Source organism: Zosterops lateralis (assembly GCF_965231275.1).
Source record: "Zosterops lateralis genome assembly, chromosome: 9".
NCBI classification, from domain to species: Eukaryota; Metazoa; Chordata; class Aves; order Passeriformes; family Zosteropidae; genus Zosterops; species Zosterops lateralis.
The window spans coordinates 16,655,342-16,869,447 of NC_139769.1; the positions used below are offsets into that span (position 1 = coordinate 16,655,342).

Below are 214,106 nucleotides of genomic sequence, written 5' to 3' on the forward strand. Positions count from 1 at the left end.
ACACCGCAGAGCTGACATCGTTTACAGCAAAGCAAACTAATCCAGATCACTCGAGGTTCATTATGCTAGAAAATAACATCGTGCTGTTCAGTGCAGAAGGCACGTTTAAGATTGTCAAACCCCCCAGCTTCAAGACTACCGAGTTGTGTAGCAAACTGTCATGAAGGGAGCTACATCACGATGAGGCCTTTCCACCCGTAGCTCAGCTCAGCCATAACTTCATCCTCCAGCAGGATGAACAGAGTTAGTTTCTGACACACTCCTGAAACCTGACATGTGTGCTGCTCTCTGAACCTGTATGTCCTCTAAAGGTCATGGTAATGAGAGCAGTACTAGAACTTGGCAAACGTTATTACAGCAAAACTCCCATCACAAAATTGAGCCCTGCTATTATTATCCAAATAAGCAATTGTTCTTGTGTAGGCATGGAGACCATGTGGACATATAGAGAAGCAGAGAGGAGTTTCAGGATGTTTCAGCAAAATTTTACTAGTTTAATTGGCTTTCTTACTAAGGGGATTAGGGGTGAGTTGCTTTTTTCATAATGCTCTTTGACTTCAGGCCCTTTGCCCTGAGTCATGAATGCCAAGTTCTTACATCTACCCAAGAGGCATGTTATGAGAGTTCAGACACAATTTAGCCACTCTTGAAATGCCAATTTGCAACCTAGAATAACCCACTGCCATTTACCTTTGACCTCTGTGTTTGGACAAGCCTTACTCACAGTTCTGCTGCATGTACCACACATCAGTCAATGGCTGGGTCCCCAAAGACTAGTCCTCAAAACTTCTACATTATCTGTATATGACAGCTCTAGCAAGGAAATCAAAGTAACAAGCATTTCATCTACATTAAATATTTTAGCAAACACGCTTACAAAACCTGGAGGAAAAACCTGCAGAAACAAGTAAAATACAAGTTCAGACTGCTTGTTGGCAGCCTAAGCTCACTTACAGAAAATTTTATTTATTTTTAGCATTTGAAAAGTTGTGCATGTTGGAGCATGACATACCTTCTCTCTTATCACTCTCATATGTAGAATGCAAAATTTTTGCAAGAGGGATATGGAGGTGGGGGAAGTCCCTTCAACAGAGAAGAAAACTAATACTCTACAGCAATATATGTATTTCAAGGCATATTAGGTGTCTGCTATATTTCTGCTAGCCAAAATCCAGACCACTGATTAAAAATGGGATTGAAAGTTTAACAAATACATTTTTTTTAGTTTGATTACTCAGTTAGGTCCCAATCCTGCAAAGATTAAATCAGACAGATTAGGTTCACTCAAATAAGCAGCCATGAGAGCTGTTCAAGTGTGTGACCTCAAATGTGTACACACAAGCCTTCGTAAAATCAAATTGTTTCTATATAGGTCTAACCTTAGTCAAATTATTTTCACCATTTTCAGTGATGTTGGTAAGAACTGATTCTTGTCCATGGCACCAGTTCTGTCAGGTAGTCAGTATCCTTGGCCAAAGTCTAGGATTTACACCACTTGTCCTGGTGTTTCAAAAAAGACACAAATAACACTGATTTTTAGTTATAAACTAATTTGTAACTCAGTTGATGTACATAATGTTTAAAGACTGAAGCCATGAAAAATTGCCCCATTAAAGTACAGTTAGGCACATGGGTTGGCTCACCCAGGAACATAATGATATACAGTGGGGGTTGGCTTTTTTTTTTTTTTTTTTTTTTTTTTTTTTTTTTTTTTTTTTTTTTTTTTTTTCTTTTTACATTTTATGGCAGAATAAACAGAAAACACATAATTTCCCCTTAAAACCATGGAAAATTCCTGCAATCTTAACTATAGTGTTCAATCTTTGCAGCTGAGGAACACAGTTATCTACATGATTTACATTTTTACTTACTTTTTAAGTATTTGCTGATCTAGTGATTAACTTCAGTCCTGGGCAGGATTATTTCACTTAGCAGGCATTGGCCCAATCCAGCAATGTAATGTATTATCCTCACTAAGAGGTAGGAAGCTGTGACAATTCACTTTTGCAGGAGGTTTAGAGGTTTTCATGGTGCTACAGAATTAAGCCTAAGTAAATGTAAAATCTTAAAAAATATGTGCTGTTAAAACTATAACATCACAGTTTTAATTTTTTCCTCCTTTCCCAGAAAATACAGTAGGGATGCTCCTGTGGATAACAACCACCCATTTAGTACTCTCAGAAAGTTCTAGACTAGTTTCAGTTACTAATTTCATGTTATGGCGATAAAGCCCTAACCTGGACTGAGGAGTCGGCTGAGTTCAGGTCACCCACACAGGAGCAGCATCAATCTGTTAAAATGGCATCCAACCTGAACTAACTAATCCTTTCCAGGGACAGGTTATTCATTTGGATACCATTCTATATTCATTGAATCACAGAATAGTTTGGGTTGGAAAGGAGAATTAGGATTCACTTGTTCTTAAAACTTTGCTAAACCCATCATTGCCTGGGTAATTTCCACAGTTTTAAGAAACACAGAATCTTCTCTGCCTTCTGTAGTGACATTAGACTGTGGCCTTGGGACTAAACATGGAGTTGGGGACTGTGTGCTGTCATTGATGGGGTACTGAATACACTGTCTGCTAATTTACAGATCATATGATGAACCCTGCCACGAGCCCAAGGGCACTTTAAATAGTTGCTGCAAGATGTAGATATCTGATGATCATTTACCTATTTATAGTGCTATTTAAACTTGCATCACCCACGTGCATCAACAAAGGGTACAACAGCTCTAGAGAATGTTTATTCCCAGATTGACTTGGAGATTCTAATTGAAAACACAGACTTCTATAAACAAACAACTTGGTATGAAAATGTTTTCTTGTCATAAAGTATTTTAAGATTCCAGAAATTATTTTCGCACATTAGTAAGGATGATTCTCACAAAACTCTCTTACTTCATACAGTGTCTAGAATCTTTTCAAGGCTAAAATATTGTCCCAACCAATAAAGCATTAGAAAAGAAAAAGAAAGCTAGGAAGGACCACTGTCCTAAGAACTGTTCCTGTTTGCCTTTACATTTATGGATCATGTTCTACATTAAGCCAATACAGGTTCTGTAACAGTGGATCCAGAAAACAGACCAGCAGCCTCTAAGAACCACTAAAGAACCACTGGTAGTTTTGAAAGTCCAGAAAAGAGTAAGCATGCTAAATCACTGAATTTCAAAAGCCAAATGGATGAATAGGCATCCTGAAGGGATATCTTGTACATAAGATAAGTTTGGAACTGGGATCAACACAGGGATGAGTATATTCAGATGAGTACAGTCATTGCCCAGCACATCCATTCTGTCCCTCTCTGAGGTAAAATGTTGCTATTTAAAATTAGCTTTTTTTAAGCTGATTTATTATGCTACTGAAAGCAAGGAAGAGAAAGGACTAGAAGCATTAACCATAGGTTGCTGACTAGACATGTGGTGTTATGCTGCAGTAACTCCATTGTTTTAGTCATATGATTCTACCCAACAACCTTTAATATGAAGGTTCAGTTAATATAATTAGGCCATTAAAAGCTTCTTAGGAAATAACTCATTAATACAAACTAATGAGGTAAAATTCTACATTTCTTACTAAATGATCTTGCATTCCTTGAACACCTAAAGCTTTTGCTAAAGGTAAGTAAATGTTGGTGTTGAACTGTTAGGCTTGTCTACACTTGAAAGTTGTTTTGGATTAAGGCAGGGAATGAATTTCAAGTGCAGCAGCAAATCTGGAATAATTCCAAACATGGACAAGTCATATATAGTGATATGGAAGATACCATGGGTTTTAAACTCAAACCTGAGGCTACATATCCAATTCAAATAACACACCCTTATAGATTTAAGATTTTTAAAAGGAAGGAAAAAGACCAAAACCTTCCAGCGTGATTAACCATCTCCTTTGTGCCTCCTGTTCTCCCCTGCCTTCCTTACACAGGCTCCTGTATACCCAGCACTCTTCTTGACTCTGATATGGCCCTTACCCTCCTTCCAACATTTTTCTGATAAGATGTTTATAGGCCCTCAACTTACCAAATGCAAACACAACAGACCAGAAGAGGGAGAAAAGAAAGAGATTATAGGAGAGAAGGAAAAAAAATCAACAAAAGATCAAACACAAAAAATGTGAAACTAGCATACCTTCATTGTTCAATCACTTTCTTCTGGCTGGATCCCATTCCCCATATTGCATGTTGTCTGTTTAGAGCTCAATCCAAAATCTAATCAAATAGGCAAAAGTCAGTAGATTACTTTAAACTGTTCAGTTCCAGACAATGCTCTTTATGTTCAATCGTAACACACCTAGAACTCAGTCACATAAAAATTATTTAATATGATATACTTTCAGATTCAACATATTAAAGAACTGATAGTCACCCCGTAATACCTAAAATATGGAACTACACGTATGGCTAAAACTACATGTGTGGTTTGCAGGATTGGGTTCCAAACTGCTGTATTCTGTTTCGAAGTTCCTGTTGCATGCTTGTGGTTTCAAAACCAAATTATGGGTGAATTTTTTTGTAGCAAAGATTCACAGGTTTAAATTTCTTCATGTCTACAATTTCCTAATTACTTATTATTTTTTATCTACATAATTCCACAGGGTGACAAATGTTTTGCTGAAAAACATCAAAACAAAGCTGCTCCATAGAGAGCTAACAACTTCAATTAGCAAAGGTAAGTGACTGAAAGAGATGTGAGAAAGTGTAATTGTGCATTGAAGTTTGACAAACTGTTTTATTTGTCTTGGACATTTTCTTCTAGCCCTTTTGATCTATAGTTGATCTGTTTTTCTCTTTTTCTTGCCTTCCCAATCTGATTTAATTGCAAGGACATGATAAAATGGGTCATGATAAAGAAATAGAAGGAGATTGAACTACAGTCTGCCTCACAGATGAAGCAGAGCCAAAAATCAAGCTGCTAGATAATCATTATCTTTCATAAAGTAAACTTTATCCAGCACAGTAAAAATGCCTGAAATAAGACTGATTTAGCTATACTTCTGTCACACAGAGAATAGGCTGGCTAGATGTTCACAATCTGACTATACATACCAATGAAATTTCATGTCAAGTAAACAATTGAACCCGAAAACCCCATAAAAAACTCCATCAAACCAAACCCCCAGAAACTGCAAGTCCTTATTTTATTAAATAAATCTACTGTTTTATTATCAGTCTGCAAAGTGGTCAGAGGAGGCAAAGTCATGAGATGTTTATAAGGTCATACAGTGTGATATTTTTGACGTCCATTATAGGTAATCACATTTTAAAGCAAAGCCATAAAGTGAGCTTCTCTTCAGTGTACAGTGTTTCCAAACATGCTCCGTGCAAGAAAAAGTCACCTACTTAAACATATTAGCTATATGAACTTATATACCGACCTGTGGCAAAATTTTGGGATTTGGTAATTACCAAGTAATGCATTGCTCATACTTCAAATTATTTCTTGTTTAAACTCCAGAAGTTTGAGGAAGGAACTTTGCACTGCTGCTCTGTGCTCGAGTTTAGCACTGCTCCTGGAAAACCTTTTTTTTTTTTTTTTTTTTGCAATGGAAATTACCAATATTAAAGCAAAACAAATTTATAGAACAGCTTAATTTTTTATACTTTCCTATGGGGCTCACAGTTTAGATCCAGCTGGAATTGTAGATCAACATAGAAGTTTTTCCTTCACATATACAGTGCAGCATTAACTCTTTCAGAGAACATATTCTTTTGTCTTTGTGTATATGAGAATTAGAGTATTCTTGCAAGTATTGGATTTGATTTTTATCCCTCCAAGTGATCTGCAGTACATGACATTCCTCATTTTGCTTTAGACTGCTACTGACAAATGCCTTATATTGGATATTTGTTTGTTTTTCCCATGGGTCATTTCATCGTCCTTGGAATTAAAATAACACATGCCAGGGAATGTGACCTATCAGTCTTAATAGTCCTTCATTGAGTCTGGATGGGGATGTAAGGCAAGTGCATACATAGAATATATGAAGGGTTTACACTTTACTCTGACACATAATTTGCTGCTGGAAGGCTTTCATATCATACATTGATTCATGAAGTATCAATTATTTAGTACAGATGCGTGTGAATTGCTATCAAAATCCAGTCTTTGTTGCCATTTACACATTAAAAAAGCCAAATGCAAGTTTCTTTTCTCTTCAAATATGTACAGAAGACCAGGAGAGATCTTGAGTAATGAGACAGAGAAGGAAAAAACAACCCAACCTTCCATCTGCTCCTTTACCAAACCTTGAGGCAAAAGATTGGTCTTTCTACTCCTTGGGTTCCTTGACTGCAGTAATGACAATGGGGCTTGTGGAGAAAGACAATTTTTCAACATAAAAATCAACACAACTCAAAAGCAGCTGATCAACACCCCTAACCACAGCACATATCTGAAGACAAAAAATGTGAAATACCAGATCACAAGCAGTCCAGAGTATATTCAGCTGTATTTTCATTAATAATTCTCTCTATGGGCCCAAACACAAGCCCTAGTAATTTTCACAGCTGTTTTTTGTAAGCCACCACCATTCCCTCCCTTGCACAACTTAAAAAGAATTTTACGTATTTCTGGATTATTACTTCCACAGAACTGGCAATGTCAAATATGAAGGTGATAATGAGCTGAAGGACATCAGCAAACTAAGTACGTCAGAGCCAGTGCCCCCAGTGTTATCAGGTGGAAGTTGCTTAAAAGCAGGGACAGTCCAGGCCCTGCTGTATCACAAGGCCAAGAACTTTTGCACAAACCAGGTTGCTTCCACTTGCCACCTGTAACCTGTGCATCTGTGTTTAGCAGACAGGCCACAAAACTGCACACTCAGTGCTGTTGAAAACCATGGACAAAAAACAAACAATCAAAGGCAAGTTATGCCTTTAGCAGAGATTGTAAATATGTGCATCCAGTAAATTTACTATTCAGGCCTTTCAGATTTTGCTGTTGCCTGAAGGATTAATTTTCTCTTAAGGACTGGGAGTTTCAATTGCACTTTTTTTTGTTTTGGTTTGGTTGGGGTTTTTTTTTTGTTGTTTTGTTTGTTTGTTTGTTTGGTTTGTTTTGGTTTGGTTTTAGGTCTTTACAGGCTGGCATGGTAGGTGGCTGCCATAGCAATATAGATCTGCAGGAAGTTTCAAAATTTTTAATGAAAACCTCAGGTTTTTATGAACTAGCCAAGAAGTACCTAAGATTTTTCAACTGCTATAGGTGTAAGAGACCAAAAATTGCAAGAAAGAAACATTATACACTTGCATTTTCTTTTTGTTACTTCATTTGTTTAATTCAATTGTCTGGGAGGTGGGGAAGAAAATATGGAAAAATCTACAAACCATTTCTACACAACATACTCTTTTTAGAACATGTAAGGAAAACTTTGCCTACTCTAGAAAATATACTGATCTATACAAGTACACAGAGAAAGATAGAAAAGTCGACAAACCAGAGAGATTTTTGTTTTCTCACAGATAAAGAACACATTTTTACAGATTACTTAGATATCTAGATATTTAGGTGTCAAAATATTTAGATATCAAGAGGCAACAGAAGCAGAATAGTTAACTACATTGAAAACTGTTCCTAATATGCAATTCACAAAACTGTCACTATGAGGATGAGAAAGGCCTCATGCTAAATAACACTGGCTGGCCTCCATCTGTCTCATGCTGTTTCTTCCATGAAATAGACCAACCACTTTGTTAATGAACAGTAATTAATTCCAGACGGAATAGGTGATACAAGAGCAGATTCCCATAATCTTTTTTTTTTTTTTTTTAAAGCAAGACTTGTTAATGATAAGGCTGTGGGTATCTCTCCATTAACAAATAGCCAGGTACAATAGGAAGGGGTCTACAGAGCAAAATCACATGTGTTGAGAGTCTACACTAGACACAGCTTATGGGAAGATATTTCCAACCAGTTCCAGTGGGGACTGCATGTCCATTAATTACTGGAGCAGGTTAGGTCCTGCATCCCAGTTTAATTTTACTCAGGAGGTAATCCCATGTGTGTACTCTGACTCTGTAAACCGCCTTGAAAACCAAAGCCCCACACATGGGAATCACCAGGAGTTTAATTTCCAAAGCCTACTCCTGCTCCAAACTAAAATGCTGAAGGAAGATATCCCAAATACCTCAAAGGACACAATTTTACTCTGATTTCTCTTCAGGGGCACACATGGGCAAGAGAAACTGACAGGTAAGATACTGCAGAGCACTGGCAGCACTAGCACTTGCTACCTGCCAAATACATGCATCTGATACTATTCTAAGGTGTTCACATTGAAAGAAAATGCAACTTCACAAAACATTTTCAGGTCTTTGCTTCTAAGTGTCAAAACCCATGCCAATGCAGAGAAATAGCTTTCATGTACTGCTCTGTCCTTCTTCATTCCTATTTTGACTCCTTGTTGTGTCTAGGATTTGTACTCACCCTTTGCTAGGGAGAGCTTCACTGACTGTCCATGAAGGGATTGTAGAATCCTTCTCCCCAGTCCTCTGTCTTCTCTCAAACAAAACACGAGTGACTTCCATTAGAATTGGAACCTTACATATCCATACTTGTATGTGTGAGGTAAATACACCAGAGGAGATACTGTCTTGTGCTGATTTTCGTTTCATAAATGGTTTTACTTCTTCAAGGTAAAAATATTCAACCACAATTCTATTTCATTGTATGGGATGTAGTTCAGATCCTTGAAGAGAAAACCACTGAATTCCTTGGTTCAAGAGGTTCAATATTAGAAATGCAAAAGGAACCAAATTCTCTTAAGTGCAGAAGGGATTTTACAGAGGTAATTTCTTAACAGCTGCGTAATAAATCCCAAAAACATTAATGATAAAACAGTCTTATTTATCATAAGTTTAGAAAACATTTTTTTTACCAAAACGAAAAGTGATTTTTCAGATACAATGTATTTATTTTAGCTTTTATGTTAAAAAGTGCAATGGCAACAAATGAAACCATTCATCCAGCAGTATGCATCTATTAGGTCAAGTTAGCAAAAGAAAGATAAAACATCTGACTGGGCTGCTCTCTTTTCTAATTACAAGACATGCAGGTAATGTTTGAGAGTAAATCCTATCCTAAGTAGCCCATGTTGACTTTGTGCATTTGTTGAATTTCTGTGGTAAAAAAATAATCCAAACTAACCTATTCAGGACTTTAGTTGCATTTTCTTGTTCTATGTGCAGTTTTTGAAATGCAGGCTAGTTATACTACTCAAAACTTAGACCTTGGTAACTATTAGAATTTTATTAACAATGCAAAATGTACATTTTTACTGTAATCATATACATCTCTCAGAGGGGCATAATCTGGGGACCATTTATAGCTCATATTTGTTTTCCCCATGCAGCCCCACATGTGGTGAACAGCTGTAGAAGTTGTAAAATTCTTTACACATTGCACATGCTGTTGAATGTAATATACATACACATTATGTATGAAGCAAGTCCTGAAGCAAAATAATGAACTAAATATTTCTATTTACTTATTTTGTAAATATTTGTCTTTATTTAAATAAAGACAAATGTTTCCTTTTAAATTCTTTCAACAAAATAATAACACTTAATTATTCAGAATTGCAGGTTTACCAGCTCTTACCACAAGCAAGTCTCTTAACCACATCCTCTATGGCAGAGAATCAAATGCTGTCAAAAGTGAAACTGCAAAGCAACTATTACTATGGTATTGTGACCAGCTCCACTGCAATAAAATACAGAAACAAAAATGTAAATTGTTGCTTACATATACATTTTGCTCCAGGGTACTATAAGCAAAAATGAAAACAGCTGACAGTGAGTCACCCTTCTAGATAATAAATATTGCTAATACGAATCTGATGTGTTGAAGGGTGGGATGAAGCTCCAGAGACTAACACTCCCCTCGTTAATATTCTATACCAAATTGAAAGGAAGGTGGGGTGGTTTCCCCATCTCTGGTGAGAGCTTAGTTTTCTGAACACAGCTAAATCAATCCCCACAGAGCTATCTTATCTGCAAGGCTCATGAAAAATATCTGACAAGTAAATGGTTAGCATTTGGAATGGACCACACTGAGTGAAGTAACAGTTATTTCACAAGAGATTTCCCATGGTATGTATTCCCAAACCCAACTACGAGGCCTTCACTCCCACACCCACCACAAATGATAATATTTGAATCCTGTGCTATACTATTAATACACTCAGGGCCATTTTAAGCAGCAAAGCACACTAAAAGGATAGCTTATTTCTTGGTTATTATTTAAAAAAAAGGAAAGCAGATCTGTTTAAATGAGGAACACTTCCCTCTGCTCCCATTTTCCATCTGCCAACAAATACAGATACTGCACATGGGACATATCACACACCAGAAAGAAAAGTGTTATACAAGCCCACTGTTAAATTAGCTATGTTAATGTGAGCAATCTTTTTTTTTTAATATGCTGCTTTTTCTGCTTTCTCACAGTCCTTGTAATGTGTTCAAAAGAATAAGCATTATTCTGAAAATTATTATTATTTCAAAATTGTCTACAACTATTTACAATATTTTGATCAACTATATACTGTAGAAATGTGCTATCCTTTGATTTTAAAGTTAGCATATACAAAAAGAGAAGCAATTGCCCATACAAATTGTCTGCAAGTCTTTCACACTTATCTACTACATGTTTTCTGCATACACTAAATCTGGTCAGAGTAAACTTGAATGTTTCTCTTGTCAATTTACTTTTAAAAAGTGAACATGAATTTAATCTTATTTGTGTATCTAAAAAAAGAGCTTACATTAGCTTGACAGCTGATTTGAGAAATTTTACAAAAAAATTCCATTATAATATCTAATTACAGCACTCTATCTTTTTCTTGTTAAAAAAAAAAAAATCCCCAACTTTTACAAAGTGGTTTTACTTTACTACTTTTAGTGTTACCTTATGTTTGTTCTTCATGCCAGAACAGCACATGGATTATTGTGGTGCTCAGATATAGGGTATCATCTTACCCATCTGTGCCAGTGAAGTTCTTAGGGAACTTTATGTATAATGCATATCTTCATGAAGCCCCAGTTCTGCCATTACTGATATATGTACCAATCCATTAATAAGTTTTTCCCCTCAGAGTTAATGAAATTGCTTGAATGTGTAAGTTTTGCTGCCAAGAACTATGATGAGATCATCTGCCTAGAGAGATGCAAGTTGGAACCCCTCACTATTTCAGTTTGCATGAATTCAAATCTCCTAGTGGTACTAGCAAACAAACACTAGCTAAAGACCAACACTCAAAGAAAGATGAGACTCAGGCCAGAATAAAAAAATAAAAAAAATACATACTATGTTGTAGGGTGCTGCCTTTTCTTCCTTGGAGGATACTGCATAACTCAGCTAAGGTTCTGATAGCTCTGCTTATTGGGAAAATTCACACATTGACACGAGTGCTTGAATCAGGCCACTGCAGATTAAAGACCCCATGACTTCTAGCATTTAGGCATAGATTCACCAGACAATATGCTCTACCAAAAGTTGGGGGGTTTTTTTGGGTTTGTTTTTTTTTGTTTTTTTTTTTTTTTTTGTTTTTTGGTTTGTTTTTTTTTTTTTTTTTTTTTTGGGGGGGGGGGTTTTTTGTTATCACAGTAATTGTCATGTAGCTAAGCCATGTTGGTACATAGAAGTGAGACTTCTACCATAAGGATTATCAACATACCTACTATAAGACTTTCAGAACAAGTTTCTTCAAACATACAGAGAAGGGCTTTTTTTTTCCAGCAGAGATCTGGGAGAAAAGGAGGAGGGAGAGTTGGAGTGATCCTTCAACCAGGAATGTAACTTCCAATAATCACTTACAGATGGCAGAATAATGTTCTAGGATCTTCCTATTTGTCCAAAGCTATTATTTGTAACATATGCAGAATGAAAGCCCCTTGCATAAGACTGTAAATAAGCTTCTCGACTGAACTAGTTGTGGCTCAGCCAACTTCAGCCCTTGGGACAGGGAAATGCATAGAGGGTAAAAGAGGCCTAATTTAGTAGTAACATGCTCAGGTTTTCTTATAATTTTGCCATTACTTTAGAGATGGGATGTCTTTAGCATTTAGATTCCAAATCACCACAAAACTATTGGAAATGCCAGTGATAAAGCAAGTAAAACCACTGCCAGCATTATAGGAGAGAGATTTGAATTCAGACATAAAAGAGAGAGGAGAAAAAATGAGAGTTTTCACTTGGAAGTCATGAAATTTGCTGCTAAAAAGAGAATGAAAAAGCATCTAGGTTGGGTAGCTCATATATGTTGAGGAGGGTTTATGTTTAAGTGCATCCAGTTTTCACAGTAAAGTGTAACATATAATTAATCATATTTCAGCAGTAAGTGTTAGAATGCTGAGTACCTCATTTATTGGAAAGAGCTTCCAAGGTTTCAATTTCAGATAGTCTCATTCAAAGTAGCTGCTTCATAGAAATTATTTGTATAAATTAAAATAACAGTTGATTTTCATGCTAGTTCTTAATTATCAGATAAAACTCTTAACAGTGTGTCTTTCATGTAAACCAGGGGCACACTGGAGCTGACGCATTTCCTTTACACATGAAAATAAATTGTTTACAGTGTCTGTCATCACATGTACTTCAGGATCAGAGACAATTTGATGCATCAATTAGATTTTCATTAGGATGCCAATCAGCATTTTTTCCAGCAAAAAGACACCAAAGTGTGTGTGAAAGCATCAGCTATGTCTGGCATCCAGGTATGCTGACAGGGGAGCAAATCAAGAAAGAAAAGCATACCTGAGGTCTCCTAGACCTCTGTGTTGGAAGTTAGTAGAAGATGGCCCAATACTTCCTTACCCCAGCCCTAAGCAGGCAGAGGGGTGCCTGGCAGTGTCCTGCCCTTACAGAGGGACACAGGATTCCTGGCAGGAGCAGTGGGAACTCCAGCTCCTCACCAGCAGCACTGGTGGTACCTAACCAACTCAAGCTACATTGATGGCCCCAACACTGAAGTAGCATCTTTTAATCCTTGGTGCTTCTACGGGCTAGTGCAATGTAGGAGGTTGAGCAGGACTTTTCTTACACCTTACAGCCTAGGAAACACACTCAGATTCCCCCTAAAGCTAACAGGTGTCAGGGCACTGCAAGGACCTCATTCTACATCATGGGGAATTACATTACATTACATTACATTACATTACATTACATTACATTACATTACATTACTCGGTGTGCATTGTTGTGCTGGATCATGCCCGTGGTTCAACTGGTGCAGAGCTTTGCCCTTGGCCACAGCTGCCTCATAAACCTTCAAGGTGTTGTGCAAGAGGTACTTAGGTCACACCTGCCTCAGGTAAAGATTCTTCTAGACCCCATAAGTCAGTAGTGTAACTGTTTATCTCTCCTCTAAAATACTTCATTCTTTATTTAACAGTGTGTCAAATCCAAGATTAGTTTTGGTTTTAGTTTTGTTTTGTTGGGTTTTATTTATGGCCAGCTCTTTTTCTAAATCCCAATAAACTCTAGATATGTTGAAATAATGATTTCCCCAGGGACAATATGCATTTCGTGAAAAAAATTCCTTTCAATTTTGCAGGCAAAGCATTTCAGTTTCGTGACTATCTTATTCACTGTGTTTTGTAAGATAAAGTGAACAGCCATTTCTTCTCTAACATAGCAACCTTTGCTATTACTTTTTAAAACCAGTTGTGGCACATCTTATTTATCTAAGGTATATAATTATCTTATTTGAAGTTTTTCACCTCTCTAACTTTGAAAGCTTTTCTGCTTTTTTATCATTTCTTTTGACCAAATTAATCGTGATGTAGCCTGCTGTAATTTGAGGTGAGAAAAACATTGCAGCAGCAGAAGTCCGAGGGAAATCTGTGACAGATACTCTGTCTTTTATGTTCCTGTTACATTCACAGTGCACAATGATGAGATGCAGGGAAAGCCCCTTGCGTGAGTGCACATGGGGAATTGAGGATGCCTTGCAAGCAGCAGCACTGGGCTTTCTGTATTCATAGATGTCAAAAAGACAAATAACATCTCTATAATTTTACTTAGAGGCAAAAAAAATTGCCCAGCAATAACAGAAGACAGTTTCTCTTTGTATTAACAAGAAGTAGCAATGCAGAAAAGTGAAATTATTCCAGCACTGAGGTTAGTAATTTCAGGATATGTCCAGTAACCCTTATTGGAAACCTTCTACAAATGATGACTGGTGTTTGCCAAAATTTTTCATCAGGAAGAAACACTGAAAGAATTGAAGGCTATTTCAAATTAATGAAAAAGTAAATGGCACATTAAAAATTTTACAGAATATGTATTCGAAAGAACTGCAGCGACAATTCAATTTAGGTTTTCTAAGAGCCTCAAAAAATGAAAGTATTGAATAGGCCTTTGTTCATACTTCATGAACTATCAGAATTATTTATGTTCCTACATAATTCTGCAGAAAGCTTCAGCTAACTGAGCACCACCTGAGAAATTTACATGTTCTGAGTAAAATCATACAGACAAGACAAGATTGCTTCAGGTGGCAAATTGTACTTTCATCCTCGGATCCTCACTACAGGACAATAATACTTGAACACAAGCAGAATTTGCACAGAGGAACTAGTCTGAGATTTCTCTCAGTGTTTCATTTTTTTGGTAACATAAGCAACGAGCAGGGGCTTATTCTGCAAGAATAAGATGTCACAAGCCTCATATTTACAAACTGCTGCAGCTGTAATGAAGCTCAATCCCACCTCTGTTCATCACATCCATCAACACTTTACACTTCTCAAAATTTACCCTTAATGCATAAAGTACAAAGTATTCATAGACTATTTTAAATATCCTGTAAGACTCCACTTCAGCTCCTCAATCTAGCTATTCAACTACTATAAATAAAGTTGTTCAAAAGTGTTACTGTAGTTTACAATTATGCAGGTTTAAAATTAATGAGATGCAATATGAAACAGTAAATCAGATTTTTCACTTGTTCATATTTTCCTAGATCATAATTTCTAATAAAGTGAAAGAGGGGACAAGATAAAACCTCAGTTACTGTTAGCAATAAAAATACTTCTATTAAAAAAATCCATAATCACATAACCATTATACATATGGATCTGTACATGTATTTTTTTTTTTTTCACTCTAAGCAGTGAAATGTCTCGGTTATGTTAAAATTATGCAAACAGAAGGGAAAAGTATCTGCCATACTACAAAAGTAACTGCTGTCTGTTCTGTGGCAGCCATAGAAAAATCTCTGTAAAAATGCAAACAAACAAAAAAATTCTACCTCCTTTCCAACAATTATGTTGCAACTGCAATTCGACAAAATAAGTTTTCAAAGGGCAGTAATTAATTTATTATTCTACTATAAATCTATTTGCACTGCCAGCCTAAGATTTTAACTTGATAGAAAATTCTGCCTTTATTTCTGATTAACTTTTCATTTTAGATATAATTCTAAGGTAAGTTTTATATTACTAAACTGAGCTTTCTTTCCATTTCAGTAGTCCTCCTATAAGAAGAAACAGAGCAGCAGGACCTGAAGTAATGTAAGGTATCTGGTTAATTAAAAAAGGTTTCATAAAGCAAGTTTTACCATGTTAAATCTACCTGGGAGTTATTTCTTCTTTAGTAAAGAGAAAAATGTAGTTCATAATTATTCATTTTTAATTCTTGACTAGTGAAGTCAAGAGCTATGGTTCCTCATGAGAGCTGTAAGAAATCCTAGGTTTGATCCAGCTCTTATTAACTTTAACAAAAGCTCCAGTTTTCCCTTGATATCTCCACTGTACTACAGGCAAACAATCCTTTTCATTTCTTTTCTTCTACCCTTTCACAGATAATATATTTGTTTATGATGAAGTAAAAAACATCTTCTGCTTAATATAGGAATATATTTTCATTCATTTTTGAGATTAATAATTTTAATTATTAAAATGATTGATTGGGTTCATCAAATACTCGAATGAATACAGATCACTTACACCTTCCACAGAATTACAGGGGTTTAGATCTATTTTGGGAATAAACTCTTAACACATAACATTCTTTTACAATACAGCTGTAATTTAATCTGGCACTCACACAGCACAAGAAACTACAGAAACAGCTGAAAATAGACAAAGTACCTGGATGCATTTTTTCCTCCAATATGGACATTGTACACATTGTATTCACAACAATATGTACACAAAGTACAGTGGGATTTGCTCCCTGCTGAATAGGGAATGCTGAAAGGTCACACTGGTAATGAGTCGAGTAATATCTCTGCATTTAGAACATTCCAGTGCTGGACGGATACCACAGTGGATTTATGTTTTTAAGAATCACCTGGAAAAAGTATAGGAAGAAATGAAAATAAGTTGCACAGTTTTTGTTACTTGGAGGCAGAAAAGCTGTCCAGAACAATTTGCTCCTAATGGCTGTTTTAGCTCAGAAGAGGCCCTGAAGTGAAGAATAAACAAACTGTCACAGAAACAGAGAGTAAGTCTCTTAAGATCAGGGTTAAGGTTCCTTGGTACAATTGCTCTGGGCAAAACATTACCGCATCTCAGATTAATCTTGGCATGTAGATAAATATAAAGGTACAGCACTAATGTACATATAATGCCTTTTCTGTAACCCCTGCACAAGCAATACAACCAAATGCATCATGCAAAATACAGCATCTTGCGAAAATGAAATGGGAATTTTAAATATGTTGAAACAGAGGGTTAGAAATTCAGAAAGCTAGATAATAATAAACAAAAGTTAGATAAACAGGCTCTGCTGTCAGTCTTACACAAGTTGGATTATCCTTGTTTAAGCTAAAACAGACTCCAGCCAGCCATTTATCTCAAAAAAACCAGTTTTCCCATCTACAACTTGCCCTCAGCTTTTTCTCCCCCCAAAAAGCCTCAACTTTTTTTTTTTTTAAAGATTACTTTAGCATACTTTGGCCCTCCCATGAAGAAAACCAAATATGCACAGTAGAGTTTCATCCTGGAGGCGTAAATCCTCCAAATAATTATTTAAATATTATTATTTTGTTGAAAAATCTTTCCGTTTTGCATCAGTAAAAAGAAAGGTTGTGCCAAAATCCCCTTTTCTTCCATCTCATTATTTGTTCTCAGTGAGTACCAGAGTCCTGAATCTAGGCATCTCTCAAGCCCAGAAACATCTCTCCATGCAGTCCCCTGCCCATTCCAGCCAAAGGCATTTCAGCCCTCGAAGCTGAGCCAGAAGCACTCAGGTTGCATTCTCAACCTGAGCACTGTGTTCCCCTTTGCCACCTTCGAAGTTCAAAGCCCTTATAAGAATTGTTCAGCTTCAGGCAATGGCCACATGCAGAAGCTGGAACAGTCCTAGCTGCAAGAGCTGGGATGCAGCAAGACCTCTCTCTCATCTCTTCCTGTGTGAGGTTCCTCATTCCCTTTCTACAGACTGTAGCTGTAATTATCACAGCACCTCAACCCCTGGAAAAGTCACATATCACCTCATTGATACAGTGATAAACATTTCCCACAAGGATTGTTAATATTGCAAGAACAGAGCTGCAAATCCACGCTGTTTATCCTTCCTCATTCATTTACAGCATAGCTAAGAGAATGAAGAGGAGAAGCCATTCTGATAGCAAGCATGTGCATCCCAGTGCAGCATTGCATTATCCTTCCTCCTCCCTAATAAATAATGCTGGTCAGCATTACCTGTTAGAGCAAGAGCAGTGACAGGCTATCAGATTTCTGGACTGGGCAGACTCCCTGGGACTGGGCTGGTCACTTACTAACCCTCTCCATTTGCTGATACACCGCTCCCTTCACAGGCTCCTTGGCACAGAAAGCTGGAATATTCCCACTGGCCTCAAATATTAGTTCTTTTTTCCATTATGATATTTTAGCAACTGTTGTACTCTTCAGGAGTTGTCTGGCCTGAAACGAAGTTAGAACCAGCACTGGTAATAGAGGGAGGCCAAGTTCTAACATTATTAAACTATCCTTAACATAATGTAGCTGTAATAGCAAGAGCTGCTGCTGACATGCACAGAGCAGCAAGTGTTTAGCAATGGAGAAAAGTCAAGCAGGCCTTGGATGAGTTTTCCACAGAAGTGGATGCAGAATGCACAGGCAGAAATAGCAGGGCAACTTCCTTGCAGAAGGATAGAGGCTTGGGAGCAAGACCTCGTGCTTCTGAAATCAGTCACCAGTCTGGGGACGAGAGCTTGCACACACAATTTCGTAGTGGATTTTCTACCAGCTTCAACACCAGTGCCACTGCTTTGAAGCACCAGCACCCGTATGCCCAGCTTCAAGCCACTTCACACAAGCAGTTATAAGAACTGCTCAAGTCTGGGAATGCAGAGTTCTTTAGCTATCCATTACCAATGGGATTGACCTTCATTTCTCTAATTACTAGGGGCTCACATAATTTCACTATAGCTATTTTAAATGTTTTGAGCACATAAAGGTACATATCTTTTCAAATCACATTTTACTTATTTCTCTGTATGTGAACAAGTACCTAGTAGGCTTAAAAATGGTTGGCTTTAATTGAAATTATTTGGCTTGTTATTGAAATACATTGCTATATGAGTTCCGCACCCAGGAAGAGTCAAGGAACGAATTACTAAGCTTTAAAATCTTGCAAAATGCCACAATCATCTAAAACCTAAAGCCATATTAAGCCTGTAAAACATCTGGTCATTTAAAACCTAAAAATCTCCCTAAACCTATAAACCCATAAATCTGTGACAAGTTAACTAATGGTTGTGTAGTTAAATCTAATTAAAACATTATTGAAAGTGTTCAAACCCTTATGACTCCCCTCAGAAACTCCCTATGCCCCTTGGAAGTAGATATGCAGGGTATATCTTAATTCCCCACCCATCTTGAGCCAGCCCCAGGAACAATGGGACTTTCTGGTTGCCTACATCATCCCCCTAAACAAGCAGGGTCCTGAAAGTACACCACATAGAAATACCTCTGAGTCTACAGTGCATGGTTTTTTAACTCAGTCTAATTGAGGGCCCTGAGAACACTGGTACCCAAATGGAATTTTGTCACCAGCATCAACCTTCATGCAGTTTAACAAAATCACCTCTTGCCACCATCAAACATTTACAGCCAGTTCTACTATCCCTGGCCCTCTGATGTTAAAAAAGTTCCATTTGTTGAGCAATGGCAATAATGAAGAGCCTCCCTCATCCAAAAAAAAAAAAACAAAAAAACAAAAAAACAAAAAAAAAAAAAAAAAAAAAAAAAAAAAAAAAAAAAAAACAACAACAACAACAACAACAACAAAAGACATGGTAAGGAGCAAGGTCACTAGGAACAAGTTTTTAAACAAACAGGCAGTTATCTTCTAAAGACACTGGAACTGTGCAACTGGCAACTGAACTTTTCTGAATTTATACTGACATCCACAACTCTGCATTGACTTAGGCTGCAGTCTGCAAAAAGAAGGAATAATGTTTTCTTACAATTTATGTATCCATTTTCTCTTTTTAGAGGATCAAGTGGGAGCAGATATGCCATCTATAAGACATCAGTTCAAAAGACTAATCTCTGAAAATAATTTATAAATTCTTATCTTCATGAGTTTTGAGGAGACACATCATTAATCACTTAACAGACTCCATGGTCCTAGTACAGGGAACTGAACTGCCAAGTTTTAATTTATACATGTATTTTTAAATTTTGATTTGTAATCTGTAGAAGATAAATCAGCCCGTGATAGCCACCTGGTAGCAGCAAGTTAGTGTCAGAGAGCAGCAGGAGCTGGCAGCTCCACCAAGCTGAGTAAGCACAAAGCCAGTGGTGAGAGTGGCCTCATCAGCAAGGTCCCCATCCCAAAGTCCCCAGGCAAGGTGAGAAGAGGAGGTTTGCCAACAGTAACAAGGGTCAGCTGATAGTCCAGTGATTGTCACAGAAGTTGGTGGTGACCAAGTAGGTCCCAGGTAAAGCCAGGAAGCCAGCTGGGCATCAGGACTAGCAAGGATGGGTACAAGTACCACACAGCTCAGGCAAAGGCACAGACCTGAGCCAAAAGAGGGAGATCCTGATGATAGTCCTCGCAGCCTTTCTCACATTGCTCTCTTCCCAGTTCCATCCAAGGCTACACAGCTGTACTGTATCAGGGCTGGCCTTGAATGCAGGAACAAAACTGTTCGTTCTTCCAGATGTCTACAACAACATGGCTTCAGCCCATCCCAAATAATGTGACAGAACATGAGGGGATGGTATTTAAACTAATAGAGGGGAGATATAGTTTAGATGTTAGGAGAAAATTCTTTACTGTGAGGGTGGTGAGGCACTGGAACAGATTGGCCAGAGAAATTGTGGATGTCCCAACCCTGGCAGTGGGTTTGGCCAGATAGAATGGGGCTTTGAGCATTGTGTTCTGTTAGGAGTTGTTTCTGCCCATGGCACAGAGGTTGGAACCAGGTGATCTTTAAGCTCCTTTCCAACCCCAGCCATTGCATGATTCTATGATCCCAAAGCCCTGGTCCCTTCAGAGTATTGCACAGTAACTGCAGCATTCACATACCTGTCTGTGTCCTTGTCTGTCCTCCATGTCCTATGCCTTCTGCATTTCAAGGAGAAAATGCCAGTGATTTCACCAAATACCTACTCCACAGCATAAACAACTCACCTACAAGTGTGAGCAGGCAACCCACTTCTAAAGCATGGATTTGAGCAGGCAAGACTCAGAAACACACCCATCAGGATATGACAGTGGGCTAAAGTCACTGGCTTACAGGGCACAGCAAGCTTTCCTGTACCACAGATCAACTCAGCACAGCTCCGGGGCTGAGGCACTCAGATCTCTGGGGCAGACCTCCAGAGTCCTCAGGAGAAATAGCTACAGCAGTATGGAAACTGTGGGAATACAATAATAGCATGCTTCTATCCCTGAAGCAGAAATTTCTGAAGGTAAGACTGACTGTCCCATGTTTTCTCACAGAATACAGAACACCCTGAAGCACGACCATGTCCCAGGAACACACAATCAGTCTTTCTGTCTGCCTGCAGAGCAGTTGCCATCAGGCAAGCAAAGGCAGTGCTACAGTGCCTGTCTGCACAGTGTATAGAGAAGAACAGCTCCTCCTGTTCCACCAGGTGCTTGGATGTATGATGCCATGTCACTGTAAACACCAGTGGTCAAAGGTTTGCCTCTTAAATGCTGTTCCAGCAGCATATACAAATTGCGACCATATACATATACATATACATATACATATACATATACATATACAAACTAGTCCTACATTTCTAAGGAAAGGGGAAAAAATATCCCAGCAGCAAGCATATCCCTCCCTCACATTATCCCCTCTCAGGGATAACCATTTTACTGGGGCAGGGAGTCCTCAGAATGCTCCAGTAATTTTGTTTCTAGCAGCATCCAGGTTGCCACAAATTACTACCACCCTCTGCAACATGGTGGTTTCTTTCCCCTGGCTTCTTAGCATAATCTAGAATCAGAGTTAACTTGGAATCAGAGTCTGGTCTTGAAATTTTTTTCCTTAAAGTTTAATAACTGACTGTCTGGGTTTATTTTTTCAATCACAGTGAACTCAGTCTGAATTCTCTCTTTGCAAATGTCACCAAGTGTGCAAATGTCCCACTGGTCATACGTTCAGTGTCTGAGTAGTGACATCATGCTTTCTTGATGTTCTGAACACGCATTCTGATCTTAACAGTTAAGGCCAAAGTCACAGAACCACTGATTTTAATAACTTGAAACAACCAGAATAAACTTTCACCAGTTCTGAGCTGACATCTACTGGCAGAAAACTGCAACAGTGCAACAGGAAACATAAGTGTTGATCTGGGAATTTGAAAGGATAAGAGCTCATGAAAGTATAAACTTATGCAATTCTGCGGCAAGGGTATAATCTCTCACAGAGAAATCAGGCACATAGCTTGGGGATGTAACTAGTAACTCAATCATCACCTCAAGTTTTGCATTTCAAGCATAACTTTGAGCCAATTTTATTTATGGAAATGACTGCTGAAAATCATTTTAGTCAGATCTGCTTTGGGTTAGCTTAGATCATGAAGAGTATGAACACATAATAGTTTGCAACTGCATTAAAGCTGTTCAAAAATTCTTAGGTTTCAGCTGAGGCACAGTAATTAATAGCATTTACATTACCCTAGCCAGCTGTAATATAGAGCCACCTCAGCTTTCACAAAGCCACCACTGAAGAGGATTTAAAAATTCAAATTATGCTCAGAAAAAGACTGTTTTCTCAGGGACTAAAACAACTCTAAGAACATTACTTCAACAAATTCAGTTCAGTGAGCAGACAAGGCTTGGATCCATCTTTTCTACCCTTTTTTCATACAGCACAGGAAGAGCTTGACAGCATGGGGAGAACCCAAACTTTGATACACATGGAAGAGCCACTCATATTCTTTGGATTCAATCATATGACAGCAGCACAGCCACACCATAACTGCATAACAGAAATTAGATCCCTAACTTATGACCAAACATGTAGGATTTTATCATGTACTGTTGCTTTAGAAAAACATTAAAGGACTTCCTAGAAAAGAACAGCTTATTTCCTGAAATATATATAAAGGGCATCACATGAAGAAAAATAAAAAGGTGAAAATCAGACTTAGTAAACTGCTTTATTTCTGTTCTTTGCACCCCAGTTAGTTCTTATAACCATAAATTTAGTGCTGATATTGAGTATCAACATCCTGGGGAGTACAAAAATATACTGAACCAGCCATTCATTTTCCCTTGGCAAGCTATTTAAATCTTTGGTTGTGAAAATCATGCTGAGAATTTCATCCTGCTAATTTTATACACAATAAAAAGAGTTCCCTTTTCCACATCAGAGGAGTTTGAAATTTTTTTCCACTCTCTCTGTAAGATGGCCAAAGGTCATGGGATGGGACAAAGAACTGGCATATGCTTAAACTTTTCAGAATAATGCATTAAAGTCCTATACAGAGAAGTCTAGTAACTGTGGGCATCTTTTCCAGCTCAGTTTACAGAGGAATGAAATTTTTCAAAGGATACCTCCCTTTCAAAGCAGAGCAGCCTCCATATTCACATCCAGTTATGATCTCTGAACGCACAGCAACAAGCTGGCCATCAAAAATGAAGGCCGGACCACAGTGAAATTATTTTGAGGAGGTGATTAATAAGGAACTATGGGAAAAGAAAAAAATTGGAAGATCCAAGGAGTAGGGAGATACCTCTTCTCAGTCCAAGGAACAAGGCAGGAGCAGAGCAGGTGGAGGGACACGTTTGTTTTGGGTGAGAAGCTGAAGTGCCAGAAGGGAGAGCAAGGAAGAGGAGGCTGCTTATTCACAGGCTGGTGAAGGCCAGGAGAGCCACAGCAGGGGTGCAAGAAGCATCTCACCAGCTGAATGTCAGAAATAATTGACTCAATTGTAATGAAAGAGTTTAGAAATTCATTTTCAGAGAGAGAAATAGATAGTTGCCAGCTGCATCAGGTGATGATATAATATGTCCCCAGTCAGGCATGATTCTGCAATAGCCCCTTAGTTGGACACTAGCTGAGGGCTGAGTGAATGAAGTGTGAGATTTCTCTGGATGTGAGAACAATCTAATGGGTGAGAAAGCAAGCAGGAATAGTGCAACTTTCTGGGAAGATGAATGTTTTTCACTGTCATTTCCTGTACGTGCCTGTACAACTTTCATGGATACTCTGCCATAGAGTTGCAGATGAACAAGATTATAAATATCTAGGAAAATAATACTGTGAGTTAAACAGCATAAGGAAATAACACTTTCCTATCATTTACCCTGATGAAAACCTTAGGTAACCCTGTTGAAGTTAGTAGGGTTATTCCAAATTTAGAGAGGTATCAAAGAGCCATATTTGACCTAGACATAAAGCAGTAGTCATTAACCTCAATTTCTATGTCTTACTGTGATGCAAAGATGACTCCTGTAATCACATTTCATTTGTGTGGAGCTCCAGTTCCTGTTACTGTTTCCAGTGGTTCATTAAGTATTTGTTACTTGCATAGTTAGGGGTCTTGTCATACAGCATTCACTAGGTGAAGCAATGCTTTAAATGCTCTCACTAATTTTAACATGCTGAAAGTGGATACTTTTGTGAAATACAATTCAACTCTTATAAAATAAAATAAATCAAAATCTTCAATCACAAGGTTTCAATTTTGTTTGTGTTTCATGTGTTTGTGAGGGTGATGCAGCAATCTCAAAGCAAGTCTCAAAGTCAGCAGGACATCTTGGTGAAAAAAATAGGAGAAATAAAAAAAGCACACTGATTAATCCCTTTCATGATAAGAATTCAAGGAGGTTTTGATCCCAAGCTGGGGCATAAACTGTGAATGGAACAACAAATTAAATACAAATCTGATTTTTTGGACTGCCTTGTACTAGAGCATGTCGGGGATGAAGATTTTTAGGTGTACTGAGAGAAACAAATGCTTAGTCAACAATCAAAATTCAAAATAAGTTGGCTAAATTCCAAGTATTTGTGGTTTTAATGACAACAAATGAAATTTATTATGAAACATCCTAGTCCTCATTTTTAGACTACTGTGCATTTACTAAATAGATTCAGGTTTTAATTTAACTTATGAATCTGTGGGGTGAAGGAAAACATGAATACTGTACCACTACTAACCAGACATGCTATTTATGCACTCTTCTTATACTATAACCCAGTGATAATTGATAAAACATAAGCATTCCCATCCTAGTCTTAAATCTAAGACTTAGAAGTTAAGGCAAGAAAATTACACCAAAATTCATGTAAGTATATCCACTCCCCTTCTTGCATCCTTCTATCCTGTCTTATTGACTACTGAGAGAGCAGATCTGGTATCAGTAACCAACTGGTGTGCTTTTAGCCCTTATCAGCTGTTCCTGTTTTATGTTGGTAACTTCCCAATGAGAACCATTGATAGGGCAGGTTTTAGTTAGGATTGCAGGTGTTTGACAGAGTTATTGCTCGAGAATAAGATGAGGGTGTGAGTAGGTTATAAAAACTACTCTGCCTTCTAAACCTCTCTTCCTCCTTTACGTTTTGGGAGGGGACGAAGCGAGTTGTGGCTTTCCCTAAAATTAAGGTAAAAAAGGTGACTGATCTGCTTTGGGGGTGGAAGTTTAGTTCTGAATTGCCCAAGAGTGGTTGGTGTTGTTTATGGTAAGAGCTGTGAGTCAGTGTTTTCTCAACACCTAATATTTATATGGATTGTCTTTAAAATTGAAGTGTATTTGCTGTATCCCAAGAGAGGTCCTAAGAGTACAGAAATGCTGTTTTATGGGTGTCTTTATGGAGACAGTTGTCCTTTTGAAAGAAGAGATGGTGCTACTTGCAGTAAGAAGGTTGTGCTGGGTTCTGTGCAGTCTTAATATAATTACCTAAGGGAAGTTCCAATATTGTTTATGAATCTTCAGTGTGTTTATTGGCAACTATCTAAACAAAATTTGTTAAAAAGGCTTTGAAGAATTAAAAGTTCTTAGTATGTAGAATCTGACACACTGTCTGCCTTTGTTCTTTATGTGGTATGTTAATATGTCTCCAAGCTGCTATTCTTGACTGGTATATGATGTATTCAGGTTTTATGCTGGTAGCTTTAATAATGAGCTAAAACAGGAAGAAATAGATGTCTTTTCAGCAGGCCCTTTAATGCATGCTTTCAGAGAGCACTCACTGATAGCAAATAATCTCACCAAAAAAAGGACAAAATTTTGATTCTCACAAGATGTGATATTTTGCCAAAAGTCTTGACTTTTCTAGCAATGTAATTCATGTAAACTATTTGCTTTTTACTCTTAAACAAAACCATGTTTCTATCAAGTTAGCTAAAACTTCAAACTGGGTCTTAAGGAAACACTCAAGGCTTCTCTTTTTAAGACTACTTGGCCTTTGAGACCTGATTTAGCTGCTCAAGGACACATGTAGCCAGGAAGGGGTGGTTTGAAGAATATAAAAGAACTTAACTGTTTGGAATCTGATCACACTTTTGCCTCACTATGCAAATATAAGTTTTCTTTTAAGATAGGGAAAAGTCTTCTCTGATTTTTCTGTGGGGAGGTGCAGCAGGAGGTAGTAAAGGAGGGATCAGCCAAAACACAGACTTGTGTCTGTCTTTAGAAGGTGAAGTCTTAGCTTTCTTGTTAGCATGGAACTTAGTTTTCACAGCATAAATTAAGGTTTTAAAAGCCAAGCATCTAGGCCTAAGACACTGTTATGTACACAAAACTTCAGTCTCTTGGTTTCCTTGGCACTCTTCATGCCAAGTTTGAGCTTTTATTCTAGACACTACTGTACTGATTTACAAAATGTTCAAGAGCTTAGATGTTATATTATGTTCTTATTTAAGTATTAAATATTGTTATTTATCTGCTGGTTGCTGTAAGAATTTTTGCTAAGCTCAAATTGTACTCCTTTGCTCTTGCCTTCCATTTCTAGCCTTGGAGCTTTGGATGGGGAAGTTGAACAGTTTGGACTTGATATCATCTAGATGGGGGTTTTGGCAGAAAAAAATGATTGTGTATGCTAATAGTGGAAAAGAGTGTATGATGGGCATGGCTGGGTTATGAGGCACTTAAAACTACCTCAGAACTTTTCTTGTAATGCTGGCCAGTTATGGGAGAGGCAAATCCTGTGTGTATCTGCATCTTTCCCTTTTAAGATAGTTACTTCAGTGAAAGGATTAGCAGTCAGCTAATGATATGTGGTGGTGCAAATAGTATTCACTCTTATTAGCTAAGGTGTAGGCTTCAGAAGCTCAGAAAAGGTATGCTTTGAATGGTGAAATAAACAAATGAAAATATAAGATGTATGATCAGCAATATCTGCTAGGATGCTACAGTTGTTGCAAGAGTGGGCCTTCTGTACTGTCCTAGCAATGTGCTGATTACAGTAGATATCTACCTTATTACCTTTTTCACACCTCATTAAATACTTCATTCTCTTATGAAAAGCAGGCTATCATATTTTTTTAGGAGAAAGCTAGTATATACCCCTAGACTCTAGGGGTACAGTAGGTCCTAATATGCACTTTAAAGTCAATGTCTTGCTTAGAACACAAAGGTATGCCTGTAGTTACAGTATTGATGTTCTACAAACAGAAGTGAACAATAAACAGCATTAAATCTAGTTATCTTGACTGAATATTTCTGTTTTGTTCCCTTCAGGTTAAATGTGTAATGATCTTTGAGCAAGTGGCTGTACAAACTCGCTAAAGATGTCTGTTCAAAGCCAGCACCATTCCATTATTATTAACCCTCCTCCACCAGAATACATAAATAACAAAAGTATTGGATGTCAAACAAACCAACTTCAGTACTTACAGAGGGTGGTCATGAGAGCCATGTGGAGACACAACTTTTCCTGGCCGTTTCACCAACCTGTAGATGCAGCAGCACTGAATCTGCCTGTAAGAACCGTTTTGGAACTGGGGTATTATTATGTAAATTATCTGATTTAATGTTAAACAGGTTTTTTTTTTTTTGTAATGCAACAGATTATGAAAGACTATTTTTGCTATTGAAGTGCTGTCATTAATCCAAGTCTACAAGAAATGTCTTCTTTCTAGAGAAATGCTGCATTTTTGCTCATTTTTCTGATCTGAAACTAGAAAATCAGTATTTCTGAGGTATAATAATGCTTAAACAGGCCTCTTAGAGCTTCTGTATATTGGTGTTCAGATTTGTCTTCTAGTTTAGACATATTTGTTAACACTGTGTATGCTGAGTATTTTCTTTTGCCCTTGAGTATTTTTTTAATATTAGGCAGCCTTAATGTCAAATACTTTCTGATGAAAAATCAGATCTGATTGACCCTGAAGTAAACAGGCAAACCTGGAACCATTTTGTTGCAGAGAAGTCATTACACCTATAGTATTTGCCAATTTCAAATAATTTTGCTCTGAAGTTTCTAAAGGAAATAAATCTCCCTGCAAAAATAGGGAAATAAAAAAGCTATAGTTATCATCATACCATAGTAGAAGAGCATCTTTCCATGAAATAGAAGATATGATGCTTAAATTTGTTTTCTGTTCTGCTGTGTGCATGCTATTTATGCTACAATTTAATTATAACAAAGTACATTACTATAATGTCTTGTGACACATACTTTTCATCCAGGTATTTTTAGACTCCAGTTTTGGATGTTTTTTAGTCAAATGAAAACATAGTTGATTTGCACAATGGTATTTCAGATTTCAGATACTGCTCTTGGTAGATAAGTAGAATGGTGTTAAATAAAACCATTATATATTCCCTTGGATTATTTTCTTTTCTTCCCCTCTCAGACCTTAAGTATCGATATTTATTTCTCACAAATTTTCAAGACTAATTCCACAAATTCACTGGTTCTGTTTAGAGCAGACAAAAGCCTTTATCTCTGGCTGTTTCTTGTGATAAACTCATTTGGTCAGTTCATACAAAAGCACAGTCAAAGTGACTAGCTCTCTGTGTCTTTTCTTACCCTTTCTCCTTCTTGGAAGTAGCTGTCAGTTAAGGTTAATATTAAGGGGCATTCCATCAGAGTTGTGGCAACATTTGCAGCTGGCTTCAGGCCAGTTCTGCCTCTCTGGATTTCTAAGGCAGCCTCTTGACTTCTCAGAGTGTGTATTAGTTCAGCCATTGCGCAGTAACAAGCAGATGTCTGGCTCCATGGGAAGGACAATAAAAGTATTTTCCCCCTTTGCATTTCTCCTCCAAATGTTAGAAGATGCAGAATGGGCAATACTTAATTATTAATTGCATTTTTGTTTTGATAAATTAAATAGCCGGCACTCTGATGTATTTAGCTTTTCTATTTCATCAACACAGATGGTTAGGATAGCTATAGAACACTCTAAAAGTAGATACTTTGTACAATTACTATGTAAATGTTACAATATATATGTGAACATAGTGGGGATACTTCCATTCCAGTTTCTTCAATGCACTGTCAGGGAAACAGCCTCATGGTCTCACTCCCAAAGTTTTAGCTATGCTACTAAAATAATTATGACAGTTCCCATTCCAGCTGCCCTTCAGTCATATTGCTACTTCTTTGCTAGGCCTACCCTAAGAGGAGAGCCAATATGGCCAGGGATATAAAGTATTTGGACAGCAATTGTGAAAACTTGGCAGCTTCTTTTTGTTAGTGACTGAGACTTTGCTGAAGCTTGTGGTCTTTTTCCTCTGTTCTGTAAACTGGAGTGCTGCTTCGTGTAAATGGCTTTGACATAACAAATGAGAACTGCATATACTTTTAATAAGTACTACTACCAGTAGAGCTCTGGAGCCTATTGAAATAAATATTCTTTGGGGCTTTGTATGATATATGTTACATGGAAGAACAAGGACAAAATATAAGGTGAAGATTTCCTGAACACCTACATTTTTGGTGCCTATGACTATAAGGGAAGGTTTTCCTTTAAATAAAATGCTGCTTCTAATGTAATTAAATTCTCTCTTGCAGTTTGGCTTTCATAACTGAATGTGTAAAAATCTTCATGTCCTAGTATTAAGATATGTTCAGTGACTTAGTCTTTCTATACCACAGGACTATTACACTATCATAAAAAAGCCTATGGACTTGGGCACCATAAAAAAGCGTCTGGAACACAACTACTACACGAGAGCTGCAGAATGTATTGAAGACTTTAAAACTATGTTCTGGAACTGCTACATGTACAACAAGGTATGTGAGACACCAACTCTTACCAGTAACTGATTCTATTGAACGATACAAACAACTCTAAAACAAGTATATGGTTATTAGAACACACAGTAATTTAGTCAACATTTTCATTATTATTTCGAAACTGTTTTCTCTGAAATGTTGGGGAGATTTTTTTGCTAGGATTGACTGAGGACACATAAGAGAAGTCTTGCTTGCTGTTCCAACAACTGAGTGCATAGTTTTTTCTCCTCAAGGACTCCACATCCAAAATCTCTGGGGTTTAGCTGCAGAGCTCATGAACAGCAAGCACTATGTTACTGCTGTACAAGTCCAAGGCTAGCAATGCTCTAGCCATGCTCTGTTCCTTCAACAAGTTTAACATAATGAAATGTGAGCATCTCCCTGTGCTTGGATATTCATTGGCTGTGTTTTAATATCTTTGAACTTCAACAGCTTCTTCAGAACACAGGGGTAAATAAGGGAGTTGCAGATCTGCCCACTTTGGCCTTTGCTGTAAGAGTATGCAGAGGTAAAGGAGGATTTTTCAGTGGGCCAGTGAGAGAGAGTATTTCAATGGTGAAGTAATTTGCTTTAAAGTGAGTTGCAGGGACAGGGATGGCAATGATTTCTAGACCTCTCTGGTACTGGTGGCTTTATTCAATCTGTTGAGGCAAGACTCTCTAGCCTGGTTGTTTTATGAGCTAGCTCCCATTACTGCAGCCCCTCCTTTACTGAATGGCACTGACTATTTTGCAGCCAGGTGATGACATTGTATTTATGGCTGAAGAACTAGAAAAAGTGTTTGTGCAGAAAATAGCCCATATGCCACCAGAAGAAAGACTAGTGAGTCTCAATAAAGGAAGGAGAAAAGGAAAGAAGACAGAAGGTAAGGCCTGTATTACTTGCTGAATTTGTAATATATTAAGCAAGCAAAACTGGAAAAAGAAAATTCTCTTTGTCACAAGTCAACCCTGAAACAGTTTGGGTGTTCTCTACTTTTACCAGAACAATCAGTCAAACAACAATACTGCTATAAGACTTGAGAAGAATTTTATTTTTAAAGAAATTTAAAGGGTTTATATTTTTTAGAAAAGGAACTGACTTCCAATTCAGAGATTGTCATGCTGCTCAGCATTGTGTTATATAAACTAATAGGTGTGAACATCTGTGGAAACTAAACAGAGTAACAGCCGAAAAAGGCATGAATTATCTAATCAGCCAAACCAAACACAGAAAAACATTGGTCTAAACTGTTCTCAGATCTCAGTAGAAGAGATCTGTAATGTTGTTAAGCAATATATTCAGGTATTAACTATACTTAGGATACCTGAACCTACATGATTCAGTCTGCACTCTTTGCTGCTTGGTCTTTGTAGAAAAGAACTTGATACTTTCGTTGGCAAGAACATTTTTTACAATATACAGAGTGTAGTATGATGCCTCTTTAATCTTTGGTCTGAAGTTAATCCACACTTTCTTGAAACCAAATAAAGTGTAACTTGGCATGATACTCTAGTTGAAGCATTAATGGTGCGAGTAGAAGAGGATACCAATGTTGCTGTAAGTAACAAACACTCTTGTTTGCATTTATTTCTGGCATTCCTGTATAGAAGAGTGGTTATGTTGACAGCTGGTTAATTTGACCATGAAAGAAACTAACTGAAACATTTAAGACCTAACTCCTAAAACTGTCCTGTATTAAAACAACCAGAAATGTGGCAGCCCAACCCTGGGACTTCAAATGAAAAAAGCACAAATGAGAAACAAGCTGAAAGCCGTGAGCAGCCTCCAGTGATGACTCAAGGGCGACAGCAGGTTACACTGGCTCCTTTGTCTGCAGCTCAGCTGACTGCTTTAATGCCAGCTGCAGTCTCTATAACAAAAGTAAGTTTCCTCAAATAACTTTCAGAAAGGAAAATATTGAAATTATTCCTTCAAGCATTGATGGCAAAACTCTAGGAGCCATGCTTATTTTTTGAAATACGTTTTTGAAACTTTTATTATAATAAAAGATAGTAAGAGATCTCCAATGAATTTTCTATGTCTCTGCTAAATAACTGGCCAGTACTAATTCTAGAAACTAAACAGAAATTGGGATGATTGTTTGGCACATCTTTTCTTATAAATGTGGTTTTAAAATGTTCTCAAAGAAACAAAATTAAGTTTAAGATGATCATTCTTGAAGTGTATTACTACATACACTTCTGCAGGCTTCACCTTGAGGATAATGGGTTTGGTACTAAAATAAAGCTCTAAGTTCTATTTAATAATATCTCACAGTTTTTATGTAAATAGAATGCTTGATTCTTTAAAAATTAGCATGTTTGCTTAAACACTGTGTAACTAGCCTGGAAGGTGTTTGTGGGTCACAAAAGAAAATTCTTGTTACTTCAATCTGAGTTTTATGTGAGCATCTGAAAAACACTCCTGTATTGACTTAGTTTTAGTTTTGCTCTTCCGATGAGGAATAGGCACTTTTGCCAGGCTCTCCTATAGTGTGGATTTACACTTCACTCACGTAGAATCTGAACACTGATGACAAAGCATACATTATATGGCTTCCAAACCAAATACTACACAAGTTAAAGAAAAACCAAGATAAACAATCTACATAAGGCCCTCAACCAGGCCTGAAATGCAGTTGCAGTAGTTTTCCCTCTTCCTGTGGCTGTCAACTTGCACGTAATTTCGTAACCTGCCAGCTTCCTGGAATCTTCACAAATGGCTAAAATCTGACCACAGCCTGACCTACAGTACATCTGCTTCTTTCCTTTACATCTAAGATGGAGCTTGGTGTGCTGGTCTTGTAATATGTTGTATGTTTTTAGTCTAAGCTTGTGGAATTGCTGCATTCTGCTCTGACTTCAATAGCAGTAAAAGTTCTGACACGTTTTTTGGGACTACACACTTACACAAGAGAATAATCTAAAACTGACTGTTCTCTTGCTGTTCTGGACACTTACATATTTTTTTTCTTTTTTTTTAGGCAAAAAAAGGTGTGAAAAGGAAGGCTGACACTACAACTCCTACTACTTCAATAGTCACAGCAAGTGGTGAATCTTCTGCAATGTTTAGTGAAAGAAAAGCTGTTAAAGCATATAGAGGTGAAAATGAATGTATGGTAACAAATAAGCTTCTGAAGAAATCCTTTTCAGATTCTCAACAGCCACCTGGAATTGTTAAAAAGATTCAGTTGTCAGACCAACTAAAACATTGTAATGCAATACTTAAAGAAATGTTTTCAAAGAAACATGCAGCATATGCATGGCCTTTCATAAAACCTGTAGATGTGGCATCTTCTTCCACTGGTGTGAATCAAGCTATTGCCAGATGTCCTACAGACCTAGGAACCATTAAAGTAAGTATATTTCTGGAGAATTTGTGTAATTACAAGGTTTAAAATGTGTTAGCTGAAAAGGTGTCATGAAAGCTGCTTCTCCTATGAAAGACATAATGGGCTTAGAAATCAGATACATTTCTATTTCTCAGACTTAGCCAAGGTCACTGGAGAAAGTCTTCTGTGTCTCCTTGTGACACATAGAAGCTAATCTACCTAACTGCTGAAAAAGCTAATATAGATAGTGAGGGAATGATGGTCTCTATGAAGCCCTTCCAAGCATGCCACATGTTAAATATCTCTGTACACACAATGCTTTTGTTAATGCCCTATAAACAAAATGCAATTCTATCAACTTCTACTATTCCCTCAATCTCAACATTCTTGGTGAAGTGCCCTAGAACTTCTACACTGGACGTTTGTGTGGCATATTTCACCTTTTTTAGTGGAAAGGAACCATTCTAGATATAGATATGTGGACAGTGCTCTGTGAACACTGGGTGTATTAGCCCAGTTAAGCTCCACTTTTTGGGAAATGTTCAATTTTAATAGCTTACTGAATTATCTTGAAAGCTGACTTGCACAATACAAAAGTTATTTCCCAATTTCTAGTCTATTAGTTTGACTCCAGCTATTATGGAATAAGCTTTGTGCAAGTACCATGCATAGAATCAAAAACAGATGCTCGGTTCAGAACCAAATAAAACCACTCAAACGTTGTTTTGGCCAAGTGCTAAAACTAGTACAGAAGTCCTTCCAGCAATTACAATTAAATCTGTTTAAAAGAGGGAAAAAAATGTTACTTTGTTAAAGAGACAATGTTGAAATGAGACACAAGTATTTCTATAGTATTTCTTATAATATTTATTGTTCTTATAATATTTATTGTCTTGATACAAGCTGAACCAGCATATAAATGTTAAAATTCTTGTTCTTCCTTTCTTTCTGCTAGTTCATGGTGATGCTGTCTACTAAATGCCTTAATTTTCTTTTCCTCTAGAAGAAAATGGATAACTTAGAATATAATGATATACAAGAATTTGCTACAGATGTTAGATTAATGTTCATGAACTGCTACAAACATAATTCTTCAGACCATGAAATAGTTGCTATGGCAAGAAAACTTCAGGTGAGTTATCTTTTAAGTCAGACTTGAAAAAGAATAGTTCATCTCATACCCTGATGTAGAATCTACTAATATTCCTGAACTACTATGTTGCTGTGTAGTTTAATAAGTAGTAGCTGCATAACTCTTATAGAAATCTGAAAAATATGCTGTTCCCAAACCTGACTCTTCAGGATGTTTTTGAAATGCACTTTGCTAAAATTCCTGATGAACCTGTTGCAAGTGATCGCCTGCCACAGCCTGTGAGAGAAACGACAGAAGCTTATTCCAGTGAAAGTAGTAATAACTCTTCAGAAGAAAAATCATCTGAAGACTCTGAAGAAGAGAGAAAAGTGCACCTCAAAAAGCTTCAGGAGCAAGTAAGCATTAGTAATGTGTGTGACTTAAGATCTCTCTGATAATGCCACTTTCAATGGTCTATTCCAAGGCTTAGCAACAAAAATCAGTTTTTAAAAGATTCTAGTAACTTGTATTTTTAATACAGAGCTTTAATCCTCTTTGGAAGTGCTGCCAAATGTTAAGTGAATAGCACCTCAACAACTACAAAGTGAGCAATTGTTCTTCTACTCTTGCCTATCACTTCTTCAGAGGACTCTCAAACTTGTTAAAAAATAAAACTGTTCCTGTGGTATGAGAACCTCCAGGCACTCCACCTGTAGCTTAGTAGCATATTCTTCCAACAGGATCATTTCTTTCACGTAGTCAAAGAGCATTGTTCTTACCCTCAGTCTCTTCTGAGCCACACAAAAACAAGTCATTAATTACTTCTCCAGAAAGTGCAGTGTGAGAGAGAAAAGAAGGTATCTCATGCTAACCAGTGAAGCAAAGCTGTGCTTCACATTTGGAGTGGGGTGGGTGTTGGTGCTGCTTGAACATAACTTTTTAACCTGTTGCTGCTGAATCTATAAACTCTGGGAAAAATTAGCATTTGTTCTGTTAGTCAAATGAAGGACAGTTTTTGGTCCTTGTCAGATTAGCATCATCAATTTATGAATGTAGGCAGAAGGACAAATGTAAGCATACAGGCCAACTTTTACAGTAGTGAGGTATTTCAGTGTGTCTGATTTTTAATCTCATTGTCTGACCGTCTTCCAGTTCCTGAGGCTTAAACAAAGTTGTGTTAAGCTTTTCTCCAAAATTCTTAGTATGCCGCAACTAGCCAGTTTATATTGCAAAATAAGATGCATGAGCCCAGTCCCACTTGCCTAATTCAGCAATGCTGTAGAAATATAACCTAATTAGGCATTTACATGCATCCCAAATTCCTGAAATTAGAGATGCTACTGGAAACCCATAGAGTGATTTTTTTTTTTTTTCTTCTTTTTTTGGGGGGAGGAGGGGGTGTTTGTGTATTCCTGACAGAATACTAAAAGGTACATGCTGTTAGAAATGTCTGCATAAAATAAATATTCCTACATCTTCTAGATGCATCATCTATGACTAAGATACAATATAGTAAAATGTTTGTAAAATAAATCTCGTTTGCAAAGCAGACGTCCTATAAATATCCACTCAGCTGCCATAAATTTCGTGTGATATCTAGGACCAATTTATTGTTCTTCCTACATTACCTAAGATTATCAGCATTTTGGATTTTTTGGTTTTGTTTATGATAGCTTGAAGCTCTTCATCAGCAGTTGTGGGTTTTGACCAAAGAATGCTTATCTAGACCAGAAAAGAAAAAAGGGAAAGTTAAAAGTGAGAAAAGAAAGAACAAGGGAAAAGCTGAAATAAAAAGCTTGACTCAAAAGAAGAAAAATCTGAAATACATGAAGAAATCTAAAGAAAAGCTGTCTTTAAACATGTAAGTGTGGGGAACTTGTGTGGGTGTAAAATTATTTTAAACTGCTGTTACTGCAGTATACTTTTTTCCTGCAGTCAATCAAAGAAAACCATGCAGCAAGCCGTGTTGGCACAGAAGTCAGAAGATGAAGATGGTGCCAAACCTATGAATTATGATGAAAAGAGACAGTTGAGTTTGGACATAAATAAACTGCCTGGAGACAAGCTTGGGAAAGTAGTCCATATAATACAGTCAAGAGAACCTGCACTGAGGAACTCTAACCCTGATGAGATAGAAATAGACTTTGAAACTTTAAATGCTTCAACGCTCAGAGAACTAGAGAAATATGTAGCAACCTGTTTGAGGAAGAAACAAAGCAAGCAGGGTATGTAGCATAAATGGTGTTCTAAGGAGCCCATTAGATTTGCTTTGTGGATTGCTTTCCTGTTAACTTCTCTTTCACATGCAGCTAAAAAACCAACAAAGTCAAAAGAAGAACTTAATTTTGAGAGGAAACAAGAGCTAGAGAAGAGACTACTGGATGTCAATGGTCAACTAAACACAAAGAAGGAGAGCTTCAAGAGTAACGTGGCTCTTTCTCATTCACAATGGAAATAGCTTAGAGTGGAATTCTTCCCTTGGGCTTTAGTCCTATTAGGTATCTGGGGACTTTCTCCTCAGAATAGTTGGAGTCTTAAGCTTCCCACTGCTAGTCTAAAGATTCTATGCTGAGTGAGCTGGAGTCACAGCAGCAAATTTCGTCAGTTATCTGTTCTGTCTAAAGCAGCTTCCTTATTCCTGCACCTAATACTTTATTATAGGTAAAGGTGGTAACAGTTTCAGAAATTAAGGGACACTGAACAATTCCCTTATAGTAATATACGAAAACATGGTGGGGAGTGTGGAGGGTCCCACAGTCTATTTGTTTGCAATTAATTTTCTGTGATTTAGGGTCGCAAGAATAACCAATTCTAGTAAGACTTGTTATGTGGCAGTGTCACTGAATGCTAACAAAGCTTGTGTAACAGTGACAGGTGTGCTGTGTTATCTTAGACTTAAGGAAGTGTCATAGGAGAATTCAGTTTTTCAGGCAATAATGTATTTCAAGATCAAAGGCAGAAATTCAGTGCATACTTGAGCTGTACACTTACTGATGGTTCTCATCAGGGGCTGAAAATGGATCAATGCAGCTGATGCTGCTATTATAAGTCAAGCTGTTCCTCATTAAAATAGTGAGTGCTATTATTGCCCTCCACTGGTTATCTATTTAGCTCCTATGTAAAATCAGTTAGCTGAAATGATAGAAGCAGCTCTGGAAGACGCAGGGACACTTGTATCCAGCGTTAGCTCAGTTAAATCTTCCTATCTGGTAAACATAATGGCTTGAAAATATCCTACAAAGAAAAGCTTAAAGAAGCAGATGAAATAAATTATGAACTATATATGTTGTGAGGAGAGGGAAGAAGCTGGCTAGGAAATCTTTACAACTGGTATCTGGTTTGTTTACAAGAGCTAAATTTGAGCTTGTGTCCAGGGAAACAGGTATCCATGTAACTTCTCATTTTCAAAGCTTCCACAGAGCAAAGTCTTTGAAAAAGATTTGACTGCAAAATCATTATGAGCTGAGTTAAATCAACCCTGCAGATGCAAAATAGTCAGATGGTGGGGAGGTGGCAAAAGATGGCAATTTGAGAATGCACATGGCTAGGGAAAGAAGAGCTGGCTGTAGATAAAGAACTCTGCAGGCAAGTCTGGCAGCAGCAACATGCACAGAAACAGGCTCTTAACCACAGGAAAGCTTATGGGGGGAAATTGCTTGAATTTTGTTTTAAGTCTGTACAGTTTTAATTGACTTTGTAATTGTAAATTTTGTGGCTACAGCTTCTCCTTGGATTTTTCATTCATTCAAATGGCTTGCTACTGGCAAATCCCACTCCCCTCCTCTCTAGAGGGAAGCTTTTGTTTTCAAGTCCACTGCTAAATGGACAGTAGACAAGGAAGTGAAATAAAATGAACCCTTACGTGGGAGAATAGACCTAACAAGGCTGCTCATAGTCCTGTATATGGAGAATGATCCATTGCAGGTTTTTCTGATTGTTTTTCTTTTTCTCCTGCAGTTGAAAACAATGCTGAGTCAAGCACGGGGCCAAGCAGACTGAGTGACAGCAGCAGCAGCTCCTCAGATTCTGACAGCAGCACTAGCAGTGATTCTAGCTCCTCAGATAGCAGTGACTCTGAATCAGGTTAGAAAGCTTATTTTTGTGTTTGTGTAGGCAAAATAGCTTCTCTCTTACCATCTACTGTTCCACATGGTTAGTAAGGATTTGAATTATCTTTGGTTTGGTTTGCTCCATTTTGAAGGCTCAATTCCAATGCTCTGAAATTAAATGAAAGCCTTAATATTGAGATTCCAGGTAACACAAAACAACCAAACCCCATTACATCAATTCAACTTACCAGTGAAAATCTTTAGGGACCAAAATAAACCAGCAAAAGGTCTTTGTATCTAATTTGGACACCTGACTATCAGTCTATAGCTTACTCTTGTAGCTTTGATCTCTTTTTGAAAGTGTGATTCACTTCATTTTCATCTTCTGGTCTGCAGCATGAAGGGTGACCTGAGCAACAAAAGTGCCCACAGCATTAACTGTAGAGCCAAAATCCACCCTGGTGCTTAAACTGTTTCAATATTACAGCATCAGAACACTGAATGATGTTTCTCTGTACACAGAACTCTTTCGTTTTCTAGGACAGAATAGATCTGCCAAACTGGAGGTTTACAGTGTAGATCTCCAGATGAGGTATAAGGTGAGAGGGTTGCTCAATTCTCTGCAGGGTGGGGAGGAGCAAACACAGTGAATCAATGGTAATGAAGACCTTGATCCTGCAAGAATCTTTGTAGTCTCTTTTTATATCTGGGAGAAGTTCTCTAAACACATCGAGCTCAAGTCAAAATATTCAAGATAATGTTTCTTTCACTGTGAGGTTTGACTCTAGGTGGAACTTCAACTCACACCTTGTATGTGTGAATAATGAAACATATGTGAATGACTGATTTTGTTTTTTCCATCTCCTTTTTTTCTTCTCACCTCACTGTATTTACAGTTACAGAAATCTGTTCAAAACAGACTGGAGTCAGGCAGAACTGTCCAGCTTCTGTGGAAAAGTCTAAGGTAAACTTGGCTGGAATGGATATAATAATTTTGCCCTAAACAAATAAATTATTACAAAATTACAGAATTTGTGTTATTGCACAAATAACTTTGTTAAAATTTAACATACAGTGGTAATAGAAATGATGCACCTTTATCAGGAAATAATGAAACCCCAAAAAAGCCAAATACTCTCCAAATCACTCTCTGTGTAGAGAATTGACCTAACAGCGTAAGCCCCACTTAAATGTTTTTAATCTATTAACCTCACCTCTACACCTGAAAATAAATAAATTGTACAAATATGCCACTTATTTTCAGGATACTTTATAAGGTTGCTTATTGTAATGGTATTTTTAGAACCAATAGCAGTTTTATCTAGAAGTAATTTTTAATGCCTCTTAGGTTGACTTGCTCTATTCCTGTATTATACAGTGGGTGTTATTTCTTGTCAAGCTTAGCTGCCTTTAACAATTTCCCTTAAAGCTACCAGAGACAGAGACCTTGAATTTCAAAGCAAAATCACAGCCAAACCTTCATTCTTCCTGCAATAGACTGACTTTCCCTTAAAGCACAGGAAACTAGGCTGCAAATTTATTATTCAGCTGTTCCTTCTGCATCTTCATAAGCAAAGATTCAGGGAAGGAATTATACAACACCCTTTTTTTTGCTTAAGAGCTGCAGCCTCTGCAGTGACAGAATGACAGCAATAGACTCGAAGAAATAGGATCCAGGAAATGAGCTTCAGCTTGGTCAGTTGTAACAGCCCCTTACTGACCTTCTGAGTAGCAACAAACATCATACTTGAAATCCTCACATTACATTTTGTTCTCAGGGGTTTTCTATAGCTGTCAGAACAAGGCAGTGAGTGCACTTTACCTCATGGCTTTTTGTCATCAAAATGCTTAGAAAATGATGGATCAGTATTACAATACAAGGGGTGCTGAATCCAATACAGTGGAAATGGGTAGTGGTGGGGAAAGATGATCAAATAGCTATTAAAAACATTTGGTTGTATTAACTACTGCAGTCTCTTTATAGAGAATACCACTTTGTTTACAGAGGATACCCTGCACTCCTGTTCTGCAAGCACAGCCCTCCTCTCTTACTAGCAGCTTGCAAAATCATGGATCATCTGAACTGCAGCAGCCACCTCCCAATGCACTGCAAAGGCTTCAGTGTAGATCGCTTAATCCATCAGAACAAAATGCTCAGACTCTCTCAGGTAATACCTTTATAGCTACACTTGACTGCTGAGGAAAGAAGGGTTGTCAGGATGCTTGTATTGCCCAACCAGCTTATCTTGGAATTTGGTGGTTAGCAAGTGGATAACTGAAAAAAGTTCTTGCAGGGTATGGATTACCAAAGAGCATGATGTAAATTAAAGCATAGCACTGAGGATTGGCTAAGGGTTTCACCTTACTGGGACACTTGTGGTGGGGCAGAGTAGTATTAAAAACAGGAGGTGTTCGTGCTTCCTTCAATGAGATGGAAAAGGATACCTTAATGGACTTGTAGTGACAGGAAGTGTTGAACACCTTAAGGCAGGATTAGGTGCTTAAACCCATGGCCAATTACCCAAGTTCATGTCTGAAATGCCTATTAGCTGAATGTAAGGCTTGGTGCCACAGGCTCTCTGAACTGATTGTTGTTGTCTAGACACATCAGATACATGTAGTTGCTTAGGAACTTGATCCAAGGAGCTATTCTTTTCCATCCCTCATTTCAAAAAGTCTAATAAATTAGACACTTCTGAGATTTTAGTAGAAGACAGCATGAACTGGTAGCTGATTAACTGAGAAATCAATTAAAAACTAATTAAAAATAACTCTCTTAAATCATGTGGCTAGAATACATATCTCCATACTGAGTTACTCCACAGATCTAAACAGTGACCTAATTTTGAGATGTAGGACTGCATTTTGCATGATAGAGGAAAAATCATACCCTGCCTTCTTTCTCAGGTAAAATCTCAGCTGTACCTGCTCTGCATGATGCTCCAGACCAGCGAACTCCTCAGAGCACTCCAAAGACAAATCAGTCTTCTGTCACCCACTCCAGAAATGTTCTTCCAGAGGTGAATATGTGCTTCTCTCCAATGAATTAATTTCAAACAGCATCTGTAAACCATGTTCTTACCCTTTAAATAAGATGTAACATAATACTTCATGCTTGAATTTGATGTGATAAAGGCCATTTAAGGTTTACAACGAAAGTTTTCTGAACTTCAATAATAAAGTGATTCTTATCCTTTAACACAGGGTATTACTTCATTGCCTATTGGCTGCAACACAAAAGAAAAGCTTGGCTGATCACATTTATAGTGTACTATATTGTTTATTTTATTTCTTTTCAGGGCTATAGCTTGAGCTTAAGTAACCCTTGCACACTTACAGGTTAAAAGTCCACCCTGTAAACCAACAGCTTTACAAAGAGGCAGATTATAATACATGTTTTGATTTTGTAGAAATATCAATTTCACAAACTCAGCAACACTGAAGGTCTAGAGGCTATACTGGGAAAGAGTGTTGCTTTATCATGCCTTTTCCTAAAGCTATTGGAACTGGGGCTTTCAGAGTCTAGATGAGGTTGTAAAATATTTGATCACTGTTTAGTTCTGTCTTAATATGTTCTTGGAGATTATCCTGGTTAGAAGGGCCTCTGTGGAGCAAAGGAAGTTGATATAACTGCAGCATGATCACTTCCATCCTATGATGGTTAATAATCTTTTTGAATGTGGTTGAAAATTTAGTTGCTTTAATCAGGCTGTAAAAGCTTTCTTTTTGGCAATGGATAGAAACTGCCTCTTGAATTTATGAGCACAAGAATGTGTCCTGCAAGTGAGGATGAAAAGCAGCTCACCCCTTCCTATTGGTGTCCACTGTCCAAGGTAGCAGGGAATGCAAATTATGAGTCAAGTTTGTGCAGCACTGTCCTTGGTTCAAGATATTATTACACAGAGTAATCTTGCACAGAGAAAAGAATACCACTGCCCTGAAGATCACAGTTACCCTTTACCCTGATCCACAAGCTAGAGTGCAGCACCTGCCTTTATGACAACTTTATTCTGCAGTACAATGTTAAGGGTTAAAGATCTTGTATCAGTTTCTCATGTTCTACCCACTCCATCACTTGGGATTGCTGAACTGTGCATATTCTAAATCTGGAGTCTCAATGTATGAACTTGCTTTGGTTGCCATATGAATGAAATCTATTTCTTCCCTGGTGTTTACAGAAGCTAGAGCTGCAAGAATTTATTGCTCTAAGCTTCTAAACCTTTAATCATGTTGCTGTATGATAAGAATTCACATATGCTAAACACAAGTAATATGAAGAATGTATTTTGAAGTCTAGCTTCTCTTCTAGGTGTCCAACACCATTTTCCAAGTTGACAGTGCTGACTGCAGTAAACACATTGAGCAAACAAGACATCTAGACAAATCAAATAAACTTCAAAACGAGACCAGCATGAGAACTGCTGATTTAATATCCATAAGTCAAGAACAAAGTATGTAATGTCATAATAAAAACTGGAACCATTATCAGGGGTGCAAAGTTAAAAATGCATATGAAACTGGTTTAAAGAAATATCATGCTGAACACTTGTATATTAATCTGTTTGCAGGATCATGGTGGGTGTGCAGTTTGCCCTTGGTCTTTTTGATTTGCTGCTTAAAAACAACAAAAAAGTGACATTAAACAGATGTTTGGTTCTTGTTCTGTGTTAAAATATATTTAAAAATTACTTTTTGTTTAAAGAATTTAGTTTTCTAAATGTAGTACTTGGGATAAGTAACCTAGTCTTCCATGAAGTCTGAGAATTGATGCTTCCATCTGTTCAACTTCACTGGCCTTTGAAATGTCTTCTGCTGAAGCTTCTGGAAGAAGCTTCCAGCTCCTGCTGGAGCTCTTTTCCCAGGGCACTTTGTGTGTATTTTGAGTTACTATATTTGGCTCTTGGTGACAAGGATCTGACAGCAAATCAATGTCAAAGACTTTCACTATGGAATAAACTTGCAATTATTACAAGAACACTGGCCCTCTGAAAGCTGCATTCTGTACTTCATACATATTTCAAACTAAAGAATTGACTGAACAGCCATGCTCTGTGTGTCCAGTATTACCAGACACGATATGTTTTGGTTTCTCCTTTACTCTTTGCCCTCTAGAACACCTCTATAGGGAGGGAAGAAGCTTCTGAAAACTTGAAGAAATTAAAAGGCAGAGCCTGATGAACTCCTTCTTTTTGACAAAGAATAATGCTAAATAGTTGCAGTGTATTAAAGCAATTCTAAAAATGGCGATTTAATTCTCCATGAATTTCTATTCATTTTTGAGTCTTAACACACCAAGCCATACATCTACTGCCTCATTTTGCTTAGACTTACAGCAGCTGGAACTGGTGCATGGCCTCAGCTAAGGATTTTCACTTACAAAGTCTTGAGGCTGTGAGGTTTTTCTGAAAACCCCTTTAATTACAAACTGGCCAAGGGTTTGATACTTAAAATCTAGAATTCTGGATTCAAACAGTCAAAAATTTATCCTTTGCATAATTAAAAAAAAAAAAAAAAAAAAAAAGGCCAACTTATTACCTTAAGGTTTTTATTAAGCATTTACCCAAATACTGAACCATCTCAAACTACAGTAGAGGACTGAATGAGATAAAATGCATTGTTTATCGCTGGTTTGAAAATAGTGTTGGAGGATTTTTTTTCCCCTCAAATAATAAGGAAGGTAACAGGATGGAGTATTTGTATATGGGTAGACTACTGGAAATGTAAGGACTAAACCTTGATGGCTGACCTATCTGCTTTAAAAAGAAAAGTAAATAGGGTTGAAAGCTTTAGGTGAAATGAGTTTGCATGATCAATCAGGTACTCTTAATGCTGAAATCAAAAGGAAAGGGGGCTGAGTGGGAAGGGGAGGAAGTGAGTAAGTAGCAAAGTGCTGTGTTGGGGCTTCCTGACCAAACCTTTTGAGCATTCTGCTGGGACCTCTCCTAGAATTAACCTGGAGTTAATTTCTTATCTATAGTTGAGCCAACTATACTCTTTCCTGCCCAAAAGTGGAGAGAAGTGGTCCAGTTCAACTTAAGCTTAGGAAATGTTTTGGAGAGTTTCTGTCATTATGAACCAAATAATAAACTGTACTGTAAGCTTTTAAGTCAATTCCTTGAATGACTGAAGTTTTATAATTTAAATTTGAGAAAGGATAGTCTATAAAATTTACATGATCGAAAAGGCTTTTTTTATTCTTCCATCAGGTCATTGCACACCCAATGATAAATCTAGTGATAAAAACACACTAGAGCCAGTGTCTGAACTTCTTCCAAGAAAGGTAAGTGGTGCTCAAGTTCTATTTAAGAAGAGGCTGAATTTATTTACTGAGTTGAATAACTCCCTGACCTGGGATCTTCTCTAAAAATCTCTTCTTTTACGATTAGAATATTTAGTGTACAATAGGCCTTTGTCATGGGTAAAATCTGTAGAGCTTTATCTCATTTTTAGTGCTAAAACCAAACAAATCTATGGACTCTCTTCATTGCAGAAGGTAAAGCATATAAGATACATACATACACACACACACATATATATATTGTGCCATGCTGACATATTAAAATATGGCATGTTTCATCTACTTTTAATATTTCAAGAAGGAACTAGTGTTGCTTGATCTAGTTCTGATATCCAAGTTATTAGTGTGCTTTCCCTTACTGATCCAGGAACAAAATTAAGAGTAATGTAGAATGTATATAACTAAAATGTTTCTAGGACTTTTCTTTAGGCACTTAGCTTTTAGAAAGCTATTAAGTAACATATTGAATTCAATTCCAAAAATATATATTTCCTTCATAAGCGCATGCTTTGACTAGAAGAAGGATTTCTTAAGAATGCTGGTTTTATTCTGGTTTATGCTGTGAAGAAAATGCCACAGGGGAACAAACAAAAGTTACAAGCCTAATACAAAACTATTGTTATGTAAGGATTGCATATAGAAATTAGATGGATGTTCTCTGTATTAAAACCTTGTCAATGGACCTTGTGTAAACTCTGCTTTGCAAATGCATGTTTTCTGAAATGAAAAAGTGGAGAGGTAGACTTAAACGGCCACAATAGCTACAAATGCCAACAGTTATTGGCGTATTGCCAAAGACTCACAATGTTAATGAGAAAGTACATCAAAATCTGCTCAGATTGCTGTATTTGCACTAATATCCTCCATATTTTGGTGTAGATATTTCCAACAGGCCAGTCAAACAACATTGTGCTAATGTCAGAACTAAGCAGGCAATGTAGTTACAGAGTATTTTTTCCTCTTCTATGTTTTCCTTTTCCTAATAACTTCAGGATACAGAATTGAAGACTGTAGATTCCTGGGTCAGCCTGTGTAAAGCGATGAAGCTTCCGGCTCCAATAAAAGCATCTGCTGAGAGCTTCAATCAGTTCAGGGATGCAGTATTAAAGAGGAGTGGGCAAGTGCAGGAGTCAAAAAGGCCTCTCGTGCAAGCCGAGAGGGAGCTGCAAAATCTTCCACAAGAAAACAAGAAGTTTGTAACCACTTCAGTGTAAGTGTTATTCTGGTTTTTGCCTGTATGGTACTGGGGGCTTAGTTATTCAGGAACAAGGGCTTTGGATTAGGGAATTGCCATGTGTCAGGTGAAACTGGGGACCTGTACCATGCTAAGCAAGACTGCACATCCAAAATGCACAAAGCAGCTTTTTCCCTTCAAATCAGTATTATTTCAGTGGTCAGAGAAACTTCCCAGATTTCTTTCTTTGTTGTTGCTCTTAGTTTGCTCCTGGATTTGGTGTGTGGTTTTTTTGGTTTTTCATTGTTGTGTTGTTTTGTTTTGTTTGTTTTGGAGGCGTGGTTTGTTGGGGGGGGGGGGGGGGGGCATTGATGCAGGGGAGTTTGGGGTTTTTTGAAGTACTAAGGTGAGGGGTTTTGGTCCACTGGAGCACTCATGACCAGAGTTCACATTTGTCCTATCTTCTATACCTGTAACCAGGAATATCCTCATCTTAGTGCTCTCCTAAGGGGGTACAGGATAGTCAAGTCTTGAGAGCATGGGGTTAATGTAGCTGTACAGGGGTTCCAGCATGCACCACTTCACACAGCAGAATTCTTTGCATGGCTGTAGAAAAGCACCTTCAATAGGCCCCTGCTGTAGTATTCTTCCCTAGTTGTTTGCAGTTCCTGCTTCAGGCAGTGCCCTGAGGTCTGTGGTCATGCTAATGAGATAAGTGACTGCTACTAATTTCTGCATTGCAGTAAAATCCTGGAGTGTGTTTGCCACCTTTTGGAAACTCTGTTTGCAATATTTCCCACTTCAGTAGTCTGCGTTTTTTTCCTTGCCTGTTTCATCCTGTGAAAAATAAATCTGAGCTAGTTCCTAAATTCTCCTGCACTTGCCCATTGCTGGTTGTATTAGAAAAATTGAATTGTTTATTTTAATAATCAGAGCATTTGAGAGACTTAAGAGTATATTCCTGGTTCAGAAGTTAGTGAAATCTACCTCACATAGCTAGTTGAAGAAGAAAAAGGTAGAAGAAAAACACCACAGGCCAAGAAAGTAACAGAAAATAAAGAATTTCAAAGCAAATGTATGTAAATTTTGTGTAGCATATCTATAAATCCCACATGCATACAGGTTAGAAATGGGACACAGGAAGCATGAACCTATTACAGCCCAACAATTGTGTGCACATAACTCTTGTGAAGGGAAGTCACTATGAAACAATGTGAAAGAGAACCACACTTCAAGTCCTAGGCACTGATTTAAATTATTTGCAGAATTCTATCAGGTTGTTATGAAAAAAACCAAAACCTTTTATTCTATACTGATTTCTTCTCCTGTTTTAAAGGGGCCATGAAAGCACAGGATTGGATGCCATGGCAGCGACAGACTGTGAGCTTGAAAAAGAAATGCCTAAGAGTAAACTGCCTGAAGCTCAACAACATATCCTTGATCAAGACCGTAACTTGGCTAGAAAAATGGAACAAGAACGCAGGAGGAAGGAAGCAGTAAGTTTCTGACTCTTGCTACATGATTTTTTTTCCAACTTTACTAGAGAATAAACAAGTCTTACATCAGGTCCTTATTTCAAAGGATCTGAATTATTGAAAACAACAGAACTATACTATCTGAAGAGTTAGTCCATAAAATGCAATAGGAAACTCAAAGTACGTCTTCAAGTGACATCATATGAAAAGCTATCTGATTGGTCCTAGTACTCCTATAAGCTCAGAATAATTGTGTGGTCAAATAAAATTCTGAAGAGGAGTCCCTGCCCTCTAAATAAGTTCACACCTTGAGTGTTGCAAGCTATCCATCCTCTTTAATGTGTTCCATGTCAACAAAAATGCTAGTTATACTGTTCTGGTGGGAAATACCAGGCCTGAGCCTTTTTAAAGGGTTTATTGGAAACGGTAATTAATGTTTTTTTAATTGTTACCTTTTTTAGATTAAACATTTTTTTAAAATTCATAGTGTGGTACAATGGACTGTGAGTACCAGTGTGAGACCATGCTGGATTCAGATAAGTTCAACTGAAGCTTTCCTCCTTCAGCTCTTTTCTGAGGGCTTCAACAACATGCACACTCAAACTTGTCATAACAGGGAAGATATACATTTTTTGAGAAGATGCTTTATATTTTTCTCTGAAATCATTAAGTATTTGACCTGCATAGTATTCATTAATGTTGGACTGCTCTGAAAAGACACTTGTTTGCTTTCTTGCAGACAGCTTGGATAATTGATGTGAATTTGCAGAGAGATATTATGGCATCTTTCGAAGAATACCTTGAGTGAAAGCAGTATTTTATATAGAATTTAACTTCAAACTGCTCAAAGAGCACAGTTTTGTACTAGTTAGGATCTTAAACGTTAAGACCACTTTAAAGACCTTCTCTAAACTGTTTTGTATTAAAATCTTGTTCATTAATACTTGAAGTGTCATAAGAATTATTTCTTTTTACTGCTTGTTTATAACATGTAATCTAGTCTGCTACACAGCAGAATGGAGTTGTTCGTTTGATTACAGTATCATCTGTATATATGGTATTGAAAAAATCACTTTACTGTGACACACCTGCACAAAATCTGAGTTGTGACAAAAAGATCTCTCTAAAAGTGATGCCGTCTAAGGGTTGTGTAGCATTACTTGTAATCATAAAAAAGCTTCCATTAACTCTATAATTTCAGCAGTAAATCTTATGTACTTGCATGTCTTTTAAGCTCCAGAGGTGTTTAATGTATTTTATGTTAACATAACATTTAGCTAAGGGTGCAAACATGTTTGCCACATAGTTCTGGTTCCTCTCAAGAAGAAATTACAGCAAACTGGCTCCAGTTTGAAAGATTTTCTGATTGATGCAAGGTATTATTAATGTCAAAAAATTGTCTGAGGTAGAAACTGGAATGTAAAAGCCACACGTTCTTGTTGATTATATACACCTATGGAAAATTAATATGGGACTAATAAAACATTGTTTTATGGAATATCAAAATACAATGTGTATTACAGAAATTCTGAGTGGAAGGGGCCCCCTTCAGACAATCTAGTTCAGTAGTCTCCAAACCCTTTTTGTCATGTACCCCATCATTTAAATATTTTAGCATGGGCTCTAAGAGATTCATATTTACTAATTTATAAATTATATACAATATTCCACTGTACTAGTATATTTTTTATAATACATTATAATATTTTTAATTTCTGGTTTTATTTTTAACCCTGCCTATTTAATATTTTATTTTGTAATTTAAAAAATTGTATTGAATATTTTCTTTCCACACTCCACTTTGGAGATTACTGATCTTATTGAGCCTCCCACTCAAAACTCTCTTCCTACAGAGAACTTCAATTTGTCAAGTTCCTGGATGAAAAGTGAAGGGAACACTGCCAGTTGTGGTGAGGACTTGGCTAGGACAGGGATTTTGGGATGAAAGATGGGTTGTAATGTAAAGTGGTGCTGTTAGGATGTCTCATACCCACATCAAAAGTGACCTGCCTTCATTTGTAGTTTCTACATTGTTAAGAGCTATTTGTCCTGCAATAAAATACTGCAGTTCTCATGCAGGACTCTCTACCTTGTTGTCACTTGGATCTATTTTCCCTCTGGGTTACTGCAAGCACAAGAGCTCTTGCTTTGGAAATAGGAGGTGACAGAGGGAAGGGCAAGAATTCCTTCTGAGCATTTCATCCATTGGATACAGTTATATGGGCATTGCTGGTATGGACTGGTACTTTTGTCCCTTCAAAAACTAATTCCAGCTTCCATGACTCCATACTGTCATGACAGATTAAAATCACAATGTCAGTGCTGCTAATGTTAATCTGATAAACCCTTTATTTGCAACCTCCAAGTCACTTGGAGAGGATAATCAGTTCCTGTCTCCAGACAGAAGGCTGAATCCAGAGGTAAGGGAGATGGCCTCCAAATATAAGTAACAAGCCTCTAAGGCCTGTTTGCCCAAAGCCATGAACACACTCAAAGATGCAGAAATCCCACTTGGGTAGATGCCCCCTGCAGACAGCAAGCTGCTTAAATAAACTGTTAGCTACCTAACAGTCAAAAGGTCTACTAAGTTCTGTTACGCCATTCATTTATCTTTATCATTTGTGGAAACAGCTGCTTTAACATGTCACTTGCATACTTGTGTCTAGGCTAGTAGATTGTATCTACATATAAATGAAAGGTAAGATATTAGCTTAAGAAGTTCCTCTGTCACTAATAAATGGAATGTGGTAAATTTCTTACTCTCAACTGAGTTGGTCAGGCTACAGAGGCAGAATCAGTGATGTGCAAAGTTGTCCTCTTTTGTCTCTCAGAGAACCAGGATTAGTTGAGCTGACAAAAGATAAACAGGCAGATGGCACCTTATGGAGGGCAAAGCACACTGTCAAAGCACATAAGACCATCTGCCCTGGGGTTTGTTTGGCTTGGCACCCATTACAACAATAATTTAGAGCAGAAGTGAGAAAATCAAATTATAAAGAAGACAGAAAAATAATTGTCAGGGCTCTTAATTTTTCTTATTCCTATGACATGTAGACTATTCTAAGCTTTCTTCTGCACAATCCTGGAAAATGCGTGGAAGGTATTTGCCTCTACAAACAGGTTTGCCACACATACGTGGACAGGGTGGTCCTAGAGTACAAAGTGTTCCTAAATAATAGAGGAATTCTACATCTTCCTTGGAAAACAGCACAGCTAAGGCAGCACAGGTGGAGGTGCCCAGAGATCCTGCATTAGGGTGTGCAGCAATTTATTTGTGTAAACACTGCTCAGAACTGCAAGGTCACCAGCACTACCTTCTTCCCAGCTCTGATACCAGATCCATATCCACTACCTGAAGATGGCGCAGCTAAACTCCATAGCCAAAAGGTTTGTATAATTTAGAAGTCTGACATAAATATTGAGCTTGTTACTGATGAATAAAATAAAACGAGACTTGGTTCTATTCTTGTGAAAAAAATTGCTCTGCTTCTTTCTTTGTACAAGTGCTGCATGGCTTGGTCAAACACCTTTGTACAATAAGGCGCATCATGGTTCCATCTTTATTCCTTCTTGTGTTCTAGATGACTAAGGGAATTTTGTGATTGTTGTGCCTAAATCTTTCATCAGCAGCCTTTCTTTGAAGGCAAGTGAAAGCTTGTGGTCAGTTTCAGGATTTAAAATGTGTTTTCCAATTTTTCTTAGAGGATGTTTTCTGGTAATTAACTCTGATTACTGGTTTATAAAGAAATTTGATGGCTACCATGATATAAACAACAGCATTGGTTGTTTTGCTCCTGCCAAACTTCCTAATTTATCTAACTGGGTCGCTGGTTTACTGAGGTGCACTTCAGGGGAAATTCTGCTGCTGCTTAGTTTGATATTGAGAAGTTGCAAAGGCTTCTTCCCTACCAGAAAGGTCATTAGCACGAAGTCTGATGCATAAGAAATGAGCTGTATGTTAATCCTGGGGTTGGCGGTGTGAGTAATCTGAGCACGAAGGGAAAGCTCAGGCTCGGCAGGAATGATTCATGTAATCCTACTGGAGTCTGCAGAGGTCGGGGTCTGAACTGAATCATCTGCATCTGATGTTCCTTCTCTCCTTGCCCAAGAGAATGAGGGAGCCTTAAACAGCCCTGCACCTTTTTCCCCAGCAGACTGATAAAGCTCTTGACCTTAAGTTTGTAAGGCTTGTGTTCAGACAAGGAGCAGGGATCATGAATAGTGTATTCAGCATTGGCAGCTGATACAGGTTGCTGGTATTTAATTTGTGTGATTGATAACAGGAAGCTTGGAAGCTTTTTATAGCTACTTAAAATGTTATCTCTAGTAATAGAAAATAAATTCATATTAGGGTTGTAACTTGTTTAAACTTTTAAATTCATAAAAATGCAGTAATAGGCCATTCTTTATAACATTCTTTTCTGCTGTGTTAGTTCATTTTATTTCGTTTCTCTAAAAAAGGAAAAATTTTGACCTTGTTGAAACCAGCATTAATTCTGTCACTGCCTTCAATGGGCCTAGGATTCAGCATCAGCGTCTATATTTGTAAGTCTGAATTTAGAACAAGTAGGAGAAAGCATTTGGTATGTTACAGACAAAAGTCATCTACAAGCTGTAGATGCATAGTGAATAATTATATATATTCTGTCTGCATATATGCTTATCCAATTTTTTTAAAAAGTAGCTCATTGATTTTCATATCTTAGAGTTAACAGATGGAAGGTGTCTTTGTATCAGCTTCTACTTGCACTGCTGGACAGAGCAAAAATATTTCCTGGAATAAATATTTCTTGAGTTCTAATCCTACAGACTCATCTAAACCAAGAACAAATTTTGTTTTTCATTAAATTCGTAAAATTTGGCAACCCTGCTCTCTGCAAATGGCAAGAAGCTGCACATAGGCCTACACATGAGCTGTGACTCTCATGTGGCCTCCAAAAGCCTTGAACCTGTCCACATGCTCTAGTCTGAGAAGCAAAGGACCTGGGAGAAAAGGTGAGCAGGCCACGCAGTGAGTTAGATCAGGATTTGACATGCAAGCTCAACTACACCTTTCTTGTAGTCAGCAAATACCATGTCAACATTTTATTATCTTCTAGAGCTATATAACTAATTTCTTATAATTTCTTAACTTTTACAACCTGTAAAATCAATTGCTTCATATAGTTACACTTGTACTCACAGTTTTGGATTATGTGAGCTATTCCAGTTTTAAATTACCTGTTACCCTGCATATCAGTAGGTTAACAGGAGACAGACTGGAGGTTTTCTTCTTACCCTGGCATCTGTGGCCTGGTATGAGACAATGACTCCTTGGTGTATGCTTGGGTGATTTACTGATGGCCAGGCAGGGAATTGTTCAGCCTCTATCAGCCCTCAGGAGCTGAGATATTGATACAGACTAAGTTAAGTTTAGGCGATTTATCTTTTTAAGAAATATTCACTAGTAATAGCATATAATAACTAAAATTGCAACTACGTTTACAAAATCACCTTTAAATGGCTAATAGTGAACAGCAGTGACAGAATGCAGTCCTGAAAAGCGCTACGTTGTGAGCACCAGCCCCATCCGTGCCCGCAGTTCCGCACCCCTGCACGGCAGGCGGGTCAGGGCGCCCAAGGGCGCTGGGAGCGCGGTGGCGGCGGGGCCTGGGGCAGGCTGGGCGGTGGGCACGGCGCTGCTCCCGCTCCCGGGGACATTCCCAGCGCCTCTCGATGTGCCTGCCGGCCCTGCCCGAGCGCGCAGGTGACACGGCCGCGCCCCGCCGCCCCAAGGCCGGCTTCGCCCTCTTTCATCGCCAAGTGTCCGGGGAGCAGAGCCCTCCTTGGCCGAGCCTTGCGCGGGCGGGCGCGACCCCGAGGCACCGCCCGGGTCCGGCGAGCCCGGTTCGTGCGTGCGGCCGCCGCTGTGCCCGGGGCTGTGCCCGGCGCTCTGCCTCCCGGCGCTCTGCCCGGCGCTGTGCCCCCCGGCGCTGTCCCCGCCGCTGTGTGCCCGCTCTGTGCCGGCGGCGCGGGGCGAGGGCCGCGGGGCGGGCGCGCCGCCGCTCCCGGTGCCTCCACACGGGCGGCTCCTGGCGGCGGCGGCGGCGCTCCGAGCCCCTCCCGGCCGGCGGGGACGGCGGCGGCGGGGCCCGATGGCGAGACCCGGCGCTGCGTGCCCTCCGCCCGCCCGCCGGGTGATGGTGGCGGCCCGGGCGCTGCTCTTCTGGGCGCTGGTTTACAGCTACTGCGGGGTGTGCGCCTGCATCGCCGGGCTGCGGCTGCTCTGGAGCATCGGCCGGCGGCCGGGAGAGACCTTCCGCTGGGTGGTGCGGGAGAACCCCCCCGCCTGCCTCAACGACCCGTCCCTGGGCACCCACTGCTACGTCCGCATCAAGGTGAGGGCGCGGGCGGGAGGAGCGGGCCCTGCTGGGGGCGCAGACACCACCCCCGCGCTGTGCACGGCACCCCTGCCGCCTGCTATGGGGGGAGAGCTGTGCTCGGCACCCCTGCCCGCCCTGCTGTGCGAGATTATCTGTGCATGGCACCCCTGCCCGCTCTGCTATGGGGGGTGAGCTGTGCTCGGCACCCCTGCCCGCCCTGCCGTGTGCGGTGCACGGACATCCCGCCGGCCCGGCCGTGCCCGCAGAGCCGCGCGCATCCAGCGCCTGCCGCGCTGCCCGGGAGCGGTGCCGTGCCCGGCCAGGCTGCGGGGCCCCGGGTGGGCGGGGAGGGGCTGGTGGTCCCCCGCAGTCCAGCGCTCCCCGCACCGCCCCTGCTCTCTCTGCTGTTTAGGGTTTGCCCAGTTGCCCCGGAGAGCTCGTTCCGTGCATCCCCGTCACAGGGAAACGTAGAGCAAGAAGCGAATTGCTGTCCCTCGGGTTGTACAGTTTAAGCCACCAGTCAATTTCTGTACTTGTCTCAGGTCTCCACCTGTGATTTTCTCCTTTACTGAATGCTCTAAATGAGGCTGTATTAGCTCGGGCTCTTTTGCAGTTATAGGTGAGCAGAGAATGCACAGCAAGTTTTGTCAAGTGCTGTTTTTCATAAAATAAGCACAAAGATCTCTGTTCCCGGGGTTCTGTGCAGATGGTTTTGTGCCAGGCAGTGCTAATATAAATTAGTGAGCCTCAGTTTGTCATGATTTGCTTGTTTTCTTTTGCTAACATCATTAGGAGGCATGTGTGGGCTTTTTCACTCATATGACATGTTCTTTTTTCCTGTAGCACAGAGCAGTAAATGAACAGGCTGCTGGGGAAGTGAAAGGGGCATGGCAGCAATAGAAGAGCATTTAGGGGCAAATCGAATTGCTGTCAATATGACAGCTGATCACTCATTTCAGGAAATAAGAAACTCTTGATGTTGCATAACAGCAGGCTAATGGATTGCTGTCCAAACACATCTATCCTACAAATCCATTCAGATTTCAATAAAACAGTGTTGGAAAAGGTGGCAACATCCTATGTCTGTTCTGGGGGATGAAAAAGGGAACAACAGCAACTGAAAAAGTCGAGGATGGGCTTAGTTTGGGCCACATGATAGTTAAACTGCTGCTGTACAAGTGGGGATGAAATTTTCAGGAGTAAGGGGAAGTTCTTTAAAAGCAACAAATAGATTAAAATAAAAAACATGGAGGGTAAATCCCAAGAGGATGCTGACTGAAAGAAGCAGCATGGAGGAGGGCTTATCCATTACTCACTAAATAAGAAACTCTGGAAGGAGAGTGAGAAACTTCTATTTTTATGTAAAATATAATAAAATATATTTTACTACATGTATTTTATATTTTATATTTAAATTATATTTAAATACAAATAAATAATATAATATAAAATTATAAAAGGAGCAAAGGCAGAGTGACTCTGGAGACTGATACAGATGATGTAATGGCCCCAAAATTTACTAGGAATTTACTTTTACCTCTAGGGGCTTCAAGTTCATTGGCATCCCAAAGGTGAAATATCAGTGTAATTAGAAGCAAAACTGAGAAAAAGTCCCTATTATATCCAGAGCAAGTATAAAAGAATCCAAATAGTTCCCTCTTCAGAGCCCTTTCAAGAATGAGATTGTAAATTAATGAGTTTGCTGCTCATTAGTGACTTATGAGTGTCAAGGTACCTCAGAGCATTTGAAGCATCTTTGGCAAGAAAACCTTTTTTGTATGTATTTGTGATCTTTGCCCTGATGTTAGCTCTTGATGTGCAGCAAAGGCATTGAGTTTTTCTTTCTTTTTTGAAATAGCAGAGACAGTGCAGGCTTTGACATTTGCTCAGGAGCTGTACAACCCTTCCTCCTGTAGTTTCTTTCACATGACTTCTAAACAATATTTTGTGAGGTAACTCCCAACTTCTGTATCCACTTCTGTGTCAGAATTCAGTAAAACCTCCAGGCCATAACCGCAATTTGTTTAAATTCTACTGGATTTGACCTTCAGTCAGTGTAAGCTTGTGTACATCCATTCAATGGCATTTCAGTGTTCAGCTTCTACAATAAGTAAGTTTCCTGCTTGTAATTCTCATAAGACCCATTTTCTTAAAAGATGCATCAGAAACTGACCATTGACAAGGCAGAAAGAAGATTATAACATTAAAGCTTAATTTTCTGAAGTGAATCTGGAACCTAGAATGATAAAAACCAGCAATAATGTGTTGCTTTCTAGTTACTTAATTTTGATTGCTTTTGGTTGTTAAGAATCCACATGGTCCTTTATCATGTGAGAATGCAATGTGATGGTTTTAAATAGTTGCATAATCTTACCAGCTAACTGAAAGATCGGGAGTGCATTTAAAGTCTACTGCAGTAAAGTCTTTCTGTGAAGCACATGACTGTGTGTGTGGAGCAGTGTGCTTGCTGTGACAATATCCTGCATTTCCCAGGGCCTGTGCCAGGCAGTGCTCTGGCAGAGGCGTTTGTGTGCTCAGGGCTGGGCTGGCCCACAGGGACACAGCCTGGCAGGGATTGGGGATGGACCTTCCTGGAAGAAGCTGTGCTGGCTGTGCAGGGTGTGGGATACTCAGCACTGCCGGGGTGTAGCAGATACCTGATCTCAGAAGTACAGAAGGCTTCAGCTTCAAAACTAATAATTTGATGGGGTTTTAGGTGCAATATATTGTTTCTTGGAATATGGTCTGAAACCATCATCATTCTCAAATCCCAAAATAGCAGTTCTATGTAGCAATAAATACACTTATTTTTCTCTTATTTTAGGATTCAGGGTTACGATTCCACTATGTGGCTGCTGGAGAAAGGGGCAAACCACTCATGCTGCTGCTTCATGGCTTTCCAGAATTCTGGTAAAACTCACTTCACCATTTTCTATTATAAAAGAGGCTGCATAAGATACCCAAAGATAAACATCTCTGCCTAAATATCCCCAGTGTGATCCCTTATATGTATTTATGAATACTAATGGCATGAAGTTTCAGTAGGCAATGAACCATTGAAACCTTTTTTTAACTGCAGCATCTGCAAAAAATTTCCTTCAGACTAACACAAACCAACCATCTTTTTTGTACTGTCAATCCATTTTTCCTCAGGTATGTACCCTTTCCTGTAAACTTTGTGAAGGAACTGCTAATTTAAAATAAATTTCCTTTTTGGATAGTACTTGTATCATATGGCTAAACTTATGAATTATAGCAGAGGGTATTAAAATCCATTAAGGATCCATTATTATATGTTAAGCACGGCCTGTATTGCTCCATTTATTAAAAATACTATACATTAATTTTTGGCTGGGGGAGGGGAAGAACTAGGAGTTCTATAGGCTATTGTACAGCCTAATTTCAGAATGCTACTCAGGGAAAAAGGTTCTATTATTAGTTCATCACAAGATGAATGATGAATCAAACCCAATCCTAAATGTTTGTTTATAACTATGAAAAGCAGTCATGTGTCCAATGATTTAACCACATTGCTCAGGCTGTCATTGTCAGGTTTAGCTAGTGAAGCATGGCTTACAGAGCTTGCACAGAAAAACCAGTAAGGGAATAAGGGAACTACTAATGCCAGTAATTCAGCAAGGTAAATGATCCTTCTCCTTTCCAAACTCAGCTGTGGGGCTGGAGGCCACTGCTGGAACTGTGAGTTTCAGTCTCTACTCAGGTCATCCCATGCTACACTGACCCAAGTAGAAGAGAGGTCAGTTCTCTTCCCTCAGCAATTTCCCCTAGGTACTGATGCCCTTGAGGGTGATGGGACAGTCACATTTATGTTAAATTTTCAAAGAAGCACATTATTCTAATAATAAATTGCTATCTAAAATTACTAAAGCTGTAAACTTTGTTTGAAAGGACAGTTAGATGGGAAGGGTATATTCTATTCAAAATTATGCATATAAATATGCATAAAGCATATTCTAACACAGGCAAGGAGACTACAGCTTATTTTCCCTATGGAGGAATAGTGATGGGGAAAATAGCATTTTATATACATATTCTACTGAGATCAGGTATATTATTTTTAAAACACAGGAAGTCATTCTTACAGTTTAGAATAGTGAGTCGTGCTGTAAGTGGCAGCTACTAGATTGTGTTGTCTGACCATTCAAAAGGGATGAATAAAAAAACCTGTTAAGTAGGTCACTGGGACCACCAATAGCATACTTTCTATCACTGTTTTTAAAAAGAACACCACATGCTAATAGTCTGTAAACCAGTCATATTACCAATATTTGTGTCAGGTTGTTCATCCACTCAGTGAATACTTTTTCATTCAGTGATTGTTCTGAGAGCAAAAGATAAAATAACCACAATTTAAGAGAGATGTAAAGCAGCATCAAATTTGTATTGTTTGTCTAGGAAAACAAAAGGGATATTATCCACAATTACAGTTCTTAATTTTAACAAATCCTCTGCCTTCAAACGTCTCAAGGTTATAAATAGGACAAATACAACCAGACAATAGTGACCACTAAGAGTGATAGATCTGTCTGAGGGTGACAGATCACTAAAAAATGTAACAAACCAGAGCCAATGAGTGTTGTAGATGCATAAGAACTTGAAAATAAATAGACTGTGGAAGGTCAATAATAAAATACTTGAAATTGAGCGTAATGTGTTGAGGCAGCTGAGTACTTAAAAGTTGTGTGTGAGCTGCTTTTTATACTACTTGCCTTTTAGAAAGAATGTGATCAGAAAGTCTCAAAATAGATTCAACCTTATGAACATGGAGGCATTCACAACTCAATTTCCAAATTCTGCTTGCAAAGCAGTTGTCCAATAGTTGTATATAATTTGGGATAAAAGAGTTTCTTTGACTATAAAACCTACCCATTTGATAGGTCAGACATTTGGAGACCGATGGATTGTTGTGAAAACAGAGGATGAGAATAGCTTGTAGACATTTTCTGAAAACAAAAATTAGTTGATTTATTTATTTATGGGCCAGGTTCTGTCTTCTTACTGAAGTATATAAAATAGCTGCAACAGTTACCATGGTGAATTCAGCTTCCAAGTCATTATATAACGCCTTTAAAAAATTCATTCCTGGGCATCTCAGCTAAACCTTGTCTTAGCATTATCTAGCACTGACATGAAAATGTCCTGACTGTTTTGTTTATATGAATACAGATTCGTATTACTGAGTGTTCCTGTAACATTTAAATTCAAAATCCCTAATGGGCTGGGGGCAAAGGTAAAGTGGAAGAGCCCATGGTCTGATATAGACACTGTTTGGATTAAGGTAGAATTCTGTGCATCACTATTACAACCACCAATGATCCAAATGTCGTATATCCTCTATCTGAAACTGTTGAAATAAGCAGAAGAGCTAGATTCTAGCACAGAGAGATGCAGTCACTGTTATATATGTCCAGAGGGATCATGTTTTTCATAGATCAATTACAGTGTAAGATAAGGCCATGTCTGTCTTGGTACTGGCTATCCTGAAATTAATTTGGTTTCAATAACAGCTGAAGAGCAGGTAGTTCTTGCAGGATAAGACCCACCATTTTCTTTTTATTTTTCCTTCATAACGCACATATAGTCACTATATAGAGTTACAGAGTGAGAAATAGCCCAGGCCTTTGCCTGAGTTCTTGTCTTTTGGTGTATGTAATGCTATCACTCTTTTCCATGGAAACACAAGGATGAAATACTTTGTCTAGTCCCAACACACTGAGAGAGCTTGCTATGCAACAGTTCTGGTACAGAGACACAGATGAAAGTGTACACAGAATAAATCCTTTAAACTTCATCAAGATCATTTGTTATTAACTGGATTTCTTTCTTTGGTTTATTTAGTGTATGAAATATCTGACATTCTTTTTCTGAATAGAAAAAAAAAATGCAAAACATGGCTGCCACAGAGAAGAGAAATCTTTTCAGACCTTACTTTTTTGATGCTACTATGGCTCCAAGGATTAAACAGAACACTCCTCCTCGTGCTCTGGTTTATGCCTGCTTCCTTTGCAGCAAAGGGACTGTGCCAGACTCCAGGAATTGTTGAAAAACCCTGGCTCTGGCCATGCCCCCTTTCTGGCAGCTGTACTTTGTTACTGGGGAATTTGAGAAGCGAGCACAAAACTACTGCAGCCACAAAGGACCATCAGCACAGCACAGAAAGAAAAAAGAATCTTATAGCAAACAAAGCCATGTTAGTTTGCCCTCAAATATTTGGGTGCAAAAGCATTGAGTGCATTTTTTGTATCATACTGCTTGACCTTGTAACTCCAACTTTTTTTCCCCTTTGTTAGGTATTCTTGGCGCCATCAATTGCGGGAATTTAAAAGTGAATATCGAGTGGTGGCCCTGGATTTGAGAGGTTATGGAGAAACAGATGCTCCTCCTCACAAAGAAAATTACAAGTTAGATTGCCTGATAGCAGACATAAAGGATATTTTGGAATCTCTAGGTGCGTTAGTAGAAGAAAAACCTACTTGACTCATAAATGACTTGATTTTCTAGGGAAAAAAACCCACATAAATATCTAAGACTGGGGATTTATTATATGTATATTCATTACAGATTTGTATAGATATAAATCTAAGGATACTAATATTTTTGGACAATTATAAATGAAAAAGGTTTGTTTTCTAATTACAGTGTGTATGTCAGTATAAGCAATATGTAAAGATGATTTTTCCATCATGAGTTTTGAGAAGAAAATTCATATGTGCTGTAAAATCTAGCTGTACAAACCTATGGTCTTTTTCCCTAAGAAGTTTTTACTCCTAACCACTTGCACTTAGTGGATAATGTTCTGGGTTAGAGTCTTAAAGCACTTGCAGACCAAGGAATTTATATCAGATAACATTCTTCTTACACAAACAAAACATAATAAATATAGTGGGGTTTACAGAGATGATGAAAGTACATCTGCTGTATTGAAAAAAAAGCCCTCTGAAAATACTTCTCCTGCACAACAGTCAGTTCTCAAGAGCTGAATCACTCTGTCTTACACAACAGTGAGAGCAGAAGGGAGAATGAGGGCCATGCTGCTCTCTGAGGCAAATACCCACTGCAAAGGTCTAGAGCAGAAGTGCAAAATTTGTCCCTCCAGTTCAGTTTGAAGTGTCCCTGTTTGGGTGATAAATTGTAACCCCTGGTGAAGGGTATTTCCCTTCCACACCAAGAGCAATACAAGGGATTAGATTGTCATTCTCTGAATCATTTTAATTCCCCAGATACTCTAGAAAGAGTAAAACAACCTGCTGCATTTCATATGAAGAAATAATAAAGCAGTGATTCAAGTTCTGAGATTTGGATTTAGGATTTGCTTTGCTTGTGATATTTGAGTATTGGCAAAAGATTGGGCAGGCAGTCCTCACACAGTGTTGACATTTTCCAGCCTTTGCTGGTTGTGTTAATCTCCATGGTAATGCCATGGTTATGCTTGAGAAGTGCTCTCAGCATAATTCAATTTCAGAGGGATTTAATTTTTTTTGGAAAAAGCACTTCAGAGCTTTGTTATCTTTGTTTGTCCTAATCCCAAGTTAAATTCTTTTGGAGGACTCAATTACATCAAAAGTGCTCCAAAAGATTTCTGTCCAAGAGGGTTTATATAAGGCTCTTTGACAACTGTCTCCAAATTTATGTCAGAATTCTAAACATCTTGGCTTTTATATGTTTCATTTGTAGTCTGTGTGCTCAACATTCCAATCCACAAGAGGAGGGTGATGTTATCTGACACTACAGTATGTTGTTTTACAGCAGTGGTTAAAGAAGGGGTTGTTAAGCTTTCAAAACACTTGGTCACTATCCTGCCCATGCTCTTTCTATTGCTGCTAAAATACAATTTTTATTGATGAAAGAACAAGTATGTGAATGTCCAGAACTTTTAAAATTGCCAACAGCTTATGGAGAAAAGCTATGGGCCTCCTAAGTATATAAATGGGAATGTTTACACATGCTATATATATGGCTAATAAATGTAATGGCCACTTTTTGCATAAGGATGCCATTGAGTGCTTAGATAATTTCTGATATTCAGAGAAATTCATTAGGATTAATTTTGTTCTGGAGGTGCTCAGGAGATTGCTCAGTCTTCTTGTCTGCAGTTTCAAATTCCAAACTCCCTACCCATGGCAAATGTATGTGTGTTACAATGACTGCAGACTGAACTGTCTGTCTGACCCTGCACTGGCCGAGATGTGAACAGAGTGGCCATCTGCACACTGAGTGACTTTAGGGTGACATGGAGGTAGTATAGTTAAAGTTTAATGATGTCAAATTAAATACTTTGAAGTATTTGTAGATTGTTGAACTATAACAGTGCCCTATTTTTTTCTGACCGTTACTAATGGAAGCAGTGCAGTATTAAAGTTACATTATTAAATGTGCTGAACCACCTATTTAGCCCAATAATGATACTATTGTATGTGATAATTTCTGTGGATACTAATTCCTTTGAAATAAAAGCATGTATCTGTGTTTATGTGGTAGGATACAACAAGTGTGTGTTGATTGGCCATGACTGGGGAGGAATGATCGCTTGGTTAGTGGCCATATGTTACCCTGAGATGGTGACTAAGCTGATTGTGGTTAATTTCCCGCATCCTTCTGTATTTACAGGTAAGTTTTACAGTAGTGTTTGTTAATCCAAAGTATCTGCATTTTGGTCATGATTGTGTTTGCTTTGAGGACCAACAGCCTGCCTCAGTAGATGAGCTGCCAGTGCTCTATGGCTCTCACAGTCTGGACTGTATTTTATGAAGCAATAAGATATCAAGAGTTTATTTGACTTCTGGAAATAAATTTATTGTAGGAAGTGGGAATGCTTGCAACAAAAGTTACAGGTTGTTTTTTTTTTTTAATCCTTGAGGGTCCACAAATATAATTTTTCATACACATAAATCTGTTTTGTTCCACTTTATCAGGAAAAAATTCCCAAAGAGGGATGTATATTGTGTTACACTTTGGTAAAGGCCGCGCTGCATTATTAAATCTGTGTAAGCCTGTCTTGGTATGAATGGGAATCAGACATTAGAATTACATCCTGATTTAGGTGACAAGTGACAATTTATGATCTGGTACGGTATTCATTGGAAGAAGTCTTTCCAGGTACTTACTAGATGCTCAGAAATATACCAGTACTTTGCTGAAACAGGACTTGTTTCGCTGTTTGCTGTGTGATAGAGTTGAGTTTGTCTACTACCCAGAATTACAAAACATTTTATAGAACGGAAGTATATCAACATTCAGTAAGGAAAAGGAAAGTACTATCTCAGTAATTTTATTTTTTTTCAGTTGCTGGCCTTACCCTATCTCCATTTAAAAAGTCACCCCATTTCCCCATAAATAGCTAAGAATATTCAGCCCAGCTTTAATTTTCATTTCAATTGAATATAAATCTGACCTTACACTGTGGGATCAGCCACACCATCCACATTTGTTCTCACAGTGTTCTTGGGCACCTTTCTAAGATAGTAAAGAACATTTTGCCAGGTGGTTAATCCACACTTACCCATGGAGAGGTTTGTTCACCACACAAGCAAGGAGGAGCTTTTTGCAGGGTTTTCACTGAGAGCAGGAACAAGGTTGTAGAGAAGACAATTGCATTTTATTAAAATGTTTGTTTGCATATTTGTTGAACTACAAAATCTGTTCTGTAGCTTGACAAATTGTCCCTACATTAAATTTATTCTACTTTGGATTAAAGGAAAATACAGTTTCTAAATAGTACAGAAAAGTAAAGTGATCAGTGCTGACAATGATCCATCAGGAAAAATATTATGGGTGATGTAATTTAAGAAAGTATAAGATAAGAAAGTTTAGAAGATAGCAAACACTTCAATTTATGTTGGCTTAAACCCCAATTTTTTTCATTGTCAGAATTAATAATTCTGGGATATGTTGTGTGTTGGGAATGCAGTTTTTACATTCCTGAATTTGCATCTGTAAAGGAAAAGTTCTAGACTTCCTAGTACCTGCACACATTGTGTGCTTGCTTTGAGTATTTGAATGTCAGTGTTGCCTCTTGAAACTCAATGGAGACACAGATTTACAATCAAAAAATAAAATAGTCAATGCAAGTTTGTTATATATAATTTTCTTTTGCTATATATGCTTCTAAGTCTTTAAAAATTACTGTAAAAATCTTTAAAAAGTGACTCTATGTAACCTTGATTACAGTTCTTGAAATTGCCAAAAAGATACTGTTAGAAAAATTTTATACTTCTATGAACAGGAGTGATGCAGTCTTTAGAATGTCAGTGGATCATCATCTACAGTTCTGTGCATCACATAATTGATGAGAGAAATACCTATTGATGCCTTTTATTCCATATCTGGAAAAAAATGCTTTGGACTAGCTGCACAAATAGATCTTTAAGTGAAAACCTACCATGCAATTAAACTCTCCAGTGTTGCTGTCATCACCTAATCTTTGGCAAACTTTTGTTTTGCTGGCTATTTCTACTAACATTTATAAAAGAAGTATCTTTTAACGGCCCCATCATATATTTACTCCTGAAACAATAATCATCTTTTGTCACACAGCATACTTTAATGTAATATTTTTAAAACATTCCTTTAAGTTTATAAAATTGTAATACTAATAGTAATTTTGTTTGAGCCATCAGTTTTCATTTTTAATTCATGGACATTTTTGTTTCAGAATACATTCTACGACATCCATCACAATTGATTAAATCTGGTTACTACTTCTTTTTCCAAATGCCATGGTTTCCTGAATTCATGTTTACACTAAATGATTTCAAGGTGAGCAAAATGAATGCTCTTGTTTATATATCTAACTGTGAGTAATGGAAGAATTGCCACCTGCATTGATCCCTTCTGATGTAGTCATAATTACTGGAAAAAATATGGAGCTTTCTTATTTTTCATCTTAAGCTTTATATAAATTAGCATACAAGTCCATAAGTCTCTGAGATTAACTCTTACTTCTGCATTTCTGGGAGGTGCTGAGGGATGCACTTTTAACCTCCAGCACTGCAGTGCATTAGTGAACCTGAGAGTCAGCTGTGCCCATACTAGGGGGACACAGATGGTGCCTGGGGAATTCCTGCTGACTTCTCTGAACTTCCTGTGTGCAGTGGGACATCCTCTGATCTCTGAGCCTGCTACAGGCAGTGTGGGAGTCTGGGCATCACATTCTGCCCAGTGATTCATTCTGCCTGAGGAGCCAAGGCCAACACTTTGTATAACCTGAAATAGGCAGGAGCAGATAGAAAAGGAGGAGGCAGCTGCAGGATACACCCTCCTACACACCAACAGCCCTGTGCAGAGCCCCCAGTGCTGCACACACAGGGCACAGCCAGCTGGGAGGTCATGAACCATCCTCCCTCCTGCCCCATCACCTGTCCATCCCAAAAACAGATATGTGCCTGCACTTGCCTTGCCTGTCACAGGTAGCAGGTCAGGATGCAGTAACTTGGTAATACTGGTATTGGTATTATATACTGGTATATAATATACTGGTATTTATCTGTACTTGATTAAAACATAACTCATTTTAACATGAGTTCAAAAACTCATTTGAGCCATTCATTGTACTTTGAACATAAATAGATTTATAAATATGTATAAACAGATTTTAGAAAGATGTTTCCTGTTGAAGGAGAGAAACCCCATTTTCCAGCTATCTTACATAATATTTTTTTTTCTTGCTTTTGTAGGTTCTGAAAAGTTTATTTACCAGCCAGGCCACTGGAATTGGAAGGAAAGGCTGCAGATTAACTGCAGAAGATATTGAAGCTTATCTCTATGTCTTTTCACAACCTGGAGCATTAACAGGACCCATTAACCATTACAGAACTATTTTCAGGTCAGTATAATATTCCCAAAGGAAAATATTCTAGAGTCCTCTGGAGCCCAAAAGTGTTACTGTGGCTCCTCTCCTGCTGCTGAACCAGGGGAAAAACCCCAGGTGTGTTCTGAGGCCCCCCTGGTGGGCACAGGTACAGCAGTGAGAGGCCAGGACTGTTCTGTCAGGTGTCCACACAAAACAGCAAAACAAGCAGAGTGCACATAAGCAAAATCTTTGTTTCAAAATCTAATAAAGCAAAGACCCTTCTTCATTCACAGCCTCCATGGCAATCCCAAAAATCCACCTTAAATAATACTTTAAAATTAATATCAGTTAATTGTTTGCATTACAATTCACATTATGATAATATCTTATCAAGGGGTTATATTATTATATACTACTACTAGATGATATGGCATCCAAGAATGTTACCCTCACTTGGAACTTTACAAAACCACATCTGGCACAATTCTGCTGTTTTTAAGCTATTTCTTTTTTTTAGACAGGTGGGAGAGGTAACTTTTATAACTAAGCCTAAAACTAACCTGCCTTGGTTTGGGTTTGGGGTCTTTTTGTTCCTTTATTGGTCTTAGTAGACTCACTTCATAGAGTAAAACAGAGCATCATAATAGGAAATATTTTTGCAAGATAAATATTATTTTCTCAAACAATTTTCTAATGGTTTTAACTTTCCTGAAAGGAATTGGCTTGGTCTTACAGACTGACCCCCCCCTTTTTATCTACCAAAACCAGTGCCAGAAGTGTTAACTCTGCAAATATTCTACTTAGAGCACTAACTTGAAGGATTGTATCAAGAAGAATGCCATTGAACTTGTTTTTCCTTTACTATCTCCAGTCTTCAGCAGTGATAAATGTCCTGCATGCTTCTCTAGCAAAAGACCAGCTTCCCAATACCCTTTAAAATGACAATTCCCTGCTTGCTCTGAACTCGGGCAGTGGTTGTTTGAATTAGATTAACTTTTCCTTTTCCGTAGTCCAAATTTACTGCCACTTTTATTGCTCTTTCTGTGCCATCCACGCTGCCACTGTCAGGACAGCAATCAGCAGGGAAAGCACTGAGAGGAGAACAGGGGTCTGAGCTGGGTGCTGAGACAGAACTGGAAGCAGAGAGCAGAAAGCCAACCCCAAGCAGGGCTGACAGTGGGGAATAAAGGAGGTGGCTGTGCAGATGGCAGTACACTGATTTAGAGCCGTGCAGAGAGCAGCCGAGACATCATCCGGGGTGTCCAGGGCCAGGGGCTGCTCCCAGCCCCGCAGCCGCTCTGCAGGAGCCCCGGGCAGGGCTGGCAGGAGCTGGGAGGGATCAGCGCCGAGCCCTGCTCGTCCCATCATCGGCCTCGCACCTCGCTCGCTGCCTGTGCAGTCACCAGATGCTCCTCTGAGAAGCAGCAAGGACGTGCCTGCGGTGGCTGAATTGCTCTGGGAGTCACAGGGGACAAAGGAAGAGTTGTGAATGTTTAGATTATTGTTTCAGGCCTTTTCAGACTCAAAAAGAAAGTGTAGTGTCAGTTAAAGGTCAGAAAGTATCTTCACAGCTGTTAATTCCTCTGTGTGTTTTGTGTGTATGTTTGTGCATTGTTTGCTTTATTCTTCTAATGGAAGTACCCCTACAGTGAATTCAGAGAATCCTATCTAGGGGCCATCAGCCACAATGCAGCAGGCTTGGGACTGGGATGAAAAAGATCAGTCATTCAGTTCTTGTCATCAGTTCTGATGGTCACACCTTAGGGGCTGGGAATCCTTAAATACGAGAACTGGATTGGAATTTTCCCTTTCTCTCATCTAAGTCATTAAGCAGGACTTGGATGCTATTGAGTTGAATTCACCATAACTCCCAGTGGGCTGATACTGGTGACCCATGTGTTAAAGGTGTCCAACTCATTACTATCCACTTGGAGTTTCATTCTTCAGAGCCTAATTTTTCTGGAATGTTATTTCCAAAGAGGTGATTGAAATAACCTACTTCCATCCATCACCAGTACATCTTTTCATAAATAGCACAGTAGTCATTCCCTTCACTATATATTAAATACAAACACTTTGAAAAGAAATCCATAATGTTTTTCTATAGTGCTTGCTTAAGAGACATAGGTAAGAAGATGGAACTTCAATTTCTTCTGATATGCCATTTGTTTAGAAAATGGGATTAGTTCTCCTAGAACAGTTAAGAAGTACTTCACTGTTTACAGAAAATCTGTATAACAATGCTGTATGAAGGTCTGAGTCTTTTTCAATGACATTAACATTTCATTAATGGAACTTCCCTGTCTAAATGTGAAATCTGTGCATTAATTGTTATTAAAGACAATTTCTAGAAACTTCAGGCATGATATAATTTCCCATATTCCAGACTGAACAAAAATATGGTGTAGTTCATAGGCAATGAAAAGTGACAAAAAAGGCTGTAAAAAGCCTGATAGAGTTTACCTAAGTGAAGCTACAAATCTTGCAAGGCACAAAACAGTAAACTCTACAGAACTGAAGAAACACACATCAATAGTGAAGAGATCCAGGATATTGGATTATAAAGTAAAGAGATTACAGTAAATGCACCGAATCAGATCATCAGATTATCAATTTTTAAAATTGGTACTATGAATAAGCTGTGGTTCAGTGGGTGAGGCCAGGTGGTTTGCAAAATGAGATTTAAATGCACTGGTAAAAAAGGCCATTTTAAGAATTCTTGTAATTCATCAGTCAAAATGAAATTATTACATGAAGTGATCTTTTATTAACATTTCTTGACTTCACATGTAAATAGAGAGGAAGAATGTCTTCAAAGTCTCAATTTCTTTGTCTTACTTTAAACTAAGACATGTCACCTTCTTTGTCTTGCTCTTTTTAGAGACCAGAGTCTCTTAACTAACTCCTAAGTTTAAAACTAGTGCTTACATATGTCATAAAAGTTTATTTAGGGTTTTTTTTAATACATTACTGGTTTAAAATAATCCTATTTTTGCATTAATATAATAAAGATTTGTATCTGATCAGATGAAATCTCTTTTGAATTGTCACAGCTGGTCTGTCACTGTATGCGGCTAAAAGTAGGCAATTCAAGCTTAGTTAAATTTTTTAGCATCTTTGAAATGTGCTGGAATAAATTCTGAATAAATTCTGGGTTAATGCTGAAAAGTTTTTCATTCTAGCTACTTGCATCTTTCATAATGGCTCTAATATGAGGTAATATTTATAAAATATTCAATCTTAACTGCATTAAGAAAAAAAACTTTTTAAAAATACTGAAAGTTTAAGTAGGTCATTTTGGTAGAACTTGGAGTCACAGGGGTTTTTTTGGTATTGTAGAAGATATTGTGTGTTGAAAGACAGACACTAAAAGATCACACTCACACCATCAGGTTGTGAGATGAGAAAGAAAGAAGTTTATTTTGGGTTCAGGGTTTAAATAGGTTTTGGGGTTTGATCAGCGATTGGGCCATGAGGTTGACACCTCTCTGACCCCACTGGTCAAACCAGAAGTCCATCACAGAGAGGAATGCAAAAACAATTTACTTTGTTTATGTTACAATGTGAGAAACTCTAGTACAAGAATGTAAACATCAGAATCCAAATAATCAAAACAATAATTGTGGAACCTAAAATGTTTACAGTGAAATTCACTGCATTGATTTCAAAAGCTGTGTTGAATGAAACATGTCTTGGTGATTTTTTTATTAAAATAAGTCCTAACTAAGTGTGTTTTATTTTTAAAGCTGCCTACCTCTGCAGCACCATGAAGTCATCATGCCAACCCTGCTGTTATGGGGAGAAAGAGATGCGTTTATGGAAGTTGAGATGGCAGAAATTACAAGGATTTATGTTAAAAATCATTTCAGATTAACTATTTTGTCCGAAGCCAGTCATTGGCTCCAGCAGGATCAACCTGACATAGTGAACAAGTTGATATGGACCTTTCTTAAGGAAGAGACAAAAAGAAAAAGAGAATGACTGTTTGTACATGTTTTAAGGGGTCTAAATAAAAGCTCTTTGGATTTAAAACCTAATTGTTATCAGGGCCATATTTCCAGCCTGCCTTCTATTTTGAGCTCTGTTAGAGAAAAGTGTTTTCATTGTACTGTACATTTGGACACTAATCTTACAGCTAAAAGAAGTGAGTATGAGAATATATGGTACCAACATTGGTTTTACTTGTATACTTGTATTTTGCACATAAAAACACCTGCCTTAAAATACATATGTATTTGTACAGAAAGAAAATCATGGAAAGTTGCTTGGTTTTGTTTTCTCCCTTGCTTTACAGTTTTAATGTGTGGTGCCTTTTACAAATTTCTAATGAAATAATAGAGTGGTGCCATACTGAAGAAAGTCACAAGTTTTCATTCTAGATTTGCCTGAATTTTTTTAATGTATTTTATCATTAAACAGTAATTAACTCTTTTTATCTATATTTTAGCATACTGAACGATTGAAAATTTTCTGGGTACGTTTCTAGTCTTCAAGTAAATAATGATCCGTATCTTGTTGTATTGTTGAATGCAGCTGCTTTGTGCAATGTGTTTTTCTTTCTTGACTAAAAAATGTGAAACCTGTACACTCCACATCTCTGAACAAGAACAATGGAAAATTAAGATATAACATGTATCAAATCCACCTCTGTCTAATAAAATGCAACTTACACAACTCTCTTTATTTTATCTGACTTCTTATGGAGAGATTTGCTGAAGCTGAGAACTGGGTCTGAAAAGCTTGAGTGTCTGGTCTGGTATTCAGCCTGGACACTCATGCTATGATTGTTATGATTTCTTGAAAATAATGCCTCATTGTTGGCATTATCCTTCCCATGTCAGCAACTTCTGTTCTTGTCTCCAAGAACTGCTGCCAGGTTCCTGTGTTTATAGGAGGAAGAGTCACAGTGATTATGGACACAAAGGGTAGAATTAACTTGTGTGTGATGGCAGGGGACAAAGTGAAAACAAGCAAAAGTATGAGACCACAGAATAGGTGTCACCTGCTATCAGGTTTCCAAAGCCTCCCTCTCCCCCTGCAGAGCAAGCCCAGAGCCCTGGAGCCAAAGGTGATCCAGAGCCACTGGGGGAGGCATCAGGGTCAGGTGGCCTGACCCAGCTGTCCACATCAGAGCAGAACAGAGCTGGGGATACTGGGGAGTCCCAACACATCCCCACACCGCCATGGGTGTCATCTCTTCTGTCCCACTGGGGCACTTGCTGCAGTCCCTGCTCAGTGTTCCCCTCACAAGGAAGGGCCAAGCGCTGCTGTCTGCCCAGGTTAGCTCCTGCCTGGAGACCTGCTCTCGTCCCCTTCTCCAAAGCCCAGAGGAGCCTCCTCAGGATCATGACAATGGTGTTGAACTTGTCTCCTTACATCCACCACTGGTACCTGCCTTTCAAGCATTTTTCCCTCAATACTTTCAGCACTTATCAACTCAAATAGTTACGTGCTTCTCTTACTTACACTATGAAGATGAAAAGGCTCTCCCTTGTCTCAGGAGGTGGCACAGGGCAGGGGCACAGGGCACGGACACAGGGCAGGGGCACAGGGCACGGGCACAGGGCACGGGCACAAGACAGGGGCACAGGGCAGGGGCACAGGGCATGGACACACAGGGCACGGACACAGGGCAGGGGCACAGGGCAGGGGCACAGGGCACGGGCACAAGACAGGGGCACAGGGCAGGGGCACACGGCACGGGCACAGGGCATGGACACAGGGCAGGGGCACAGGGCAGGGGCACAGGGCAGGGGCACAGGGCATGGACACAGGGCAGGGGCACAGGGCAGGGGCACAGGGCATGGACACAGGGCAGGGGCACAGGGCAGGGGCACAGGGCATGGACACAGGGCACGGACACAGGGCAGGGGCACAGGGCATGGACACAGGGCAGGGGCACAGGGCAGGGGCACAGGGCATGGACACAGGGCAGGGGCACAGGGCAGGGGCACAGGGCATGGACACAGGGCAGGGGCACAGGGCAGGGGCACAGGGCATGGACACAGGGCACGGACACAGGGCAGGGGCACAGGGCAGGGGCACAGGGCACGGGCACAGGGCATGGACACAGGGCAGGGGCACAGGGCAGGGGCACAGGGCATGGACACAGGGCAGGGGCACAGGGCACGGACACAGGGCACGGACACAGGGCAGGGGCACAGGGCACGGGCACAGGGCACGGACACAGGGCAGGGGCCCAGGGCACGGACACAGGGCACGGACACAGGGCAGGGGCACAGGGCAGGGGCACAGGGCATGGACACAGGGCAGGGGCACAGGGCAGGGGCCCAGGGCACGGACACAGGGCACGGACACAGGGCAGGGGCACAGGGCATGGACACAGGGCAGGGGCACAGGGCACGAGCACAGGGCAGGGGCACAGGGCATGGACACAGGGCAGGGGCACAGGGCGGGGCCGCCGCGGAACGCCGGGCCGGCCGCACGGGGGCGCTGCGCTCGGGGGCGCGGCAGGAACGGCCCGCGGCGGGGCGGCAGGGGGCGCCCTCCCGGCGGCACGGGCACTCGGCCGGCCGAGGCCCCGCCCCATCGGCGAGGCCACGCCCTCCCCTCCCTGTCCCTGCCAGGGGCGGGGCCAGGCCAGTGGCGCGAGCCCTCATTGGCGGAGGCCCCCGCTGGCCCCGCCCCGCGATTGGCGCGGGGAAGGCGCCGCGTCCCGCAGGGCGCGGGTCCCGCTCCGGTGCCGGTGCCTGCCCGCGCCCCGAGTGCCCTCCCGCCGCTCCCCGGCAGCGCGGCCGCCCGCCGCCAAGGCACCGACTGCCGGCGCCGCTCCGCGCGTCTGTCGCCGTGCCGGGCGCGGGGCGGAGTGGCAGCCGGCACATGGCGCGCTGCGGCGGCGGCGCGGCGCCGAAGGGCCCCGGCCCGGGGACGGCGGAGCGGCAGCGGCTGAAGGAGGCGCTGGCCGAGCAGCTCCGGCAGGACCTCGACAGGTGGGCGCGGGGCGGCGGCCGGGCCGGGGGCGGCGCCGGGCGGGGCGGGGACTGGCGGTAACGGTGCCGTCCCGCAGGCTGCTGGCGGACGGGACCCACTCCGACGTGACCTTCCGAGCGGGCGGCGAGGAGCTGCGGCTGCACCGGGCGGTGCTGCTGGCGCGGGCGCCGCTGGTCTGCCAGGCTCTGGCGGGGGGGCGGCCGCAGCTGGACGGCACGGAGGCCGCGGAGTTACGGGAATTCCTGCGGTGAGTGCGCGCCCGCGGCGGGATTGATGGGCTGGCCCCAGCGCCGCCTCTCTTGTGTCCTGCCTCGTCTCTTTTCCCGGTGCCAGCACCTGTTTTAAAGCTTTTCCCATTCAAGGCAGTACCCTCCAGCCTTCCTGCAGAGTTTGCAAAGGACTTTTCTGTAACTTCTTTCCTTTCCTCTGCGTTTGTTGTGCTGATGGCACGTGGCTGTACTCTGCACCTTGGCGTGCCTTTTTTATGGTGTGTAAAGGATTCGTAATAGAAAAAGAGAAAAAAACATCAAAAATCCTTTGAGATTGTATGTGCGTGCTAAAACCCTTTTTAGCTAGATTCCCAGATGAAAGCAGCAAATAAAACCCATTCTCGGCTCATGTTTTAAAAAGTTGTGGATATAGGAATCTAGGAGAACTTCAGCAAGTGGGATGACAATGCATTAAGTTGGAAACTCATCTCTCAAGTCCTAGTGAGCCATGGGCTAGGCCAAAGCACAGCTTTGATGCACACGGAGGGATGATGATGATCCCGGAGGGAGGTGTGTGGGCTGGCTGCTCCCCAGGGACTAGTGCAAGGGCCAGCATGTTTTTGCACTGCCAGCTATTTTCCCATTGCCACATATGCAACGTCTCTCATGTCTTGCTTCAAACCTTAGGTGAGTTACACGAGGGGTGTTGGCTGGTCCTGCAACTAGACCTTGCAATCCTCCTTCTTACAAGTCCCTCTAATCCTTTTTTCAAAGAACTGCTTTTCTCTAATAAAGCTCTGGTGGTGCCACCTACTTTCCCTAAAAAAGAGTTGGTGTTAGAGCTGACTGGCACTTACAGGAATGCACCAGGAGCAAAGTGGTAGAAAGAAATCATTCTGGGATTTCATGTGAATTCAAGATGTGCCTAGAAAATGCAGGTACTTGCAGGCTCCTGAGATTGTTGCCAACAGCAACAGGATAGTGTTGCAGTTTAAAAGTTTAGTGCTTGAAACACAACCTAATTATGAAAGGAAAGTTTGTGAAACCAGAGTAATATCTGAAACATAGAATCCTTGTAGGGGAGCAGGTTGATTACCAGGCATTTGTTGGGTTGCTGCCAGAGCCTGGTAGGAGCATTAGCAGAACAAGTGGTAAGAAACAAAACAGCATGGATTTTGCCTTGTGTTTTTCCTCATTCCATTGTTACTATGATGTCATTAATTTCTTTCACATTCATGTAAGTAGTGTTACAGAAGTATTTCATGGAGAAGCATCATAAGGTGATTTTTAAACAAAATTAATTTTGAAATAATTATTCTGAATAATTAATTATATACTGTTATATCAGGGGCTTGTGTTCCTAATGGTAAGCACTTAATATGTCACTGATACTTGCTTTCAATTTTGTCTGGGCTTGCTATAAGGCAAGGAATGATGTCTGGAGTCCTGCATGCTCTCCAAAAAGCATGGTATTGGAAAACACCTTTATACTCAGCTCAACTTATTGTAAACCTTGTGTCTTTTCACAATGAGTTTAGAATCTTCAAATGAACCCCCCTCCATATGTTCTAAGCTGTGTATGAAGTGTGCTTTGCAAGATAAGTGCCTTTCTTAACTTAGTCTTTGGTGCTTTTTAACCTAGCACATTCTGTAGAGATCTGGGCTTACAGAGTGCACTGAAGTTTGACAACAGTGAACTCTTGGAGCATGTGAACTACCATGATGAGTTGTAACAGAGACCTGTAGCTGCAGCTGAGCTCCTGAGAGAAAGTTACTCTCTTCTACAAAAGTTCTGGTTTCTTATATATATGGACAGTGATAGTAATGGTGTGTATATATATATGTATATGTATATAGACAGTCATAGTCCTGGACTAGTAATAGTATTGCAGAGTGCATCAAAGCTATAACAAATTCTCATTCCTTTTCCTGTTTGTATTCAGCTTTGCTTATATTTTCCTGAGTAAAAGTTATTTTTCCATGGGGATTTGGGGACTTTATTTTCTCACGAGCTACATCTCAGTGAGGCACACTTCCTTTGGACCTCTGTCTCTCCTCATCAGGAGAGATGAAGTGGACTCTGTGTCACTTGTGTGCTGAAGGCTGTGCAGCTCCTCTTGCCTCCTCTTTTGAGCAGGAGATAGACAGAAAACTTCATGCTGATCTTTCTGCATAGCCTTAGCACAAAGTAGATGAGCAACTAAGCAGTGCTTTGTTTCCCTCTGTGCACTTGCACTATCTGAAGACACCAGAAAGAAACTTCTAGTCCCCAGACATGCATACATCAATCTTGTAGACCCTACACACCCTATGTTTTTGCCTGGTGAAGTTAATGCAATATTGACTCTGCCCTCCAATAGCCTTCTGTCATTCTTCAGGACACAGCTAGAAAAATGTCAACGGTTGCAAGTACACTGATAGCTGGAGATGACTGCCTAGGCAGGGTTCTGCAGTGTGCCTCAGGAAGAGAAACTTAGCATCCCTGAAGGATGGCTGTCTGTCATAGATCATTAGATCACTACTGTCTTGCCTGCTGAGAGGCAAACTGCTTTTTATTTTCTCTTGCAGTTGCACAAAATATTGCTTTAGCAATAAAAATCTAGATATTATCTCTTGATATTTCTATTAGAGAGGTCTGATACAAGGAAGGACAGAGAAGGACCTAATGACAGTGACGTCCAGTTAAAAAACAGTAAAAACAATCAAATACAAAGGAATACGATTGTCATTGTGACATTTACTGCCACAGGGGTTAGTTTACAGTACCAGCAGTTGATTCAAAGTCGACCAGCCAAGCCTTCGACCATGCTAGGCTTGTAAAATTCTGATTCAGGCAGGACAAGGATGCTGCATCTTGCTGAAGTGCAGGCAGAAACCTTTTAGAAGGTAAACTCTAGATAGCATGATAGCAATAACTTTCTTCTGTAGAGTCTATGTATGCACACCTTTCCTTTGTATAAAAAATCATCAGCTATAGTAACTGCTATGAATACAGCAGTTACTATACCCTATAGTATTGTTCCCTTTCATCTGCCACCTAGCCACACCTCTTGCAAACTCAGTGTTGCCCATGTCAGATTCTTTTCTGTGTGCAGGGGAAAAAAACCCCCAAGCCATAAGGTGGGGTACCTGTTAAAATTATACAGCATCATACTGACATACAGAAGGTGATGGCTTAGCACTATTCTCTTGCATGTGAGGTTTTAATAAACAAGATAGAATGTTGGTGAATATTTGTTCTTTAAATACAATTCCCAGTTAGAGTTCCACTAGATAACACTACAAAGTAGTGAAAAAGGGAAATACTTCTTTAAATAAATTGTCTATGAGTTTCTTCCTGATTGCTAAATTGTCATAGTCCCTATTGGGACTATGGCTGTTTTGGAGGCAGCAAACCTGAGTTATGCATAGGTATACTGAATTCCTTTGTGTTTATGCCTCAGCAATCCTACTGTTAATATCTATACTTGTCTATTTCCCCCTAGTGGGTTATGATTGCAGACCACTTTATTTAAGAATAGCCTGCGTCACGTGTTCTTGGAATTTTATGGTTTTTACAGACTATTCTGATACAGTCCTTCCCTTCTATCCTTTTATCACCTGTGCCTATTGATGTGGTGCAGCCTACCATGCAAGGAGTATCTCCTCTAAATGACTGATTCATGGAACGTGAAAACAAATCAGCTGTGAAAAGAGCTTTTTGTGGCACTTGCAGGTGGATTTTTTTGGCACAACAACTATTCTTTTCCCTGTATTAAAGCATAAGGGAATCAGCAGTACAGCTGAAAAAAAATCATCCCTCCCAAAACTAAAATTAATAAACCTTTCCCTTCAAATGAGGCAATATGGGAGATGGGATGTGACTGTCTTAAACTTTGTGAAACAATAAATCCTGAATTGTGGAAATAAAAAATCTCTGTTAAAAGTTATTTCTAATGTAACAGTGAGAAGTCTTCTGCTCTTTAGATAACAAAACTAGGATGGCACATTGAATGATACCTGCTCAAGAGGTTTGTAACAGTTGTTAAAAGCTATTCCTAATACAGTTCTGCAGTAAGGGTTCTGGATTCTTAAAGCAACTGTTTTGTAGAGATGGTTTTACATTATCACTAAACCACCTGAGCTCCAAGGTCCAAGGATGCCAGATTTTCCTAGTTTTTATTTAAGCAGAAAGGCACCATTTAACACTCTGGAGGAGACAGTCTAGAAAACTTCAATGTGCTTTAGAAATGAGCCTATAAAATACAGGGCGCTGCCAAGCAAAGTTTTTCATAGCAGGTTATAGAGAACTGCAGAATCTTGCATTCTGGAAACATCTAATGGGATTTACTGAGATAAAAGGAGATTTCTAAAAGATGTGCCAAAATCATTTTGCTGTCTGTGAAGCAAAATGATGGATGCATCCATGAGTCTTTCAAAGCAGTAAATTTACAGTCTGTATTAAACAGAACTCTAATATTAAGATAACCTGCTGAATTTCTGGAAGTAATAAATCCAGGAATGTGACTGGATTTTAAGTGTTAACTGAAAGAGTCAAAGTTTCATGACTTTTTATAGGAAATAAACTTACTTAAAATAGAATTAACTTTTTCAGATCCAGAAACCAGTTACTTAGTTCTGGTTTAAAATGCCACTTTTTTGCCTTATTTACTGAGTTCCCAGTTGTGGTAAGGATGCTGTTTTTATTGACTGAAGTCTAGTGATAACAAAATTAATTGCATTCCTGAGGTTTCTTAAGTAGATTCTCTGAAAATAGCCTGAGCATTCCCAGGAGATTGTTGCCTCATTTCCTAGCTTATGAGATTCCCTATGGATGTTTTTCAGTTACTGCAGAAAGTAAGTAAAAATATTAAAATAATTAATTTATGCCAAAACACTCTATCTGTTGCTGCTAATTTTCTTTCTCCCTCAAAGTCAATTTGTACTGTCTACATGTTAAATATGCAAAAGCTTTGTAGCACCAGAAAGGCAAATAAGACAAGTTCCAGTGCAAATTTAACCTAACATGTTCAATGGAATTTTTTTTCCAACAAATCCTTCCTAGGGAACTTCCTGCAGTTTTTAAAATTCAGTACGTGACCAGTGTACTTATGTAATTGTGGTATTAGCTTACATCTGGTGAAGATGGAGGGATAAAGTGCAAATTATTGGAATTTTTTTCTTCTTCTTCTTTTTTTTTTTTTTTTTTTTTTTCCTAGTATTGGCATTGTCTATGCCACTTTAAGTGACAGCTCTTAGAAGGTCTAATGTGGACAAAAAACTTTAAGCAGAACTTCAGAATACTTCTGTGAAATTTTGAAATCTCTAGCTGAACTCGGTTTCTATTCTGAATTTCTATTCTTGATTCCTGCTGCCTTAGAGCTGTAAAACACAGATGTTACCTACTGTGAAGCGCAGTGAATGGGGAAAAATGTGTGGAAGTCGTGGTCTTGAATTTTCTAAAGAATTGCTAAGTTTTCCTGCTCCCTCAAGTAACTTTTGCTCCCATTCTTGGTAATATGGCATGTTAATACTTGTCTTTCCCTCATTCTATTATTATGCTAGATTGGAAAGCACTTTAAATATGAAAAGCAATAGAGGGTCAGTTCACAGGTTAGGAGTTCTGAAAGCACATACATACACAACAACCTTAAAATCACATGTAAAAAAAAGTGTCCACTGATCTTATTCTTTCCATATGAAACCTTATTGTTCCTGTTACATCCTTTCCTGGCACTTGCCTTCAAAATCTAAGAAAATATTAACATTCTTATTCCCTACATTCTTGTTTCTTCTCTCCTGGTGAGGACCTGCATCACATAGACAAAAAAAAAAAAAATCCATCTATCTCAATCCTTTAAATACAGGACTTTAAAAGGAAGATGATTTCTTTGTATGTTTTCTCTGCCCTGTCAGAGTACAGTGTTCAAACAACACACTCAAAATGACCGTTCAGTATTAGCAAAAAATCCTCTTTGCCGTGGAATAAGTGACTAAAGGAGATCTCTGATTATTTCTGCTACATCCAAGGAAACTGTAGGTCTTCTGTTAAACTTTGTTAACTTCATCTAGATGGTATGAAACCAAGGATAAGATGTGTTGTCTGTGCTGGAGTGCAGTATGTTTCTAGAAATGTGAGATCTTTGCAGTCACAGACTGCAGGCTTTGTTAGCCTTTCCAGATCCTGAGCCAAAAATAAGCTGGTGAAACAGATGGGAAAGTGGGAAGCTGGAATTACTAGATGGGCAAAGTGAAAGTTCTTGGGTAATCTTAACTGCAAATTTTTGTGCTTTAAGTGCTTCCTTTGAAATTAAGATTTTTTTTCTCCAATTCATTTATATCTCTCTACAATTTTTATGATTTTTTTACTGTAACCTTGATGTTAGAAGGTTTTGATGTTTTGTGGTGCTTGTTTATGCTTTTCAAGCATTTGCAGAAATAGGCTTTCCTGAGATATATTTTCAAAAAGATTGTTTTTTTAAGCACTGGAGAGTCCAACTCTTTGTTTTCTGGTCATGAATTTTGTTAGAGTTTAAAAATAAGTAATTTTTTATTTGTTTTCTTCAATTAAAAATCATGGGAATAAAAATTAGTGTAATCTTCTAGGATTCTGTATTCATCTGATATAAATATTAAAGAAATTGAGGAGCTGTTTATGAGGAAAATACAAGAAAGCAACACTACTACTCTTCAGAAGGCTCAAAAAAATGTAAATTGTCTTGGGCAAAGCAAAAGAACACCAGATGATCAGAATACTCCAAGTGGAGCTGTGCAGAAAGAAGTTGTTTGTCTGTCTGGTATTGAGGAAGAAATTCCAGAAGCAGTCATTGATGCAGAAAGCAACAAAGCCACTGCAGGTAGGTTTGGAATTACATTTTTTTTCTCTTTTTGTGTTTAATTGTTCAAATAGTTCTACAGTTGTAAAAATGCAGGCAAAATTAACACTACTGCTACAGCACAGCTGTCATGGATATTCTTTTCTATGGCCCACCTCCTTGTCTCACCCTATAAAGAAATGAATGGCTGCAGAAGTTAGGGAGGCACAGTTCCCAGCCAATGTGTGCTGTAATAAATCTGGAATTGCCAGGCATCAGGCATGGTCATCACCATGTCCTGTCTTTTTCCTAGAATAGTGAGTTCTATTCCTCACCATGTGGGACTTCCACACAGCAGAGTGTCTCCCTTGTTTTCCTTTCCTAGCAAATTGCACTGCTTCCACTGTTGTTTTATGAGGGTACTGGAACCTTTCAGAATATTCCATACTACAGCTCTGAATGAAATAACATAAGGGAATGTTTAACTGCATCTTCCCCAGAGGTGCTGGCTGCTACAGCTGTGTCAGCAGATGTGTTCAGGTGGGAGCCTATAGCATGGCATGACTCTAGACTTCCTCAGGGGCTGCTCCTCTTGGGTGTAGAGGCTTGTGACCTCTGCAGAAAAAAATGAACTGGGTGCTTAATCTTATGGAAGAGTAACTGTGACACTTCTTCTGTAGATACCACATAGGGAACATTAGTCAAGTTTCTGAATAAGAAGTAAAATAAGAAGTAAAAAGCAAAGTTTGGAAAACTTTTCAAGGAAAAACTTAGTTTGAATATGCAGTAATAAAAAATGTAATTATGACAGATTATTTTCAAATATTTGTCTGTGCAATGTCAGTAGTCTCTTGTACACCTGACTAAGTGAAAACAGTTTTTTCTCCCTATATGCAGGTAATTCCAAAGTAGAAACTGCATCTGTGTTAGGAGAAGACTTACTGATGCTCTACAAGAAGTGCTGTTGTCCAGATATTAATATTTGTGTAGAAGGCAAAGATTTTCAAGCTCACAGGTACATAAGTATTTACAGTAAAAAGATTTTCAATCAATAACCATCTGGTATAAAATTCTGCTATTATTATGTATCTGGAGGAAGTGCTGTTCCCTATCTCTGAATTGTTACAACTTTTAGGTCTTATGTGTGGAGTGGCTGTACTTTGATACTAATGAATATAATTTATCATCAACAGCAACTATTTTGAAAACAACTGCACTTTTAGCCATTCTAAGATTGCCACTGTAAACTCATATATTGAGTATATACTCATGGAAATACTTGTAGATTTTTTTTCCTAACTTATATTTATGAAACACAAAATAATAAAAAATAATCTGTGCTCTGTAAAGAAAATGAAAAATCTACTACTAAACTATTCAGTTCTTAATGCTGAATAAAATTTTCGTATAGGCAGAAAATTTCTTGAGTAGTAATTTTTGTTTCAGCTCTTCATAATCTGTGCATACAAAATCTGGTTTTACTTTCACTACTTCAGTTATGTAGATGCAAAGATTGTCAGGAGCTTTTCCTAGATCAAAAGTCCAAGACCGTTTAAGAACTTTGGCTTATTGTGCTCCTGTGGCTTGGGAAGGCAAATAAGTGTCAGTCCCATTCCTTGTACCTTTGATATAAGTCCCTGTGCACATGAGATAGCAAACTAGACAGCCTGGATTTTGTTCCTTTTAAGTATATTAAGTAACTGAGGAACTATAAAAACTCTCCATTACTTTTAGTACTTTCTCAACACAAAACTGAGGGGTGTTTATTACTGACATTACAATATCTGTATAGAAGGTATGTCATAATTTTGTGGGTATTTGGATATATGCTACATTTTCGGAATGAAGTGTAGTAAAGAATGTTTGTTTCTTCTGGTCTACATTATGCATTCTCAGATACATAAGTTTGAGAAACAAATGCTTTAATGCAGAAAAAATAATGCAACAAAGAGCTTCTATCAGCAGAGCTTCTTTAATTTAGGCCGCTTACTGCCTGGAGCTATGTATCTAGTTTAACTAGCATCAAAAAAAAAGGCAGTAAATCATAGAGAAAACAAGGATGTTCTGAAACAGGCACAGGACTTGAGCTCATTTTAGCACTGTGTCATGTGAACAGTAGGAGCTATAAGGGCAATGGAACTTCCAATATCATTGTGGTAAAAGAACCAGAATGATTTAATTACTGAAAGGGGGGTTTTTTTGAGTTCTCAAACAGGAGACAGGTTAGGCCCCCAGAGTCTCCCACCACTTGTGTCAGTATTCCGTACTTCCTCATGAAGTCCTGTGAACTTCCAGTTGCTGGTTTATGTCTTCCTAGTGTTTCATTCTTACAGAGCTCTGCATGAAGCAAGTCAGATTTGTTTGGCACTAACCATTACTGTAGGAAAGCACAGATGAAGTTATTTCAAAGTAATTTGCTGTCTCCATATATTTTATAAATATATGCTGATAAAATCTAAATTTAGGCACTGCATACTTGTCCATATTCTGTTGAGTACCTGTCTTATTTAAAATGAGTCTTTGAAATATCCACTCTAACTATGCCCTTGAAGTTGATTGATTACTCTTCATTACTAAAATTTATTTGGAACGGAAGAAAAAACTGGAGATAAGTGTATTCTATATCTCTATGGTATTGTGTTATTGTATCTTATAAAAAAGATAGTGTGTATACCCAGAATTTCATATACTTCAAGTTAGGATGTAATACCCATTTACATGTGGATGTAGTTCAATGAGATATGAAATGTTCAGTAAAAGCTTTGTTGTTATTATTTTTGCTGGATGACTCACAGGAGGAATGTGCGAGAAGTTTCTAATTTAAACTATTGAGATTTCTGAAGCAGGAGGAGGGAAGAGAGATGAGAGAATACAGAATATAAAATGACTAGAAAAGAGACCATAAATAGTACTCTTCATGCTTCTTCCTACGCAAAATGAGAGCACTCAGAAACATTTTAAGAGACAGCAAATACATGTAACAGAAAAGATTCTCATGCCTAGTATAACATTTTGCTTTTTCTGCCACAGGAAATACATGACATAACCTAATTTTATAAATAATAGGAAGCTTAGCAAATTTCATGAAAATGTTCTATGTATGAGAATATTATCTGTGGCTGTAGTAAGCCAGATAAGATACATAAAGGCTAACACCATAATTGGAGTAGATCTGGAATACTGAAATCACAAAGCAGTTTTCATCCACCATCTTGTCTTCTTCTCTGCCACTGCACCTCCACCTTAAGAGTCCTGTTGCAAAGGTCTTCTTACCTGTTATTTTGAAGACTGGTACTGGTAGAGACATTGAGCTACAAACTACAGCTCTGGGGTTTCTTTACTGTCTTTTGTGGAAGTAAATTGAATTAGCCCTGTTATGGCCAGTTATGCCTTTTAAATATAAAAGGGCAGTAAGTGTAAACAGAAGTAACTGATAGCTCTTGTCATAAAAACACATCATATTGTCCCAGCATATGTTAATAGCAAGTTTTGTTTGGCTTTTGATGGATAGAAAATTCTGAATACGAGACCTTACATACTTATCAATTTGATAAATACACGTTTTATAATATAAGAAGAATTTAAGATGTTTAGGATATAATTAATTATAATGGGGCTGTATAAACTCTTTAATAACTCTTTTATTTACTCTTATTTGCTAAATAAAACAGAAGAAATAAATATGAAATTTTAAATAAAAAGAGGATGCTTGTGGTAATAGATTTCCTCTTTGTGAATCTCAAAGTCATATTAAAAACAAGCTTTAACTGAAAAATTTATAGAGTACTGTTTGGTTTTTTTTCTGTAGCATATTTTGAAATTCCAAACATACTGGGAGAAAAGGCATGCAGTACACAGCTGACACCTTAATGCATAAAGGGCAAAGATTTAAGTCAACGTTATCAAAGAGTCTCATCATGAATATTTGTATGTAGTGGAATAATGTTTACTTTTTCTCTCTCAGGGCCATTTTATGTGCCAGATCTAGTTACTTTGCTGCTATGCTGAGTGGAAGTTGGGCTGAGAGCTCTCAAGAGCACATCACTCTTCAAGGGTAAGTGTTGTCTCTGCAAGTCATGTGGGAGCAAAGGTAGGCAATTTACAATCGCTGCAAATATGTAACAACTGTGCCGTGTACAGAGCGCTAAAGATTAATATGCCTTGACACTTTTCTCCAGCCTGATACATTTCCTGGGTACTGTTTTGACTTCAGGATGAAACTCTGTGTGTAATGTATTTGTTAATATTGTCAGATGATTCAGAAAAGTCTTTTTCATCAGCAGAAGGGCACTAATCCTTTTGTGTAGAGTATGTTTTAATATTCACAATCTACTTGAGAATTCTTTTCTTTCAGTTCTTGTTGTACATGTCATGAAAAATACTGTGAGTGTCTGAACAATGTAATTTTCATACTTATTTGTACAATAAATATATTTACAATGTAAAGATAAATAACATTTCCTAAATAGTGTTTAATTATGATATTCCAGCAGCATATACTAAAGGAATTTGATCTAGTGGGCTTGCTCACCATGGCTTTCTGTGTGAGAATAGTGGAGCTGTCACTTAAGACTTCATAGATAAGCTGGGGACTGCCAGGTTAGTTCTTTTCAGAATCAGAAAACTCTATTGAAATACATTCAATTTTTTAAAAGCAAAGGAGTACTGATCCATGTACATGTTGGCTTTTTTCAGGCATGAAAAAAAGTTGACTGACTGAGTTTTCTTCAGAAAGAACTGTGTACCTTACAGTGCTGCAAACTGCCTTGTGTTAATATAAAATTTCTTGGCCAAGTGATACTTTCTTGAATGTTCATTTTAAGTTCCTGTCAGTGTAATAATACTGCTGCAAAATCAGAAAGGTTATAGGTTGATTTGGCTATAACTTTGAAATCCTTATAAAATAATATATTTGCAATTTGATTTATTCCTTAGTTTTTATAGTGTTTTAGAGGCTGATAGTCACCAATTACTCTGGTTTTTACACTTCTCTCTCTGTAATTGATTTTTCTGTGGTTAAGAAATTTTCATCCTTATTTCTCAGTAGAGACATTTTCCTGAGAAGTTCTGAATCCTTATATGAAACTATTCTCATGCCAATGTCTCATTTCTGTTATTATGAGTCATATGCATAATTTTACCTTTTCCAGTTCACTTTTCTGCTTAGTGCTGGTTTCTGTGCTGTCTTCTACAACATTTATAAATGAAGTACATACGGCTTACTCTGAAATAATGAAAATTCTTCTTAAGGTAACAGCTGTCAAGACTGTGGGGAAACTCCTTCTTGCTGACTTTATGTCTGTTGTGTGTACTGCTATACAGGGAGACAGCTGTGCTGATTTTGCTTCTTTGCACGTTGCAACGCTGGGGTTTTTTTCCCTTTTGCTTTTAAGTCATCAATGTCAATTGGTTAAACATGTCTAATGTTTTAAAGGGTTTTAGTTCTGCATGAATATTCTGTTTACACTAATGCAACAGCACTTGTGGGTACTGAAGATTGCACACAAAAATGTATGTGCACAAGCAAAAGAAAATGTTGTTCAGATCATATCCATCACTGAGGCATTCTGTGCCTTTCTGCATTAAGATGCTGGGACTGTGAAAGGCTGCAAACACTGCTGTGTAGGACTACCAGCTTCCTTTATCTGGATAAAGACTTTCTAAATATTGTGAATAACATTTCCACTTAGCATTGTAATAAAATTACTAAATGTATTTTTAGTGTTGCAAAAACATAAACATATAAATAAAGACTTAGAGTAATTATAATAAAACAATTTTGATATATATATAGTTACTTAATAGTCGATTTACTGCTAGTAAAGAGTTTGGCAATGATGAAAAAATCCTTCCATATTATCAGCATAAACAATATAGTTATTAGTATTATAGTTATAATAGTTAAACATTATAGTTATTAGTCTGCTTATTACTTATTTTTAAAGATCTAAAGTGTTAGAAAGTTTCACCACGTCCATCGAGTAGCTAAATTCACCCCAAATATCATCCATTTAGATAGTTTTGCATTGCAAAATCTTATTGCTTTGATTTTGCCAGGCCATTTGCCTTCCATTCACAGAGCAGCTGGATGATATATCAGCTTTCTGACCAACTTCCTTTGGCTAAGAAATGTGCTGCATTTTATTATGGGCATGTCTCTATTTCTATTTTTCCATTCTTCTTTTTTGCAGAATAAGCCATGCAGAAATGAATGTCATCTTGCATTTTATATATGGAGCTATTTTGGACTTCCCAGATGAAGTTGATGTTGGGTATATGTCAAATTTTATTATTTTTTAATTTTAGTTTGTGTTTGTTTGCTTGTTCTGTATTTTCTCAGTTAAAAGTCAAAAGGAAAACTAAAAAAAAATAAAGCTGTTGAAGAAATATTATTTATTTGACAGCTACTGGAAAAGGTGTGCCAGCTGGTTTTGGAATACTCCATGAGGAGATGTGATGTTTTATATCAGAATAATTCCCAATTTGCCTGTACCTTCCTTTTAGTTTTCAGAATAATATGTACAATGGGTGATAGTTTATAAAAGTTAATATTTTTAATTTATTTTCTAATAATCACTCAAGGTGATGAGAAGGCTAAGTAGTTAGTCTTAGATCCATGAAAGATGATATATAGGAACCATTGTAAATGTTGGCATTTTCTTCAGGGATAGTTTTTAATCACAGTTTAATACATAATCCTGTATTAGTAAAGTAATTTCTGAAATTTGTGAATTATTGTCTGAAACCATTTATATATTAGGTGATGAACTCTGCCACTAAACCTTAAAATGCTACAATTTCCTAAAAATATGGAAATATTAATAATCTATCCCAATATCAGTGTTTAGCTAATGAATTGATATATAAAATGAAATTATTATATTGATTATTATTTAAACTAATTTATAGTTTGCTCACTCTGCTTTTTAAGAATGTCATCAATCACACTTTATGTAATCTTTGGGAAAAAACCTACAAAATTCCAGAACTCCACTGGCACAAATATTTTTTTCATTTGCTATCCTTAAAATAGAGAAACTGAGAATCTTCTAAGCAGTTTCTCAGCTAGTGACTGAGGCTTGTTTTTATACAGGCTGAACTCGATGGCTGGGAGATTATTATTAGGTCAAGATATGTTTCTGTTTTGAAGATTATACTTTAGCAAGTGTCACACTTGGTTCTCAATGTAAGTTCTGACTGAACCAAGAGGTGAAGTTAGCATGTAAATTATCCTGTAAGGAAAATGCAGATATCACAAGGATTTTTTCATTCCTGTCACTCCTGCTTTCTCTTTAGTCGCATGTTGGGCATTGCAGACATGTATGGGCTGGATGGACTAAAAGAAGTAGCTATCTACATTTTGAAAAGAGATTACTGCAATTTTTTCCAAAAGGTACGTCACTTCTCATGCTACTTTGTGAGCTATAGAGTCTGAGAATTTCAACATATAACATTAAATCATAGTGATAAGATACAGAAGACCTATGTGGTCAAGGTGTTGGCTGAAGACACCAGTCCTTGTTCTCAGGTGTGGATCTGGGATAGATGGTGGGAGTAAGGCCTATGATACCATCCAGCTATTTATAGACACTTGGAAAGAGCTAATTAAAAGAAATATTCCATGTGATTAATTCAATTTTTGAGTATAGTTTAATATGTGCTATTGTAAATGTAACTGTTCTTGGTGGGCATGTGGAAATGTTGTATATTTGCATATCTTTTTTCATGGGCATATATTTAGAAAAAAATATGTTCAATTAAAATTGGTTTAAAAACATACACTTGCTTAGAGTTGAGCATGTTCATGCATTAGGCTTATGAGGCTGAATCCTACTTTACTGACATGTGGAAATAGAGGACTACATAAAGGTAAACAAACTTAAGTACCTTGGCAGCTGACATTACTTCTGAATCTTTGAACTGAAGATTTTGTACTTCTGTGTGGTTTCTGCAAATCAAAATGTACAATAACTGTGATGATTTTCTAACAACTCTAGCCTGTTCCTGGCAAACAGCAACCTGTACTAGAATGCATGGCTATTGCTCATTCATTGGGAGTGGAAAACCTATATGCTGCTTGCATGAAGTAAGTAAAATAAAATTGTTTTCAATTTATCTGCTTTCTGTTGAAGTAATTTTATTTTGCAAGGTAGGGTCTATTTTGGCATATGAAATGTTTACATTTTAAACGTTTTTTCTTCACAATACTTTAGAGGTATCACTTATGCTAACAAGTGAAGATAGAACATTTTTCATCTTCCTTACCTAAGAATGGCTCTCTTTTCAACAGATGGGTAGGAAAACATTTTGCAAGATGTTTTTCAGAGAAAAGCTTTGCCAATTTACCTACTGAACTTCAGAACAATTGTCTTGTTATGTTGATTAACTCTTTGGTAAGTAGTGTGCTTTGTATAAAAATAGAGCAATGTAAATTGTTTCCTTATTTAGCTGTACAATGTAATTTAAGAGATAATAAATACAGTATCTTAAATCTGTAGTACATTTATACTATGTAAAAGGTCCAATTAAAATAACAATTTTAAAAACTATTTTGATGTGAAATGTCATTGTTATGCTTCATGACACACAGTCTAGCGATCTTCACATCCAAATCCACCATAATAATAGAAAATACATTTATTAAACACAACTGTGGCATCATAATGCAACATTATGGAAGTGTTCAAGGCCAGACTGGATGGGGCTCTGAGAAACTTGGTCTAGTGGAAAGTGTCCCTGCCTCCAGGGAGGCTGGGATTAGAGGGCCTGTAAGGTCTCTTTCAACCCAGCCCATCCTATGATTCTCTGATTATATACTTGGATAGTGAGGAATGGGAAATGACTGTATCAATTTTTGTGTTATGTGGTGGCATACCTCATTTGTGATTGCCTTTTTATCTTTGCCTGTATTCTAATTTGGAAAAAATTGACTTCTGTTTTTTTCAGACCTCAGGTGGTCACTGGCTATGAGGGATCACAAGCTATTTGTTTACAGGCAGGCTCTTTACAAAAATAAAGCAGCAGTATAATATCCATATTTATTTTGTCCAATTTAGACCTGCTTAAATTTAATTATTTTCTAATTGTATTTCTGTATAAAACTATGCTCAGAGCTGACTTAAGGTAACTGATTTGAACTGTTAACAGAACTTTGGTCAAGTAGTCAGCCTGTAAATACACTGAATTGTAACAGATATATGAAAAGTATGTAGAAATAAAGGTAAATCTGTAGAGTTGCTACCAAACGTGACTGTCTATGTATGTAGCTGTAATGTGGATTGTCACAGACAAAATGTAATCTAACTAGCTCAGGTAACAGTCACAGCATGGCTTTGGTTCTAGCACACAACTGACAACTAAATATGTGACATCTTATATATTTCATGCTTAAGTCTTGGTCCCCATGTCTGTTACTGTGTTACCCAAACTAAATAGCTCTGGTGTGGCCATGCACACTGTCAAACATAGCACTGGTTCAAGAGTTGCACGATTGAATGGTTCTGGCCAAGAACTACCCCTTGCTGAAAGGACTGTGGAGCTTTCTTGGAACTGGTTTTTTAAGGACTTTTGTGATGAAGTTCTTAAAGTGCTGAGGCAAGCAGGTCAGTTAGGAGTGGCAGCTGCAACTGTGCATATTCGGATGAAAGCCTACAAAATTCAGAGAGAGATTTCAGAGCTCCATGCCTTTAGGTTTGATAATAGGTAAAGGTTCTTCCCCCAGAGAGTGTTTGGGCACTGGAGCAGCGCCCCAGGGCAGTGGTCACAGCACCAACCTGACAGAGGTCAAGAAGTGTTTGGACAATGCTCTCAGGCACTCTTGGGGATGGTGCTGGGCAGGGCCAGGAGTTGGGCTTGACGTTCTGTGGGGATACCTTTTAGCTCAGCTGTGATTCTGTGATCAAGAGAAGCTTGAGAATATCCATAGTTTTAAATCTGAACAGTTCTACCACAATGCATAAATCTAACAGAATAAAAATGGCAGCTATAATACCTCAAGATTATGTCTAGTATCTCATGCGTTCTGCCACTATATTGTACCAGGCTACTGAGTTGTTCCTAGAATACACACATAGCAATGGATATCATACATTGTATAAAATTGGTGGAGAGTTTTAAGTAACATTTTCAGATATAGATCAGTTTATTCTGATCTACATCTGTTTACAGTTAAACCACTACTCACCACTAAACTACCTCAGGTGTGTACTGCAGCTATGAGCACATGGAGACACAGTTGTAAGTTCTTCTCTAGGCCCTTGTGCAACACTGGGAAGCTGAAAGATAAATGTTCAGGCCTTCCTTTCCCTCTGCCTATTCTAGTATATAAAGATGCTGTGATTACAGTTTGTGTTGAAATATATGTGCTACCTTGCCAGTGTTTGCAGGACAATTATGGCACTGTGGAACTTGGTACTGCCCCTGTTGTGTACCCAGCTTCTCTGGAAGGTGTTTGCAGTTTGGACTAAAGTGCATTCTGGTTCCCATATTAATGATTTAAAATTTGTGTTGGTGTGTCTTTGAAAGATTCATTGGTATTTTATGGACTGAAGTCTGAAAGCATCTAGAGTTACAAAATTAAACAATAAAGCAAAAGCCTCTTCTGCCCAGAGAATGGTTCTGGTGAGCATTCATTTTGGCATTTAAGACAACCATTCAAAAAACTTGTGGAATTCCCTGGGGAGTTTTTCACAATCTGCAAAAATGCTTTAAGCCTGATTGAGGGATGAAGAAGAAAAGGTGTGACATTAATTTTGCAGGGGCTACTGTATGATTTACAGTCCTTTTACTCTGCTGCTAGAGTTCTCTGCTGTAAAACTTCCAACAGTTACACCCAGTTAAACAGTATGACTCTGCTGATCCTTTCATTTACTGATGCTGGAAATGTAAAACCTAGTTAATGTGACAGCCCTTTAGAGAAAAAAAAAAAAAAAAGGTGCAAAGAAAAGGAGATTGTTGATGGGAAAATCCCTGGGAAACCACAATGATGAACACAGAAACATTAAAATGGGAGTGCCATTTAAAGCACTGTTCAGGTGCTTTATGTGTGCCTATCCCTGATGTCTCAACTTCATGCAAGAAAATTACTGGGAGTTTAGATAATTAAAGTGGACTTCACTTTAAAATGGTAAGGAGAAAAGTACAGTAAGATTAGTAAAATTCAGTTATAAACACTTCTACAAAATGCTGATTTAATTAGAAGTCAATGAAGGCATTTTATATTTCACTGGAAGTGTCTAATGGGAGTCAATGCTTATTGCCTTGTGAGCAGGGGTTGAATTCAAGACAATTCAAAAAGCTTGTAATTGAGTCCAGTGGGAGCAAAATTAAACCATAAGCATATATGTAATTCTTAATTTATGTGATCTGCAAAGAAGCAAACTGAGTTTTCCCAGATATGAGTAAAATAATTTTTAAAGTACATTTTAACAATGGATGGTTGGATTTTATCTTTTAAGTACAATACACACAAAGAAGGTACATCTGCTTTCTAACTCACACAGGACAATTGTGATAGTGATCTGAATTTGCAGTAGGGGTTTTTGTGTCAAATATTTATCTGGACTGTTGCTTTTTCAAGTGTTAACTGCATAATTTATCAGTGTCCTGCTAGGTCACATTGAATAGAGCTTTGAGGCCATTCTAATGTGGATAACCATAAATTCCAGTTCTTTTCTATGGGCTATGTATTAACCCATAGAAGTTGCCCTCAGGTACTGTGCTGATGCAATGCATGGAAGAACTAAAGACACAGACCAGGATAATAAATATTAGCAAATCTGTTTACATGTTTGAAATGTAACTAGAAACATAACAGTTACTTTTCTTTGAGAAATTTAAGACTACAAAGAGGGTAAGTTCAGTTAAAACTCCATCTGGGAAGACAAATATTTGTTGTCTGACTCCTTTAAAGCAAAAGGATTCATAATTATGAAAAGGTTTTCTCTGTATCCTGCATGCTAGGCCATCCACACTCACCTAAAACCTCAACTTAGCAGTTTTATTCAAGAATTTATTGCATCTTTCAGTGACCTATGATCTTTTTCTCTATTCAGCTTCTCCAGCTAATGTTTGCCTTATTTTCTTCAGGACTGCAGTGTGTAATGACACAGTTGAAAAAATATAATAAAAGCTATTGAAAACTTTACTACCTAACTTCAGGCAAAACAGAACCAATAGAGATTTCTTTTCCTGCTTTAGTTTCAAAGGCACATATAATACTAAGAATTATAAACCCCAAAATTTATTTAAATAAAGGAAATAATGGCATGATTGGATCCTTGTGTAAAAGCTCAGTAAGAGCTGGACAGAAGCTATTTTACAATGAGCAATTCTTTAGGTAATTGCTTGGCAGCAGGCTAATTTCTGTTTCTGTTTCAAGAACCACAAGAATGCTGCTTTCCGTTTGATGGAGAGTGACCGGCTGATCAATAGCCTTCCCCGAGTGAAATGGACAGAGACAGCTGTGGCCTTGGCATCACAGCTACATGAGGAATGTGTAACCTTCATTGTTAAAAACTTCCTACAAGTAGTACAAAGTGAAGGCTTCTCTGTTTTGTTGCAGGTAAAAGAGCCCTCAAGTTCTTATGTGCTTCCAGACAAATTGAATTATATCACGTTTTGGAAAGTTCAGGTTGCTAAATTACAAAAATAGTTTCAACTTTTGCTTTGAAGTACAGTTCTATGGGGGAAAAAAAAACCAACAAAAAAAACTCAAAAAAAAAAACAACAACTCAGAAAGTGCTAAGATTCTTGGGGAGTGGGTTTTTTCAGGTTTGTTTTAAAGTATGTAAATATTTTGTTACACAGGGCTAATACCACATTCAACTTATGTGCTTCAGTTAAGCAAAAGTTCCAATTGATTTAGTAGGATAGTTTCTGTGTTGCAAAAAGTATAGATATCAGCTTCAAAAAAGCTTTCAGACCCCTGGGATAACGGCCTGGATTTACAAGATTATGAGTATGAGCAGTGTACTCAAACTTCTACTGACTTGTCTTGCGAATTGCACGAATGTGGCAATGCTGCAGGTTCTGGTGAGAACTTACCTAGTCATTCAGTCAGTTAATTTCTCCTGCAAAATGTGTTTTTTAATATGGACAGAGGAGTGAAAAAAATAGAGGGAAATGGTAAAACAATTTGTCTTTGCATCCAGAGTTACATGGGGCTGTAAATTCATCACAGTGTGCTTGTTCCTAAAATTTCTGTTAATGAGCACGGCCTCAGGATAATTTGCTAGAGGCCTGGGGAGGGGTGGGGTGATGGATTGGATACAAAAGAAGATGCTTCTTTGTAATACCTCCTGCACAGCTTGATAGCAGATCCTCTCTGCCCAGTAATGCTTTTGCATACAAAGTACATGCTTTTGTTTTAAATGACTGCGTTTTTGTTGTTTCCTCAGGCACAGGCAATGAGCAGCAAACCTGAGCTTCTAGAACTAATTTCCAATGCAATTGAAAAAAACATTAATAATGAAAATAGCTGCTTTCTTCTTGTAGCAGTGGATATGTTGTTGGACTCTGCAAATGTGAAGGAGATGGTAGGTTCTTCAGTGTGCAGTGTTTGTAGAAAAACTATTCTGGTACAGTTTCATGGTTCAAATCAGATGATATGGTATGAGCTCAGATGGCTCAGTCATGCAGCTGGGGTCATACAGAAAAGCATCTGCATAAATCCAAGGTCCTTTGGGAAGTACAGAAAATGTAGGCAGTTGTTTACTTTAAAGCGAAACCCCATCCTGGCAATCAAAAATTCCTGTGTATTACTGCAAATGTAAATCCTATAGGCAATACTGCCCTATTGATCTTTTCTATCACTTTAAATTTGTGGTAAGAGAAAAACTTAGCAAAATGTCGCATTACCTAAAACTTATAGGGGAAGAGAGCTTATTCTCTTCTTCCCCTAAATACTGCCCTTGCTTTTTGTGAAGGTCACAAGTACATTTGCTGTTGTTTAAAATTGTCCTCTAAAGCAAGGACTGCCACTTAATCCAGCGTGTGTTTTTTGGATTGGGTGGAGATGTCAGGCTCCATGTCTGTAACATACCATGTATATTCACACAATCTAAATAATGACATTTAAGCTGTGGTTGACTAATTCTGGGAACAATTCATAAACAGTATGACAAAAGAATAAAAAAGTAAATGAAACATTAATTACTGCAATCTGGTGCTATTATAGATTTACTTGGTCAAAGCAATAAAAATTTAATCAAATTCATTATTTTTCCCTGGAGTATTTGACCTTGTTGTGACACAGCTGACAGTGAAGAGCTATTATGGGGTTCATTTAAAAAAAAAAAAAAAGGAAAGGAAAAAAAGAGCAGTGATAGCAATGTAGTGTTTACTAGTGCTGTAATTTGTTGGTTTTAAACTATAGAAAAAAATCACTGTGGTGGGCGATAATTCTTCAAAAACAGCATCTCCATCTACCAGACCGTTATAAAATATAAGTGATGACATCATTGATCTAGCTTAGGGAGTAAGTAGATTCTGAAAGGAATAATGACTGGTTGCTATGACAATATGCCCCTCGCCAGCTGCTGATTTGTTACTTGAACACAGGGTTTTACGTGCAAGATCCAGGCGCTGCGTGATAAGCTCTGGGTCTTCCTGGTTCAGTCTTTTTATGCTGTTCGTCACACAGAAGGCTGGAAGCTGATGAGGCCAGACCATCAACAGAAAATACAAGCAGGTATGTCTGGCATCAAACGGCATTGGAATCTTTTAGCAGTCTGTTTAGTGGATACAATGCAGATGGAATTGTGGAGCCTGATACAAATTAAAGCAAAATTTGTGCTGCTTTGTGTTTTGAAGTGGTGTTTTAGAATAGAAGCATGATGGCATGCTTAGCTAGTTTCAAACATGGAAATCATTAAGTCGTTTTCTGTCTTCCCTGCTTTTCTTTTTAGGAGTATATATGATAGAAAACCCCCACCCCCACCATCATGCAGATGGATTCTGTTCTTATTTACAGCTTCTCTAAATTACTGAAAACACTGCAGTAGGATTAAAAACCTGATCTGCCTCATTTTTAAGGAGATAAGAGCTGCGGATGAATTAAATTTGCACAAAGCAGATTATCCGTTCTGTGAATTCCGTTCTGTCCTTTATCATTTTCTCCATGATGTATAAATATTGCTCGTCTCTTGCATAATGCTCATCCTGTGCACTGTGAGCAAATGCAGATAGCTGAGCTCCTCGGCTGATTGGCATTGTGAGCTTGTGTGTGCTGCTGCAGAGAGCCCCTAAGGAGCTGCATGGTGTGCTCTCAACATCTTAACAGACAGCACTTCCAACAAAAAGGAGTTTTTGTTCTGAATGCTCCTTTGTTTTGAAGTACACGAGTATTCTGAGGATGTGGAACTGATGATGGAGTTCAGGTTATGGTTTAATATTAGCTTTGACAGTACAGTGTTGTAAAAGAAAAGAATGTTAAGTAGTTCTCTGAATTCAAATCACTTTTGATTCAAAGGAGACATTAACATTTTTATATCCTTTTCATTAAAAACATCAGTAGCAAGGATATAATAGTTTTAAAAATGTTTATGCCTAGAGGTAGATGAAAATTTTATTCTACAATTGCATGCTGAAAGATGCAGTGACAGTCTTTCTAAGCATGATTTAGGGATGTAGTCTAATATCTCATACTACTCTGTAAAACAGGGATAGGATTTCTTCTTGATTATAAAATCCTTCAGAAGCGGAGGAGTTGGCTTTAGAAAAAAGGGTGGGTTGTCCTGATTTGGGGTGGTTTACTTTTAAGATGATTGTGTCTCTATTGTGAATGATGTTTTGGCTACTTTACACTAGTGCTTTCAATTGGAAAAAATATTTAAAAGCAAGGTGTGTCTTAATTTTCCAAACTCCATCTTGCCAAAAATTGTTTTGTTTTCTTTTAGGTTAAATTCTGACTGAAGTTGCATATATTTTATGTATGAAAAGGCTGAAATGTTTGTATAAATTATCTGGTTTTAATTACAGGCAAAGTGATTGTACAATATTGGTAGACAAATTTTAATCCTCAGGTAAAATATGTCTAGGATAACTTAGATCAACTTTCATCTTAAAGATTTCTGGTGGTGGCTTTTCCCCTAGAAATTTAGCCTATATAGATTTAGAAGGCTATAATAGAGGAGGAAAAATACCAAAATAAGAGAGATTATATTGTGGTTTTTTCATTTACAACCTGTGTTGTGTTTTCTTAGGCACAAGTTTATAAGGATTTTGTCTTTATATATTGGTATGTATTAATATGCAGAGTCACTGCTAGAAAAAGGATTAGATCCCTGGGGTGCCATTTTCAGCATACCTTTTGTGTGATTTTCAGAGACCTATATAAAAATTATTTTTAGTATCTTTACTGAGAATTCAGCAGAATTTTTTTTATTATACATACAAAAAATGCTTCCATCTATAGTACCTCAGAACATGAGGCACTGAATGCCTAGATTTTTAATATATTTTTTGCAAAACCTTTTTTCCAGCTGAAATATGAATACAGACACAAATGAAACCTATCGATTCTGGGTCTGTACAGTGTCTATAAATATCTCTTTTGTATTCTACAAGTGCAATTGATTTAAAAGCTTTGTTGAAAACTGCTTTCCTCCCAGAGTACATCAGATGAAAAAAAAAAAGGCATTCACTGCCTGGAAACTCCACATGACAATCCCAGGGATAATTCTCATGACATTAGGCTGCATGCCATCTAAAGAGGCACTATGACCTTAGTGTGTACATTTAGGTATTTTGGCTTTGCCAGTTTTGAAAACTAATATAATTTACTTTGATGTAATTAGTATTTTCTTTATATAGTATAAATAAATACCTTCTAATTAACAATACACTTAAAAGCCATCAGTACTCTAAAAACTGAGGGTATCTTTTGTAAATTTTGTACACTTTCAAAGGTCTCTGTGCACTGAGCTTTAAATGGATTGAGCTTGGGTAAACAAAAGTCTTACTATGGACATGGGGAAACAGAAGAGTTAAGTAACTTGCTTATGGCCATGTGATGTCATTATAGATCCCACATTTTTTGTTCCAAACATAAAACCATGTATTTCCACTTAACATTTGCCATGTCACCAAAATTAGCCTTCCTAGAGTAAATCAGGACTCAAAGAAGTGCTTTCTGATTTCACATGCTGTTAACTGAGTGGGCTGGCTTGATTTCTGTCCCCCTTCTTTCCTGCCAAACAGTGAAGAAACTGCTTGTTCTTTTTGCAGCTGCATTTGACAAGGGTGATGACCGAAGACTTGGCAAAAAACCTGTATTCACCAGTTCTCAGGTAAACATTTATATCCAGAGTAAAAGCATTCAGATAACTGCAAACAAAACTATTTTCATTATTTGTTTTAAATTAATACTTATTTTCCATATTGCTTAATGGAACTTGTTTTTTAAAAATCTGTATCTTCTTGTAAACTGTTTCTTCAGAATCAGTAATGTTGACCACTGGAAGCATCTTAGGACTCAGACTGTGTTCTGCGACATTTTCAAACAGATAAGCTCAAATAAAAGGCAGGAATTTGTGTTCAGAACCTCACATTCCTCTCTTGCTACATAATGAAACTCATCTGTTTCCCAGAGCAAATGGTTTGCTACTGAGCTAATGAATCTCTGCTATTATTACAAGCCACCACAACACTGAGTCTGTTACATTCCCTGCTCTGAAAAATATTTATTAGTGCCCTCAACAGCTCTTCTATTGAGGCTCACACTCAAAACTATGTTATTAATTGCTAAAAGAACAGTATGGGTTTCACATGATTTGACAGTCTTGCATACATTGACACTGGTATCACAAAGATTCTCTTTCATGCACTTAATTCTCCTTAAAAGAAACTTAAGAGGTTTGAGTTCCTCTTTACCTGGGAGAATCAGTATTGGCATTTCTGTGTGGATATGCTGTTGGTAATGGTTAAAACCATCACGTGTTGTAAATAATTTTTGGCTTTATGTTTGTAATAATGCATAGTCTTTATTCCTTTTTGGAAAATATGCACATATAAGTCAAAAATTTTTCTTACTTTAGCAGACACTAATAATATAAATAAGTAAATATTACAGAGTAATTTGTCCAAAGTAAAAGTGAAACTCAGACTGTCTCCTCTACATAGAGCAGTACTTTAATATTCTTGAAAGCCAGCAAACTGAGCTAAAATGTGTGTGTGTATGTATATACATACATCTAAAAATTTATTTAAATGTTGAATCTTATTACTTTAGATTCATGTACTACTTTAAAAGTAGATGTGTTTCAGAAATTACAGATTATGGATAGTTTGGTGTTACAAATGTTTTATTTGGTGTTTTTTCAGATGCCTTTTTTTTTTTTTTTTTTTTTGTCCTAGCTAAATAAAACTACTACTGCATCTGTTGGCATAAGGAATACTTCCTGGGCAGAACACAGCAAGAAAGATTGCTGGGGAGATTCTTCCACTAATCAGGATAAAATGAAATCTGATGGATTAGGAGCATCTGGACATGCATCCACCAATAGAAACAGTGTTAATAAGACTTCAAAGCATGAGGATGTAAAGGGGAAAGATGGCAAAAAATTAGTGTCCAAAATTAGTAAGGATTCCAAACCTGGGGAAAAAGCTGCTTTGCCAAAGGCTAGAGCTGTTATAAAGACAAAAATAGAAAATAATGGAAATGTGAAGGCTGAAAGCATGGTTACCAAGCAAGATATAGAAAAGACATCATCTGCAAGTGGACAAAAAAATTCAGGAAGCAGCAAAGGACTAAAGAATCATGAAGGAAAAATTGCAGGTGCCAGACCTAAAGTGCTGACAGTAACCTCAAGCATGCAGAACAAAACAAAGCCATTGAAAAAAACCACAGGGAAGGAATCTCCCTCCTTGGTGACAGTGGCAGCAACTTCCAGCAAGTCAGCAAATTCAAACATGGATATCCAGACTGTGGGTGAACAGACAGAGGAACCTAAAGAGGAAAAATCAGTAGAGGAAGGGAAAAAACAGACTGGTAATTTTTTATAATTCTTTCTTTAAAGTCCTCTTCTGATTGGCCTCAGGCTGGTTGTACACTGAAAACCAGCCAGGGAAGCTTTAAGACAATCTACTATAAATTGATAAAAGTTAAATTCTTCTCCTGTAAATAAGTATAAACTGACTTTATGGTCAATTAATAGCCAACTAAAAAGTAAACATTTTACAACTTTAGCATGTATGATCTTCTCAATGACCAATCTTCATATATTAGATTTTTTTCAGTACTCACATGCATTTCCCCCTGTAATTACCTTTGAATTTACTTTACAGTAGTGAAAACAAAGGCACCTGTGAAGGTGTCAAATGGAGTCACCACCAAAAAAAAAAAGACTGAACTTGAGGCTAATGTCACAACAAGCAGGTATGTTACAAAGCAATATGCTGCTTTATAGATGTGTGAATGACTGTATGAGTTTGGGAAGGTTTCAGATGAGCTATTAAATTTACCATTATATGTTTTTTTTACTCTGAGAGTGGATATCTGTAGGATGTTGTTCGCCAAATAGTTTGAATTAGCTATTGGCAACATTGCCATAAAGATAAAATTGGTTTTTCTTTTGTGTTGGACTGTTGCATGATAATCATTTTTAAATTGTTATGGTCATTCAGAATTCTGCATACTGGAACAGCTAATGACTACACAAGGTGTTATAAACTTTCTGGAATAGTTTAGATTAAACTGGACAGGAGACAGCTGAAGTGAAATTGTGAAATGGGTCATTATACATACATGTTTGTATATAAATTAAAAATATAAATATATATTTAATTTTTATTTTCAAAAAGTTTCCTTTTTAGGTTGCATTTTCAATGTTTATATATGTGCGCACATTAGAACACTTATATTGTTTAAATATAATTAAACATTGCTAGATCTAAGCCTGGAAATAATGGATGTAATGATTTCTTTGCAGTATGACAAAAAAACCAACGGGAAAAGGGTGTAATGAGCAAAATGTGCAAGCTGTTCTAAAGAAAAAAGGGAATGTGAGTACGAATTCTGCAGCACAGCAAAAGACTCAAAACACACCTACCAATTCTCCCAAGAACCAAGGTAAAGTTTCATGCAGCAGTTAAATGATCTGCCACTGTTATGCAAAGCTCTGAGGTTTGTTTGGTTTTTAGCACAACTACATGGAAAAATCTTCTGGAGAATTCTGGGGTTTTTCCATGTTTCACTTTTGGTGACAATCCTAAACTGTAAAATGCAAATTAATGTGTCAACTTCAAAATACAATCTTCAGTGCCAGTCAGTGTTTTCTTCTGCTTGTTTAATCTGCATTGCAGAGTCTTCCATTTGCTGATCCCCTGCACTTCTGCATTTGGAACCATGACTGAGCTCATCAGAAATTCTGTAGGTTGAGCATTTGTAATAAGCCTCTGGATGGCAGACTGCTATATGCCTCCCTACTTTGGTGTTTTCCTATTCCCCCTCACAGTAGGGTTACTGATACTGGCCCCCAAACAAATACTCGATTCCAACAGCTACTGATAGCAGGGGTAGGAAATGACACTGTAAAAACACAGGGAGGAAACACTGCTTTAGAAGCATACAAAGTGTTAAGGCTGGAGCTCCAATATTCAAGTTATATTATCTTAAATGCACTGTGATATAGAAGACGCAGGTTCTGTCAATTTGTGCTCATTAAAGATCTTGCAGTATTTTCTGATTGAGCAGGGACATTAACTCTGGTATTGTAATGACATTATAACTAATGTAATTATTTTCTGCCTCTGTTCATTTCCTCTACAATATAAATTGAATACAGTACTCATCACTTCCTGTGCTAAGCTGCTGTGTAGTGTTTGTATGCATTATTAGGGAGTTGCTGCTTTCTGCTCCAGGGATGACTACTTCAGTTACAGGCTGAAGTGATTCCTGTATGTATATTCTATGAACTGCTTTAAAGATGCCAAGATGGTATTTTTGTCTACTCTTTGTTACTTCAAATCTTAATTCTTTAACAAGGCTTAAACCCCTTAGTTATGTTAAAAGTTGAGTAATTTGTTTCTTAACATAAACATTAACAAAAAACTGGTAAATACTCTGTGATTGGCATGTACAACCTTTATAGTCTTTTTTACTGTTTGTTAGGACCTCAGGGGGAATCACCAAATTCACTGAAATCAGGAATGTCTCCGAAACATAATGAAGAAAAAAATGTGTTACAACACCTGGTTCAGACAACACTCCCAGAAAAACATTCTTCAGCTAAAAAGAAGAGTATTAAACAATCACAAACACCTGTAACAAAAGCTGCTTCAAAAATAACAGCTAAGACTCTGGCTTCATCTAAGAATGCTGAGATTACAAATAGTAAAGACCCAAAACAGAAAACAGCTGTATTAAAATCTCAATCCTCTGCCCAAAAGAATTCAAGGAGTGATTCTCCTGTTGTCCAGAAGAATATGCACACCCCTGAGCACCGAGGTTCAGGACAGAAACTTGAGAAAAACACAGCTGATGCCGTGGCAGGTCAGCTTCACAACAATAATGAATCCTATTCTGCAAATGAATCTCTAAAACCTGCCACAGAAAGTGGCAGTGACAATAAATTGCTGGAGTCTTGTCAATCCAATAAACAAAAATTACCGGATTCTTCTGAAACTGTGCAATACGAAATACAATCCAAATCTCCTTCTCCTCAAATTGCAGAAGAAATTATTTATAAACCGAATGTTTCACTACAAAATGACACAGAAACAAGACAAATCTGTGGAGATCAGACTGGAATTAGAAAGATTGACAACCCAGAGAAAGATGGTAATACAGCTGTGCACTGTCATGCACAGTCTTCCAATGATGGGTATTCAGACTTTTCCAAGGAAACCAATGAAAAGGCTATTGTTTTAGGAGAACTGGGGAAAGATTCAAAAGCAACAAAAGTCTGTAATGAACAAAGTGATAAAATAAACTCTGAAAAAGGTCTTAACTATGGTGAAAATGCCTTGTCAAGCTTTTCCCAACTAACCAATAAAGAGGATGAAACATCTCCTCAGATCCATGTGGAAGGATTTCTTACAGCTGATGAACTGTGCGATACATCAGCCTTGACTGAATATAAATCAGTTACAACAGATTTAGATGATGTTTCAGAATGTTCCACAGAACAAATAACAGAAAAATATTCACCTAATTACACAGAGCTTATAGAGCCTATGGAAATGCCAGAAAACCATGAAAATGCAGAAATTCCCTTTGTGGACCATTGGAATACTGGTGCTGTAGATCCAAAAGAGAGTCCTGAATCAGATACTGGCAGTGCAACCACATCCTCTGATGATATAAAACCAAGATCAGAAGATTATGATGCTGGAGGCTCTCAGGACGATGAGGGATCCAATGAAAGAGGGATTTCTAAATGCAGTACTATGTTATGTCATGACTTTCTTGGAAGAAGCAGCAGTGACACAAGTACACCCGAGGAATTAAAAATTTATGATAGCAGCCTAAGAATAGAAGTGAAAATGAAAAAAGAGGGTTCTGATCTCTTCCGTGTTAATTCAACAAGTGATGATGAAATACCAAGAAAAAGACCTGAAATTTGGTCCCATCAAGAGAGTTCACGGACCACTACTAGAGAAAGCAAAAGTTCTGCTTTTGGGAATGCACAGTTTACTCAGGAAGCAGACCAAGTTTCTTCTTCTGCCGATGAAACAGAAGATGACAGATCTGAAGCAGAGAATGTTGCAGAAAACTTTCCCCCAACAAATGTTCCTACTCAGCAGTTCCAAGGAATTGATAATTTAGCTTTTGAGGATGCAACAGAAAATGACACTGCAAGTCAGGAGTTTTCTAGAACTAAAAATTTCAAACGATCTGTTTTACTTTCAGTAGATGAATGTGAAGAATTGGGAGCTGACGATAAAGTGGAAACTCACACTTCACGTCAACACTCAATAGATTCTCTTACTCCTTCAGAAGTATTTGACAGTGTTTCTCAAGAGCACCATGGAAAGACATTTTATTCAAGATACCCATTGGAAACTGAAGATGGATTCCTGGATGGCAAACAGCACAAGGATAGAGACAATAGATCGGATAAAAGTGGAAGTTCTCTCCTGCATCTTCACAGTACTGAAATCCCAGGAAAGGAGAATCAAAGTGCTTCAATGACTGAGCAAAATTGCCCAGAGAAAGTATATTCAGCAAATAGTGCACATCCAGGAGAAAACCAGCAAGTAAATATGAAGATTGAGGTGGTTAGTGAATTTCACCAGTGCAATAAGTACTTAGACAATGATGCAAAATCTCAAGAAAGACCATGTCATCTGGATCTTCAGCAGAGAGAAACTAATTCTGATGTGCAAAAGAGCAGCTCTGCAAAACCTATAGAAGCCAGTAAGAATCAGATGCTGACTCAGGAAAGTCAAGTGAGAGACAGTCAACCAGCAACTACTGAATGCGCTAATACTGATTTACTTCCAGGTAATGTACAGAAATAGAAACGTTCAGTCATTCAAAACCAAATTAATAGGGAAAGCTTTGACAATTTGTCTGGGATTGAATCCTGAACTGAAGTAATTTTGGCTGAAACTATATTTAAATATTTTTTAGTATTTCACTTGGGTAGAGAATGCTTGTCTGTTTGAAATATCCGTCAATACCCTGCTGTTCAATGAGAAACTTGACTACAAGAAAAGAGATTTTATGTAATGCTAAAAGATTGGATGCAGTTGTCTGTACTTGAGTTATTTTTGATCCAATCTAACATTGACAGCATCAGCTTTTGATGGAATCTTAGTATTTGTTTTGTCTGCTTGACGACATATAGTATGTCTGAATGGGATGTGCAATAACTAAAGTAATAACCTTAACTAAAGCGCACTGAACTGTTTACCTGAACAGCTATATGCATTATTGTTGTAATTTATTTATTTATATATTATATACAAATTTGGATCATTCTCCCACTGAATATAACTGAATATTTGCCATATACACCAGTGGGAGTAGGTTTGAATTCTGCTTTAGAGCTTATGAAATGTCTAAAATTCTAAATTTTACCAGTAAAAGCTTATTTCCTAAAAGAGAGATTATACTTAGAACTGATGCATATATACAAAAAAGTTCTAACTTGTTTCATGTAGCTAGATGAATACTTGTCTAGTTTTGTGTTTTGTCTTCTTTATATCAATAATTCAGTCTGTTTATCCCATCAAAAATATACAATAGTGTTGATTACAACTATTGTGTATTGAAGAGTAATGAAACACTGATGATGATCTATGTTCAGCCAGACCACAGAACAAGAAGACATTAAAAGTTGTACTATTTTTTTTAAGTTTGCTTGCCCTTGCCTGCAGCTGCCCTTGCATGTGCAGTGTAGAAATAAGCCTGTGGATAAACAATTTTGGTTTTAATTCTCTTCTAAGCTGACATAGCTTAAGTCACCATTCAGTAATCATTCTCTATTAATTCCCTCTATGCACCTCCTGGTCTAAATTTAATTTATGTAGTAAATGAGAAATTTCATGTGCATTAAGTGTATATTTACATTGTCATTTTCTGTATCAGAAACTTAATTATGGAGGTTATTGTTAATTACCAGTGGTGATTGCTGCTTTAACTTAATTTATAAATCATACTTTGTTTTTTATATAGGAAATAAATGCCTCAATTTTTGTCAATTTTGTATAACCCTCCATCCCCCCTTTTTTAACCTGATTGGATTGTCCTTCCTGAATGAATTAAATTTTGCTCTACACAGCCCTGAGGGGAGGATCATCTACAATTTTTACATTGTACAGTATTGTGAATTATTTCAGGAGACATAGATGATTATGACACAATGGCACAAACCTGCATGTATGAACATCGGCCTTCAAAAACCCTTTCTCCAATATATGAGATGGATGTTGGAGAAGCAATTGAGCAGAGGATGGATTCAGAAACAGCAGTTCTAGAGGTGGATTTTGAAGATCAGCAGTTTGCAGAACAGGACTGGACTCTACTCAGGCAATTGTTATCTGAGCAGGACTCAAATATAGATTTCAAAAACTCTGTTCCTGAAGACCTTAACTTAGCACAATGTCTTATCAATCAGACACTGTTTCTGGCACGAGATGGTTCGAATCCTCAGGGTACCTCACAAGTTGACACATTCAGTAGGTGGACTGAACTCATGTCTCCACTGGACGATTCCTCAGCAAGCATTACAGTGGCAAGCTTTTCATCTGAAGACTGTTCATCACCTCAAGGGGAATGGACAATTCTTGAACTGGAAACCCATCATTAAGGTGTCAGCTGTTTGCAACTGAACTCCAACCCGTTCCCCAAATCTATTTTTGATGAGTTGTTTCCATACCATAATGAAATACTGCATCAGTCAAGAACGAGCAATTCTTGATACTGAGGCAATCTTTCTGATAAAATGAGGTAAATACGTTAACTTATCATCTAGATTTAATCACAAGTACAATAATTTTTCAAGACTTAAATGTATGTCTTTTCTAAAAATGAACTTTGAGCATGTATTTTCTAGAATTGTTAGAAAAACTAGATGACATGAAAGAAAAGTCTGGGTTTCCACCCTCTCTTTTATCTTCCTTTTTGACATTTAATGTTCTCATTGATCAAAAATTTAAAGATGAATGCACTATTAGAGCTATTCCTCTCTTTCCCCCCCGTCCCCCATGGTGACTTCATTTTACAACAATAAAGATTCAGAATGGTTGTGTCAAAAGGTGATGTGTGCCAACACTACTTTAACTGACAGAAAAACATACTTACATTCAAAGAAAATGTTTCAATCTGAATCTGCTTTGGGCCTTATTAATATGAGCAGCTTGTTTCATCTGTTTCTTCCAGATTTGATTTTTGTATTTTGGTTTGTTTTGTTTAGAAGTTTCCAATAAATTTTTTAATTGCCTTTTCTTCAAATATAAGATTTCAGAGGGTCTGTGCTGTATGAAGACCACTGTTTCCTTCATAAAAATGCACATATTTAAATAAATATTTTAAATGGCATAGTGCATGAATTCAAAGGAGTTGGTAGAATGTTGCTCCTGCTCTAAGAAACAGCATGCCTGATGTCTCCAAAAGTACATCTGAATCTAAAGTTGTGGTCAGTGTTACATCTGAAGTCTGATGTTAGCTAGAATTACCTTCATTACCTGCATTAATTAATTACACTTGCAAGTTCTCATGGTGAGGTGTAGCAAGAGTTTCAGGAATTTGGTTTTGTGTGTTTTCATAGATGCCACATTTTTGGGAGTGGTAATAGGATCCTTGCATCTTCATTATTATCTCTAGTGTAGCTTTTATAAATTGAGACTAAATGTCACCATAACCTTTCTTTTGACTCAGAGTGAAATAGGATATACAGATAATTTTGCTGCTTTTCTCTCTTTGGGTGTGGATAGGACTGATTATTGTCTTTTCTGATTGACAGGGGAGGAAGGAGTGAGAAACTTTTTGTAATTCCTACCAAGTCAGAACTCCTGAAACATACAGGGTTTTTTTCCCCTGCAGAGGTTGGACCCTCTTAAGATACCTGCATTATGGAAACAGTAGAGCTTTTCTTTCACATAGCTTAAAATCTAAAAAGGAAGTATTCTACCTCCTCTCAGTCATTAACAGAAGTGCCTTCAGAAGTGGGTGCCATATAGGAGTAAAAGGCTACTAACATTCTATTTTGATTGAAACAATCTAAGTACACAACTTAAGCTGATTGTGACCACTTATAACATGGTCAGTTTTGCAAGGTTTTGCACAATTCCAGCAGTGCATCTTAACTTTCTTGACAAAATTCATTTCTTTTTGTTCATAGTCAGAAACTCAGTTCTGTGGAAATATAAACTTGCCCTAGTGTATGATTAAAGAAGTTATGACTTTGGATTTGATAAATGTCTTTGAGGCAAAATAATTTATCTAGCAAAACACTGTTGGATTTCTGGTACAAAAGTAAAAGTAATATTTTATTCTCAAAATGAATGGGGAAGAATTTTATCTTCTTTAATATCTTTTAGCAGCACCATAAATAGTCTGAGATACTGTAATTCAAAATATTATAAATGTAATACTCTGTATTTAACCCAGTCTTCATATTAAGGGAGTAAAAACAACCTTTGGAAGTGCAAAACATCAAGAAAACCTATTTTTCACCTTCAGCATTTACAAGGTATATCAATAGGTGATAATCTTTTTGGATAAAATAAAGAACTATAGTACTGGGCACAGTAAAAGATGAAGCTCTTAAAGAAGGCTAAGGAATAGTGTTTTTCAATGTCTGTGTGAAGCACTAAAGTAAAATTTGTTTACCAAAAAGTTTAATCAACTTTAAAATCCTCATGATATTTTGACAGTGGGCATTCACATGTTAAACAAGATGAAGGGGTGGAAAGGAGAAGTGACAAAGTCAAAGAAGGGATCCTTTTGTCCATTCTCACTTTGCCCATATTTTTAACTTCCTACTTGAATTGATAAAGTGACACTGAAAATTGACACAAAATTTCAGGTTTATTGTAGGAAATACAATCACATATAGGGTTTTTTAAATTGTTGTTTTTGTCTTTGCATTTACTTTTTCAGTTGTATCAAAATTAAATTAGCTTCTCTCTTCAAGACCCCAACGATGCTGTTGCAATTCCTTCAGCAGTTTTGCAGCAGACCACTGATTAGGATATTGTATTGTTCAGTTGGTACATAGGCAGCCATAGAATTCAGCTTCCCACAGCCTAATAGTGTCTGTAGAAGTAGCAGGAATAGAAAGTGGTATTGTTTTTAATTCGCGTTACTGGAGTGCCTGTGAGGCTTAATCAGACCAGCATCCCACTGGCTAGACATTGTACAAACAAAGAGCAAAAACAAAGACTTCCAACAGAGTGGTTAGAATCTACCATAAGACAAAAGACAAAAAAAAAATGCACATGAATGGAAAAGTAAAATGAGAGTGTCAATATTTGTCTAGCTGATTAGCAATGGTTTCAGCACATCATCAGTTTTAAGTAGTAATTTTTTCTCCTGTATACCTTATGAGAAGGGGAAGCTTTAGGGTGAGGTTTGAAGGCTGGATAACAGGGGAGCTGGAAGAATGTATATTCCTGACCAGCCTCATGTGCTGCCTAAACTGTTTGATCCTGACCTCATTCAGAAGAATGTTCAAGATTTAAGCCAGTTGTAGGTAGCCATTTGTTTAATAGTATCAGTCACTTGAGTTCTTTGGAGACCTTCTCATGCCTCCTGGCAGTGATTTTATCACTGTATTTGCCTCTTCTCCAAAACATGATAGAATGGATAAAGGTTTGTTTGAAAACTTCATAGAGAAGCAATCAAAGCTGGTGCCATGGGCTCCAATTGAATAGTGATTATGAGGTCCTGAAAGACCTCTAAAGCAAAGACGAGGTAGATACATCTGATGAAACAGTGAAAGAGCATCAGTGAGAAAACTAAAAATACGGCATAGTCAGAATACTACCCTTGCAGTTGTGTTTGGAATAAGAGCAGTGAAATTGCTTTGTCAAAGCCTGAGAAGACGAGGTTGTAGTTAGCAGGTGAAAGTGACAGCTTACCTGAGATTGTTCTGTGAATGGGCAAAATGTCTGTATCCTACCGACAGTAACGCCAAATTTAGTAAACTATCAGTGAAATTTAAAGGAGAGGACTTGGAAATCAGCCTCAGATACTGACCCTGATTTGGCCTACCTTGAATGACATGTTATGAAAGTGAAAAATAAGGAAAGATGTTTTACATGTATGAATGTATTGTTTAAAAAAAAGACTAGACCTCCAAAAGTGGTATCTGTAGGCATAATTACTTTTTTTTTTTTTTTCATTTGGAAAGTTAGAGTCTAATATGAACTGGAGAAGCAGCTCTGCAGGGTTTTTACATACAAATAATAGCTAAAATTGTATTTGTGGAGTAAGTCACCAGCAAACATATTGCAGACAGAAAATGGAAGGCCAAATGCTTGGAACTGTACTGGAAAGTGAGGAAGAGGGGAAGTTCTTCAAAATAATCTATTAAAAAATAAATTAGGGAAGCAAAGGAAATAAAAAGATGGAGGCAGGAGTCAAACAAGGATGAGAGGATTTAAGCAAAACTGCACCACTGGCTTCATTGAACATAACCCACTAGGCAGATGAGTATAAAATAACAGTTTTGAGGTTGGTTAGGAGAGTGTTCCTAAGGGCTATGGTCAAAATGAGAGATTGGCCCACAGAGTCAAAGGCAACAGACAGCAGTTCTGTTAGTAGAGCAGTTCAGCAGGTAGAGCCTGACAGAACTGCAGGAAGGAAACTAAGCATAACCACTAAGAGAGAAACAACAGTTAGAAAAGCAGATCATTTAATAATATATTTTGGTTTGCTTTTTCAATGCATGAGATTATACCATGTTTATATAGTGTAGCAAAAGAAATGCCGAGGCTGAGACACACAGTGAAGATCAGAAGAGATAAGTAAGCATGAAATGAGATCAGCAGGCAGTCTGGACTGCTACAAGTGATCAGATAAGTGCATAAAAACCCCAGACATCTGCTTTTGTGGCATAGGGGTAATGGAAAGGACACTTCATAAATTCATAGGTTTTTCCCTTAGAAAAGCTTCTTCTAGACTCAAAGAATTACAGAAAAATTTCAGAAAAATCATAGCAATACAGGAAAATGCAGGCTTGAACTGACCTCTGAAGGTCTGTAGTCCAACCTCCTACTAAAAGCAGGGGTAACTTCAAAGTCAGGTTCTTAGGCCTCACCAATGCCCATAGGATATAAAATGATAATAAAGTCAGCAGGCAGAAACACAATGCTCATGGGAAACAAATATTTGAGATTAAACTATTCTCATTATAATAAAACTACTTGAGGTGTCATTGGAAAATAATAATTGAGTACAAGAAACATGGCCAGCTTGCAATGTTTTTACGTTCTGGATGATATGTGACTGAACTGTATGTGTTTAATAATCTTATTCCATACTTTTTAAGATTTTAAATTATTTCAAAAATATAATCAAATTTTGAGATGGAAAATTTTATTATTATTTTGGAAGAACTAGGGCAAGAAAAAAGTCCCATGTTTCTCACAAAGATTGTCCCTAGGATGTGTTCCCCTACCATTGTCTATCACTTTGTTTCAGGGAATATGTTAAAAAAAAAAATCACATAACTCTTCTAAGTACATACTGTAGGATACTATTTTATATATATTTTAATATTTCAATATATATTATTGCCATCTGGAAAATAATAAGTAGCATGCTCACTCTACTTTGCTCCAGAAAACCTAAACCTTTGCATGAAGGAGATAAGAACTGTTCTTATGTTGTTCATCTGTTGCTCAGAACCAAGACATTTAGGAATTCATTATTTTGCTCACTAATGTAAAAAAAAACCTCTTGTTGACCTCAGCTGAATCAGGTTCAGGGCTCGTCTATATTAATGCATGTACTAGAAATGCTATTTTTCCAATATATCTATTTTGTAGTTTTCTAGTTTTACTCTACTGATAACATTGTACAATTGTAGGTATGACAAATTACAGCTAGAAAGAGTTCAATTTAAAAGTCATAATTGTATGCATTCTGTTAATATTTCATGGCTGGAGTGATTTAACATTTGTACATTGATGGATGACGTTCTTGCCAGGACTATACAGGAACTGAGGACAAAAGATATAATGAGAAGTATTGCAGCTTTATTACAACAGATGATTCTCTGGAAATGGGCTTTTAGATCTGAAATCAAATATAATTAGAAGCTTTCATCTCTTGCAGAAAAGCCATACTGATTTTCATCTTTCTCTCTTGAACAAAAGCTATATGCAATATTTTTTTAAAATAAGCTTTAATGTTCAACTTTGGAAAAATTACAGCTCAAATATCTTCTTTAGCTAATTTAAAACCTAGCTTCTTCCTATTGACAACTACTGTGTGTTTAAGGAAACTAAACCTGTAACAGAGAAAAATGATTTATCTAAAAAAGCTGGATATCAGCTGGGGAAAAATACTGAGTTTGGTAATTTCTTTGGTTTTTTACATTTGGTAACTAAAACCAGAAGAAGCTATACAGAGCAGGTGCACACACACCCACACCTGTTTATTTCTTGCATTTGACCTTCCTTTCATACTTCTCTTTGCAATCTGCACTGTACACTCCATTAAGCCACAGTTCTGCAAACGCAGAAGTGAATCCACAGCCACATCTGCAGATTGGCTGTCAGCTTAACATTCTCTTTTCAGAGAGGGTAATGGAGCTGACACTGGGGGCAGGCACTGTGCATACTTGTGTTTTTATACGGTACTCAGCTTAATGAGGTTCTAATCCTGATGAACCATCTGGATGCAGTTAAAGTATGAAATAATTAATAATGGAATTCCATTAAATTGCTTCCCTGTTCTCCTTAAATGATTCTTCAGAAGACTGTCCAGTTAGAGAAATCAAAGTCCTAAGAATCTTACTTTTTGTATTACATGCAATAAGAGTTCTTTCTCTATTACACAGTAAAATATGAATATGTATCTTCAATAACTCACACTTCAATATATGGAGGAGCTGACTATAACTCAGTAACTGGAAACATTTAACAAGGACACTGATGGTCACAACAGGGTTTATATACTTACAGATGATGACTGTTAACTAGACTAGAGTGCATATTCTGGTGAACCTGAACAGAGGTTCACATGCACAAATTTGGGACTCAGCCCAATTACCCAGGTAGTCCATCATACTTTGTATTTTTGCACTCAAGTGACAGTGACTACTCTTTCTCAGCTCCCACTGAAGTTAGTGTGAGTGGTATCAGATGTACATTTATAAAAATCACTTTATTTAAGTGTCTGGACAGAAAGACTAGTTACTGGAGTAAAAATTTTGGCCCATGTACCTTAAATGTATAAAACACTTTTGAGACTGATCTTGTCAACTTACTTTAACCTACAATATCCTCACCTATGCAATCCTTATGTAGGATTTTTTTTCCATTTTCTTACAGTTGTACTTAATGAAATAATTTTTGTTTTGTTTTGTTTTTTTAAATAATCCTCTTTCGATTGTGGCATGACATCCTGCCAGTAGAGTTATATCAGTGTGTTTAAGATCAATATAGATAGGACAAACCCTGTGTACATGCCAGATTCAGTGTAGGTAGTGTAAAAACTTTTTGTGACTTTCACAGAATGAGGTAATAGCCACATACAAGAGACCCACCTTAAAGTCAAACTTCCTGCCTGTAACAAAATCTCCTCCTGTATCTGTAGAGAAAAAAAACCTTCAATCTCTACTTTCTGGATTATCATGTTCTAGTAACCAGGATTAATCCAATATATGTATAATGGGATGCATATGAAGAAAAGTTTGAGTCACTGCCTGCAGTCCATGGCTTTATGGTCCTGGAATATTTTGATGGCTCAGTCCTGTGCAGGGGAGGGGAGTGTGCTGAGCTCTCAAACCGAATGCTTGCATGTTTCCCACCCGCTTGCTTTCCAGACTTAGATAACAAGCTTGGGCCTAAATAACCCTATTTTGAAATGATTCCTTGTCAACATGGTGTTCTGTTTCCAGAAGATCTGTATGGTTGCATAGTCCCACAATCTTTCTTCCCATGCTACATACTGAAGGTTCTTAGTTGATTTCTGTATGACAGAAAATAATAAATTTTATGTGTAAGTTAAATGCTGAGTCACTGTACTTAATTCAATTTGTGGATTGCTGACATCAATTTTTATTTGTGCTCTATAAATGGAAAAAAAAAAGTTATTTTCCTTTTCCATCTGTTTAGTGAACATTCACTCCTTTTTCTCCTTTAAAGAAAAATATTGATTTTTCTTTGTGTCATCAGGGAATAGGACAGGTGATGTGTGTGTGAAGATCAACAATCAGTTTTCATATAAAAATACACAGAGAGGAAGATATCTATGTAACAGTCCCACAAAATCAAACAATGTTGCTGATGTAGAACACAGAGGATATGGGACAGGAGAGCATAGAGAAACACTAATTTGATGATAGATTTTGCCTTGCCATAGATTAGTTGTTCATACAAATGCTTATGCCATTATCTTCATCATAGGGGAGTTTTAGTCCCAAGATCTTTATATTCTTGCCTAAGTGGGGTTCTGTACTCTGCTTCCAGGAAATATTTGATATGCTGCCAGACTCAGCCCTGTTTCTTCTCTCTCCTGCACCTTCACCTGTATGTCAAATGCACCATGTGGGCAGTATGTAGGAAAGAAATGCTTCTGAGATTTACAGCTAAGACTAGCCAAATGTCAGAAACTGTCACAGCAGAGCTAACAGTAAGTAGGAAGATAACTTCAGCTCATCAGATAGCACAGGATCCCTCAAAAGTCCCTTTTGGGAAAGGAAATTACTGTGGAGAAGAATGCTCTGAAGAACACACAATTTAGAAAAATCAATTTTCTTTGAGTCCGAGCTCTGCTTAATTAGTGTTTTGACATTCAGGCTCAAAGAAAGAGAAAGCCAAGTCGTGAAATACCAAATGGTACTGCAGAACAAACTTCTACCAGAACTGTCCCTTGGGCAGAGTCCCAGGGGCTCAGCAGTCCCATTGCATCAGACTTGTACCAGACAAGCATTAGGCCAAGGCAGCTCTCACACAGGAGACAGTGCAGGGTCCAGGGTCCATTCTGCCTAGGACCTTCTGTCTCAGAAAGAGTCCTATTTTTATTTCAAATACCAGCTATTGTCAAATGTAAGTGACAAGCAGAAATATATTAGGTTTCTGGTATAAATATTTGCCAACTCTAATTAAGACACGTAATTTACGTGAGTAAATGTATAACAGCTGGAGTCAAAATACTGATAGGACGCATTTTCTGTTAAGATTTGGGTTTTTCTCATTATCTCACACTTATCAATCATTGTACTTTGATGCTTCTCAAGTGATATTCTGAGTTTGGGGGTGTCCAACTTCATGCACAGTAAGTGGCTATCATGGAAAAAAGGTATCTGCTGGTATCTCAGGAGGCTAAATCCAGTATTTGTATTTCTTTGTCATTACATTTTTTTAATGTAATAATTTACCCTTTCTTTTATGTACTGCCTATCACTAATAGTATTGCACCTACCTAAAGAAACTGAAATCTACTCACCTGTTGAAGATATTTACTCAGGGAATCATTCTTTATTCCATTCTATTCCCTACTACTATTTTTTCTCTGTCGGAATAGTTGTAATTCAAGTAATGCACATACATCTTAAATATAATACAAAATATGAATTCAGATACAGTGTAGTGTTACAGATGAAGTATAACCCTTACAAACAAAGCAATTCCTACTCTTTACCCCTCTCTAATACTGAAAAAAATTCATTCATTGTGTGCATAAATTCAAAATTCATATTGACAAATGTCAGCAGGATCACCAATCCTCATCATAAAACTGCTCTATTATTTTATAATTGTACTCTAAAGTAATTCCTGATGTTCTTAAGTCCCTGATTTTTGTATGCAGTCAGAGCACATGTTTCCACTGTGTTACAGAGCACGGTTTCAGTTTGTGGGCCCTGTCACTGCTCTCTGGAGTGCTGTAGTCAGGATACCCAATACATCTGTTATTTTCCTTTGATTTGCCGACTTTCACATTTATACTCCACAAATACTCAAAAATTCAGTGTTAGAAATGTTTTACTTACTATGTAACACAGCATGACATTTCCATCCCTTGCAGAGCAGGGTGACTCTAACTTGGGTGCGTTTGACCAACAGGAGAGGGAAATCAGATGTGAATCCATGTCTTGCCTGAAGAAAAAGAGTAATTTTTACATTATTACAATGTCTAAATATTTCTATGCCAATCAAACAATCTGATACATAAATGTATAGAATTTTTAAATATATCAAAATGAGGTTAGTTTCTTCTACTTTAAAATGCCCTACAAAGTGATTAAAAAGAAAAAGCTTTCAGTAAAATATCTGATTTTTGGTAAAAATACCAGTTTCAGAAGATAGTACGAGAAGCTGGCCTCATGCCTGGGTAAAGAGCAGAGCCGGTTACCATTGTTTTTAATGGTTCAGCATCCCAGCTCTTCTTCACCATGTGGAAGCATTATTTCCTCTTCCATGATTAAAAAAGAAGCTTCGACACACTCAGTATTTCTTGTTTCACTGAAAGCGGTGCCGTCCCTTGCTTTCGCATTTTTGTCCTGCGAAAATTCCGTGTTTATGTAACTTCTGTGGAAAATAACTCGGCCCGTTCTTGCCCAGAAACAGCGGCAGAGTTCGCGCCCATTCCGAACATTCCCCCGAGCCCCGGGCCCCGCCTGAGGGCTGAGGGCGAGGGATGAGGGCTAAGGGTGAGGGCTAAGGATGAGGGCTGAGAGCGAGGGCTGGGGGACGAAGGGTGAGGGCTAAGGGTGAGGGCTGGGGGACGAAGGTAAGGGCTAAGGGTGAGGGCCGAAGGTGTGGGCTAAGGGCCGAAGGTGAGCGCTAAGTGAGGGCTGAGGGCCAAAGGTGAGGGCTGAGGGTGAGGGCTGAGGCTGAGGGCCGAAGGTGAAGGGTGAAGGCTGAGGGCGGAGGGCAGCCCCCGCTCCCTCCCGCCGCCCCGGCCCCCAGCCCCGCGGCAGGCCCGGTCTCAGGGCGAGGAAGGGGCCGGCTCTGGAGCCGCTGGCAAAAGGCGACCTGGAACGCCCGGGCTGCCTCTGGCTCCCACCGCCCCTCCGCTGGTTTTTAACCAGCTCTTTAATGTGCCCATGTGCTTCGAACATCTCGCCTCGTTAACTGGCAGGAAATATTTGTCGTCTCTCTTTTCCCAAACTTTTCAGAAGTGGTACCTCAGTGCAGTGCTATTAAACCACTGAAAAAAAATGTCGGAAAGTTGCGGGCAGGAGCAGCCAAAGTGGATAACGACCGTCATTGTGAGCACAGCTCTGCAGGTAGGACACCTCTCCTCAAGACTGGCATCTGACTCACTAGGACAGGCTGAAAGAAGATTTTCCTATATTCTGGATATGGAAATATTTTACTCAGTGTCAATGAATATAGTTTTTTTCATTAAAAAAATGGTTATTAGTCTGAAGCTGCTTCTATTAGGATACTGGTTCTTTTTGTGTGCAACTGAATTTTTCTCCTAGCTGCTTCCATGTCTATTTAGTATTCTTGCCACCTGCTATTCTGAGTTACATTGCTTTAGGATATTCTCCTGACTCATCGTTTTTGCACTGCACTGATGCCTCTTTCAGTTGCTCTATAAATAATTCCATCAGAAATGTTGCTGAATTTTCTGAATTTTTCCTTAAATTCTTTATCTTTTCCTATACAGTGTCAACATGGGGTAGACTATTACTCCATAAGTACATAATTCAGTTTAAAATACTGAGTCCTACAGATATTAATATATATTTTTATCTGTTAACATCAGAAGCCTTGACTCCGTTCCCAAGTAAAGAGAAAGGGTATGTCAAGGAGCTGGTAATTAGCTTCTGCAGCTGAGGCCAATTTCATGCCAGCTGGAGAGAATTTAGAGGCAAGAGAGCTTTGATTCACAAGCAAGGATGTCTTATGCTAGCTTGGCTGACAAGGTTATCACCCCATCTCCGCTCTGTAAATGGGTGAACTGTGCTGAAGTAATTCCTGAATCGCCTCAGTTTAAAGCCTTTACTTACTTGCCTGCTCATTTTGGAATTTACAGCCTGTAAGCTGTGCGTGTTTGTGCCATAATATGGTGAGAGGTAAAGGATGGCAGTGATTTCATCAGCTATACCAGCATAACTCACTCCTAACCCCAGCTCCACTCAAAACTACTGCTCTTAGTAAGGGCTGCCCATAAACAAACCGATGGGGGTAACTGAATACTAATTCAAGGTGGTTTTTCTGTATTGGTTTTGGTTATGAGCTATCATTTTCATATAGCTGTTATTTATATTTGTACATTAAATAATTCACCAGTGGCTTTGAAGCTGAGATTTTTTTCCAAAATGTAGCTAAACCTTACAAGCAGTTGCCACTGAGTGTTCCCTTTCCAGACCAATTGAAAGCATGACATTTGTAGTTAATGTCTCCTTCAAGGTTCACTTGCAACCCACATTTTCTGTTGTACTCTTCCACTAAATCATGGCAGTTCCCTATCTAAGCAGGCTGGCTGTATTTTGAATGGGTAGGTTAAAGAACATGTTATTAGCTAAAAAGGTTCAGTGATTTAACCTTTAATATATGTGTGTTCGTGCAGCTTCTGTGTAACATACTGCAGAAATGCTTTTTGCAGGCTGAAAAATACATCCAAACACATTCCATTCTGTAGATGATTATGCTCCATAGTGCAATGTTCTGGTTTTCCTGTGTGGATTGCATTCTGTCAAAAAGCTTTAAAGAAAATTATGTCCCATACAGAATTTCTGAACGATTTTCCAGCTGAGATGCTGACATCTGTGAAAATAATGCAGCTTAATTAATCATAGAAACACACTACTGTATGATCTTCAGTTCTGCAAATCCCCCTTTAGCACATATTAACCAAAACAGACTGTAAAATGTTTGAGCTTCTTTATGCATTATGCAAGAGTTTCCTGAGACAAACTGAACATACACGTACAGAATTGTTACTCACTGTTTGTAACTTCCAATCAAATACTTCAAAATTTCCTTAATTGTTCATGTTTAACATTTTAGTACTTCTTAAAATTGTAAGTGGAATAAAAAATACTTTTTGAACAACAGTGCCAAAGGTCTAGCTATAGTGGTTCAGCTGATGCTTTAAGAATATTTCTAACTTGTTGGCTGAAAACTTTTCAAAATAACCTTTTAACATTTATTTAGGATCATGAAATTTCTACAGTTCTGCAAAGGCAACAACACAGAGTTCGTTTTTCAGAATCAGTGGAAACTGGATCTGTGATTTTTCCTCTTTCTGGTACAGTACTTTGAAGTTTATGCTTTTAAATCATAAAATCCAAAGTACAAAGTCAGGGCAGTCAGTTGGTTGTGGGCTACACTAAACTAAATAAAATCTGCCTTGTTGGGATGTCGTGCAGTAGTGGAAGGACCTGTGCTATGATTTTATGTAAATCAGAAGATGAAACAGGTAATGTTGGGGATTAAACACTTTTTTTTTTTTTTTTTTTTTTTTTTTTTTTTTTTTTTTTTGGACATATTATAGAACAGCTACATGAGATTTGGTGATAATCAGCTGAACTGTTTAGTAAATCTGTGTTATAACATAGCAAACATGCTAAATGCCACCAACATGTAAGCTGCCATCAACATTTTTAGTATACATGGCTGTAAATGTAAGAGTGAACCAACACCTTTGATTTTCAACTTCCAAGCTGAATTTGCACAGCTGGTGGTAGCAGAGGAGGTGAGGAAAGGATTATTTGAACGGATTTGATTAGGAAATCACTGAAACTGTAAACATGAAATAGCTGGTTTTCCTTTTTAGAACAAAAGATATTCTAGACACATAGGTGAGATACTTCAGTTTTCCTGAACTTTAAGGACTAGCACACATTGAAACAGACTTTTGTATGCTCAGTTGTTAACCTTCCTAAACTTCAGCCTTCTCAACGTTCCCTGTCAGAACAACTGAAGTTGACAGGGCTGTAAGTTCATTCTTCATGGTAGACAGTTTAGCTAAACTTTTAAGATTTTACAACTGTTTCTTTCATTTAGAAACAGGACTTCCTGAGCTTTTCAGTCAGGCTTTACATTTGCCCCAAATTCATTCCATTATAGCAGTTGCTTGTTCCTGAAGCATGTGCTCTCAAAGGCATTCAGATGTGTCTACTTGGAGTGGATTGAATAGTTCGTGTTTTTTTGATGTTATGGTGGAAAAATAACCTGAGATAGTTGTAGTTTTATCTTAAAACTAGCAGTCATCACTGGCCAAATCTCCCCGTCGGAGACATGGAAATTCATTCATGTTCTGTTCCACTGCATTTTTAACTAATGGTTGCTTTAACTTGTGCTTCCCAATTTGTGGTGAGAAGTTAATCTCATTACTGCCATAACCTGTACACTTATAGCAGTTTCCTCAATAGGCATTGCATTTATACTGTCAGACACTCAAGACTTGCTTAGGACAGGGGAAGAAGAGTTTGCCAAAAGAATTCAGAAGTTCATAAGCATTCATCGGAACAGCTTTTTGGTTTTGTCAGCTGCTCTTCATGGACCAGAAGAATGGAGTGTCATGTTCAGGATTCAGAGAAGGTATGATTTCAACATCAAACTGAACTTTATATTGCTAGGAAGAAATGAAATAGCAGTCTTGGATTTGGAAATATTATTTTAGGAATAAATAGGAGAAGAGGCGATGGACAGAAACTGATGCACAGGAAATTTCACCTGAATATGAGGAAGAACTTCACTGTGAGAGTGACTGTGCACTGGAGCAGATTGTCCAGAGATGGTGTGGAGCCTCTCTCACTGGAGATATTCCAGAACCATCTGGATGTAATCCTGTGCAGTGTGCTCTAGGATGACCCTGCTTGAGCAGAGAGGTTGGAGTTGACACACTGTGGTCCCTTCCAACCTTACCGTTTGTGAATTTTTTCAGGAATACACAAATTTTATTTTACTAACGTATTGTAAAAAAATAATTAAAGCATTTGTTTATTAATAACAAAAAGAATATCAAGTGAATCAATCTGACATATCATAGGTAACAAAAGAGGATGTTCCTCAAAACATAGCCAATAAGTTTCCTTTCAATCATTTTAGGGCTGTGTAATATAATTATTTTTAAAGTTTTCTCTCTAATTGGAAAATTAAACAATTTTCTTAGCTCTGTAACCATATTGTCATGGCCATTCTTGAAACAGAACAGGCGAGTTTACATCATGAGAAAAGGCTTTATTGTAAAGTGCAGATTTCTTACCAGCTTTTAAAATGTTTACTTGGAACAGCATCTATTGCACCATGCTAGAACAATTAAATGATCAATGTTATTTTACTCCAAAAGTATAAAACTATATTAAAACAGGTTTAAAACTTTTATCTCTGATTTCTAATGAAGTCGAAAAACTTGCATATTTTAGTAGATACCTGCTGACAACAGTGATCAGATTATGCTCCATGCTTGTAGTCAGAATTATTTTCTTGTAGGTACAGTAGCCCTAACTGCAGTTGATTGTCATTTTTGGCCTCAAAGAAGTGACTATTCTAACAAAGTCTTTGATCTTTACCTCCTTGAGGTAACTAGCACCCGTTTCATTAAATCCTGGGCATACTGCCAAATGTTGATGAATAAAGAGTGTATGAGATGAAATGTAACAAATCTATTACCCATTTGTGAAAATGTTGTAAATTTTCATGAGAGGTTTTAAACATTCAGCCACCATCCAGCAAGACCACGTTATTCAGGTGATGACAATGCTAATTCTCAATCTACTTTGTGCTTAGGTACAATGGGTGTTGTGCACATGCTGATCACTAAAATGTGATGTTTTGAAACTGTAGTCCATTTAGCAAGTCAGTAATTTTATTAAAATAAAAAATGTATTTTCATTGCAAGCAATATCAAATTGATGTTGTCAAGGGACAGTTATATGTATATGTTGCCTGGAAGGCTGACCTGAAACAGAGACTGGACAGAGCTAGAGAATAAAAGCAGGTATTTATTGAAAGGCCTCCAGGACCCACCCTGGGCAGGACAGTAGCCCGACCAAGGCTGCACACAGGTGGACCAAGAATAGTCACAAAAAGAAATGGCCCCCTGGTCACAAGATCTTACACTTTTATAAGTTTTGGTCCATTTGCATATTGGGGTTTAATTGTCCAATTACGGCTTCAGATTGTGAGGTCTCATCCTTCTTGTCCCTCTCTTCAGTCCACTGTTATTTATGCTTTTGGGCCTGAAAATTGTCCTTGGTTCTCCACATACCTAACCTGTGAAGAGAGCTTACTGCCACTTAATTTGAGGCTCAGAACTACATCCCTAGGCAGCACGGAATCTGCAAACATGAAAACTAAAACTGAAGGCATGATATGAATAGATATATATATTTAAATGCATGTGCTTTTTTTTTACTACCTGGCAGCTTGAAGTTCTGCTATTGTTTGTAAATCAGTGACTGAGCTTCTCCTGGTGAGATTGAAACTTGTGCCATGTTCTTTGAAACTACAAGCCACCTGTTGGATTTGTTAAAAAAAAAAGCCACTTAGTGTTATCAGGTTGTCTTCTCCCATTGCTTCTTTCTGCTTATCTATGGTTTTGCTGCAGTTGGGGAAGGATTATATTTTTATTAACAAGAAAATTACAGGATTCTTGTTAACAACATGAACACTTAATGTAGAGTTGTGTGTAGCATGGGGAAAGTGGGAGAAAAGTAGTGTTTATCATCACAGCTTAAATGTGCATTCCACAAACAACCTAAGTACATCTGTATGGTAAGTTTTAAACACCTCAGAGGAAAGGCCAGACACGGTCAAATGCCCAGTATTCTGTCCATCAATCAAATTAATAACTTTAAATTTAGGCCTGCTGTTATTGGAAGCAAAACTATTTACAGAAATAGATTTTCACGGATCTAGGTAAGTACATGTAATTGTTTCTTTGTTGCACTTTGTTCATTCATGCTTTGTTTAGCCCATTCTAGTATTAGCAAAATTGCATCAATTTATTTCCCTCATCTCTAAATGTAAATCCAACCCTTGTTCCTACATCACCTTTTAGCAAAACTCACCAGGGACCTCAGTGCCTATGCTTAGAGAAGGACAGTGCCTGCCTGTAACATTTATTTTTGCTAATTAGAAGCAAGGGCAGACGAGTTCAGATGAGATACCTTACCAGCAGGAGGTCTTAATGTGAATGAGTCCAAGTCATCAGACAGATTGCAGGGAAGAACAGGTGGCAGGCACAAGGGGAAGTCACGGGGGACTGTGAAACTGAGCAGCTGGGCACTTCATCTGCATTATTTAAATTCATTTTGGTTATTTAAAATTCCTCATTCTTTGTTGTGAAATCCCTCTCCTGTTTTAGCTCTACAACAGAAAACAGCAGCAAAGGTAATGTCACTGTGACTGAAGGTGCAATTCTTAGGGAAAGGCTCTGCGTTTGCCTAAGCTTTGATGCCTCTCTTCCATAACCTTACTGAATGACAACTCCTGCTACTATTTTAAATCTTCAGATCCCCTTTTCAAGAATGGATGCATATGAATAATGCTATTTATAGAAAGAATTCAATTTAGGTTAAAGTATTGAGTGAACAAATCTTTACATGAAAGTAGTGGAATTATCCCACTGTCTTACTCATGTCTGAAATACAGGTTGTTTTATTTATAGTGCACTACAAGTCCAAATTCTGAAGTATTTTTAGCACACTGTTTTTGGATACTTTGCTGTGTTCTTCCACAGCCATAAAAACAACCCAAATATTTTTTTACTGCCACTGAGAAGTCTTCAGCAGTATCACAGAAGAGGGTTTAGTTCTCTCTGAATGTACACATACTTAAGAAGTGCTGATTGATGGCAGAAGAGACCTAGATAAAGAAATGAGCCATTCCAAATCCCACCTAAATAAGTGGTAGAGAAATGGGACAGATGGCTTTACAAGCGACATGAATGCTGCACTTGCCTTTCAGGATAAAAGCAGCCCTTCCCTGTAAGTAAAACTGCACACTAAAAAGCTGTTTACATCATGTGGGAATGCTTTTTGAGTTTTATGGCAAAACAAATTAAATACATATTCTAAAAGTGATCTTATTTATTTTGATGTGCAGATTCCTGGGCAGCAATTTACGTGTAATACCAGTTCATAATCCTGCTGAAACTGTTAAATTAATGCTAACTATGGCTAAGGTAAGTCCAGTTGCATACACTTAAAAATATTAGTGTATTACTCAGGAAAAGCCAAGAGCTATAAAATACTTGGTTTTCTTTAATGGAACTTTTTTGCATTATACTGACCACAATCCATTAATACACTAAGGTAGGACTGGTACTCTGATGCATTAGCTGAGTCATTAAACTACTGTTAAAGGTAACTTAATAGCTCTTAATAGCATCTAAGAAAAGAAATTAGATATTTAAGAGCTTGTTTGACTCCTATTTACCATTGTTAAGTTAGGATGTTTTCGTTTACTGTAAATTCCTGTTGAAGTCTATCACCTCTGTGTACAGCATTCCTGAACACCTACTTCAGAACACACGATGTAAAATTATTCAGCGGTGAAATTTGAATTTCTACTACTAGAAAAATAAAATGTTCAATATTCTATTACTTAAAAGTCACTGTGTCCTACTCATATTATTTTTCTTTTCTCTAAGATAACTTGCAAGCCACAAGCAGATGATACTCGTTGCAAAATGGAAATGACAAAAGCCCAAATAATAGAAAAAAGTCCAGTTTGGAAGATGCTTCAGGAGTATCAATCACACTGTAATTAAGTTAATATTTGGGGGTTTATTTATAAATAGAATTGCTACATTTTAAACAAAATATAGAATGTTCTTAAAAATATAGTTACATTTCGAAAGACTACATACAACATATGCATTTGGAATTAAAATTCATATTAAATAGCTGTACAGTGAAAAATATACTTGATACCAAATGTTCTTTCTAGGGAGGGCAAAAAAGTAGTTTAGCTGCACTATAGAAAAGTCATCTGTATTTTTAACTTGATTCTGACCTTACAGGCTCATCTGTTTATTAATAATTCCCCAAAATATTACCTATATCTTAAGAAAAACTGTATGATTAAAGATAAGGATGATCAAAACAATTTCAAAATACAGGTATCCCTAAAAACAGCAGCTGTATTGTATGCAACCTTACACTGTTTCTTAAATTCAAGTATTATCTGTTATGTTACTAAGTTCTAACATGCTATTTGGCTCCAAGTTGATGTATTTTTCTTTAAACCTGGTTTCCTTTGCCCCTTCCAATAGTGTTTTTACTATTTATAGATAGTATATTCTATACTGTTATCTACCTGTACCTTACAGTCCTGTCTGCAAATAGAGAAGCTTGTCTGTCAACATTAAAATGTGCTAATAAAAATATGTTTAAACAGGGCTTTTTAATTAATGGTTCTTCAATCACTTGATAAAATTCTTTGTAATTCACACCACCAGTCAGCAACTATTACCCAACAACTTCTGAAAATTAAACAAAATAAATGCCTAACCATACCTCCTTGCCATGGAAGAGAGGAACACACCCCTGCTTTGGTTTTTAGTTTCTGAATTAAAGAAAAAACATCTAATTCTGAAGAGGAGTAAATAGACCATATCTACAAACCACATGCAACAAGAGCAAAAGAAAATAAAAAAGAACAGCAACAAGACTTATGAAGGGCTGCATTTGCAGTTCTTCTGGAGGCCACTCTAAATTGCTCTTCTTTAAAGGGCCGTAGCTTCCCTTGTAACTGAAGTCTCGTAGTCCAAATGACTTTTTCAGGAGTATGTTAATTCAAACACTTCAGCTGCCTTAACTATTTTCATCCATTACAGCTTTTGTTTTCACTTCAATGAGTTCTTCTACTCGAGCTAGAACACTTTCTATTAAATCAAATGTGAAGAGAGCTGAGTGTAAAACCTGAAATGACAAGAAGGATGAGTGTTATTTTTATTAGATTTTTTTTTACCTATTTTAGTTACTTTTATCTCCACATTGGAAAAAAAAAAAAAAAAAGTCAGTATTTCTGAGTGACTGAAGGGAAGTGCAAACTTACTTGAAGCTGCATTCCAGTAGTCATGGGCTGCATCTTTTCCCCACTGACAGTTAGAGAGCAAACTGTATTAGAACTCTGTGCCTCTGTAGAAGAAAACATGAAGAAACCAACATGACTCTTAGAATTAAAAGAATATTCAAAATATAAGCATTTCATGACAGTAATTGTTAAGAACAGAAATGTAGGGATTGACAGAGGGTGCTGAACATTAAGAGGAAGACAGTTGGAGCTGGATGATCTCTTTATACTTTGTACGCCTACATCACTGAACAGGCAAGATCTGCAACTGGAACCAATTTTATAGAGCTCACATGCTCTTTGAATAGAAAAATAAAATGTTATCTGGCACAGTTTTGATACGATTTTATTATCTCCACATCCACGGAGATAGTAGGAGGTTCTTTAGCTTGGCTCAATGAATCCAGACATTAAATATTTAATTTATTAAGAAAAGGCTGCATGCTTCTCTTTTTCAGACAGATTACTTGCAGCAGGCTAAACTACAAGGACAGGTCTGAAAAATTAGGGGAAAACCTCTCACATTCAGACCACATATTTGAAATTCAATGTAATGCTTACAAAGATTAAACACTAAGGAAGAAAGCTAAACCATTTACTCTTACAAGTTAGATGTTCTCTCCCGAACTCAAATCTCTTTCTACTTTGTTGAAGGCTAGATAAGTGTAAGAGGGACTTAAGAAAAAGCTTCCTGATTAATTTTGAAGGATTCCCTTTAGAAAGATATCCACAGGTTTTCTTGAGAAAAAAATCCCCTTCCTTGCCTCATAAGTACATAGTTTGCAAAGGAAGAGGATAAGACCAGAGGCAAAAAGCTGTATTGACATTTTTAGTAGCAGACACAAATTCCTTGGGCTATCTTAATTATACTGCAGACCACAAGGAACAGAGGATCTGACATACAGAGAGATTGCCTAAAGCAGCTACAGCTCTTGTGCCCTGTGCAATGTGTCTGCTTAACCCAGAGCAGAATCTGATTCTGTGTGTCAGATTAAAAAAAATAAGGTATTAAAAGAAAATGAATGTAATGCTTCAGGCTTTAGAGACCACTGTGACTTATTTTTTCCTCTTGTTAACCCTCCCACACCTGGTATGAAACCTAAGGATTATCTGTTCAGAGAAACTAAGTTTCTCCTTTGTAATATTAAAATCAAAAGGATAAATGCAGAACAAGTTCTGAAGGTCTTCATGTGACAGTTCTGTCACGTTTCCATAAAATTTACAAATGTGATGACAGGTAAGTTCAGATTTTTCTGATCAATTATGAAAAAATTTAATACATCAACTACGGAATTATTATTTGAAGTCTGGAATTGTGGCAACAGTTAAATAAAACCTGATCTATGCAGCATTCACCAATTCTCCATTTCCAAAGAATTACCAAAGTTTCTAGATATGAACAAAGCTGATAACAAAAAACCAACAAAAACTTACCTTTTCTGTTTTCTTTCTTATTTTTTATTTCTGCTTCATAATGTGCTTTTGACATGTTGAGTCCTACACGCAGTGGTTTTAAGAAATTCTGCTCTATCTTGCCAAGTGTGGTCCATACACCAGTCTGGTCAAACAGAACAGAGAAGGTTACAAAACAGTTTTAATGCAGCACTGCAAGGCTAAGCTTTTGAGCACAAGTTTTTTGACTAGTCTTTATAACACACACTCCTGTAAGCGGGAGGAAAAGAGAAAAAAATATTTCAGATGCATGCACATAAGCATGAACAGCATTGTGATGGATATTTAAGCTCCTCTTCCTCTCCCTTACATGTTTTGTTGGTTGGCTGATGAAGTAGTCAAAAAAAAGAAGGGTGCAGAGGGAGGGAGGACTTAGTGTGTAGATTGGTAACTACAGCAATGGAAATGCACATTTTCAGCTTGCTCTTGTAAGCAAAGGTGAAAGAATCTTGATGTGTCAGAGGGGAAGTTCCAGGCCCTTTCTCAGGCTAGAATCTCTGCCGCAAGGAAATGGCAATTGTAGGCTCCTCTCAGATAAATCAGCAGTAAAACAGAACAAATACTTCAATTAACATTCCTGAATTAACACTGAACTCTGATGTCAAATGAAAGTTGTGACAGATATCACACTTCCCAAATGTCTATATTGCATTTTAAAAGCATTTTAAGAATGTTACTGGATTTGCTACTCTCCCATCCTTCATCACAGCAGCCACAGTGACAACAAAATTCTCCCCAGTCTGACCTGGTAGAAAGAATGAGTTTACAATAAAGGCACTCAGGAAGCAGGAGGTGCAAGGAAAAGATGCTCAAAACCAACGCTGTTCAGGGTTACAGAGAGGAAAATAGGACTGGGTTTGCTATAGAAGGAAAAAAATACAAAGCAGCCTTTGTGTCCTTGTATATAGGAGCCATTTATACAACTCTTTTCTTCAGGCAGTATCCTCAAAGGGCAGAATAAGGATGATAAAAATAAGAATTTTCAGTGTTGAATACAATGAATCCACTAATGACAGTGGAAAATGTACCAAATTTTAATACTAAATGGCACAGTTAACAGTTCAAATAAGAAGAACAGTAATTACTTCCACCAGAATGTGGCTAAAAAAGGAACTTTCTAGAAAAAGGCTTATTTTTAAACTTGATTAATGAAAATGCTTGTTACACAGCAATAAAAATATCTGAACTGACATGAAAGGAGGCATTTTCTTTCTGCCTCACTTGCACTGTATGAAGAGAGACAGGGAGGAAGTCAAGAAGAACTGACAGAGGCTAAATTTAAGGGAAAATCTTCAGAAGATGTGATGCTATTTTTTCTCAAACTGTATGGACATTCTTTTTCCCAGGTACTAGACAGCAGTGTTAGAGCAGCTGAGTGCTACTACATGTCTTTTTTTATTAAGAATAAAAGAGGAATTCTTACTTTTCTTACAAAGCTATATATATGCATGTAACTGAGTAGACCATTATGAGTACTTAAATAGTAATCACCCCTTAAATATGACAACCAGATACAGTTTACCAATATTAACTAATTACATAAATAGTGAAATAGAAATGCACCCACCACTATTTTTGCTTTTCATTTTCATTATGGTTTCAGCAATCAGTACAGGTTATTTCACTGTTATTCTACTTAGATTAGTAACATTATTAGGCACTTAAAAATTTATTCCTAGATCTCAAATTAATCTAAAAGCAGATCAGAATGTTTTTATGTATTTTAGAAACCAGAAAATTATATTATTGTATTATTCTTGCTATGAAGAAATCCAGTTGGAGGTTTGAGGGATATCAGCAAATAAATAAGCAAAAATAAGCAACTTTTTCATTTGGGAATACTTGTTGGATATGTGATTTTCTGGTGGCATACACTAATGTTATGGACATAGATCACAGTTCAACAGCCAGAGTGAAAGGATTAATTTGTTTATAGAACAGTATATATGCAAACAATTCCATCAAAACAAAGGAACATATCACATATTTCCTAATGTCTTAAAAAAGCATCACTTCTGGGGAACTAAGCATTGCAAAGAAAAATGCAAACCCCATGTTTTTTGAATCAAGGATAACAGAGTTCATGTGAATCCACCTCTCAGCTAATCAATCATTTTCAAATCAAATAGTACGTACTTGATTGTCACTTTCACAATCCTTAATGACTAAGTATCTCAGCAGATTTAATGATGCCATAATCCTGTGAATTAAAAACATACAGATACCTATTACCAGGGTAGTAATTTTAATTGTCCATTAGCCAGACATGCTAGGAATATCCATTTGTACAAAAAGCAACCACCCATCTGTTGAGCAGCACAGCTCCACCTAGAGCACCAGTGTGCAATGACTGCTGTACAAAAGCTTACACTGCAAGGAAACCTGAAACTGTCATCAGACTGGGGAAGGCTGGTGATGCTGAGGGAAAGACTTCTCTCAAGAGACATAACCTTATGACAGAATTTATAGTATGTATCACTGGTGATCCGAAGTTGATTTGAAACTAGTGTGACAATTTTCTTTATTACTGTACTGAATTTTTACTTTTGAGCGTGTTTTTAAAATAATTGGGGTTTGCTTTTGTTTAACAATATTTTTGAGCAGAAATCACTGATTTTTTTTTTCCAGATAACAAGTACAATTAAATATCATACTTCTGGGCTTTTTAAAGCAAGTATATGTCCATCTGGACATTATCTCCCCACTGATTTACAAGCCCAAGCATCATCATATTATCATGCAGGAAGACTTACCCTATTACATAAGATTTTTCAGACACATTTTGGGGTTTTTTTGTTTTTAAAATGCAATTATTTACTGTTCAGATAGATCTGTAATCCTACTCATGAGATGTCGTCCCTGAATTTCTTAGTTTCAAAGTGTTTGAGTCTTTGCAGCAGTTTCTCACGCTGCTTCATGTAAACAATATGTATTCTTAGAATTTATCTCTATGTTTTGCATTCTTGTTCTCTGAGAGAGAACTTGACTGATGGTCATATTGACCAATGGAGTCAGGAGGTTGTAACCTCCTTGGGCCAATCTTGGCCCTCTGTACAAAATGTATATAAGCCCTTAGAGTCAGATAATAAAAAGCTTTCCATGTTTCAACAAGCTGCTGACTGCTGTCCCTCTGTCAAGGTCCACTCCCACGTCACAACGTTTTGCCCCTCTAAAAGCCGTGAGGTAACAATGAGATACTGGATTCCCAGTAGCAACCTGTGAAACTCCCTCAAAGATGCCTTGCACCATAGGTTGATAATTGTTATTCCCCTATATCATTAGACATCACACCACATTGCTTTTATTCCCCAGCTGCTTCTGTAGTAAGGTAGTTTAAAGTCTTTTTTTAATAATGAAGAAAGGAGAAAAGCTTTTAACTGTTAAAACTCACCTGTCTGAGTTTTGCAGAAGATCGGTCTCAGCACCTTCTGGAAGTGAAAGTACTAAATCTAGAAGGGAGATCAGGTGATGTCCTGTAAACCAAATGTTGTCATACTCCTTCTGAGAAAAAGATACAGGAAGTTCAGCTGAGTGCAAAATTTAGGTCTTAAATAAAGTAACAATAACTTGCATAAAACAGAAAGTTAAAAAAAAAAAAAAAAACACTGGAAGAAATGTTTTCTAATATTGACCTGTGACTGGAGTACACAAACCAGCCTCTTCAGAATTTTAATATTGTATTTTTGACAGCCAGGAAAGAAATGGAAGAAATGTAGTAAGAGAATTCTGAAGTTGCATAGAAAAAAGTTAATCATTTAGTTTTAATTAATTTTCCCAACTTTCTGGTATAATTATTATAAAATATGAGATTAAAATGGCTTTGATCTAGCCAAGCCCTTCCTGATGGATTTATTATTTGCAAAGCACTCATAATAAAATGCTGACTGTCATCATAAAAGCAAAGAAAAAATTAATAATTCTATCTGGACTGTAATATTTGAATTATATTTTAAAAATTAGGAACTGTGGGGATAAAACAATATACTGAGCAGTTGCACTTTAAGAAAGAAATGTATTTTCAAGCACAGAAAAGATAATAACTTTGTAGCAAAATACAGTAAGACGATGCAATTAAAAATACAACTATAAAATTATAACCTAAATATGCACAGACAAAAAAGCCTAAGTAATGTTTTTAATAAAATTTTCTAATCTTTTTTATATTTTCAAAGTGGATTTCTTTTAATACATTACTCAAAGTTTAAGTTGTAGACATTTTCTCAACATCACACTGATAGAATTTTGAGAAGGTAACTTGGTTTTTATTGGTAACATCTCACCGTTGAAGCTAAGTGAATCTGATCTTTTATATTTTTAATTATGTATCCTTCCACACCAGCATGGTTGCTTGTCTTCAGTAAACACCTTCAAACAAACAAAGCAAAGATATTATCTCTTTAAAGCTGCCCATAGAGTTAGCTGAAAACTTAGATAACATTCCTTAAGTGGGAGTTTTACCACAGAATAGTATGACTATGTAACCTTTAAACACTGCCTTACATAAGACAGGTAATTTTGTATGAGGCAAATGAAATTCATTATTTATCAAAAAATTAACACAGTAAAATTAATGTGGCTTCTCAGATAGAAATTGTGTCAGAAATCATTGTATTGATGCACTTAAGCTGCACTAGGGCTGATATTACACAATCTACAGTAACTTGGATGCATACCTGAATAACGTGTATTTTCCCTCTGTATCAAACTTGTCTATGAACAACTGCAAAATATTTAAACTCTTCTTTCTCTAAAGAAAACAGAAATATTTATAATTATAAATAAATAAATGTTTATTTATTCTGTTTATCATGTTTATGATAAATAGAAATGTTTATCATGTTTATTATTCATGTTTATGAATTCTAAAAAAAAATAATTCATCATTCAGAATCCAACTGGTTCTGTAGGCCACTTAACATACCATATGCTCCATGGGACAAAGGGTCATAATTTTCACCAAATCCTGCAGTCAGAAAAAGGAGATACAATTTACAATTACATACAGATTATTATATTACATCACACTGACTAAAATCTACCCAAGACTTTAAAATATGAACCAAACAAAAAACCCACAGCACACTTGAGAATGTCTCGGTGATTACAGAAGATTCTCATCAGAGAAATTCATGCTGCTTCAGTGGTCAAAATCCCTGGGCTGATCCACAAGAACACTATTCCTGTACTCTTGGTTCCAGGTAAGAATGTAGCCAAGCAGCAGATAGGCAAGGAGGAGACAAAAACAAGCAAGCACCACCTTTCAGCTAAGATCTGTGCCCACCTGCTTCAGTAACCTGTACATACACTGGGTATATTTTAATTGTCACTGAAACTTCATGCTGCAGCAGGTAGGAAAGAATCAATTCTGTATACAGGACACTGAAGGTTTCAATTTAACGGCACAGTGTATAAAGGTCCAGTAAGATGCCCTCTCTCAAACACCTAGAGGACAGCTAGGTGTTATTTCTGATCAAACTTTGAAGACTTCTGTACACTGTTTCTTATTACCTGAGGTACATTTATGAAGTCCCTGAATTCTAAATAGTGATGCAGAAGGCTGTTATCTTCCATTCTCAATAAACAGCTCTCAAACAGATCCTGCAGGTGGGGAAAAGAAAAGAAAGATGCCAACAGTATGCACATATACAGGACATTGATCTATCAGCTTAACATTTCATGGCTAAAACACCCTTCACTCATAAATCCTCATTCAGATATTGCAAGTTCTAAGCAGCTGCAATTATAAGTGATAACTGTAATTTAAACGTTTATACAGGACTGTGAAGTTCAATAAATACAGGTATTTGTAACACTGAAGAATACTTAATTAAGCCTCAAAATATTTCTGGAACTATTATCTGAACTATCAGTTATACCTCTTTGAGAGGGGGAAACAAAGTTTTACTGTTCCTTAAACTGAAAAACTAAAACTTTTGAACATTGAAAATTTAATTTAAGAAAACAACTTACAAGTCCTTTAGATAATACAGATTCTTCTGTTCTAGAAAAAAAAATCAAATTTAAGTTGTTAATTTAAAAGACAGTTGATATTTTAAAAGAAATAGTAGAACAGAGGTGAACAAGAACTTTTCCCTCCACAATTTTCCTTCTATTTTAAAAATATTGATTCTTCATTACTCTTCCCAAAGATCTTTACAATAAACTTGCTGATGAGAAACTGAACATTAGACTCATCTCTTCATAGTCAAAAAATAACATTTTTTCCCCTCAGTATTTATACATGCTCAAAAGCAGTGTCATCTCCCACAAGTATTGAGACACTGATTACCAAAGAAAATGGAATGATGAGCTGTCAGAATAGGAAACTTGCCTTCCATAGCAGTGCTAGAAGCTACTTGGTAACATGGCTGCTTATGGAAGGTGAAATAATCACAACATATAGAAAAGTTCGGTTTCCTTTAAAAACCTGACCTTTAATCATTTTGCATATCATGTCAGAATACATTCAAATAAATATTTTCCCAATAGTTACCTTTGGTAATTATTGTTATAGAAGGGCAAGTAACTATACACTCTAATTATTCTACATGTGTTTAAACTATTAATTTTACATTTTCAGAATAAAGTTTCTAAAAATGGAATCAGAATACACGATGAAAACAATACATAAATGTTTAGACAACTTCCGCTTCTTAGTAGGAGATGCCATCTTGTAGTGGAACTTGCCATTTTAATGCTCAAGTTTATAAACCTCCTCTGAACTTATCTATATTTCAAATTTGTTTTTATGCATTACTGTAAAAGATCACACCCATCACCTAGACCTGCAAATTCCACAAACCATACCTTTTCAGCAGCACTTCAATGTGTGTCATATTGCACAGCAGAAGGTATGAAGGACTAGAAGAGAAGAATCAGGCTACATTAAGCTGCATAAGCCATATACATTTGTAAGTAATTAATAGATTTGACAGGATTAGTATTCTTTTAAAAAATTCAAATTTCTTTCTAAAATTATTGATTTTTAAATAGACAAAAAGATCATAAGTCAAATCACTGTTAAGAACTCTTATGGGGAAACTGTCTATAGATATGTAAATGAACAATTAATACACATTAATTTTCAGCACATGACTAATCGTAATAGTTTCTTTTAAAGGACAGCTCATCTAAAAATAAACTATAATAGACTAATCTGCAGGACTATGTTCTTTGTATAACATAAATTATATAAAATATAAATGCATAAATGTTGACATAAAATTAATACTACTGAAATACAGTTTTCATTCATAACTGTTCACAAAGAAAGTTCTCTTCCACTCAGAAACAACCTTCAAAGTACAGACTTACAATAAGCAAGAAAGAATGGTTCTTACCTAAAAACCACTGGAAAGCATTCGACACTAAAGTGCTGAACAAAGATCAGATATGACAGACAGGCCAAAGAATCAGCGGAATTCTTTCGCTCCATATCTGCAAATTCCTGATCCTCCCAGTGTGGACTTTTGCTTTTGTGATGTACAAATATTAATGGTATCAATTCTCCTAAATTCCACAAAATGTCCTAAAAAATAGAAACAGATTTCCCATATTGCCTTTAAAACACCTGTATACCAATTAAGTTTTAAAGCTCTAACTGTATTTACATGCATTCTCTTGTACAGCATATGTATAAATTAATATAAATGTTATGGGTTTAATATATATATATATTAATATAAATACGTGATAGTTGTGATAGATGCACAAACACACACAAAAAAATCTTGGAGGAAAAATAAGCAGTGTTAGAAAAATGTTACTAAGCTAGCAAAGTCAAGCACACAGAAGTTAACAAAAGACAGAATGGAGACCATCTGCAAACTCCTGATTCGGCTCCTTCATCCTCAATGCTATGAGTAAAAACAGATTCATGGAAACATTCTGTCACAAAATCTCTGTTTTTCAGATCACAGAATACTCAGTTCTCGGTTTTTTCTCACTAATCAATATGGAACACAACATTTAGCTGCTAAAGGCAAGCCATGATTTAAAGTAAGATTTGCTTTGTATGGCCTTTCTTATGATGCACAACACAAGGAACACCTGCCATCTGTACATCAGAAACACTACAGTGGTTACCCCCTCGCACCCTTCATGTGGCTGAGGACATGGTATAGCTCCTCTTGTAGATATTACAGGAAAATGGGGAGATCAGGGTCAGCTCACTATTCTGCAGTTGTCCAAACCCAACATCCAGGATGGCACATTTTGGAAAATTAGGATTATGCAAGATGTCATACAGTCAAAGCACAACTTACTGACCCTAGCTTCAGCTCTTACTACCTAATGCCATAAACAGAAGTTTATCAATAAAGTGAAGAAAAGGTAACTCATAATTAGCATTAAAAACATGGTTTCAGACTGTGCCCAACAGGAAAGGCAGGATATATCTTACACAGCCCAGTAAGTCACCCCACTAACCAGTACAGAAATCAAAATGAGCACTAGAACAAGTTACAGGCAGTTGTGAACTAGACCACTGGTTCTGCACACTCTGTAATTAATTTTGACTGCACTCACTATAATTTCAGTTGCAAAATTCCGAAAAGGATGTTCCTCAATGCCCTCAAGTTGTTCAAGCTGAGCTGTCAATAATGGGAATTTCAGGCTTTTCATACAGCTGAAAAAGAAAGGGGTGGAATAAATCACCAATACAGTCATAAATACAGACTATGATTATGTCTTTGATGATGAAGAATAATGCCTACATTCATATCAGCTGCTGCTATTCAAGGTATTCCACGGAGAATAAAAAAATAAAAACCCAACATCCCCTGCAGAAGCATTACTTAGACTTCACCTCCAGACTATGATTATTCTCACTGTTATAAATTTGAGGAACAGAGGAATACCAACCCAGCTTCACAATGCAGCAACTAATAGTTCTTTATCATCTCCCTCTACTAAACAGGAAGCATAAATATACAAGGCCTATTTAGGGGTTCTGTGTCAAAATACCACATTAGTTAAATATATGTTGGCAGCATTATAAAAGACTAAAAGATTATTTATTTGCTCCCTATATAATAAATGCCAACTATTCATTTTGTTAAATTATAGGAACATATAACACAGACATAAAATGCTCACAATTTTATTAATTCTTCTTTCAGCTCCATATCATTGTATTCTGAGGACTTTTCCATATTTTTAACAACTTCATTCACGAAAGGTTTAGCAAAGTCCACCACTGCATTACAACACTGACAGAGACCAAGTTTATCTTCTTGTATTTGTTGTTTTGTATAAGGTACAGGTAAGGGAGTGAGCTGGTTCATGATCATGGCCAATGACAAACCCACTGAGTAGGCCTTCTTGTTCTGAAGTTTCAAAAGCACTGGGGGAAAAAAATAAAAGAGGGGAAAAGAAGAAAGAACATTTTGAGGCATTAAATTATTACTTACTTAGTAGAGGAAAACATGAAGAAAAACAACGTGATTAGGTAAGAAAACATTTTGTTTTCAGGGAAGGAGAGGGACTAATGCCTGAAATCACATGAGCAAATCCAGCAAGATTAAACATCATCACCTAGTTCAATATACTGCAATCAACATGGCCATATATTTGCAAATAACAAATACTAAATCTGTCACTTCAATGGCATTTCAATGGCACTTCAATCTGGCATTTCAATGTTCTTCCTTTCTCCACAGCACCAGGATAAGGACAAAAAAAAAAAAAAATCTGCTTTTCTAGAACTGGGCTAAGTAAAATGATACATATCTGAAAATGCATTTATTACTTGATTCCTTTTGTGCTTGGCAAAACCAGAGACAACAGCCCAGCTTTTCTGCTGAAAACTGACTGGTTTTTACTCTGTGACAAAAATAACAGAGCCTCTCCCAGACTGAGAAAGCAGCACCAGAGGCTCTCCACTTTAACTGGACTCAGTGTGGACTAATTGCAGATTGGCTTTCCAAAACCTATGTATTTCTCTTGTTAAATTCTAACATAATACAATAACATATCCTGGAGATTGCTACAATCAGACTTCAACTTGATACACAACACGTAATTTCATCTCACATAACAGAACAGAAACTACTGCTTGTCACCTACTTAGAGAGTGGCCAAACCCAACATTTTAAATTTTCATATGTAAGCTGGAATAACACTCTCCCCTCACCAATCAAGTATTTCAATGTGCTTCAATCAAAATAACAGTTTTATACTATAGAAAAATAGAATTGCATGTTTTTAAAGTCAAATAATGAAGAATTTCACAAATCCATGTGATTCCCTATTTCTGCAACAACAGTAGGAGTGCTTTACACCTCTAAATATAACTGTCATAGGACCACATTCTTATAAATGATGAAAAATAGCTGAATATTGCTTTTTCAACTGAAGCTATTAGTCCCATCTAAAATCTTTTTCTAACAGGCCAATCTAAGCATGAAATTTATGCCTTGTGTTATTTTGCAGAATATAATAGACTGTAAAGCTTGTCAGGACAGATGTATTATGAAACCATCCCAGCAAAGGCTAAACTAAATTGATAAATAAATGAGAAAATAATTTAATTCAGAAATCACACAATAAACTGATTCCCACCTGTCTGCAAAGGCTGAAGCAGTAACATGACAGTTTGACAGACTTGATCTCCAGAGGTCTGCTCAATCTGCTCAAGTAAACCCAAAAAAAGTTCCTTTGGATTGCACAGCTGCAAGAGAGAAACAATGCATATTTTTTAAATAACCATTAACAAAAAAAAATTAATCACATGCAAACTTCAATACAAATGTTCCTGAATGTCAAGAGAGAAGACGTGAACATCCAAGGTAAGACTCAAGAAAACAAATATGAAACAAGTACATGCCTACAATTAACATCTACTGAAAAGCATACTTGTGTGTACACTTTCATATGAGCTGGAAACATATAACAGTAAAAATTGACACTAAACCTGATTTTTATGGGCTGTATAAACAGTACCTTTGCAAAGTAATCCTTAGGAGCAGAGTGAGAAGTAGAATTTGAGTGTGAATTTAACTCAAGTACTAAAGCTTGCAAGTTGTTTTTGGAGTGCATAAATGAAAGAGAATGAGCTTTTTACAGGTTAAAACATTTTTCTGCCCCTACTCCAACAGAATCATCAGGTAATGATACAGATATTGAAGAAGGGTGAATGATTTAAGGAAAAGACTTTGCAGAGTGAGTCTCAGGAAAAGAGAACAATAAATTCTGTTTAGACACAGATAAGTGGGAAATGGCAAGGTCCTGCAGAATGGTTTTGAAACAACTGAAGAGAGAACATGAACAGAGAGACCTTGAATTAGATACTAGAGAACACATTTTGCAAAATACCGTAAGTTTTACTCGAGCTAGCTAACTCAGCTAAGACTGTGCCCTTTAGATCAACTTAGGTCATTTTAATGTGAAAACCACACCTCTGATGCTAAGCCTGCCACGTCCAAAGATCCCTACTCACTGAACATGTACCATGAATTTAAAATTCCCTGTACTTTTAAACTGAGGCAAGGGAACATTAAACTAAGAGCAGCTTATCCAAGCAGCAATGTAGATTCATTATGCAAATAATGTCAGAATCAAATTGTATAAATATTTGTGTAATTGGCCTTTGGTGTACTAGCTTCATGGATTAATGATCTAGCACCCCTTTTTGTGCAGAACTTCCCTAATATTGCTGTATCATAATCATGTATTTCAAAACCATACCTGTGCCAGCTGATCCAGTATCCTCAGGCAGTGTTCTCGTTTATCATCTTCTTGTTTATACATGAAAATACATCTAACAAGAGGAGAAATGAGATTCCAACCCATATTCTTGATGATAACCTAAAAAACAGATTTTCAGAGAATAAACCAAAACTGGATGTCTTCTAAACCCAGAAAGGTTGTATATATGAAGACCAAAAAGAACAATAGATCAATCAATGTCCTGGTTGTAACCATTGCTGTCACTGTCATTGAATATTTAGCAACTGTTACCATAATTTGACATACATTGTATTCTCTTCCCATACCTATAAACACAGCTGCATATTTTGTATAGTTTTCCTTTAATTATTAACATTGACATGTCAATATATACCCCTAAGTATCTATGACAATACATTTAAAACAAGACTGAGCAGAGTTGTGCTGAAAGAACACTTGGACAAATTATTCATGAGAGGACTGAAAACTTTCAGTTGTTACTCCAAACTCACAAAATTCAAAACCAGATCATGAACCTCATGTAAAAGATTGTGAACCCCATGTAACATTGCTAAAATATTCTACCCTTCACTTCCTTTCTGAACTTCCTATTTATCTCTCTTCAATTTGGTATACTGTCCCAGCATCCCCAATGCCCACAGACATTACTATTTCGAATTAGCATCAGCCTAGCTGGCTCCTACAGTTGGCCAATATTATTATATTCACTTGTGCTAGGCTGACCCCTGACAGCAACTAAGCACCCCTCAGCCGTTTGCTTGCTCTTGTCCCTCTGTGGGATGGGGGCAAGAGCCAAAAAACCTAAACAGAGTAACTCTGAAGATGAGATAAGGACAAAGTAATAAATGAAAGAAAAAACAGCAGGGCACAACAGGGGGAATGATGCAGACCAACTCCCACAAGGAAACCAATGCCCAGCCAGCCTCCAAGAACAGGTACTTTGGAATGGGTCCCCATCCACGTCTTTACTGCTGAGCACGATGTTGTACAGTGTGGAATCTCTCACTGCTTTCCCAGCTGTATCTCCTCCCAAATTCCCTGCTCAATGGGGGCAGAGAGAAAAACAGAGAAGGCCTTGATGCTACACAAGCACTGATCAGCAGTAGTTGAAACACTGGTGTATTATCATCACCTTTTCAGTCACTAATCTAAAACACAGCGCTGTGCAGACTTCCATGAAGAAAGCCAACTTCATCCCAGCCAGACCCAGTACAGCACCTGAAATCCCTGTCCTGCTGAAGTGAGACACTGTTGCTTTCTCCTAACTATGCTTTTCTGCTTCCTTTTCTCTTGGCTTCACTCACAGAAGAAGAGTTATTAATGGCTTTGTTAAGATTACTGTGACTTGGGTTTCTGTGAGCTACCTGAATACAGAATAACGTACACTTAACACAGGGCAACTTATTAGCTATTCATATGTACAGTCTTGCTCCACAGGGAAAGTAGCTCTCCCCTCTTAATAAGCAGTTTTATATTTAATGATGTAAATAAACAGTAATATGTAATGCAAACTTAAACTCACCTTGTTTTTCTCATTTTGAATTACTTCTAATAACTGAGCTGCATATCCATCTTCCAAACATTTCTGACCTGCTACCTGAAACAGGTTAAAATCTTCTCCTTTGAAATCAGCTTCTTCCAGAATTTGCTAGAAAGAAAATATGAATGTTTAACTCCATACTTATTAAAGTCAAATAAGAAATAAAAAATCCATACTTTCATTTCAAAATTAAATGTAGTATCATTGTAACTCTAATACATTTTTCACATATTAAAAAAGCTGCCAAGTTGCTACAGAAGACAAGGCAGTATTTCAATAGCACTAAGTCTAGACTACAGCATTCTGTTTGGAAGATGTGTTTTCTACAACAACCAGTTTTTGTTCCTAGGTACAAAAACACTTCCTTCTCCAAGAAGCAGAAATAATCAAGCATCCTGGGATAAGCACCACAGAGAAGTCAATGAAATATTGAGGCCAAACTCAGCTGCCCCATGAGGAGTTCTACTAACAGCTGACTTGTCTTTTGAGGTCATTTTGGCTTTAATTGCAATATCTGAAGAAAAACTCACACTCCTTACACTTGTTACTTCTAAGGAAAGAAAACTACTTACACATCTTTGTATTATGGCTTGAAGTTCATCAACTGCCATTATAGTGTGACTGTGTTCTTCTGGCATGAAAATTTATAAAGAGGGCAGTATTCTATCACACAAAGTTAAAACAGAGGCTGAAAAATAATCACATTATCAAAAAATGTTAATAGAGGAATAAGAACAATGTAGATAAATATTAAAACTACATAATTAGAAAATAGGGAAAATATATTTTTAGGAAGTGTATTCTATATTATTCTACTCCATGCATTTGAAGGAGACAGTATTACAGACAGGCAACAACCTGCATTCTATGTACAGGGAAACAGTGACTACTGTGGGAGCACACGTGGAAAACTGGAGCTAACACAGAGCAAGTCTGGCCTCACTGCACGCCAAGAGTGCACACCCATGACATTTTCTGTGACTGCTCTGACCAGAGGAGCTCCTGCTCAATCCACACTGGCACACACTAACCCGATGTCTGGCATGGGAAGGCACTGATCCAAACACCACACCAGTTTTTATCAACAGTCCAGTCAAGATTACATATACAGTTTCATTCACTTCTTTCTAGTGTCTAGGTTGGACTACTTCAGTGGCCTTTTACCTCTAGGTATTAAAATTCAAACTTTTCTTGCTAAAAACAACGAAGCTATACACTTGAGTAAAGTCAAGTATATACCAAGTTTTACATAGCCAGGACCATGAATTACAAACACAATCAAGCCTGGTTATCCCATGTGATATATCCTAGCAGCAGTCATAATCTTTATGGTTTTATGTTATGCCATGGGCCTAAACCTGGTTATATGATCACTGTGAGTGCCAATTACCCCTACACCTGGTTAATAAGGTAACTATTCATCCAAACACAGAAGTCTCCATGCAACGTCCTCAGCCTTTCCTCTTAGGCTTGACCAATGTGGTTGGGCTGACCTGGCCCAATCCCAGTGCACCTACAGGGGACAACACTGAAACAGCCAACCTATCGGGATGCTCACAAAACTTTAAAAGGCATCTCTGTGTCATCTTCTTTATTCAAAGAATAAACAACTCGCTTTCTACTCTTTATGGCCCATTTTGACAACTGTATGTCACTGAAACCTATCCTTTCTAGCCTGTCACTTTAACCCGGTCATTTCCACATACTTTCTTACCACACGTTATACTACTTAAGCTCTTCGTTTTACAGAATGTTACAAATCCCTCCAAAACAATTTAACATACTTCCGAACTGCAGTACAGTTGCATTTTCAGCCCTCGGTACCTTCCCAATGCCCTCACAGCCCGAAACGCGCCACAGGCCCCCACCGTGCTGTGCTGCTCCAGGATCTGCTGCCTGAGCTCGCAGATGGTCTCCGGCCTTAATACCTAATCCGGTTTCCAAGTGAATCCTTTAGGAGGTTTCAGCGGCAAGTGGACAGCATCTGAACCGTGTGAAACGTTCTATTAATACTCACCAAACTCCCTCCTAATAAGCAGACACCGCAACCCCTTCTCTGGGCGGCACCACACCCCGGCTGGGACGAAGAGGCTGCCAGCCTCAGCCCGTAACACTGAATTAAGAACCACAAGGGCACGGCAGCAGCTCACCTCAGCTCCCCAGCACCAGCCGAACCCCCGGCTCCGCGCTGCCGGCTCTCCGGCCCCGCCGCAGCCGCCGCTCCGCCCCGGGTCAGAGGTCGGCGGGCGGGGCGGCGGCCATGGCGATGATGGCGGCCGGGACGGGCAAGCCCCGCCGGCGGCGCGCAGGTGAGCGCCGGGATCCCGCACCCCCGCCCGGCGCTTTGGGCTCTCCCTGTGCCCCCAGCCCGGCGCGGCGGCGGACTCGCCCAATCCGCGTGCCGAGGGGAGCGGCGGGGGCCGTGGCGGGCTCTGTGGCCTGTGCCGGGCCGCGTGGGTGGCCGTGCCGAGCGGTGCGCCGGGCCAGGCGAGGCCGGGACCCGCCGTCCCCTCGGGCTGTGAGGGGCCAGCCCGCCCCGGCCCGCTCGGAGCGCCGCGGACGGGCTGTGACGGCTGGTCAGAGCGCTGTGCCCTTCCTGAGCGCTGTGTCCTGGCTAGGGCAGCAGCCCGGTATCTCCCCTGCCTGTCGCCCTTGTACGGGAGCAGCTGCCGGGACACCCGTGTCGGAGGCCGGGTCAGGGCGGCGGTACCGGCTCGGTGTGAGGGGCCGGCGCCGTGCCCGGCCCGGGGCAGAGCCCTGCGGTGGGACAGAGCCCTTCAGAGGGACAGAGCCCCGCGGCGGGACAGAGCCCTTCAGAGGGACAGAGCCCCGCGGTGGGACAGAGCCCCGCGGTGGGACAGAGCCCCGCGGTGGGACAGAGCCCTGCGGTGGGACAGAGCCCCGCGGTGGGACAGAGCCCCGCGGTGGGACAGAGCCCTGCGGTGGGGCAGCTCTGGGGACGGCGGTGGGTGCCGGGGTACAGCCGGGCTGGAGAGACGGGGGGTGTAGCGGGCACAAAACTAGTATCAGAATTGTTTTTTCCCTTAGCTTTTTTTGTGAATACAGGACACAGTGAATGAGAGCGCGAGAAGAATTTGTCCTGTTTTCACACTTTTAAAAAGTGTGTCTGACTGGTTGCTGAATACCAGCTTACTGAAATCACAGCCACCAAAAGCAAGTTACTAAGCAATTATCTTGACTGTGCTTACAGTTTAGAGGTTTTAATATTTTCCAGGTTCCAGTATTTTCTGCTGTTAAGGAAGTACACTAATTTCTATATCTGAATATTTAATTTCTAGGAAGTAAGCATTCAGCTGCTCAGAAAAATGAAGATGCTGCTCAAAGGTATGATTTCTGAGGAACAGTATGTGTTGACATTTGTGTTGTTTTGCCTCACTATGAAATCGTAGTCTCTGCATTGCAGAGGCTTTGCTTTCTCAGAGTAGCAAAACTAACTTCAGTAAATCACCAGCATCAACATCATGTAGGCATGATTGGAGTGATGCTGTGTAACTTCTAACAGCATGTACATCTCAGCACTGTGTAATATACTAAAAGTTAGTAATCTAACATCTAAAATTGTATTTCTTTAGTCTGTAGTACTTGCTTTTTGCTATCTTGCTTCATTACATACCTGCCATTTATAATTATTTACATCAAAAAACACTTAAGAAGTGACATTTATTTTATTCCTTCCTTTACTTTGTAACTTCACACTCAGTCACGTCCTAGTTCTTTTTTTCTTCCCATTCTTCAGGTCTTACACACTCCGTAAATTGTCCCAGGTTCTTTGTCCAGCCAGTTCTGGATTTCCCTCTTGTGAGAAAATTTGGGGAGTGTGTTGCAATAAAGTAAGAGTAAATAATTTTCTTGACCAGCAAATAAAGCAAACCAATATAAAATATATAACCCTTTGTAGTTATAACAGAATTACTAGTCCACTTAGTTACTTGTTGCTTTGTTTGGCCAACATGGTGTGATGCAGAAAAATGCAAGCTGTATTTCAGAAAAAAATATAAAAATACAATTGGAAATTTGTTTATGGAAATCTGCCCTCTTTATCATTCAGTGTCTGTTCTGTTACAGGAAGGCAGCTCTGGAGGCTGCCCTGAGAAAGAAGATTGAATGTGAGAAAAAAGCATTGTCTATTGTGGAACAGCTCCTGGAAGAGGACATTACAGAAGAGTTCCTTCTAAATTGTGTAGGTGTTGCAAGTTTTTATATTGTTTTGTATCTTGGTGTGGTACCTTTTTTCTAAAGATTTTGGAACAATTTGCTGCAGTTTAAAATAGCCAAACCATTGATTGCTTCTTGTACCAGTCCTGAAAAAAAATTCCTTATTTTTAAGAGAAACAGTGAAAACATGCCCTAGCTTTGCAGGACTGTGTACATTAATGAATCCTCACTCTTTTATCACAGCCTTTGTTTATACCTCTGTGGTTCTGGACTCACAGATGAGTTGTAAAAATTCAGGTTTACATCATAGCATCTGTAAATTTAGACAGTCTCTATAATGCCCCAGTTATCTGGAAGCAGAGCTTTGCTAGAATGGTATGAGGATTACTCTTGCTAAGGTTGTAAATAGGTTGATTAATAGGTGTACAAAACATGTAAATAGAGGAAAATTACAGAAATGGGTGCCACACTAGAGGCAAAATTATGAAGGTCTTGTATATGTAAAAAATAAATGCCCATGTCTGTTTTCCTTCTCTGTTTACCCTTTTACCTTTTCTACTGTGTAGGTTCTCAGTGCTGTCTATTAAACTTAATCGATAACTGTTATAAAATTTAAGATATTTGTATGCTTAAGAGATGTTTTGAGTACAAAAACTGATAAGTTTTCCAGTATCTGTTGTGTAACTATTTTCTTGTCATTTTAGGGAAAATGTATTACTCCATCTCACTATAAAGATGTTGTTGATGAAAGGTCTATCATCAAACTGTGTGGTTATCCTTTATGCCAGAACAAACTGGAAAATGTAAGTTGCTTTTCCTTAACGCTGTTATCAAAAGAATCTTTTCACAATTTTTATTCTCTTGCTTTTTTTTTTTTTTTTTATTTTAAACTTAGAATATTAAGCACAGATTACTGTCAAATAACGAGCCAGGCATTATGTAATTCCATTTCAGTATAATCCTTCTGACGTGAAAGGTAAAATGTGATCAGTATACAGCAGTTATTGTATGACAGAATCAGTTCCTGTGTGATCAGAATCACAATCCATGCATTTGTTTTGACAGTGATAAAGATGAATGAGTTGTGGCTTCATGGCCTTCCTTTGTGAATGAAAAAACTTTGAAATCTTGTTCTTCTGTCAGTGTAGCAACAGATGTCTATGAGAAGGACTGAAGTGAAAAAACAATACAATGCAAGGATATTATTATGTGAATGCATATATCTCTGCTGTGAAAATGTGTGTCAGCTGTGTCAAGAGCAGTTACCCCTGTTTAGGTGTAGTGCATGAGAGCTTAAGTAGAACTCAGAGGTCAGTTAGATAACCTGTGATGTAATACCAGTGCTACATGTGAAAACAATCTAGTCAAGTACAAAACAATTTACTGTTTTGGATTTCATATATTTGCACAGATGTTCATTTCAGGACTGTTATAGTTTACATAAGTTCGTCTGGGTTTGTCTGGGTAGTGGTGGGGGTCTGGCAGTACAGTCTCACATGCATATAAATAGATCTGGATTAAGGAAGGACCTGTCTGTAATTGCTCAGCACTTACACGTGAGAAAAGCTTCTGCCATAGTAGCTCCATTGCTTTTTGTTCAGCACTGGTTTTCTTAGAGCTGTGGAGTTGCCTTTTACTGAGAAGGTGCAACATCAGAATTGAGAGAAGTGGTTGTAGTATGCAAATCAGTTAAAGTTAAATAGAATATATTGCACATACCCAAATATGTGAATTAAGAATGAAGTTTTCTCTGTAGTCATGTTGGAACTGACAGTCTTGCTGATGAAAGTATGTTGTTTTAGGTGCCAAAGCAGAAGTACAAAATTTCAACAAAAACGAACAGAGTTTATGATATCACTGAAAGAAAGGTATGGTAACAATTGTATTTCTAAGATGTCTCTAATGACAACATCAGAAATGTATTTTGTAACAGCATTCATGCAGTGGCTTGATTCAGAGGCAGATATGTTTGGTGTCCCTATGAAAATAATTTTCAGACTGTTTGAACATGGAAAGTTTTACTTGGATAGCTGTTTGAATGTGGCACAGCTGATCTGTTAAAGGCATTTGTGAAGAAGTGTTCTTTATTTTGCTCCAGCATAGTCAGTGAATTTTAGTAGGGTCACATCCTTTTCAATCACTGAAGTTTGCAGTAATGTAGTACAAGTTACATCTTATATATTTCTTAGTGTTCTTTTTTGGGGAACATTTAGGTTTCTTTTTTAAGGGCTTTTCAACATAAAACTTAACTGTTCACAAACCGTTTCTCTCTGGAAGCATATTCATACGTGGTTGCTTAAAAGTCATTGCCAGTTCACAGGATACACAGTCACCTACAGGGCTTAGACACTAAATTGTAAGATAAATGTTTCCAGTTACAGAACAATTTTTTTCAGTGTCATTAGTATGCATTCCTTTCCTGTGATTAAAACTCTGGATACACAAAATGTTAGGAATTGCTTTCTTGAGCAATCAGGCAAGACTCCAACTCCAGAAGTGGGATGCTTTGTCTTCTTCCCTTGTGATGCTAGTTTGCAAATCAATTTTTCAAAGATGCTGCAGATTTTTAAATGTTGTTCCAAGTATTGCAAAATACCAGGTTCTGTTGCTAACCAAAATTTTCATTATTAAACATCTGAATTTTACTGTATATCTTCCAAACTGTATGAACAGCATATTGGGTTATGGGTTGCTGTTTGAACTGTTAGGTTTGCTGGGGTTTTTTTTTTAATTATTGTTACATAGAATCCAACACCAGTTTGCTTCTCAGTGTGTAATAAAAGTGCAGAAAGCAGAAAAATGGCAAAGAAAGAAGCAGCTAAATATGGCTTGTGCAGAATGGGATAGACTTATTTGATAGGTTGGGTTTCTCAGGTGAACTAAAAACCTGGCCACAGGCTTGAGAAGAAACATGTATTGTTATTTAATTTTACAGTCATTAAAAGGAATTACTTTTGCACCTTTCTATGTATTAAAGCTGGCCTTAGCTGTGTTTTCTTGCTTTCTCTCATTGCCAGTGCTTTTGCAGCAACTTTTGCTATAGAGTGTCTAAATACTTTGAAGCTCAAATTTCCAAAAGTCCAGTGTGGATGAGAGAAGAAGAAAAGTAAGTATAATCTTATACATTCATTGCACCTTTTGATAATATTATCTCCCTGTAAATCTGCAGTGGTAATTAAGTAGCTGCAGCACATCAGAATGATTTGGCTGAAGCAGAGGTAGCTGATGTTAACACATTAGCTTAGCTTATTAACATTAGCTTATGGTTTTTTTTGTTTTAAGTGTTGTAGCTGTATGGATTTTAAGCAGTAATTGACATGGTTCAGTGCTGCCTGCATCTACTTAGTAGACATGACCATGTTAGTTTAGAGGGAAGACTAGTCAGATATAATAGTTAATTCCTATTAACTTTAAAATGGACTGACTAGGATTGAATTTTTACAAACTGTGTAATGTACAGGATGAAATAATCTTACTCTGTTACAAGAGATTTTCTAATTTTAGCACAGCACTTGGCAATGATCTTAAGCTTAGACCATGAATGCTTGCATCTGAAAGCAGTCCACAACATGAAGAGGTTATTTATCCAGTCTAAATTTCTGATCACCCATTTCTTGTTCTTCCTGCAATACACATTTTGGAAGAGTGTATGCAGTCTATGTTCCCAGCTTAGGAAACACAGGCTTGCAAATAATGAATGGAGCCAGTGGGTGTCACTGTTGAACAATAAAGACTTGCACAGAGAATGCTCAGCAAATTTACTCAGCTTTCATTCTCCAAGACACTACTTCTCATAGTCTCCTGGTTTTCAACAAAAGAAACTAGCTGCAGTTATATGTGTCATATGAAAGATATGATCAATGAGAGAAGAGCTTTAGAGCAGCTTCATCAGATCTGAGGTATTCTAGTAGGTAAAACTAGACTTTTCGTTAAAAGTTTAGGTTTACCAGTGCTTTTGAGGTATTGTTTTGCTGTCTTTAAGAAAAATATTTCTAAAATCTCCCTTTACCCTTCACATCAAAAGTGTATAGTTCTGTTATGCCTGATACAGTAATTATTTATTCTGGTGGGGAGGCGGTATTTTCAGCAAACAAATAAACAAACTCCCAGGTAGTTCTTGGCTAGCTACACCTCTGCACAACCACATACATGTGCACACACCAATACACACTGACACAGTAGAATATCTGAAATTTCTTTGACAGAAAAGACTACAACCTCCACTTAAAACTCCAAAGAAGAGTTATAGGGACCTAATAATTTAAATCACTCTGTGTTATCATCTTTAGTTTCCAAACTCAGTTTATTGATGAGTGGTGCAGCTTTCCTGCGAGGTCTTTTGCATACTGAAAGGTGTTAGTGCACTGACCTGCATTTAGTGCCTGCTTAAAAGGTTTTCTTCCAGTTATAGGATACATGAGATTTTTAACATTTGGTATTGGATAAGAGGAATAGGACTGTGATGCTGCCTCACAACTGAATTGAAGTAAATTAATTGCAAGTAGAGCTTTGGAAAGAAACTCGTCAGAATTTCTTTAGTAATATTTTTAGTTTCTGGAAACCTTTGAAAATCAATTTCTTTAAAAAATATAACTTGATAGCCGAATTTTTAACAAAATAAAATTTAAGATAACTAAAAAATATCCTGACTATTTATATTTTTACATTAATTGGAACATTTTCCTATAAATAGCTCTGGATTGTCTTTACTGTAGGAACGTTATGATCTATGAGGATCTTGGTATGTTCACTTGTTTGAAGAGGAGACCAAGAGTGATCTGAAAGCAGTGTACAACTAGTTGAAAAAAGTTAGATTACAGAGCCAAACTATTCTTGGTTGATGGCCACAGATAATCACATGAATGGTTCAGGTTGGATGTTTGGAAAAATACTGTACTAAGGTTATGGTGGAATGAAACAGGAAAATTTTGAATGGTGGAATGGAAAATTTTGAAATCTCTGTCTTTGGAGGTTTTCAAGACTTAAATTTCATGAATCTGTGGCTGACCTAAGCTAGTGCTGGTGACAGTTGCATTTCAAGCAGGAGATCAGACTAGAGCCTTGCAGAGGTCCTGTCTGACAAACCTGTGTGTGACTGGTGACTGGGTTAAATTCTGTTCACTGTCACACCATAGTAGTGCAGGCACACGAGTTAACTCTCCCTGAACACATGCACAAACCTGCTCTTGCTAGCCTTGCTTTGAACAGAGGGTGTTGGACTAGAAGATCCTCAGATGTCCCTTCCAGACTCAACTATTTTTGCATTTATGTGTATTTCAAGAGAATATATTTTACAGGAAAATGATCGTTCTGTTTTCTTTTTCCAGACCACCAGACATAGAGCTGCTGAAGGAGGGACGGAGGTACAATGAACAATTTTTTCTTTGTTAGATGCACCTACAGTAGAAATTTTAGGAGATGAAAAGGGAATCTTTGATTTGTTGTGTTATAAAAAAGACCTTACTAGAACCTATGCAAACATTGGGGGTTTTTTGTGATTCTAACCCAGCATATTTGATCTGTATGATTTAGTGTACAGCTGCTCTTGGATTGTGTGTCTTAATTGAGCCTGTTGAAATCTGAAACAAATACACTGTTTGTACTTTGAATATTTTATGCCATCTATTCTTTATAAAGAAAATTGTGCCAATTATATGTGATGACAGCTTCTGTACTTCTTAATCTAAAAGATCTATATCTGGCAAAACGAAATCACACTACTCTGTCATCTCACTGTGTATTGTGCAGCTTTCTGTTTGTTTTCTTTTGCAATGCGTTGCCATTAGGTGGCAAACTTACATATGCTGAAACAGCTGAGCTGTGTCCCTGATTTAAGGGTACTATGTTCCTATATATGTTAGCTTGCCTGTCTTCATTTTAAAATTGCACTACTCATGATGCTAAGTCTGACATTGTACTGCTGTCTTTAATAGTATCTTGTTCGTACTGTTCTTTCCTAACTACTAATAATCAGCTGAGAACTCACTTTTCTAAATACTCTCTGTACTTGTCATTTTGATTGTAGAGTATTACAACTCTTAGAGTTCAAGAAGACTTTTAGAAGAGCACTTAGGATTCTTAAAGCAAAAAATTACACTTCTGCCATAAGGGGAGAAATCCTTTGTTTACCATTCTTACATGAGAATGAAAAGCTATTGCAGGTAAAAGCCATTTCTTATTTCCCTGATGACTTGTATTTTCTATTGTAGTGGACAGTCTGGAGAAGAGGTGAAACTACGTGATGAAGTAATTAAAGCATCTGACATTGAAAATCCTAGGATATCTTCAGATCCGTGTGAATCTGGTTCTCATGACACAGCCAGTGACAGCAGTTCTGATACTGAACAAGGATTTATTTCTTCTGTCCTACCAGGAAGTCAGTCAAGTTCAGCCAATTTTGCACAACAATTGCACAGAAAAAGCATCCTCAAAAAGAAACATGCTCAGAAAGTTCATGCCAGCCCTAAAACTGAAGATGCAGATGTGGTAGAAGCCACTGAACAACTCTCCCGTTGTAAATTAGACACTCGGGAAGAAGGAGATGCTTGCTCTGTTCATAATGAAGTAACTGCACCACCTTCAAACAATACTGCTCCTGGGAAATCAAGTGCTTCAGAAATCTTTGGATCACAGATAGTTTTTCTAGGTGTGAACAAAAGAGGAGCAGAACATCTGAAAAGAACACTAGCTAACTCAACAGAACATAAAAACCCTGAACTGAGGCATCCAGTTAATTCCAAAGGCAGTTTATTGGAAGTGCTTAGGCAGACACTTATGGAATGGAGAACTGAGGAAACTTTAAAATTTCTCTATGGCCCAAACTATACTTCTTTCTGCTCATCAGAGTGCACAGCATCTGTCAACCAGGAGACTGAGGAACTTGATGAGGATGACTTAGATGCAGCTGATGATCTCAACACTGTTGCTGTAGGGAAGTCTGAAAACAGTTTGAACTACTCTTTACCTTTCACAAGCTCAGGTGGAATAGTTAAGCCTGTGCCTAGTTATGAAAAGTTAAAAGAAGAAACAGAGTTCCTAGAACTCCGAGTCAGAGAGTTCTATAAAGGAAGGTGCATCTTGGCTGAAGAGGCAGCAACACAAGCGCAAGCAGGGGAACATCCAAGCAAAGACAAAGTAAGTGTCAGGTGGAACAGTGTGGAAGTTGTTTGAAGCTGGAATAGACCTTCAAAGAACAGCACTTTGTTTCTGCTATCATAAGTGGAAAAGTGTCTCAGGGAGAAAGAGAAAATTCTAGTAGCTGCATATACTGTATGTTGCATCAGATTTTACAAGTGTCTGCCCATTAAAAAGTAGTTTTGGGGTTCTTTTTTTAATAGAGACATAAGAGTTATTTAATGTTTAAATATTTATTGATAATCTGTGACTTTTTTGATGTACTAGTGTATTAAACACTAAATTATGGCTGTTAAAGTTTCTTGTCTAATACAGGATGATCAACAGGAAGATTTCACCTTCCCACTTGTTGATTCAAATGCACAAATGCAGATTAGGAAGCGAATCGTCCTTGAAAAACTGAGAAAAGCGTAAGTACCCTTTGGTGAATGTCAGTCTGAAGTTGATGCTCATTCATCATTGCTTTAAGTAACAAATACACTGTCCAAGGATGGGCCTGGCTCTTCTAGGTGGCCCTAGTCATAACTCAAGCCCATTACTGCCCTAAAGGACTTACTTATTTCTGCAACAGTCAGCTGTAGTACAGTTGCAGGTGTCAGTTTGCACAGTCTGTAGGTACCAACTGCTTAAGTTCAGACTGAAAAACTTGGAATTGATTGAGAGGAGTGCAAATATTTGTCTTGTATATTAAGCATACTGTTACTTGTAAACAAATCATTGTAATTGTTTAAACATAGGTCTTACAAAGAGAGTTTCTAAAGCATGTTTGGATGGCTGGTATCAGTATGCCCCTAGCTACAATCACTAAAGGCCCTCAGAATTGGATCTTAAAACTTTCTAAACATCAGACCTTCTTCACATACATAAAAAGGTTTTACACACACTTACACAAAAGAAATTAAGGCGTTTCTGATGTAGCTGTTTATTAAATTATTAAATTGTCAAAGCTGGGAGGACCTGAAAAATATTCTCCTTGTCAAGGCAGTGCAGATAAATGAGTGTTTGAAGGTCATGATTCTTTTGGGTTTTGGTAGGGGTATTTACTTTTATGTCATTGTAGTTTGTGTTACCCACCAAACTAGGTTTTGCAGAAGGTTTTTTTTTTTTTTTTAACTTAAAAACCTCACAACCAACCTTCCCATCCCAGCCAAAATAAAAAGAAAATCCTTTCTGTTTTTCTCTACCTGCACCATGTGTGGATAGGCCACAAACATGGAATCAAACCAGCCCCCAAGTGTCTTGTCTGTAAGTGTCAATTGTTTTAAATTCCCTGAGCTGATGCAGTTGTCCTGTCACAATCAAGAGATAATTCTTCATTGTGATAAAGCAATGAATATGCCCAGCATCATAAGAGTCCTGTGTTTAGTTTCTGTAAAACATGCAGTTTTCCAGAATACTGATGCACTATGTGTTATGTGCAAATAAATGCAAATCACTGGATATTCAAATGCCAGAGAATTTTAACTATTAAACAAATAAATTGAGGCAAATGTTTAATCCCATATGTGAAAAATAAAGGATATTATTTCCATCATCTGGGAATCTCGACAACTAGTTAAAGACCATGTGCAGTTTTTGTGGTCTGTTTTTATGCACAGATAAGTAAGGAGGACACCTGTCTTTTTCTCTCTTTTGAAATTTTCTGATAACTATCATCTGGATTTCAGCTATCAAGCTCACAGTGGACTGACATTTCTGTTGCATCTGTGTGAGTCTGAGGTTAGCAGGTATACTATGTGTGAATACCTCATTTAGACATGCAGTTTCCTTTTGTATTGTTATTTTTGAGCCAAGTAAATAGAAGCCTTCAAAAAAATTATAAGAGCTGTAGTTCTAATCCTTGTAATTGCAAGAATATTTTTTCAGAACTGAAAGTGTAGCAATAGATGAAATTACTAAGTATATGTATGTAGAAGAACTATATTTAAACTTCACATTCACACTGAACTAGAGCTTATTTTTAATAACAGGCAGTTGTGAACTGAAGATGTCGGCCCAAACAGTGTACAGAGGGAGCTGAAAGGAAAACTACAGGCCTGATCTGCTGCACAAAAGTCAATCTTTTTTCCTTTTTACTAACTTTGATAAGCTTTGGTGGAAGTCCTACTTGAGAAAAAACGAGAAAGAGAGGAAAATGTATATTGACTGGTGTCTTTTGCCTTCTAGATTGTCTGCAGTTTTGGGCCCTCTTCAGATCGCTTCAGGTGATGTGCACACAGAGCTAAAAAATCTTGTCAAAACTTTCCGGTGAGTATTGGTCTTTACTTAGAGATTCTTATAAATTGATGAATTAAACATGCTGTTAAATGATTTGTGATTTGGCCACAGAGAGGGCCCTAGTGCAGATCTGTCCTTCTCTAGCTGTGTGTTCATGTAGGTAATGTTGCATTCCCTGTGGACTGACAAGTCAGCCCTTTCCCTGCTCCTGACAGTGGCTAGGTCACCAGGAGTATTTGTAGATTCTTAAAAACTAGGCCAGTGGTCTCTGGAGGATGCTGGTGAGTATTTTAAAGGTTCTGCTACCTCGTCACCTCCTATTAAGCGTGAGTTTCTGAGATCTGTCCCTTTCTTTTGCTGTGGCTCCCTGCAACTGGGCTAAAGGGTTTTAATCTGATTAATATTTTTTACCACTAACTTCTAGAGTCAGTCAGTTGGATCTGTCTTGTTCCTGATTTAAAAGGGAAGTAGATCTAGTGGGCACTTATATCACCACAGGTGAAGCTTCTGCTTCAGTCAGTAGAACTAAAGACAGTATTTGGAAACAGTGAGATAAAAAAGGAGTGAAAACAGAATGGTAACTTCTCTGAGCATTTTTAGGTTTTCTTTGGGAGTCAGCTCTCAAAACCTGGACCTAGAGTGTCCTGCATCCTCAAGTATTGTCAGAAAAAGAGCAACAGCAGTTGCTAACTGTGTGTACATTGTCACTCTTGAAATGTCCTTCCCACATGCTTAGTCTGCATTTACATGTAAATTTTCAAAAATTCATTCATGTAGCATTTGCCACAAGGAATCTAGACTTTGGTGAATAGAAACCCAGCTCTGCCCAATTCCTTATGATTTGTCCCATGTCTGGAATGATGCCACTAAAACACAGATGTCTCTGTGCAAGATTTCTTACTGTGGAAGATTCTCTCTTTCTTTCTGTTAACTGTGCATGATCTCTTTTAAATAAAACCATTGATACTATTTGAATTTGCTTCTGTGATTGCAGTCTTTTAAGTTCTGATTCACCTTTTAACACCACCACTGAAACCAGCAAAAATATTTTTGTATATAGTGTATGAGATACCAATTGTTTGAGTAAGATCTTTGTGTCTTAAAACAGTTTTGTTGCTCTGCAGTTTAAATGCTTAATAGTCACGTTAGCTTATGGATTGATAAAACTGGAGAAACTACATTTGGTGTCTTTCAAAATACTTTTTATGATTGATTACCTAGGAAGGCCTGGATTACCTAGGAAGGCTCAAAAACAGAGCTTCTATTTTAAATAATTTTTCCTATTGAAAGACAATGGGGCATGAATATAAAGTTTTCAGTGGTTTATAGTAAATGAGGCTAGAAACCAAAGTAGACTTCTAAAACACATACATGTATATGTATGTATATACACACACACTTGTGGGTTTACAGAATAGAACCAAATCCAGTTTATTTGGATTTTAACCCAATACCTGGTTCATGTAGAAGTAATTCATCTTAATTTAAAGGTCTCCCCTAATCGTTTTTGATCTCTTAGATAACACTTTGTGAGTTTATTTTTGTGTCTTTTTTGTTAGAAAGTAAATTGAAGGTAATGGTAGCAACTTCTTGGGATTCTTTATTGTGAAGATTCCGGATCAGTTGCTTAGAAATTCAGGATTCTAGGTGTGGAGTGGTTAAAGACAATTGTGGGTACTATACAAGAATTTTAACAGCCTTATATATTTCAAAATAACTGGAGTTTTGTTGTCACTGATAGCAAAATAATACAAAAATACAAGAAACAGAAAAGCCTTTGGGCCCCTTTTCTGTGTTGCATTACTGATGTAGAAGTCTGTTGGTACACAAGAGCTAGCTCATGGATATTAAGATGAAAGCATAGACTTCAATCTCCAGTTTGGTATGTAGGTTTATTTAATATTAGTAGTCTCTTAAGTTTTGGATTGAATGCTTTGGCAGGGAGACTTGGGATAAATTTTAAACTGTATTTGTATTTACAGGGTATAGAAATCCAAATGTTACTTTCTTTCTAATGCAGTTCAAATGCTTAATGACAATGGAGGAGCATTGATAAATGCTTGTGCTCTTTCCTGCTTTTTGTACTGAAGATATTTCAGGCTGAAGAGCTTGCCAAAGAGGGCAGTAGATAAAACACATGGCTGTAGTAGAGCTTAGCTGAAGAAGGGTAAAAGAGCATGTGGTGAACTAAGCAACAACGATTTTCAGCTCCATTGGTTTTTAAAGGAACACTTGCAGTTCAGCCTCCTTTGGGCAGCATTTTATTCAATCACCACTGCTAAGAAACACACTAGAGAGATCTCAAGAGACATTTTAGAATGGTTAGAGCTCTTCCCAAATAAAGTCCCTCCGTGCCTGTAAGCTTTTGTTACGAAAACTGAGATGTCAAATAATTCTCCAGAGTGTGTTAGGGCACTTAGTTAAAAGATCAAGAGAAAATTAGCTTCTTATATATAAATTGAGGATAAATGATTTTGAATGTATGATTAGGGTTTTTTAAGGCGTAATACTTTGTTTTGAAAATAGGATCCCATCTGTATTTTATGGTTGCAAGTATTTTAATTCCCATTATGGAGCTTATCATTGACATAGAACTCTACGAATGAATCAGATGTGAGATATGTTCAAGACTTCTTATTACAACTTGGTTTTATCATGTGTCCAAGACAGTCTTTTAGCTTTTAAGTATGTATCATGAATATATGTTTTCTGGTATATACACTTATTAATATCTATTTTACCTATTACCCTTGTTCAGTGGAATTTTAAGTTCTGGGTTTCAAGTCAATCAGTAGTACTTGGTCATAGACAAAGTTCTGTGTGGAAATAGGGGAGGATCAGGATGTTTATGACTTTTTCTCAAGCAATTGCATTTCTCTCAAAGCCTAAAGTTAAATAGTAACTTATTTTTGCTGGTTGTCATCAATCAAAATGATATTACAGAATGTAAATGTGTTGCTGTTTTCCAGGAGATAGAAAAGCTGTGTTTTATGGTTAAATTGGCCTAGCTGAAAACTAAAGAAAAACAATATCTACTTCAGTATTTGCCTGTGCAGCTCTAGGTTAGTTAAACCTCACTCATCTTAGTGCAAGTTTTGGAAAAAATACAGGTGTAGCTGAGGTCCCCTAAAGTCACAACTTTGCATCCTAATCCCACGAAGTCAGTTTCCTGATTTGTGGAATGGGCAGATTCTTGAACTGCAGTTATATGTGCCCAAACCTGGGAATCTGGATGTAGGGAAGAAAGGCTGTTGTGTTTGCAAAGATGCTGGGTTTACTGGTTTTATTTTCTCTGGATTCCAACAATTTCCCTATTGAGAATTCCCTTGCTTTACAGGCTGGGCACTACTCAGTTATCAGGAGGTTATTTGAGATGGAATTTTTATGCATCTTACTCTTTAGTCCTTTATCCTGGAAGCTTCTGCCACTTGGATCCATGTGCTCAGTCAGGCTCCCCGACAGGGTGGAAACCACGTGGGTCCTGCTGGGTGGCTGCAGTTTGTCTTGCTGGAGAGAACCACAAGACCCACAAACCAGCAACTAAACAACCCACACAGCTATTTGGGATCATCCAACTTTCCTAGCTTGTGTATCCTGCCCTACACATGCCAAGAAAGTGGGCACGTTCTGTTTTGGAAAGTTGCATATTGTTTTCTTTCTCCAGGTAGGTGAGGGAGAATTTGGCCAAACTCTTTAACAGAAAAGATTTCACTGCAAAACTCAAATCACACATACAAAGTTTTGTACAGTTTATACAGTTGTATTTCCACATTATATTTTTAGGACAGAAATCTAGTGACCTCTTTCATGGATTGTTCTGAAGTAGCAGTTTTGGCTAGCAGGAAGACAAAGAATTACTGAACCATTTTTACAGACGCCCTGCAGTTCCCTGTTTTCTGAAAGCTTTGCTTTTCAGAGGACTTGGTGTTGACACAGAGCTTGTTTGAAAGTGACTGCCCTTCCACTGCTCCTTATTATTTAAGACTTCACACCTGTAGGTTGCTTGCTTTACTCTGATCTCTCTGAAATGTTTTTTTTCCAGCTGCACAAGTGTTTTAGGACAGGTGTTGTACTGAGAGGTTACTCAGTTGCAGAAGCCTGACTGTTGATGCAGTGCAGTGACTGTAGTACATCAGCAGATCCTTACTGCTGTGTCCTGCTGGTTATTTGTGTCTTTTGACTACCTCCTTCAGAAATAGCATATTGATGGCAATGACTGGTGTTCAGACCTTGCCAATCAATACTAACATTGAATAAGAGTTAATTGACACAAATAACTGCATCTCTCAGATTGTGTACAAGAATGACACCTTCCTGTGCTCTAATCAATAATAACTCCTTGTAAAGCATTGAAATAAAGCTACTTTCTCTATTTGACAGAGTTTCCCCAGGTGGCTTGGAGCTGTCTCTTTCATTGTGTCTCATCATAACAGATTAACTGGAATGTTACATATGAATTGCCTGTCAAGATGATTCCATCAGGCATTTCTTGGTAGTGTTTATCACTGTCATCAGTGTTGAGTCAAGATGTTCAGCCTTTGTTTTGTCTCTTACTCTGTAGCCAGAAAAATTTAACAGTTTACCGGGTACAAACTTTGTTGCCAGCTAAACCATTAGCTATTTCAAATAATAATTGCTAAAATGAACCTTTTAATAACAAATATAATCAGTATTTGCCAGAATTGTTGGTTCTGCTTTGATGTGACAATTCCTGTGTATGTAGTGCAAAACATTGGTTTTCCGTTCATAATTGAACAAAACTCAGATTGTTGCGACACTACTTGAGTAATTACTGCTTCAGTATCTTATTTTGGTTTGAAGACCTGGAGATTTGAGGAGAAAAATGGGATAATGTTGCTTAGATCATTACAAATTTATTTTATTAATTTTAATACCTTTCTGAAATAGAGAAATGCAAACAAATACTATAAAAGATCTTACTGATAATTACATTTTTAATGACCATTTTGAATATAATTCTGGGGAATTACTTATCAGAATTTGAATTTCAACAATGACAAGTACAAATACTTCTGCTTTCTCAAATTTTAGCCTTTCTTTGGTTTTTTGGGTAACTATATACTTGCCCAAAGTAACTTTTTTTCAAGTAGTCTTACTGAGGAAGAAAACCCTGGATTTGAATTTGTTGCCAGATTGGATCTTGCTGAAAATGAACTATTTTCACCAGTGCCTGTAGGAATGGGTATGAGTGACAGGGTATCTTCGTTCTGGATCTGAATTTGTAAAAGGTCATGCAAGGGAAACTGAAAGCAAGAAGGAAGCAAACATAGGGAGGCACTTGCCCCTCAGTTTATCTGTTGGATGATGCCATCTTTCTGAATACAGTTAATTCTGCTGGCTCTTTTGGGTGCCTGTGTAGCCACAGCTTCATTTTTGACTGTGACTTTTCCATGAAATTTCTTGTTTTGAACACCAAGGGTCATTCCTAAATTGAGACAGCGATTCACAGATGAATTGTTTTAACACAGATTAGTACTTGACTTAAAGCAGATCTGGTTTTTTAGTCAGTTCAGCTGATATTCAGTGCAGCAGCACTTTAGTTGAACACCCATGTGGTTCTTTATTCACACCTCATTTATATTTATATGGCTCTTATATTTGCTCTGGCTCTCATTGCATAAGTTAGAATTCTGTATTTCCATTTTAAAAACAAGAGTCATCAGTGGATTGTTACTGCCACCTTATAAAATTCCGTCTGTGTCCACATCAGCTTTTACAGCAAATCTGGATCTGAAGCCAGCAGGAGGGAAACTAAGTGTAAGAAGGTTCATCTTTTCACAAACTCATGTGCAGTTCTGGAGAATTTCCCAGTGGGAATGAGTGGGAGCTGGGCCCTCACAGCAGCCAGGACTATTTGTGAGCAACTTAAAAGAAATAGCTTCTGTTCAGTCTTCCCCATCCCACTTTCATATAAAAAAGGAGACGTTGGAAATTCTGCAGTTCTTCCATTAGAGGATGTCAGAAGCTTGAGAGCTGGTGCATTGCTCAGATACAGCTGTAATTGCTTCTTTATAACTCAGTGTATTAATGGTAGACTTAACATTCAGCTGTTAAAATCTGCTTACCTTTACTCTGAAATGTACTGATATTTTTAAAATTATTTTTCAGGTTAACAAACAGAAACATTATTCACAAAATGCCTGAATGGACTCTCATTGCTATTGTTTTGTTATCTGTGTAAGTACCCTTAAATGTCAAATATTTTTACTTGCAACTGTCTTATTAGCCTACTGGAACAAGATGTAATTTTCAGGTAAAAGAAAAGAAAGATTTCATGGAACTAACTGTGGAATCAACAAATGCTTATTCCATGCAAATGAACGAAATTTTCTTGACAAAACAGAATTGTCCTTCTTGCATCAAATGTTATCAATGTACAAATTTATGTTAAAAAAAGAAAAGCAATGCTTTAGGGGATTTTAAAGAGGCCTTGCAGGGTGAAGTAGGAATATAATTCACCCTCTTCCATTTGCTGCTGACATACATTCTTGCCCACTCTGACATTAGGACAAAATGACATGTATATTGCATTATTTGGATTTGGCATAATTGTTAGGCTTTTAATTTCTCATTTTGCTTCTAATTTCTCAAAAGGTTTCACTTTTATGATTAAACTCAAATTATTTCTATAAAGATATGTGTGTTCTAAATAGGTATAAGTATACTAGCAAACTTCTTTTAGAGGGGAGATTTCTCTTAGCAGGAGAATTTTTCCCAAGGAATACTGGGACCCAGTATTTATTTTATTTTTATGAGGATTAGCTTTGTTGGTTAAGATTACAATACTACAGTGCCTCCTTAGCTTTGTTTTACTTACTGTAGAATTAAATTCTTTACAAAGATTTCCCTAAGGGGAAGCCTGATTGTATTACAGTGTATTTCAATAAACTTCTACACAGAAGCATGATCTAAAAAAGCTGTATTCATATGCATCGAGTTCCTTAATTTGTATTTTGCAAATTCATATACATTTCTGAAGTTAGAGACGCAAACTTTGCACTGTGTTACAGACACAAATTTGTATTAAAAGGTGAACTGATGTTAATGTTTAAGAAATCACTAGTGGTTTCACAGTGTCAGGCTCTGCCTTCCATTAGGGTTAAACCATCAACTTTGTATGTCTTAAGCTTCAATTACAAGATTGCAAAAATCTTTATTCCGGAGTCTGTTCATTACTGTGCTCCTGCTGCTGCTTTTTTTGGGCTTCCTGGGTCACTGGAGCTTGTAGGACAGAGAGGTACTTACACACATTCACAGGTCAGGAAGTATTGTGGGCCAGGCTCATGGCATGCCCAGCACTGCACTTACTTTCCTTGATATTACTTGAGTCTGACACATTGTTCTGGCTCCGGTGTCCCAGGGAAGACGGTACCAGCAGGCATTAGAGCAGGCTTCAGCGAGCCTTACATCTGTGTCACCCAGCCAGAGCCCGCTCAAATGATTCATTAAATCAGAACACAGAAAGTAACTTTACTTGAATGCCTTGGCATAAATTTTTTATCAACTATAAGAACAAATCTTTTGTCATTTTTACTATATATTCTTATGGTTGAATTGGTAATTTGTGAAACAGATCTTATGAATTTTTCAAGTCGTTTCTGTACATTTAAGGAAATGGTGTCTCTTTTTGATCAGAAGTTAAAGTATGTAGCTGGTCTCTGCATATGATGAGCTGTAAATGTTTACATAAGTAATGATTGTTTTACAGCTGCTTTAAAATGTTATACAAGTAGAAGGCAGTCCTGGTAGCAGTCAGTTTAAGCAGAGAACCAAGTCTCTTTTTACCTTTACTTACTAAAGCTCCATCCCTAAGGAAATAAATTATATTTGATCATAAAAAAGTGTAGATTTTATTTATTGTGTTAGTGAAATCATAAATAAAATATTTGCTGATTTCTACTTACTGTAAGGTTCTTGCAAGCTCATGATCTTGAGATTTTTAACAGCTTCTCTCAGCTGCCTCTTAGGAGAGAATGTGGAAGAATATAGATGGGATAGAATGAGTGTTAAGATTCCTCTAATAAGATGATGCATGTTGCTTTATTTCCAGAAGGACTGAAGTAGAAAACTTAATTATTTGGAAATTCTAATCAAGCTTGAGTATTTAGTGGAAGCCAGGACTGGGCAGGGAAAGGCTGCTGAGGACCTGGACAACCCCTCACAGGTCCTCACTCTGGCCCTTTCTCACCTCCTGCAGTCTGCTAAGGAACCTTCCATATATTGCTAATAATTCTCATATAAAGAATTACACCCTATTTAAGTCTTCTTCCTTAATTGTACTGAGACATTATGCTCATTGTAGCACATCTAATGTTATTTAGATCATAGAGTTGTGTGGGGCCTGAGTCAGAGTGGGTCTTTAGTAGCTTCAGTCACACTTTCACATTTATTCACAGTTCTTGACCTGGTTTCAGGCATAGGACGACCATTTTACTGCCAACACTAACCAGTAAAGCTGCATAAGCAACAACCTGGTAGAGGATAATGCTTCCTCTTCCCAGGTGGGTGCCAGACCATACTACAGGTGTCCATCCCATTGCAGAAGGCAGAGTGAGCATGGGTTCAAGGTATACCTCAAAAAATCTAAGACTTCAAATATTTTTTGTTTTTTTATTAAAGGGGGCAGGTTTGTTGTTTCAAGTAGCAACTGTTGGACTTTGCTTGCACTCTATTTTGTGCATCAGTGTTGTGGCTCACCACTTCCTTCTCAAACATATATGGCTAGTGAGTGCTGAGGACTTGATGTACTTAACTTCACACTGCACTTTCAGAGTGCCCCAACCCTTTTTGTGATAAGGTACTGGACAGAATAACTGTAGCATTACTGCTGTATTGATTTCTAGTGTATTATCATACGATCATGCTCTCCTCCCTTTTGTCTGAGTGTGCATATTAACTCTCTGTAGGATACACCAGGATGGATATCATTAATGTCTAATTTTGGTCCTTAAATTAGACCCTCGGCACACTTCACAGTCTGCAGGTCCTTGAAAAGCTGCTGAAAGTACTTATATGCCCTTGAGTCTACTGACTACTAAAGAAACCTGAGCTCCTCATTTATTGAAATAAAGTGCCTGAAACTGGACAGCGTGGCATGTCTGAAAGTATAAAATGTTGGAGATTTCAACAGTGGAGTATTTCATGTTCCTAGTGAAGAGTTGGATTTATTCAATCAAATTATTGTATAAAATATGAACACAGGCAGTCTCTGCCTTTATTGAAAATCTAGCCTGAGGCACTCCTATGAATACAGCACATTCAGCAATGCTGGATCGACCTTGTTAGAGTACACTTTGACAGCCAGAGATTTATCTTCAAACAGGGGTATTCATCCCTGTCATGGAGTGGATGACTCTTAAAAATTATCTGTACATCAAATTTCTTAACTATTTGTAATTTGCAGTAATTTTGGCATTGGTAAATTTTGGTTTCTTCCTGTTACATGGTTTAGTATGTTAAATAGAATTTTTTGTTCTAGTAATGGCTGCTTTATAGTATATTGTAAACCAGAATGCAGAAGTTGCATCTTTTTCTGCCAAAGAACTTTGCAAGATACCAAATGAAGCAGATAAATAGATATAAATACAGTAGTTCAAGAAAGAATGGAGAAAGCAGTGGGAAGATTGGTTGCTATACAAGCGTGGGCACTTTCTGTTTTTAGTGTATACCCCTGGCACAGACTAATGGAAAGCTTTCAAGATATTTTCAGGAAATGTCTGCTTTCATCTTACTTATCTGAGCTGGCTGGTTCCAGTGAACTGTGGTCAGCTTCATCAGCGATGCCTATGCAAGAGGTTCCCCCGCTAAAAGCTTTGAAACATTTCAAAATGTTCTGGGATTAGTTTATAAGCATTTGGCTGCAGTATTTAAACAAACTCAAAATGACCATGATCACTAAACAAAAGCCATCATTATATGTGTGCAGCCACTTTAGATAAATGTGTCGTGTGGAGATGTACTCTAGAGGTTTACTCTCTTGGACATAACAGTTCAGGAACTGGAGAATCTTGGGTTCAAGTATGTGTTTTTACTCCTCTGCACATGAGAGCACATCTATTGCTCAGCAGTGACATTTCTAAATCATTTTAAGAGGAATTTAGATGTTTCTGATATCACTACTGTGTTCTTATCTGAAAGTGTGTGAATGTTTGAAATGTATTAATCTAATGTACAAATACATATAGGATATGAATCAGACTTGCAGAGTGACTCTTTTTCCTACAGAAACCACATACAAGTCAGCTGGATGATATTTTATTTAGCCTGTCTGATGATGGAAGTTTGGTTTCAGCTGAGAAAAATCATTTCTCATTAACCTAGAAATATAATTGTTTCCCATTTTGAAACAGAGCTGAGCTTGCAGGACCAAGAATCCAAAGAGTTTTTATAAAAGCATTTGAATATGGTTACAGTGTTGTGTTTATCTGTATTGTGTGAAATAGAGAAAAGTCAACTTTGTCTTAATACATTAAAATATATCTTCTTCCCTTTTTCTCTTAATTTTAGGCTGTCATTTGCTAAGTGTGAATTCAGATAGATTTTCTGCTAAGCAGTTCTTCAGTCTTTTAAGCAGTTTTTTCTGTTAAGCTTGCTCACTTATCAGCAATTTCTAAGCAAATTTAAAGCTGCTTATTTGGCATATTGTGGACATGATCAATATTATCTTAGTTCTTTCTCACATGTTCCAGTGTTACTTAGGAAACATACACAGAACAGTACCATGAGGGATTTAAGTGTTGTTAATTGGGATATTAGTCAGTGCCAACTTTAAAATTACTTAAATACCTTCCTTCATAAGGGAGAAAATAGAAGAAACCTTAAACGTTTCCAAGAAGGTGTTTCTCCTGGAGCAAAAAACCCCTCTGTTGCTGCAGTGATGTTATGTAGGAAGTGACACCATGAATATCATTGCAGCCCATACAGCTGCAGTCTTCTCCATGCTGGTATTCTCATGGGTAGCCTTCTAAATGGGATATTTGGATGTGCTGTGTAACTTTCAGTATGCCCAGCACAAACTCTCTGAGTCCAGGATAATTAGTTCCTCTTCATAGTGCTGGAGCTTGGCTTCATCAGCAAGAGTGAAGCCTTAGCACATGCTGTGTCCTGGAGTCCTGCATGGATTGAGGAGGGTTGGCTCAGAAAGCTGCATCTCTGTACCTGCCAGCTCTGCTGCCCAGTGCAAGGGAAGAGCAGGGGCATGGCTGTCTGCCAAGTGTATTGGAAATCCCTCCAAGAGATAGAAATCTGCATGTTCCCAGCAGCTGTATGTGTCAGGCATTCAGACTGACATCATGTACAACCAGCTATAAATTGTCCTTCGTGGTGGTGTTAGAATCTAGAAAGACTTCTATGTGAAACATCATTTTCGGTGATCTGCTCCAATCTGTTGGCAACTTTATATTCCAAATATACTTGTGAACTAAGAATATGGTAGTAAGGAAAGTGAAGAAGAAAAAACTTTCTTCTGACACTCCATTTTAGCCTTTTGTGTGAGTGAGTTGTTGCCACTTGCGTTTCAAGCTCTGACACAGTGTGCCAGATTTCAGAATGCTGCTTCAGCATGTTGACTCATTGGGGAGCTGACTTGGTCAGTGGAGTTCATGTCCCATTGAACTTTATGCCACAACTGTGATCAATCAGATGGAAAAATTGCCCAGAGAGAGAACTGTTTTAAATTGATGTTTCTTTAAAAGGTATACATTTAGAAGATTTCTTTTGTAATGTCATGTTTTTCCTCCTTCCATAATCAGAGCTTTGCTTATTGGCAGTCATGTCATAAGTAGTACAGTGGCATAGAATAGTTGCATAGAATAAAAGTAGTAATAATATAGACAGCTCTGAACTAATGTTGCAAGTAAGACATTAGTAATTCACATTAACAGCTGCCCTAAACTTAGTTTTAAACTAAATGTGTTTTCACACTGCGCAAACTGAAATGTTCATGTTTCAACTGTATCCTGCAACTATAGCCCTATGAAAATATACTTCCTTCCTCATTAATAATTAATCTTAATACATTCAATGCAAACATTTTTTTATCATGAAAGACTACCCATCTGTTAAAAGAAAAACATGACTGGCACACACTTGAATCTTTTATATTCAGAGTTTTAATTTTATCTTAGTTAACTTTGTAAAGAACAGCCTACTTTAGTGGGGATATGACATATAAGCAGTGTTTTTGACTAACAGAAAACTTCATTGTAAGACAAAAATCTGTGTTAATTCAGAAACAAAATTTCTGGAACAAAAAAAAGAAGTAGATATAAATATCACTAGAAAGGCTTGTATAGCTTCCTGTCATGTGATCCCCAGGTATTTTATACCAGCAGAGTTTTTAGCATGGATTCTGGATTAATGTGTTTGGTTCCATGCAGGCAGTCATAATGGTACCTTTAATAGACTGAATGGTGTGTCCTGTTCTTCTTTAGCACTGAAATAAATTTTAATAATATATAAATGAATTTATTTATTTATTTAATAAATATTATTAGTGCTATAGTATTCCACAGTAAACAAGAATAACCTAAAAATTACTCAGATGCATGAAAATTTTGAGGGAAGATTAACTTTAGAGAAGAGCCTAATTGTTTAATGTGATAATTGATAGTGGGCAGTACACTGAAGGAGACTTGGGTTTGTGTCTTGATACTGTAGGAATCAAATGCAAAGGCAGATTATTCTTCTCATGACTTCTTACATTACTTCTTGAGAGAGAAAATATTTTGACACCCAGTGGCACTCATCCAGTCTGGCAGTTAAGTTCTGACCTGAAGTGAGATGTTAAGTGAAGGCAAAAATGTACAGTATTTTCTGAAATGTTTTCCTTTCATATTTGTGATAACAGAATAATATAGCTTCTTTTGGGAAGGATGGAAATGCTTATTACCCAAAGATAATGTATAAAGTGTTTCTCTAGACAGTGAGCTATGATAAAACTCTCAGAATTTACAGACAATCCAAGCCAGTGGATTTAGCATCAGGGCAGGTGGCTCTTTTTACACATGTATAAATAAAATAAATACTGGGGATAAGAAGACTGCAACCAGTCAATTTACCAGAATGTTGTGTAAGTAAACAAAATCATATCTTCATATTTTTTTTCCTGGCACAATAAAAAGAATCTAGAACAATCCAGATTGTTTTGCAGAACATGTCTGCAGCAGTACATCTTCACTTCTCATTCCTCCCCACCAGAGAAAGTGTGCTTTAATTGGCTGGTAGCAAACATAACCAACCAGCATGTGGAAGCTTATTGCAGAAACTGCAAACTGTGTATGTATAATTGTACACTATAGGTGCAAAACAAGCATCAGTGCCAAATGTGCAGTTGCTTGCTTGTTTAGCAGCTTGAGATGCCAGCACGTTTGATTCTGATGTATACCACACTTACACCCTGTGTTCCACAGAAATGCACATTTTGCACTCTCTTTCACCCTCTGTCCATCTGAGAATCTCCAGAAGACACTGAATAAATCTAATAAATTCATCATAAAACTCAGTATTTCTGAGATGAGGTACTATGGTTTTTAAAAAGTTAAAGAATAGTTGAGATAGATAGTCTGGCCCTTCATATTTGTTCCCAATCTCACTACATATTCTGCTGGGTTTAGACATATGTTTAGTTCAGCGTACTTCCACAAATCAGTGTTCATAGTGCTCTTCTGCTTTAGAAGCTGGTAAGATTGAGATTAAGAGTAGGAAAGTGATTTACTGGCCATCATCAAGCTGGTAGTAGATTAGGAAATAAAACAAGGAGGAAAAGTGTTTGGGGTTTTTTGATTTGGTTTGTTTGTTTCTTAAACTTACTGTGTGCTGTTATTTCTGGGAGAAGATGCTTAAGAATCCATAACTTTCAGGGATTTCTAAGAACCTCATTTTGAGAGGTCCAAAACCACACTGGCATTTCTTTTCAAAATTGGGAAAGACAAGTAGAAAAGTGTTGAGGTTGTTTAACCTCTGAAAAGAATTTAAAAAAAATTGGACACAGCGTAAGCAAGGCTATTCCTAGCATGTTTCTTTACTCAGCTGCATCATTCCAGGTGCTTGATCTGTATACTGGGCTGTAATCAAGTTACAATGTTAAAAAGTTGTGAAACTAAACTGTGATCAATTTTATGATCATTGTTTCCCTAGTAACTGAGCACAGGTGAGGACATTTTATAAAGTCAAGTGTTGACATTATTTACCTAAGCATATTGCATTGTAGCTGTTTCAACTTACTGTGTAGGTCAGTATATTTTATTCTGTATTTTTTGAATTTTTTTTCTTCTTATGTATCACTAAGGTAATTAATTGATAGGAATATCCATATGTGGAAGAAAGAAGGTCAGCACTTGCAAAAATAGAGATATATAGATATGTATAAAGCAACATTTAATTCATAAAACGTATCAGGTTTGAATATAAAGGCATCTTTTAAATATTAAATTGTTTCACTGAACGTGCACAATAATTTATACAAAGGTGTGTATTTTACAAAGTACTTAAGAGGTTCAGGTTCTCAAAAGCCTCCATTTTAGCATTCTTTAATCCAAGACTTATACCTGTGCTTAATTTCATTTAGCTAGTTAATCCAGATACTTCAGTGGCATAGATTTCAGTATTGGAGAGGTATCACAGGAACACCTTGTGGAACATAAAAAGGAAAAGAAGACTGAAAAGGATGAGAGGATCAATTTTTAAATAAATTTTAAATGTACTAGATTTAAAATTTTGACTAAGAGGGGGAAATGGGAATAAATTATCAAACTGAGAAGTACCTTTGATCTGTCAGCTGGTTAGCAGGAAACAGGCTTCAAATAAATGGAGCTCTTTAAACAAAGTCTGTCCTTGAAATGTGTACATAAGAAACTTAGAATTGTTAGGGAGAAACAGCTGATAGTGATTTCTTCTGTGTTCATATTAGGAACTTTTTTTTGCCTTGGCATTATGCTGATAAGTAAGCTAAATTAAAAGTTTGTGGAACAAATCCCTGTAGGAATGCAAGGGCTGTAAATGGCACACAGTATTATAGATGTTCTAATGCTTTGTGTCTGTGAACTAACATTGTAGTGATCTTTTGGAATATGGTAGTGCAGATGTGTACTACACTCCATTTGTTTTTCAGAAGATCATCCTGCAGTATCTGCTGTAAAAATAGTGAAACAAAAATCTGATTTGCCAAACTTTGTAGAAGAGAACTCTGGATAAGAAACTGTAGATGTTATTAAGTTGGTGTTGGTGCTTCCTCAGTCTTCTTACCTGGCTTGAGGTCTTTCTAATCCACTGTTAAAGAAATCTGGAAGTTCTATTTTGCATATAATTGCCCAAGTAATTGTTTTTTGCCAGACCTATATTATATTTCTGTTGATGGCAGTCTTGGTAGTCATTTAACAATGACTGTCTTTAAAAACAAATATCTGAAATACCGCCATAAGAGGAGGCAAATAGAACCATTCCATATTATTATTATTATTGTGCTTTAAAGGAGTCATGGGTCCTGGAATTTTTATCATTCCCATTGTTATTAGCACACTATTTCTGGAGTATTGACTGTCATCTTTCTCATTACACAGGGTAAGCCGGGGTTAAAAACAGCAATCCCAGAGTACCTAATAACACCAAGTACTTTGTGTTACAGGATCAGCATAATGCTAGCAAATTCTTGCAGGCAGTGTGATGTCATTTTCCACCTGCTGAATGTTAGTTCCTTTCCTGGATGACTGCTGAGGGAACTGACTCTATTCTGTGTGTGCATGTATAAGGCAAGACACTTGCTCAGAAGGAACATTGTAGGAGTGATGCTGTGTGAGAAAACCCAGTGGAAAAGTTAAAATAGTTGTACGAAGCAATAGACTTCTAAATTTTCTCTCAACCGAATAGAAATTGTTGCTGCTGTGTTTATGTGCTATTGGTCAGTCACGGGGAGCTAAAATATCACAATAGTAAGAAATGCCATTTTCTAGTTACTTTCTGAGAAGAGTTGTATAATATAATTAATTATGTTGTGGCAAAATAGTGTGAGTTATGTGAACTGAAAGTTTCATATGCTTAGCTAATTTTTGAGGCATTTAAAATTTTTTTTGCAGTTAATTGTCCATAGAATGTACGTCTAAGGCATGTTGCCTGCAAGTATACAATGTACATGTCTGATACAAATAGCACCAAGTGGCTGTACTGAATTGTCACATCATTTGATGAAATGTCACCATGAGTTCTTTGAACACATTCTTTTGGGTGTTCTTTGCATTACACCTTAACTTTGCCTGTAAATTTAATTACTGGCCTAATGATAGACATGATTATTTATACATACATGATACATAATTATACATACATGAAAGAGTTTTTTACTTGTTCTTCATTAAAATTCAATGGTCGTCTATCTTACAGAAATTAATATTTTGAGGACAATCTGAATTTAATTCAGTTTTTTCCTTTCCTGTGTCTTTTTGTTTCAGTGCAACATTACTATAATTTTTTTTCATTGTGGCAAAATAGTATGTATTTTTATTATTTATAGTTGTATTTAAGTATTTGTAGTTATACAGTTGTTTGTTAAAAATAACAGCTAGCAGCTGATGGAGTGATCTTTAATTTTCAAGGGAGAGGAAGAAAGTGGCATAAACAATACATCCTGATATTCATTCAAATTGTTTGTTTATTAGGTTAAAAAAAATAAAAACAAACTAAAGATCCAGAACATTTGCATTTTCTTAAATCCATTTTAAATTAATAATTTCTGCACCTGATAAGGTAGCTCTAAGTCTATGGCCTCAACTCTTCTCTTCTGCATAGTTTAGTTAAAACATTTAAATGTCTTTTAAAAATTTCCTTATGCAGCTTAAAAACAAAAGTTGAACTCTCATACAAAGGGAAAGACAAAAAATGACTGCTCATATGGAATGTTAGAGTAGAGCCTGCAAAGTATTTTGCAAATGTCCACTGGGCTTCCAAAGCCCGTGTGAGGAGAGCATGGTGTGACATGAGGGGCTGTGCTGCCCCAGGGCCTGCCCCAGTCCCTGCCCCCTGTCCTGGGAGGTGCTGGCGTTTGGGCTGCTGCAGCTTCAGCTCAGCTGTGCCCCAGCCTGTTCTCTCAATAGCCAGTGGCCTGTTTGGATGCAAAAAATTCATTGGGGGGAGGGGGTAGGGGGCAAGAAGGAAAGAAAGAAAAGCAGATCCATTGTCTTTTTTCAGTTGATAGCAAGCACTTCCATCAAATGCTCAGATAACCCCTGCTACTGTTAGAAAGGCTTTCCTTTTACTGTTATTTGTATCCATCTGGCTACACCATAAGTGAAACATTGGCCCCGTTAAAAGGGAATGGAACTATACTTGTGTCTGGACAACTATAGGAGAATTGTGTGGGGAAGGTGAACTTTACATGAAGAAAAAGTGTATTTTGCTTAACTATATACATAAACGTATCAAAGAATGTATTTATTGAAGAGACTTGAAGCTGCATAGGAAAAAATTAAGGTAGTGGAAACGATTAACAAAGTTAACTTTTGAATGAACCTTAATTTTTGCTGTATACTTGGATTATATAGGAATTCCAGCCGTTGATTTTGAATCACTGTTGGTAGCATTGATTTTAATGTAGTGGACAAAAATTTTAAAGCATGAATAATTTAGTTTCTGTTGCCATCAGAGGATTAAAGTGCCTGTGCTGGATTCTGTGGACAAGTCAGTACACAATAATGAAAGCAAGTTAAATAATAAATAAAACATAAGTTGCACTTCAGTTACAAAATTCTTGTCTTTATGATGAGAATAGGATCTTCAGGCTATATTTAAAACTAGACCTAAAGTGGCTTTTTTATCTCAGTAAGAAAATTGCTTGTTTATTTCTGTCAGTTATTGCTATTCAACACTGTGGGCTTTAGAGTGTTTTATCTTAAATTAAGAAAGTATAATACAGAAATATTATTTGGGGGAGATTACAGAAGACTGCCCCTGAATGCCAGTTTCCTCTTTGACTGATTGGATGTGGTAACAAAAGGCCCCAAACTAGAGACTACTTTAATTGCAGAGTTGCAAGTGACACTAATCATAATTACTTCTTTTCCAGTACTAGTACAATTTAATTTAAAATACTCAATTCCAAATGTATATTTAAATACCTTTGCATCTTGTTTGTAAGTTAGATGCTTCCAGTTCAAGATTGTCTGTCAAATATTAATGTGTTCTAATGGAAATTGTTCACTCTGGAGACAGCCTTTTGCTTTTAAGGGTTTGGGGTTTTTTTAATGTTAAGTTTTTTAAATCATGCTCAAACTAAAGTTATAAGAAACAAGTAGGGTTTGGATTGTTTTTTTTTTCACTGAAACTGCGAACATAACAGCTAAATTACATAAGTTGAGGCTGGAATATTTTCTAATTTCTGAACATATGTTTAAACATAGTAATTAAATGTAACCACTTAACTACACCAAAGTTCATGATTTTTTTAAGCTCCCTGATGTTGCATCTTTATCTTACAGCTAGACTCATATTGTGCTTCAGATCAGCTTTCTGCCCAGTACTAACTTTGGCCTGATGGATGCACCATGCTTGGGATTTAAGATATTTTATTAACAAAATTGCAGTCCCTAGACAAGTGTGCTGTATCTAGTGAGATACTGGAAGTGAGATATTCTACCTCAAATTAAGCAAGCAGCCAATCTATTGTGAAGAACATGCAAAATTACAGTGATGGTTTTGACTTACTCTGTCCAAATGTCTGAGTGCCTTTGGGTAGGGATTCATGAAATGGATAAATGCAGCAATTGCTGGAGTTCAGCTCATCAAATGAAGCACTGCTCTAAGTGATTGATACACAGCAGCACTACAGTTGTATGTACAGGCAGATGGTCTGTGGGCTGCAATGCACATCCAATTCATTGAGTTTTATTGCTGATGTGTAACACTTGTTGGATTGACTCAGTCTAGCCAGTTGTCTTAAAACAAAACAATCACTTTTGTTTAATCAGTTGTGTTGGAGTCCTTAAAAGGAACATAAGTAAACTGGAATCTAAAAGAGTAATTCTATAAAACTGCTATATTAAAAGAAAGATATTTCTGATTATTAACATTTTTATTGTGTTGCTAAGCCCATCAAATAAATAGCATAAGAGTAGTGCAGATATATTTGGAGTGTTAAAAAAAACAAAATGAACCACCCAGTCCTTCTGTGTTGATACAGAAGAACCCATTAGAATGGCATGGTTATCTGCATGGTTATAGCCGAAGCAAGAGACTATTGTTCAGAGGTTTGTTGGCACCCTTGTAGCACGTATGCAGTACTCTGTGTCTGTGGTTTTGTTAGGGAAGTGGGAAAAATGCTGCCTTGTAGTGCTCCAGCTCTTGCTTCATTTCTGTGTTCTGAAAGTGTTAAGGAAACCTGTGTGATCATTCACTAGTTCAACTCCATCATTCTGATAGAAAACTAGTTATCAATGATCCTGGTTATGATGATCTTTAAAAATTAGTCTTAAGTGACTAAATCAAAAGGTAGAAAGAAACAGAGAATAAAAAACCCCAACCCTTATGTTGTGGTGGTTAAGAGTCTTATTCACAGTGTTTAAATACCTGTAACTGGCAGAAAGATAATTTACTTTCCAAAGCTTACTTTGAAAAGTGAGGTAGTGCTTGCTTGTTCCATCATTCTGCAGTACCTCTGTTCTTGTTCAAGTTCCAAGCATGTCAAACAAGGTAAGGGACTTTAAAAAATGTGTTTTGATCCATGGCTTCTGCCACAAGCAGAGACTTTTACTTCTTCAAGCTTCTAACATTAGGGGGAAAAAAAAAAAAAAAAAGACTGGCAATGCTTAATGTTTTTCTAGGAGGAGCTTATTATTAGTCTGCTGAGAATTAGCCCATGGCTTTTCTTCACAAGTATACAAGTGCTTTCCTTGATATTGGGGCAGTTTATGTACACTCAAATTCTCAACAATTTATGTGTAAGTGACCAATTTTGAGAAGTGGTAAGGAACCCAACTCTTAGGTGGCTGTGTTTTTACCCCTGTTTTCAAGTGTCTGTTTCAGAGAGCTGTAACTGACTGGTTACACAGTGGTGGCTTTGGAAATTTTTAACTTTTTCAAAGGGAATCACAGAATTCATCTTAGCGCTTCAGAAAGCTTTCCCTGAGATCCAGTAGCTGAGGGAAGGATGGTACTGGACAACTGGTTTGGATTTTTAGAAAGAACATTCACACCCCTGGATAGGAAATGCCAGTTAATGCTTTTAACTACATAAAAGTTTTGTCTTTCCTGAATGTATTCAGCTGTATTTGTAAAGGTATGCATAGATCTAAGAACAAGTTGTGCACCCTACCATATCAGTTAGTGAAACTTACTCCTAAAAATAATTGAACTTGAACTCCTAAATACACTTGCCAAATGTTTTTGTAAGGCAACTGATTCATAGAAAGCTTGGGTCTTGAGCTGAAGCACTGAAACTATGTAAACATTTTGTGGTAGCCAGATGTCCTTTAATAGCTTGATAATAATTGATTATTCTTCACATGGATTTCACTTTAGTGGGGTTTTTTCTTGAACATATAACATATGTGGAATAGCCAGCAAATATAAATTGTATCAATCAGGTACAGTTGGGCATTTTTAACACTTTTTAAACGTTACGAATGCCTGTTTACCATATGGTGTAAGTGGGTGTGCAGGAAACTACATTCTCATCAAGTCTGATATACTACTTTTCCATGATCTGAGCATGAACATTTCCTTTTAGTAGCTCTTGCTGAAGGCAAGCCTTTGAAGAATGGGTGTGTAATTTTGGACTGTAACATTTACATTTGTGTACTTCTGTAGGTGGTTATTTTAAAATCAATCCTTTAGCTTTTCCTTATTTTTATTTGACTTTATTCATAAAAGTTTGCTCCAGATTAATGCTGAAACATGTGTAAAAGGTAACAGAAAAGCAAAATTTATATTTTCTTTCCACTGGTGCAGTAGCCAGTTGTTACTATTGTGGTCCCAAGTATCCTATTTCCTGTTTATATTCTGCGTCTGTAGAAGATGCCGCAGATTTTCAAGGGAATTTTACAGACTTCGAAATGAAATCCTGTGTGCCATTAAATTGAATTAGTCATCATACACTGTAATTTTCTGTGACTTGAAGGTCCTGATCTCAAATGCTGTTCTGGCTTGTTCACATACAATGAAGGTTTAATTCAGTTAAGCAGACCCTCAATACTCTTGTGCAGTACCTCAAATCTGCATTGGACCAGTGTTACTCAGAGCATGTAACTTACCTCTCCATGCAGACCAGCAACTTGTGCTTGCTCCTTTCCCAGACAAAAGCTTCTGCTTCTGCTGCAACAGCCACCTGAAACTAGAACAGTATTCAATGATAACTACTTTTCAAATGACAAGTTAAAGCATCATTTAAAGGTCAAAAGGACACAGTTTTCCAAGAGAAAAGTGTTAGTAGATTTATTCATAAATATTTAACATACTGCCCCATCAAGATACAACTTTTTACTAACTGCTACAAACTTGCACATGCCTCTCTGAAATTACATGTTAATTTAGTGTCTTGCTTATCAGATAATCAGTAGCTTAATTAGCTTTAAAACAAAGTTCGGGTAAGAAAAAAAATTGATCCATGTCTAAAACCTAATTTATAACTTCCATTTCTCAATATTTAATGGCTGGCAACTTCTCTGAAAATAGCAATACCTTTTTCTTTCTTTCTTGGTGTAAGCTATAACAGCTACTCTTTAAACAGAGTGTCTTATGGTTTTAGAGTATTCCTTAAAATGGCACAAGCTTTTTGCTGTTTTTGAAAAACAATGTCCTTGTTAATATCCTCTTAAGCCCATTCAGATAAAAATGCATGTAAATCTACATTATGGCCAGAATGGTTTACAGTGCTACAGCTACCTCACACCAGCACTCAGGAAGTTGTGACTGTTTCTGCCAGCAGTCTTTTTTCATATACAATCTGCGCAATCCTGAGAAGGGTGAATTGAAGACAAGTAGAAATGCATCTCCTGGTCTTCCTCCCGCTCTCCCTGTCTCCAGACTAACTCTCTGCAGTGGTTCCTCTGATCCTCTATCAGCATTTCCTGTGTTCCCCTATCAGCATCACCCTGTGAACCCAGCCCCTGCCTGCCTGCCCTGGGCAGGGGGCTCTGAGTTACCAGCCCAGGGAGTAACCCCAGTACCTCTCAGCGGGAAAAAAACAACTCTGGCATTAATTCTGTCTGTTATGAAGTGCATCACAAAACCCAGTGGCCTCAGGCCAAAAATCACCAACGTGACTCAGAATACTTCTCTTTTATATACATATAGCTGAGTTTATGCTTAAGTCATTTCTTTCCACACCTTGCCCTTACTTTAAGAATCTCTGAAAGTCTTTCTCACCAAGTGTCAGTGTTTGAGAGCTGAACTGTTTAGCTAAATGTACATCCTGAAACGGAATCCAGAAAGGAATGGAAAGTAATTTTAACACATTAAAAGTAATTTTTAATTTTTTTTTTATTAAGAGATTCTTAGTTACTATGTCTTGCAAGGTCCTTTGTTTCTGTTTTATCACTCTTCTTGTTTAATTTAAAGAATCTTATATGCAGCTTTTTTCAAGTGGAGGTGATCTTAATGCCAGTGACTGCAGGGAGATTGATCCCAGCTGTTACTCACTTGAAGACTTTCTGAGCTGGGAGGTTTTTAGGAAGCTGTAGACTATCTTGAATTTCTTATTAAAAGTACATCATTGCACAAATGTATTCTAAAATAACTCTTTTGTGTATGGTGTCAATGGCACTGTTTATCTACAGTATTTGAGACAAAGTAACCATTGCTGGGACAGGAGTTCTTGTTAAGTGGTCTTGTCAGTAATCTTTGGTGTTGGAAGTTTCTTAATATTCAACATAAGCTTTAATACTTGATTTTGTTCATTAAAGATCTTTTTTTTTATTATATTTGGGCCTAGGAAGATTCATCTGTTACTACCTTTGCAATATTTTGCAGTAAAGTTAGGAGAAGAAGGAAGAACTTCAGGATAAAAATATATTGGAATAAATTAAAGGGCAAATCAGAACAAAGAGCTCAGTATTTCACCTCATCTGCATACAGATACTGTACATGTAGGTGATCTGCATAGTGGTAGCTCCTTCCAAACTGAGGAATTTTATATCTCTTTCATATTTTGGTCATATGAAAAAGTATATAAATTTTATTGTGTGACTGTTTAGGAGATTTTTGGTAAAGAAATAAATAATGACTGGGATTCTTCCTTTTATATGTGTAATTGTAGGTTCGTCACTTTGTTCATTCTGACATCTGTCTACATTATATAACATCTATGTACAATTGAATAGAGGCATACAAACTAATCTCATTTTTTAATTAGTTTTTGGTACCACTTATGTTGTATATCATAGCCTATTATATACTGTAATTAATCAAATGTGACATTATAAACTGCTTTTCTTCAACACAGTTGCTTGAACTCACAAGTTTTGCTTTCTAACATCTGCCACTCAAAAGTTGCTTTACTATATGAAATATGTTTGGGTTTTTTCCAGATTGTCACAAAGAACTCCACTTTTCAAGAATACTCAGACCAGCCCAACATACACACAGTTCCTAACCACATTACTGGAAGAACTGCATTTCAAAAACGAAGATCTGGAAAGTTTAACAAGAATATTTAGAATGGACTGACAACTTGAATGGTCAGTCATCTTTAAGCTACTTTGTCTTAAAACCAAGCTGGTTAACCACGGGTTTAATTTTCAGCATTTTGTAAGTGTGTATAGGAACTACAGATTGTATCAGGTGGAGCAGAAAATGTGTGAAGCAAATTTTAAAGTAAAGAAATATGTTTGGTATGGAAATGAGTGTCATCATTTTGTCACTTACAGTAAATGCTAGCTGCTTACTTATCACACTAATCTTTTGATAATGTATGGTTGGTTTACTGCAATTTTGACAGGAATTTTTACTACCAGAGTTTATTTTAAAAAAAAAATCTGTGTGGCTACAATGGCTAAGACTCAGCAGAGTTTTTTTAATTATTACAATGAAATTGTTAGTTTTTGTGATAAAATTGAGTTAGGAGCCGCATATTTTTTACATAATCTGATCACATTTTTCATTCCAAGTAGGCAAAGAATTTCAGAGCAAATACCTTACTTATGTTGATCATACTCAACTGATTCAATGAATATAGCATTATAGTATCATTACTGATCTCACTCTTTTGTTCCCCACAGAATAACACGGTCATCTTAACATCTACTACAACCAGAAATAGTTGCACAGAGAATAAAAGAACACCTTCAGTTGTTTGAGCTTTTTTAAATGAAAAATGAAATTTAGTATGAATTGTAGTACTTGCATTTCTACTTTTTCATTTCCTTCCTATGGGTAAGAATTTTGAAGTCTTGTGAAGAAGTTGATTAACCACAGTTGTTCAAGTTAAAATATGGATCATCTGAAAAGTGTTTAAAAGCACTAGAAAGGAATTTGGATTGGTTTGGTTTTTTTTGGTTTTGAAACTTTCAGTCAAAGTTTGTCTGCAGGGATCAGGGCAGGAAAGGGGAAAAGCCTGTGAGCCTCCAATGGTAAGAGCAGTGCTGCTGACATTTTTCCAGTCGCCCTCGTGCATGGTGCAGGAACCTTTAAGAATGACGACAACAGCACACAAATATCTGATTCACAGCCTGTTTGTATTGCTATTTCTAAGAAAAGGGGTAGTCTTTCAACTTGTGCAAAAGTTATTTTTAAACAGACTCTAGTTGTTACTAATTTGGACTTTTAAAATATATTTTAATAACTAATTTTTTTTTGCTTTCATTTCTAAGAGTTGTGTTATTTAGGCTGTGTTTGGAATTGCTTCTGTCACTGATTATAAACTGCACTTTAAAACTAGTCCACTAGTAATTCTTAATGATTCCATAATACGTTTTATTGCATAGTTCTCAGTTCATAGGACACTGTATTTTGAGAGACTTGAGAAGAAAGTTGTAACTGGCACTGCTTAGTCTGCAGTAAATGCCAGCACTAGTTAAGGCTAAGGCAAGCCTTACCAGGGCCTGCTACACATCGACGCCATTTAAAAAACCAAAGTTTATTCCTTTGGTTTGCTTCTGTAATTGAACACCAGAAAGGAACTCTACACTTAAGTAGTTCACTGCTGTGTAGTTCCTTCATGATAATCAGAGTAAATATGTAGATGACCCCTGACACACAGAAGCTCATGCAGCTTTGCCATGGAAGCTTCATTGTGCAGTAGACTTTATTTAGGAGATGCTTGACTTTTCCAAACTTACATTGTAATGGGAAGTTACATTCAGTGTAAGGTATAAAAGCAACAATTTAGAATAAGGATAACCTTTAATGCAGAGTTACAGCTATGCATTTTTCTATGCATTTTTCTAAGTATGCATTGGGGGAAAATTACCCATTATGATCAGAGTGTGTCTGATACAAAAATTTAAAAGAATTGCTGGACAGAAGTTACATTGGTTTTGTACCATGATGGGAAAAATTTACTTGATACATATGGGGAGAAGGGTCAAGACCTTACCGAAAGATAAACTTCTGTAGAAGACTGAGTAATAGGTATGAGGCTCTGAGCAGAACTTAAACCTTGAATTTATATCTATTCACTTCTGATTTTGGAAGTTGACTAAATTTCTATTTTTAGCTAGTGGATTCTGAACAAGCCATTCTGCTCCATGCATGTTTACCTTGGAGCACAAAGATTGCCTCACAACACTTCTATAATACAGAGTACATCTAGAAGGCATTACAAAGGTACATCATACCAAGAATGGGACTGTGTTTCATCAGGTTTGATGGCTCTCATTTGGAAAGTTTTTACACTTCCTGTCAGTTGTGTGATTTTTTTAATTTTTTTTTTTGTAGTTATTTTTAGGCTTGGTCTTCAGCACCTACTGTGTAGGAAATGTATGATCTTGTAATAAGAATGAATAGGTTGCAGGCTCAAAGACCTCTTTATCAGGGTTCACTATAACTGCTTTTACTCTCTGCCTCAGCAGCTCAAAGAAAGTATTTCGCATTTTTGCATCTCTTCTTTCACTGTTGTATAGTAAGCTCCCTCATTCTTTTCCTTGCCTGGTGAGAACAAAATAACATTTCTCCATCCATGAAGCCAGAAGGTTGTGTAGCATGTTGGGAACACCCTGAAGGGATATTCTTCACTTACTTGTAATGATTTAATCTGTTAGACATGAGTAACACACATGTAAATAAATGCAGAAAGTACACATATATACCCAGTACTTTTGAATAGGAGAGAGGCTATAGAGTCATCCCAAAAGAATCTTTCAATAGAGTCAGCCTTAACTGGTGTATAAAAATCACAAGTCAAGTACCAAAAATTCAGTTCATTTATGTTGTTTTCTTACGAGCATGCTTTGTAAGAGCCTAACTGCTTAGAAATGTTCAAATCTAGAAATCATTTTTTATCTTAAAGCAAGTTTCTGTCACAATTATCTGTCCTTCAGAAGATGTCACTCCTTCTTAACTCAGCTGGTTTTTGGTGTTGTTCTGCCCCTTCTCATTTTGCTTACGTTGGCAAACAGATTGTTTTCCTTGTGGCCTTGTTTCTGTGCTTACTGTTTTTCCTTCTGTGTTAGTTAAACAGATGAGAGCAGTTGACATTTGGGTCAGTGGTGGTTTCAGCCTTATCTCAGATACACTAAATTGTAATGACTGACTTCTTAGCCACAGGTGTGGAGAGAATCATGAATCTGGGGTTTAGGGTAAATGGGACAGAAGCCTCTATTTCTGAACAGCTCTGTGAAAGGGGCATAAACCTGGTAAAGCCATCAGCACCTTAGCTGATAAGGATCATAAAGTCTCAGAAGTTCATTGCCATAACCATGTAAAGCATGCAGCACTGTCTGGCCACAGACCTGTAGCAGGGCAATTAGAGTACGACGTGTTTCTTTTCATTGCAGGGAGGCAAGAAGGAAACCAGACTTACATGGTGATTTTTTTCCCTGACATATATAATCAATTTAGTAAAGAATAGAAGAACAGCTTAGTTTAAAGCTTGAAGCAAAGATTGCTTCATGTTGTTGCAGCTGTTCTGCCTCAAAGGAGGAATGTGTGACACATACCTGCATGTCATAGAATGGATTTCTTACCAAGTTTTTCATAAAGAGAACAAGAACATACACAGTCACATTTTCTCAACATTATTCAAAGCAGTCTTTATGCTGGCCAGAGAGGCTGGTGGAAAGACTTTAGTGTCTATTTTCATATCAGAGTTCAGTTCACAGTCTGGTAAATACTCTCAGTGTAAGCACTACACTCCGTAATACTGAATTTCCTAGCGTAGAGCCCTTCACTGCTGCCATTTGATTATTTTTGCCCATTGACCATGCTTAGTGGTTTTTCTTGGATTTTGGAGAGAAAAAGAGGAGTCAGAGTGGTTCATTTGATGTTCACCATTTCAGGAAAGTAGACAAGTCATAATGTAACCCATACACAGTCAGGTTTTTAAAGAGATTACCTTGAATCTGTGTAAAGTTTGCAAGTCAAGCTAGATATGGTAATGCAAAATTCTACATTAAAACAAGCAGAAGAGAGCCTGATTTATTTAACTGAAAACTATCGAAACAAAAGTTCCTTAGTAAATCTAGAGCAGCGTAACTCACAGGGCTGTGCCTCTGTCTAAACTCAGGGCTGGAAATTTAGATCTAGCCTGTCTTTTAAAGGGAGATGCAGGGAGTGACAAGGAGCATGGTACATGTACGAGATGTGTCTGGGCCCTCACACGTTGTGTCCACACAACACGTACAAGAGTCACCTGTATTTTCACTCTTTAGTCTCAGTGAGTAGCTTAAAAGTGAGACATCTGTTGTGGTTTTAGGGGGAAAATAACGGTTTTCTGAATCTTGATGTTCCATGCCCTACCCTTCTCCCCCTAGTTTGAGACAACCTGGACTCTACAAAGTGCAAGAGGGGATGAGCAGCTCAGCTGGACATGTCTCTTTTAACTGCTGAGAAAAAAGGACTAGCACATCAGAGAAAAGAAAAAGGAAGAGAGAAGAGGAAAGCAGTACTCATACCTTCTAAATTTAGGCATCCAGACTTAGGTACCTGCCTGTCTTCGTTTGCTTCAGAAAGAACCGATGCTCTTAAATTTAGGGTCTCCAAATCTTACCTTAGTGCATTTATGAAGTGGATGGTGGTAATGCCTCTGCTCCTATTCCCTCATGGGGAAAAGAAAGCAGAAAAGTCAGTGGAGAATGTTGACACAGAAGACTGGCTCTCCCCGGAGTAATTTGTAGTAGAGTGTGGCACAAAACTGAATGGAGACCTGCCCCTGCACAGTAGGGAGTTTCTAAGCAATCTGATCCTATTAGTCACTTACTTTGATGGTTACTACTTCACACAATTTTTTTCTTAACCTATAAGAGTTAACACCAAAAGAATTCAAGTGAGTGGCAGTCTTTAGGGGAAAAAAATAATGTCCCTATGTTGAAATTAAATCGCACTCTAGTTCAAGAGTTTGCCTCTTAAGTTTTCCATACTTACTGTTTATTTCTGCAATTGCATGTGAACACAGTAGGTGGGTTGGGCTTAGCCTGATCTCACTGGGACAGCAGGTAATGCTGAACTGTCATTTCCAGTGAGCATTAAATATTGAAAGCACAGACTCAGCCTCTCTTTTTGGCAAGTCTTAAGTTTCCATTAGAAGCAGATGGTATACAAGGCAGGGCAAGGCACCTAACTATAAAGACCTCTTGTTTCTCAACTGTGTATCTCTGCCACCTGACAGGCAGTTCTCCTCTGATTAGAGTCAAAGGAAGTGGGTGTGCCTTCCATTAGCAAAGGCAGAAAGTGGAGACTTTTCCTCTTGTGAGTTTTCTTTTTGTGACTCTTCATCTTAGAAGCACCCCTCTGCACTGAGTGTGAATAGTACTTTGGGAGATGGGCTGCCTGAAAGATTCTGTAGAATGTGAGCTGTGGCATTTGTGGTCCCACAGAGGATTTAGTGAGGTGTGGGGGAGAAGCTGGAAACATGTATCTTCGGGTGGCTCTCATTTAGTACTCTGGTTTCAAAAACCAAAGCAAAGCAGATGAGCCTCTGAGCAATGTATGGACATGTGTGATAAAGTCATTCCCCTCCAGTTGCTTGTAGCTGTAGAGTAGAACAAAGTGGAAGATGAAGTTCTGAAGAAAATAGGTAAACTGTGCTATGAGAATTGAGTGTGTAGACTAAACTCCTAGACTTGGTAAAGCTGATCAATCAGAACAGTGCAATAAGTGTCCACCTGTTTGCTGGCTTACTGTGCTATCCTGCAGTTACCTCAGGACAAGGGCTCTAATGAGGCAGTTGCCTCTTGCCACTCAGCCAAGTCCCTCCTTGGAAGTCAGTCCCCAGACACTGCAGTGGCCTGTACTTTAAAGGCAAACTCTTCAGTACATTTTTGCACACTCTGATTACCTGTGGGAGCTGCATGCAAGGATCAGAGCACAAAGCCACTGGAGCTACTGGCTGGTACATCCTGCGTCATCAAATCAGTGCCTTTTCTGGCACTTGTTACCTCTTAAATTTCATGGTGTTTGTAACTGAATTGAACACTTAGTGGGACAGCAGCAGCTTCCTGGGAGTCCTACAATTAGGTTAGAATTAGTCATCACTACAGAGAGCTTGAAGGACTTTGGATACAACTTTAATAAGCTGCAAACATTAGATCAGGATTTACATCATAAATCTTGCCTTTTTGTTCTACTCAAACAGGAGTGTCTACAAATCAGGTTAATATAATTTAACAGTACAGCAGTTAAGTATCAAAAAGGACTATAATTGGTAGTATTATCTAAGAAGCCACAGCAACCCTGCTTACAGCTGTCAGCTAAGAACTGACTCATCTAAGGTATTTTATAGCAACCATATGTTAGGCACGTCTATCTCACCTATTATGCAGAAAAATGATAACGTTTCCTAATCAGGATTTGCCACTAAGCAGGATTTTCCGTAAACACCTCAGTACTGCGAGTGCTGTCCACAGTCAGGAGAAAACTTTTTGCAGACACTTCTGATTTGTTAATTTAATAAACAGAATAAATGGTTGCCAATCTGCGGCTATTACTGATTTAGCAAGGCTGACTGTAGTTCAAGTACATTACTTTGGCAGTTGAAATGGTAAATATCACTTTAGCACAGAATTCATGAAGATAATTACTAACTTTTGCACTTCTTGTTCAAAGGTTTCAGATTGAGGACATGGTCTCAAAGCATGTGATCCATTAAAAATACTTTGCTGAGATAATGCAGGCAAAGTTGTATTGATGTAATATCTTAACCTGCACAGCCGTAACAGAGAGGGTGAATTCACATAAGTTTGAAAATACTGTGGTCCTTTGATAACAATGTGGCTGGTTAAGCTAGAATAATAATTGCACTTCAACAAGGGCAGACACTGCTGTAAACCCCAATGGCTGTTGATTTTTGAACAAGGTTTCGATCCAGTTCCCTGTTACATAGAAACCTGCATAAGCCTACACACATCTGCACTTTGACTTGATTCCTTCTAGCACAAAGACTGGTCAAATGTCCATCAGCCTTAATTACTCCCAAGCAGTCTTGGGAATACAGGGGATGAAGCTGCAGTCCCAACATTTCCTTCTGTTCTCAGAAGGGCAGTAGTTTTACTGCTTAAAGCTCTGACTGACTTAAAAGCTTTCTTGAGTACATTTTTTTTTCTGAACTATGGGCTCTCAGTAAATTTAAAAAAAAAATCAAAACAAAAAACAACAATAACAACAAAAGTAGATACTTTTGCTGCTTAAGATCCTTGGCTTATTATAAAATTTCACAACTAGGAGTGTAGTTAAAAGTGTTTGTTCCCTATTAAGATAATTAAGAGCATTTGAAAACTTCAAAAATAAGTGATTTTACAGATACCACATTAGCCCTCTACAGCTCTGGGTCATATATATGTCATCTCTGCTAAGTATTCATTTCTAAAATCCTCCCAAGCTCTGCTTTTTTGTTCTCTGAACATCTGATGTTTCTTGTTATTCTTCTATAACCACAGATGTGCCCTCTTCAAAAAACTTCACAATCTCACAATGCTAAACTGACAAGCTGAGTGTCAAACCACACACCCCATGCAGCCCTGAAGAAAAACAGAATCACGCTTGAAGAAAAACAGAATAAATCACACAAATTGTTTCCAAAGAATGAATCTGAAACACTGCAAACTCTGCACAGGCATTGTTTCCTAAGAATGCAAATGCCATTTTTATGCTCATTTACTCTATAAGCAGAGGCTGCTCTTAGAAAGAAGAGATTAATCTGAACAACTTTTTATTTCCTTAAGTTTTCTCTCTCTCTGAGCTGAACTGGAGCCCTGCCGAGGGAGCGAGCCGGGTCTCCTTTGTGCCGAAAAGCCGCGTGGGTGTTGCCGTGCAGGCTGGGTTACACGGGGTAAGTGAGGCCAGGGCGCTGGGAAGGCGCGGTGTGTGCACCGCAGCCCGTGAGAGGCCGCCGGGGAGCGCTCCGAGAGCTCCTCCCGCCCCAGAGCCGGGCCCGCAGCGCCCCGGGCACAGCGCGGCGTTTGCCCGGCCCGCCGTGGCCAGGCTGCAGCCGGACCCTCACTCAGCTCTTGCGGCTGCTGGGCCTCTGCCGGCCATCCTTTCTCCCACGGCCAGGCCCGACGGGGGACAGGACTGAGTCCACAACGTTACAGTGCTAAGGCATCAAATACGTGTAATTTGGCTTGGCAGTAATGCTGTAACTTATCTAAAAGGTTTTATGATACTGTCCTGCGAAGAATGAAGCTGTCATTGTCATGCTCAATACTAAAGATTGTTTTCTTAAACTGTCAAGCACACTTCACATTTTACAGCGTGTTACCTCCTTCTCCCTACAGTTCAAATTTTGTCACAGCATTAAAAAAAATAAAATACAATTTTAAAGTGTAGCTCCAAACATTTACCCAGCTGCCTTGAAGGCTCTGTCAGGATCTAACTGTAAGTAGTGCTGTTGTGTAGACCTCACTGAAAGAAACTTTTTTTTAATCTGATGATTCAAAGGTGAAACACTGACCTCCAGTTCTGGTACTTGACTGCTGATCTGTGTGAGAGTAATGCTGGATTCTGGGTTACATCATCTGTATCTTAAGGGTTTAAGTCAAAAGTTGGATATCTTTTTTTCCTAATTTATCTCCACCTGATAACCTTGAATACAAGACAGATGATGCCTGAAGCAAAGCTGATAAAGTCACCAATGCTAAGAAGCAAGAGGGAGGGAGGAATGAAAGCACAACAGCATAGATACATATCTTCACATCCTTATTTCCTTTACAAATGGAGGAAGGAAGTTCCCTGCAGGTTAGCCAAAGAGTATCCGCTCTTGCTGTCAAGAGCACAATCTCTAAGAGCCACAGGCTCTTAAAATATTGAATTCAGAATTTCACAGATAGTACTCCATAAATAATACCCTATACGTTTTGCTTCTGAAAAACTTCTACTAAAAATTCACAACTGGGTATAAAGCCAGAGTTATGGACACTCACCCTACCCTGTTTCATATCTACTCTGTTTCTGTCCCCTCTTCTTCCAAATCCTTCCTATTCTTCCCATCCCAGTGCACAGCCGTTCCTTTCCACTGTGCCACTTCACTAATTCCAACAGTTAGCACTCCTCCCCCTGCCTGCTCCCTGTGTGTTTAACCCTGTAAAAATCCCACCCAACAGTCATCTTCCCCAGCAGGAGACCACCAGGCTTCCCCCTCTTCCCTGCAGCCCAGGAGGGGTTGGCCCTGTCCAGCCTTGTGCCTCCCACCTCCTGTGCACACACAGACTCGCTGTGGGGAACCTGCTGCAGGGCTCCTTCCCTCAGCACAGGATGGCAAACAGACCCACTCTCCCCTTGCTCCTCCAAAGTGTGGCCTTGGTTTGGTGTCTGTGTCCACAGGTGCCTCTTTGCAGCTGGGAGGGCACTGCCCCAGGGCCATATGACTTGTGCACAGACAAAAATACTCATATAAAGAGTCTTAAAACAGCACCTATAGATTATTATGAAAGCTGTCTCTAAAACAGGTATGAATCACCCAACAGCTACAGCAGTACTCCTGTGCAGAGATGATTAAGAATTCTTATGCAACTCCTTTAATCAGAAGAGGCATACTTGGTTGAAAATGAAACCTCTGCAGGAAAAGGTTGGTTTTGATTAATTTCTCAACTTGAAAAAGTGTCCAAATTGTCAGTGTGTTTCACTTTGACATTTCTAAACATACAGAGAGGGAAAGAAAGAAAAGAGAAGAAAATCAAGTTTCAAGTCACTTTTCATTTTAAGATGGGTTAACTTTCATTATATGATCAACTGGTACAGTAACAGCTTTGTTCAGAATTTCTTGCTCTGTAAGAATCCCCATCTAACAGCCCCTGTATCTCTAGAGGCTGTTACCTATTAAGGCCATTACCTTTCATAATGCAATGTCTGGGAAGATTTTTTTACTGAAAAAGAGAGATGCATTCCTACCTTTAATTAATTGTTGTAAGAAATTGTTTAGCTTCAGAACTTTGACCAGGATTACAAATTCACCACTGAAGATGGAACAAACTGATCAGTGACTTCAGAGGATCATGCTTACTTTATTTGTTGATTGTTTTTGTTTGAGCTAATGGTTCCTTATGGAAAGTTTACATGCATTGAGGTGAGCTCTTTACCATTAGTAGTCTCCTTTAGAATGATCATCAATTTGCAGTTTGATCATCAATTTCAAAGCATTTTTCAAAGATGCTACACCCCTTTTCACAGAAAAAGAAAGTGAAAGGGGAGCAGAGTGACTCATCCAGGCACATGGACTATGTCACATGCAGCGCCAGAAATAGACTCTGAGCTCCTGGTACCCACACTCATGGCCTGGGCATTAACACAGCTTGTACCAAAACTGATAGCAGGCATCCCACCATGTTGCAAAGGAACATCCCCTTCTGGTAGAACATGCATTTGAAATTCAAAATGTATTTGCTTGCTTTTTGGCAATACATGTTGTAATGCCTCCTTTACTCTTTTGCCTAACCCTACACACAGCTGGAAATAAAATAAAAGTCCATTGATCGTATTTTTCCATATCAGTTGCTTTGCATTGATGTTGCTGATACTGTAATCTTGGCTGCACACCAAACAAGAAACGTTACAGCTGAACTGGGTCAGATTTTCATAAGTAATCACCACCAGATTTGGGTCATATCTGTAGATACAGCCACTACAACCTTTAGACTCAGTTTTGAACATGGTTAAGTATGTTGAGGCCAAGAACTTTGAAATAAGAGACTAAAAGCAGACTATTTGCTCTAGCCTCAATAGTGAATGCTGAGTTCTTTGAGGAATCTGGGCCACTCCATCCATCTTCTCTGCTTATAACCATTCTGCCCATTGAAGAAGACAAGGCTACAGATGTAAAGGGAGCTGATGGCTGGGACAAAGCTACACCTCAGAAGTTGGAGAGCTTGAGATCCTCTAGTTCAGAGCTGCTCATCAAGGCCACCTAACAGGAAACTGCACTCAGGGAGAAGATAATGTCACCACTCTGGTAAAATGGACTGTTCTCGGCTATACAAAAAAGAAAGCAGGATGGACTAGACCAAATAATGTTACTTTTTTAAGAGTCTTGCAAAATCAAAGTATGTTTGAAAGCAGCAGTGAACTTCAGTATGTTTGTAGTAGTAAAAGATAAGAGAGTGTATGAGAGATGGTCCAAGGAAGCCCAAGCCACATAGTTAACTACTAGTACAACCCAGTAGTTCATTATGAATGACAAAGCAAGAAATAAATGTGTGGGGGTTGGACATGGGTGGAAGCTGTTACTACAAACTAGGAAGATTGCAAATCTCGAGTTTCTTCTACGAGACATTCTTATTAAAACTTAACCCTTCTATTAGAGAGAACAAAAATAACAGGAATGCACATTGAGTGTATTGAAAACCAGTTTGAATGACTGAATCTCAGAGAGGAATCCAGTAGAAAATGGGGCTGACTATGAAGAAAGATTGTAAATATTAGTTCTTGGTAAATGGTGGGTTGGTTTTGGGCAGGTGTTGGGGGTATTTTTTTTTAATTGAGGCTATCCGTGCAGAGGCACTTTTCATGCAATGAATCCCATCAAGCACAACAGGCGAGGTACCTACAGTGTGTCTGTGACAGTAAACCTACACCTGGTACTGAACTTGCCTGGATTAACACTTGTTCAGAGAGAGGGGTGAGGAAGGGCCAGCACCAGGTGCCATGTGGAAACTTCAGCAGAGGTTTAGTGAAGAAAAGAGGGAATCTACAGAGGTTTGACACAGGAGGGAGATGAGCTCACAGTGAGGAGAAAGGGTGTGGGGAAGAAGCTGTCATGCTAAAAATCTGTGCCAGTAGAATTGGCAGAGAATATTAGAGCATGTGGAGCTGTAGGGTGATAAGGAGAGTAGGTCAGTATTACAGACTGATCTGATTCACACAGTCACAAAATGTGTTTTAATACAACCAAATGCAAGAGAACCGTCCGGGAGATAAGAACTCTCCTGTGGTAGGGTGAGAATCTGCCTCTGAAAGCAATGGTGAATACAGGGTATGAAGTCGGGCTGGACAGCTGAATGCTCAGTACAAAAGTGCAATTATATTTTTAGCATCTGCATCTATGTATCAATGTTATCTACTGCTTATCTCTGAACAGACATTTAAGTACAGTAGTAATTATAACTGGGAGAACCACCCCAAAATCTGCGCAAGTGTCACAGACCTGTGAAACCATTGCAGACCCAAACCATTATGCAGATGGTGAAACACAGCGTTGTGTGGGAGTTCACTATTTCCACATTAACGTTATTCAATCACAGTGGCCCATTTTCACACAGCTTGCTGTACTTGAGAAAGTTTGCACAAAGGTTAAGGTTTGACATTTGGAGACAGAGTGGCTTAGTCTTCTATCTTCTAGTGAGAACTACAATAAATAATCAAGAAACAGACTCTTACTGCATCCCTTTCCAGGGTGGAAATACTGAAAATATGGGGTTTTGACACAAATGCTTATTCTGAGGTCTTCATTACCAGGATTTCCAGTAAAATAGCCACAGGCAAGAAAGCACTTAATCTGACTGTTCCATTAGGCTTCCTGAAACCACATGTAGGTGCAATTCTGAGTGAAGGCACAAGAAAATGTCCTTACACTTCTAAATAGACAGAATTACATTTCTATCAATATGTAAGGTTGTAATGAGGTCCTACTTAAGGAATAGTCCTGTAATGTGTTAGAATAGCTTTTTTTATAACCAGTGTGATTTCTGTTAGTTTATGCAAAGCATGCCTCTAAGAATGAAACAGATTGAGATGGGGCATAACATCCTGTCACAGCAGCATAATTCATGACTGCACTCAGAAATCACTTCTCTCTTTAGATTTAGGTATTAGTTCAGAAATTACTTCTAGAAAGCAGTATATCTCTCTTAACCACTCAGTTCTACATATCTCTAATTAAGTGTTTAGCTAATTTATTACTGCTGCACATCTGTTATTTCAGCAGTAGTGGGTAAATACAGGACAGTATTTTCAGTGCTATTATCACTGTATTTGTAGGTGTTGGCCCGCTTCTTAATCAGAACCTACCCTTCTCACTGTGGCACTTGGTGTTTGGAGGCTGTGGAAGGAGGAGGACTCTGGAGGTCACCTGACTGCTCTCACCTGTGTCTCCTGGATGCAAGGAACCAAAGTAAGGGAATTAAGGGAATTTAGCTGCAGAGCCCTTGAAAGTCTCCACCAAATCTGCATGAATTGTGTATTCACAACTTGCAGTAGGAGTTGCAAGTTGGACAGAGATAAACCAATACTAAACCCAAGATGTTTGCTACAGGCCTAATCCCAGTGTCCCAGAGCAAAGAGAGAGCAGCAGAGGTACCAAACTGATACCCATCACCAACATGACAGGAGTCAAAAGACCTCTGGCCTTTTGACAGACTGGTGTGCCAGTCCCAGGTCAGTAGCTGAAGCCAGCTGCACAGCAATTCCCTGGTACATAGCTGAGAGCCACTACTTTGCTCAAGCAAACCCAGTGATGTCATCCAGACACCGCTCACAGGCATGCAGGTACAAACATGAGGTAGAGGTAATTGGCAGGGCCATTAAGGAAAGTCCATACTCCTTTGTTTGCCCATGTATAGGTCTCATTTCCTTGTCACACACCGAGGTGAAGAGACAAAAGTGCCTGTCTCTGAACAGCAGCTTGAAAGGAACTTTCAGGTGCTTTTTCCCCCTTGGGACAAAGTAATTTTGCAGGTACCCAGTAAACAGGAATGTGGAGAAGGGAAGACTTCCCACCCAACGTGCCAGGAGAAGGAACTGCATCTTCCTAATGAGGAGGGCACAGAGCGAGAATAACATTTTCCCAACATCTCGTTCTCAAAGATGGCTGAACTACAGTGACTGCCTGTAAACCCAAGCAAAGAGCAACATAACAGGTCAAGCACTGCCATAAGAGAGTCCAACCTATTTTGTTGACAGTTATAGGCAAATGAGAACAGGGACAACAGCACCAACTGTTACACGACATTTAAACACAGTGTCCCCTATACACTTATAACCTACAGCAATCACCATGAACAAGTTCTCTTAGGTCATAATGATGGCTAAGTCACCCAAAATTTAAAAAAAAAAAAAAAAAAAAAAACCACCAAAAAAAAAAAAAAACCCACCACAAACAAACACTAAACAATTCTGCTTTTTGAATACAACAGAAAGATAAAAAAAGAGGCATTTGAAATAAATACTTGCTGCAAAATAGGAGGAGAGGACTTGTCAAACCCTGCTCTGTGTGTTCTGCTAGTTGGAGCTACCCACACCCCAAACCACAGAGCAGTCAGGCCGGGTGTAATCCCATTGCAAAGAGGTTTCTGTCACACAGTAACCTCCCCTCTCCACTAAGGCTGGGTTCTGACCAGGCATGCATTCGTACTTCACCCTTGGTTTTGAGGATTTACTGTTCTGTTACAGCACTGGATATGTCACTTCCAGTTTAATGCAATGAATTTCAGGCTGCCCACAATCAGGTGTGCAGCTACTTAGCATGAGTTCTTTTTCCAGGAAGGTTTAAGAGTGGCCCTTAGTGTTATGTTGTCCCTGGCCTCAAGGAAGAACAAAGTGAAAAACAGATGCTGCCATAAGCACAAAACCCAAATGTGCTGAGCCACACAACTGCAGTAGAAGTACTGAAGATAAGAATAACACCTACTGACCCAGCCCTTCCAGCAGCCAGCAGTGACCAGGAAATGACTTTTGTGCCCCAGTGGACTAATCGTTGCCGAGTTCAGTCTGCAGACACCCCACCAGCACCAGTGAGATTCTTACAGTACCAATTAGATGCAATCCACACATTATTGATTGAGTTACAGAGCTGCAAACATGTTCAGTTCTGTTTAGACCACAGACCACTCAGATTTACACTAAATATGACATATTAAATGTAGGTCATCCTACAGTCAGGTTCCCGTTCTTTGATTTCAGTTAGAGGAAGACAAACCTGTCACATGTGAGTCAGCTTTGAAATGCTCTTGGAGCAGTGGGAGTTTGCCTCTATGCAGAACTATGTAAATACCAAAAAAGAAACTAAAGATTTGACCTTTGTTTACCCAAGCGAGTCTCAATTGACCAAAAGGCACATCAGATTTTAATAGCATTTCTAGGATTGATTCAGCTCTGACAGGCCAACTTCCACAACTTGAGTAAGTACAAGTTACAGCACATCTGTCAGGAGGAAGCCTACACAAAGACTGCAAGAGGCTCCAGGAACCCGCAAGTTGCACAAAATAAACACTTTGGTGCAAAAATCTGAAATGGGAGCATAGCCAGCATGATAGAATGCACTGATTTATTCACTGCCATCACTCTAGTGAGGAGCCCTCCTGCAAATGTCTGCATTGCATCTGGCTCTCCAAGGGGAATGCCCAGAGAGCTGGAGAAGGTGCACAAGCAGTGCCGGTCCTCCAGCAGCACCAGTGATGATGAGTCAAGCCCTATCTGCACATGCGCATGGGGGCCAGTCATCGAGGGGGCCATCTCAAACTAGCCATGAACACCATCAGCACGGGAGCAGTGCTGTCAGAGATGCCCCATTACAAAGCTCTGTGTCTCTTTGCCCATATGTAAGCCCAACACAAATCCTCAACCAGGGCACTTTTACCTTTAGTCAGTCACAGCTTCATGACCGTCTTTGTAATACCTTGGGCAAATATTGACTCGGATCCAACAGACTGAAAATATTTGGTTTGCGCCAGATGTGGTGCGTACGTATCTTTGAAACATTAGCTAAAGGAGTGATTTGGGAAAATAAAAATTGTAGGTGGGTGTGTTTACTTTGCAAGGTTGTTCACATTGTGCCCAGATGCCAGAAGTGTGCATGAAGGTTTCACCCACAGGAAGAGAGCCAGCTCTAGGTGCCACAATGCACAGTAAAACCGTGTGCACGTGCATTCCTGCGCCTGCAGCTCACCACATGATAGAGGAAGGGCTGAGGATCACTGGTGAGACGTTAACGGGTCCATGTATTCCTGCTCTGAACACACCTGAAAAGGTCTGTTAGCTATACAACAATTACTGAGCTTATTGCTTCAGGACACAGCCTCCAAAGTTCTTGGCATGTAGTGTTAGGGCTTTCTGCAAGAACTTGAGCACCATTTCCATGGCCCACAGCTGACAGCAGCTTTGGAAATGCAGACACTGTTCCAAGGGAAGGGAAGGTAACTGCACACTCCTCTCATATTTCTCTTGCCCCAGCTAATTAGAAATTAGAGTTCCAGTAAAAAACACTCATCAAAAGCACGCATCTAAGCAGAGAAACACCTTTTGTTAGAAGGCTGAAAGCAACAGAAAGGTAGTTCAATTGGTTTAAATTACTTCAGTTTTCAATTTTTAGGTCCCTCCCTACTCCAACCATCAATTCCTCATGTGCACCTACTCTTGCTAAAAATCATCAGTCAGGTCCAGCTTTGGCAGTCACAGAGCTTGCTTATGGAAGCTGGGAGAGGGAGGGAAAGCACTTCAGCACCATTCAGTAACTGATGGATATGCCTACTATCCAATATTTTCATTTCGGGAATTGATGTGCATTCATTTTGGCGGCCTTTCAGAAGGAACAAGAGTGTGAAAGGAGGCTCTTTTCTGTATTTACCAAATAAGTATAAAAAAATAAGTATAAAAGAAAAGAAAACCCACAGAATTTTGTTCAGTATATTTGGAGGAAGGACACTATATTTGCAGGAAAAACCCTAGTGAAGTATTTGTTTGCTGGACCAGTCAGGGCCAAACTTGATTGGTAGAATTTTGTACAGAACAGAATTATTCTTTCAGGACTGGAAATTCACAGCAATGCCCTTTAACTACTGTCTTAAAATAATTGAATCGGCAGCACATCCCAGACAGCACTTGAGAAGTGTAAGAGTTACATTTTGCTGAGCTTTTTTCCACAAGTGAATCTTTTAATCAGAAACACAACACCTGACACCTGGGGCTGTTATACCCTCTGAACAGTCAACAGATTTTGCCCAGAGCAAGAAAAACCAGCAAGCCACATACTGATCCACACATACACCTACCTAACCTCACTGGAAATGCAGGGGTGTTGGAACTTTCCTGGTCATGGAGGACAACTACAGCACCCAACCCAAACTTCCAGACAGCTTACCTACAGTCTTACCTTAAATCTCTGCAGAAAACTAACCTGAAAACTACTTAAGCACTAAGCTTGCAATTCATCTGATAACACTGAGCTGCAGGAACATCAAACCTTCCAAAAGGGGAGTTACAGATTGGTTTCAACATCATGATCAGTTAGACCAGCATTAGGAAAGAGATTAATCTTTAGCTATATGTTTCCTTGAAAATATTCCAAGTTCATTACCAGAGGCCAAGACACTTCACAGTAATATACAGATTCAGGAGCTAAAGTTATTTAGAGGAGTCCTAGAAAGACATTTCTCTCTACTCATGGGTAAGGTAGTTGGCTCAGGCCTTAGTGTCACAGCAGCATGCAAAGCCTCCTAATGCAGCAGTAAATCTAGAAAGGCCATTTGAGGTTTCTCTCTGCCAAGGAAACTCTTTAGACATGTCACAGTCAATATGCCTCACACCCAGAGGCCTCTGAGCCATCATCCCCACCCTCCACTGACAGGGATAGGAGCCCAGCTAAATACTGACAGTCCAGCACGCTCTTAGCTCTGTGTGTCTGAGCGAGTTCAGCCTAGGTTTCCTTTCTCCAGATTGCAGCATGCATTTGAGTACTCCATCTCCCAGGTCATATTCAGGTTATTAGTCCCTCTTCAAGGTGTTTAAGGGTTTCCTGTGGAGGAATCAAATCTGTCCAGCACCACCTCATGAAACCCTAGCCTGACCATTCTGGCTGTGACTGCCCAGAGCCTGGATGTGCCAGAGGCACTTGCTGCACACACATTTTCTCAGTGTTGTGGTGGAGTTTCCTCTACCTCTTTGTCAACCACTGTTACAACATAAAACCGAGCACCACTGTTAGCAAGATGTGCAATTACCCTATTTTAAATTTCTCTTTCAAGTTTATAGGAATGCAAACACACACAAGGAGTCCCTAGCAGAGCCAGGTGGACTTCAACACAATCTCCTCTGCCTATGACTTTCTTATACTGATGGCATCTTCCCTGTTCCCTCTCCTCCTAAGCCATGGTCAGCCTTTACACATAGGGGCAGCTTAGTTTATTTCTGTCTAACAGAAGTGAGTTTCAGTCCTCAGGGCATCATATAAAATTAAGTCATATTGTCAATCCCATAAACAAGTCTTTGTCAGAGCTAACAATGAAAACCTGCTTATTGACAGATAAGGAATCGGGCTCATTTACACTTGTTTAAACTGACAAAATATTCTGTCATACTGTAGAAAACATAAAACCTCTCAGAAGCATGGCTGGGCAGCTGCAGTGTCAAGATGATCAGAGATTTTATCATGCCCCTGACTACTGTAAGCTGTGCTAAAAGGGCACTTTAGCTCCTTTAGCCCAAAAACCCGATTTTAGTTACTGCCCTTTCATTGTCAATATACGTAAGAGTATCCTGCTGGAATAAAGGGATTGAATAAATAGGAAACAGCACCCAAAACACAGACCAGGAGCAGGGCTGCAGCATCACAGGCCCGTGTTTGCCACGTGCTGGCCTGCCTGGGGGCCCACATGCAGGAGCCAGCTCTTGGCAAGGCTGACTGCCACCAGCTCTCACACAGAGGTGACTCCCCCTCCCTCACAGCACGGGGGCCTGGAAAACACACAGCCCTGGGTCACCCCCCAGGAGCAGCAGAGAACAGGCACAGCAATGCCTGCAGCCCAGCCAGAGAAGGAGGAGAAGAGCTTTTTGGGTAGAAAGCAAGGCCTGGCATTTTTTGGCTTCTATGCTAGCCAGGAAAATGAAGCACAAGGAAACAATTTTTTGTCATTGTTGACAGGCTTTTTTACCCTTTTTGCCTCCCTGCAAAACAAAGCCTACCACAACTTCAGGACTGCCAGGTCTCTGGACAAGAGGCACTGGTTCCACCATTGGAGACTGATTCACATGCCAGTACTTGCGCTCTCAGGGAGCTTCAGTGATTTTCAGCTGAATTCTCACCACACAGCTAACAGGAAGAGAGATTGGAGAGATGGCAATAACATTTACCTAGGAGACTCTCACTACCAGCACCAACAGACACCCTCACTGTAACACATGCTGCACATCCAGTCATGCTGCTTAAGTGCAGCATTTCCCCTGATTCAGGTGAGCAGTGGCAGAGCCCAACTCAGCTGGTGCACTTGTCCTTTTGTGTTACTCTTTATGTATGGGACCCGTAGGATCCAACAATTTCTGGGTGAGAACCACACCCCTTTATACTTGCATTTTGTAGAGAGCATATTGGCTCTCCAGCCACTGCTGAGATCTAAAAACCAGGAGTCCTTAATGATGCCAAAGCATCAATACAAAGGCTGTGGCAGCCTTCTCCAGCATACAGAGGCTCACAGAAAAAATTGCTCAAACATGAGATTTCAGCAACCGAACATGCAGAGGAACAAAACCGACATCCAAATGGCAAGTGGAAAGAGCCACAGTTAAAAACTAAACCACAGCAGTCTCAGAAGAGAGAAGTAACGGGCAAGTATCTCCCTTTCTGCAATTATTTGGTGCCTAGCAGTTTGAGGCACTTCACACTTAAGTAGGCACATGCTTTTCCATGGCCCCATGTCTTTCTGGAGTGAGTGAAGTGAAAGGTTTCAGACAGACATATTTAGAATTTAGGGAAAAGTAAGAGAGGACAGAGCTCACCCCAGTTGCATAAAACCCCTTCCTTCCATAAATGCAACCGTTCTTTTCCAGCTCTGCAAGGGTCTGTGACGCAACTTGGGCTGGGGAAACCGGGAAGGAAGCACCCGCTGGAACATCACCCCCCTCCCCTGGGATGAAGGGAGAGGTGGCAAACGGCCTCACCACCTCTACTGGCCACAGAAATCAATCCAAAGATTGCCAAACCCCTGTAGGAAACAAGAGCAGTGAGCCCTGCCAGAGCTAAGCCCAGCTGACAAATGGACAGGGAGAGAGCGGGACTACCTGGCTCAGTACAGAAGCTCACAAGCAAAACACCTCAGCCATGATGGAAATATCACACAGGAAGGAGACTCTTCTCAATTGCCATTAATGTTAATTTAAGCTACTGAAAACACAAATAATTCCAAAACCAACTGACAGCAGATACATAGAGTACACAGCAGAGCTCAGCAAAGGTCAGGCCCCTGCAGCACAAAGCCCAGCACAAGCACACAGGAAGACCCAGCTCTTTGCTCTCTGAGCTCGAGGTGACAGCACTCTGACTCACACTCACTATTACTCAGTGTGAGCAAGAGCCTCCCAGTCCAGAAGGTCCGAGCTCCCTGACTGCAGGTTTGCAATCAGAGATGTCTGCCTGCAACCATCACTCCTGCAGCACCTCAAAGAGTTAGAACAGCTACATAAAGAGGATCAAGACTATTTTTCACCCATTCCCTTTTTGAGTCTCACCCTCTTGCCTGCCTGTCCATGTTGCTGTGTTCCAGGGAGGCAAAGGGCAATAGTAGAGGCAGAGCTGACAGTCTGTGAAACTGGGAATTTATCAGTTATAACAGCCAACATAAGATCCCTTGGCTTAAATCAGTTAAAGTGAATTGCTAGGAGTCCTTGGAAGCAATTTAGACCAAAGTAATGTCTATTCTTTTCTGGCTGACCACATAATAAAATACTATTAATTTGTTGTGGCTCTTCACTTCAACACTTAAACTTTCCTATATGAAATACTAAAAACATATTTTTGCCTCTTTTCAGATGAGTGTACTCTTTTGAACACTGAGAGTTAGTTTCTTGTCTCTTACAATGATAGCTCTTTTTCCCCTTTGAACTCACCCCTTAAGTCTATTAGTGAGCTTTGGGAATGTATTATTCATAGGGGGGGGGAAAAAGGTGTAAAACATAAGTTCTATATCATAATGAACTGTCTGTCACCTCAGAGGACTACAATTTCCCTTTAATGCCAGCTGATCCTATTACAGTACCTAAATCAATGGAATATCTTGGCCATTTTCAACACCTGCTGTGCTGCACTCCTGCCAGCCAGTGCCAAAGTGGTGGAGCAGCCACCTCTGAGCCTTGAGCCATGGAGGGAGCTGGCAGCAGGAGCCAGCAGCTGAGCTTCCTTCTGGGCTGCTTGAGCACAGGAGCCCAGCATTGCTGCAGCAACTGCCAGTGCCCTGGGAAGCTGAGCCTGAGTGAGCTGGGGTGGATGTACCCCATGCACTGTAGGATCCAGCCGCCTGGGAGGTCCCACATGTGTCACAAAGTTGGCTGGACAGTATTAAAAGAAAAACCCCAAAAATACAGATGGGAAGCAGCATGTTGGAACAAGCACATAGAAGTTGGTTTGCTTTCAACTTATATGAAAGCTTCATCACATGTTCCAGGTAAATCCGTTAGGCAACATTATTCCAGCAAGGTGTGGCCAGCATTTTTCTAATATATGAAACATTTCCTTCAGATTTCTGTGCTCTCTCTTTACAGTCCATATGTTGTGCATATCACAAACTGGTGTGACACAGACTCAAGACATGTTCTGAGACTCATGTCTTGGGTATTTTTCATTTTTCTTCCCCCAGTAAAGAAGTCATAGACAAAACCAGATACCCATATCCAATGCACATTCAGACATATCTGCAGTTTTAGATGCACAAATACTTTTAAAATCTGATTCCATCATTTTACATGCCTTATAATGCAAAACAGATATTTATATGCCTGAAATCTATTTAGTTTGCTTTATTACTCAGAGGAAAAAATACTGGAAATTATCACTAGCCTATTGAAAATTTTAAAAAATATATCCTTGGTATTCTCAGAAGCCACCTCCACTGCAGGTGAAAACAGACAGGATGTGGCTTGGCAATGAAGTAAGGTCTAAGATTCAGTAGGGAAAATCTCTGGAATTTTAACTCTGAACAGGCATCTTGTAAGGTGTCTGCTAGAGACACACTCCATTGACTTACATGCATATTTCAGTGCTTTTCTAAATCAGAATTTCCTCAAAGGGCTGTATGCTGAGCTATGTTTTACTATTTAGAGTAAGACCCAAATCTTACAGAGTAAAGGCAAAATCTATTCCTGATGTGAACTGGGGTTATGCTGGAGATGAATTTGATACAACTGACCTATTTGGTTTTTCTCTCTTACGGTGGAAAATGCAGAGACTTGAGGAGCACACGTTTGTCAATGTGCAACAGCAGCAGAGCTTGCAAGCACAGTTGCACGAGTCTCGCAATCTTTCACCCAAGGCTTATTCTAGAAACCTCTTCCTCCCTCCTCCCATCAACTGCAACAAATGTTTTGCTTGAGGAAGGTGCAAGACCCAGAAGTGCTGCTCTCTAACTTGTGTTGCAATATCCAATCTGAGAGTTACTATCAGCTTTTGGAAACTGACTGTATAGAAAATACAGATGATGTTTGCATATTTTAATTTTAAACATCTCTGCTTGGCATACGGATGGAACCTAATAAGGCACTTTGTTTCTGCCTCATGAATTTATTCAGCCTGCTAACTGATTTGGATAAAGCATTTTGATTCCAACTAATAAACTTGTTTTCTGTGCAGGCAAAACAACTTTTAGAAGCAAAGTAAAAAGTTCTTTAGCCTGACAGAAAAGTATTTCTACAATATCCATAAGGAATAGACCTTTTACTTTTATAACCCACTTGTTCCACCCATGTCTTTTAAATCAATCAGATAAATTCACCTTGTTTTTCAATGCCCTGAATCCTGATAGCTCTGCACACTTGATAGGTAATTTAATCATTGTTGGTGTGGATGAACACAAGCTCAAATTAGCTTCTGAAAGGCTTAGTTGTCCCGTAGATAGCTCTGCCTTTCCACTTTTATGCAGGAACTGAGCTTCACCAACTGGTTAGCTAGAGGTGTCATTAAAAATTTACAGAAAGAAACAAAGGTGTGCTCCAGTGTCTCTCCTTACCCTTTCTAGTGTTACTCTGGCAAACAAAAGGTATGGAACCTGCTTCATGAATAATGGGTCATGTAATATGCATAATGCATTTTTAATGGCACACAGTAATAACACTGAGAGAGATATTTCCAATCTTCAGACTTGCTCCACAGCCTCTCAGTAGCCTGTTCTGATTCTCCCTAGATAAATCTTCTCCTCTTCTTCATTTCAATTCCTCACCTTAAAGCCATGACTTTTCCCCATGGGTAGCTGCATTTCACCCAAACCAGCAGCTGGCACTCGTGCAAGCAGGGCTGGGGACACGGAACACCCTCCCATGCAGCAAGGCACAAACATTTCAGGGGCTTGGGTCTGAGCTGCAGCCCATCCGTGGTGCCCTGAGACACACCAGTAACATGTTCTGGGAGGAGACACACTTAAACCAACAAAACACCTGCGGGTTTCTTCCCGTGAAGAACATTCCTGCCACCTGTGCTGTGTCCACGCTGCCTCCTCAGCCCCCTACCCCACCCTGCGGGCAGCGCTAGACCCAAACCACACTAGCCGCCCTGTTTGGAAATGGGATGTTCCAAGGGGGCAACCACACATTGCTATTGTCGTTTTAAAGGTAAATGCCAACAAGTGAGCCCGCTCAGGGCCTGCTGGAGCAAGGCCTGCCCAGAAGGAGGAAAGAGGGAGGCTGGGCCTGGCAGGAAAAACCCTCCTGAGGGCAGAGGGAACTAGGGGCACCAGCTGCACTCCGGCCAACCCATACCCAGAATCCCTGGCCGGCAACCACTTCATCCACAGCAAAGCTTCCATGTGAAATCAGTACTGAGCATCACCCTGGGGCAGCCCCAAGCCTACCTGTGCCACCGGCTGAGCCGCGCCTTGGAGCCTCCCCGGCCTGGCTGGGACCCAGGGCATCACAGGCCTGCCGCATTACCACTGACCTTCTGCGTTAATCAATCCAACACAATGGACCTAATGTGGTCTCCAGAGCACCTGGCACCTCCTGCGGTGTCTCTGCCACATCCCTTCAGCCTGGTTGCCGTGACTGTGGCCGCGTTCCTGCTCAGTGAGAGCTCGGCCTGCGACGCCCGGCCCGGGCAGCCCCAGGGCCAGAGCGCAGCCCCGCCGGGCGGGCGAGCCCCAGGGGACACGGCACAGCCCGCCGGGACAGCTCCAGGGGACACGGCCACGGCCCGCCGGGACAGCCCCGAGGGGACACGGCCACGGCCTGCCAGGACAGCCCCGAGGGGACATGGCCACAGCCTGCCGGGACAGCCCAGCCCTGAGGGAAACGGTCACAGCCCGCCGGGACAGCCCCGAGGGGACACGGCCACAGCCTGCCGGGACAGCCCCAGGGGAACCAGCCGAGGTTCTCAAGGGTGGCAGAAAGCAAAAACACAGGGAGGAGCTCGGTGGCACCATGACAGGTGAGTGCCCCGGCCTCGGGCAGGCGGGGTGCCCCCAGGGCTGGGCCAGCCCAGCAGGGCACAGGGCGATTCCACTCACTGGATTTGTCCAGAATAAATCTACAAAGCTGGAAACATGAGTATATACCCGTGTGGGCGCACAAGATTACATGCACACATAAAAAAACAGGCTACCATGGTGTGCTTTGTTGGGAAAAGGACAAGGGACCCCTCCATCATCCCCCTGGTTCTCTTTTGTATGGGCTGCAAGTGCCAGATGGAGCCAGCCCCGCTGACAAGGCAGACAGGCAGAAGGCCGTACTGTGAGTCCCAACAGGCTTAAGTATAAATGATGCACCTGCTGCTCAGGTGTCCCTGCAAACTCCCTGGCACAGACATTTAATCTTGTGGGAGACATTCAAGTTGCTCCTGGGCTAAGCAAGGACTTCTGGCTGTCTGTATTTCCAAACCAGAGCCTTAAAACTGCTGTTTTCCTCCTAAACCTTTTTATGGTGATAGTCCCAGCCACGGTATATGGTAGTCCTCAAAAGTCTGAATGTTTATCTGAAATCAGTAGGAACTGGACAAATAAATATGGCAGTTGTATTCTTTAAACACTACAGCCCTTGTGCCTGCATTCCCTCCTTGGATGCTGCATCCCTGACAATCACTGTGGTGTATTGTTGTAATGGCTGACATTCACAAATGTGAAGTTACATATTAAATAAAAATCACTCTGGACCATCCTCGATACTTTATTAACTTAAAACATTGTTCTAATAAATATGTACCAAGAAATGTAAGACACTCCATAAAATCTAAATAAGGACATTTACAAACTTGTCAACAAAGTAAAAACAGCCTTTTTTTTTTTTTTTTTAACTGAGGTACATGCAGAGCTGTTAAGGCAAATTAAGTAAATTATACTTTTATAGTAAGTCCTGCCCACCTCAGAAAGTTTCCCCTTTAAAATTAAAAAACGAAAAACAAATATACAACTGATGCTATTGAGTAGCTATTTTCCAGATATTAGAACAAGCCCAGAATGTAGAAGCCAGTAATGGTTCTGGACAGAAAGTCTGTGCTTCCCTGGTGCTCCTGCCCTCCTCAGGCAGGTTCACTTGGATTGGTTTCTAGTTCTAAGGCATAGTTCTGTGCTTTGGCTTTTCCGCTGGTCTTTCACAAGCTTCCTTCTCCCTAGCAGAGGTAGGAAGAACTAACCCTCCATGCCTCAAACACACTGGCAGTCAGGCCTTGCACAGACAGAGATGGCTCAGGGAGGATAAAAAGGACCTCTCTGTAACAGTTAATGCAGCCCCTGATTTGCACCAGAATAAGTGAGAGCAGGATCAGACCCAAGCTGGTACCACTGGTTAAAAACCAGCAAGATGTCAAACTTTGACAGTCCTGATCCTCCAGGTTTTCCTGACAGGAAGTCATCCAAGAGTGAACCCATTCAGCACTGAACTCAACTGAGGCAGGTGCTGATGGCTCTCTGTCATTACCCCATGTAAACACTGTTATATCCATGTTTCCCTGCCAGCTGATTCAAGCTACTGAAAACTTAGAAGGGGTTCATCATGACCATGGGAGAAATATTTTCCAGCTTGCAGATATTTGGTAGCTTATCCATCTTTGGAGAATTAGGCTTTCTATGTAAAAGACTTGTATTTCAGTGTTATTTCAGAAACAACAAGGGGAAGAGAAAGAGAGAAACCCCAGCCTTTTACTTTCCCCTTTCACAGTCATTCAGGTTGAGCTGTCCACACATGGTTCTGTGTGCTCTTCTTTCCTCTTTGAGCTCCTGTTCAGAAAGGTAATGCCAGGTCTGTGTTCAAGACAGGGCTTGGGTCCAGCAGGGAAGCCAAGGGAGTCTGTTCTCATAGTGTTGTAGGCGCTTTCTGTATTGTAGTTTGGACTCATTTCAGGCCATGCTGTGTCTCCCGGTGTCTCCGTAAATCCACCTTTCGCTGGAAGCCTTTGCCACACAGATCACAGCCAAAGGGCTTGAAGCCTGTGTGCTTCCGACTGTGGGTGATGAGGTTGGAGCTCTGACTAAAGGCTTTTCCACACACCTGGCACTTGTGAGGCTTCTCACCTGCAAACAGAAGGTGGGAAAGAGAGAGGCTGTGAAAGAGGCAACGTGCTGCTTACATGGGACCGCAGCAAATACACACTGGTACTTAAAGCTTATCAAAGAGATTTTTGTGTGATTACCTAAGAAGTCATTCTTACAAAAAACCCATGCAGTTGGGAGCCTCAGAGAGCATAAGCCGAGCATCCACTGCAGCTGAGCAAGCCTGGATTTGGGTGCACCTCCAAAAGCCCAGTACAGTCCTGGGAGTAGCCTGAAGCACAGAGTGCTCTCAGGACACCACACCTTGTTAATGTATTTGTCGGCATGGCTCTGTGCAATTTTAACTGGCTTTGTGTCCTAGAAACATGAGGAACTCCTGGAAAAGTGATGAATGCCTGACATCGGTTACTATACCATCAGCATGAGGGCAGGTGGAATAGGTAGACAGAGGTTGTTAAAACAAATCCAGTGATCTGGGGTTTGTCCCCAAGGGAGCTAAGAGGGCCATTAAGTGAATCCTGAAGGGCAGGGTTCATCCAGACACCTGTTCTCTCTGTTCTCCACACTGCAATGCTAGCAGTCAGAGCCCTGAAGTTCTCCTGCAGGCAGATATGTAAATGGGAATAAATGCAGCCTCTGGAACTTCTACAGAGGAGTCAGTGGCAAAACTCCATGGGAGCAGGATCTAAGTATATTTTCATACTGTTTACTATCAAATAACAAATAAAAGGGAACCCAACCACAATACCAAGCCGGATTTTCTGAGTGGCTTTGCACCTGCAGAGCCCACTGGCTTCAGCTGGGAACAACAGACTCTTCAGGTGTTTGAAGACCAGATTCTTAGAATTGAAAAAATAATACAAAATGTGCTGAAGGCTCATTTCACAAGTACATGGTACATATGGAAGGACTCTCTCATTCAGTTAAGGACCTGCTTTTATATTAGCAATTTAAAAGCCCAGGCACAGTTTCTGATCTCACAAGAAAATAATCTAATTCAGAATTTGTCTGAAATTCTACTTAAACCTCATTTGAAAAAGTGTCTATGTAAATACTTCTTGTATTACTTCATAAATAGTTCTTTTTCATCCAGCAACCTTCAGTGAAAAATCTTTGTAAGTAACATTTATTATTCACTGGTTGTCACCTAGAAAAGTCACAGCCAAGCAGTGCTAAATATAGCACCGTTTCTCTACGTATTTGCCCTTTTTAGGCTTCACCCTTTGTATCTGCTAGTGGCCACTGTCAGGAAGAAGGATTTTGGTCATCTGAACTGTAGATCTGGCCAGTACAACTGATACTTCATGTCTACAGATTGTTCCATATCTTACATGTTCATTTCCCTCTACTTAAGTGAACTGTGCGGTTCTGAAAGGCAAGATATTATTTTAATGATTTCTGATAAACCTGCCTTCTCACTGAATGATACTTTTGAAACAATTTCCTTTGGTGATTCACCTGCACTTTATATTAGTTTCCATGTTCATTAGTAACAGTGAAACTTGAGAACTCTGCACCTCTCCTTCCATTCTGTATCAAACTGCAGCCATTTCTCAGAAAGTCCAGGTGGAAGTGCAGACAATCTCTGAACAAATATTTAGACTAAGACCTAGGCCCTCCAGTTTAGTGTTTGATCTAGAGGAGGAGACTCCTGTTGTTCCTATTGTAAATTGGTAGATCCTGCAAAAAGCAATGCTGTAATCAAATTCACCTGTCATTTTCCCGGGACCTCAGCTGTAAATCAAGGCCACGCGAATATAATACTCTACAAATCATCTTACACAAAAGCCCTTTGAATAAACATTGGTGGATCCTATTAAGAGAACACTGATTGGATTGCGAGGATTTTTGTAGGTTATTTTGCAGCTGCTGTTCATTAAACCACATAAAGATCACCCTCCTTTGCCCAAGTACAGCTCAGATAGCACAAACAGCAGCGGGACAGTGAGAAGCACAGGGAGGTGTGTGTGCTGTCCCCCGTGAGGAGAAATGGATTGCTGCACAGAAACCTCTTCAGAGACCTGCCCTCGTGTTGGGGCTGACACCAGCTGCAGGGCTGACCTGTGTGAATGAAGGTGTGTTTCTTCATATCAGATTTCTGGTGAAACCTCTTCCCACAGTACTGGCACGGATAGGGTCGGGTGTCTGAGTGGATGAGCAGGTGGGTGGACAGAGTAGAAGATCTCTTAAAACTCTTGCCACAGATCTTACAATCAAAGCTGCGTTCCTGCAAAGAGATGAGCCCAGACACACACACTACATCACACCAATGACTCCATCAGCAACAAACTGCCCAGCAGCATGAGTGTTGCCCCTTCTGCCTCAGCAAGAACTTACACCCTCCAGAGAGCTGGACTGGCCTACGCAGATGATAACACTGGATTGATAGTAGCCCCACGTGATAAAAAAGATAATGCATCCTCTCCTAGTGTTGTGCACTACTAAAATTTCATTGAACAGCTCTTCCTACTGGCATGAATGGCCAGGTGGAAGCAACCCCAATGGACTGGACAGAGTCTGCCAACACATTTTATCAGAGGCCTGAGACACGCAATCACTCTACTGGGAAGCCCAACAGCTGCAGCACTGTTCAGAGGCCACTTCTCCACTGTACACAGGAAAGTGGGTGCCAAGGGCAGCTTGGGTTTCTTCAGAAATCCCTGTGGTAGACTGAGTTCTGGCATGGTAATAACTAACTGCTTTTTTTAGTTCCATTAAAATTCAAGTGGAAGGTATATAGAGCACCTGGGACAAACAGCTTTTCAGCATACTACTTTAACCAAACACATCAAGACTTTACTGTCTCTCACCTCTCCCTCACACACTCCTCTCCACCAGTTTCTTATATATAATCTCTTCTTTCCATCCTTTAACTTCCATTGTACCTTCCTCTTCCTTCTATGCTTTCACACAATCACTTTCTTTATTTGGCTTTTAATGCATTCTCCCCAAAATGCTGTCCCTTCCATGGACACATTTTGCAATGCTGCTCTTTTCACCACTGATGGATAATGAGGTATCTCCCATCATTGTGTGCTCTGCTGGTTGCACACTCACTAAAGAGCAAAAAAACACTGCTGTAACTCTATCCTCCAAAAGTCAATCTGAAGAAGGAAGATTTGCCAGGTCAAGTGGGTGGGGAAGGGGAAATATGGCATAGTATCAGCAGGTGGAAAATGTTACAAGTCCTCCTACCAAAATTAACCACCATATTCTTTTGGTGTGTGACTCAGTGTGTCGAGACGGGTGAAGTCAGTGCTCTATACCTGAATGGTCGTTCAGATGTTCCCTGCACTGACAAAAATTACTACAAACAAGGGAAGACTCACTTCTTTGTGGGAGGGAGGAGAAAGAATGAGGAGTGCTGCATCAGAAGAAAGCACACTGAGGTGCTTTAGCTGTTAAAAAATGCTAACATCTGCATTACAATTTCCAGCTCTGAGAGTGAACATTTATTATTTTCTGTTACTTCTGGAGTGCCAGAAGCACCCATTGCTTAATACAGATGCATGCGAGGTCTGAAGAATGGAAACAAAGCCTGTGTTCTTTAATTACCTGATTAGCTTCATTGCACACTAGCTGGATAGCCCTTCCTCTGACTGTCCCCATATTCTTCACCTACAACTGCCCACTGCAGCCCTCCCACGTTCTCTTCCCCTCCTCAGTTTAGGTCCCTACCTCCTTGCCCTGTATCTGCCTTCATGGCTTCCCCAGGCAGCAGAACAGAGCAGCTGGCCCTGGCCCCCAGCCGTCCATCCTGGCAGCCTGCCTGCTCTCACCTGCGAGTGCACGGCCTTGTGCTGCTCCAGGCTGACTGCATGGCCGAAGGTCTTGCCACACATGTCACAGGCAAAGGGCCTCGTGCCACTGTGTGAGCGCCGCACATGGACCTCAAGGCCGTGCGGTGTGGAGAAGACCTGAGGAAAAAGAGTACACGCTGTCAAGTTTGCCAGGGAGAAACGGCTGGGGGAGAGTCATACCCAGCGTGGGAGATAAGGATCCCTACCTTGCTGCACTTCACACACTTGTAAGAGCCAGTGCTGATGAGCAGTGGGCGACACAAGAGGTCAGACTCCACTTTGATGCCACCTGGCCCCTTCTCCTGCTGCAGCCCAGGCTGCGTTTCAGCATAGAGTCCAGGAGCTGCTGCTGGCGGCTGCTCAAACAGCCCCGGAGGCGGGGAGCTGAAGTCACCATAGAGTCCCAGGGAAGAGCTACACTCAGCACCATAGAGGGCGGGCTCGGAGCCGCGGTCGCAGAAGAGCCCCAGGGCTGAGGTCCGCTCCAGCGTCGGGCAGGGCCTGTAGCTTTGCACAAGGTGCCGGAGCTCCGAGCCACCCAGGCTGTTCCACATGTACGGCTTGAAGGGCACCGAGAAAGGGGGTGCTTCATCTAGGGATGGGCACACAGATCTCTCCGAGGCTGTGGAAACACAAGGACATGGGAATTGGTGTGCTTCACGATCCAGACACTATACTGAGGCAGAACAGTCTCAGCGTTCAGGTTTATGTCCTGAGCCTGACCACTGTACTGAACTTTGAGGCTGTCCTTTCATCTCAATGGGAGTACATTTTATACTGGACATTAGGTAGGGTCTGACTGTCCAGTACTACCTACTTGCCCAGTGTCCCAGCCAAATTATTTAAAGCCAACACCAGTGTTGTCTGCCTCCATCTCTGGATACCTGGGTGTGTACACACTGATCTGACTAGCAAGACTCTAAACACCTCAGTCTGCAATTTCCTGTAGTTTTATCTGCAGCTTCTTGGAAACATGTATCTACCATGTCCCAAGATGGACATCAAAGTTGACAGTCCACATGTTTAAGCTTTGATGGAGATCACACACACACACATTATATATATATGTGCAAATATTACCTTACAGAAGTGCCAGACAGAGTAAATGTGCTGAGATTTACCTGGTCAACAACATGAAAAAATCTTGTTGCACAATTTAATGCCCAAATCTAGTCTCTCAAATTCATGCCCCAACTGACCATAACTATACTACTACAGCATAACTTAAATAAGTATCACCTTCTGAGGCACTTGCACGTTGTGCTTAATTTTTTCAGAAAAAATAAAATTGCTCCTCATCTGAAAGAAAATCAGTGTTGTTTCAGATGGCTCTGAGGTTCCCCACATAAAGAAATTGAGTCCAGTCAAAACACAGGGCTTTGTAAAATCATTGGATGGGCCACATTAAAACCTGAAGACACAAGCCTATTTTCTTAGCAGTTGTAATCAAAGCAAATTTCCACTAGGGCAACATTAAAATGGCTTCAGCAGTCTCTAAGAGGCTTGCCTTCAGCCGTGACATCTCACCAATGCAGTGGGCATATGAATCACACAGCACAAGGGCAGGAGCACAGCCTTTGAGAGGAGTGTGTAAAGGCACAACTGCTCAAGGAGGAGAGCACAACTGAGCATGAAACGTGAGGCACCAGACCCCAACTGCGTCTGCCACAGATGCTGATTAATGCCCGAGGTACACTGCTTTCACTGCTCATCGTAACAGGCACTGGGAGAGTCAAATGTCTCCACTGGAAAAGAGTTTTAGTGAGCCAAGGAAGAGATGAATCAATAACTACTGAAATTGCTTCACTGAGATATTGGCATCCCTCATAACTTGGGCTTCTGGAGTAACCTCCCTTGACCAGAAACTTGTCCACTCCCAATGGATCTCTTACTTATTCATGTCAGCTCCCATGGCTTTTTCATCCTTTGGCAAACCCAGATAAATGGGGGTGAACTAGGCAAAGAAGGTACGATGTGTTAGGCTATTCATTTGGATAGGCAAGTGGTCACTGAGGGGTTACAGAAGGCAGTAAGAAATGAGGTTTAAATTGAGCTTTAAATGACTTGACTTTTTCCTATCTTTGACATAATTTCAGATGTTGACAGTCTCAAATTCTTCCATTGAAAGAAATTAGCAGTCTTTTGGCTGGAAATATACACACACATACCAGCTGGGACATTTGAAGAGAGTGACGAAATCAAATTAGCTGACATGGTGTTCAGCATGATTTTTCCTGTTCTGCACTGACTGCAAAGTTGTGGTCAGCATCGCATCATCTATCTTTTGTCTTTGCAACCAGTTTCAGTGTTGCCATCTCTCACGATTTTATCACAAAATTCAAACATATCTTAAAGTCCCAGCTCTTAAAAAGGCATGATTTCATCAGGCCCTCGGCTTTGCTTTTGTTTGTTCTTGTTATAATTTTATTTTTTCCTTTTAAAGCCAACTTATAACTCAAATTGTAAGAAAAGCGTGAAAACATAAACCCTCAATATTTCAACGCTAGAACTGAATATCCATAAGGTATTACTTACAATCTTGATTTCTGAGCCAGTTCGTTGAGTGAGAGGGGAAGGCTGACCTGATTTTTGAGCCCTTGGAATTGGCAACACAGGATACAGTGAACATTGCACCACAGATCAGTTTGCGTGCTATGTTCCTTCCATCACCTCACATGTTTTGGAGCCCTCTCAAGCACAAATGCAGGGAAGTTCCTCACATTATACTCAAGCTATCTAAGCCCAGTGGCAAAGCAACCTCCAAACTCTGCTGTGCCACACTGCAGGGCATTTCTGTGTGTGCCTCTTCTCCACAGCATATAGTGGGGAGCAGAGGTGAAGAGAAATATTCTCCCTCATTTTCCTAGAAATTCTGTGCAGCCGTTCTAGAGACTACTTCTGGGAGGAAAAAAAAAATCAATGCTTGTTTTTGAAGGCAAAACAAACTCAACCTTAAATGGGTGGGAACAGATTGATATGCACAGCAAAGAAAGATTCAAGTGTCCTCTTACACAAAACACCACACTTTCTGCACAACCCCATTATACCCAGGAAAATCTGTCTCTTTCTGCAGCATCAACAGGCTCATCAGGAGATACTAATACTGCTGCACTGAGCTCCCGTGCACCTTCTGCATATGCACATGCAGGTGATTACAGACACATGTAGAAAATGAAGTTAAATAACAAGGTGATTTGCTCTGATGGAGTTAACAGGTATTATGTCTGTATGTTAAATGACTGCCTACATCAGCAGCACAGCACTCAAAGACAAAAGTGAAATAAATTCAGGTTTCACTGCATATTGAAGTGCAACCTGCACCTATGTTCACTTCTAGAGATAAGAGAGTGGTAGTGCCTGGCAAAGCACAAAAACTGTGCCCCATCCAAACGCAATTGTAGGAATACAGTCTCTCACCACTGCATCTTGCAGAAGTGACCTAGACACAAATTCTGGCTTCACACTGAATCTGACAAAGCAGCTGGAAGGCAGAGGGGCTGGAGGAGACAAGCTATGGTAGGAAGCCCAGCTATCTAATCCTGTTGCCATTGCCTTCATCATAAATATAACAGCACCTCTCTCAATGCACTGAGATTCATTTAATAAATCTCTTTCAGTACTTGGAGTCCCATACCTTCCTGGACCTCCTATGAATGGGATTAGACAGACCCAGACTGCCCACCCTACCCTGAAAAATCGCGATCTGAGGACATCATCCTCATTTTGTAAAGTTATTTTCCCTAGACAGCCTGATGGTTGGCTGGAAGCTGATGAATCCCACAGTGAGGGAAGAAATGAAAAGGCAGGAGAAAAACGCAAAGCAGATCTGGTAAAATACCTGCTCTATTTTACATCTGTCTTTTTGACACCCCGTGAAAATGGTCTGTTTTCTGTGCAGAGATTGTAGTTATTTGGGAACGGAGGAGCAGGAAAAATTCATTAGAACAAAAGTTACACACATTGCTATAGTCTGTGCAGAAGTATTACCAGAAGAGTAATGCAGCAATGCTGCATTTGGTCTGATGTATCATTTGCACAGACGGAATGTGTCCTGTGTCTGATGCTAGACAGCATTTTGAATGTCCCCTCAAAGGAGCTTAGTATTCTTGAAAGAAGATGAGGCTTTAAAAATGTAAATCCACATCATTACAATTAGCCATTCATATGCAGGACACTGTAAAGACGAGGTGGGAAATGGTGGCAAGCGGGACTAAGTATTTGTTTGCTGGCGTCTGCTGTCAGTCGGTAAAGCTGACACAATTTTTCCTTCATCAAGACAAAAACTGTCCTTTTTTCCAGCTGTCTCTTTTTAATCGAGGCAGTAAGAAGTGGTTTTATATATATATATAAAATATATAAATATCTTTTTTCCTAAAATGACACGATTGTATTTTTAAACGAGATAAGTATTTGTGCCAGGCTGGGGACAGCATCTCCCACTGCTCCAACCACATCAAAGGTAGGACAAGGGAGCTAGAGACAGGAGCTGCAGCCATAAGTGTGAGTTTCCTGTATCTGGGGTGTTTAAATCTGACCGTCATTGGTTTTTTCTTCTCTGGTTTTTACAAATGTGTTTTTAGAAAAGAAAAATAAACAAACATTTTTAAAAAATAGCAAAAGAGGGGGAACGGGTGAAGGGAGAGCCAGATCTTTTTTATAGGCAAGAAATAACCTGAAAGGGCGTTAGGAAAAACGTCTAGCAGGTTGTACAAAACAAAATCAGCGCTGTTTACTACAGATACATAGACTGCCTGTACTGTCTTTAAAGACTTAAAAACTCCGCGTAGGTACAACCCTGTAAGAGAATGCTGGAACCTTTTAAACATAATCCGGCTTGCCTCTAACAATTAATCACAAAAAATCAACACCCGATGTCATGACAACTTTCCTACAGCCTGTCACCCGCTGCTCCCTCAGCAGCACAACACGGGCTGGAAAAGCAACCCCAAAGAGGTAACCCGAAAACGAGCGGAAGGAACAGATTCTGGCAAATCTGGGGAAAACATAATAATGATTTTCAAAAGGTAGAGGCAAATCTGTCCCTTGTACTCGTTTGTGGCAGTGGCGCCCAGCCATGAGATGCGCGCTCCACTGCCCCACGGCGCGGGCACGGACGTGCAGCCGGAGCGCCGCTGAGCGCTCTGCCCCCGGCCCTACCTGGCGACACGGAGGGCGAGGGAGGTCTCCAGAAATCCTCGAACTCGGACACTCTGTCACAGACACTGCCCTCGCAGCTGGGCGCTGACTCGGAGGTGCCATCGGCAGCCTCGGTCAGGTGGGATTCCGGGGAAAAGCGCCCCTGGGAAGGCTCCGGATCGGGCAGGGCAGTGCGGCACAGCTCCGTGTCCTCGGGGATCTTGCTGTCTGCAGGGCAAAAGAGAAGAGGGAACTCCTCAATGCGGGCCTGCGGTGGGAGCCGGCCACCTCCCGCGGCGGCCCGCTCCCACCAGGGTTTGATGCCCGACTCTCTCCAAACCCGCACCAGCCCCGCCGCCGTCCCGCAGGGGCTGCGCGGAGCCACGAGCACCGGGGTGATGTCGGGCGGGTGGGCAGCCTCCGAGTGAGCCTCAAACCGAGGAATTCCTACCTGCACAGATCTGGGCCAGCACCGTCTCCAGCCGCAGGCTGTAGTCCTCGTCGGCGGAGCGAGGCTGGTGGTAGCTGTGCGCTTTCTTGCTCTTCACTAGGAAGGACCTCGGCATGGTGGGGGCTGGCACGGCCGGCACGGCCGCACTCCCTCTCTAAGCGCCGGGCACGGCGGCGGCGAGCGTCACCCCCGAACGTCCTGCGGGGCGGCGGCGGGGAGGGGACCTGCGGGAAGGCCGGTGAGGGCCGGGGGCGCCGGCCGGGAGGGGCCGCTCGCCAGGGGCGGCGCGCCAGGTGGCGGAGCGCAGGTGGCTCCGGCCACCGCCCCCGGCCCCGCTCGCCTCGCCCCCTCTTCCAGAGCGCAGATAGCTCAGCCTCCAACCGCCCCCGGCCAACGCCTTTCACCCCCCTCCCTTCCACCGTGGGCTTGGGCCGCCCCGGGCACGCTGCGACGGGCGCTCCGGATTGCGGGAGCAGGCAGTAACAGCAGCCGGGCACCGCTCTTGGGACGAGCGGGGGCCGAGGGAGCTTTGGGCGCGGTCGGGTGTTATCCCGTCCTTGCCCCCGCGCCGGCAGCCACGGCACAAGCGGCACCAGCTAATTTCCCCTCCGAAACAGCTCATCACGTCCCACCGCCCTGGCCGGGCTGGCCGGCGCGGGGCTGGTACCGGGGCGGGAGGGGAGTCGTTACAAACCCGACGGCCCAAAGCTGGCGCCCGAGAGGCTGTGGCTGTCGGAGATACTGATTCACCCATCCCGCCCGAACCACGATAACATGAAAACGAACCAAACGGAATCTGTCCTGCAGCCCGCAGCTGGGCACGCCGCGCCACCCTGCAGCTGCGGGCACCGAAAGCCGGGGCGGGGAAAGGAGGCGAGGTGGGAAACCTCCTGCGGGAGTCGGGGGCTCTGGGTTAAACAAAACTACCCCGAGCCGACTCCTCAGGGCAAGGCCGCAGAGGTTCATTCGAGCCCGTCCAGCACTGGGCCGCCTCCGCCGTTACACTTGACTTTGCAAATAGCGAATTTAATCCGCTTTCTTTTGGGGGATTGGGGGACCTCTTAGGGTTGCGACAGAACAGCGGGAAGAGGCCCAGCCCGTCAGCTGGCCCCGGGAAGTGCCCCACAGGTGGCGGCACGGGCTGCGCCACACAGCCCCGGCCCGTCCGCTCCCGGCAGGGGCAGCGCCGCCAAGCGCTGCGGGGAGGCGCCGCCCCCTGGCACGGAGCCGGGTGGGAGCTTTGCTGTGCAGACCCACCTGTGCCTGCCTCCATCCTTGAGCGGGGCTAGCGGCCGCCGGGCCCGCGGGGAGGGGGCACAGAGCTCAAAGCGGCCGATAACGCGTTACCCGCCCGCGCCCCGACAGCAACGGCCGCCGCAGCCGCTGGGGGCTCCGGGCGCCGCGCCTTTCCCTCCCAAAGTCACCCCCGGAGGCGCCGCCGGCTTCCCAAGGCCGGAGCGGGCCGGGCAGGTGCCGGGGCCGTGGGAAGGCGAGTCCCGCAGCCCACCTGGCCCCGCTGGCCGAGCCCGCCCGGCGGCCGTCGGTGCGGGGGCGCGGGGCTGGCGCCGGGCCCGGTGTCCCGGGCAGGGCCGGAGCGGCGCGGGGTCCCTGCCCGGAGCAGAGCGGTCCTGCCGCCCCGGGCCGCCCGCCCGCAGCTGCCCACGCCAGGCCACAAGCGAGAACGCTTACCCATTTGGAGGGTCCAAGGAAACTGGCTGCGGACGGGGTATGCGCGGTAGCCTGCTACTTTGTATGACTTAAAATTTAGCCTCCCTTTAAGGAGCAATGGTGCTTGAGTTGGCTTTTTTTTTTTTTTAAACTTTTCTGTCTCTCAACTCCTTCAGAGCTCGGCCCCCTAAACCACAAATTCCACTTCCTGAGCGTTAGTTAGGAGCTTCTGAAAAAAAAAAAAAAAGTTACAAAAAGCGCCAAAGCCTCACAAATCAGTAGTGTTTCCCGCCTCTATTTCTCTCTCAGTTTTCCTTAAATGAAAAGGTCTTACCGTATTCCACCTCACAGAGCTCGCTGAAGTGACATCGAAGTGTCATTCTGGAATCAAACGTTTCGTTTCTCTAGGGGTTCTGCTCTAGAAATTACACACATCTATCTGAACTATTCTTGGATCCCCTTCGACTTCCGCAACGAGAACAAGTCAGAGATTCAAAACACAGATTGAGTGTGGCGGGCCGGGGCAGGGCTGGAGCAGCCGGCCGAGCCCCCCCGAGCCCGCTCCGCATCCCCCCCGGCCCGGGAACGGGGCTAGGGCCGGGCCCCGGGCCACCGACACCTCTCCTAGACTAGAAATAACTTGTTGTGGAAAACTCTTCTGGGATAAATACGCCCAACGGCGCTGAAAATACCTTAAGACCCAAGCCTAGAGGTTTGCTCATTTCCCTTCGGATTTAGGTAATGGTTAAATATGGAAGGGGGTAGGCGAGAGGAGTCGTCCCCCCGTCCCGTCCCCACCCCCCTCCAGCTACTGTTGTTTGACAGCGATTCAAACACCGAGGCGAGAGCGGAGCGGCGCCAGGCGAGCGGGGAGAGCTCGCCCCCCTGGTCTCCGTGCCGGCGCTCAGGTGCTGACACGGGGAGGGAACGGGGTGGGCGTCAGGCGGATCCTGACGTGGGAACCCCGCACCTCACCACGGGGAAGCCTGCTCCCTTCTGCAAAAAGAAAAAGGTCCGCCTCGCTTTATGCGCCACCTCAAAATACAGTTTTCCAGGTCTGATCTCGGATTCCTAATGCAGCCAGGAAGTCAGGCTCGGGTCTTCAGCATCTCTCTGAGGTGGTTCTGGGTTTCACTCTCAGACATCTCAGGCCATCGGCAACTCCGTTTCG

At 39.1% G+C, this 214,106-nt stretch overlaps 7 protein-coding genes across 12 annotated transcripts; 5 read left to right on the forward strand and 2 right to left on the reverse strand.

Moving 5' to 3' along the window:
- Nucleotides 1-27,146: 27,146 nt before the first annotated feature.
- Nucleotides 27,147-47,788, forward strand: BRDT (bromodomain testis associated; the record flags this gene model as incomplete). The annotated part of the gene is made up of 19 exons (XM_083867155.1): nucleotides 27,147-27,338; nucleotides 29,459-29,596; nucleotides 30,335-30,464; nucleotides 31,290-31,462; nucleotides 32,565-32,936; nucleotides 33,916-34,044; nucleotides 34,215-34,400; nucleotides 35,658-35,845; nucleotides 35,920-36,209; nucleotides 36,294-36,407; nucleotides 37,942-38,067; nucleotides 38,930-38,997; nucleotides 40,039-40,201; nucleotides 40,941-41,053; nucleotides 42,343-42,484; nucleotides 44,240-44,313; nucleotides 45,324-45,541; nucleotides 46,842-47,001; nucleotides 47,720-47,788. 19 exons carry the CDS (start codon nucleotides 27,147-27,149, stop codon nucleotides 47,786-47,788), a joined length of 3,045 nt encoding a protein of 1,014 aa, XP_083723281.1.
- Nucleotides 47,789-53,114: 5,326 nt separating this feature from the next.
- EPHX4 (epoxide hydrolase 4) lies at nucleotides 53,115-69,800 on the forward strand (the record flags this gene model as incomplete). The annotated part of the gene is made up of 7 exons (XM_083867169.1): nucleotides 53,115-53,357; nucleotides 56,167-56,252; nucleotides 59,654-59,811; nucleotides 61,842-61,970; nucleotides 64,015-64,118; nucleotides 65,036-65,184; nucleotides 68,898-69,800. 7 exons carry the CDS (start codon nucleotides 53,115-53,117, stop codon nucleotides 69,130-69,132), a joined length of 1,104 nt encoding a protein of 367 aa, XP_083723295.1. The 3' UTR covers nucleotides 69,133-69,800.
- A 9,102-nt stretch (nucleotides 69,801-78,902) lies between these two features.
- BTBD8 (BTB domain containing 8) lies at nucleotides 78,903-104,985 on the forward strand. The gene is made up of 16 exons (XM_083867239.1): nucleotides 78,903-79,147; nucleotides 80,003-80,120; nucleotides 83,070-83,159; nucleotides 85,297-85,377; nucleotides 86,402-86,498; nucleotides 87,103-87,191; nucleotides 87,396-87,498; nucleotides 91,485-91,667; nucleotides 92,503-92,640; nucleotides 93,665-93,794; nucleotides 96,332-96,393; nucleotides 97,460-98,093; nucleotides 98,390-98,480; nucleotides 99,034-99,173; nucleotides 100,215-102,548; nucleotides 103,889-104,985. The coding sequence occupies exons 1-16, from the start codon at nucleotides 78,946-78,948 to the stop codon at nucleotides 104,356-104,358; spliced, it is 4,962 nt and encodes a 1,653-aa protein (XP_083723365.1). The 5' UTR covers nucleotides 78,903-78,945; the 3' UTR covers nucleotides 104,359-104,985.
- A 9,900-nt stretch (nucleotides 104,986-114,885) lies between these two features.
- Nucleotides 114,886-122,399, forward strand: LOC310912585 (protein SPO16 homolog; the record flags this gene model as incomplete). The annotated part of the gene is made up of 5 exons (XM_083867240.1): nucleotides 114,886-114,954; nucleotides 116,834-116,927; nucleotides 118,054-118,222; nucleotides 121,733-121,811; nucleotides 122,280-122,399. 5 exons carry the CDS (start codon nucleotides 114,886-114,888, stop codon nucleotides 122,397-122,399), a joined length of 531 nt encoding a protein of 176 aa, XP_083723366.1.
- Nucleotides 122,400-122,439: 40 nt separating this feature from the next.
- On the reverse strand, nucleotides 122,440-140,447 carry GLMN (glomulin, FKBP associated protein). 3 transcript variants are annotated; one of them, XM_083868053.1, is made up of 19 exons: nucleotides 140,404-140,447; nucleotides 138,959-139,074; nucleotides 138,369-138,494; nucleotides 136,844-136,963; nucleotides 135,719-135,827; nucleotides 134,255-134,501; nucleotides 133,685-133,784; nucleotides 132,499-132,686; nucleotides 131,966-132,019; nucleotides 131,129-131,159; nucleotides 130,667-130,756; nucleotides 130,080-130,121; nucleotides 129,832-129,905; nucleotides 129,439-129,523; nucleotides 128,550-128,659; nucleotides 127,295-127,358; nucleotides 125,141-125,264; nucleotides 123,689-123,771; nucleotides 122,440-123,552 (listed from the first exon to the last, which is right to left on the reverse strand). In XM_083868053.1, exons 2-19 carry the CDS (start codon nucleotides 139,022-139,024, stop codon nucleotides 123,445-123,447), a joined length of 1,821 nt encoding a protein of 606 aa, XP_083724179.1. In that variant the 5' UTR covers nucleotides 139,025-139,074; nucleotides 140,404-140,447; the 3' UTR covers nucleotides 122,440-123,444. The 3 variants fall into 3 exon arrangements, with proteins under 3 accessions (XP_083724179.1, XP_083724180.1, XP_083724178.1); XM_083868054.1 differs by lacking the exon at nucleotides 140,404-140,447 and adding an exon at nucleotides 140,255-140,371 and having other exon boundaries at nucleotides 128,550-128,656; XM_083868052.1 differs by lacking the exon at nucleotides 140,404-140,447 and adding an exon at nucleotides 140,255-140,371.
- Nucleotides 140,448-140,635: 188 nt separating this feature from the next.
- RPAP2 (RNA polymerase II associated protein 2) lies at nucleotides 140,636-181,289 on the forward strand. Of its 3 annotated transcripts, none has more exons than XM_083867597.1 (13): nucleotides 140,636-140,695; nucleotides 141,686-141,731; nucleotides 142,473-142,587; nucleotides 143,267-143,365; nucleotides 144,365-144,430; nucleotides 145,580-145,668; nucleotides 147,890-147,925; nucleotides 148,772-149,696; nucleotides 150,012-150,106; nucleotides 151,863-151,943; nucleotides 158,043-158,111; nucleotides 175,442-175,591; nucleotides 179,822-181,289. In XM_083867597.1, the coding sequence occupies exons 1-12, from the start codon at nucleotides 140,647-140,649 to the stop codon at nucleotides 175,578-175,580; spliced, it is 1,809 nt and encodes a 602-aa protein (XP_083723723.1). In that variant the 5' UTR covers nucleotides 140,636-140,646; the 3' UTR covers nucleotides 175,581-175,591; nucleotides 179,822-181,289. The 3 variants fall into 3 exon arrangements, with proteins under 3 accessions (XP_083723723.1, XP_083723724.1, XP_083723722.1); XM_083867598.1 differs by lacking the exon at nucleotides 179,822-181,289 and adding an exon at nucleotides 176,132-176,392; XM_083867596.1 differs by lacking the exon at nucleotides 179,822-181,289 and having other exon boundaries at nucleotides 175,442-175,846.
- A 19,265-nt stretch (nucleotides 181,290-200,554) lies between these two features.
- Nucleotides 200,555-211,382, reverse strand: GFI1 (growth factor independent 1 transcriptional repressor; the record flags this gene model as incomplete). Of its 2 annotated transcripts, XM_083867979.1 has the most annotated exons (6): nucleotides 200,555-201,901; nucleotides 203,942-204,107; nucleotides 205,660-205,797; nucleotides 205,887-206,302; nucleotides 210,838-211,044; nucleotides 211,268-211,382. In XM_083867979.1, 6 exons carry the CDS (start codon nucleotides 211,380-211,382, stop codon nucleotides 201,723-201,725), a joined length of 1,221 nt encoding a protein of 406 aa, XP_083724105.1. The 2 variants fall into 2 exon arrangements, with proteins under 2 accessions (XP_083724105.1, XP_083724104.1); XM_083867978.1 differs by lacking the exon at nucleotides 200,555-201,901 and having other exon boundaries at nucleotides 203,757-204,107.
- Between the last annotated feature and the right edge of the window lie 2,724 nt (nucleotides 211,383-214,106).

Bases quoted from the DNA above. Each gene is read 5' to 3' on its own strand.
- BTBD8 (XM_083867239.1), top strand. From the start codon at position 78,946: ATGAGGAAAATACAAGAAAGCAACACTACTACTCTTCAGAAGGCTCAA. The intron at 86,499-87,102 runs GTACGTCACTTC...TAACAACTCTAG, and splicing joins ACTGCAATTTTTTCCAAAAG to CCTGTTCCTGGCAAACAGCA. The intron at 93,795-96,331 runs GTATGTCTGGCA...TTCTTTTTGCAG, and splicing joins TCAACAGAAAATACAAGCAG to CTGCATTTGACAAGGGTGAT.
- GLMN (XM_083868053.1), bottom strand. From the start codon at position 139,024: ATGCCAGAAGAACACAGTCACACTATAATGGCAGTTGATGAACTTCAA. The intron at 135,828-136,843 runs GTATGGTTTTGA...TCTCTCTTGCAG, and splicing joins TACTGGATCAGCTGGCACAG to CTGTGCAATCCAAAGGAACT. The intron at 129,906-130,079 runs GTATGTTAAGTG...TGTTTTCTTTAG, and splicing joins TTTGTCCCATGGAGCATATG to AGAAAGAAGAGTTTAAATAT.
- RPAP2 (XM_083867597.1), top strand. From the start codon at position 140,647: ATGGCGATGATGGCGGCCGGGACGGGCAAGCCCCGCCGGCGGCGCGCA. The intron at 140,696-141,685 runs GTGAGCGCCGGG...TTTAATTTCTAG, and splicing joins GCCCCGCCGGCGGCGCGCAG to GAAGTAAGCATTCAGCTGCT. The intron at 144,431-145,579 runs GTATGGTAACAA...TCTCATTGCCAG, and splicing joins ATGATATCACTGAAAGAAAG to TGCTTTTGCAGCAACTTTTG.